Source organism: Petromyzon marinus, unplaced genomic scaffold, assembly GCF_048934315.1.
Source record: "Petromyzon marinus isolate PM22_M1 ecotype Great Lakes invasive population unplaced genomic scaffold, UKy_Petmar_22M1.pri1.0 PM_G_Scaffold_17, whole genome shotgun sequence".
Taxonomy (NCBI): Eukaryota; Metazoa; Chordata; class Hyperoartia; order Petromyzontiformes; family Petromyzontidae; genus Petromyzon; species Petromyzon marinus.
In genome coordinates this window covers 3,370,996-3,597,416 of record NW_027422728.1, presented here as the reverse complement: position 1 = coordinate 3,597,416, position 226,421 = coordinate 3,370,996, and the positions used below count along the sequence as shown (strand labels likewise).

The 226,421-nt window shown below is 47.2% G+C and overlaps 7 protein-coding genes and 2 pseudogenes across 15 annotated transcripts; 5 read left to right on the top strand and 4 right to left on the bottom strand.

Annotated features, from left to right (window-relative positions):
- Positions 1–15,273: 15,273 nt before the first annotated feature.
- On the top strand, positions 15,274–23,853 carry LOC142911183 (hydroxylysine kinase-like). Its single transcript, XM_076060285.1, has 5 exons — positions 15,274–15,598; positions 18,610–18,773; positions 20,184–20,358; positions 21,506–21,818; positions 22,495–23,853. Exons 1-5 carry the CDS (start codon positions 15,274–15,276, stop codon positions 22,667–22,669), a joined length of 1,152 nt encoding a protein of 383 aa, XP_075916400.1. The 3' UTR covers positions 22,670–23,853.
- A 23,431-nt stretch (positions 23,854–47,284) lies between these two features.
- Positions 47,285–54,953, bottom strand: LOC116957690 (speckle-type POZ protein-like; annotated as a pseudogene).
- Positions 54,954–60,330: 5,377 nt separating this feature from the next.
- LOC142911156 (hydroxylysine kinase-like) lies at positions 60,331–73,760 on the top strand. The gene is made up of 4 exons (XM_076060255.1): positions 60,331–61,262; positions 64,262–64,404; positions 65,840–66,020; positions 67,170–73,760. Exons 1-4 carry the CDS (start codon positions 60,938–60,940, stop codon positions 67,478–67,480), a joined length of 960 nt encoding a protein of 319 aa, XP_075916370.1. The 5' UTR covers positions 60,331–60,937; the 3' UTR covers positions 67,481–73,760.
- Positions 73,761–80,551: 6,791 nt separating this feature from the next.
- LOC142911155 (uncharacterized) lies at positions 80,552–138,196 on the bottom strand. 7 transcript variants are annotated; one of them, XM_076060250.1, is made up of 27 exons: positions 130,282–131,157; positions 128,615–128,694; positions 119,042–119,206; positions 116,098–116,165; positions 114,791–114,864; positions 114,381–114,439; positions 114,179–114,248; positions 113,952–114,025; positions 113,042–113,150; positions 112,807–112,901; positions 111,723–111,898; positions 107,411–107,478; positions 107,180–107,232; positions 104,960–105,064; positions 104,665–104,768; positions 103,325–103,442; positions 103,158–103,228; positions 101,578–101,650; positions 99,118–99,180; positions 96,986–97,105; positions 94,820–94,927; positions 93,401–93,487; positions 91,860–91,925; positions 86,337–86,483; positions 85,170–85,247; positions 83,850–83,909; positions 80,552–82,462 (listed from the first exon to the last, which is right to left on the bottom strand). In XM_076060250.1, exons 1-27 carry the CDS (start codon positions 131,123–131,125, stop codon positions 82,331–82,333), a joined length of 3,267 nt encoding a protein of 1,088 aa, XP_075916365.1. In that variant the 5' UTR covers positions 131,126–131,157; the 3' UTR covers positions 80,552–82,330. The 7 variants fall into 7 exon arrangements, with proteins under 7 accessions (XP_075916365.1, XP_075916363.1, XP_075916368.1 ...); XM_076060248.1 differs by having other exon boundaries at positions 80,552–82,443; XM_076060252.1 differs by lacking the exon at positions 80,552–82,462 and adding an exon at positions 137,958–138,194 and having other exon boundaries at positions 82,517–83,909; positions 131,049–131,162.
- A 12,067-nt stretch (positions 138,197–150,263) lies between these two features.
- LOC142911152 (uncharacterized) lies at positions 150,264–152,565 on the top strand. The gene has a single exon (XM_076060244.1). It carries the CDS (start codon positions 150,288–150,290, stop codon positions 151,548–151,550), a length of 1,263 nt encoding a protein of 420 aa, XP_075916359.1. The 5' UTR covers positions 150,264–150,287; the 3' UTR covers positions 151,551–152,565.
- On the top strand, positions 152,556–153,645 carry LOC142911154 (uncharacterized; annotated as a pseudogene).
- Positions 153,646–157,852: 4,207 nt separating this feature from the next.
- LOC142911153 (uncharacterized) lies at positions 157,853–159,464 on the top strand. Its single transcript, XM_076060245.1, has one exon. It carries the CDS (start codon positions 157,860–157,862, stop codon positions 158,913–158,915), a length of 1,056 nt encoding a protein of 351 aa, XP_075916360.1. The 5' UTR covers positions 157,853–157,859; the 3' UTR covers positions 158,916–159,464.
- Positions 159,465–180,020: 20,556 nt separating this feature from the next.
- On the bottom strand, positions 180,021–191,675 carry LOC142911151 (uncharacterized). 3 transcript variants are annotated; one of them, XM_076060242.1, is made up of 5 exons: positions 191,471–191,675; positions 185,802–186,267; positions 185,500–185,604; positions 185,007–185,071; positions 180,021–183,622 (listed from the first exon to the last, which is right to left on the bottom strand). In XM_076060242.1, exons 2-5 carry the CDS (start codon positions 186,016–186,018, stop codon positions 183,089–183,091), a joined length of 921 nt encoding a protein of 306 aa, XP_075916357.1. In that variant the 5' UTR covers positions 186,019–186,267; positions 191,471–191,675; the 3' UTR covers positions 180,021–183,088. The 3 variants fall into 3 exon arrangements, with proteins under 3 accessions (XP_075916357.1, XP_075916356.1, XP_075916358.1); XM_076060241.1 differs by having other exon boundaries at positions 185,802–186,262; XM_076060243.1 differs by lacking the exon at positions 185,500–185,604 and having other exon boundaries at positions 185,802–186,262.
- Positions 191,676–208,385: 16,710 nt separating this feature from the next.
- Positions 208,386–218,410, bottom strand: LOC142911182 (catenin delta-2-like). The gene is made up of 6 exons (XM_076060284.1): positions 218,391–218,410; positions 217,365–217,545; positions 216,536–216,680; positions 216,049–216,247; positions 215,820–215,937; positions 208,386–210,054 (listed from the first exon to the last, which is right to left on the bottom strand). The coding sequence occupies exons 1-6, from the start codon at positions 218,408–218,410 to the stop codon at positions 209,965–209,967; spliced, it is 753 nt and encodes a 250-aa protein (XP_075916399.1). The 3' UTR covers positions 208,386–209,964.
- Positions 218,411–226,421: the final 8,011 nt, after the last annotated feature.

Genomic DNA, 226,421 nt, shown 5'->3' with positions numbered 1-226,421 from the left:
CACACACAGAGGGATATTCGGTCCCCTCACCCGATACCCTAGGGAGGTACAGCCTCCGGACCTGGCGGGACTCACACGTCTACCGCTAACCTCCTTGATACCTAAGGAGGTACAACCTCCGGACTTGGCGGGACTCACACGTCTACCGCTATCCTAGTCCTCCGGCTAGGACCTAGGGGAGGCTATCTGACCCACCGCTGGCCCGGTGGGTCCTGACCACTGGGTATGCCGAGCCTTAGCCCTTAGAAGGGCTGAAAGGCTGGTCCAGGGTCCTAGCTAGGCTTCAGCCCAGTCTTCTGTCTTCGTGCAGGGAGAGAACTCCTCGAGGTCCGTTGGGTCACCCGTCTTATACCCCTTCGTGGCCAGGTAGAACCAATCATACATTCCCACGTGGAACCGTCTGATTGGTTCGCACCAAACCCTGGCCACGATCCGTTTCACCTCGACTGACCCCAACCGTTGTACCCAGGGGTAATGCTGCACCGCCCTGGTGGCAACGCGGGATACGCAACAGCGCGTAGTTAACACCTCTACATCATCCCCTCCTTCGGAAGCTCCAGCCGTCCCGGCTGCAACAATGGGAAACTCCGAAATTACCAACGGTAGAAGAATTGTGAGTGTGCCTCACGAACAACAAGAACAATTAAACCCCTATAAATATCCCCCCTTAACAACATACCGTATGTACAAGGCACAAGACATGCCAAAAAAAACATTATAACAACCGGCGAGATTTCGCGCGCGTGCGTTTCGCGGGGCCATCGTAGGGGATGGCAGGCTTTGTTGGCGGCACAAGGGAAGGAGGAGGATGAGCCAGAGCATCCGGTGGGCCTTTAGGCATCTCCACGGGGACACCTGCTGCTCCACAGTCCATTGAGGCCGAACGTGGCCTGCATGGAGCCGTCACTCCCACGTCATCTGCAGGAGGAATGACACGCCTGCGCTGTGGGTTAGGCACCAACGGGGCAACATCCGGCTCGTCGGACGCGTCGCACACTCGGCCCCCATGTCGTGTGTGTTGTGGAGGGACGCGTGGCGTGACGAAGGGTTTTAACCGAGAAGGGTGAACGCACCAGCGACGCCGTCCCCAGCTAATTTTAACACATTGGGGACGCAGGACTTCCACTACCTCAACCGGGCCTCGCCATGGTCTGAGGAGTTTGGCCGACGTGGACACCGGCACCTGGGGGCAGTGGAGCCATGCCCTGTCTCCCGGTGCCCACTGATGCGTGTACGACCGAGGGTCCCGCAGTCACAAATTCGCCCGTTGGCGGGAAGCCGAATTTTCAATGGCGGCCTCCCGTGCCTCGGCCAACTTACGGAGGTTGAATCGCAAGTGGTCAACGAGCTTTGACTTTTGCGGTGGCTGTTCAATTTCCAGCCGAACGTCGGCGGGAGGAAAGGCATCCCTGCCGTACATTAGAAAGAACGGGGAAAATCCCGTCGCCGCGTGAGGTGCCATACGGTATGCGGCGAGGACCCCCGGAACCTGCAAGTCCCAATCGAGGTGGGATTCATCGACCTGATGGCATAACATAGCGGTGAGAGTTCTATGAAGGCGCTCCACCATGCCGTCGGTCTGGGGATGGTAGGGCGAAGTGCGCACTTTCTTAGTGCCCAACAGGCGGCACACATCAGTCAGCAAGGCTCCTGAAAAATTTCTTCCCTGATCGGTCAGCAACCGTTCTGGTGCGCCCTTGTCCAGGACGTAGCCTTGGACAAAGGCGTCCACAACGGCCGCCGCCGACTGGTTGGGGAGGGCCCAGGCCATAGGCCACCGTGTAAAATACTCTACCCCAACCAGAAGGTACTTATTACCCCGTGGCGTAGTAGGAAAAGGGCCCAAAATATCGAGAGCCACCAACTCATTTGTACGAGAGACCGAAATGGGTTGCAGGGGTGGGCATGCCGGTTTAGCCGGCGGTTTACGTTGCGCACAAAGGGTGCATCCCAGCAAAATGTCAGTGACGTCGCGCAGCATGCCCGGCCAGAAAAATTGCAACCGCAACAACCCAATGGTCTTATGAACACCCAGGTGCAATAAACGCTCATGCGCCGCCCATACGGCCTTGCATCGCAAGGCGGATGGCACGACGATTTTATGTTGACACGAGTCAGCATCCCAATGCATCAACAAGCCGCGCTTCATGACAAATGAATTAAATTTGCCCTGTATTGGAACCGCATTATTCGCGTGGCGACGCAACCTCAATAACGACATGTCCTCGCCCTGGTGCCGACCCCATTCGGCCAAAGTTAGCCCCAGCAAATCGTCACTAGCCATTGGATCTGCATGATCCAACATCGGCGCTGAGGCGGCGGGAAGTGCGGCTGACACCGTTGTGAGAGGCGCGACCTGCGCAGGCAGTGGCGGCTTACAACGGCTCGAGCCCAAAAAACACGCACATTTTTGAGCCGGCGGAAGGCGAGACAACGCATCGGCATTCGTGTGTTGTGCACCCCTACGGTAAGTGACATTGAAATCGTAGTCCTGAAGGACTTCGAGCCACCGAGAAAGCTGCCCGGACGGTTGGTCAACCCGCAGAGCGTACTGTAAAGCCGAATGATCAGATCGCACGGTAAAATGCTGACCATACAGGTACGGCCTGTATTGCTGAATAAAAAAAACAATGGCCAGCAGCTCACGTCTGGTCACACAGTATCTTTGTTCAGCAAGAGACAAGACTCTGCTACCATAGGCAACAACCCTTTCAATGCCATCAACTTTTTGGGACAGAACACCCCCAATCCCCGTATTGCTAGCGTCGGTGTCCAACACGAATGGCACGGAAAAATCGGGGTACGCAAGGGACGGTGCCGTCACGAGCACGTTCCGCAAGGAGTCGAACGCAGCCTGTTCTGCGTCCCCCCAATGAAACGCCACCCCTTTTGACGTAAGGGCGTGGAGCGGCTTGGCAATCGTCGCGAAGCCAGCAACAAACCGGCGGTAGTATGACGCAAAACCAATAAAACTACGAACATCGCCCGCAGATGTAGGGGTTGGCCAATGTTGAACACATTTGGTTTTTTCAGGGTCGGTAGAAATGCCCGAGCGGTTAACTATGTGGCCCAGATAGCGCACAGACTCACGCAGAAGGTGACACTTCTGCGGCTTGAATTTCAAGTTAGCGGCCCGCATTTTCAAGAAGACAGCGCGCAACCGTTCGATGTGTTCGCTGAACGTGCGGCTAAAGACGATGACGTCGTCAAGATAAATGAGACATGAGTCCCACTGGAGCCCAGCGAGGACCAGCTCCATGAGCCTCTGGAACGCCGCTGGGGCCGAGTGGAGACCCATGGGCAATCTATTAAACTCGAAAAGGCCCTGTGGTGTCCGAAAAGCAGCCTTAGGTTTTGACGATTCGTCGAGGGGGAGTTGCCAAAACCCCGACAGAAGGTCCAAGGTGGAGAAATAGTGCGCCCCTGCCAGGGCATCCAATGACTCGTCCATACGAGGGAGAGGGTAGGCGTCCGCTACCGAGATTTTATTTAGGCGCCGAAAATCAACACAAAAACGGAGACTGCCATCGTGCTTTTTGACCAGCACTATTGGAGCACCCCAGGGACTAGTGGAGGGAGAAATTATATCGGCCTTCAGCATGTCATCCACAGCCGATTTAACATGCTGTTTCTCCGCCGGGCTAAGCCGAAACGGGTTTTGTCGAATCGGGGCAGCGTCACCAGTATCAATGTGGTGACGCAGCAGCTTGGTGCAGCCAATATCAAATTTAGATTTACTAAAGACATCGGAAAATTCTCGCAGAAGAGCGCGCAATTTAATTCGTTGCGAATGAGACAGATCACCCGTGTCTGTGCAGAGCGCGTCCAACCATCTCTCATCCGATTCGGAAGGAGGTGGGACCTGCGGCGTGTCACGCACGTGTCCCGCGACTCCGGTCCCCAAAGGCACCGGGGTCGCGTGAGCGAGCACAGTTCCTTGCGGAATGACGGTTGTGGACAATCCGACATTCAAAACCTGCAAGAACGGCTCCCTGTCGGCTGCTACGAGGGTCTGTGCAGCCACCAAATCTAACCCCTTAGCAGCTGCGTTTGAAGGCCCCAGCAAAATGCCATGTGCCGAGGCCTCCGGGGCTAGCGGTTTTTTAAGTTGCAAGGGCACGAGCATTTGTGTCCCTGGTGGAATGCGGACTGTGCTCACAACAAACGCCTGCACCGAGGCACTAGCCATGCGCGGATGTGAGGGTGTGGGCAAGAACGCCATCCGTCGACCCGACGGGAGTTCGATGCAGCCTTGATCTACAAGGATCTTAATAGGCATTTTCGCGAGAAAATCAGTGCCTAACAAACACGGCACGGTGAGGGAAGAAGAGACCAAAATAGGCCCTGCCAATTTAATGTCTCCAATCGAAATTTGCGCCCGAATTTGCCCAATAATGCCAAGTGAACTGCCATTAGCGGCGAAACACGGGATAGAAACCCGTTCCAAGGGGCGGCATCGTACGGGCAGTATATTGTAAATCAGATCCGAAATGATCGTAGCCGACGCACCAGTATCGACCAACACGCGAAATTCCACACCCTCGATTGATCCGACAACCACGGACGAACCTGCCGTCGCCGCGACTACCCTATGGGCCAACTCAGACCACTGCCCAGGTCCGAGTGGCCGCGAACAAACGCCAGAATACCCCCCATCACACGCCGAATCGCGAGCCCTTCTTATGGTGCGCTGCAGTGTGTATGATGTGAATGAGGGCCGAGCGTGAGAGGCGTCGCGACTTGCCTGGTTTTGCCGCGATGCCGTGGACGTCCTGTAGTCCAGGCCCCGGGATGCGGAGGGGCGTCGTCGAGGCGCACGGCAGTCAGAGGAGATGTGGCCTCGTCGGCCACAGTTGAAGCACGTCACGTCGCCGCGTGGAGCAGGCCGTCCCCGCTGCTGGTCGTTGCGGCGACCAGCGTGGTCGGACGATCGCCGGCCCGTTGACCTGGTCGCCATGAAGGCCCGGTCGGGGGAGAACTCGGCATCCCTGCTGGCAGGCTCCGACGTCGAAGCCGAGGCGGCGATGGTCGATTCCGTGTGGAGCAGCAGATGTGCGTGGATGCACCGAGCAGCTCGTAGCGAGCACATACTGTCGTCGTCCACCGCTTGGATGACGATGCGCAGCTCGCGCGCCAGCTCCAGCATCTTCTGGAGAACGATGGCATCGATGGCCTCGTCGTCCATGCGAGGGTAACCCGTTCTTGCCATCGCCAGTAGAGCGGTCCGGAATGCCAACGGAGACTCTTTAGGGCGGCGTCGCCTGTCGTAAAATCGGCTGCGGACGTCAGATGGAGGCCCGTACACGTCGGACATCCGTCGAAGGGCCGATTGAAGAGTCGCCCTTTGTTGCCTGGAGATGGTGAGGAGCGAGGCGAGAGCGTCGTCATCCAAAGTGGCCGGTAGTGCTCGGAGCGCCTGTGCGTCCGACCAGCCCACCATCTCTTGGTGGCTCAGGAAGCGACGCTGGAACGCCGCCCAGTCGCCCCCTTCAGATGTGAATTCTCGGAAGATGGGCAGGCGTTGTTGGAGGGCGGACGTCGTCTCCCCCTCAGCTTGTACCGTCTCGAGCCGGAGATCGGCGATTTCCCGGCCGATAGAGTCTACTGTACCGTGTCGGTACAGTGATGACGCGGCGTCCGCTGAGAAACTGGAATTCGCAGCGTCGCGTGCTGATGACGTTGCGGGTTGTGATGGGCCCCCCGCGTTCCCAGGATGCCCCTGGCTTCCGCTTCCGGCGGAATCACGTGGTTCCCCGGCGGGAAAATCAAAATGTCTGCCCTGGCCGATGGCGGGAACGTCTGCCGGCGGTTGACTCGGCCTGCCCGCAACCTCCAAGTTGATCTCTTCGAGAATGGAGGCTGCGGCGTGTAGGAGTTGAGCGAGACGGCCGTGTGCTGCCCTGAGTCCGTCCCCCATGGCAGGGGGAGCAACCGGCTGCTCAACCGGTGGCTGGGCGGCCGTCAACGAGGCAGCGTTTTCAGCGGAGCTGGCGGTGCATGCAGGTGAGACAGCGTTATCTTCGTTCTGGCTCCGCGCGTGGGCTGAACTTCTGGTTTCCATTTCCAACCACTTCTGACTCCAGTTGTAGTGTTGTAAGGACGAGCAGACTTCTTATGGAGGCACACTCTGTTTATTGTATTATTTCCTTATACAACGCTTAACACACACAGAGGGATATTCGGTCCCCTCACCCGATACCCTAGGGAGGTACAGCCTCCGGACCTGGCGGGACTCACACGTCTACCGCTAACCTCCTTGATACCTAAGGAGGTACAACCTCCGGACTTGGCGGGACTCACACGTCTACCGCTATCCTAGTCCTCCGGCTAGGACCTAGGGGAGGCTATCTGACCCACCGCTGGCCCGGTGGGTCCTGACCACTGGGTATGCCGAGCCTTAGCCCTTAGAAGGGCTGAAAGGCTGGTCCAGGGTCCTAGCTAGGCTTCAGCCCAGTCTTCTGTCTTCGTGCAGGGAGAGAACTCCTCGAGGTCCGTTGGGTCACCCGTCTTATACCCCTTCGTGGACAGGTAGAACCAATCATACATTCCCACGTGGAACCGTCTGATTGGTTCGCACCAAACCCTGGCCACGATCCGTTTCACCTCGACTGACCCCAACCGTTGTACCCAGGGGTAATGCTGCACCGCCCTGGTGGCAACGCGGGATACGCAACAGCGCGTAGTTAACACCTCTACATAAGCAAGAACATCTGCTGGACTACAGTGACGGAACAGCGGATGCGGGCCCATGTCCTTGACACCAGGACCTACCATGGAGCTGATCTGCCCACTGACCATCGACTTGTCATCTGTAAGATGCACCTGCCATTCTTCCACTCCAGTGGTGGGTGTACACCCAGGAACCCATTCAAACCCACAGTGGCCTGGTCTCAGCTAGCTGATGAAAGTTGCAAGCGAGAATTTCATCATCGCTTGCGGCTGGGGTTGGCATCGTCCCTGACTCCTCCTGATGTCGAGGGGAAATGGACGAGGTTTAGGACTGTGGCTCATGCAGCTGCAATGGCTGCTTTGGGTACATAAGTCCAGACCTCCCCAGAGACCCTGGCTGACAGAAGAGGTGTTCAAGCTGGCTGAGAAAAAGCGACAGGCCCCCTCTCATCGGCTACAGCATCCCATGTCGGATAATGAGGAGGCTTACCGCAGCCTTCGCTCGGAGGTTCGGAGAGCCGTGAGGCGCTGCAAGGATAGGGGGGGTGGTCGCGGGTTGCTGAGGAGATGGAGTCTGCCTCAGCGGCCCGCGATCACAAATCGCTCTTTAATTACATCAGAAAAGTAACCTGCAGCCCCACACCTATTACCATTTTAGGGGAAAGAACGATGATCCAATCTCTGACCCCCAGCAACAGGTTTTCAGATTTGTTGAGCATTTCTGTGAGGTCCTGGGGGAGGGGAAATCCTTCACCCAGGAAAACAACATGGGACAAAGTGGTGATGACCCTACCGAGGCTGCGTTGCCTCAAATATTGGAGGAAGTCACCCCCTGTGAGTGACTGGCTGAGGTGCCATCTGTTGAGGAAGTACTGAAGGCGATCCAGAGTCTGAGATCAGGAAAGGCACCGGGCAGAGATGATCTCCAAAGCGAAATGCTGAGGGAGGGTGGCGTTTGTGCACAGACTGCCCTATATACATCATAACAACAGTCTGGACCACTGGACGGGTTCCGCAGGATTGGAAGGTTGCCCTGGTGGCCCCCCTCTTTAAGAAGGGGGACCGCACAGACTGTAACAACTACAGGGGCATCTCACTCCTCAGTGTGCCGGGAAAGGTCCTGGCAAGGATTATTCAGCATCGCCTTGCCAGGCACGCTGAGGAGAGGCTTGCGGAGCCCCAACGCGGTTTCAGGAAAGGGCGGTCCTGCACAGATGCCATATTTTCTGTCCGTCTGCTACAGCAGAGATGTAGGGAATTCCAACAAGACCTACATTTCTGCTTTATTGACCTGGTCAAGACCTATGATACCATCAGTAGGCCTGGGCTCTGGGTTGTTCTTCGTACTTTTGGAGTCCCTGACCCTCTGCTCACGATCATTAAGGACCTTCATGATGGTGAGCGGGCCCGGGTAAAACTACGTGGCCGGGAGTCAGAGCCATTCCCTGTACACCTTGGGGTGCGACAGGGGCAAGTGCTGTTAAGTGCTGTTAGCGAGTAGCAGCACCTATGAAGGCTACCGGCACTGTGGCACACGAGGGGGCGGGTGGCCAGCACCAGGCCCGGCCGCCTTTGTCTCCCCCAGTGCTAGCGATGTTCACCGCTCTACTACACCGCTACACCGGCTACTTATTTGCGGCTGAGTCGAACTGGGGGAGGCCCAGGACCGGTTCAGATAACGGCCGTCACTGGGTGTGGGTTGAGTCGCGAGCGGGAGACAAACTCCCCAAACACCACCACCACCGAGAGAGAGGGGGGCACAGGGGGGTGAATGAGAGGTGGGCCCCAGGGGGTGAATGAGAGGGGGAACCCAGGGGGTGAATGAGAGGGGACCCCAGGGGGGTGAATGAGAGGGGACCCCAGGGGGTGAATGAAAGGGGGTGGGGACCCCAGGGGGGTGAATGAGAGGGGACCCCAGGGGGTGAATGAGAGGGAACCCCAGGGGCGTCAATGAGAGGGGACCCCAGAGGGGTGAATGAGAGGGACCCCAGGGGGTGAATGAGAGGGGGACCCCAGGGGGGTGAATGAGAGGGGACCCCAGAGGGGTGAATGAGAGGGGGTGGGGACCCCAGGGGGGTGAATGAGAGGGGGACCCCAGGGGGGTGAATGAGAGGGACCCCAGGGGGTGAATGAGAGGGGACCCCAGGGGGTGAATGAGAGGGGACCCCAGGGGGGTGAATGAGAGGGGGTGGGGACCCAGGGGGGTGAATGATAGGGGACCCCAGGGGGGTGAATGAGAGGGGACCCTGGGGGGTGAATGAGAGGGGACGCCAGGGGGTGAATGAGACGGGACCCCAGGGGGGTGAATGAGAGGGGCCCCAGAGGGGTGAATGAGAGGGGGGGGGACTCCCGTTACCTGAGACTGTTGCTCTGTGATCAGCGCCACCGCCGCCACCGCCAGCAGCAGCATCATCACGCGGCGCTCCATCACCCTCACCCACGGGGTTCTCTCTTCAGTGCCACACTCACTGATGCTGCTGCTCATGGCGACATTAAGCAGGAAGTGACATCATCAGGTGACATTAAGAAGGAAGTGACATCGTCAGGCGACATTAAGAGTAAAGTGACATCATCACTCGACATTAAAAGGGAAGTGACATCATCAGGCGACATTAAGAGGGAAGTGACATCATCAGGCGACATTAAGAGGGAACTGACATCATCAGGTGACATTAAGAGGGAAGTGACATCATCAGGCGACATTAAGAGGGAAGTGACATCATCAGGCGATATTAACATGTAAGTGACTACGAGATTACGAGTTAAATGTTCTTGCTGTGGTTTTCACACCTGACGGTGATTGCTTGTGTTGCGGTCGAAACGTCTTAAGAATTTTATTGTTTTATATTTTTTATTATTTGATTGTTTCCCTTCTACGTGGTGACTTTACCGAAAGAACAAATAATATGAATCGCTGCAGTCACGAAATATTTAAATAATTAAATAGAATCACAAGAGATTGTGTTGCGTGCAAAAGAGAGTCGCGTAACCGATCCCTCAGGAGTGGGACCTGCGCCTTTAGTGGCACCCCGACGTGAAACGAGCACACGGCACCAACTGTCCCCACTTCCTGAAACGGAACGGGGTTTTACAATCGATGCACGTGCAACTAGTCTCAATGATTGTTGCGCACAGGAGTGCTTCAGGAGAGCATAAGCGAGGTTTTACTGTTCCTCCTCCACTGGAGGGGCGCAGGCTACAGCACAGCGGTTTACCACCAGGCACTCCGTAGTTTGGGTTGTGTGGACACAACATCGCAGGGCTGTGAGACTTCTTGAAGGAGGAGATGTGGCACATCAGCCTGTTGATGTTTTGATTTAAAGCTTTCGTTACTGCAGTAATTAATATTTTTAGCTCTTTCGGTAAAGTCACGTTGAAGGGAAACAATAAAATAACAAAATATATTGTGTTTTATATATATTTAATTGTTTTATTGTTTCCCTTCAACGTGACTTTACCGAAAGAGCTAAGAATATGAATTACTGCAGTCACGAAAGCTTTAAATCAAGAGTCCATCTATGTTCTGAAAAGAGGAGGGGGGAGACGAAAAATTAATTTATGCTGTCTGAAAGCCACCGTAAGCGTGAACAATCAATTAAGACCTGAAATGGTTTATCAAATCCTTCCAATGATTGCTAAGCCAGAGTCCATTTTCTCGGTTGAAATTGTCTCTGTGTTTGTATATGTGGATAGCCTCATGAACAAATCTCTCATGGTAGCCAGATGGATTGCAAAGAACCTCTGTCTTGGAGAAGTCAATGTCATGTGAGCCTACTGAATTATAACAGTGATCTGCCATGGCCGAGGTGTTGGTCCTACCGTGTTTAAGGTCTGCTTTGTGTTCACGAATGCGGTCCGAGACATGGCATTTGGTTTCTCCAATGTAACTACTACCACAGAGGCAACTTAGTTTGTAGACACCAGGGTACTGTATGTCGTGATAGCGAACTAATGCGTATAATGCTCCCACATTTATAATGAACTTAGGTGGGTGACCACTATTGATTCCCATGTCACAGGGCTATACCTAATACATGAAAACTTGAAATGAAACTTGAAATAACAGACTGTTGAGGCAATTGCTGTTGGCGAGTAACAGCGTCTATGAAGGCTGGCACAGCACACGAGCAGTGGGTGGCCAACAGCAGGCCCGGCCACCAAAGACCCACAGAGACCCACAGGGACACATAGAGACTGACAGAGACACACAGAGTCCCACAGAGACTCAGAGAGACCGACAGAGACACACAGAGACCCAGAGACACCCACAGAGACACACTGAGATACACAGAGACCAACAGACACAGAGACTCATAGAGACCCACAGGGACACACAGAGACCCGTACAGACCCGTAGAGACTCATAGAGACCCATATAGACCCAGAGTGACTGAGACTCGTAGACATCCATAGAGGCTCAGGGACTCACAGAGACCCATAGAGACACCATCACCACCACCATCACAACCATGATCATCACCACCATCACAACCACCACCACGATCATACTGCACCAGGTACTCATTTAAAGCCATGCCGACCCATGGAAAGCGGTTTAAATATTCGGCACCATTATTGGTCGTGAGTGGGGAGGAATTGAACTCTGTTCACTGGGTTCGCATCACAGCGTTGCAAGCCACCACACTGCCGCTCCCCATTAGGACGACGCACACGGCATTGACAACCTTGATGCTTCCGGTTGCTTGCGATGAAGTGACCGGTTGGCTCAGCCTGTCAAGAGCACCGAGCTGTACCGCTGAGACCATGGGTTTGATATTCAGGCAACTTGCTTGTGATTTTAAACCATGTTTCTCAAGCGTATTGCATTTGGCTAAATTCCAGCTGAGAATGAAAATATCAGTTTCACTCTCGAAAGTGAAACATTTTTCTCGGTGACAGGGCGTGTGGGGAGGTGCTGCTCATGACTGTTTGGGGGGGGGGGGGTGGTGGTGACACGTGGCCCCCCAATGATCCGATCAAAATCCCTCATTTCGATCGGATCATTGGGGTTTACAGTCAGGGAAAAAAGTATTTGATCCCCTGCTGATTTTGTACGTTTGCCCACTGACAAAGAAATATAATTTTAACAAATATAATTTTAATGGTAGGTTTATTTGAACAGTGAGAGATAGAATAACAACAACAAAATCCAGAAAAATGCATGTCAAAAATGCTATAAATTGATTTGCATTTTAATGAGGGAAATAAGTATTTGACCCCCTCTCAATCAGAAAGATTTCTGGCTCCCAGGTGTCTTTTATACAGGTAACGAGCTGAGATTAGGAGCACACTCTTAAAGGGAGTGCTCCTAATCTCAGCTCGTTACCTGTATAAAAGACACCTGTCCACAGAAGCAATCAATCAATCAATCAGATCCCAAACTCTCCACCAGTCAACGCCCTACCTGGTTGATTGACGTTGAGAGACCACGCCCACACACGTGATCGTCTGACGTGGTCGATTCCCACGTCTACACAGTAGGGAACGATTAATGAAGGTTCATTTTAGACCACTGTTGATTCCCATGTTATCCCAATGCAAATCGATTTTATTAGCCTAAACCACAAATAAATCGGTTCCCATGTTATCCCAATTGAAATCGACTCATACATCCGTAACTCTATTATAATCGATTCCTAATGTTATCCCATTAGGAATCGGCGCGAATATAGTTAATCGAAATTTAAATCGATTTTCTCTGCAGGTGACTTGGCGCAGCAGCCACGGTGAGCCGAGCCGATCGATACATCATCGGGTGCCAGGTTGTGGTGGACGTGGGGAGCGGTGGTGCAGTGGTTAGCGCACTGTGTGTGTGTGGGGAGCGGTGGTGCAGTGGTTAGCGCACTGTGTGTGTGGGGAGCGGTGGTGCAGTGGTTAGCGCACTGTGTGTGTGTGGGGAGCGGTGGTGCAGTGGTTAGCACACTGTGTGTGTGTGTTGAGTTTGTGTGCGTTGGGGTGGTAGCTGTGGACACAGTGGGTACTGTGTGGTTAGTAGTGACAAGTACATTATTATACAGCAGTGCCTTAAACTTGTTATTAGATTCAAGTATAACGTTGCAATGACTATTGTTTGCTAAACATAACTTAACATTTCTAATGACTGAGTTGAGTTTATGCGTGCGTTGGGGTGGTAGCTGTGAACGCAGTGGGGACTGTCTGTGTACTCAGTAGTGAGTAGTACATTATTATACAGCAGTGCATCTCATACACACACACACATCTCATACACACACACACATCTCATACACACACACACATCTCATACACACACATCTCATACACACACACACATCTCATACACACACGCATCTCATACACACACATCTCATACACACACACACGCATCTCATATACACACACACTCGCATGCATCTCATACACACACACAAAGACAAAGACCCCCGTATAGCCTTAACATACTCGGGGCAATGGCTGGGAGCCAACACCTATGAAGGCCGGCCCAGCACACGATGGGGTGGGTGGCCAAACACCACGACCGGCCGCATTTGTCTCCCAAGTGGCGATGTTCACACCCTGCACCAAATACTCATTTAAGGCTGAGTTGACTTCAAAGACGGAAACAGGAATACTTCTTCACAATTATGGCAATTCGCCTAATGAAGCTGGTTGTAATAATCAGTGAAATGTCATACTCTAATGGTAAATGTTCTGGGTTTACTATCCAATACACCAGTGTGCTGAAGCAGTAACTTATTGGCACGTTTTGTTTACGTGAAATATGCTCTGACTTTAACATAGCTATTTCTGTGACCAGTTACAAGCTAATCACTCAGCTATTTCAATGCTAAATTCTATGCTAATTCCTTTGTTAAGGGGTACCTCTGCGGATGTGTATACTTTAACTTAGCTATTTCAATGAGTCATTTCAATGCTAAATTATATGCTAATTCCTTTGTCAAGGCGCTTTGTGTTCTTCTTCTGACACAGCTTAAAGGTCGTGATCTAAGCGTGGCTTCTCTCACTCCAGCGCTGTCCTCCAGACAGTCTCGTCCCTTCACCTGATGAAGGCCGCTTGTGTTGTGGCCGAAACGTCGTGATTTTTTGTTATTTTATTTTCACCCACGTGACTTTACCCAATAAAACTAAAGAGTATATTTTATACTTTTTGCATTGTTTACAGTCTGGAAGCTACCCACATGGCAAATTTCAAGTTTGTTGCATGTCGGAAAGTATGCTAAACATTTCGAACAGACACACATAATCACAAATTTCCCTTTTATATATACAGACGAAGGGGTGGGTGACAGCACCACGCCCGGCCGCCTTTGTGTCCCCAGTGGCGATGTTCACACACCACAGCAATTACTCGTTTGAGGCTGAGTCGATCTAAGGGAGGCCCAGGAGCGGTTGAAATAATCGTCACCGGTGGTGGCCGTGAGCGGGAATTGAACTCTGGTTGCCGGGTTCGTAGCGCAGTGCGCTAACCACTACACTAATGCGTTACGCTTCCACATGCGTGGGTCACGTGACAGATTTGACGTCACAGCTCACTTGCCGTGCAGAAAAAAATGCATTATTGAGCTCCCCTCCCCTCCTCCCCCCCGAAAAAACACAAAAGTGTATTTTAATAATTTTTGCGTGGTGTACAGTCTGGAAAGTACCCACATGGCAAATTTCAAGTTTGTTGCATGTCGGGAAGTACGCTAAACATTTTGAACAGACACACATAATCACAACTTTGCCTTTTACATGTGTATGGAAATAATTTCGGCCAAGGCTGCCCTGTGTCAGCGACTCTGAAAAATCTGCTGACACCCGGCACACCACGTCCAGTGTGTACCTTTCGCTATCGCCGTGGCTACCGGGGCTGTGCTGCCCACTCCACTCCGCACCAGCGACCCCGAAAATATTCAGTGACAGATTAAGCCCTGATTATTATTCACACAATTACACATCCAGTGGAATTTGAACACGTGATTTCGTGCTTACGGGACAAGGTGTTTACTCGGTGGGCCATAGCTGCAGCTCCCCAATGCTGCATAAACCCACGGTTCTTGTTAAAATTCCAGTTACAGTATTGCTACTTTATCAGGCACTGGCTGTATTTCCACTGAAATACACAAGGAGAATTCTCTGTTATTACGAATCTTATATCTGACATGTTTAAGTGGTGCTTTTCTGTTCGGTGAAATGTGTCGCTATTAAATGTGATGCGAGCAAAGAGACGTGTTTATTGATCGCTGATCGATCGATTGACTTCATGGCCGAGCGGTAGCGCGTTGCAGATGTTTGTGGTACGAGTCCCACGACTGCCCCGGTTAACGCTGTGGGTGTATGAACTGAAAATATTGCGCACTGTCTGCTTCACAGTCGGATGCTAAAGATCTCGGAGATGTAATTTAAATAAGTAGTATGCCACGTGTGTCGGCACAACTCTGTAAAAGCGACAACTACTGTGGGCTGTCCGTGAAGCGTAGCGCCTCCAGGGTGTAGCCTCGTGTGTATGCTGAGCTTGTTTCGCACCGTACATAGCCAACCGTGCTCATCGGAGGCGCCTTGCGCTGCACGGATAGAGCGGACGCCAATGTGCACTCGCAAAACCCAAAAGCTTTTTGATTGCCCTCGTTTTGTCCGTTGAAGACGATGCAAGCCGCGCCGCAGGATGATGGCCACGAGCACGAGAAGCCGTGCCTCAGCGAGTCCCGCGCGGCGAAGCTGGTGGAGCGCCTCTACGGGGTGAGCGTGGCGGGGGTGAGCCCGCTGGCGAGCTACATCGACCAGAACTACCACGTGCTGGCGCGCGACGGTCGCCAGTTCGTGCTCAAGGTCACCAACACGCGGGACAGCCAGCGGCCGCAGATGCTCGAGGTGCAGATGGCTATGATGAGGTTCCTGCGGGAGATGGGCTTCCCCATGCAGGAGGTGGTGGACAACGTCAGCGGGAAGATCATGTCGCTCGAGAGCATCGGTGAGCTGCGCCTGCGTGGGTCCCGGGAGCAGAGACATTGGAGAAAAGATGTACATAATACTAAATCTTGTTCTATTTGATGTGCTTGTCCATCTCTCTTTGTCTCCCCCTACATGCTAAGGCCTCGGCACAGAGACCCTATCTCTCTGTGCTCCGTACGTTGTGTCTCTCTTTGTGTCTGTGTGTGAACTCCCTCCACTTAGGTGTCTGTATATATATCTGCGGTTCTGTGTTTCCTCTCTCTTAAATTTAGCTCTTCTATGCCTGATGATTGCTTGCGTTGCAATCAAAACGTCGTATGCTATTATGTAATTTTATTATTTCTTATTTATACGTGACTTTACCTAAAAAACCAAAGAGTCATTCCTGCAGTCACGAAAGTGACAAATCAAGTTTAATAGATGTACAGTGCAGTACAATTGATTTTGCTGCAACTGAACTCTGGCCCCCACAACATAGCACCACGCAGCAGCCTGTGATGCCTGTTTAATGCACGATTGTCACCCATAGAAGCCCTAATCCAGGCTCAACCTGCTAAGCTTTCAGATCTTATGATAGGGCACATTCCAGGTGATTTAGTCATAGGCTGATAGTAATCATACGAACACAGCATTGGTTTATACTTGCAAAGACAACGATCAATATCCGAGCATGAGGCGGTGGTATAATACTGGGTCGCACTCCACTGACGATAAGCGATGTAAAAGGATCATACTTTTTAGTTTTTGTGAGGTTGGTGGATGTAACGCACTGCTTGTTGGTACTGGCCCAAGGTCCACATTGTGATATTTTGTAAATTCTTCATATTTATTAAAAAAACAATGTTTGGTGTGTGAGATGAAACTGGAATGACTGCTCACAGCAAAGCCACATGGACGAGACGATAACATCTGTGGTGAGAGATCAGAAGCACACTTGCTGTTTTCTCATCTACTGACCTGCAGGTTGGTAGATATAATGTTTGTACAGTTCACAGACACCGCCATTCGCCAACTGCACAGTGTGTTCCACCTCCCCACACCTCCGATGAGCACGGTTGGCTACGTATGTATGGTGCGAAAGAATTTCAACATACTTACAAAACCTAAATCGTAATTTTTGTTTCTGCTTATCTTCCCACGAGACCCTGAGACGTTTTAATGGCACAGAGAAGTAAACGTCAAACTCTTTGCATCGAGTTCCGGATTGGCTGACAAGGGGAACACGTCAAACCAAAACCATGTATTACATGAACAAGCATAGATGGGAGAGAGATGTCACAAGCAATATAATGTAGAGATATGAGAGAGATTTATTCATGATAAAGGTTTTTGGGTGAGATCGCGTTATTTATAAATGTGTCATAACCCTCCACCACCCAACACAGCCAAACAGTAAAAAATGTGTCACGTTGACAACAGATAAAATAGTTCACTACTTTAGCCCACCGGTGTGATGAAGAGTGAATCCACAACATTTACAATATTTGAGTACGACGTTTCGCTGGTAATTACATCCAGCATCATCGGGCAATTCACCTGAATGGTGAAGCCCTCACTTGCTCCCGGTCTTAAATAGAGCAGCAGGGTGATGTCATCATTTAACTCATTCAGAGAGAGATTTAATCAGAAATATGATATTTATATGGAAGAGATAGGAGAAAGATCTATCCGCAAGAGGAGAGATTTAGAGAAATGCAAACATGTCGATACAGAGCTTATCTCTCCCCCACACCCACTCCGGCCTCCTGCATCACATCACTTATATTAATATTATGATTGTAATCATCATCGTTACACTTGTTTTCACAGCAGAGCCTCAGTGAGTATCGGGAGGGTCTTGTCAAACTTTTAAGTTGCGGGGAGGGCGCGGGGGCGACGGTTGTCGTGTGTAATTTCAAGTGAGTATTGCTGACTGAGACATGTACTTAATTAGTTCTTGTAAGGCGTGGCGGGATAGTTGTCCTGTAGACCAAAATGAATTAATTTTGGTGGTTCGGGCTTGGCCCACGGGCTGTAGTTGGGACAACACTGGGCTGCTAAACATTTGTAAAGCAAAGTGCTTCATAGCTCATCGGATTACTCCAGTAAAAGTACATATTCTGATTATAATGCCTGGGCTAGCAGCGCTCTTTAAACCCAGGCTCGGGGTTCATCGCGTGAGCTGACATCGCCGCCCAATGCCATGTTTAGAATGCGAAGATCACGGAATGCCGCTGACCCTTATATTTACGTGATGGAACGAGTGACAAAAGTCGCCTCCTGATGCAGATGGGGCCCCCATTCGCCCTGCTCCTAAGTAATTTGCTCAAGCTGAACCCAGGGAATTCAGCTAGACTCGTGTGCTGACGTATCCATTCTGGCCCGAACCTGGGCGAATTGCCCCCGGTTCCGGCCAGCGTCCGCTAAGGCGTGAGGGTTGCGTGCCACGTTGCAACTTTGGCGGATGCCTTACGCATGGGTGTGGCGAGGTATTATTCCTCTCAAATGCTTTATTTAGCTACAGCGGTTTAGACAACAAGGCCATATAGGAATGCGAATTTCGGAATGCGTTCGTGTTATTAATTTCTGCGTTAATAGTACCGTGAAAGAAAGTCATGAGGAAAAAATCACTCCAATTTACTAATTTTGGGGGGGGGGGGGGGAACAGAAATACTCGATTCAAGTTGCTTGAGAGATTGCCGTTTTAAAGACTACACGAATTTTACGTGCGTTATATATCGGACTTAGCACGTTCATTATTGTTATTAACCATTTCATGCTGAGCAGCAAATTGTCGCTTAATTTCCTAAAAAAAAGAATAGTAGCCTTGGCTATCAGTTGAGCAATTCATAAGAGACCCTGTGTAGTATAGCACGTGGGTAATGAACACAGGGCGCAAAGTGGTGAGTTGACACTTTGGCCAGACCTTGGAGGTTCCGATATCAGCTTCCGAACAGCTTTTTATGTTCCAGCAAAAGGAAGCGACGGTGAGATTTCACTAACCGTGGTGACCTCTTGACCTCGGTGGCGACTCCTGCTGTGAATTCTCAGACTGCGGCGAAGGAGAGAAGGAGTTCAACGTGCGGCTGCTCACGTACCTGCCCGGCGTGCCGCTGTCCAGGGTGCTGGCGGATGGCAGCCTGTACTACCAGGTGGGCAAGCTGGCAGCGAGCATCCACCAAGCCCTGCAGCAGGTACGAGCGCACGAGCGCCTCTTGACACGTGACGTGAGACTGCAGGGATTCATATTCTTGTTGCTTTCGGTAAAGTCACCACGTAGAAGGGAAACAATGAAATAATAAAAAATATAAAATAATAAAATTCTCACGACGTTTCGACTGCAACACAAGCAATCGTCATGAGGTGTGAAAACCACAACAAGGAAATTTGAAAGAAAAAAAAATTCTTGTTGTGGTTTTCACACCTGATGATGATTGCTTGTGTTGCAGTCGAAACGTCGTGAAAATTCTATTGTTTTATATTTTTATTATTTTATTGTTTCCCTTCTACGTGACTTTACCGAAAGAAACAAGAATATGAGAATATTCGCCAAAGTAAAAAGGCAAAAAAGAAATAACTCGCAAATTACTTCATTGGGAAATGCGGAGCGATAGTTTCCCCAACCCCTTACTGCGACAATCTTAAAAAAAAAGTCTTGAGTCTCGGCGAGCCTTTTCTCTCGGTAAGCAAGTGTAATGTGACGTAACGAGCCCACTCGCTCGGAACGTACGCAGCTGTTCATAATTAGCAACGTGAGAGTCCTTCCAAGTGATCGAATGGCTGGTTTTCAAGCAACGTATTTTTGTTTTCCCCCCCCCCCCCCAAATTTTATTCCAAGCGTCGGGGTGGAGCGGTGGCGCAGTTGTGAGCACACTGCGCTACGAACCCGGCCACCTGAGTTTTATTTCCGGCCACGGCTAACATTCGTGGCAAGTGATATATGAACCAGTCCTGCCACCCCCCCTTGTCCTCTATCCTTCACCAACCTACACTGACCAGTTTGGCGAAGTATGGTCAAACACCCTACATGACCAACACTGAATACGGCAGTGCCTTGATAAGGGCTGTATGAGTTGTGCTAATTGGTGCCATGTCATGAGATGGAAAAAAAACATCTCATTCTGTGCATCACCTCTGGTTAGAGAATGGCCCACAGAAGGTGATCTCACAAAACTACTTCTCAGATCCATTCAAGTGTCCTGTTATTCACAAATACCAATCAAACATTTGCCAGCCGCACGCAGGACTTGGGCAGCCCCACCCTCAGCAGCATAATAAGTCTAGATTTTTAGCTTTCGTGACTGCAAGGATTCATACTCTTTGGTTTTTTCGGTAAAGTCACGTAGGTACAACTATAAAATGATAGAATGAAAAAAAATGTAGTTGTTTTTTCATTTATTCTTTTATTTTATAGTTTTACCTACGTGACTTTACCGAAAAAAAACAAAGAGAAAATAATAAGTCAAGGAGAACATCTTTTTTGAAACGAAGACTATCCTTTGCTAGCTTGACGTTTTGCTGCCTTTAACTTACATATGTACTCAACTGGCCAATGCGATGTTAATCTCGTATTGCATTTTTTGTCATCTTACCGCCTTCATTTTTAAACATCTGCATAGTTTGAGCACCCGTTCCTGCACTCCCTGCAACGAGACGATTTCATCTGGAACCTGTCAAACACCCACCTGCTCGAGTCCTACCTCTTCACTCTGGACGGCGACCCCAACCAGGGTTTGGTCAGGGAGGTCATCGCCAAGTTCCGCGAGGAGATCCAACCCAACCTGCACAAGTTTACCAGATGTACGCTCGCCTCGCAGCTTCACCCGGGACGTAGCTCCATGCCTCAGGGGGCGAGGGGCGCTTCAGGCCACCGACGAGGCCTTGAAGCCACGACGGGTGCCGCGTACGTGTGTACGTTGAACTTCTTTTGCACCGTACGTAGCCAACCGTGCTAATCGGAGGTGCGGGGGAAGGACAACAAACTAAACACAAAAAATCAGTTCAAAAATAAATTAGTGTTCAATCTAGGTTTAAAAGTGCATAGCTCCAGTGCCTTCCTAATATCGGAAAGAAGAGCTTTTCAGACGGCCGCAGAAGTGCATCTGAAAGCGCGCGATGCGGTGACCGTCTTTGTTTGTTCGATGGTTAGCCAAAAGCCGCTGCGAGGATCACCCGAATTCGCGTGATGGTTTATGCTGCTTGACGAGATCAGCAAGGTATTGTGATTCATTTGTGGCAAGCATTTTCTTTGCAATGTGCTTTACGTGATTACTTTTACCCAGCATACACAGATGCATTACAAGGCATGCATGTAATGGGGGACACTCGCACAGACACTGATCACAGGTGAATCAAATGACAGGGTTATTACATTCAGATGCTACTGTATATAAATCATAATTGTAATTTCTACCAAATCATTTTTCAATGGATGCTAAATTGTGTTCAACAGTTTTTGTTACACATATACTCATAATAATAATGTACAGCCCTTTGTTAATGCACTATCTGGACGAAGGCATTCCCAGGCTGTGTAGGGTCATGGGGGTTGTTTTGCCTCCTTCACCATGCTGGTCGGTGAGGAGGTAGGTAGGATCCCAGGACTGGTTCAGATAACAGTGATGTTCTCCATGGCCGAGAATCAAGGGCTCGTGATGCGGTGTGCATACCACTACACACCGCTCCATATCTCGCCCCTGTACAGGGTTGTACGACGCTGGTGGGTTATTGTAATTATGTGCCTTTGAAGGGAGGAGAAGAAGTCGGTTATTCACTGAGACTCTGCGGGGGCCGTTCTTAGACCCGCACACGCGGCTTGCGCAACACCAATCGTGCGGCCGGAATAAAAACGGCACGGGCACGAACGATGACGACGGCGACGAGGGGAGGACGGTCAACAATAAAAGACAACGGACGAAATCAAATTCGACGTTCCCCTTCGCTGCAGGCATAATCCACGGTGACTTCAATGACGACAACATCCTGGTGCAGGAGGTGACCGCGGGAAGCGAGCAGCAGCAGCAGCAGCAGGGGCCCAAGTCGGCGGAGGGAGCTCCGCGGCACCGCGTCTCCGGCGTTGTGGACCTCAACTCGATGATGTTCGGCTACCACGTGTACGACCTGGCCATGGCCATCATGTACATGATGGTGGAGAGCGGAGAGGCGATGGAGGCCGGGGGTCACGTCCTGGCCGGCTACGAGAGCGTGCAGGCCCTCACCGAGGACGAGAGGAGGGCCGTTTACTTCCTGGTGGCGTGCAGGTGAGAGCGGAGGTGGGGAGGGGGGCCGGGGCAGGTCGGGTCGGGTCTGCCCGGATCGCCGTTGGCCGCATCGGGAAACGTTGGCTTCAAAAACCTGTGGCGGTTGCGTAACGAGAATTAATCCAAGTCTGGCGAGAATCCGATAAACTCGATGATTGTGCGGCAAAAAAAACACGTGCTTTATTATTTATTTAAAGCTCTTCATCAGACCAATGATGAATGAAGGTCTTGCCAATGCCATGTCGATTGTCGCGGTGGTTGACCATACTTCACCATGCTGGTTAATGTGTATTGGTGAACGGGGGGGATCAGTAACAGTTAAGACATAATAATGCTGATTACCATGATGTTGCTAACAGCACTTCTACGGATGCTGCTGATGACGGTGATGATGATGATTATAGAAAAGACACTCATAGCGATGTTGTTTACGATCATGTTGCTGATCACGCTGCTGCTGCTGCTGGAGATGAGGAAGATGAAGACGGCGACTTTCCTTCTGCTGGCACTTCTGCTGCTGACCACGAGACTTGATCCAACTATGGCTGCGATTCCTGGACGCTAAAATCCCAGCCGATCAACAAGTCGGCAGCAAAAACCCTCTTGAATAACAAACGATATTAACTGTCACGACAGCAACGGCGACAACAACAACATGGTCTACTTTTCCCCGCAGGTTCTGCCAGTCGCTGGTCATGGCCCGCTACACGATCCTGCGATACCCGCAGAACGCCGACTACCTGCTGATAACGGCGCGCACCGGCTGGGTGAAGCTACGCGAGCTCTGGACCAGGGGCCTGGAGGACATGCAGAGGCTGTGGTCCGATGTTGCGGCACGGTACAGAAACTAGAACCGCGGTGGAGATCGAGACGGACGGCGAGGAGAGAGAAGGGGGAGTTTGGGGTGGGGGGGGGACCCACCATGAGACACGTCCTCCCACTCGCCCCACCGGTACCTCCCGAGGCTTCGCAAGGAACCGGTTTTAACTTGAACGTGGCGCCGTTGGTTTTGGACACGTGCGATCTTTGAATACGGAATCTGAAAAATGTGAATTGCTCATGCCAGGCACTTAATGCATAGGGGAGGTTTTTCGTGGCTTCAGGTTAGGAACGTATTGTTGCTGCATCCAGCGCTGTTGACAAAACGGCGTTCACATGCGCATCCGTGGGTGATAATACTAATAATAGTACTGTCAGAATATTTGTTTCCCGTTCATTTACTCAGGAAATCCTGACTGTTTCTGAGATTTTGTATTCATGAAGTTCCAGCGTTCAGATGTTCGACCAATTCCTTTGTAGCTTGTTTGGCTCGTGAGAGGAAACCGGAGTAACTCGGAGATTACCTGTGCATACGAAAGGTGGTGGGGGGGGGGTAACACTCGACAACTCCATAGATGTTTTATATTTTTATTATTTTATTGTTTCCCTGCTACGTGACTTTACCGAAAGAACCAAGAATATAAAAAGCGTCACCGTACACCGACATCTGTTGGCCAACTTGCAGCGCAAGGCCTAAAACGTCTGCTTTTCCCAGACAGTCTTCAAATTAAGCACTCAACCCAGGCTCTTCCCCGGTTGAGCTTCAAAGATCTGACGAGATTTGGTGCATTCTGGGTTAATTTTGTTATTTTATGAGTTGCAGTTGCATTCAGATATTTTTTTAATCTAAACTACAGTTGACCTTAGAACCCTCAGACATGGGCGTGGGGAGTCCTGGCCTCGTGAAAGATCAGTCGACTTTCTTCCGTTGCCATGACCTTCCACTCGGCGGACTTTGGGAACGGTAGTGTGGTGGGGGTGGTGGGTGTTTGATGATTTTGCTGTAAAGGTTTCCTCTACAAAAGTGGGACACTCCTGGGTTTTGCCACCAAGTACTAAGTCATGTTTTGCAGAGGGGTCAAATACTTATTTCCCTCATTAAAATGCAAATCAATTTATAACATTTTTGAAATGCGTTTTTCTGGATTTTTGTTGTTGTTATTCTGTCTCTCACTGTTCAAATAAACCTACCATGAAAATTATAGACTGATCATTTCTTTGTCAGTGGGCAAACGTACAAAATCAGCAGGGGATCAAATACTTTTTTCCCTCACTGTAAGTTCGATTACAGGGAATGACTATAACATGAATTGGAAGTGATATCTGGACCCCTTCAAACAAACCGCATTGACCAGTGTGGTGCAGTATGGTCAAGCAACCCATATAATATGGGGAAAGGCATCATCCAGCAGTGGATTGATCTGAGGCTGTGAAAATTGGCTAAGCCTCGAACGCAGATGCACCACGTATACACTGCCGCCTCCTGTCTTATGCCATTGCCGACGAGAATGTTGCGTTCTCATACTAAATTAAAACTATTTTTTATTTTACCAGGGCCCACTGAGCTATAAAGCTCTTTTTTTTTAGAAGCGACCTGGCCACAAATGATAGCTCAACGAAGTGGCTTATCGTGTGAAAATTTCTAGCAGCCAAATACTCCAAACGCATGCTTCTGAATTGGGAGGGAAAAACCGGAGGACTCGGAGAAAAAGCCACACGATCAAGGGGAGAACATCCAAATATACAGCAGCAGGCGTCAGTCGAGATCGAACCAACGACCTCCTGTATACCAGGCGAGGTAGTTAACATCTGGCCACTGTGCTTGCAGCCCATCTTACCCGAGTGAATGTGAGCTTGCATTCTGTGCTCTGGTAACCCGAAAGTACACCGCCAGTTTTTCAGGTCGCCCTATCCGATGAGAGCGATCAAACACGAAGCGCGATTCTCAGAGACAGCAATAATATGATCCCATTCCTCTAGAATTACTGTCAGCTGTGCCCCTATGATAGGAAAGGTTATGCCACTCTTCAGAGGTATGGGGTGCTCTCCTTTCCTTCTCACCTCATCTATGCCAACCGTGTCACGATGTATTTATTTCAATTGTGCCTCTCGTTCGCCAGTCTGATTCTTCAGCTTGTGTACGTCTTGTATCGAGTAGGCGGTGTGGCCAACACCACGCCAAAGGGGTCGTCCATAAATGACGTCACGCACCTGGGGGGGGGGGGTCAGACATTTGTGACGATGCGTGACGAGGGGGGGGGGGGTGAGAAATGTGACGTCACATCAAAATGCGCAACTTTAAATAAATATAGACAACACGTTCCACTTAATTAAATAGACTTGTTAATAAATGTTTTCTCCTACAACATCAGAGTGCAGCGGCACAATAAATACGCACTACAATGACAATCGTTTAAAGCGATTTGAAGCATGTTTTATCTTTTTTTTTGGGGGGGGGGTCAGACATTTGTGACAATGACGAGGGGGGGGGGTCAAAAATCGTCCAAAATCGCGTGACGTCATTTATGGACGGCCCCAAAGCCGCTTTTGTCGCCCCAATGCTGACGTATCCACAGCACACCAGGTACTCATTTAAGTCTGAGCCGACATAATTGAGGCCCAGGAAGTCACCGTTGTGACCACATACACACGCACGAACATTCGCCAATGCGTCATCATCGCCACTCCGATCACTTAGCGGCCGACGACAACGACGACGACGACGATGTCTGGGGCCGCTCTACCCAATGCAAGGATTCTGCCGACGGCTAAAGGCTCCTCCTCCCGTGCGCCTCTGGCGATGCCCCCCGAACAGCGCTGTGCCGAGATGGCTGCGTCAACGGCGGGCGCTGCGCGGCTCCCTGGCGTGTGCACCTGCACAGACGGCTACTCGGGGCTTCGCTGCCACAAGCGTACGGCCACCATCTGCTGCTGCTGCTGCCGCCTCTCAAATCCCCGCCGTCAACTCTTCGTAGAGAGAGATTGGGGGGGGGGGGTATCCGATCGGGATTTCCTTGGCATTTTTCCCTCCAGTCCTCTGCATTCTCAAACTGAAGTTTGTGGGCCAGTCTTCCACGGTCCATTCGCATCTCCCATTAGTCGCCATTGAAGTGTAAATTGGACCGTATCGCTGCATTGTATTGCAGGCTGCTGATTTTGTGGGAAGTGAAAAGTGGGCCGCAGAAAGGTGTATCTACTGGCTTTACGAAACACCTGTTGTAGCCTATAGTTACCTGTGTACTAGAAGACAGCGAAAGAACGCGTCAACTCCTTGGTAGGTCGGTAAGCTGTACAATGTGGTTATTTATATAAGCATCGTGTCTATCTGTTGATTTGAGAGCTGGAATCGAGACATTCTTCCATATAAGCTGGTATGCTTGATTTGTCACATCGTGTTCCCTGAGACATCACAAATAGTGGCATCAAATGACTGCATCTAACAGAGAAATCCATGTTTAGAAGTCTGTCTCCTTCCTGTTTTATTTCCTCGTAATGATCAATATTTCAAATTTTCAGATTCAGGTTAATGTATCAAGATGCGTTAAAATTGTGGGGAAGATACGTGACCATTAGTCATTATACCCTGGTCAATGCAGGTTGGTGAGGAAACTCACCCGACGTGGATAACCACACACCACTTGCACTCAGATGACCCCAACCACTCGGGACTCAAGCAGGTACACGGATAGCACCGGGAGGTCTTCATCCAGCTGTGGATTGATCGTGGTCAATGATGACATTCAATGTTTAAGGTGTAGTAGCGGTGCAATTGTTAGCGCAATGCACTATGAACCCAGCAGCGACTCAAGTTTGATTACTGATCACGGATGACATCAGTAGCGAGTGATATCTGAACTAATTCCGGGCACCTACCTGTCCTTCACCAATCCACACTGACCAATGTGGTGAATGATGGTCAAACAACCCCCATGGCAGAAACATCGTGGTGGAGGAATTTATCCAGCAGTGGATCGACAAATGTCTTCACATTTAAATAAAATGTTTAGTGCCAAGCGATTGGACTACACATTTTAATTCTAGATTTAAAGCTTTCGTGACTGCTAGGATCCATACTCTTTGGTTCTATTGGGTAAAGTCAGCGCTGTCCTCCAGACAGTCTCGTCCCTTCACCTGATGAAGGCCGCTTGTGTTGTGGCCGAAACGTCGTGATTTTTTGTTATTTTATTTTCACCTACGTGACTTTACCCAATAGAACCAAAGAGTACTACACATTTTACCCAGCAGAATGGCGGTGATTGTTGCACGCGCAAAACGAAATCGTCTCGCAAGTTCACAGTGTCACATTGTGCGTCTTCATTCTTTGTGCCGTCTGCCTTTTGCTCAAGTCAAGCGCGACGTCCCGTGTAGTGACGGCGCTGTCACTGATCACCAATCGATTATATAATCACTGCACCTGAATGAGTTAAATGAAGACGTCACCCTGCTGCTGCTCTATTTAAGACCGGGAGTAAGTGAGGGCTTTACCATTCTGGCGAATTGCCCGATAATGCTGGATGTAATTACCAGCGAAACGTCGTATTCAAACGTAAATGTTGTGGATTCACTCTTCAACACACCGGTGGGCTGATGTAGTGAAACTCTTTTGTCAATGTGACACTTTTTTTGCTGATTGGCCGTGTCGGGTGGTGGAGGGTTACGACACATTTATAAATAACGCTAGCTCCGTAACCACCAGGCTAACTACACTAATTACACTGTAACTAGCTACGTGACCACCAGGCTAACTACACTAATTACACCGTAACTAGCTATCTGACCACCAGGCTAACTACACTAATTACACCGTAACTAGCTACCTGACCACCAGGCTAACTACACTAATTACACCGTAACTAGCTACGTGACCACCAGGCTAACTACACTAATTACACCGTAACTAGCTACGTGACCACCAGGCTAACTACACTAATTACACTGTAACTAGCTACGTGACCACCAGGCTAACTACACTAATTACACCGTAACTAGCTACGTAACCACCAGGCTAACTACACTAATTACACTGTAACTAGCTACGTGACCACCAGGCTAACTACACTAATTACACCGTAACTAGCTACGTAACCACCAGGCTAACTACACTAATTACACCGTAACTAGCTACGTCACCACCAGGCTAACTACACTAATTACACCGTAACTAGCTACGTGACCACCAGGCTAACTACACTAATTACACCGTAACTAGCTACCTGACCACCAGGCTAACTACATTAATTACACCGTAACTAGCTACGTGACCACCAGGCTAACTACACTAATTACACCGTAACTAGCTACGTGACCACCAGGCTAACTACACTAATTACACTGTAACTAGCTACGTGACCACCAGGCTAACTACACTAATTACACCGTAACTAACTACGTAACCACCAGGCTAACTACACTAATTACACCGTAACTAGCTACGTCACCACCAGGCTAACTACACTAATTACACCGTAACTAGCTACGTAACCAGGCTAACTACACTAATTACACTGTAACTAGCTACGTCACCACCAGGCTAACTACACTAATTACACCGTAACTAGCTACGTGACCACCAGGCTAACTACACTAACTACACCGTAACTAGCTACGTAACCACCAGGCTAACTACACTAATTACACTGTAACTAGCTACGTGACCACCAGGCTAACTACACTAACTACACTGGGAGTAGCTACAACGGACAGGACCCCAGCTTGGGTCCAGGTCCACGTGTTGGTGACTCTTCACGGACGTCGAATGTAGATCTTCAGGATGACAACAGCAACTCTGGGGACCCAGCTTATATCCTCCGTGGTAGTGGCTGGCCTCACCCTTGGCCACGACCACCTTCTAGAATCCCCAAGCAGGATCTCGCCCCGACACGTGACCACCCCTAGCCCCCCACTTGGGGACCCTGTGTAGACTTTACCAGTCACGTGTTCTCCGGGGTCAACCAGAGTGCCATGGCCTATAGTAACCCGATTCCATGGCTGACACTCTCACACCCCATCCTGTAGGAGTCGGCAATGCACACCTGAGCGTGGTGTCACTCAGCGCTATGACTCAGCGCTCACAGAGCCCCTCTAGGGCCAGCACGACACCCGCATACAAGTGGTGTCCGCGATGTGAGCACATCGCACTCCGTGCCTCTCTAGGGCCGGCATTACACAGTGACATCCACGATGTCACTATATACGTGGTGTCCACGATGTGAGTACATCGCACACCGTGCACCTCTAGCGCCGGCATTAAACAGCGACGTCTGCGATGTCAGTACATCTGCATTCCTCTTTCCATCCCAGAGTAACTCTCAGCATGCACCGCTCCACGCTTTTTTCCTAAATACTTTTCAGCTTTTGTTCCATGTTCTTGTTTGATAATTCTTATTTATCACCGGTGCTATGGTATAAGCCATTGTCCTTGTGTATTCTGTGCAACGGCATGGACCATAAATAGCTCGGCACACACCCGGCTTGTTGATGTCCAATTGAACGATGCAATGCGGTGGCACTTGAACCTTAAAGCAGGATCCAAAATCCTGGCTTCTCGAGTTGCCACGCATCACTTCCCCATCCATTTGCCTCAATACTGCAACTGTCCAAGAAGCACAGCAAATCGTGGAAAAACGAACGTCTCCCCATCCATTCGGATCTCAATACAGTCCCTCGCCAGCACTCGAGTCGCGCAAGCCTTTTTGGACCCACGCGCTTAACCTTCAACAATGTAACTTAAAACGTGATATTCTTGGGTCTTTCGGTAAAGTGACGTAGATAGGTTCAAAGAAAATAACAAAAAATAACAAAAAAAACTGCAACGTTTCGATCACAACACAAGCAATCATCATCAGGAGAGCAATCTTATTATCTCTGAGATCAGGGCTAGGCCAGCCCTGAACAAGATCCGTCGACTCGATCAAGTCGCTCACATTTCTGAAGAGATGCCGCGACACTAAGGTAATACCGATCGCCTTCACACTGACATCTGCTGTTGTCACTTCTCCCAATGGTAAACGGATCTTGTTCAGGGCTGGCCTAGCCCTGATCTCAGGGATAATAAGATTGCTCTCCTGATGACGATTGCTTGTGCTGTGATCGAAACGTCGTAGTTTTTTTTGTTATTTTATTTGAACCTATCTACGTGACTTTACCGAAAGACCCAAGAATGTGAATTCCTGCAGTCACGAAAGCTTTAAGGCAACATTCAAACGTGATTCTTGGAAATCCGAATGAAGTCCACAAGACACAAACACCTCATGAAAGACCCGATGTAAAAGGTACCTGGCTTCAATCTTCCGTAAAGCTTACGGGCTACCCTAAACAACATCCGGTCGATGCACAAAAAAGGAAAATAGAAAAAAACTCTCCAGTGTGCGACTGGGCTCACCCAGAACCATGGAACATATAACAATTCAATGCCCGATTCACAAACATAATGGAGGCATTACAGTGATACAATCTGCTACAGCTGACGCAGTCATCCGGCTCTACCACCTCAAAGAAACATTATTGTAGTTGCTACACGTCTGCACATACGAATAAGATGTTTGTGAAACTTGAATCGATGTGGTCATGCTATATAAAGCTGCTGCACTGGCTGAAATTGTCAGTTTGTATTTATGCATGTTGTTGTTGCAACGCGTTTTCTCAGTGGTCCGTGAACAGTACACGTCGTGTTGAGTGACCAGAACGACACGTACTGCCCCTTCGAGCTTAGTTGTTCCCCTAACTGATAAATGGAGGCTAATGAAAACACTGTTCGTACAGACGTGTCTAATGCCATACAAGACATTGATTTATGGCACCAGTTACCGCAAATGCGAGCTGTTACCTGAGCAAAATGTAACCAAGCAAAAAGTACATTTAAAATGAATAAATCCAACACTCAGTTCAGCAGAAAATACTGAACATATGATCACCAAAAATAGAATGCGACTTCTAGATTTGAAGCTTTCGTGACTGCAAGGATGAAATTGTCAGTTTGTATTTATGCATGTTGTTGTTGCAACGCAACAACAACATGCATAGTGGTATTCCAAACTCCCAGGGTGGTGTATTATCATCTTGTGCTAATTCCAAACTTTGTCAGTGGTGCGTTTCATGCTAATTTCCTTTGTCAGAGCGTTTGCTGTTTGCCCCCTCACAGCTTAAAGGGAGGCGACCAGCGCTTGGCTTTCTTCACTCCAACGCTGCCCGCTGGACAGGTTGGTCCCTTCACCTGATGAAGGCCGCTTGTGTTGTGGCCGAAACGTCGTGATTTTTGTTGTTTTAATTTTTTTACCTACGTGACTTTACCGAATAGAACCAAAGAGTAAGAATGCCACTTATAATTATACACCAGTGGTTCTTAACCTTGTTGGAGGTACCGAACCCCACCAGTTTCATATGCGCATTCACCGAACCCCTCTTTAGTGAAAAATAAAATGTGATTTTTTTCAAATTCAAGACATAGATGTTTTTTACTGGTACACAAAATGAGCCGTGCATGAACATTACCTTGTTCAAAGAATAAAACCAACACAATGCATAAACTCACAACAAATTACATACCTGGAAATCAATGTGACTTCTGCTGTTGCCTTTGAGAGATCAGTTCAGATATGCGTGGCTTCACCTTGGCAAGTGCCACTCTCATGTCATTTTCACAGCAAAGTCTGTTCCTTTTCTTCGTTTTACGTCCAGCATCCTCGAAAAGGATTGCTCACAAAGATATGTTGTAACAAATGGTATAAAAAAAATCCAGGGCTTTCTTAGCAATAACTGGATACTTGTTCATTTGTCGACACCAAAACGTTGAGAGCGTTAAATTTTGATTTAAAGCTTTCGTGACTGCAGTAATTCATATTCTTAGTTTTTTCGGTAAAGTCACGTTGAAGAGAAACAACAAAATAACAAAATATATATAAAACAATAAAAAATTCTCACGCCGTTTCGACCATAACTCAAACGGTCATCATCAGGTGTGTTGGTTTGCATAAATTTATTTTTAAAACGGCACATTTATTTATTAAAAAAAAACGTTGGCGTCACGCGCAGCGATTGGCAGTTTGCCCAGGACTAGTCCATCTATTTTTTTGAAAAGAGGAGGGGGGAGACGAAATTTTTTTTTTTTATAATGTATGCTGTCTGAAAGCCACTGTAAGCGTGAACAATCAATCAAGAACTGAAATGATTTATCAAATCTTTCCAATGATTGCTAAGATAGAATCCATCTTCTCGGTTGAAATTGTCTCTGTGCTTGTATATGTGGATAGCCTCATGAACGAATCTCTCATGGAAGCCAGATGGCTTACAAAGAACCTCCGTCTTGGAAAAGTCAATGGCATGTGAGCCTACTGAATTAGAACAATGATCTGCTACGGCCGAGGTGTTGGTCCTACCGTGTTTAAGGTCTGCTTTATGTTCACGAATGCGGTCCGAGACATGGCGTTTGGTTTCTCCAATGTAACTACTACCACAGAGGCAACTTAGTTTGTAGACACCAGGGTATTGTATGTCCGGAATCACATCTTTTACAGACGGAACCAGATCACGGATTTTATGTAATGTGTTGAAACGGACCTGGATCTTGTGTTTATTCAAGATTTTGGAGATCTTTTTTGTGATCCCAGCAATGTAGGGTAAAGTGATGGTTTTGAAAGGCTCCTCAAGAGGGTTCTTCTTCATGGTTTGAGTGATAGCTTTGCGGATTGTATAGTCGGAGTAACCATTAGCCCTAAGAGCTTGGTGTACGTGCTTGAGTTCACTGTTTATGTGTTCCTGGTCGGATATGCATTGGGCTCTATGATACAGAGTCTTGATGAGAGAATTCTTCTGTGATGGATGGTGGTGGGAATCCGGTTTCAGATAAGCATCCGTATGGGTAGCTTTCCTGTAGACAGAGTGGCTCATTGAACCATCAGGTCTCTTTTTAATTAGGACATCCAAAAAAGGTATCTTGCCATCTATTTCGACTTCCATGGTAAATCTGATGGCTGGGTGTATGGAATTGATGTGGTCGAAGAATTGGTCTAGAGCAGGCCGGCCATGTGGCCAGATGACAAAAGTGTCATCCACGTACCTCTTCCATAAGGTTGGGCGCAGAGTGGCAGTCTGGATGGCGTCAGTCTCAAATTTCTCCATGAAAATGTTAGCTATAACTGGAGAAAGGGGGGAGCCCATTGGGGTGCCCTCAGTTTGTTTGTAGAAAGTTCCATTCCAAGTGAAGTATGTATTGGTTAAACAGTGTCTCACCAGGGGGGGTACCTCAGTGTTTAGTCCTTGATGAACCAAGTCTTCAATGATTGCAATGGTGTCAGGTACAGGAACCTTGGTGAATAAGGAAACTACATCAAAACTGACAAGCAGGTCGTCTGGGGACAGGGAAATACCCTTGATTGTTGATACCAGGTGAGTAGAATTTTGTACCGCAGAGGTGGTCTTTCCAGTGAAAGGACGCAGGATTTCAGACAAAAAACGAGCTAGTTTGTAGGTGGGGGAGCTGATAGTAGAGACTATGGGACGAAGAGGTGTATCTACTTTATGTATTTTTGGTAAGCCGTATAATCTTGGTGGCCTGGCAGCAGAAGGTTTCAACGAAAACTGTTTAGATTGATCAATTAATGCGGTTGAATCAGAAATTATTTTGTTGGTTTGTGTGACGAGGCTGTTGGTGGGATCTCTTTTTATTTTTGTATAACTACCATCGTCGAGTAATTCTTTAATTTTGTTGTTGTATTCTATTTTATCCATGATGACAGTAGCATTGCCTTTGTCAGCTGAGAGAACTACAATATCATTCCTCTTTTTTAATTTATATAATTCAAAACGCTCATCTTTGCTGAGGTTGCTAGCTGGCATCTTAGCGTTTTTCAGGGTTGCAGCGATTTCAGATCTTGCTACGTCTGCAGCGATGTGACCCAGGCCCCTGAGAGCAACGTCCACTTGGGCAATTATATCATTAACTGGTATGTGTTTAGGTGTGACTGCAAAGTTTAGACCTTTAGCTAAAACGGATTTCAGACCATCGGAAATAGAACTGTTACTGCGATTAATTACGACTTTATTAACGTCTAACTTTTTGGTGTGTGGGTCCGGACTTTTATTGAAGAGGAGGTTAAATTTGGAAATCAGGTTTTCCTTACATTTGGTCGACATAATAGCAGCTGAAGAGGCAGTCATATTGTCTACATGTTCCCAATCCGATGTGGACATTATTGCCGTCAATGATAAGTGTGATTTGTAGAGTGTCTTGTCTAACTGATCTAGTTCTGTGCGTATAAGTCTGATTTTTTCTGAGATAAGAGCTAAGCTAGTTTTGAAAAGAATTCGTTTCGCATTAGAAGAAGTTACAGCAGCAGAGGTGAGTGTAAATGCGATTGGTATTACCCCAGAGTCGCGGCATCTCTTCAGGAAGGTGAGAGACTCGATCAGCTGAGCTTTCTTATCCCGGAGTTTGTTGAAGGATCTTAAAGTTATGTGAAAACCCTCCCCGTAGAGGCAATTAAATTTTGATTTAAAGCTTTCGTGACTGCAGTAATTCATATTCTTAGTTTTTTCGGCAAAGTCACGCTGAAGAGAAACAACAAAATAACAAAATATATATAAAACAATAAAAAATTCTCACGACATTTCGACCATAACTCAAACGGTCATCATCAGGTGTGTTGGTTTGCATAAATTTATTTTTAAAACGGCACATTTATTTATTTAAAAAAAAACGTTGGCGTCACGCGCAGCGATTGGCAGTTTGCCCAGGACTAGTCCATCTATTTTTTTTAAAAGAGGAGGGGGGAGACGAATTTTTTTTTTTATAATGTATGCTGTCTGAAAGCCACTGTAAGCGTGAACAATCAATCAAGAACTGAAATGATTTATCAAATCTTTCCAATGATTGCTAAGATAGAATCCATCTTCTCGGTTGAAATTGTCTCTGTGCTTGTATATGTGGATAGCCTCATGAACGAATCTCTCATGGAAGCCAGATGGCTTACAAAGAACCTCCGTCTTGGAAAAGTCAATGGCATGTGAGCCTACTGAATTAGAACAATGATCTGCTACGGCCGAGGTGTTGGTCCTACCGTGTTTAAGGTCTGCTTTATGTTCACGAATGCGGTCCGAGACATGGCGTTTGGTTTCTCCAATGTAACTACTACCACAGAGGCAACTTAGTTTGTAGACACCAGGGTATTGTATGTCCGGAATCACATCTTTTACAGACGGAACCAGATCACGGATTTTATGTAATGTGTTGAAACGGACCTGGATCTTGTGTTTATTCAAGATTTTGGAGATCTTTTTTGTGATCCCAGCAATGTAGGGTAAAGTGATGGTTTTGAAAGGCTCCTCAAGAGGGTTCTTCTTCATGGTTTGAGTGATAGCTTTGCGGATTGTATAGTCGGAGTAACCATTAGCCCTAAGAGCTTGGTGTACGTGCTTGAGTTCACTGTTTAAGTGTTCCTGGTCGGATATGCATTGGGCTCTATGATACAGAGTCTTGATGAGATAATTCTTCTGTGATGGATGGTGGTGGGAATCCGGTTTCAGATAAGCATCCGTATGGGTAGCTTTCCTGTAGACAGAGTGGCTCATTGAACCATCAGGTCTCTTTTTAATTAGGACATCCAAAAAAGGTATCTTGCCATCTATTTCGACTTCCATGGTAAATCTGATGGCTGGGTGTATGAAATTGATGTGGTCGAAGAATTGGTCTAGAGCAGGCCGGCCATGTGGCCAGATGACAAAAGTGTCATCCACGTACCTCTTCCATAAGGTTGGGCGCAGAGTGGCAGTCTGGATGGCGTCAGTCTCAAATTTCTCCATGAAAATGTTAGCTATAACTGGAGAAAGGGGGGAGCCCATTGGGGTGCCCTCAGTTTGTTTGTAGAAAGTTCCATTCCAAGTGAAGTATGTATTGGTTAAACAGTGTCTCACCAGGGGGGGTACCTCAGTGTTTAGTCCTTGATGAACCAAGTCTTCAATGATTGCAATGGTGTCAGGTACAGGAACCTTGGTGAATAAGGAAACTACATCAAAACTGACAAGCAGGTCGTCTGGGGACAGGGAAATACCCTTGATTGTTGATACCAGGTGAGTAGAATTTTGTACCGCAGAGGTGGTCTTTCCAGTGAAAGGACGCAGGATTTCAGACAAAAAACGAGCTAGTTTGTAGGTGGGGGAGCTGATAGTAGAGACTATGGGACGAAGAGGTGTATCTACTTTATGTATTTTTGGTAAGCCGTATAATCTTGGTGGCCTGGCAGCAGAAGGTTTCAACGAAAACTGTTTAGATTGATCAATTAATGCGGTTGAATCAGAAATTATTTTGTTGGTTTGTGTGACGAGGCTGTTGGTGGGATCTCTTTTTATTTTTGTATAACTACCATCGTCGAGTAATTCTTTAATTTTGTTGTTGTATTCTATTTTATCCATGATGACAGTAGCATTGCCTTTGTCAGCTGAGAGAACTACAATATCATTCCTCTTTTTTAATTTATATAATTCAAAACGCTCATCTTTGCTGAGGTTGCTAGCTGGCATCTTAGCGTTTTTGAGGGTTGCAGCGATTTCAGATCTTGCTACGTCTGCAGCGATGTGACCCAGGCCCCTGAGAGCAACGTCTACTTGGGCAATTATATCATTAACTGGTATGTGTTTAGGTGTGACTGCAAAGTTTAGACCTTTAGCTAAAACGGATTTCAGACCATCGGAAATAGAACTGTTACTGCGATTAATTACGACTTTATTAACGTCTAACTTTTTGGTGTGTGGGTCCGGACTTTTATTGAAGAGGAGGTTAAATTTGGAAATCAGGTTTTCCTTACATTTGGTCGACATAGTAGCAGCTGAAGAGGCAGTCATATTGTCTACATGTTCCCAATCCGATGTGGACATTATTGCCGTCAATAATAAGTGTGATTTGTAGAGTGTCTTGTCTAACTGATCTAGTTCTGTGCGTATAAGTCTGATTTTTTCTGAGATAAGAGCTAAGCTAGTTTTGAAAAGAATTCGTTTCGCATTAGAAGAAGTTACAGCAGCAGAGGTGTGTGTACATGCAATTGGTATTACCCCAGAGTCGCGGCATCTCTTCAGGAAGGTGAGAGACTCGATCAGCTGAGCTTTCTTATCCCGGAGTTTGTTGAAGGATCTTAAAGTTATGTGAAAACCCTCCCCGTAGAGGCGATTAAATTTTGATTTAAAGCTTTCGTGACTGCAGTAATTCATATTCTTAGTTTTTTCGGTAAAGTCACGTTGAAGAGAAACAACAAAATAACAAAATATATATAAAACAATAAAAAATTCTCACGACGTTTCGACCATAACTCAAACGGTCATCATCAGGTGTGTTGGTTGCATAAATTTATTTTTAAAACGGCACATTTATTTATAAAAAAAAACGTTGGCGTCACGCGCAGCGATTGGCAGTTTGCCCAGGACTAGTCCATCTATTTTTTTGAAAAGAGGAGGGGGGAGACGAAATTTTTTTTATAATGTATGCTGTCTGAAAGCCACTGTAAGCGTGAACAATCAATCAAGAACTGAAATGATTTATCAAATCTTTCCAATGATTGCTAAGATAGAATCCATCTTCTCGGTTGAAATTGTCTCTGTGCTTGTATATGTGGATAGCCTCATGAACGAATCTCTCATGGAAGCCAGATGGCTTACAAAGAACCTCCGTCTTGGAAAAGTCAATGGCATGTGAGCCTACTGAATTAGAACAATGATCTGCTACGGCCGAGGTGTTGGTCCTACCGTGTTTAAGGTCTGCTTTATGTTCACGAATGCGGTCCGAGACATGGCGTTTGGTTTCTCCAATGTAACTACTACCACAGAGGCAACTTAGTTTGTAGACACCAGGGTATTGTATGTCCGGAATCACATCTTTTACAGACGGAACCAGATCACGGATTTTATGTAATGTGTTGAAACGGACCTGGATCTTGTGTTTATTCAAGATTTTGGAGATATTTTTTGTGATCCCAGCAATGTAGGGTAAAGTGATGGTTTTGAAAGGCTCCTCAAGAGGGTTCTTCTTCATGGTTTGAGTGATAGCTTTGCGGATTGTATAGTCGGAGTAACCATTAGCCCTAAGAGCTTGGTGTACGTGCTTGAGTTCACTGTTTATGTGTTCCTGGTCGGATATGCATTGGGCTCTATGATACAGAGTCTTGATGAGAGAATTCTTCTGTGATGGATGGTGGTGGGAATCCGGTTTCAGATAAGCATCCGTATGGGTAGCTTTCCTGTAGACAGAGTGGCTCATTGAACCATCAGGTCTCTTTTTAATTAGGACATCCAAAAAAGGTATCTTGCCATCTATTTCGACTTCCATGGTAAATCTGATGGCTGGGTGTATGGAATTGATGTGGTCGAAGAATTGGTCTAGAGCAGGCCGGCCATGTGGCCAGATGACAAAAGTGTCATCCACGTACCTCTTCCATAAGGTTGGGCGCAGAGTGGCAGTCTGGATGGCGTCAGTCTCAAATTTCTCCATGAAAATGTTAGCTATAACTGGAGAAAGGGGGGAGCCCATTGGGGTGCCCTCAGTTTGTTTGTAGAAAGTTCCATTCCAAGTGAAGTATGTATTGGTTAAACAGTGTCTCACCAGGGGGGGTACCTCAGTGTTTAGTCCTTGATGAACCAAGTCTTCAATGATTGCAATGGTGTCAGGTACAGGAACCTTGGTGAATAAGGAAACTACATCAAAACTGACAAGCAGGTCGTCTGGGGACAGGGAAATACCCTTGATTGTTGATACCAGGTGAGTAGAATTTTGTACCGCAGAGGTGGTCTTTCCAGTGAAAGGACGCAGGATTTCAGACAAAAAACGAGCTAGTTTGTAGGTGGGGGAGCTGATAGTAGAGACTATGGGACGAAGAGGTGTATCTACTTTATGTATTTTTGGTAAGCCGTATAATCTTGGTGGCCTGGCAGCAGAAGGTTTCAACGAAAACTGTTTAGATTGATCAATTAATGCGGTTGAATCAGAAATTATTTTGTTGGTTTGTGTGACGAGGCTGTTGGTGGGATCTCTTTTTATTTTTGTATAACTACCATCGTCGAGTAATTCTTTAATTTTGTTGTTGTATTCTATTTTATCCATGATGACAGTAGCATTGCCTTTGTCAGCTGAGAGAACTACAATATCATTTCTCTTTTTTAATTTATATTATTCAAAACGCTCATCTTTGCTGAGGTTGCTAGCTGGCATCTTAGCGTTTTTGAGGGTTGCAGCGATTTCAGATCTTGCTACGTCTGCAGCGATGTGACCCAGGCCCCTGAGAGCAACGTCTACTTGGGCAATTATATCATTAACTGGTATGTGTTTAGGTGTGACTGCAAAGTTTAGACCTTTAGCTAAAACGGATTTCAGACCATCGGAAATAGAACTGTTACTGCGATTAATTACGACTTTATTAACGTCTAACTTTTTGGTGTGTGGGTCCGGACTTTTATTGAAGAGGAGGTTAAATTTGGAAATCAGGTTTTCCTTACATTTGGTCGACATAGTAGCAGCTGAAGAGGCAGTCATATTGTCTACATGTTCCCAATCCGATGTGGACATTATTGCCGTCAATGATAAGTGTGATTTGTAGAGTGTCTTGTCTAACTGATCTAGTTCTGTGCGTATAAGTCTGATTTTTTCTGAGATAAGAGCTAAGCTAGTTTTGAAAAGAATTCGTTTCGCATTAGAAGAAGTTACAGCAGCAGAGGTGAGTGTAAATGCAATTGGTATTACCCCAGAGTCGCGGCATCTCTTCAGGAAGGTGAGAGACTCGATCAGCTGAGCTTTCTTATCCCGGAGTTTGTTGAAGGATCTTAAAGTTATGTGAAAACCCTCCCCGTAGAGGCGATTAAATTTTGATTTAAAGCTTTCGTGACTGCAGTAATTCATATTCTTAGTTTTTTCGGTAAAGTCACGTTGAAGAGAAACAACAAAATAACAAAATATATATAAAACAATAAAAAATTCTCACGACGTTTCGACCATAACTCAAACGGTCATCATCAGGTGTGTTGGTTTGCAAAAATTTATTTTTAAAACGGCACATTTATTTATAAAAAAAAACGTTGGCGTCACGCACAGCGATTGGCAGTTTGCCCAGGACTAGTCCATCTATTTTTTTGAAAAGAGGAGGGGGGAGACGAAATTTTTTTTTATAATGTATGCTGTCTGAAAGCCACTGTAAGCGTGAACAATCAATCAAGAACTGAAATGATTTATCAAATCTTTCCAATGATTGCTAAGATAGAATGCCATTGACTTTTCTCACATGCCATTGACTTTTCCAAGACGGAGGTTCTTTGTAAGCCATCTGGCTTCCATGAGAGATTCGTTCATGAGGCTATCCACATATACAAGCACAGAGACAATTTCAACCGAGAAGATGGATTCTATCTTAGCAATCATTGGAAAGATTTGATAAATCATTTCAGTTCTTGATTGATTTGATAAATCATTTCAGTTCTTGATTGATTAACTTCTTCTAATGCGAAACGAATTCTTTTCAAAACTAGCTTAGCTCTTATCTCAGAAAAAATCAGACTTATACGCACAGAACTAGATCAGTTAGACAAGACACTCTACAAATCACACTTATCATTGACGGCAATAATGTCCACATCGGATTGGGAACATGTAGACAATATGACTGCCTCTTCAGCTGCTACTATGTCGACCAAATGTAAGGAAAACCTGATTTCCAAATTTAACCTCCTCTTCAATAAAAGTCCGGACCCACACACCAAAAAGTTAGACGTTAATAAAGTCGTAATTAATCGCAGTAACAGTTCTATTTCCGATGGTCTGAAATCCGTTTTAGCTAAAGGTCTAAACTTTGCAGTCACACCTAAACACATACCAGTTAATGATATAATTGCCCAAGTAGACGTTGCTCTCAGGGGCCTGGGTCACATCGCTGCAGACGTAGCAAGATCTGAAATCGCTGCAACCCTCAAAAACGCTAAGATGCCAGCTAGCAACCTCAGCAAAGATGAGCGTTTTGAATAATATAAATTAAAAAAGAGAAATGATATTGTAGTTCTCTCAGCTGACAAAGGCAATGCTACTGTCATCATGGATAAAATAGAATACAACAACAAAATTAAAGAATTACTCGACGATGGTAGTTATACAAAAATAAAAAGAGATCCCACCAACAGCCTCGTCACACAAACCAACAAAATAATTTCTGATTCAACCGCATTAATTGATCAATCTAAACAGTTTTCGTTGAAACCTTCTGCTGCCAGGCCACCAAGATTATACGGCTTACCAAAAATACATAAAGTAGATACACCTCTTCGTCCCATAGTCTCTACTATCAGCTCCCCCACCTACAAACTAGCTCGTTTTTTGTCTGAAATCCTGCGTCCTTTCACTGGAAAGACCACCTCTGCGGTACAAAATTCTACTCACCTGGTATCAACAATCAAGGGTATTTCCCTGTCCCCAGACGACCTGCTTGTCAGTTTTGATGTAGTTTCCTTATTCACCAAGGTTCCTGTACCTGACACCATTGCAATCATTGAAGACTTGGTTCATCAAGGACTAAACACTGAGGTACCCCCCCTGGTGAGACACTGTTTAACCAATACATACTTCACTTGGAATGGAACTTTCTACAAACAAACTGAGGGCACCCCAATGGGCTCCCCCCTTTCTCCAGTTATAGCTAACATTTTCATGGAGAAATTTGAGACTGACGCCATCCAGACTGCCACTCTGCGCCCAACCTTATGGAAGAGGTACGTGGATGACACTTTTGTCATCTGGCCACATGGCCGGCCTGCTCTAGACCAATTCTTCGACCACATCAATTCCATACACCCAGCCATCAGATTTACCATGGAAGTCGAAATAGATGGCAAGATACCTTTTTTGGATGTCCTAATTAAAAAGAGACCTGATGGTTCAATGAGCCACTCTGTCTACAGGAAAGCTACCCATACGGATGCTTATCTGAAACCGGATTCCCACCACCATCCATCACAGAAGAATTCTCTCATCAAGACTCTGTATCATAGAGCCCAATGCATATCCGACCAGGAACACATAAACAGTGAACTCAAGCACGTACACCAAGCTCTTAGGGCTAATGGTTACTCCGACTATACAATCCGCAAAGCTATCACTCAAACCATGAAGAAGAACCCTCTTGAGGAGCCTTTCAAAACCATCACTTTACCCTACATTGCTGGGATCACAAAAAAGATCTCCAAAATCTTGAATAAACACAAGATCCAGGTCCGTTTCAACACATTACATAAAATCCGTGATCTGGCTCCGTCTGTAAAAGATGTGATTCCGGACATACAATACCCTGGTGTCTACAAACTAAGTTGCCTCTGTGGTAGTAGTTACATTGGAGAAACCAAACGCCATGTCTCGGACCGCATTCGTGAACATAAAGCAGACCTTAAACACGGTAGGACCAACACCTCGGCCGTAGCAGATCATTGTTCTAATTCAGTAGGATCACATGCCATTGACTTTTCCAAGACGGAGGTTCTTTGTAAGCCATCTGGCTTCCATGAGAGATTCGTTCATGAGGCTATTCACATATACAAGCACAGAGACAATTTCAACCGAGAAGATGGATTCTATCTTAGCAATCATTGGAAAGATTTGATAAATCATTTCAGTTCTTGATTGATTGTTCACGCTTACAGTGGCTTTCAGACAGCATACATTATAAAAAAAATTTCGTCTCCCCCCTCCTCTTTTCAAAAAAATAGATGGACTAGTCCTGGGCAAACTGCCAATCGCTGCGCGTGACGCCAACGTTTTTTTTTTATAAATAAATGTGCCGTTTTAAAAATAAATTTATGCAAACCAACACACCTGATGATGACCGTTTGAGTTATGGTCGAAACGTCGTGATAATTTTTTATTGTTTTATATATATTTTGTTATTTTGTTGTTTCTCTTCAACGTGACTTTACCGAAAAAACTAAGAATATGAATTACTGCAGTCACGAAAGCTTTAAATCAAAATTTAATCGCCTCTACGGGGAGGGTTTTCACATAACTTTAAGATCCTTCAACAAACTCCGGGATAAGAAAGCTCAGCTGATCGAGTCTCTCACCTTCCTGAAGAGATGCCGCGACTCTGGGGTAATACCAATTGCATTTACACTCACCTCTGCTGCTGCAACTTCTTTAAATGCGAAACGAATTCTTTTCAAAACTAGCTTAGCTCTTATCTCAGAAAAAATCAGACTTATACGCACAGAACTAGATCAGTTAGACAAGACACTCTACAAATCACACTTATCATTGACGGCAATAATGTCCACATCGGATTGGGAACATGTAGACAATATGACTGCCTCTTCAGCTGCTACTATGTCGACCAAATGTAAGGAAAACCTGATTTCCAAATTTAACCTCCTCTTCAATAAAAGTCCGGACCCACACACCAAAAAGTTAGACGTTAATAAAGTCGTAATTAATCGCAGTAACAGTTCTATTTCCGATGGTCTGAAATCCGTTTTAGCTAAAGGTCTAAACTTTGCAGTCACACCTAAACACATACCAGTTAATGATATAATTGCCCAAGTAGACGTTGCTCTCAGGGGCCTGGGTCACATCGCTGCAGACGTAGCAAGATCTGAAATCGCTGCAACCCTCAAAAACGCTAAGATGCCAGCTAGCAACCTCAGCAAAGATGAGCGTTTTGAATTATATAAATTAAAAAAGAGGAATGATATTGTAGTTCTCTCAGCTGACAAAGGCAATGCTACTGTCATCATGGATAAAATAGAATACAACAACAAAATTAAAGAATTACTCGACGATGGTAGTTATACAAAAATAAAAAGAGATCCCACCAACAGCCTCGGCACACAAACCAACAAAATAATTTCTGATTCAACCGCATTAATTGATCAATCTAAACAGTTTTCGTTGAAACCTTCTGCTGCCAGGCCACCAAGATTATACGGCTTACCAAAAATACATAAAGTAGATACACCTCTTCGTCCCATAGTCTCTACTATCAGCTCCCCCACCTACAAACTAGCTCGTTTTTTGTCTGAAATCCTGCGTCCTTTCACTGGAAAGACCACCTCTGCGGTACAAAATTCTACTCACCTGGTATCAACAATCAAGGGTATTTCCCTGTCCCCAGACGACCTGCTTGTCAGTTTTGATGTAGTTTCCTTATTCACCAAGGTTCCTGTACCTGACACCATTGCAATCATTGAAGACTTGGTTCATCAAGGACTAAACACTGAGGTACCCCCCCTGGTGAGACACTGTTTAACCAATACATACTTCACTTGGAATGGAACTTTCTACAAACAAACTGAGGGCACCCCAATGGGCTCCCCCCTTTCTCCAGTTATAGCTAACATTTTCATGGAGAAATTTGAGACTGACGCCATCCAGACTGCCACTCTGCGCCCAACCTTATGGAAGAGGTACGTGGATGACACTTTTGTCATCTGGCCACATGGCCGGCCTGCTCTAGACCAATTCTTCGACCACATCAATTCCATACACCCAGCCATCAGATTTACCATGGAAGTCGAAATAGATGGCAAGATACCTTTTTTGGATGTCCTAATTAAAAAGAGACCTGATGGTTCAATGAGCCACTCTGTCTACAGGAAAGCTACCCATACGGATGCTTATCTGAAACCGGATTCCCACCACCATCCATCACAGAAGAATTCTCTCATCAAGACTCTGTATCATAGAGCCCAATGCATATCCGACCAGGAACACATAAACAGTGAACTCAAGCACGTACACCAAGCTCTTAGGGCTAATGGTTACTCCGACTATACAATCCGCAAAGCTATCACTCAAACCATGAAGAAGAACCCTCTTGAGGAGCCTTTCAAAACCATCACTTTACCCTACATTGCTGGGATCACAAAAAAGATCTCCAAAATCTTGAATAAACACAAGATCCAGGTCCGTTTCAACACATTACATAAAATCCGTGATCTGGTTCCGTCTGTAAAAGATGTGATTCCGGACATACAATACCCTGGTGTCTACAAACTAAGTTGCCTCTGTGGTAGTAGTTACATTGGAGAAACCAAACGCCATGTCTCGGACCGCATTCGTGAACATAAAGCAGACCTTAAACACGGTAGGACCAACACCTCGGCCGTAGCAGATCATTGTTCTAATTCAGTAGGCTCACATGCCATTGACTTTTCCAAGACGGAGGTTCTTTGTAAGCCATCTGGCTTCCATGAGAGATTCGTTCATGAGGCTATCCACATATACAAGCACAGAGACAATTTCAACCGAGAAGATGGATTCTATCTTAGCAATCATTGGAAAGATTTGATAAATCATTTCAGTTCTTGATTGATTGTTCACGCTTACAGTGGCTTTCAGACAGCATACATTATAAAAAAAAATTCGTCTCCCCCCTCCTCTTTTCAAAAAAATAGATGGACTAGTCCTGGGCAAACTGCCAATCGCTGCGCGTGACGCCAACGTTTTTTTTTTTATAAATAAATGTGCCGTTTTAAAAATAAATTTATGCAAACCAACACACCTGATGATGACCGTTTGAGTTATGGTCGAAACGTCGTGAGAATTTTTTATTGTATTATATATTTTGTTATTTTGTTGTTTCTCTTCAACGTGACTTTACCGAAAAAACTAATACGTTGAGAGCGTTGTTGTTCTGAAGAGTTGCTGTTGAACCTGGCTCTGCTGAATTTCAATGATTTCGTCGAGGAATTCATCATTGACATCTGCTGTTTCAACAGCAAACGTTAACGGCTGTCTCACCCATGCTGGATATGACTCTCTTGTAGGGAAATATCCGTCGAGAGACTTTGCAAGCTCATCTAAGTGCGTGGCAATTGTTTGCTTCAGTTCCGTGGATACAGAAATATCTCCGATTCCAGACACATCTTCGATCTTACTTGCACAGTCGTCCAGAAGTGGGAAGTTTGCGAAGTTATTGTTCTCTGTTCGTCGTTTCCATAACGGTAGCTTTTTTTGAAAAGCCTTCAGGTGTTCTTCCGCTTACATGATATTGACTCCACCACCCTGCATCTGCTGATTGAGATGATTGAGAGCTGCGAATATATCAACCATGTACGCTAAAATGAGAATGAACTCAGGATTTTTGAAGCAATCTGCATGGCAGTGTTTGTGCTCTTGCAAAATCAGGGCTAATTCCACACGCATGGCAAAAACACGATTCAGCACCTGTCCCCGGGATAACCACCGAATATTAGAATGGAGCAGAAGTACCTCAAATTCAGAGCCCATTTCTTTACACAGCTCACTGAAGATGCGGTGCCTCAGAGCATTTTTTCGCACATAGTTCACACATTCCACCACAGTTTTTAATACTTCTGCCATTTTTGGAGGTAAGGTTTTTGTTGCCAACGCATGCCTGTGCAGAATACAATGCGTCACAATGATGTGTGGTGCATCGGCCTTTACTAGCGCACCAAAACCAGACTTTCTTCCCAGCATGATTGGAGCTCCGTCCGTACAAACTGCAGAAACCATATCCCATGAAAGATTGTTGTCTCTGAAGAAGTCATCCACAAGCTTCTTCACATCGGCTGCCTTCGTTGTTGTTGTAAGAGGCTTACAAAATAAAAACTTTTCTTTTATCATGTCGTCTTTCAAATAGCGTACAAAAACAGCAAGCTGGCTTAGATCAGAAACGTCTGTGGTTTCGTCGAGTTGAAGGCTGAATTTTGCCGGGCTTGAAATCAGATCCGCGACTACTTGAGCCAAGATGTCTTTACTCATGTCTTCTATTCTGTCACTGACGGTGTCATTTGAAAGGGGAATTTGGGATAATTTACCTTCGGCCGCTGTTCCGAGTATCAGATTCGCCATCTTTAATGCAGTTGGTTTCACAAGTGTTTCACCAATGGTGTGTGGCTTGCCCTGCTTTGCGATCAGGTAAGCAACTTCGTACGATGCTGTCAGGATCGGTTTGTTAACAGGTACAAATCCAAGAGCAGGCAGAGTGGCCCTTTCATCGAATCTGGCTCTCTTCACCCTGAATTCAGCAAGTGTTGTGTTCTTGTATTCCCCGTCTCCATGCAGCTTCAAGAAGTGTTCCTTTAGTGTTGCCGGTGCAAGACTAGAGTTGCTCAACTTGGCGTTGCAAATCATGCAGATAGGACGCTCACTCCCATCACGTTCCGTGATACATGAGAATCCATGTTGTACATATTCGTCCGACCACTTTCTTCTTTTGCCCGACATAGTTAGTATGGATAAAATATTAAAGAAATCACACGACGTACGACAACAACAGTCACACGTTGACTACTGAGTACGCACTAAATTCCCCGCAGCGTTGATTGGCCAAGCAGTGTAGCATGATCATCTGCAGCCAGTGATGGCCAAGCGGGCCGTGTGTGTCATCACAAATTTACACAATAATTCAAGTGTGTCCGGACCTCCGTGGCGGGGGCTCTGCCGAACCCCTGAGATCGACTCACCGAACCCCTGGGGTTCGATCGAACCCAGGTTAAGAACCACTGTTATACACATTAAACAGGATGTAATTGAATGGAGTGATGGCACTAGGAAACTGACGAAACAACCAGTTCAATTCCCAGCCACAGTTAACATCAGTGGGTGAAGAATGACCGACATGGTGTGGTGAGGCCTTCGTTTAGGCAGTGGGTTGACAAAACGCTGTAAATGATGAACAGTGAACACATTACAATTCTCCAGTGAACTGTTTATCAACACATGGTAAACATGCCTTTAAAAGTGGCAAGGCTCCAAAATACAACTTGTTAAAATGTTGTTGTTGGGTGTCAATTGAAATTTGACATATCCACATATCTGTAACATTCCCAGAGTAAAGAACATGACAACTTAAACTGGACATATTTCCAGGTACATTCATGTTTTTTCAACTTTTAAATACACAGCAAAATAGATTCAAAGCTTTCGTGACTGCAGGAATGACTCTTTGGTTCTTTCGAGTAAAGTGTAGTAATTTCTTTCGACGAGACTTTACCGAAAATAAAAAGTGTAACACTGCAAAATGTCATGAATGAAAATATTAACATCAAAAACAATTTTAATGAAAAAAATGTGGAATAAGTGGTGCAGAGCTAAAAGCAGCTTTTTTTCTTATATCCAAATACTGATTTCTAGAAGAGATCAGATAACGGTAATATATTTACCACATGAAAAGGGGTTATATTGCCATTTATAATGCAAATCAATTTAGAAAACACGTAATATACAAGAATGGTTCATTTTGCAATTCCAATCATCTGCTGACAATTCATTGTAAAAGGGCCTTACAAAACATTTATATTACATCCAAAACAGTATTATCTGTAATGGAAAAAGATAAAAAGGTCAAACATTGGGGCACTATACCGCATTTCTAGCTTCAAGTTTATATTTTTGTATTACAATTGTAGCAATTTTTTTTAATTTAACCAATTAACATATTTTCATCTCTGAATATGCAAAAAAACTCGTGGGAAGAACCCAAAACTGTCTTGCATGCAATCACACTTTTTCAAAAAACACACTTTTTACAAAGACCATATTATTATTTCTGCAATTATATATATATTTTTTGGCAGTTACAGTATATCCATTTTCCAATAAACATTTACATTTGGCGCGAAGTGTTTTCAATTTCGGAAGTCATACAAGGCAACAATTTGAAGAGTACATTATCGGTAACTGCCTGATACATTTCAGGGGTCAATTAGTCCACCGCACTCACACTCACTTATGACAGCATAGACTTGCTGCAGATTAGAACCCCAATCAGATTTCAATGCTTTAACTCTCACCATGACAACAAATAACTTCCCCGAATCACCTAATCAGTTTTTAATTGAATAGGTAGAGTGCAATGTACCATATACATCTTTAGCATCAAATATATATAAGGACGAAACTAAAATATTAAACAAATAACAAAATAAATAGACTGCTTACAACACTGGCTATCCTTAATTTTGCATGTATTATCCAACTTGTTTTGTACGTTTAACACGTAAAAAAACCTCCAACATTCTCGTCGTTTGCATTTGTTCATATCCCAACACATTGCATTAGATTGTAATATTCTTCAAATCGACTCAAATCCATGACACTGCTCATTTGTTGTACTTTCATATTATATCCTGCAGCTTTGAATATTATTAAAATGGTGCTTCCAAATCTATGTGTGTAATCCTTCAAAGCTTATGCAATTTTATGTACAATTTAATTTTAAGTGAGAGGTTACGTAAAACAGCGCTGATGCAAAAATTATGGTCCTTCCAATCACGTAAAACTCTGGGTTGGCATGATGCTACGAGTTGGTAATAGATGAAATTCATAATAAAAACAAATCATTACAATATAATACGAAACAAAACTTAGAAAACAGCACATCTTGTTTCCGTGAAAACAAACTACTAAATTGATGGAAGTAAGATTTACTTTTGTTGTAAGTCAAAAATCTTTGGGTCATACATGAAAGCCCATACAAGCAAAAAAGTGAAATGTTATCAACTGCGTAACATGGCCAAATTGATGCTGTGCCTTGCCTTTTCTTACACCGAGCACTCCATCCATGCTTTGTTATACGCAGGATACACGACTGCAATATTATCTTTGTCAGTCTTCAAACTCGCGCAATCATAGTACTCCTGTTCTAGTCAATGCATAAGCTGTCTGTGCAATGAAAAATCAATCTGAAAAGACGCTTGCATGGAGGTCCCAGCTGTGGAGACTGGGCCGTGGCCAAGGCACGGAAAGCATCCGCAACCAGGTGAGGGCGAGACAGAACCATGGACTTCCAGCCCGCCGTCTCCATTACGTCCATCGCATGACTGCAAGTACAAGTCAGGGTTAAGCGAGCTCCTAATAAGCAGTGTCTATAAGGATTGGGGCAAACGGTTAGTCTCCATTAAAAGGGACTGTAATGCAAATTGCCATGTAAGCATCATCAATGTTACGCAGCTCAGTGACAGTCACACTCTCACTAGACTTGCCTGTTTATTATGAAGTCAATGGCCCGGGCCTTCAACTGCTTTGCACTGTGCAAATCGGCCAAGATCAAAGTTTCCGCAACATTTTCCACCGACAAGTTTGTGCATAGTGCCTCCTCGCACATCACCTTCAACCTCTCTAATGCATACTTGAGAAAAGTAAAAACAAAGTGCAATTTCAGTATTAAGAACACTATTTTCTCTACCTATTTCGCTTGTATAACATTCCCTCACCCCATCAACTACTTTATAAACGCAGTATACAGCAGTCAAATGTTTGAGAATTTTCTTAAAACATGGCATCAACCTTTCAGCATATTTATGTTTTAAGTCATGTATTTATTGATCTCACTATAATTAGGGGTCCTTGTCCTAAACTTGATTATATTGGTTACAAAGTCATGCAAATTACAAAGGAGGTGAGATGCTGTTTTCCAAGAGCTTAAAGAGTTTGGTTGTTAAGCTGATAAACAATGCAACTGCAAGCCACCATATTTCAACTCTAGCAGAATATTAAACTTTAATGAACAAAGCTTAAACAAGCGACTTTATACGATTTGTATTCTTATTTCATTACAATCGCTTTAGGAACTATTGAATATGATGTTCCAGAAGGGAGAGTAATGACTCTTAACTGATTATCTGGCAGATCTTCAGGAACAGCAGGATATCCGTTTCCTTAATAAAAGTATATTTGTTCCAATTTATTTCTATACAGCCATGCCACATCAAACAATCTTTTAAAACACTTCCCTTTATTTTATTACTAATTGTATCAATTGTTAATGTGATTAACAAAAAACCCTCAATACAAGAACACACAGCCAAATGGTTGCACTTAGGATAAAAATGCTGCATGTGAATGCACTTCAATGCACACGTACTAGCCTCTAGAATGGACTAATACCAGTTTGACATTCAATTCCATTGTGAAATTGCATGACAATTTATATTTTTTGTTGAAAATTCAATCATCTCCCAGGACATCAATTCCAAAACCTGAAAGCACTAATGTGAACGTCTGCATCATATACATTTGCTATTCATATTATTTGTGACATGGGCTTTAGAAAATACCTAAATGCTGTTTTAATTTCACTTGCGACCTACAACTGCATACCGATACATCACAAGGTGGTGCGATCTCATGTTAACATTTTAAGCGTGTAACCTTGTCAGCAGCGGCCAGCAGGTCATCGGCCATCTTCTCGAGGTTTGGAGCCCTTCCCGTATAGACAAAACACATCATTTCCCTGAACACGTCAGGCTCCACATCATTAATCTCCACTCGATTCTGCAAGGTAGCAACACAATATATTCAAATTAACTTCGGCATATATTGGGAGACGAAAATATAGCATTAAATAAAATAAAATAAACATCCTTTATATCTACACAACACATGTAAAGTGGCTCCATTAAAGTTGTATTCAACTTGCCGATGACTATTTATTGCGCGTAATAAATCCATTCTTGACACACATGCAATGGCCTTCTGTGAAATGTGGTATAAAAGATAGCTGTAAAATACAATCTAACAATCCCTCGGAATGAATACTTTTGATAATAAATGTGCAATGCGCCAAAAGAGTTACTAGGGTAATAGTTCAACATTTGACAGCACTCTCAAGAGATACTTATCAACCGATCCATTGTGACAAATGCACCTTGGAAATGTATGATCACAGTATTAATGTGCTGTATTAAGATTGCATTTAAAGATACCTTTTTGCTCTCTTCCATTTCATGTTCAAACATAGCATTAAAAACAAGTGACCGACCTGAAAAAGGTAAAGCAACTGTTAACAAATACAGTAAAACCTTGGATTGCGAGAATAATTTGTTCCGGAAACGTGTTTGTAATCCAAAGCACTCGTATATCAAAGCACTCGTATATCAGTTGTGATCACGTGACGCTCGGCAGACAAAGCGTATACGTACGACTCGTATTGCAAAACCTCACTCGTTTATCAAATTAATATTTATTAAAAAAATTTGCTCGTCTTGCAAAACACTTGCAGACCAAGTTACTCGCAATTCAAGGTTTTACTGTACAGTGAATTGGAAAAACACCGGAATGTGGTACAGACACATTTAGATGTTATATCTAGAGATCAAATAATCTAGATACAAAAGAGGTAAAATCCAGATCCATATTTTATTTCATATGGCATATCCATTACAGATTTGTCAAACATGGACACAAATAAATGTCCAAATTAGAGGCTCAAAACCTACACAATAACTGCATTGTGAAAAATGAATTCCTGCACAACGATGATATAGTGAAGTAAATAAAAACGGAATAAAAACTTTAGCAACAGGATTATTAAATATGTTTATCTCTCACACAATACAATATTACATTTATATATATGTAGTGACATCGCTAATGTCACTGTGTAATGCCGGCTACAGAGAGGCACGGCGTGCGATGTATTAACATCGCGGGCACCACGTGGATGTGGGTGCAGTACCGGCCCGAGAGGGGCATGGTGAGCGCTGTCTGACAGTGCTGAGTGGCACCACGCTCTGCGTGCGGTGCCGACCCCTACAGGATAGGGTGTGAGAGTGCTGGCCATGGGAATGGGGTTACCAAGGGCCATGGCACTTGACCACGAAGGACACGTGACCGGTAAAGTGTACACAGGGCCCCCAGATGGGGGCTAGGGGTGGTCACGTGTCAGGGCCGGGAACCCGCTAGAGGATTCCAGAAGGTGGCCGTGGCCAAGGGCGGAGCCACCCTCACCACAGAGGATAAAAGCCGGGTCCCTGAGAGGGACCGGCTGCTGTTCATCCTGAAGAATATACGTCCTACAAGAGTCACCAACACGTGGACCCAGACCCCGGCCAGGGTCCGGTCCGCCGTAGCTAATTCCCGTGTAATTAGTGTAGATAGCCTGGTGGTCCACCACCATAGGTTGTTCATGTGTTAAGGGGTAGTACCCCGTGTGTTGGTTGAAGAAGTGCGTCTGTGACTCAGTTGAATTCATTACACATATTTACTGATGTATCCTTTAACAAAAAGCATTACAAATTGACGTAAGCATTTGCCAGTGTTAGTTAATAAAATTCAGTGTAAAACAGGAAATGGCTGTAGTTGATTACCCCAAACTAATTACAGTATCATTAATTATATGGTTCTATTGTACACTAAACGACGCATGTGTTGCTTGTTGTGGCACAGACCTGCCAATACGGCCTTGTGGGCTTTAAACTCCTGGCCACCAACACGAAGCAGGCAGTCAGTGAAGCGGGAATTGTCCCAGATCTCCCCGAAGTCAACTGCCAGCCGGCAATCTGGTACTTTGAATGTACTCATGCTGGATTGACCAGAAATGTTCACGGAATCCTGCCCCACACTAACCTGCATAAACATCAACCAGCTTTGAGAAGGCATTTGATGATTTTTTTTTACAAATCCTCACTTAACTTCACATTTTGCATGAAGATGTAGGCTTTGGTTCAATCAAGCAAGCAAATCTGCACAAACATCCTATATCAGAACAAGTGTTGTGAATAATGCCAAAATAGTGGTCCGTGAAATGTTTTTCATATTAATCAATTTTCATTCTATATTTTTGTCAAGTTATTTTACACTGTATAAAGTTTCAACAGGTAGTGAGGCCCCTAATTATGGGTTCTGCACAACAACAGAGGAAGTGAACAGCCCTCCTTGATGTGCTTCCTTTCATTATCAAAAATGCTTGTATTTGTAAAGGATTTTAAAGGTAAAAAAATTTAATCTGGTGATTAAAAGGACCCCCCCAAGGACAATAAACATTTACATCAAACTGGCTGATGTCCGAGAATAGGAAAAGGAATTCATGTGGCGACATTTAAACAAAACACTTTATGTAATACCTGACATTCTAGTTTATAAAAATGTCAAGGTTTAAATATAAACACTATCCAGAGGGAGAAAACCTAAAAAAAATTACGCTTGATTATTTAATTGTTGTGCTATGTTAACTCTAGCACCAGTGAAGGAAAAAAGTGCTTGGAAAACTCATGTTAACAATTTCCTTGTATGGAACAGGGAAAGTAATTATTACAATCTTCAATTAAGTAGAATATTGACTCCAACTGTGCAATTGTAATGACTAAAATAGAAAATTACACATTAGCCGCAGCATGTCATACTTACTTCACCAAAGAGTGTCAGTTTGTTATCTGGAAGCAAGCTATTAGATTCATCAAGCAAAAAATCTCTTCGAATGAATTTTTTAAATCCCCAGTCTTTTCCTTGGACAAAACGGTATGCTCGCGGGGTCTCTGTAAAAAAATAGGTTTCAAACAATACTCACCAGTTCTTACAATAAACTGTGGTAATTTCATGTAACGATAGGTAATCTTTGCTCTCTTCGTCAAAACCCTCGGGGTTTATGCGTAGGCACCTGATTGAACATATGAACAAGACATGGTCGTTAATATTAGGTGTGTATGTACGCGCAGACTACATTACTAAAACAATATAGTATGAACTAAAACATGCACTATGCAAAATTGTTCTAGTAAAGCACCTCCGTGAGCATTGTGATTTTTTTTTAATGTCATAAAATAGCCAGAATTTACTGTACCATTTCAATGTATCATTGGTGCCTGCTGAAAATGTAGAACTCTTGAGAACTTGGCCCATTTCTTCAAGACAGAAGCTGAAATTGTTGATGGTCCACATATAAGAGAACTTTACCACCTTAACCTGAAATACACGAGCACATAACAGCTATAAAGCTCATTCATTACCATAAATACATGACCATTGACAAACCCTGAAGTATTTCACCCACACATCTGAATATTGTGCTCAAAAACACAAACTGTCTATAAGGAAAGAAACATTACTGTAAATGAAAGGGTCTTATTAGTGTTCTGGGATTACCTTGCATGTTCATTACTGCACAGCGTTAACACAAGTCTCAACATGTCATAGATTAGAGTGTGCAATAAAAGGCCTTTTTATTTTTTTTATTTGATAAAAACTGCTGCCCCTTTTGTAAAAATACACTACCAGTCAAAATCAGAGACAATTATCTAGTATAATGTTGTTAGTGCAATTCTATGAACTTTGCAATCTGATGTACAAAAATAGCCTGTACAATGATAATCCATAATTGCACTTACACATAATTATGAAACCATTTTGGATGGCTTTGCGATGAACAAAAAACGTGTAAAAGTTAAATGCATTAGCCATGCGCATACTTTGACCGGCACAAGACGGAGACCCGTTGAATGTGATTGGCCACAGGGGAACAGGTACCTGTGTGTAGCACCAGCTTTCTGCGATGGGCGCATTGGACATTTCAGACGGAGGTGGGGGGCTCGGGGCCCTGGACATGTTTGCATTGAATGCGAGGGAAGTGACATCATCAGGTGACATTAAGAGGGGAAGTGACATCATCAGGCGATATTAACATGTGACATCATCAGGCGATATTAACATGTAAGTGACTACGAGATTACGAGTTAAATGTTCTTGCTGTGGTTTTCACACCTGACGGTGATTGCTTGTGTTGCGGTCGAAATGTCGTAAGAATTTTATTGTTTTAGATTTTTTATTATTTTATTGTTTCCCTTCTACGTGGTGACTTTACCGAAAGAACAAAGAATATGAATCGCTGCAGTCACGGAAGATTTAAATAATTAAATAAAATTGCAAGAGATTGATTATTCGTGCAAAAGAGCGTCGCGTAACCGATCACTCAGGGGTGGGACCTGCGCCTTTAGTGGCACCCCGACGTGAAACGAGCACACAGCACCAACTGTCCCCACTTCCTGAAACGGAACGGGGTTTTACAATCGATGCATGTGCAACTAGTCTCAATGATTGTTGTGCAACAGGAGTGCTTCAGGAGAGCATCAGCGAGGTTTTACTGTTCCTCCTCCACTGGAGGGGCGCAGGCTACAGCACAGCGGTTTACCACCAGGCACTCCGTAGTTTGGGTTGTGTGGACACAACATCGCAGGGCTGTGAGACTTCTTGAAGGAGGAGATGTGGCACATCAGCCTGTTGATGTTTTGATTTGTAAGCTTTCGTTACTGCAGTAATTCATATTCTTAGCTCTTTCGGTAAAGTCACGTTGAAGGGAAACAATAAAATAATAAAATATATATTGTGTTTTATATATATTTTATTGTTTTATTGTTTCCCTTCAACGTGACTTTACCGAAAGAGCTAAGAATATGAATTAATGCAGTCACGAAAGCTTTAAATCAAGAGTCCATCTATGTTCTGAAAAGAGGAGGGGGGAGACGAAAAATTAATTTATGCTGTCTGAAAGCCACAGTAAGCGTGAACAATCAATTAAGACCTGAAATGGTTTATCAAATCCTTCCAATGATTGCTAAGCCAGAGTCCATTTTCTCGGTTGAAATTGTTTCTGTGTTTGTATATGTGGATAGCCTCATGAACAAATCTCTCATGGTAGCCAGATGGATTGCAAAGAACCTCTGTCTTGGAGAAGTCAATGTCATGTGAGCCTACTGAATTATAACAGTGATCTGCCATGGCCGAGGTGTTGGTCCTACCGTGTTTAAGGTCTGCTTTGTGTTCACGAATGCGGTCCGAGACATGGCGTTTGGTTTCTACAATGTAACTACTACCACAGAGGCAACTTAGTTTGTAGACACCAGGGTACTGTATGTCGTGATAGCGAACTAATGCGTAAAATGCTCCGACATTTATAATGAACTTAGGTGGGTGACCACTATTGATTCCCATGTCACAGGGCTATACCTAATACATGAAAACTTGAAATGAAACTTGAAATAACAGACTGTTGAGGCAATTGCTGTTGGCGAGTAACAGCGTCTATGAAGGCTGGCACAGCACACGAGCAGTGGGTGGCCAACAGCAGGCCCGGCCACCAGAGACCCACAGAGACCCACAGGGACACATAGAGACTGACAGAGACACACAGAGACCCACAGAGACTCAGAGAGACCGACAGAGACACACAGAGACCCAGAGACACCCACAGAGACACACTGAGATACACAGATACCAACAGACACAGAGACTCATAGAGACCCACAGGGACACACAGAGACCCGTACAGACCCGTAGAGACTCATGGAGACCCATATAGACCCAGAGTGACTGAGACTCGTAGACACCCATAGAGGCTCAGGGACTCACAGAGACCCATAGAGACACCATCACCACCACCATCATCACAACCATGATCATCACCACCATCACAACCACCACCACGATCACACTGCACCAGGTACTCATTTAAAGCCATGCCGACCCATGGAAAGCGGTTTAAATATTCGGCACCATTATTGGTCGTGAGTGGGGAGGAATTGAACTCTGTTCACTGGGTTCGCATCACAGCGTTGCAAGCCACCACACTGCCGCTCCCCATTAGGACGACGCACACGGCATTGACAACCTTGATGCTTCCGGTTGCTTGCGATGAAGTGACCGGTTGGCTCAGCCTGTCAAGAGCACCGAGCTGTACTGCTGAGACCATGGGTTTGATATTCAGGCAACTTGCTTGTGATTTTAAACCATGTTTCTCAAGCGTATTGCATTTGGCTAAATTCCAGCTGAGAATGAAAATATCAGTTTCACTCTCGTACGTGAAACATTTTTCTCGGTGACAAGGGCGTGTGGGGAGGTGCTGCTCATGACTGTTTGGGGGGGGGGTGGTGGTGACACGTGGCCCCCCAATGATCCGATCAAAATCCCTCATTTCGATCGGATCATTGGGGTTTACAGTGAGGGAAAAAAAAGTATTTGATCCCCTGCTGATTTTGTACGTTTGCCCACTGACAAAGAAATATAATTTTAACAAATATAATTTTAATGGTAGGTTTATTTGAACAGTGAGAGATAGAATAACAACAACAAAATTCAGAAAAATGCATGTCAAAAATTCTATAAATTGATTTGCATTTTAATGAGGGAAATAAGTATTTGACCCCCTCTCAATCAAACAGATTTCTGGCTCCCAGGTGTCTTTTATACAGGTAACGAGCTGAGATTAGGAGCACACTCTTAAAGGGAGTGCTCCTAATCTCAGCTCGTTACCTGTATAAAAGACACCTGTCTTTTATACAGGTAACGAGCTGAGATTAGGAGCACACTCTTAAAGGGAGTGCTCCTAATCTCAGCTCGTTACCTGTATAAAAGACACCTGTCCACAGAAGCAATCAATCAATCAATCAGATCCCAAACTCTCCACCAGTCAACGCCCTACCTGGTTGATTGACGTTGAGAGACCACGCCCACACACGTGATCGTCTGACGTGGTCGATTCCCACGTCTACACAGTAGGGAACGATTAATGAAGGTTCATTTTAGACCACTGTTGATTCCCATGTTATCCCAATGCAAATCGATTTTATTAGCCTAAGCCACAAATAAATCGGTTCCCATGTTATCCCAATTGAAATCGACTCATACGTCCGTAACTCTATTATAATCGATTCCTAATGTTATCCCATTAGGAATCGGCGCGAGTATAGTTAATCGAAATTTAAATCGATTTTCTCTGCAGGTGACTTGGCGCAGCAGCCATGGTGAGCCGAGCCGATCGATACATCATCGGGTGCCAGGTTGTGGTGGACGTGGGGAGCGGTGGTGCAGTGGTTAGCGCACTGTGTGTGTGGGGAGCGGTGGTGCAGTGGTTAGCACACTGTGTGTGTGTGTTGAGTTTGTGTGCGTTGGGGTGGTAGCTGTGGACACAGTGGGTACTGTGTGGTTAGTAGTGACAAGTACATTATTATACAGCAGTGCCTTAAACTTGTTATTAGATTCAAGTATAACGTTGCAATGACTATTGTTTGCTAAACATAACTTAACATTTTTAATGACTGGGTTGAGTTTATGCGTGCGTTGGGGTGGTAGCTGTGAACGCAGTGGGGACTGTCTGTGTACTCAGTAGTGAGTAGTACATTATTATACAGCAGTGCATCTCATACACACACATCTCATACACACACACACGCATCTCATACACACACATGCATCTCATACACACACACACATGCATCTCATACACACACACACATCTCATACACACACACATCTCATACACACACACACATCTCATACACACACGCATCTCATACACACACATCTCATACACACACGCATCTCATATACACACACACACTCGCATGCATCTCATACACACACACAAAGACCCCCGTATAGCCTTAACATACTCGGGGCAATGGCTGGGAGCCAACACCTATGAAGGCCGGCCCAGCACACGATGGGGTGGGTGGCCAAACACCACGCCCGGCCGCATTTGTCTCCCAAGTGGCGATGTTCACACCCTGCACCAAGTACTCATTTAAGGCTGAGTTGACTTCAAAGACGGAAACAGGAATACTTCTTCACAATTATGGCAATTCGCCTGATGAAGCTGGTTGTAATAATCAGTGAAACGTCATACTCTAATGGTAAATGTTCTGGGTTTACTATCCAATACACCAGTGTGCTGAAGCAGTAACTTATTGGCACGTTTTGTTTACGTGAAATATGCTCTGACTTTAACATAGCTATTTCTGTGACCAGTTACAAGCTAATCACTCAGCTATTTCAATGCTAAATTCTATGCTAATTCCTTTGTTAAGGGGTACCTCTGCGGATGTGTATACTTTAACTTAGCTATTTCAATGAGTCATTTCAATGCTAAATTATATGCTAATTCTTTTGTCAAGGCGCTTTGTGTTCTTCTTCTGACACAGCTTAAAGGTCGTGATCTAAGCGTGGCTTCTCTCACTCCAGCGCTGTCCTCCAGACAGTCTCGTCCCTTCACCTGATGAAGGCCGCTTGTGTTGTGGCCGAAACGTCGTGATTTTTTGTTATTTTATTTTCACCCACGTGACTTTACCCAATAGAACTAAAGAGTATATTTTATACTTTTTGCATTGTTTACAGTCTGGAAGCTACCCACATGGCAAATTTCAAGTTTGTTGCATGTCGGAAAGTATGCTAAACATTTCGAACAGACACACATTCACAAATTTCCCTTTTATATATACAGACGAAGGGGTGGGTGACAGCACCACGCCCGGCGCCTTTGTGTCCCCAGTGGCGATGTTCACACACCACAGCAATTACTCGTTTGAGGCTGAGTCGATCTAAGGGAGGCCCAGGAGCAGTTGAAATAATCGTCACCGGTGGTGGCCGTGAGCGGGAATTGAACTCAGGTTGCCGGGTTCGTAGCGCAGTGCGCTAACCACTACACTAATGCGTTACGCCTCCACATGCGTGGGTCACGTGACAGATTTGACGTCACAGCTCACTTGCCGTGCAGAAAAAAATGCATTATTGAGCTCCCCTCCCCTCCTCCCCCCGAAAAAACACAAAAGTGTATTTTAATAATTTTTGCGTGGTGTACAGTCTGGAAAGTACCCACATGGCAAATTTCAAGTTTGTTGCATGTCGGGAAGTACGCTAAACATTTTGAACAGACACACATAATCACAACTTTGCCTTTTACATGTGTATGGAAATAATTTCGGCCAGGGCTGCCCTGTGTCAGCGACTCTGAAAAATATGCTGACACCCGGCACACCACGTCCCGTGTGTACCTTTCGCTATCGCCGTGGCTACCGGGGCTGTGCTGCCCACTCCACTCCGCACCAGCGACCCAGAAAATATTCAGTGACAGATTAAGCCCTGATTATTATTCACACAGTTACACATCCAGTGGAATTTGAACACGTGATTTCGTGCTTACGGGACAAGGTGTTTACTCGGTGGGCCATAGCTGCAGCTCCCCAATGCTGCATAAACCCACGGTTCTTGTTAAAATTCCAGTTACAGTAATGCTACTTTATCAGGCACTGGCTGTATTTCCACTGAAATACACAAGGAGAATTCTCTGTTATTACGAATCTTATATCTGACATGTTTAAGTGGTGCTTTTCTGTTCGGTGAAATGTGTTGCTATTAAATGTGATGCGAGCAAAGAGACGTGTTTATTGATCGCTGATCGATCGATTGACTTCATGGCCGAGCGGTAGCGCGTTGCAGATGTTTGTGGTACGAGCCCCACGACCACCCCGGTTAACGCTGTGGGTGTATGAACTGTAAATATTGCGGACTGTCTGCTTCACAGTCGGATGCTAAAGATCTCGGAGATGTAATTTAAATCAGTAGTATGCCACGTGTGTCGGCACAATTCTGTAAATGCGACAACTACTGTGGGCTGTCCGTGAAGCGTAGCGCCTCCAGGGTGTAGCCTCGTGTGTACGCTGAGCTTGTTTCGCACCGTACGTAGCCAACCGTGCTCATCGGAGGCGCCTTGCGCTGCACGAATGGAGCGGACGCCAACGTGCACTTGCAAAACCCAAAAGCTTTTTGATTGCCCTCGTTTTGTCCGTTGAAGACGATGCAAGCCGCGCCGCAGGACGATGGCCGCGAGCACGAGAAGCCGTGCCTCAGCGAGTCCCGCGCGGCGGAGCTGGTGGAGCGCCTCTACGGGGTGAGCGTGGCGGGGGTGAGCCCGCTGGCGAGCTACGTCGACCAGAACTACCGTGTGCTGGCGCGCGACGGTCGCCAGTTCGTGCTCAAGGTCACCAACACGCGGGACAGCCAGCGGCCGCAGATGCTCGAGGTGCAGATGGCCATGATGAGGTTCCTGTGGGAGAGGGGCTTCCCCATGCAGGAGGTGGTGGACAACGTCAGCGGGAAGATCATGTCGCTCGAGAACATCGGTGAGCTGCGCCCGCGTGGGTCCCAGGAGCAGAGACATTGGAGAAGAGATGTACGTAATACTAAATCTTGTTCTACTTGATGTGCGTCTCCATCTCCCTTTGTCTCCCCCTACATGCTAAGGCCTCGGCACAGAGACCCTATCTCTCTGTGCTCCGTACGTTGTGTCTCTCTTTGTGTCTCTGTGTGAACTCCCTTCTACTTAGGTGTCTGTATATATATCTGCGGTTCTGTGTTTCCTCTCTCTTAAATTTTGCTCTTCTATGCCTGATGATGATTGCTTGCGTTGCAATCGAAACGTCGTATGCTATTATGTAATTTTATTATTATTATTTCTTATTTCTACGTGACTTTACCGAAAAAACCAAAGAGTCATTCCTGCAGTCACGAAAGTGACAAATCAAGTTTAATAGATGTACAGTGCAGTACAATTGATTTTGCTGCAACTGAACTCTGGCCCCCACAACATAGCACCACGCAGCAGCCTGTGATGCCTGTTTAATGCACGATTGTAACCCATAGAAGCCCTAATCCAGGCTCAACCTGCTTAGCTTTCAGATCTTATGATAGGGCACATTCCAGGTGATTTAGTCATAGGCTGATAGTAATCATACGAACACAGCATTGGTTTATACTTGCAAAGACAACGATCAATATCCGAGCATGAGGCGGTGGTATAATACTGGGTCTCACTCCACTGACGATAAGTGATGTAAAAGGATCGTACTTTTTAGTTTTTGTGAGGTTGGTGGATGTAACGCACTGCTTGTTGGTACTGGCCCAAGGTCCACATTGTGATATTTTGTAAATTCTTCATATATATATAAAAAAACAATGTTTGGTGTGTGGGATGAAACTGGAATGACTGCTCACAGCAAAGCCACACGGACGAGACGATAACATCTGTGGTGAGAGATCAGAAGCACACTTGCTGTTTTCTCATCTACTGACCTGCAGGTTGGTAGATATAATGTTTGTACAGTTCACCGACGCCGCCATTCGCCAACCGCACAGTGTGTTCCACCTCCCCACACTTCCGATGAGCACGGTTGGCTACGTACGTATGGTGCGAAAGAATTTCAACATACTTACGAAACCTAAATCGTAATTTTTGTTTCTGCTTATCTTCCCACGAGACCCTGAGAAGCAAACGTCAAACTCTTTGCATCGAGTTCCGGATTGGCTGACAAGGGGAACACGTCAAACCAAAACCATGTATTACATGAACAAGCATAGACGGGAGAGAGATGTCACAAGCGATATATTGTAGAGATATGAGAGAGATTTATTCATGATAAAAGTTTTTGGGTGAGATCGCGTTATTTATAAATGTGTCATAACCCTCCACCACCCGACACAGCCAAACAGTAAAAAATGTGTCACGTTGACAACAGACAAAATAGTTCACTACTTTAGCCCACCGGTGTGATGAAGAGTGAATCCGCAACATTTACAATATTTGAGTACGACGTTTCGCTGGTAATTACATCCAGCATCATCGGGCAATTCGCCAGAATGGTGAAGCCCTCACTTGCTCCCGGTCTTAAATAGAGCAGCAGGGTGATGTCATCATTTAACTCATTCAGAGAGAGATTTAATCAGAAATATGATATTTATTTGGAAGAGATAGGTGAAAGATCTATCCGCAAGAGGAGAGATTTAGAGAAATGCAAACATGTCGATACAGAGCTTATCTCTCCCCCACACCCACTCCGGCCTCCTGCATCGCATCACTTCTATTAATATTATTATTGTAATCATCATCGTTACACTTGTTTTCACAGCAGAGCCTCACTGAGTATCGGGAGGGTCTTGTCAAACTTTTCAGTTGGGGGGAGGGCGCGGGGGCGACGGTTGTCGTTTGTAATTTCAAGTGAGTATTGCTGACTGAGACATGTGCTTAATTAGTTCTTGTAAGGCGTGGCGGGATAGTTGTCCTGTAGACCAGAATGAATTAATTTTGGTGGTTCGGGCTTGGCCCACGGGCTGTAGTTGGGACAACACTGGGCTGCTAAACATTTGTAAAGCAAAGTGCTTCATAGCCCATCGGATTCCTCCAGTAAAAGTACATATTTTGATTATAATGCCTGGGCTAGCAGCGCTCCTTTAAACCCAGGCTCGGGGTTCATCGCGTGAGCTGACATCGCCGCCCAACGCCGTGTTTGGAATGCGAAGATCACGGAATGCCGCTGACCCTTATATTTACGTGATGGAACGAGCGATAAAAGTCGCCTCCTGATGCAGATGGGGCCCCCATTCACCCTGCTCCTAAGTAATTTGCTCAAGCTGAACCCAGGGAATTCAGCTAGACTCGTGTGCTGACGTATCCATTCTGGCCCGAACCTGGGCGAATTGCCCCCGGTTCCGGCCAGCGTGCGCTAAGGCGTGAGGGTTGCGTGCCACGTTGCAACTTTGGCGGATGCCTTACGCATGGGTGTGGTGAGGTATTATTCCTCTCAAATGCTTTATTTAGCTACAGCGGTTTAGACAACAAGGCCATATAGGAATGCGAATTTCGGAATGCGTTCGTGTTATTAATTTCTGCGTTAATAGTACCGTGAAAGAAAGTCATGAGGAAAAAATCACTCCAATTTACTATTTTTGGGGGGGGGGGGAACAAATACTCGATTCAAGTTGCTTGAGAGATTGGCGTTTTAAAGACTACACGAATTTTATGTGCGTTATATATCGGACTTAGCACATTCATTATTGTTATTAACCATTTAATACTGAGCAGCAAATTGTCGCTTAATTTCCTAAACAAAAGAATAGTAGCCTTGGCTATCAGTTGAGCAATTCATCAGAGACCCTGTGTAGTATAGCACGTGGGTAATGAACACAGGGTGCAAAGTGCTGAGTTGACACTTTGGCCAGACCTTGGAGGTTCCGATATCAGCTTCCGAACAGCTTTTTATGTTCCAGCAAAAGGAAGCGACGGTGAGATTTCACTAACCGTGGTGACCTCTTGACCTCGGTGGCGACTCCTGCTGTGAATTCTCAGACTGCGGCGAAGGAGAGAAGGAGTTCAACGTGCGGCTGCTCACGTACCTGCCCGGCGTGCCGCTGTCCAGGGTGCTGGCGGATGGCAGCCTGTACTACCAGGTGGGCAAGCTGGCAGCGAGCATCCACCAAGCCCTGCAGCAGGTACGAGCGCACGAGCGCCTCTTGACACGTGACATGAGACTGCAGGGATTCATATTCTTGTTGCTTTCGGTAAAGTCACCACCACGTAGAAGGGAAACAATAAAATAATAAAAAAATATAAAACAATGAAATTCTCACAACGTTTCGACTGCAACACAAGCAATCGTCATGAGGTGTGAAAACCACAACAAGGAAATTTGAAAAAAAAAAATTATTGTTGTGGTTTTCACACCTGATGATGATTGCTTGTGTTGCAGTCGAAATGTCGTGAAAAATGTATTGTTTTATATTTTTATTATTTTATTGTTTCCCTTCTACGTGACTTTACCGAAAGAAACAAGAATATGAGAATATTCGCCAAAGTAAAAAGGCAAAAAAGAAATAACTCGCAAATTACTTCATTGGGAAATGCGGAGTGATAGTTTCCCCAACCCCTTACTGCGACAATCTTAAAAAAAAAGTCTTGAGTCTCGGCGAGCCTTTTCTCTCGGTATGCAAGTGTAATGTGACGTAACGAGCCCACTCGCTCGGAACGTACGCAGCTGTTCATAATTAGCAACGTGAGAGTCCTTCCAAGTGATCGAATGGCTGGTTTTCAAGCAACGTATTTTTGTTGTCTGCCCCCCCCCCCAAATTTTATTCCAAGCGTCGGGGTGGAGCGGTGGCGCAGTTGTGAGCACACTGCGCTACGAACCCGGCCACCTGAGTTTTATTTCCGGCCACGGCTAACATTCGTGGCAAGTGATATCTGAACCAGTCCTGCCCCCCCCCACCCCCCCTTTGTCCTCTATCCTTCACCAACCTACACTGACCAGTTTGGCGAAGTATGGTCAAACACCCTACATGACCAACACTGAATACGGCAGTGCCTTGATAAGGGCTGTATGAGTTGTGCTAATTGGTGCCATGTCATGAGATGGAAAAAAACATCTCATTCTGTGCATCACCTCTGGTTAGAGAATGGCCCGCAGAAGGTGATCTCACAAAACTACTTCTCAGATCCATTCAAGTGTCCTGTTATTCACAAATACCAATCAAACATTTGCCAGCCGCACGCAGGACTTGGGCAGCCTCACCCTCAGCTGCATAATAAGTCTAGATTTTTAGCTTTCATGACTGCAAGGATTCATACTCTTTGGTTTTTTCGGTAAAGTCACGTAGGTAAAAATATAAAATGATAGAATGAAAAAAAATGTAGTTGTTTTTTCATTTATTCTTTTATTTTATAGTTTTACCTACGTGACTTTACCGAAAAAAAAACAAAGAGAAAATAATAAGTCAAGGAGAACATATTTTCTGAAACGAAGACTATCCTTTGCTAGCTTGACGTTTTGCTGCGTTTAACTTACATGTGTACTCAACTGGCCAATGCGATGTTAATCTCGTATTGCATTTTTTGTCATTTTACCGCCTTCGTTTTTAAACATCTGCATAGTTTGAGCACCCGTTCCTGCACTCCCTGCAACGAGACGATTTCATCTGGAACCTGTCAAACACCCACCTGCTCGAGTCCTACCTCTTCACTCTGGACGGCGACCCCAACCAGGGTCTGGTCAGGGAGGTCATCGCCAAGTTCCGCGAGGAGATCCAACCCAACCTGCACAAGTTTACCAGATGTACGCTCGCCTCGCAGCTTCACCCGGGACGTAGCTCCATGCCTCAGGGGGCGAGGGGCGCTTCAGGCCACCGACGAGGCCTTGAAGCCACGACGGGTGCCGCGTACATGTGTACGTTGAACTTCTTTCGCACCGTACATAGCCAACCGTGCTAATCGGAGGTGCGGGGGAAGGACAACAAACTAAACACAAAAAATCAGTTCAAAAATAAATTAGTGTTCAATCTAGGTTTAAAAGTGCATAGCTCCAGTGCCTTCCTAATATTGGAAATAAGAGCTTTTCAGACGGCCGCAGAAGTGCATCTGAAAGCGCGCGATGCGGTGACCGTCTTTGTTTGTTCGATGGTTAGCCAAAAGCCGCTGCGAGGATCACCCGAATTCGCGTGATGGTTTATGCTGCTTGACGAGATCAGCAAGGTATTTTGATTCATTTGTGGCAAGCATTTTCTTTGCAATGTGCTTCACGTGATTACTTTTACCCAGCATACACAGATGCATTACAAGGCATGCATGTAATGGGGGACACTCGCACAGACACTGATCACAGGTGAAATCAAATGACAGGGTTATTACATTCAGACGCTACTGTATATAAATCATAATTGTAATTTCTACCAAATCATTTTTCAATGGATGCTAAATTGTGTTCAACAGTTTTTGTTACACATATACTCATAATAATAATGTACAGCCCTTTGTCAATGCACTATCTGGACGAAGGCATTCCCAGGCTGTGTCGGGTCATGGGGGTTGTTTTGCCTCCTTCACCATGCTGGTCGGTGAGGAGGTAGGTAGGATCCCAGGACTGGTTCAGATATCAGTGATGTTCTCCATGGCCGGGAATCAAGGGCTCGTGATGCGGTGTGCAAACCACTACACACCGCTCCATATCTCGCCCCCGTGCAGGGTTGTACGACGCTTGTGGGTTATTGTAATTCTGTGCCTTTGAAGGCAGGAGAAGAAGTCGGTGATTCACTGAGACTCTGCGGGGGCCGTTCTTAGACTCGCACACGCGGCTTGCGCAACACCAATCGTGCGGCCGGAATAAAAACGGCACGGGCACGAACGATGACGACGGCGACGAGGGGAGGACGGTCAACAATAAAAGACAACGGACGAAATCAAATTCGATGTTTTCCCCTCGCCGCAGGCATAATCCACGGTGACTTCAATGACGACAACATCCTGGTGCAGGAGGTGGCCGCGGGAAGCGAGCAGCAGCAGCAGGGTCCCAAGTCGGCGGAGGGAGCACCGCGGCACCGCATCTCCGGCGTTGTGGACCTCAACTCGATGATGTTTGGCTACCACGTGTACGATCTGGCCATGGCCATCATGTACATGATGGTGGAGAGCGGAGAGGCGATGGAGGCCGGGGGTCACGTCCTGGCCGGCTACGAGAGCGTGCAGGCCCTCACCGAGGACGAGAGGAGGGCCGTTTACTTCCTGGTGGCGTGCAGGTGAAAGCGGAGGTGGGGACGCTAAAATCCCAGCTGATCAACAAGTCGGCAGCAAAAACCCTCTTGAATAACAAACGATATTAACCGTCACGACAGCAACGGCAACAACAACATGGTCTACTTTTCCCCGCAGGTTCTGCCAGTCGCTGGTCATGGCCCGCTACACGATCCTGCGATACCCGCAGAACGCCTACTACCTGCTGATAACGGCGCGCACCGGCTGGGTGAAGCTACGCGAGCTCTGGACGAGGGGCCTGGAGGACATGCAGAGGCTGTGGTCCGATGTTGCGGCACGGTACAGAAACTAGAACCGCGGTGGAGATCGAGACGGACGGCGAGGAGAGAGAAGGGGGAGTTTGGGGTGGGGGGGGGCCCACCGTGAGACACGTCCTCCCACTCGCCCCACCGGTACCTTCTGATGCTTCGCAAGGAACCGGTTTCAACTTGAACGTGGCGCCGTTGGTTTTGGACAACGTGCGATCTTTGAATACGGAATCTGAAAAATGTGAATTGCTCATGCCAGGCACTTAATGCATAGGAGAGGTTTTTCGTGGCTTCAGGTTGAGGAGGCCACAAGTGCCACCTCGGGTTTTCCAGTCTCGGGCGATGGCGCGCGCGTCCGGTGGATCCGTTGAGTAACTGGAATGCGACGGCATTGGCTTCATCGGCAATACGATCCAAGCGCATTGAGAGACCGTCTAAATCCGCATCGCTGGGAATCGCCCAAAAACAGGAAAGTATTTATTCATTTTCTTCTTTGAAACATTTCGGAGACTTGAGACGATCGTAGACAAGAAGGACGAGGAAAGATTTTGGGCTGGACTTGAACAGGGGGTAGTAAGATGGGAGATCTTAGTTGCCAGTGTGCAGATAATATAGGCGATTAGAGGGGGGGGGGAGAGGTAGGAGCGTTGAGAGCCCATGGAAGATCTTGAAGACATTGAAGGCGTCTTCAAGATCCTCCATCTTGCGGTTGAGTCGGAATTAGATTGAAAGCACAGTGGAGGGATCCGAGTACCGGGTTGATGCGTTCTCATTGATGGGTGCAAGTTTGAAGGTTGGACGATCACTTGCACTTAGGAAGGTGGGAGATTTGTGGAGTCCACAGAGAGGGGTCCCTCCATGATTAATCAACGAGCACGATGAAGGCACGAATAAGATTCGGAGCGGCAGTTACATCGGCGCTTTCTCCAACCGGACAGGGGCACATATCTTCCCGGGATAAACTGCTCCGTATAATTGGTCCCTAGCAAAGGAGCTTCTTCATCATCATCAGACTTTTTTTTCACGTTCCAGTTCTCAATGAATCCACCTGTACGCGCCAAGTGACGGGCGGGGAAAGCACAGGGCCATCACAGACAAAATCCATTGTCGTATTGTGCTTCTATGCTCCCGTGTCCATTCTTGGCCGCCTTTAACCCGCACTGACCGGCACGGTGAATTGTGGTCACGTGACCCCAACGGAGCAGCACGACGTGGGGTGGGGGTCGTCCTCATACAGCAGTGGATTGACACGAGGCCTGTACGCGTGCCTCTCAATCTCACGTCACCGGAGGTTGAACAAACCTGAAGTGGAAGCTGTTGTTTCCTCAACCTGGAGGCACTGGTCACCCACTGCCTTGTTGCATATGTACATACACGGATTTATACATATTTCCATACACATGTACATTTGCTTTCCATAGGTTACGTGTGTATGCATGGATGTATACATGTATGTGTACATTCATACCTACACACATGCATTCATATGTACAGATATAAATATATAAGTCCACTAATAATTTACATAGGAACTTGTTGGCAGATCTATACATTTGTAAATACATTTACAAACATATACCCATGTATGTGTACGCAACACATGCATGGGTATATGTCTGTATGGCGCGTACATTGACACGTATACGTATTTCCATACACATACATTTTTTCCCATAGGTCATGTGTGTATGCATGCATGTATGTATACATGCATGTATGCATGTGTACATTCATACATAGACACATGCATTCATATGTACAGATATATACATGTAAGTGCACTAATAATAAACGTAGGAACATGTTTGCAGATATATACATCTGTAAATACACGTACAAACATATACCCATGTATGTGTACGCAACACATGCATGGGTATATGTTTTTATGGGGCGTACATTGACATTGCTTACTTAGGCCCATATAATTATATTCGTATGTATAGCACATTGTCCTGTACAGGGTGTGTTGTCCTTGAATGTACCCATAATTAAATAATCGTAATTATACATCTAATTGAACTGTGCGGTTCAAGTTTCAAGTTTGCTATGTTCATGCAGGTGAGAACCCAAGAGACCAGGATGGTCTCATGTGAAGACTGACCTGGGGCATTCGGATGGGCAGTAGGGAGAGTGATGAACACCATGTATCCAATCGAGATAATTTGCGGTGTAATTTTCGCCAAACGTGGACCCTGACGCCAGCGCACAGTGGTCCCACTCTTGCGAACTACGCCAAGGGATCTTTAACGTGTCCCCCTGGCTGAAATATTGGCAGCAAAAATCATCCTTGCCGTGCTTGCATTTAACGTTTGCGAAAACCTCGAGCGAATCCGTGTCGGCAGCACGCACAGAGGCGCGTGCCGAGCGCACAAAAATGTCTCCGCCTTGGTCATTGTGCAAAATCACCAATTCCTAAATAACTGCATCCGTTGGTCATCCATCTTTCTAGAGTGGTCGCCGATAGCAGCACACGAGAAAAGCACGTGATGTTGGCAAACACCTGGGACTTTTAAATCTCGATATGATGCGTGTCAACGCGATGGTCGACATGTGGCGGTCGAGAGGAGGGCATGAGACACAGATGATGAAATCTTCACATTACCAAGTGTGAATGGGTTATGTGATTTCATAAACATAGCTAGGACTGCAGTCTACTGTAATCCATTTTCTTCAGTGATTGGTGGACACCCCTGTAACAGGTACATTCACAATCTTATACAGTAAACGTGTACATTGAGACATTAAATGCATGCTGTTAGAATTATGATGTATATGTATTACTATTAGGGATGTTCCAGATTTTCAGATTAATCTGAAAAATCTTGCAGTCCAGGCTGAGACGTAAAATTTGGGACAAAATAAATAAATATTCTTTATATTGATCTGAAAAAATGATGTCACAAACAGGTGGCATCACCTTCACGCCAAGAGTGGTGTCACTTGACAGGAGGTAATTGCCACGTGACATCACTTGTTAAAACCCCAAAAACGCATAAAAATTAGGACATCGTGTAAGTGGTCAAAAATCCATAAGAAGATCCATAATTGTTGTTACAAATGCAAGCAAGTAATTTTTTAAAATCAGAAAATCGCCCATAGTATTTTACATGCATAAGCGTATCTGTACACACAAGTATGGGTGTGCATACACAAATACTAGGCGTGTAGCGATGCATAGACCGTAAACAAACGATTCCTACACCCACAAAGTTCGCATCTAATCGTGCATTTGGGAATTTGTCATTTACAAGTGATGCAAACGATGTCCGAGCGACACGGTACGCATCACAGTCGGGCCAAGTTGAGTGAACGAAAACCGTAGAGACGAGAACGAAAAAAAGTGTGAAACAATACAAATGCGAGTTTCATCATCGATGGTGACCCACTGCAGGACCGGTGTTTTTATCGGTCGTAGTAACGACGCAGCGGATCAGAATCCTCGATCGACGGCGATTCCGTATGCTCGCAACACGTGTGGCAAATAGTGAACGTTACAATCGCCCAGTAAACCGTTTGGCCAACGTTGGCCGAATGTTCACCCCTTGCGCTGGTCCAGATGTTCCACTTTTACTGGGAAACCACTTGCATTCCATCCGTGCAATCCACCTAATTGATCCGGTCACCTAATCCACCGCAGGCACTCGAGGTGCCGCGTTCACCACATTTGGTAATTAAAACCAAATTGTTTAATCTTGAATCTATCGAAGCGCCCGAGTGATGACGATACGTCGAACTGCTGGGTGGTGGGGGGGGTTGTCTTATTCGTACATGCCTAGTATTTACCTACATGCATAACCTGCGCGCACAGGATAGTACTGGCGTAACGCATGTAGCCAGTTTTACGCCTTCAAAAGTGCCTTTATTTTTTAACAAAACAGGAGAGACGCGAGCGGCCCAGCTGCGGAGAGCTATCCTTCGGAAACGATGCTTGCGTTCCTCTGCACGGCTACCTCCTGGGGCGACAACCTGTGGTTAATCCCAACATTGCTCCCTGCCATAGCTGCTCGTGCGTTAGGAACGTATTGTTGCTGCATCCAGCGCTGTTGACAAAACGGCGTTCACAGTTGACATGTAGTTCACATGTAGTTCACACAGAGTTTCAGTGCAGCATGCAACGTGTGCCTAGCTTTGAACTATTGTGTCGTGTTGTTTTAGTTTCCTGCCCCCCCCCGCCCCCCTCCCCGAATATATTTCACGTTAAGTGTATTTTTTTTCGGCGCAGGTGAGAAGCAAAATAAAAATTGGCGCAAAAACAACTTTCGGCACGTAAAATATAAAAATCTAAAAAATAAAAATATAAATGAATGTTATTGAAGATATTCCCTATGGCGCTTGTCGATGTGATTTCCAATTATGCTGTCAATGTCTCGCATATCCATTTGAAAATCCTGCATAGCAGCGCACCACCCTGTGTGCCACGCACTTACAAAAAGAAATCCCCCGAAAATTCAGTTATTGAAAAACGCGACATGTTTCGAATGCCAACCCCCTTCAAAGCACCGTCTATACGTACACACGCAAACCTGAACAGGCTTAGGCTGAAATTAAGCAACAATGCGGATGCCGAATTTTTTAAATTCTGTCATGTTTGGATTTGACATCCTTCAACACTTCCAGACAATACTTTCGCAGGACCCAAGCTTGCAAACGACAAACACACACACACACAAGTTTTAGCCCACGGAATTTTTAAGAGGGCAAATTGCAGTTTTCGGATTTTAAAATCTGATGTCATGTTTGGAATGTGTCACCCTTCAGCATCTCCAGATGCAAACTTGATTAAGTCTGAGTTTGTGAAAAAATAAGACGCCCAAGTCTAAAATGTTTTGGTCTTACATTTGAGGGGCCTGTCATTAAAATGGCGGTTTTTCAATTTTTCCAAGTCGTAAATGTCGAGACTCTGCTCTCGTTCTTTAAATTTTAAGCTCTCCAAACGCTTTAGAACATCATTATAATTGACATCGCTCGCTCGGTGAACTTACTCGCCACTGTAATTAGATTGGGGAGGCATGAATGGTTATGTTAATTCGCTTATTATTACTGGAATCTTTAGATGTTAATAATGATTTAGTTGCGGTTGATGATCAAATGTGACGGTGCTGTTGTAGGGTCTCTAGCAATTGCACCACAATCGAGGGGTGTCCCAGAATAACCTGGTAACCCACACTTATTATTCTTCTCTCTAACCCCACGTGTGACTTCTTTGAAGCGCTTGACAATACAACTTTCCCCGTACAGATGTTCCGCACAGTGGCCTTAAAACATTCGCTCGCATCATCTCTTCCATCCCCTTACTCTCTTTTACAAAGCCCTACCTCTCACGAAGGTGTGCTGCTTGTGTGGGTTATCAAGTTTTCCTAACACGCCCGCCAGTTGCAGTAGAATCTGGATATAAGCACACCCTTTACAGAGCAAGGCCACCAGTGTAACGTAAGAATGTGTTGCCATATAAGAACTGTGCTTATAGCAGGTGTGCTTATATCCAGCTACTTATCTGTTTTTATTTGCCAATGATTATTGCCCAGGGTCCACAGCATGGCGACTAGTCGCTCGTGACGCCGACGTGCAGTGTTGTCAACGCAAACCACAATGACATGCGATTTGTGTTCTAGAAGTGTCTGCATGCGACCCCTATTGGCCTGCGGCCTAACCGCGCACCTATCTCGTCTGAGCAGGTTTTGAGCCTGGATACTGCTCGGATGGGCGACCACCTTGCACAAAACACAGGTGCAGTAGTAGTGGGCGTTCTGGGCAGTGCAGCTAAATCCATTTTGTGTCTGTACTCCCCCTGAGCTTTATCAAGACACACTGACGTGTGGTCAGATAACCCCTCACTACCGACTGCTGGGTGGCGTGAGCCCTTATCCAGCAGTGGATTGACAAACGGGGGATGTATACACGCACACGTACGGCTGTGTAGCCAAGACGAAAGATAATCCGTTTGATCTCTTCGAAACAATGGCATTGTAATCGAACAAATTGTTCAGTCATTTTCACAAGTGAGGGGGAGAGAAAGAAGGGGGAGGGGGGGGTGGACTTTTTCCAACTCTGACCTCTTTTTAGCTCGCTGGTTGCCCCCAGTGGTCCGGCAAAGGCCGTGGTTTTATTCCGGGGGTTTGTGCAGTGCACGGAATTTATAGCGGTCCGCATCCAGTTGGGCCAACCACCACACCCCCCGTACATTCCACGTACAACCAGAGGACCAGAGCCCCCCAAAGTCCATTCAGTCTTCACGCGTGGCGCGCCCGCACACGACGAGGCCTTACATTTCTCATGGAATATTTTCCGGGTCGCTGGTAGACCGGAGGAGGCACACGTGATTTTATTTTGTGTAGCCACGGCCGTAGTGTGAGAAGTGCGTACTGGACGTGGTGTGCCGTGTGTGGGACGTGGTTGAAATTAAGCCCCGCTCACATGCGCATCCGTGGGTGATAATAATAATACTGTCAGAATATTTTTTTTCCCGTTCATTTACTCAGGAAATCCTGACTGTTTCTGAGATTTTGTATTCATGAAGTTCCAGCGTTCAGATGTTCGACCAATTCCTTTGTAGCTTGTTTGGCTCGTGAGAGGAAACCGGAGTAACTCGGAGATTACCTGTGCATACGAAAGGTGGTGGGGGGGGGGGGGTAACACTCGACAACTGCATAGATGTTTTATATTTTTATTTTATTGTTTCCCTTCTACGTGACTTTACCAAAATAACCAAGAATATAAAAAGCGTCACCGTACACCGACATCTGTTGGCCAACTTGCAGCGCAAGGCCTGAAACGTCTGCTTTTCCCAGACAGTCTTTCAATTAAGCACTAAACCCAGGCTCTTCCCCGGCTGAGCTTCAAAGATCTGACGAGATTTGGTGCATTCTGGGTTAATTTTGTTATTTTGTGAGTTGCGGTTGCATTCAGATATTTTTGTTAATCTAAACTACAGTTGACCTTAGAACCCTCAGACACGGGCGTGGGCAGTCCTGGCCTCGTGAAAGATCAGTGGACTTTCTTGCGTTGCCATGACCTTCCACTCGGCGGACTTTGGGAACGGTAGTGGGGTGGGGGTGGTGGGTGTTTGATGATTTTGCTGTAAAGGTTTCCTCTACAAAAGTGGGACACTCCTGGGTTTTGCCACCAAGTACTAAGTCATGTTTTGCAGAGGGGTCAAATACTTATTTCCCTCATTAAAATGCAAATCAATTTATAACCTTTTTGAAATGCGTTTTTCTGGATTCTTGTTGCTGTTATTCTGTCTCTCACTGTTCAAATAAACCTACCATGAAAATTATAGACTGATCATTTCTTTGTCAGTGGGCAAACGTACAAAATCAGCAGGGGATCAAATACTTTTTTCCCTCACTGTAAGTTCGATTACAGGGAATGACTATAACATGAATTGGAAGTGAGATCTGGACCCCTTCAAACAAACCGCATTGACCAGTGTGGTGCAGTATGGTCAAGCGACCCATATAATATGGGGAAAGGCATCATCCAGCAGTGGATTGATCTGAGGCTGTGAAAATTGGCTAAGCCTCGAACGCAGATGCACCACGTATACACTGCCGCCTCCTGTCTTATGCCATTACCGACGAGAATGTTGCGCTCTCATACTAAATTAAAACTATTTTTTATTTTACCAGGGTCCACTGAGCTATGAAGCTCTTTTTTTTAGAAGTGACCTAGTCACAAATGATAGCTCAACGAAGTGGCTTATCGTGTGAAAATTTCTAGCAGCCAAATACTCCAAACGCATGCTTCTGAATGGGGAGGGAAAAACCGGAGGACTCGGAGAAAAAGCCACACGATCAATGGGGGAACATCCAAATATACAGCAGCAGGCGTCAGGGTCGAGATCGAACCAACGACCTCCTGTATACCAGGCGAGGTAGTTAACATCTGGCCACTGTGCTTGCAGCCCATCTTACCCGAGTGAATGTGAGCTTGCATTCTGTGCTCTGGTAACCCGTATTTGTACACAAGCGAGAGTGAGAAAGTACACCGCCAGTTTTTCAGGTCGCCCTATCCGATGAGAGCGATCAAACACGATGTGCGATTCTCAGAGACAGCAATAATATAATCCCATTCCTCTGGAATTACTGTCAGCTGTGCCCCTATGATAGGAAAGGTTATGCCACTCTTCAGAGGTATGGGGTGCTCTCCTTTCCTTCTCACCTCATCTATGCCAACCGTGTCACGATGTATTTATTTCAATTGTGCCTCTCGTTCGCCAGTCTGATTCTTCAGCTTGTGTACGTCTTGTATCGAGTAATTATCGAATCAAGAAGGCGTCCTGTTCTTACGCGGTGCTAAATGGATCGCTACATCCCAGGACCATGAGAGATGCCAACGGTTTTGGGAGTGGATTATGGCTGATGAAAATGATGATGAACATACACATGAACCCAGAAATCTGAGTTGAATTCGCAGCCGTGACTCACATCAGTGGAGAGTTACATATTTATTCATCGTCCCTGGGACTTCCCCCGTTTACCATCCCACACTGACCAGCGTGGTGAAGTATGGACCCTAAACCCGGCCCTCGACCGCAACGGCGTTGAACCCCACCCGGAGGCCGCGAGGGCACTGGCCGAAATCGTGAACAGACAGCGGTTGCTTGATGCGTGGCGCCTCCAACATCCCGCGCAGCGCCAATACACGTGGTGCAGGTGCGGCGCTCAGGGGCGGATCAGCCTCGCGAGGCTCGACCGCCTCTGCATCAGCCCGGACGGGGCCAACCTGCTCGGCAAGAGTCGGGTGGTCCCGACGGGTTTCTCTGACCACCACATGGTCACCGCACGGCTGCAGCCCCCCCTGGTCGAGCGGCGCAGCAGTTGCTGGGTGGCAACTTAGCGTTTTTGAGGGTTGCAGCGATTTCAGATCTTGCTACGTCTGCAGCGATGGGACTCAAGCCCTTGAGTGCAACGTCGACATGGGCAATGATATCATTAACCGGTGTCTCGGTGTGACAGCAAAGTTTAGACCTTTAGCTAAAACGGATTTCAGACCATCAGAAATGGAACTGTTACTGTGATTAATTACGACTTTGTTGACGTCTATCTTTTCGGTGTGTGGGTCCGATTTTTTGTTGGAGAGGTGATTGAATTTGGAAATCAAATTGTCCCTACATTTGGTCGACATAGTGGCAGCCGAAGAGGTAGTCATATTGTCTACATGTTCCCAATCCGATGTAGAAATTGTTGCTGTTAATGTTAAGTGTGATTTGTAGAGTGTCTTGTCTAACTGATCGAGTTCGGTGCGTGTAAGTCTGATTTTTTCCGAGATAAGAGCGAAGCTAGTTCTAGCTAGAATTCGTTTTGCATTGAGAGAAGTTGCAACAGCAGAGGTTAGTGTAAATGCGGTTGGTATTACCTTAGAATCGCGGCATCTCTTCAGAAAGGTGAGAGACTCGATTAGTTGAGCCTTCTTATCCCGGAGTCTGTTGAATGATCTTAAGGATGTGTGAAATCCCTCCCCGTAGAGGCGGTTAAATTTCGATTTAAAGCTTTCGTGACTGCAAGGATTCATCTTCTTTGGTTCTTTCGGTAAAGTCACGTAGAATGAGAATAAAATAATAATAATAAACTGGCACGTTTTCTTGCTGATATACTGCGACCTTTCACTGGAAAAACCACCTCTGCGGTACTAAATTCTACTCACCTGGTATCGACAATCAAAGGCATTTCCCTGTCCCCAGACGACCTGCTTGTCAGTTTTGATGTGGTGTCCTTGTTCACCAAAGTCCCGGTACCTGACACCATCGCTATCATTGAAGACCTGGTTCATCAAGGACTGCACACTGATGTACCCCCCCTGGTGAGACATTGCTTAACCAACACACACTTCACCTGGAATGGAACTTTCTACAAACAAACTGAGGGCACCCCAATGGGCTCCCCCCTATCTCCGGTTGTAGCCAACGTATTCATGGAAACATTTGAAACTGACACCATCCAGACTGCCACTCTATGCCCAACCTTATGGAAGAGGTACGTGGATGTCACCTTTGTCATCTGGCCACATGGCCAGCCTGCTCTAGACCAATTCCGTGACCACATCAATTCCATACACTCAGCCATCAGATTTACCATGGAGGTCGAAAAAGATGGCAAACTACCCTTTTTGGATGTCTTAATTAAAAGGAGACATGATGGTTCAATGAGCCACTCTGTCTACAGGAAAGCCACCCATACAGATGCTTACTTGAAACCGGATTCCCACCACCATCCATCCCAGAAGAACTCCCTCATCAAGACTCTATACCATAGAGCCCAATGCATTTCTGACCAGGAACACATTACCAGTGAACTCAAGCACGTACACCAGGCTCTCAGGGCTAATGGTTACTCCGACTACACAATCCGCAAAGCCATCACTCCAGTCATGAAGAAGGATTCTCTTGTGGAGCCACTCAAAACCATCACCTTACCCTACATTGCAGGGGTCACTAAAAAGATCTCCAAAATCCTGAATAAACACAAGATCCAGGTCCGATTCAACACAATACATAAAATCCGTGATCTAGTTCCATCTGTAAAAGATGCTGTTCCAGACATACAGTACCCAGGCGTTTACAAACTAAAGTGCCTCTGTGGTAGTAGCTACATTGGAGAAACCAAACGACATATCTCGGACCGCATCCGTGAACATAAAGCAGACTTGAAACACGGTAGGACGAACTCCTCTGCCGTGGCAGATCACTGTTATAATTCAGTGGGCTCACATGACATTGACTTCTCCAAGACGGAGGTTCTTTGCAAACCAACCGGCTACCATGAGAGATTCGTTCATGAGGCCATTCACATATACAAGTGTAGGGGTGCTATGGGGAATAAACACATGGCACGGGAAGGTGTGGTTCACCCACACCTTGGTGGCTACAACGTCCACTAAGGCTCCAGTGGGTATAAAGTGCGGGGAGCCAGGGAGCTCGGGGCAGAGTGTGGGGCCCGAGGCTGAAGCAACCAGTGAAGAAAGGCCAGCTAGGTGAGACCCTGGAACTCCTGTGACCGTTGCCCTTTTCAGGGCCGGCACAGCAAGCCAGTGGTGCGGCCCCAGAGCCCCAGAGTCAGAGTCCTTCTAAGGGCCGGTCTGGTCGGCGGGGTGCCGAGATCTGTGCCTAACCAGGGCTGGATCTGATAGCCTCCCTTAGAGCCCTACCAGGTGGAACTGGGAGCCTAGAGCTTAGGCTAGAGAGCCTGGGGTGTGTTCCTGAGTTATACGGGTGGAGGGGCCGCTACCCCTTCTAGTGTAACCCTTGTTAAGGTTTAAATAAATAGTGCTGCTTCTATTCTGCCGTCTCCGTGTCCTGGAACCCACTACAGTAGTATAGTGTATAGTAGTGTAGTGTATAGTAGTGTAGTGTATAGTAGTGTAGTGTATAGTGTAGTGTATAGTATTGTAGTCGTTAAACACCGCCACCGCCTGACACTGCCAATTCGTAAGGTTGCGTCAGTATACAAAATGAGTTCCTCTCCAACATCCAAGCTGTGAGTCCTAAACTCATGCCACATTTTGCTAACTTTCTAAACCCTTACTGGTTGGCCATGCCGGGTGGTGGCGGGTTTAATGACATTCATCACCCAAAAACAACGACTACTGGATGTTAATGTAGATGTTTATTGTTCATGTTGTTATTCCTCGTTATTAAAGAAGCCTACTATTACTGGATGTTAATGTAGATGTTGTTTATATTTCGATTTAAAGCTTTCGTGACTGCAATGATTCATCTTCTTTGGTTCTTTCGATAAAGTCACGTAGAATGAGAATAAAATAATAAATTGATAAAATAAAATAACACAATAATATTCTCACGACGTTTCGGCCACAACACAAGCGGCCTTCATCAGGTGAAGGGAGCGAGACTGTCTGGTAGGACAGCGCTGGAGTGAGAGAGCCACGTTCAGATCACGGCTTTTAAGCTGTGTGAGAGGAACAAAGAGCCTTGACGAAGGAATTAGCATAAAATTTAGCATTGAAATGGCTGAATGATTAGCTTGTGACTGGTCACAGAAATAGCTATGTTAAAAGTTAAAGCATACACATCCGCAGAGGCACCCATTGTTAAAAGGAATTAGCATAGAATTTAGCATTGAAATAGCTAAATTAAGGCATTCGCTTGTAACTGCTACAGAAATAGTTACGTTGAAGTCAGAGCATACACATTCACCGAGGCACTTAGTACAAATCAAAACAGGAGAATTTAGCATTGAAATAACTAGGCGAATTTAGCATTGAAATAACTGGGTGATTTGCTAGTGACTGGTCACAGAAATGACTACAAATCTGAGCTATTCACAGTACTATATAGTGAACCAATAAAAACTAAAATATAAATTACCTTCATGTTATCAATAAACTCTATATTCTCCAATCAGCTAAGCTACCAACCATAAGTCGTTATATATCACAATGCTATATGGCGAAAAAATGGGTGGATGCTTACTTGAAACCGGATTCCCACCACCATCCATCCCAGAAGAACGTCAACAACGCCGAAAGTTGCGAAGGGGCCGAGTCGACGCTCGCGACGAGGTTTAACGAACTCGCGACAGCGCTGTCCTCCAGACAGGTCTCGTCCCTTCACCTGATGAAGGCCGCTTGTGTTGTGGCCGAAACGTCGTGAGAATTTTATTGCGTTATTTTATTTTGTTATTTTATTATTTTATTCTCATTCTACGCGGTGGTGACTTTACCGAAAGAACCAAAGAAGATGAATCCTTGCAGTCACGAAAGCTTTAAATCGAAATTGAACTCGCGACCTTTCCCGATGTATTTCCTTACGCTGAACAAACAAAAAAAAAACAGTACGGAATTGCTCGCAGATTTTTAAGCGCTTTAATTTCGAGCGTACGCTTGACGTCGCCCTTACGGGACGGCACTCGATGAAGCGATATTACAGCAACGAACGGAACAAAACGAACATTTACTTTACAATCGCAACGTATACATTACCACGAAAGTCCACGCCCGTCCGTGACGTTGTACTGCTCCTGTTCTGCCAAGCGTCTTTATTAAACAGTTCATGGCCAAATTTCGATTTAATGCTTTCGTGACTGCAAGGATTCATCTTCTTTGATTCTTTCGGTAAAAGTCACCACCGCGTAGAATGAGAATAAAATAATAAATTGATAAAATAACACGATAAAATTCTCACGACGTTTCGTGTTGTGGCCGAAACGTCGTGAGAATTTTATCGTGTTATTTTAATTTATTAATTTATTCTCATTCCACGTGGTGACTTTACCGAAATAACCAAATAAGTTTATGGCCAGTTCATTGCTACCGACGTGAACCATGTGTCGCCTATTCCGAATGACCCAGCTTGTTGTTGTTGTTGTTTAATCACCACTTGACTGGCGTGGCCTTCAAACGTCGACCTACACAGAGTTCGCTCTTCATTGCAAGGCCCGCAGGCCACTGGCGGCCACTGATCGGCCTTTAGCGCGGCCCTCTGATGTGCGCCCCCCCCCCCCGACAATACACAAATGTGAAAACCCCACCCCCCCCCCCCCCCAATCATCATGATCATGCTGCTGTCAACCCCAGCTGTGGTTTCAAATGTGTGGCCGCCCGACTCAAACTTATGGGAGAAAGTGTCCCCCCCCGCCTCCTCTCTGAAAATTGGTGAAAGACACTTTTATTATTCTTGGTACTTTCGGTAAAGTCACCGCCGCGTAGAAGGGAAACAATAAAATAATAAAAATATAAAACAATAAAATTCTCACGACGTTTCTACTGCAACAAAAGAAGCAATCATCATCAGGTGTGAACACCACAGCAAGAAAAATTTTTCACCGCCACTTATTCCAAATGTTCTTGCTGTGGTTTTCACACCTGATGATGATTGCTTCTTGTGTTGCAGTCCAAACTTCGTGAGAATTGTATTGTTTTATATTTTTATTATTTTATTGTTTCCCTTCTACGCGGTGGTGACTTTACCGAAAGAACCAAGAATATAAATCCCTGCAGTCACGAAAGCTTTAAATCAACAGAAAGACACTTACTTAAAACTGAACACCCAAAACATTTTAACCGCGGTGGCTAAAAGTCTCCACCCTGGCCACCATTTCGCCAAGAACATTAAACGCAAAACATAGCGTTAAAACGTTAAAACAATGTTAAAACAGCGTCAAAACAACGTTAAAACGTCAAAACAACGTCAAAACGTCAAAACAACGTTAAAACGACGTCAAAACAACGTTAAAGCAACGTTAAAACGTCAAAACGACGTCAAAACGACGTCAAAACGACGTCAAAACGACATCAAAGCGACGTCAAAGCGACGTCAAAACGACGTCAAAATGACGTCAAAATGACGTCAAAGCGACGTCAAAACGACGTCAAAACGACGTCAAAACGACGTCAAAGCGACGTCAAAACGACGTCAAAACGTCAAAACGACGTTAAAACGACGTCAAAACGACGTCAAAACAACGTTAAAACGCCAAAACAACGTTAAAACAACGTTAAAACAACGTTACAACGTCAAAGCAACGTCAAAACGTCAAAACAACGTCAAAACGACGTCGCTCGAAAAAAACCCCCGCTTATTTTAAAATCCTCGGGTTCAAAAGCGTCGACGTCTGGATCCTCAAACCAGTCAAAGATGTTGCCCCACTCTTTTGCAGGACGCTTGCCGGGAGGAAACGCAGGGACCATCCTCCCTCGTTTCACCTTTCTCGTCGACGCGGCTTTTCTTGAGACCTCGCTCGCCTGCGACAAGCGGACACATCTGAGACGCCACGACAACACCGCCATCGTTAACGGCCGCAAAGACGCGGGGACGCAAACGCAGAGGCGCTCGTAAAGAAGCACGGCGAGATGCTCCGCTTGGGATCACGCCGAGAGACGGTGAAAGGAGCAACGTTTTCGTCGTCCGTCCAGCCCGCACCTCCTCCGATTGGCACGGTTGGCTACGCGCGGTGGTGCCAAAGAAGTTCAACACGTACGTACGCACGTACGTACGTACGTACGGACAACACGAGGGTCAGATAATGTACACGGGGTTCGTGGCGACGCACCGTGGTGCCAAAGAAGTTCAACACACGCACGTACTGCACGGACAACACGAGGGTCGGATGATACACACGGGGGTTCGTGACGTCGTTCAAACTGTCGAGAGAAGCCGGCCTGGGCAGGAGAGGGACGATGGGACAATGGTCTGGGAAAAAACGGACCGGAGCGGCGCCCAACGGAAAATACTCGGCCGAGGCGGCGCCAACCGAGGAGACGGAGCGACGAGTTGAGCCCCGCGTGCACAGGCGCTAAGTGTGGATCGTTATAGATCTGCAGGATCGCGAGAGAGGTGGCGATTGCGCGGGGAGGCCTCCGTCCGGAAAGTGGAATGATTACGGCCGACGGGAGTCTCCATGCCACAAAAACAAGAATGTAGAAGCGTGAAAACGAGGGCTCCAAACGTCTGACACGAACACAATATTATTGCAAACATTAAACAGCGTTTACATAAAAGAGGGGGGGAGGGGGAGCACTCAAAAGCTCCACACTTGATAGATTCAAGAATCCATGGCTGCACTGCCATCTCCTGACCACCTCGTAGGCCAAGCCTGGTAGTCCCCAGCAGTCTCCCATGCAAGTATTGCACCGGCTAAACCCTGCTTGGCGTCTGAGATTTGACAAGAGTGGGCCCTTTTAAAGATCGGTAAAAATTGTTGGCTTGAATTGGGTGGGTGACCGATCGGGTGACCGGCATTGACGCTGCAATACGCGGACTAGGAATGGGAGCGACCGTCTAGAAGCAATGCAATGAGATAAGCAGACAATAGAAGTGACGCTGCTATACGTGGACTGGGAATGAGACGCCTAGAAGCAATGCAATGAGATAAGCAGACAATAGAAGTGACGCTGCTATACGCGGACTGGGAATGAGACGCCTAGAAGCAATGCAATGAGACAAGTGGACAATAGAAGAAATAAAACAAACTTTCGTGTTGTTTTATTTTTACCGAAAGAACCAAGAATATGAATCCAATACTATGCAGGCATATCCTCGGCAACTTCGCAGCAACACCTGATATCGTTAGCAGACCCCCGCAAGGTATATTCAACATTTGCCACGAACAATTTTGCCAAAAATTTAAAGTGTAGTGGTAAAGCCTCACTCGGATTGTGTCCGTGTCATCGTCATCGGAGTCACCTGACCCCTCGGCATCACCAAGGTTCTGAGGGAAATGTAAACAGTGATTAGAAACAAATTAACTTGGGCAGCTTCAGAGGTCAAATCAATTTCTAGGTTCACCTCCTCCAACCACATTTTGCCACACCGCGTGCACTCCAGCCACGACCAATTTCATTCCACAAATGCCTCAATGACGTAGCTGCTGCAACTTGGCACAGCCACGTTTCAAAGCTTGCCTGAGTCGTTTCAAGGCCCCGGTTACGGATATTCAGTTGAGGAAATTGTTTCCATTAAAAGTGAAGTCACTTGAAGTAATCAATCCCATTCATTAAAACAGCTCATTCGGGGGGGGGGGGGGGGGCGACGGAGCCGGGGGGGGCGACGTTTCGGCCACAACACAAGCAGCCGTCCTCAGGTGAAGCAACAGAACTGTCGGGAAGACGGCGCTCCAGTGAACACCGCTAAGCTTGGCAGCGTCTTTTAAGCTGGGAGGGAGGAGCAGAGCACCTTGACAAAGGAGTTTACATATCAACAGAAGGATTTAGCATTGAAGTAGCTGTGTTAATGTGTTGGATTAGCAGGGTGTTAAAGTGACAAATTAGCATGTAACTGGGAGATTAGCATGATGTTAATGTGAGGAATTAGCATGTAACTGGGAGATTAGCATGATGTTAATGTGATGAATTAGCATGTAACTGGGAGATTAGCATGATGTTAATGTGAGGAATTAGCATGTAACTGGGAGATTAGCATGATGTTAACGTGAGGGACTAGCATGTAACTGGGAGATTAACATGTTATTGTGAGGAATTAGCACGTAACTGGGAGATTAGCAGGATGTTAATGTGAGGAATTAGCATGTAACTGGGAGATTAGCATGATGTTAATGTGATGAATTAGCATGTAACTGGGAGATTAGCAGGATGTTAATGTGAGGAATTAGCATGTAACTGGGAGATTAGCATGATGCTAATGTGAGGGACTAACATGTAACTGGGAGATTAGTAGGATGTTAAAGTCATAAATTAGCATGTAACTGGGAGATTAGCAGGATGTTAGTGTGAAGAATTAGCATGTAACTGGGAGATTAACAGGATGTTAATGTGATGAATTAGCATGTAACTGGGAGATTCGCATGATGCTAACGTAAGGGACTAGCATGTAACTGGGAGATTAGCATGATGTTAACGTGAGGGACTAGCATGTGACATAAACAGTTCAGGTTGAACCTGGTCCAGGCACCATTGGTGCCGCATCAGCGAAACCTCGACATCCACATGAGGAAGACGTCGGAGACTCTCACCTTGCCTGCTGCCCTGGCCTTGCCGGTTCGCTTGGGCGGCATCGCGCCAGACGCACTTTCTCTCAGCTGTTCATCCGCCTAACGAGCATTCGTAAATATCGACGACGATAAATCTTGATGTAAAGCTTTCGTGACTGCAGCGATTCATACCCTTAGCTCTTTCGGTGAAGTCACGTTGAAGGGAAACGATAAAATATACGTAAAACAATAAAAAAAATTCTCACAACGTTTCGACCGTAACGCAAACGGTCGTCATCAGGTATGAAAAAACCAATGGCAAGAAACATTTGAAAGAAGTGGCGGTTTGTATTTATTTATTTATAAACGGTGCTTGCATTTATTTATTTTTAAAACGTTAGCGCCACGGAAAAAAGCGATTTGGCAGTTTGTTTATAAGGAAGAGTCAATCCATGTTCGTAAAAGATCCTACAATTTAACAAAACATATTCGGCCTTGCTGGAATACGGCGTTAAGACAAAAGGCTTCCTGAAATTTTTTTTACGTAATTTACTTTACAAAAAAAATCAGTTCTCCCGTCCGCGCATCGCATGGGCAAATCTGAAATCTGCGTCGAGGTGTTGCACGTTGAGATGTTTGAGAATTCAGAAACCCGTCCCCCTGGTCACGGGCATGCTTTGTGAGCGCTCCGTCTCTGGCACATCCATCCTACGGTTATTTAACAAAATGCTTCAAGCTCGCCACGATGTTTATTCCACCTCCACGCACCCAGTGACCTCAGCCTTTCGTTCCGCTTCATGGTGATGGAGACTAGCATTAAACTGCAGAGTAGAGATTGTTTGTTTTATTAAAAATTTATATTTTAATGCCAATTGTCAAATTAATGCCTTAAGATTCCAATTACACAGCCATGCAATAATCAAGCAACTATTTTCATTAGATTATAGCAAATGTTTAATTATCTGCGGCATGCCAGTCAGCCCCCATAACGGGAAAGGCTCTCCCCCCAGTTGTTCCGGCGTTGAGTGTTTTGACTGCGCGCCGTACATTAGGAGGAATGCCTCGAATCAGCACGAACATCCACAAGTGACCCTGGCATGAGGCGAATCATCCGTGGGGTCAAGCGAGCCGCTCCTTCCCCTACGAGAGTGGATCGAGTCCCATTGCGGCGTCCAAAGAATCTCGATCAAAGCGGTCGCGTTAACTCACCGTCAAATCCATGCCTTCCGAGCTCTCAAAGTCCGACCTGTAGGGTGACTTTCGCTTTTTATTCACCATCTTCGCCGTGGCAAGGGGCTCGCGAACGCCCTTGGAAGCCGAATTGGCCACTGTTGCTGGTGCGGGCAAAGGTGGAGTCTTGCAGATCACACGATACACAGACAAAGATCCCCCATTTAGGTCTCGCAGGCTGTAGGAGTGAAGTCTTGTAGATCACACGACACACAGACAAAGATCCCACATTTAGGTCTCGCAGGCTGTAGGAGTGAAGTCTTGAAGGTCACACGACACACGGACAAAGATCCCACATTTAGGTCTCGCAGGCTGTAGGAGTGAATTCTTGCAGATCACACGACACACAGACAAAGATCCCACATTTAGGTCTCGCAGGCTGTAGGAGTGAAGTCTTGCAGATCACAGGACACACAGACAAAGATCCCACATTTAGGTCTCGCAGGCTACAGGAGTGAAGTCTTGTAGGTCACACGACACACAGACAAAGATCCCACATTTAGGTCTCGCAGGCTACAGGAGTGGAGTCTTGTAGGTCACACGACACACGGACAAAGATCCCCCATTTAGGTCTCGCAGGCTGTAGGAGTGAAGTATTGTAGGTCACACGACACACAGACAAAGATCCCACATATAGGTCTCGCAGGCTGTAGGAGTGAAGTCTTGTAGATCACACGACACACGGACAAAGATCTCACATTTAGGTCTCGCAGGCTGTAGGAGTGAAGTCTTGTAGATCACACGACACACAGACAAAGATCCCACATTTAGGTCTCGCAGGCTACAGGAGTGAAGTCTTGTAGATCACACGACACACAGACAAAGATCCCACATTTAGGTCTCGCAGGCTACAGGAGTGAAGTCTTGAAGGTCACACGACACACAGACAAAGATCCCACATTTAGGTCTCGCAGGCTGTAGGAGTGAAGTCTTGTAGATCACACAACACACAAAGATCCCACATTTAGGTCTCGCAGGCTGTAGGAGTGAAGTCTTGTAGATCACACGACACACAGACAAAGATCCCACATTTAGGTCTCGCAGGCTGTAGGAGTGAAGTCTTGTAGATCACACGACACACGGACAAAGATCCCACATTTAGGTCTCGCAGGCTGTAGGAGTGAAGTCTTGTAGATCACACGACACACAGACAAAGATCCCACATTTAGGTCTCGCAGGCTACAGGAGTGAAGTCTTGTAGATCACACGACACACAGACAAAGATCCCACATTTAGGTCTCGCAGGCTACAGGAGTGAAGTCTTGTAGATCACACGACACACAGACAAAGATCCCACATTTAGGTCTCGCAGGCTACAGGAGTGAAGTCTTGAAGGTCACACGACACACAGACAAAGATCCCACATTTAGGTCTCGCAGGCTGTAGGAGTGAAGTCTTGTAGATCACACGACACACAGACAAAGATCCCACATTTAGGTCTCGCAGGCTACAGGAGTGAAGTCTTGTAGATCACACAACACACAAAGATCCCACATTTAGGTCTCGCAGGCTGTAGGAGTGAAGTCTTGTAGATCACACGACACACAGACAAAGATCCCACATTTAGGTCTCGCAGGCTGTAGGAGTGAAGTCTTGTAGATCACACGACACACAGACAAAGATACCACATTTAGGTCTCGCAGGCTACAGGAGTGAAGTCTTGTAGATCACACAACACACAAAGATCCCACATTTAGGTCTCGCAGGCTGTAGGAGTGAAGTCTTGTAGATCACACGACACACAGACAAAGATCCCACATTTAGGTCTCGCAGGCTGTAGGAGTGAAGTCTTGTAGATCACACGACACATAAAGATCCCACATTTAGGTCTCGCAGGCTACAGGAGTGAAGTCTTGAAGGTCACACGACACGCAGACAATGATCCCACATTTAGGTATCGCAGGCTGTAGGAGTGAAGTCTTGCAGATCACAGGACACACAGACAAAGATCCCACATTTAGATCTCGCAGGCTGTAGGAGTGAAGTCTTGAAGGTCACACGACACACAGAGATCCCACATTTAGGTCTCGCAGGCTGTAGGAGTGAAGTCTTGCAGATCACACGGGCACACAAAGATCCCACATTTAGGTCTCGCAGGCTACAGGGGTGAAGTCTTGTAGATCACACAACACACAAAGATCCCACATTTAGGTCTCGCAGGCTGTAGGAGTGAAGTCTTGTAGATCACACGACACACAGACAGAGATCCCACATTTAGGTCTCGCAGGCTACAGGGGTGAAGTCTTGTAGATCACACGACACACAGACAAAGATCCCACATTTAGGTCTCGCAGGCTACAAGAGTGAAGTCTTGCAGGTCACACGACACACAAAGATCCCACATTTAGGTCTCGCAGGCTGTAGGAGTGAAGTCTTGCAGATCACACGACACACAGACAAAGATCCCACATTTAGGTCTCGCAGGCTGTAGGGGTGAAGTCTTGTAGATCACACGACACACAGACAAAGATCCCACATTTAGGTCTCGCAGGCTACAGGAGTGATTGTAGGTCACACGGACACACAGACAAAGATCCCACATTTAGGTCTCGCAGGCTGTAGGAGTGGAGTCTTGCAGATCACACGACACACAGACAAAGATCCCACATTTAGGTCTCGCAGGCTGTAGGAGTGAAGTCTTGAAGGTCACACGACACACAAAGATCCCACATTTAGGTCTCGCAGGCAGTAGGGGTGAAGTCTTGAAGATCACACGGACACACAGACAAAGATCCCACATTTAAGTCTTGCAGGCTGTAGGAGTGAAGTCTTGTAGGTCACACGGACACACAGACAAAGATCCCACATTTAGGTCTCCCAGGCTACAGGGGTGAAGTCTTGAAGATCACACGACACACAGACAAAGATCCCCTTTTAGGTCTCGCAGGCTGTAGGGGTGAAGTCTTGTAGATCACACGACACACAGACAAAGATCCCACATTTAGGTCTCGCAGGCTGTAGGAGTGAAGTCTTGAAGGTCACACGACACACAAAGATCCCACATTTAGGTCTCGCAGGCTGTAGGAGTGAAGTCTTGTAGATCACACGACACACGGACAAAGATCCCACATTTAGGTCTCGCAGGCTGTAGGAGTGAAGTCTTGAAGGTCACACGACACACGGACAAAGATCCCACATTTAGGTCTCCCAGGCTACAGGGGTGAAGTCTTGAAGATCACACGACACAAAGATCCCACATTTAGGTCTCGCAGGCTGTAGGGGTGAAGTCTTGTAGATCACACGACACACAGAGAAAGATCCCACATTTAGGTCTCGCAGGCTGTAGGAGTGAAGTCTTGTAGGTCACACAGACAAAGATCCCACATTTAGGTCTCGCAGGCTGTAGGAGTGAAGTCTTGAAGGTCACACGACACACAGACAAAGATCCCACATTTAGGTCTCGCAGGCTACAGGAGTGATTGTAGGTCACACGGACACACAGACAAAGATCCCACATTTAGGTCTCGCAGGCTGTAGGAGTGGAGTCTTGCAGATCACACGACACACAGACAAAGATCCCACATTTAGGTCTCGCAGGCTACAGGGGTGCTGTGCCGATCGCAAACGCCGAACATCGGCGCCTAACGCAGCGGGATTTATTTAACGAGCCCGACTCATCGAGTAGAGACCCAGAAAAATCTGGACTTGAAGTTGTCGCGACCGCAGGGACCCACGCTCTTTGGTTCTTTGGGTAAAAGTCACGCGGTAGGCAGAAAACAAAATAAATTAAATCACGACGTTTCGGGCGCGCGACGCCGGCGACTTCGGGTCGGCTGCGACACGTCAATGTTGGCTTCCCCACGGGGATGAACGCGAGAAATCAAATCGCCACGGCGAAGCTGCGGGCTCATTTGAGGGGCGAGTTCCATCGGCAAGCGGGAGCCAGTATATTTTTTCAAGTAGTGGTACCCCAAACTTTTGCGGCTTCTTAAAAAAATCCCTTTTCACACCACCACCAGCATGTGGACTCCACCTTGCCCCCTCGCCAGCCTGCACAGGTTGACCCTCTGCCCACCTTTCATCATGCTAAGTCCGCCTATTAAATGCTAATTTTTACGCTAATTCCTTTTGTCAAGGCACCTTAATTACTCTCACACAGCTTAAAGGTCCGCGGTCTGAGCGTGGCTGTGTTTCACTCCAGCGCTGTCCTCGAGACAGTCTGGACCCTTCACCTGATGAAGGCCGCTTGTGTTGTGGCCGAAACGTCGTGATTTTTGATGTTTTATTTTTTTACCTATGTGACTTTACCGAATAGAACCAAAGAGTATGGATCCTTGCAGTCACGAAAGATTCAAATCTAGAAGGGAGCCAGACTCTTTGTGACTTTCGGTAAAGTCACGTGGTGGGTGATAAAAATATGAAATAAAAACATTGAAATAAATCACGACGTTTCGATTGCAACACAAGCAATCATCATCAGGTGTGACAACCACAGCAAGGACATTGTTTACTCAAGTGGGAGAGAGACCAGGGGTTAGTTAACTGCCCGAACCCTGGTCACTCTGTCTCTCTGTATCTGTGTCTCTGTCTCCGTGTCTCTGTGGCTGTCTCTCTGTCTCCGTGTCTCTGTGGCTGTCTCTGTGGTTGTCTCTCTGTGTCTCCGTGTCTCTGTCTCCGTGTCTCTGAGGCTGTCTTCTCTATCTCCGTGTCTCTGTCTCTGTGGTTGTCTCTCTGTGAGTGTCTCCGTGTCTCTGTGGCTGTCTCTCTGTCTCTGTCTCTGTGGTTGTCTCTCTGTGAGTGTCTCAGTGTCTCTGTGGTTGTCTCTCTGAGTGTCTCAGTGTCTCTGTCTCAGTGTCTCTGTGGCTGTCTCTCTGTGAGTGTCCGTGTCTCTGTCTCTGTGTGTGGTTGTCTCTCTGTCTCAGTGTCTCTGTGGTTGTCTCTCTGTGAGTGTCTCAGTGTCTCTGTGGTTGTCTGTCTCCGTGTCTCTGTGGTTGTCTCTCTGTGAGTGTCTCCGTGTCTCTGTGGTTGTCTCTCTGTCTCCGTGTCTCTGTCTCTGTGGTTGTCTCTCTGTGAGTGTCTCCGTGTCTCTGTGGTTGTCTCTCTGTGAGTGTATCAGTGTCTCTGTGGCTGTCTCTCTGTCTCCGTCTTTGTCTCTGTGGCTGTCTCTCTGTCTCTGTGGTTGTCTCTCTGTCTAAGTGTCTCTGTGGTTGTCTCTCTCTTTGGTTGTCTCTGTCTCCGTGTCTCTGTGGTTTTCTCTGTGATTGTCTCTGTCTCTGTGTCTGTCTCAGTGTCTCTGTCTGTCTCTCTGTCTCCGTGTCTCTGTGGTTGTCTCTCTGTGTCTCCGTGTCTCTCTGTGTGTCTCCCTGTGAGTGTCTCCGTGTCTGTGTCTCCCTGTGTGTCTCCATGTCTCTCTGTGTCTCCCTGTGTGTCTCCATGTGAGTGTCTCCGTGTCTCTCTGTCTCCCTGTGTCTCCGTGTCTCTGTCTCTGTGTCTCCCTGTGTGTCTCCGTGTCTCTCTGTGTCTCCCTGTGTGAGTGTCTCCCCAACTGCGGTTACAAGTTACCTTCCGCTTCAACTCTTCCTTTAACTTCGCTATCTCTGCTCTCATTTCATCAGACTGAGCCTTGTTCTGTTTTTCGTACACAAACAAAAAACGTCACGGTGATTGACATCGCACGCTTGAGTTTTGTACACACGCCAAGAGCCTCGTCTGTAACGCAGGCGCCACTGGGGATATGAACGACACACGCATTATAAGCTACACTATGAGACCTCCTTTGCCAGTAGCAAGATATAGTAATAGGTTTTTACCCTTTTATCTGGCACAAAAAACTGACACCTTTATACAAGGCATCATGTTTGCAATAACCACAACACAATCAGTCAAAATGCAAACAAAAAGAGACAACTCTGATAATGATATTGGCACTGTCCTTGAAATTGATTGGTCCACACCCGAAACGGCTTTTCATAGAGCCTAGTCTCCACTGGTGTTGGACCAGATGACGCCTTTTGGCCCTTAGTCTCCACGAAAAGCCGTTTCGGGTGTGGACCAATCAAATTCAAGGACAGTGCATATTATTATCAGAGTTGTCTCTTTTGTTTGCATTTTGACTGCTTGTGTTGTGGTTATTGCAAACATGATCCCTTGTATAAAGGTGTCAGTTTTGGTGCCAGACAAAAGGGTAAAAATCTATTACATTATAAGCTACTCAAGGAAACTTCACGTGCATCTCTGTACGTGTTTCTGTGCCTCCCTATCTGTGTGTCTGTCACGTGGCTCAGTATCTCAGAAGAGTGGGGAGCGGTAGCGTAGCGGTTAGTGCGTCGCGCTACGAACCCCGCGGCCAACACCGTCAGTGACGATTATCTGAACCGGTCCTGGGTCTCCCCTAGGTCGACTCAAGCTCAAATGAGTACCTGGTGTAGCGGTGTGTAGTAAACATCGTGAGCACTGGGGAGACAAAGGCGGTCGGGCGTGGCGCTGGTCACCCACCCCCTCGTGTGCCGTTCCGGCCTTCATAGGTGCTGCTACTCGCTAACAGCACTTGCCCCTGCAGTCTGTTAAGGCTACACGGTGGGGAATCTCTGTCTCTGTGTCTCTGCGTGCATCTCAGTGTCGACTACTTTCACGATAATTGAACTGCAGATCCGTGGAGTGTTTCACGGGTAACGCAACTGAGCGGACCGTCTCTCGGTTAGATTTGTACGCGGTGTGCGACCGTGCAAAACGGAGCGCTCGCTCTGCCTTCACCAAATTGTCACCGTTCTGATTTAAAGCTTTCGTGACTGCAGTGATTCACATTCTTGGTTCTTTCGGAAAAGTCACCACGTAGAAGGGAAACAATAAAAAATATATAAAAAACAAAATTATTATTTTATTGTTTCCCTTCAACGTGACTTTACCGAAAGAACCAAGAATATGTCACCGTTGTGTTTCTACGATGAGTCTTTAATCTGCTGCGTGACTTGGCAACGTGGCTCGCCTGCCACAGCGTCACCGGGGATCGTGAGGCTGGGGTGAACGTGAGCGCGGCGACTCCCAACGACGATTCACCGAATGGGGAAGATCCAAGCAAATGGTGCAACAAACGGGAAACTTACCGACGTTCGCGCACGTTCAAGTGCTTCCTGATATTTGTGGTCGAGAGAAGAATAGTCTTTAGCTTCCAGCTTCCGGTCACACTCGCGCTTTACGTCAGGGATCGCCGCGAAAAACAAAAAAAATAATCGCGAAACATTTTAACGGCATTTACCAACTGCACAAAACACTCAGGAAATGCTTGTAGATGTGTGTGTAACACTTGTAGATGTGTGTGTAACACTTGTAGATGTAACACTTGTAGATGTAACACTTGTAGATGTAACACTTGTAGATGTAACACTTGTAGATGTGTGTGTAACACTTGTAGATGTAACACTTGTAGATGTAACACTTGTAGATGTGTGTGTGTGCTTGGGCTACGGTTAAAATTGCGTCTCGATGTTATCTTGCGAACATGTCGCGAACACTGTAGGGGCGGAAGACGGCGCTTCGAAAATTCTAAGACGGACTCGCCGCTGAAAATAAATAAATAAACCTGCAAGATAAGTAAGTTGAAACATAAACGCCGGCGAATGTACGTTCACAGAGCTCCAACGCATCTGTCAATAAAACCGCCCCAAAGAGGAACAAGATAAGACACGAAGGGGCCGTCTAGAACGCTCTCCCTTTTGATATTAGGAAGCTACCGGAGCGACTCACTTTGAAATCTAGATTCGAGGAAAAACTAATTTCTACCGGACATCTGTGAAAAAGAGCTTTACGGCTCATCTGATTCCTCCTGGAGTATAAAGAAATATTCAAATTGTTGCTGCTTAGTCTGTTGTCCTCCCACCTACGCCTGCGGTAAACACGGGTTGGCTACGTACGGTGCAAAAGATGTTCAGCATTAATCGGATGGTAACACCGGCATATAATATATATAAATATCGATTTAAAGCTTTCGTGACTGCAGGGATTCATATTCTTGGTTCTTTCGGTAAAGTCACCACCATGTAGAAGGGAAACAATAAAATAATAAAAAATATAAAACAATAAAATTCTCACGACGTTTCGACTGCAACACAAGACGCAATCATCATCAGGTGTGAAAATCACAGCAAGAACAATTTGAAATTTTCTTGCTGTGGTTTTCAAATGTTCTTGCTGTGGTTTTCACACCTGATGATGATTGCTTCTTGTGTTGCAGTCGAAACGTCGTGATATATTTTATCGTTTTATATTTTTATTATTTTATTGTTTCCCTTCTACGTGGTGGTGACTTTACTGAAAGAACCAAGATTATGTTCCTGTTGCTGTTAAGAAGAGGGCCATTGCAGAGCGTGCTAAGTTATTTTACAATCCACCACTGCCGATGAACTATCAGAAGACAAAAAGGCATTTCCTTATTTTCCTTTTACAAACTTTGCAGTTATTTTGAAGCAGCTTAAAAACACATGTGAGGGCGTATCCAGGACGAAGTGCCAACTTCCGCACGTTACCTTCCACTCTTCCACCACCGCAGTCATTTCTGTGATTTTGAACTGTGCGGTTTCTTCCGCTCTGATTTTCGCCTCCTCAATCTCAGCTGAAATGTTCCGGGATCTTATCTGGAAGAGGGAGATTTCAACAACGGTCACGCTATGCGCCTCGGATTTTGACTCGGTTAAGAAATTCATTACGAAATGCCGTGAAGGCAAAATCTTTGCCGCTTTTTTATATATATAACATCGACGCAAGTTGCCGCTCCGCGTGTAGAAACGTAACATCTGCCACGGCACCATTAGGCTCCACCGCACTTGTGTAAATCACAGCTCGCACGCGACAACACGCAGCATCCTCTTCGTCATGAGCGGTGGGTTTGGCTGTCTGCGAATCCGGCACCCTTCGAAGCAAGGCCAAGGTCGTTGATCGTTTGCAGAAACCCCCCGAACCCAACTTCTGTTGATAAGGAGGGGTCAAGAAAATACACGGAAATCAGGTTGCGCAAACCTGCGAATGAATTGCCCTCATGTGAGCGGCGAATCTTTGGCCGGACGCTCCGGTTTTGATATACCGGACGCAAAACGCTCACGGATGATGGGGACGTGGCCAACGATCTCCAAGCAGAACTCTTACGTGATCGGTGAAAAGAGCTCGAGACTTGGTGAGGTTTTTACTTAATAAATGGCACTCTTATTAGTTTTAGCATTAACTGCTTTTTGTTGTGTTTAGGGTTGTTGTCCTGTCCCCCCCCCGCACCTCCGATCAGCACGGTTGGCTACGTACGGCGCGGAAGAAGTTCAACGTACATACGAAGACTCGCACGTAAACCCATAGACTCACACCGAAATCCACAGACTCACACATAAACCCATAGGCTCACACAGAAACCCATAGACTCACACAGAAATCCACAGACTCACACATAAACCCATAGACTCACACAGAAATCCACAGACTCACACAGAAATCCACAGACTCACACAGAAACCCATAGACTCACACAGAAATCCTCAGACTCACACATAAACCCATAGACTCACACAGAAATCCACAGACTCACATAAACACACAGACTCACACAGAAATCCACAGACTCACACAGAAATCCACAGACTCACACAGAAATCCACAGACTCACACAGAAATCCACAGACTTGCACATAAACCCATAGACTCACACATAAACCCACAGACTCACACATAAACCCACAGACTCACATAAACCCACAGACTCACACATAAACCCATAGACTCACACATAAACCCACAGACTCACACATAAACCTATAGACTCACACATAAACCCACAGACTCACATAAACCCATAGACTCACACAGAAACCAACAGACTCACACAGAAATCCACAGACTCACAGAAACCCATAGACTCACACAAACCCATAGACTCACACATAAACCCACAGACTCACACAGAAACCCATAGACTCACACATAAACCCACAGACTCACACATAAACCCATAGACTCACACAGAAACCCATAGACTCACACATAAACCCATAGACTCACACATAAACCCACAGACTCACACATAAACCCACAGACTCACACATAAACCCATAGACTCACACATAAACCCACAGACTCACACATAAACCCACAGACTCACACAGAAATCCAGACTCACAGAAACGCATCATTTGCTGTCTTTCCCCCGCACCTCCGATCAGCACGGTTGGCTACGTACGGCACGGAAGAAGTCCAACGTACTATACATTATACTCGATGCGATTTTTTTTACCAAGACTAAAACTGGAGGTAAACAACATTTGTCAATATACATTATTGGAAACCTCATTTGCCAGTAACAAAATATGATAATTGTTTTTTTACCCTTTTATCTGGCAACAAAACTGACACCTTTTTTACAAGGAGTCATGTTCACATTGACCACAATACCTGCGGTCGGAACGCGTCTTCTGGTCCAACACCAATGTGAGACGAGGCTCTAAAGAAAGCTGTCTCGAGTGTGGACCAATCAATTTCAAGGACAGTGCCACATACATTATCAGAGTTGTTGTTTGGTGTTTGCGTTCCGACCGCAGGTATTGTGGTCAATGTAAACATGACTCCTTGTAAAAAAAAGGTGTCAGTTTTGTTGCCAGATAAAAGGGTAAAAAAACAATTATCACAACAACATTTGTCAAGTTCATTTCGCAAACCTCCTCCAAGTGTCTTATCTGCTCCATGTAGTCCGCTAACTCCGCGATCGCGTTGTCGCGTGCTCGGTCGTCCTGCCGCTGCCGCTCAAGCGAGTCGATCTCAGACTCCAAATCCTTGATCTGCAAAGTGAAGTGAACTCGGTCAGGGCGAACATTTGCAGTCACGGTAACGACTGCTTAGGTTTTTAGATGTTAAAAAGGGGGTTGTTTTAGAAGTGCTGTCAACGTTAATAGGTCACCACGCCCTGTCTGCTCTTTATAAAGTCAACAACAACAACAACGCCGGACTTACACATTCTGTGCCTAAAGTATCGCACGTAAACCGGCTTCAGACATTGACTCACAACGGCACACGTCACACAAAAACCCCTGCCACCTTCGGCATGAACCACTAACAACTTACTGTTACATTTTGATTTAAAGCTTTCGTGACTGCAGTGATTCATATTCTTAGCTCTTTCGGTTAAAGTCACGTTGAAGGGAAACAATAAAATAATAAAATATATATAAAACAATAAAAAATTCTCACGACGTTTCGACCATGACACAAACGGTCGTCACCAGGTGTGTCGGTTTGCATAAATTTATTTATTTTTAAACGGTGTATTTATTTATAAAAAAACGTCAGCACCACGCGCAGCGATTTGACAATTTATTTAGAAGGACTAGTCCATCTATGTTCTGCAAAGAGGAGGGGGGAGACGAAAAATTAATGAATGCTGTCTGAAAGCCACCATAAGCGTGAACAATCAATTAAGACCTGAAATGGTTTATCAAATCCTTCCAATGATTGCTAAGCCAGAATCCATCTTCTCGGTTGAACTTGTCTCTGTGCTTGTATATGTGGATAGCCTCATGAACGAATCTCTCATGGCAGCCAGATGGCTTAAATAAATAAATAAAACACCGTCCGGAGATAAATAAATAAATGCGGACCGCCACTTCCTTCAAATGTTTCTTGCCGTTGCTTTTCACACCTGATGACGACCGTTTGTGTTATGGTCGAAACGTCGTGATAATTTTTTTATTGTTTTATATATATTTTATTATTTTATTGTTTCCCTTTAACGTGACTTTAACCGAAAGAGCTAAGAATATGAACTTACTGTTAAATGAAATACAGTAAGCTTTATCCACGGTTGTCCTTAGCCTCCCCCGCACCTCCGATTAAGAACGGTTGGCTATGTGCGGTGGGAAAGAAGTTCAATATACGGGTGGAGGAGTCCATGTTATAATCCGGGATATACGATATACAATTTTTTTTATCAGCCGGTGTTAGTGAAATAAGAAAGTCGGTGTCTTTTTTTGGTATGAAAAATAACAAGAATAGGTTTTACCTTTTCTGGGTATATACAACAGGAGGTGTTTTTTGTTTGCATTTTTACTGCAGGTATTGTGGTTAATGCAGCGACATGAAAGCTCGTAAAAAGGTTTCAGTTTTGTTGCCAGAAAAAAGGGGGAAAATCCCTCTTATTATATTTTGGTACTGGCAAAGGAGGTCTAATGATGATGTAGATGCTCACCCCGAGCCCTCATTACTTTGATAGTGGCATTGTCTTTGAGCTGTGTGACGCCTTTTGGCGTCATCTGGTCGAGCACCAAATGGGTCGAGGCTCAAAAGAAAGCCGTCCCTTGGTGTGGACCAATCAGTTTCAAGGACAATGCATCATATTATCATAGTGTGTGTTTTAATAATGATGATGATGAAGTATGTGTTTTGTTTGCATTTCGACTGCAAGTATTGTGGTTAATGCAGCGACATGAATCCTTAATAATAGGGTTTTTCCCCTTTTATCTGGCAACAAAACTAAAACCTTTTTACAAGGATCCATGTCGCTGCATTAACCACAATACGTGCAGTCAAAATGTTTGCATTTTGACTGCAGGTATTGTGGTTAATGCAGCGACATGAATCCTCGTAAAAAGGTTTCAGTTTTGTTGCCAGAAAAAAGAGGAAAAACCCCTATTATTATTACAGCAGCAGGTGTTTAAGATGTTCCAACTCCAAGTAGACACCTTCTGCAAGGTCTCAAGCACCGCATTAACCACCATGTACCTGCGGCGAACACATCGAACGCAAACACGCTCCGGTAATGATACATGCGTTGCCACGGAAACGTTTTGGCGCTCACCTTGTTTTCATTGCGGCTGTCCTTCCGGCGGTGCGCCTCCCGCTGCTCGTCCAGCTCGTGAACCTGTTGCGGTTCGCGTGCAACAGACGTGTTGGGGGTTGATGACCCTCACCTCCTGATTGAAACGAGGCTCGCAAACTTCTTCTTAAAACAGACCGCGCGGCAAAACACTCCCACGGACTGCGTTCATCGCACACCGTGCGGCCGCTTTGCCACCGACCAACGAGCGTAACTGTCCGAGGTGACCGACCGGTACTATTCAAGCGCGGCGTCTTTAAACGTTGAATGTGTCAGGTGACACAATTAGTGCTGGAAATGTGCACCGGTCAAGCCCTTATCAGTGTATACCTTATCACAGACCAATTCAGACCTTATCGGTCACCCTGTGCCTTTATACATCTCAATGTTCATCCTATACACTACACACGACACAATACACTACACACCAGTCAAGCCCTTATCAGTGTCTACCTTATCACGGACCAATTCAGACCTTATCGGTCACCCCGTGCCTTTATAAATCTCAATGTTCATCCTATACACTACACTACACACTATACACAACACCTTACACTACACACCAGTCAACCCCTTATCAGTGTCTACCTTATCACAGACCAATTCAGACCTTATCGGTCACCCCGTGCCTTTATAAATCTCAATGTTCATCCTATACACTACACTACACACTATACACAACACTATACACTACATACCAGTCAACCCCTTATCAGTGTCTACCTTATCACAGACCAATTCAGACCTTATTGGTCACCACGTGCCTTTATAAATCTCAATGTTTGTCCTATACACTACACTACACACTATACACTACATACCAGTCAAGCCCTTATCAGTGTCTACCTTATCACACACCAATTCAGACCTTGTCGGTCACCCCGTGCCTTTATAAATCTCAATGTTCATCCTGTACACTACACTACACACTATACACAACACTATACACTACACTACACACTATACACTACACTACACACTATACACTACACACCAGTCAACCCCTTATCAGTGTCTACCTTATCACAGACCAATTCAGACCTTATCGGTCACCCCGTGTCTTTATAAATCTCAATGTTCATCCTATACACTACACACTATACACGACACCTTACACTACACACCAGTCAACCCCTTATCAGTGTCTACCTTATCACGGACCAATTCAGACCTTATCGGTCACCCCGTGCCTTTATAAATCTCAATGTTCATCCTATACACTACACTACACACTATACACTACACTATACACTACACACCAGTCAACCCCTTATCAGTGTCTACCTTATCACGGACCAATTCAGACCTTATTGGTCACCACGTGCCTTTATAAATCTCAATGTTTATCCTATGCACTACACTACACACTATACACTACATACCAGTCAAGCCCTTATCAGTGTCTACCTTATCACACACCAATTCAGACCTTGTCGGTCACCCCGTGCCTTTATAAATCTCAATGTTCATCCTGTACACTACACTACACACTATACACAACACTATACACTACACTACACACTATACACTACACTACACACTATACACTACACACCAGTCAACCCCTTATCAGTGTCTACCTTATCACAGACCAATTCAGACCTTATCGGTCACCCCGTGCCTTTATAAATCTCAATGTTCATCCCATACACTACACACTATACACGACACTATACACTACATACCAGTCAACCCCTTATCAGTGTCTACCTTATCACAGACCAATTCAGACCTTATCGGTCACCCCGTGTCTTTATAAATCTCAATGTTCATCCTATACACTACACTACACACTATACACGACACTATACACTACATACCAGTCAAGCCCTTATCAGTGTCTACCTTATCACAGACCAATTCAGACCTTGTCGGTCACCCCGTGCCTTTATAAATCTCAATGTTCATCCTATACACTACACTACACACTATACACAACACTATACACTACACTACACACTATACACGACACTATACACTACATAGCAGTCAACCCCTTATCAGTGTCTACCTTATCACAGACCAATTCAGACCTTATCGGTCACCCCGTGCCTTTATAAATCTCAATGTTCATCCTATACACTACACTACACACTATACACGACACTATACACTACAAATCCTCGACTCACTGAGAACGAGGTAATGCCCCCCATTAAAGAACTAGAGGAATCATAAATTGATCAGAATAGACTACGTGGCAGTCTGCGTAACAAAAATATACAGGGTGCGTATCTTAAAACTATACTCAAGTTTACTGAGACGCAAAACTTGGGTACACTTTTAAGACGAATTTCAGAATAGTCCTCATTGTTTCAACTGTCACACCAGAGGATTGATCCGTCTACTTCTGGATTGGAAACCTAGTGTGCTAAGCAATACATTATGATAATCAATGATTTAAAGCACTTCGTAGAGTACTGTTTTATGTTTCGTATTTACCAAGTTTGTATATTTCTGTACGTGGGCTTCAAGCTGTGCATGATGTTGCGTTTTGGCAGATTCCAACTCTTCCCTGGATTAAAAGAAAAAAAAAACATCATTGCAGGCGTAGTGATCGTCCCACACGATTCCCCGGGACAGAGTAATCAAGAAGGCGGGAGCAAACACATCCACGCGACGATTGGTTAGGGAACGGGGAGCCAAGAGGATTGGCCCGGAACATTCAAAAGGTAAAAGAGCGAGAGGGTTGGGTGGGCGTCAGGTGGGACGGTTAGGCCAGGTTCCATAGTTCCATTTGCATTTATTTGGTATAGCCCTGTGAGCCATTCGGCTCTTGAATCAGGTGCAACCACAACAAACAAAAAACATGAACAAGAAAACATCTTAAAGTGATTATGTGACTGTGCAAACAGAAAATCCAGGAAAAAAAACATCAAAATATTCCTGAAATAGCACCGTACACCAACTCTGTGTGCAAAAATCCCAGTGGGATGCAAGTCAAACAACAACAACCACAATACAACTTAGATTAAGGCCATCAGTCTAACTCCGTACTACAATAAACAAAAACATGGCCAAACCAAATAAACTTTTCAAAATCACCAAAATAAAAGCCATAAATGCAATGTAACAGTGATCATAGGGACTGTGACCGAATTTTTTACAATAAACTACATAAATAACATGCAACACCAAACCCTAGAGCCATATTTTAGGCCACTGAATAGCAGTGGCAGCTAGAGGTGTACAACTCCTCCAGAGCAGTTTTGAGTGAAGATCTCATAGGTAGTGATGGAAGTTGCAGGTGAGGGTGAGAGAGAGGTGACGATTGGTGGAGTGCAACGAGGGGCGGAGCCAGGAAGAGGTTAAAAGAGGGGGCGGGAGGCGGAGTTGGGGTCGTTGCGGGAGAGAGAGAGCGGGGATGAAGGTGTGGACCCATGCCGTGAAATAAAGACCTTACCATGTGGATAAAGGGCCAGAGTCGTCTTTCACAGAGATGGGAGTTGTGTTTGTAACAAAAGTATGTCATCCACAAAAAGGAAAATATTGTGAATTGAAAAGCCCCCCCAAAAAAATAGGCAGGAACAACTTACTTTAGTATTATTATTTGGTTCTTTCGGTAAAGTCACCACGTAGAAATAGAAAATAATAAATTACATAATATCATACGACGTTTCGATTGCAAAGCAAGCAATCATCATCAGGTACAAATGAAAGAGAAACAATTCCTAGTAAACTTAGAAATATAATGCAATACAGCGCAGAATGTCGGCTGACATAACAGTCAACACCCTACCTGGTTGATTACGTTTAAGAGAGAGATAAGACACAGAACCGGAGACACATACATATACAGACGCATAAGCGGAAAGAGTTAACACAGAGACAGAGAGAGAGACACATGTATGGGCATGGTTCTTTGCGGTAAAGTCACCACGTAGAAGGGAAACAATAAAATAATAAAAATATAAAACAATATAATTCTCACGACGTTTCGACTGCAACGCAAGAAGCAATCGTCGTCAGGTGTGAAAACCACAGCTGGAAATTTTCAACGAAGTTTATGAATCAGAACTTACGTTAGGTTTTTATTAATCGATTCCAACTTTTGAACTTTGACCTGTAACGCAGCTTCGTTGCGCTTTGTCGTCTGAAAACGAGAGCGTGGATCATTTTGTAAAAACAGTTTTGCGGTCTGCAATGTCCCACAAAGATGTGCATCGTGCATACGTCCGAGCCAGAATACCTCAATGATGTCGGTAAGTTCCTCGTTTTGTTTCGCCACGCGAGAGAACAGCTCGGTCAGTTCCTCGTTTTCCAAAATAACCAGCCCCAACCTGTTTCTGATGTCAAGGCTGCATATTCTGTTAAAAATTCAAGATCGTTCGGGTACTTTTATTTCACACGCGGTTACTTAGCTCCAGGATATAAAAAACCATAAGCAACAGTTGTGTAAATCCAAGAGAGGAACAATTTATTCTCTGGATTGTACGATGCTGTGGAATGTTTGATGCACCATAAACCTTGGCCCAGTGTCAATAAAGCTAACAAACACACACATTGATATTGGGTAACATTATACTATAATCAGTAAGAACTTGTTTGCGATATCTACTATTTTCAGGTTTTATTTTATCTATCGTTTGAGTCAATTGACAAGCATTCATCCGAGAAAAAATAAAACCATGATTTTTAAACACACTGCCAAACTGTCTCAAAGCTTCACGATTTTTTGTCCGAAAGCTATTTATGGAACCAACGCTTAAGCTACACACACACACACAGACGACATTGCCTGGGACTTGACACCTGTCAAGCACGCCGATTATTCACCGGCGTTTTATATCTTTAACCCGTCGATGCCATGCGTTTCAATAAACTCTACTTCCCTGGTGTCTACTTCCTGAACTCGGATAACCCTGTAGGGCAGTGGCTCTTCACAACCTGAGGGTGCGAGATTCCCCTTTCTGGGGGGGTGCGAGACACGGCCAGATTTGTTTTCTTTAGAAGGTGAAAAAACAAAACGCAAATTTAGCGCGGATACGTTAGTACAACTACTTTGTTTCATCAACCCCTGTGTATTTATTGTGGCCTTACGTCCCACAGCGGGTGCAGAGGAGTTGCTGTGTACAGTAAAACCTTGGATTGCGAGTAACTTGGCCTGCGAGTGTTTGGCGAGACGGGCTACATTTGTAAATAAATATTAACTTGATAAACGAGCGAGGTTCTCGCAATACGCGCAGCGCACGTGTAGACACGCTTTGTACTGCCGGGCGTCACGTGATCACAACTGATGTACCGAGTGCTCTGATTATACGCGAGTGCTTTGGATTACAAAACACGTTTCCGGAACGAATCGTGCTCGCGATCCCACGGTTTCTACCGTATCGACGTCGTACGACGTTGTTAACGGCTGAGAGCCACAGGGGGTGGCAGGCTGCGGTCAAGGTGAAGAGACACCGCTCTCGGGGGAAGGACGGCCGGGGGTCGAAACGATAAAAGGGAGAGAGGGCGAAGGGGGAGGAGGAGGGGAACGCCTAAATGCACCCGAATGAGCGAGCTGAAAAATAACGCTCCAACATTTACCTCTCCTGAGACAGCTCTGATTCCAGGACGTTCGCCGCGTTCAAGGCATCTCTGAGGTCATTCTCCAAGACGCGCTCTTTTGCTTTCGCTCCGTTGAGTTCGCTCTGGAAGTTAAACGACGCCCCAAGATGCGGCGCCGGGCGACGCGAATTGCCACATTTGTGCGCGCAAAAAAGAGCATCCGCAGCGACGACAATTGACGCAATTCTACACGCGTTTGCAAACGATAACGCTCACAGGGAAGTGTTGCGCGGGTTATTATTTTACCCGTAGATTTAAGAAACGTTCGAAATACCTTGCTTTCGTTTTTCAGCGTTTCCATGGCGGCTATCCGCTGTTCCATTTGACAGACGGCTTCTTGGAGTGAAGCTCTCTCTCGTTTGAACGCGTCTAAGGATTCCTTCACGCAAGACACGACACGAGACCAACACCTCCTACGATACCCCAAGATGTGTTTATTGCACCACGGTGGGCGTAAGCTCTCGGATGCCGTAGCAATAGGTTTTACCCTTTTAACTGGCACCAAAAACTTACACCTTTATTCAAGGCATCATGTCTGCAATAACCGCAACACAAGCAGTCAAAATGCAAACAAAAAGACAACTCTGATAATGATATTGGCACTGTCCTTGAATTTGATTGGTCCACACCCGAGACGGCTTTTCTTAGAGCCTAGTCTCCACTGGTGTTGGACCAGAAGACGCCAAAAGGCGTACAACTCAAAAACAACGCACTATCAGAGTATTGAAGGCTCGGGGTGAGCATTTACATTATGAGACCTCCTTTGCCAGTAACAAGATATAGTAATAGGTTTTTACCCTTTTAACTGGCACAAAAAACTCAAATTCAAGGACAGTGCCAATATTATTATCAGAGTTGTCTCTTTTGTTTGCATTTTGACTGCTTGTGTTGTGGTTATTGCAGACATGATGCCTTGAATAAAGGTGTCAGTTTTTCGTGCCAGTTTGAAAGGGTAGAACCTATTACTATATCTTGTTACTGGCAAAGGAGGTCTCATAATGTAAATGCTCTCGGATGCCGTCTGAACGTTCCCTTTCTCTCCCCCCTTCCCCCCCCCCACGTGCTCCCCGAGCCTCTCGGGAGCCCAACGTGAAACGCCTTGCCAAGCAAAACAAAAAATATTGGGACGCGACCCAAAGGCCGTTGTGAGCACAGCGACGGAGACCGACGCAGTGGCCGGCGTTCCGTGTTTGATAAAATCGAAAAGCATCGTTAGACCTCCTTTGCCAGTGCCAAAATATAATAATATAATAGGGGTTTTCCCCCTTTTTTCTGGCAACGAAACTGAAACCTTTTTTTACAAGGATTCATGTCGCTGCATCGACCACAATACCTGCAGTCAAAACGCAAACAAAAAAACCTACTATGATAATATATATGTGGCATTGTCCTTGAAACTGATTGGTCCACACCTAGGGATGGCTTTCTTTTGAGCCTCGACCCAATTGGTGCTAGACCACATGACACCAAAAGGCGTCACACAGCTCAAAGACAATGCACTATCAAGGTAATGAGGGCTCGGGGTGAGCATCTACATCATTGGACCTCCTTTGCCAGTGCCAAAATATAATAATATAGGGGTTTTCCTCCTTTTTTCTGGCAACAAAACTGAAACCTTTTTTTACGAGGAGTCACGTCGCTGCATTGACCACAATATACCTGCAGTCAAAATTCAAACAAAAAACCTACTATGATAATATATGTGGCATTGTCCTTGAAACTGATTGGTCCACGCCAAAAGGCGTCACACAGCTCAAAAACAATGTACGCCTTTTGGCGTCATCTTGTCGAGCACCAATTGGGTCGAGGCTCAAAAGAAAGCCGTCCCTTGGTGTGGACCAATCAGTTTCACGGACAATGCCACATATATATTATCATAGTAGGTTTTTTGTTTGCATTTTGACTGCAGGTGTTGTGGTTAATGCAGTGACGTGAATCCTCGTAAAAAGATTTCAGTTTTATTGCCAGAAAAAAGGGGAAAAACCCTATTATTATTATAAATCGAAAAGCGATTGTGTTTTTTTTTTGGGTAACAAAGTGCGAGCCCCAATACGGCAACGCTGCATAGCTTGCTCAAGCAGGTGACTTCGCTGGCGGAAAACAATCCCAACGCAATTGAACCATTTCAGAGAAGTGGGGCGGGTGGGAAGATAAATCTAAATCATTTAATGTAGCTGCTACAAAGCTTTGGAACCATCTAGCATCGTCTCTTAGCACCTTCACTCTGTCATCTCTGTCCTCACCTAAACCGACTGTTAAGATCACAAAAGTTTCAAATGTGAATGTAAATAGTACAATCTAATTGATTTATTTTAAAAATGTAAACCTGTGTAATTGTTCAAATAGAATGATTTGCTGAGCCACCATTGACAAAGGAGCTTTTTTGGCTCATTGGGCTTTACTTGGCTAATGAACTTGTGAACTACAATCGCGACGTTGAACGTCGCCGCTCTTCTGGCTGATATTGCGATAGACGACATTGAAATGTGCTCACCAGCGTTTCGCGATGTTTCACGTCGTTATTGTCGCTTGCAATCTTCAAATTATCTAAAAATAATAATCGAGTGATAATATTAATTAAGGATTACCAATAAACGTTGGACAACGATGAAAATATATTAAACAGACGTTAACAATGTACACTCCTGATAGAGGTCAAATGTCGCACGTGCGATAAATAATTAACACTCGCAATGGTCACTGACACTCTCAAAACGTTGCCTACCTATTTCTGTATTTTTTTCACGAATATTTCTTTCAAGCCTGCTACGAATCTCAGCTTCTTCGCTGCGCCTGATAAAAAAAACATAACAAGACATCTGCCTCATTTAATTGTTTAAAAAAATGTCATACGCAACGCAGCACACAATCAATGCAAGACGAAAATCGTCCCCGTGTAGCCTTAACAGACTGTTGGGTCAAGTGCTGCTCGCGAGCATCATTGAAGGCCGGCACGGTACACGAGGGGGTGGGTGGCCAGCACCACGCCCGGCCGCCTTTGTCTCCCCAGTGGCGATGTTCACACACCGCACCAGGGTACTCATTTGAGGCCGAGTTGAGTGGAGGCCCGGGACCGGTTCGGATAATCGTCACGCGGACGTTGTGTTCGTGATGTGCGGCAGAAGCCAGATTAAACGATGCAGAAAACTGCATCGGTGAACAAACTGTACTCTATTATTGGTTCTTTTGGTAAAGTCACCACGTAGAAGGGAAACAATAAAATAATAAAAATATAAAACGATAAAATTCTCACGTGTGAAAACCACATATCAAGAAAATTTTCTTGCAGTGGTTTTCACACCTGAAGACGACCGTTTGAGTAATGGTCGAAACGTCGTGAGAATTTTTAATTGTTTTATATATATTTTATTATTTTGTTGTTTCCCTTCAACGTGACTTTACCGAAAAAACTAATATGTACTGTATTTGTTTTGCTTTACAGATACAACAACAGTCAGAGATGTTCTACGCAATGCAGCGCCTTCCCCTTAGTAGCTCCCAACGTCTGAAATTCACAAACTTGAAAACTCGCTAATAACTTAATTGGGAGAAACACGAAGCAACTGTCGCCCCCTACTGCAAAATAATTGCAGACCCAGCGCATCGTGGCTGCTTCTCCCTCTCCCCCCTCCTCCGTTCCGAACAATGATGGACTCGTCCGTCTGAACAAAGCTCGTCGCTTTCCGTGGTGCTAACGTTGAAACAAGGAAAAAATAAACCGGCATGCTAATCCCTCACACTAACATTCTGCCTTTAACATCCTGCTAATCCAACACATTAACACAGCTATTTCAATGCTAAATTGTTCTGTTGATATGTAAACTCGGACTTTAACACCCTGCTAATCCAACACATTAACACAGCTACTTCAATGCTAAATCCTTCTGTTGATATGTAAACTCTGATTTTAACATAGCTACTTCCGTGACCAGTCACATGCTGATCCCTCACACTAACATCATGCTAATCTCCCAGTTACATGCTAATTTCTGACTTTAACATCTTGCTAATCCAACACATTAACACAGCTACATCAATGCTAAATCCTTCTGTTGATATGTAAACTCGGACTTTAACATAGCTACTACCGTGACCAGTTACATGCTAATTCCTCACATTAACATCCTGCTAATCTCCCAGTTACATGCTAATTCCTCACATCAACATCATGCTAATCTCCCAGTTACATGCTAATTCCTCACATTAACATCCTGCTAATCTCCCAGTTACATGCTAATTCCTCACATTAACATCATGCTAATCCAACACGTTAACTTAGCTACTTCAATGCTAAATCCTTCTGTTGATATGTAAACTCCTTCGTCAAGGGGCTCTGCTCCTCCCACCCAGCTTAAAAGACACTGCCAAGCTTAGCAGTGTTCACTCGAGCGCCGTCTTCCCGACAGTTCTGTTCCTTCACCTAAGGAAGGCTACTTGTGTTGTGGCCGAAACGTCATGAGAATTTTATTTTATGTTTTATTTTTATTATTTTATTTCCATTCTACGTGGTGGTGACTTTACCGAAAGAACCAAGAATATGAATCCCTGCAGTCACGAAAGCTTTAAATGGAAATTTAAACTGTACTGTATTTTGATTTAAAGCTTTCGTGACTGCAGTAATTCATATTCTTAGTTTTTTCGGTAAAGTCACGTTGAAGAGAAACAACAAAATAACAAAATATATATAAAACAATAAAAAAAAATTCTCACGACGTTTCGACCATAACTCAAACGGTCATCATCAGGTGTGTCGGTTTGCATAAATTTATTTTGAAAACGGCATATTTATTTATTTATATATATAAAAATAACGTTTGCGTCACGCGCAACGATTGGCTGTTTGCCAGGACTAGTCCATCTATGTTTTGAAAAGAGGAGGGGGGAGACGAAATTTGTTTTTATGTATGCTGTCTGAAAGCCACTGTAAGCGTGAACAATCAATCAAGAACTGAAATGATTTATCAAATCTTTCCAATGATTGCTAAGATAGAATCCATCTTCTCGGTTGAAATTGTCTCTGTGTTTGTATATGTGGATAGCCTCATGAACGAATCTCTCATGGAAGCCAGATGGCTTACAAAGAACCTCCGTCTTGGAAAAGTCAATGGCATGTGAGCCTACTGAATTAGAACAATGATCTGCTACGGCCGAGTTCACTGCTACGGCCGAGTTCACTGCTTATGTGTTCCTGGTCGGATATGCATATATGCATATCCTGCATATATGCATATCCGACCAGGAACACATAAGCAGTGAACTCAAGCACGTACACCAAGCTCTTAGGGCTAATGGTTACTCCGACTATACAATCCGCAAAGCTATCACTCAAACCATGAAGAAGAACCCTCTTGAGGAGCCTTTCAAAACCATCACTTTACCCTACATTGCTGGGATCACAAAAAAGATCTCCAAAATCTTGAATAAACACAAGATCCAGGTCCGTTTCAACACATTACATAAAATCCGTGATCTGGTTCCGTCTGTAAAAGATGTGATTCCGGACATACAATACCCTGGTGTCTACAAACTAAGTTGCCTCTGTGGTAGTAGTTACATTGGAGAAACCAAACGCCATATCTCGGACCGCATTCGTGAACATAAAGCAGACCTTAAACACGGTAGGACCAACACCTCGGCCGTAGCAGATCATTGTTCTAATTCAGTAGGCTCACATGCCATTGACTTTTCCAAGACGGAGGTTCTTTGTAAGCCATCTGGCTTCCATGAGAGATTCGTTCATGAGGCTATCCACATATACAAACACAGAGACAATTTCAACCGAGAAGATGGATTCTATCTTAGCAATCATTGGAAAGATTTGATAAATCATTTCAGTTCTTGATTGATTGTTCACGCTTACAGTGGCTTTCAGACAGCATACATAAAAACAAATTTCGTCTCCCCCCTCCTCTTTTCAAAAAATAGATGGACTAGTCCTGGCAAACAGCCAATCGTTGCGCGTGACGCAAACGTTATTTTTATATATATAAATAAATATGCCGTTTTCAAAATACATTTATGCAAACCGACACACCTGATGATGACCGTTTGAGTTATGGTCGAAACGTCGTGAGAATTTTTTATTGTTTTATATATATTTTGTTATTTTGTTGTTTCTCTTCAACGTGACTTTACCGAAAAAACTAAGAATATGTACTGTATTTGTTTTGCTTTACAGATACCACAACAGTCAGAGATGTTCTACGCAATGCAGCGCCTTCTCCTTAGTAGCTCCCAACGTCTGCAATTCACAAACTTGAAAACTCGCTAATAACTTAATTGGGGGAAACACGAAGCAATTGTCGCCCCCTACTGCAAAACAATTGCAGACCCCCTTCTAAACGTGAACACTGCGGGGCAGTGTCCTTCACTGCAAGGCCGGCGGGCCACGAGCGGCCCCTGGTGGCCTCTTGTGCGGCCCCTGACAATACCCAGATCTGAAATCACCTCCCCATCGTCGTCGTCGTCGTCGTCCTCGTGTGCTGCTGTCAAACCCAGCGGTGTTAAAACGTGTGGCGGCCCTCACGCTGTACCGTGTCTTATCGGCGGACGTGCCCCACCCCCCCCGACCCGCCCTCGCCCTCCGCCACCTCTGAAAATGAGTGAAGAACACCGCCGTGGGGCTTTCCTGCGTCAACCAGCGTAGTACGTGACAATAGCGACGCAACAATAATTAACATCTTCTTTGGTTCTTTCGGTAAAGTCACCATCACGTAGATTGAGAATAAAATAATAAATTGATAAAATGACACGATAAAATTCTCACGACATTTCGGGCCACGACACAAGCGGCCTTCATCAGGTGAAGGGACGAGAATGTCTGGAGGACAGCGCTGGAGCGCTGAGGCAGTCTCGTCCCTTCACCTGATGAAGGCCGCTTGTGTTGTGGCCGAAACGTCGTGAGAATTTTATCGTGTTATTTAATTTTATTAATTTATTATTTAATACAATTAATCCTTGCAGTCACGAACGCTTTAAATCGATGATTAATGTCTCGGCACGCGCCACGTTCCATGTTGTAAAAGTTCACCACTTGCCTCTGGCTGGCTGCTGCTGTCAACTCTTCGTTTGCCTTCTCCAGGTTTTGCACAATCACGTTCAGGTCCCGACGTTCGTGCTGCAGCTTGTCGCACGACAGCCGCTGCCCCGCGGTGCTTGCGGTGAACTCTCGCTCCTTCTCCGCAAAACTTCTCTCCGCGTTTTGCATCCCAGCCTGCATTCAGACCGTACGATGATGAAATCGATGAGGCGGGTGACCCGCTGCATTTGTTCAGATACAGTGAAAAAAGCTTGAGACTTTTCCAAAAAGGCTAAGAGAAAACCATTCCTTATTCTTGGTTCTTTCGGTAAAGTCGCCACGTAGAAGGGAAACTATAAAATGATTAAAATATCAAACAATTAAATTCTCACGACGTTTCGACGGCAACACAAGCAATCATCATCAGGTGTGAAAACCACAGCAAGAACATTTGGAATAAGTGGCGGTGAAAAATGTTTCTTGCTGTGGTGTTCACACCTGATGATGATTGCTTGAGTTGCCGTCGAAACGTCGTGAGAATTTTATTGTTGTATATTTTTATTATTTTATTGTTTCCTTTCTACGTGGCGACTTTACCCGAAAGAACCAAGAATATGAATCCCTGCAGTGACCAAAGCTTTAAATCAAAAAGAAAACCATTCCGTTAAAAATATCCAGTTAAGGAATGCAGACAATATTAGCGATGTAATAAATATGAACGGATACATATTCTTAGCTCTTTCGGTAAAGTCACGTTGAAGGGAAACAATAAAAATAATAAAATATATATAAAACAATAAAAATTCTCACGACGTTTCGACCATAACACAAACGGTCATCATCAGGTGTGTCGGTTTGCATTAATGTATTTATTTTTAAAACACCGTTTAAACACCGTTTAAAAATAAATAAATTAATGCAAACCGACACACCTGATGACGACCGTTTGTGTTATGGTCGAAACGTCGTGAGAATTTTTCTTGTTTTAAATATATTTTATTATTTTGTTTCCCTTCAACGTGGTGACTTTACCGAAAGAGCTAAGAATATGAATCGCTGCAGTCACGAAAGCTTTAAATAAAAAAAATGAACGGATAGGTCACCTGCAGCGTGCTTTCAATTTCCCGACGGCGATTTACTTCGAGTTTCAGGGTACCACTTTCTTTCTGCATTTGCTCAAGCCGTGCTTGAAAGTTGCCTGTTAATTCACGCAAAACAAATGAAATCGGGATCGACTTTCACGGTCGGGACGTGCAGACATTTGCCCACCGCGCACACGCACAAACACATCCGGGCTCGTTGGCAATAAAAAGCGGGCAACTTGAAGTGTGCTCTCACGCTCTGTTTCTTCGAGTCGAGCGCAGCTTTCAATGGAATCTTGCAGCTTTTGCGAGGCCATTTTGAGCTCTTCATTTTTTAACTCCAACAGCTCGGACATTTCTTTGGCCTAAGAGTGAAAAGACGGAACTCTCTGTTTGCTAACTACTGAACGACAAAGATAATAATACGACTTTACGCACGGATCTATGAAATGACCTACTGCTGGGCAAGGCGAGTTTTCTGGTTTGAAAGTCATCATTGAAGTCAGATAAGTTGTGTTTACCAGACTGAAATGAACTTGAGAAATCAAGACAAAGAGGTCGAAATGTGCAGATCCCATATATTTCGTTGAACAAATGCGTTTAGGGCACTGAATACGTTCTAAAGTGGAAATAATTCACATTTTAAGCATTATATTGTTATACAGACGTTTGTAAATTGTAAAAGCAATGTATGAACACTGTACACAATGGCAATAGTAGGCGTTAAAGGCAATAGTATGGGATAGGAACATTAATATATCAGTTTTTATTTGAAGGTGATCTTGATCTTCAAAGGATATTTTATGATTGAGACAGGCATGCCTTTAGGAGCTGCATTTCTTACATTTGAAATCAACAAAAATTAATGAGCCTGAATTATAACAGACCCTTGGGGTTTGAGCTATATATATACACACTGGTTTGTAAAAGGTAATGCATGGTCATTTAATCCAATTTTTTTTTTATCCCAACGTGCATTTAAAATGTGAGCAAAAGCGATCAGCTCGTGGATTCGCCCGAACATGGCTTTCTTTAATCGTCAACTTGTTTACAAAGTCCCACCGCGCTCTTTCCATTTCTTCCACAGCTGCTTCCACTGCGTACGACACACGCGTCATGCATTTAAAATGTGAGCAAAAGCGATGAGCTCATGAATTCGCGCGAACCTGGCTTTCTTTAATCGTCAACTTGTTTACAAAGTCCCACCGCGCTCTCCCCGTCGCTTCCACGGCTGCTTCCACTGCGTACGACACACGCGCGTCGCACGTTCGACAAAGTGGCTGAGCGCGTCAATATTCATCCAGTAAAAACCACAACGGTCATTGATCATCATCGACAGTGCTCTGCGTATCACTGAGCAGCCGTGCATTGCGTCACCCGGCACGAGACTCACCTTTGCCCAACTCAATATTCTTGTCATTTTGAGACTTTAAATTCAATTCGCTGAAAGTCACCGCAAACGTCTTTAAGAGAGGATGACAGCGGGGATCCAGCATTAATGTTAAATGTGCACGTGCGTACGTTCATACCGTTACACGTTTCTCAAGAAATACAATTAAATGAAAACAAAATTTAAAAAGCATCACACATTTTACCTTCAGTTCTGCTTTCAGCGACGAATGAACAGCTTCCACTTCTTCTTGTTCTGTTTCAGCTGCCATTATCACCGTGCGGACGTGACCCACGTGAGTCAACGACAAGCAAGTTTAATCACTAAACGTGTTACACCGTCAACGTCCATTATCACCGTACGCACGTGACCCACGTGAGTCAACGACAATCAAGTTTAATCACTAAACGTGTTACACCGTCAATGTCATTATCACCGTACGCATGGGACCCACGTGAGTCAACGACAATCAAGTTTAATCACTAAACGTGTTACACCGTCAACGTCCATTATCACCGTACGCACGTGACCCACGTGAGTCAACGACAAGCAAGTTTAATCACTAAACGTGTAACACCGGCAACGTCCAATGGTCGGCGAATGTTGAGAATGTACCTCTGGTTAATGTTTGTTGCACTGAAGAGGACTGGCCCTTCAGATCGTCACACATCTGCCTGGTGGCACGGATCCTTACGGACACGGGCACATTGCAAGGACGGCGGGTCAGAAAACCTTCGTAGGAACGTATCCGCCATTTTAAGGCAAAGCGCATTGCAGATGAAGATATTCTTGGTTCTTTCGGTGAAGTCACGTAGAAGGGAAACAACAAAATAAAAACTCACCGTGATTTTGTTGTTTTCTGTGACTTTACAGAAAGAACCAAAGAACGTGAATTCCTGCAGTCGCGAAAGTTTTTAAAATGAAAATGCAGAGAGGATGTTGGTGTCATCAACAAGTCGCTCGTTTGTTCTGCCGGCGTGACCTCTGACCTCCACCCAGTAGTCCACTCAGGGGCGGAGCAACAGGGGGGGATGGGGGGGGTCAGCCCCCCCCCCTGAAAATTTGGGGAAGTCGGCAATCGGGATAACCGGATATCCGGCTGCTGCAAAATGCCGCAGGCTGCCACCTTGTGATGCCACCTTGTGTGCTGCCCTGCAGGCTGTCACCTTGTGCTGCCCTGCAGGCTGCCACCTCGTGTGCTGCCCTGCAGGCTACCACCTTGTGTGCTGCCCTGCAGGCTACCACCCCGTGTGCTGCCCTGCAGGCTACCACCTTGTGATGTCACCTTGTGCTGCCCTGCAGACTGCCACCTTGTGCTGCTGCCCTGCCAGCTGCCACCTTGTGATGTCACCTTGTGTGCTGCCACCTCGTGCTGCCCTGCAGGCTGCCACCTTGTGCTGCCCTGCAGGCTGCCACCTTGTGTGCTGCCCTGCAGGCTGTCACCTTGTGCTGCCCTGCAGGCTACCACCTTGTGCTGCCACCTTGTGATGTCACCTTGTGATGTCACCTCGTGCTGCCCTGCAGGCTGCCACCTTGTGTGCTGCCCTGCAGGCTGCCACCTTGCGTGCTGCCCTGCAGGCTGCTTGAGCGGCAGCCTTGCGAACTTATCGAACTTACTGGCCACGTCGGCGGCTCCGACCTATTAATAAACTCCGCAGCTCAAATCCAATAATTAGTTTTATACATTTGTGGTGCCCATTGGAAAACACAAACACACTGAGATATCTCAGAATGTTGAAGTCAGCAACCCCCCCAAAGTCAAAATCCTGGCTCCTCGCCCCTGAGTCCACCGGACATCTCTGAAATCTACCGGACATTTGTTACAAAAAAAGAGCTTCATTGCTCTTCGGGTTTCTCCAGTAAGTTTAGGAACCTAAACAGAGGACAAAGATGAAATTCGAGGGAAATGAATAACTTCTTACTTCTCCATTAAATCTCCTTTGATGTCAATCACGTCTTGAAGTTGCGCGCTGAGGTGTACATTTTCAAGCTGAAAGGAAACACGACACACACACTTCGCTGAGGTGACGCATACCGCTTCAACACAGTTGTCTGATAATTGTTATCTGACACACAGCACTGATAATGACGTTCGGGTTTCATAAAGCATCGTCAATCATGCAGACAAAGCGATCGCTGAGGAACCACAGACACGAATCTTATTGCTGTCCAGTTGAAGCTACAAACAGATTAGAAGCACCTTTAAATTATTGTCTTGGCAAACCAAGTGTTTCTCTATTTTAGTTAACAATGACGAATGATGAGTGGACACAATTACCAATCATAATGATGACTATGGGGAATCCACAAAAACAACCTAATCGTGATTATAACCAGACGAAATTAATGAGTCTGAAACAATATGCAAATGTAGCAACGTTATTTGAGATGCCACTGCATCTCCCATTGAGCACGGTTGGCTACGTACGGTGTGAAAGAAGTTCAACATACACACACGTAGCACGGTTGGCTACGTACTGTGAAAGATGTTCAACATACACACACATAGCACGGTTGGCTACGTACGGTGTGAAAGAAGTTCAACAAACACACACACAGCACGGTTGGCTACGTACGGTGTGAAAGATGTTCAACATACACACACGTAGCACGGTTGGCTACGTACGGTGTGAAAGATGTTCAACATACACACACACATAGCACGGTTGGCTACGTACGGTGTGAAAGAAGTTCAACATACACACACGTAGCACGGTTGGCTACGTACGGTGTGAAAGAAGTTCAACATACACACACATAGCACAGGTGGCTACGTACGGTGTGAAAGAAGTTCAACAAACACACACATAGCACGGTTGGCTACGTACGGTGTGAAAGAAGTTCAACATACACACACGTAGCACGGTTGGCTACGTACGGTGTGAAAGATGTTCAACATACACACACATAGCACGGTTGGCTACGTACGGTGTGAAAGAAGTTCAACACACACACACACATAGCACGGTTGGCTACGTACGGTGTGAAAGATGTTCAATATACACACACAGCACGGTTGGCTACGTACGGTGTGAAAGAAGTTCAACATACACACAGTGCACTGAGGAAAACCAAACCTGATCATTGGCTACGTGTCTACGTCAAAAGATTGATGAAGTTTACCGATTAGCTGACAATAAATGTTTGGGTTTGGAGAAATGAGGAGCCACTCACACCAACATTGAATGAAAGCGTTTCACTGCTTTAGTCGACAAGACTAAGAGATTTATTTTTGGTTCTTTCGGTAAAGTCACCACGTAGAAGGGAAACAATAAAGTAATAAAAATATAAAACAATATAATTCTCACGACGTTTCGACGGCAACACAAGCAATCATCGTCAGGTGTGAAAACCACAGAAAGAAAATTTTAAAAAAGTGGCGGTGACATTTTTTTCTTGCGGTGGTTTTCACACCTGATGATGATCGCTTGCGTTGCAGTCGAAACGTCGTGAGAATTTTATTGTTTTAAATTTTTATTATTTTATTTTTTCCCTTCTACGTGGCGACTTTACCGAAAGAATCAAGAAGAAGACGAAGAAGAGATTTGAAGTTTACGTCACTGCAGGAATCCATAATCTTTGGTTCATTCGGTAAAGTCACCACCACGTAGAAGGGAAACAATAAAATAATAAAAAATATCAAACAATAAAAGTCTCACGACGTTTCGACTGCAACACAAGCAATCATCATCAGGTGTGAAAACCACAGCAAGAATTTTTTTTTAAAGAGCGGCGGTGAAAATTGTTTTCTTGCTGTGGTTTTCACACCTGACGATGATCGCTTGCGTTGCAGTCGAAACGTCATGATAATTTGATCGTTTTAAATTTGTATTATTTTATTGATTCCCTTCAACGTGGCGGTGACTTTACCGAAAGAACCAAGAATATGAATCCCTGCAGTCACGAAATATTTAAATAAAAATTTAATAAGACTAAGAGATTTGAAGTTTTTCGTCACCGCAGGAATCCACAGTCTTTGCTTTCATTCAAGTAAAGTCGCGTAGCGCGTATAAAAATACAACACAAAATAATAAATCAAATCACGACGTTTCCATCGCGACACCACAGGCGGCGGTCGTCCTCAGGCGAAAATAAAAATTAAACCTCTTGCTGCTGCTGCTGTTGTTGTTGTTGTGACAGGACTCTCTCGCTGGTTCAGCAGTTCCACTGCAGGGATTACTTTTTTTACCGCCCTAGGACAAAGGTGTTGCGATCGAAACGTCGTGGACATTTTATCATCTTTATACCTACCACGTGACTTTACCGAAGTAACCAAAGATTAAAGGCCAAGAGAATGACCGCGCGCAATGCACAAATACTCCGCGGAAACTCGACAAGTCGTCGGCCCGCAAACCAACTCAGCCACCCCTAGCAACAAAATGCATTCGCTTGTTTCTCTAAATAGCAGTAACACTAAATCACTCATATTACGGGAATACAAACGCTTTATTTTTTTAAACGCAGCTACGAGGTTTTTTTTTAGGGGGGGCGCATTTAGACCCGAGGGTTAAGGTCGTTTTTCCTCACCTAATTTTTAAATATCACGAGTTTAATTTAATAATAATAATGACGTACATTGTAATTACTCTCCGGATCAGCCTGCGTCACAACCCCGCGACCACCCGGAGGAGCATGGAGGACCACCGGTGGTACGGGGGAGGGAGGGAGGGTGACCACACTGTGAGAAGCACTGCTTTAGAGAAATAAGACCACTTACTGCTGCTGCTGTTGCCCACCTGTGTTACTCACAGCCCTGACGACCACCCGGAGGAGCGTGGTGGACCACCGGTGATACCGGGGGTGAGTGACCACACTGAGAAGCACTGCTTTAGAGAAATGAGACCACTTACTGCTGCTGCTACCCACCTGTGTTTGTCGAGTTGATTTCTGCAGAGCGTCGGCCGTCTCCTGGGCCATTCTGACAGCTTCCTCCTTTTTGCTGAGCTCAGAGTGAACTCTGACCTTCCACATGTTCAACTTGTTCATTTCACAGCGCAAAGAATTGTACGTCCTTGACACGTGATCTTTATTCTGCGAAGAAAAAAAAACAACCAAACACAACACACGGCATGAGGAGCGTGTGTCAGCAGCTTCCCAAGCCGTAGTGTCGTGAACACATCAAGATTTTCCGCTGCCCGATGACCGATCATTCGCGATAAACGTTCTTGGGTTGGCTCGCGTAAGTGTGTGTCGTTACCCTCCACCACCCGACCCAGCCAGTGAGGTTTGTCACGTAAACAAAACGCGCCAGTGAATTACTACTTCGGCCCACCGGTGTGTCGGAGAGTAAATCCACAACATTTACACATTCATACTTTACGCGATATAACCCAAAAAACATTTATTATACGAATATAATTGGTCGTGAAAGCCTACGTGTTGAACTGATTATTATTACTCCATTTCAACCGAAAACTCGATCAAGTCATGTACAAGCACAAATACACGGTTTTTTTATTTTTTAAATTAACTTTCCCTTAAAACGTCTTTGCCAAGTGCTGTGAACGTAAAAATGTTTAAGGCGCAGATCTGAAATTGTTTGATCGTAATCACTGCTGGCAAAAGGGCCTCCACTAGAGGGCGCTCAGTAGAGGCTGAACTCTTCCACGCTGTTCAAGACGTCTTGGAAGAGAAACCCTCACTAGGGGCTGAACTCTTCCACGCTGGGGAGACGTCTTGGTAGAGAAACCCTCACTAGGGGCTGAACTCTTCCACGCTGTTCAAGACGTCTTGGAAGAGAAACCCTCCCTAGGGGCTGAACTCTTCCACGCTGGGGAGACGTCTTGGTAGAGAAACCCTCACTAGGGGCTGAACTCTTCCACGCTGTTCAAGACGTCTTGGAAGAGAAACCCTCCCTAGGGGCTGAACTCTTCCACGCTGTTCAAGACGTCTTGGTAGAGAAACCCTCACTAGGGGCTGAACTCTTCCACGCTGTTCAAGACGTCTTGGAAGAGAAACCCTCACTAAGGGCTGAACTCTTCCACGCAGTTCAAGACGTCTTCGTAGAGAAACCCTCACTAGGGGCTGAACTCTTCCACGCTGTTCAAGACGTCTTAAAGGAAGAGAAACCCTCACTAGGGGCTGAACTCTTCCACGCTGTTCAAGACGTCTTGGTTAGAGAAACCCTGACTAGGGGCTGAACTCTTCCATGCTGTTCAAGACGTCTTGGTAGAGAAACCCTCACTAGGGGCTGAACTCTTCCACGCTGTTCAAGACGTCTTGGAAGAGAAACCCTCACTAGGGGCTGAACTCTTCCACGCTGTTCAAGACGTCTTGGTAGAGAAACCCTCACTAGGGGCTGAACTCTTCCACGCTGGGGAGACGTCTTGGAAGAGAAACCCTCACTAGGGGCTGAACTCTTCCACGCTGTTCAAGACGTCTTGGAAGAGAAACCCTCACTAGGGGCTGAACTCTTCCACGCTGTTCAAGACGTTTTGGTAGAGAAACCCTCACTAGGGGCTGAACTCTTCCACGCTGTTCAAGACGTCTTGGTAGAGGAACCCTCACTAGGGGCTGAACTCTTCCACGCTGTTCAAGACGTCTTGGTAGAGAAACCCTCACTAGGGGCTGAACTCTTCCACGCTGTTCAAGACGTCTTGGAAGTGAAACCCTCACTAGGGGCTGAACTCTTCCACGCCGTTCAAGACGTCTTGGTAGAGGAACCCTCACTAGGGGCTGAACTCTTCCACGCTGTTCAAGACGTCTTGGTAGAGAAACCCTCACTAGGGGCTGAACTCTTCCACGCTGTTCAAGACATCTTGGAAGAGAAACCCTCACTAGGGGCTGAACTCTTCCACGCTGTTCAAGACATCTTGGAAGAGAAACCCTCACTAGGGGCTGAACTCTTCCACGCTGTTCAAGACCTCTTGGTAGAGAAACCCTCACTAGGGGCTGAACTCTTCCACGCTGTTCAAGACGTCTTGGTAGAGGAACCCTCACTAGTGGCTGAACTCTTCCACGCTGTTCAAGACGTCTTGGTAGAGGAACCCTCACTAGGGGCTGAACTCTTCCACGCTGTTCAAGACGTCTTGGAAGAGAAACCCTCACTAGGGGCTGAACTCTTCCACGCTGTTCAAGATGTCTTGGTAGAGAAACCCTCACTAGAGACTGAACTCTTCCACGCTGTTCAAGATGTCTTGGTAGAGAAGCCCTCACTAGGGGCTGAACTCTTCCACGCTGTTCAAGACGTCTTGGAAGAGAAACCCTCACTAGGGGCTGAACTCTTCCACGCTGTTCAAGACGTCTTCGTAGAGAAACCCTCACTAGGGGCTGAACTCTTCCACGCTGTTCAAGACGTCTTGGAAGAGAAACCCTCACTAGGGGCTGAACTCTTCCACGCTGTTCAAGACGTCTTAAAGGAAGAGAAACCCTCACTAGGGGCTGAACTCTTCCACGCTGTTCAAGACGTCTTGGTAGAGGAACCCTCACTAGGGGCTGAACTCTTCCACGCCGTTCAAGACGTCTTGGTAGAGAAACCCTCACTAGGGGCTGAACTCTTCCACGCTGTTCAAGACGCCTTGGAAGTGAAACCCTCACTAGGGGCTGAACTCTTCCACGCCGTTCAAGACGTCTTGGTAGAGGAACCCTCACTAGGGGCTGAACTCTTCCACGCTGTTCAAGACGTCTTGGTAGAGAAACCTTCACTAGGGGCTGAACTCTTCCACGCTGTTCAAGACATCTTGGAAGAGAAACCCTCACTAGGGGCTGAACTCTTCCACGCTGTTCAAGACGTCTTGGAAGAGAAACCCTCACTAGGGGCTGAACTCTTCCACGCTGTTCAAGACGTCTTGGTAGAGAAACCCTCACTAGGGGCTGAACTCTTCCACGCTGTTCAAGACGTCTTGGTAGAGGAACCCTCACTAGGGGCTGAACTCTTCCACGCTGTTCAAGACGTCTTGGAAGAGAAACCCTCACTAGGGGCTGAACTCTTCCACGCTGTTCAAGATGTCTTGGTAGAGAAACCCTCACTAGGGGCTGAACTCTTCCACGCTGTTCAAGACGTCTTGGAAGAGAAACCCTCACTAGGGGCTGAACTCTTCCACGCTGTTCAAGACGTCTTAAAGGAAGAGAAACCCTCACTAGGGGCTGAACTCTTCCACGCTGTTCAAGACGTCTTGGTAGAGGAACCCTCACTAGGGGCTGAACTCTTCCATGCCGTTCAAGACGTCTTGGTAGAGAAACCCTCACTAGGGGCTGAACTCTTCCACGCTGTTCAAGACGTCTTGGAAGTGAAACCCTCACTAGGGGCTGAACTCTTCCACGCCGTTCAAGACGTCTTGGTAGAGGAACCCTCACTAGGGGCTGAACTCTTCCACGCTGTTCAAGACGTCTTGGTAGAGAAACCCTCACTAGGGGATGAACTCTTCCACGCTGTTCAAGACATCTTGGAAGAGAAACCCTCACTAGGGGCTAAACTCTTCCACGCTGTTCAAGACGTCGTGGAAGAGAAACCCTCACTAAGGGCTAAACTCTTCCACGCTGTTCAAGACGTCTTGGAAGAGAAACCCTCACTAGGGGCTGAACTCTTCCACGCTGTTCAAGACGTCTTGGAAGAGAAACCCTCACTAGGGGCTGAACTCTTCCACGCTGTTCAAGACGTCTTGGTAGAGGAACCCTCACTAGGGGCTGAACTCTTCCACGCCGTTCAAGACGTCTTGGTAGAGAAACCCTCACTAGGGGCTGAACTCTTCCACGCTGTTCAAGACGTCTTGGAAGTGAAACCCTCACTAGGGGCTGAACTCTTCCACGCCGTTCAAGACGTCTTGGTAGAGGAACCCTCACTAGGGGCTGAACTCTTCCACGCTGTTCAAGACGTCTTGGTAGAGAAACCCTCACTAGGGGCTGAACTCTTCCACGCTGTTCAAGACATCTTGGAAGAGAAACCCTCACTAGGGGCTGAACTCTTCCACGCTGTTCAAGACGTCTTGGAAGAGAAACCCTCACTAGGGGCTGAACTCTTCCACGCTGTTCAAGACCTCTTGGTAGAGAAACCCTCACTAGGGGCTGAACTCTTCCACGCTGTTCAAGACGTCTTGGTAGAGGAACCCTCACTAGTGGCTGAACTCTTCCACGCTGTTCAAGACGTCTTGGTAGAGGAACCCTCACTAGGGGCTGAACTCTTCCACGCTGTTCAAGACGTCTTGGAAGAGAAACCCTCACTAGGGGCTGAACTCTTCCACGCTGTTCAAGATGTCTTGGTAGAGAAACCCTCACTAGAGACTGAACTCTTCCACGCTGTTCAAGATGTCTTGGTAGAGAAGCCCTCACTAGGGGCTGAACTCTTCCACGCTGTTCAAGACGTCTTGGAAGAGAAACCCTCACTAGGGGCTGAACTCTTCCACGCTGTTCAAGACGTCTTCGTAGAGAAACCCTCACTAGGGGCTGAACTCTTCCACGCTGTTCAAGACGTCTTGGAAGAGAAACCCTCACTAGGGGCTGAACTCTTCCACGCTGTTCAAGACGTCTTAAAGGAAGAGAAACCCTCACTAGGGGCTGAACTCTTCCACGCTGTTCAAGACGTCTTGGTAGAGGAACCCTCACTAGGGGCTGAACTCTTCCACGCCGTTCAAGACGTCTTGGTAGAGAAACCCTCACTAGGGGCTGAACTCTTCCACGCTGTTCAAGACGCCTTGGAAGTGAAACCCTCACTAGGGGCTGAACTCTTCCACGCCGTTCAAGACGTCTTGGTAGAGGAACCCTCACTAGGGGCTGAACTCTTCCACGCTGTTCAAGACGTCTTGGTAGAGAAACCTTCACTAGGGGCTGAACTCTTCCACGCTGTTCAAGACATCTTGGAAGAGAAACCCTCACTAGGGGCTGAACTCTTCCACGCTGTTCAAGACGTCTTGGAAGAGAAACCCTCACTAGGGGCTGAACTCTTCCACGCTGTTCAAGACGTCTTGGTAGAGAAACCCTCACTAGGGGCTGAACTCTTCCACGCTGTTCAAGACGTCTTGGTAGAGGAACCCTCACTAGGGGCTGAACTCTTCCACGCTGTTCAAGACGTCTTGGAAGAGAAACCCTCACTAGGGGCTGAACTCTTCCACGCTGTTCAAGATGTCTTGGTAGAGAAACCCTCACTAGGGGCTGAACTCTTCCACGCTGTTCAAGACGTCTTGGAAGAGAAACCCTCACTAGGGGCTGAACTCTTCCACGCTGTTCAAGACGTCTTAAAGGAAGAGAAACCCTCACTAGGGGCTGAACTCTTCCACGCTGTTCAAGACGTCTTGGTAGAGGAACCCTCACTAGGGGCTGAACTCTTCCACGCCGTTCAAGACGTCTTGGTAGAGAAACCCTCACTAGGGGCTGAACTCTTCCACGCTGTTCAAGACGTCTTGGAAGTGAAACCCTCACTAGGGGCTGAACTCTTCCACGCCGTTCAAGACGTATTGGTAGAGGAACCCTCACTAGGGGCTGAACTCTTCCACGCTGTTCAAGACGTCTTGGTAGAGAAACCCTCACTAGGGGATGAACTCTTCCACGCTGTTCAAGACATCTTGGAAGAGAAACCCTCACTAGGGGCTGAACTCTTCCACGCTGTTCAAGACGTCTTGGTAGAGAAACCTTCACTAGGGGCTGAACTCTTCCACGCTGTTCAAGACATCTTGGAAGAGAAACCCTCACTAGGGGCTGAACTCTTCCACGCTGTTCAAGACGTCTTGGAAGAGAAACCCTCACTAGGGGCTGAACTCTTCCACGCTGTTCAAGACGTCTTGGTAGAGAAACCCTCACTAGGGGCTGAACTCTTCCACGCTGTTCAAGACGTCTTGGTAGAGGAACCCTCACTAGGGGCTGAACTCTTCCACGCTGTTCAAGACGTCTTGGAAGAGAAACCCTCACTAGGGGCTGAACTCTTCCACGCTGTTCAAGATGTCTTGGTAGAGAAACCCTCACTAGGGGCTGAACTCTTCCACGCTGTTCAAGACGTCTTGGAAGAGAAACCCTCACTAGGGGCTGAACTCTTCCACGCTGTTCAAGACGTCTTAAAGGAAGAGAAACCCTCACTAGGGGCTGAACTCTTCCACGCTGTTCAAGACGTCTTGGTAGAGGAACCCTCACTAGGGGCTGAACTCTTCCATGCCGTTCAAGACGTCTTGGTAGAGAAACCCTCACTAGGGGCTGAACTCTTCCACGCTGTTCAAGACGTCTTGGAAGTGAAACCCTCACTAGGGGCTGAACTCTTCCACGCCGTTCAAGACGTCTTGGTAGAGGAACCCTCACTAGGGGCTGAACTCTTCCACGCTGTTCAAGACGTCTTGGTAGAGAAACCCTCACTAGGGGATGAACTCTTCCACGCTGTTCAAGACATCTTGGAAGAGAAACCCTCACTAGGGGCTAAACTCTTCCACGCTGTTCAAGACGTCGTGGAAGAGAAACCCTCACTAAGGGCTAAACTCTTCCACGCTGTTCAAGACGTCTTGGAAGAGAAACCCTCACTAGGGGCTGAACTCTTCCACGCTGTTCAAGACGTCTTGGAAGAGAAACCCTCACTAGGGGCTGAACTCTTCCACGCTGTTCAAGACGTCTTGGTAGAGGAACCCTCACTAGGGGCTGAACTCTTCCACGCCGTTCAAGACGTCTTGGTAGAGAAACCCTCACTAGGGGCTGAACTCTTCCACGCTGTTCAAGACGTCTTGGAAGTGAAACCCTCACTAGGGGCTGAACTCTTCCACGCCGTTCAAGACGTCTTGGTAGAGGAACCCTCACTAGGGGCTGAACTCTTCCACGCTGTTCAAGACGTCTTGGTAGAGAAACCCTCACTAGGGGCTGAACTCTTCCACGCTGTTCAAGACATCTTGGAAGAGAAACCCTCACTAGGGGCTGAACTCTTCCACGCTGTTCAAGACGTCTTGGAAGAGAAACCCTCACTAGGGGCTGAACTCTTCCACGCTGTTCAAGACCTCTTGGTAGAGAAACCCTCACTAGGGGCTGAACTCTTCCACGCTGTTCAAGACGTCTTGGTAGAGGAACCCTCACTAGTGGCTGAACTCTTCCACGCTGTTCAAGACGTCTTGGTAGAGGAACCCTCACTAGGGGCTGAACTCTTCCACGCTGTTCAAGACGTCTTGGAAGAGAAACCCTCACTAGGGGCTGAACTCTTCCACGCTGTTCAAGATGTCTTGGTAGAGAAACCCTCACTAGAGACTGAACTCTTCCACGCTGTTCAAGATGTCTTGGTAGAGAAGCCCTCACTAGGGGCTGAACTCTTCCACGCTGTTCAAGACGTCTTGGAAGAGAAACCCTCACTAGGGGCTGAACTCTTCCACGCTGTTCAAGACGTCTTCGTAGAGAAACCCTCACTAGGGGCTGAACTCTTCCACGCTGTTCAAGACGTCTTGGAAGAGAAACCCTCACTAGGGGCTGAACTCTTCCACGCTGTTCAAGACGTCTTAAAGGAAGAGAAACCCTCACTAGGGGCTGAACTCTTCCACGCTGTTCAAGACGTCTTGGTAGAGGAACCCTCACTAGGGGCTGAACTCTTCCACGCCGTTCAAGACGTCTTGGTAGAGAAACCCTCACTAGGGGCTGAACTCTTCCACGCTGTTCAAGACGCCTTGGAAGTGAAACCCTCACTAGGGGCTGAACTCTTCCACGCCGTTCAAGACGTCTTGGTAGAGGAACCCTCACTAGGGGCTGAACTCTTCCACGCTGTTCAAGACGTCTTGGTAGAGAAACCTTCACTAGGGGCTGAACTCTTCCACGCTGTTCAAGACATCTTGGAAGAGAAACCCTCACTAGGGGCTGAACTCTTCCACGCTGTTCAAGACGTCTTGGAAGAGAAACCCTCACTAGGGGCTGAACTCTTCCACGCTGTTCAAGACGTCTTGGTAGAGAAACCCTCACTAGGGGCTGAACTCTTCCACGCTGTTCAAGACGTCTTGGTAGAGGAACCCTCACTAGGGGCTGAACTCTTCCACGCTGTTCAAGACGTCTTGGAAGAGAAACCCTCACTAGGGGCTGAACTCTTCCACGCTGTTCAAGATGTCTTGGTAGAGAAACCCTCACTAGGGGCTGAACTCTTCCACGCTGTTCAAGACGTCTTGGAAGAGAAACCCTCACTAGGGGCTGAACTCTTCCACGCTGTTCAAGACGTCTTAAAGGAAGAGAAACCCTCACTAGGGGCTGAACTCTTCCACGCTGTTCAAGACGTCTTGGTAGAGGAACCCTCACTAGGGGCTGAACTCTTCCACGCCGTTCAAGACGTCTTGGTAGAGAAACCCTCACTAGGGGCTGAACTCTTCCACGCTGTTCAAGACGTCTTGGAAGTGAAACCCTCACTAGGGGCTGAACTCTTCCACGCCGTTCAAGACGTATTGGTAGAGGAACCCTCACTAGGGGCTGAACTCTTCCACGCTGTTCAAGACGTCTTGGTAGAGAAACCCTCACTAGGGGATGAACTCTTCCACGCTGTTCAAGACATCTTGGAAGAGAAACCCTCACTAGGGGCTGAACTCTTCCACGCTGTTCAAGACGTCTTGGAAGAGAAACCCTCACTAGGGGCTGAACTCTTCCACGCTGTTCAAGACGTCTTGGAAGAGAAACCCTCACTAGGGGCTGAACTCTTCCACGCTGTTCAAGATGTCTTGGAAGAGAAACCCTCACTAGAGACTGAACTCTTCCACGCTGTTCAAGATGTCTTGGTAGAGAAGCCCTCACTAGGGGCTGAACTCTTCCACGCTGTTCAAGACGTCTTGGTAAAGACACCCTCACTAGGGGCTGAACTCTTCCACGCTGTTCAAGACGTCTTGGTAGAGAAACCCTCACTAGGGGCTGAACTCCTCCACGCTGGGGAGACGTCTTGGAAGTGATGGTAGTACCCACACTTTACCCCACCACATGCGGCCTGCCATTCAACTGCGGTGTACCAATATATACTGCAGAGTGGACAGAGGTGGGACATTGTAGACACGTGCCTATTAAACCTGGCACGCCTGGACATCACGACCTTGTGGACCGCAAGTCCAGCGTGCTGAACCATTGCGCACCGTGGCAGCAGCCCCAAGCTTCGTGAAACTAAATAAATTTTCACTTGAAGCTTTCACGACTGCAGTGATTCACATTCTCGGTTCTTTCGGTAAAGTCACCGCCACGTAGAAAGGGAAACAATAAAATTATCACGACGTTTCGACTGCAACACAAGCAGCGATCATCGTCAGGTGTGAAAACCACAGCAAGAAAATTTGAAAAAAGTTTTTTTTAAACGTCAGTACCACGGAGAGCGATTTGGCAGCTTGTTCAGATGTTTGAAACGTCGCGATAATTTTATTGTTTTATATTTTTATTATTGTATCGTTTCCCTTCTACGTGGTGACTTTACCGAAAGAACCGAGAATATGAAACTAGATGAATCGGTATTTTCTTAGAATGACCGTATTATTAATGTGAAATAACGATGCACATCTGTGGACACGTTTCAATGTGATCAGCGAGTCATCTTGCCTCTTGCCCATCAAGCGGCAGCGGCGGCGGCGGTGGCGTGCTCTGCCGAGGTTGATGCTGCTCAGTGATGTTTGCTTGAGCTGCGAACAAAAATTGCGCACAATTAAGTTAAAGTACATCCTAGATTTAAAGCTTTCGTGACTGCTAGGATCCATACTCTTTGGTTCTATTGGGTTTATTTTCACCTACGTGACTTTACCCAATAGAACCAAAGAGTATTAAAGTACATCGTTCATAATAGCACCGCACGAGATGTACATTGGTACACGTTGACACACGTATCGCTTTTTAGAACTTTCCAACTGAGGTTTAGTGCTCAGCTCAGTCGGGGTGTCTGTCGGCAATGAGAGGTTATGATGAGCATCATAAATATGAATAAATCTTCAGTAAAATTGCGTTCTGATATAAAGTGCTTGCCCTGTAGAAAAATCGGCGAACTGACCAAAAGTTTTTTCCCAAAAAAACTTTGGAGACAAAAGCCAGCATTAAAGGAACCCATCAACTAAACGAAACTAAACTTGTTATTTTACCACGTAAGAGCCCGCTCGGATACGTAGCTCTTGTTCAGAAGCGACCTGGCCACAGTTGATAAGCTCAACAAAGTGGTTCATCACCACGTGTCAATGTATATCAGCCGCATTACTCTTAAACGTCACGTTTTTCTAAATGCGCGGGGAAACAACGCAGGGCATGGAGCAACATCAACACCGCCGTGGGGAGAACGCGCAAACTTTCAAACGCACGGGCGTCAGGGGTCGGGATCGAACCCATGCCCCTCCTGCGTACCGGGCGAGGTAGTTAACATCTCCTAGCCAGCGTGATGATGATGATGATGAGAGAGAGACACGCAAACTCCAAATACACAGCAACAGGCGTCAGGGTTGGGATCGAACCCACGACCCTCCTGCGTACCGGGCGAGGTAGTTAACATCTCCTAGCCACCGTGATGATGATGATGAGAGAGAGACACGCAAACTCCAAATACACAGCAACAGGCGTCAGGGGTCGGGATCGAACCCACGACCTCCTGCGTACCGGGCGAGGTAGTTAACGTCTCCTAGCCACCGTGATGATGATGATGAGAGAGAGACACGCAAACTCCAAATACACAGCAACAGGCGTCAGGGGTCGGGATCGAACCCACGACCTCCTGCGTACCGGGCGAGGTAGTTAACGTCTCCTAGCCACCGTGATGATGATGATGAGAGAGAGACACGCAAACTCCAAATACACAGCAACAGGCGTCAGGGGTCGGGATCGAACCCACGACCCTCCTGCGTACCAGGCGAGGTAGTTAACGTCTCCTAGCCAACGCGGTCCACCTGCCCTAGGCACGCACACCTAGGCCGAGCCGCTTTTCATCGCGGCGTGACGGACGTACCGCCTCTTGCGTTCCTGGGGCAAGCGCTGCCTAACCATCGTTATCGTCAATGACTAAGCAGAGCACCGCACCGTACTTCTGACGTTAAACGCCGGTTGAAAAGCGCAAGCGGAATTCGTGCTCGGCGATCAATGTGGACATCGGAGGATTGAGATCGTTTTAAGTAAAATACGCGGCGCGATTGGTTTACAGATTGGAGCCAGGCGATACACGGGGCCATGATCTACAGCTGAAAGGAATACCTTGACCTTGGCGGTGTCCCTTGACCATGACCAAGTTGACTGACCTTGCAATAGCATCCTCTGTGCTTGACCTTGTTGAACCTGTCCAGTTTCACCACGACCCACTTGACCTTGTCCAAGTTGACCCCAAGCGTGACCCAATGGCTCCTGGACTTGGCCCAGTGGACAATGAGATTGCCTTGGCTGACTCAGGCCCTGATTAGGTTGACCTCGGCCTTGCCCCAGCAGACCATGGGCGTGCCCTGACAGTCCCTGGCCCTGCTCGGGTTGACGCTGACCCTGTTTTGGCTGAGTCTGACCTCGGCCCAATTGGGGTTTTTTTTTCCCGTCGTGATATTGGCTCTGCCCTGGCTGATTGTGGCCTTGAATTGCCACTCCGTCGCCTTCCCCCGGCTGACCCTGCCCTTTATTACCCCAACCTTGAGTCGATGGCCCCTGCCCTGGCTGATTGTGGCCTTGAATTGCCACTCCGTCGCCTTCCCCCGGCTGACCCTGCCCTTTATTACCCCAACCTTGAATCGAAGGCCCCTGCCCTGGCTGATTGTGGCCTTGAATTGCCACTCCGTCGCCTTCCCCCGGCTGACCCTGCCCTTTATTACCCCAACCTTGAACCGATGGCCCCTGGATTTGCCCACCAGATTGACCTTCACCTTGTCCCATCTGACACCACCCGTGACCCAACATCACCTGGAATGGCCCCGTTTGACCGCGACCTTGCCCTAGCTGACTCTGGCCACGGCTCGATGGCTCCCGGACCTGCCTAGATTGACGGTGACCTCGTTCATTCTCTGAAACACTGCCCAAGATGCACCGTATTTTGAAGTCGGGGAGCGTGGAAAAACTGCTGCCCAAATTTCGGCTGAAGGTTTCATTGTCGTTCCCCTCCATGTTGTATTCTTTGCACACTCCTCCGATAGCCGTCTTCCTGCATGACGCACAGACACCGTGTACGTGCACGCAAGAAAAAAACAAATGTGGAATTTATTAAGACAGCGCCACTGCTGCAGAGCAATCCAGATGGCACCAGCGAGATCTCTCGGCAAAGCAACTTACAAGTTTAAATGGGAATCATTTTTTTTAATTGCCACCGCCCGTCTGTTTACGCTGTAGCGTTAATGGAGGTGGGGGCAAACAGCGTTGTTGCTGCAATTTTTACATTTTTCAAAAATACGAATGCAACAAGTTTCCCAATACGTCAATCGGTAATTGTATTTTCATGGTGTTACTGTATTGATTTTGTGCTTTGCTGCACTGACAATGAGAATCTAGATTCATTTGTCGATTTAAAGCTTTCGTGACTGCAAGGATTCATCTTCTTTGGTTCTTTCGGTAAAGTCACCATCACGTAGAAAGAGAATAAAATAATAAATTGATAAAATAAAATAACACAATAAAATTCTCACGACGTTTCGGCCACAACACAAGTGGCCTTCATCAGATGAAGGGACGAGACTGTCTAGAGGACAGCGCTGGAGCGAGCGCTGTCCCTTCACCTGATGAAGGCCACTTGTGTTGTGGCCGAAACGTCGTGAGAATTTTATCGTGTTATTTTATTTTATTAATTTATTATTTTATTCTCATTCTACGTGGTGGTGACTTTACCGAAAGAACCAAAGAAGATGAATCTAGCTTAACATCAAAGTTCTTCAAATGGAGTTCCCTCAACGTAAGGCCTACCCCGTGCTCCTGATCATTGTGACCACACAATGCTATAATTAGCTGACACGTGCCTATTGATCCAAGAGCCACATCGAGTGAAATTTGTTTTTTCTTAAGTGTCCTGCATTTAGTTTTTATTTTATTTTAAGATGTAATAACAGTTGTGCTTATTATTGTTATTATACACGTGTGGGAGGAAATCGCAGCACCGGGAGAAAACTCCACGTGGCGTGCGAGGGGGAAACACTCAAACCCCCCCCAAAGAGATGGAAAGTGATGGCGATTTGAATACTTGCTGCCACTGCCTTCACCTGGCGTGCCCAGGGTATGGCCATCCCCTCGACGTCCACGGGAATAGAATTTCACAACATGTTGACATGTTTACACCAAACAATAACACAAAGATCCCACACCGTGTAGCCTGTAACAGGCTGTAGGGGCAAGTGCTGTTAGCGAGCAGCAGCTATGAAGGCTACCGGCACTGTGGCACACGAGGGGGGTGGGTGGCCAGCACCACGCCCGGCCGCCTTTGTCTCCCCAGTGCTAGCGATGTTTTACTACTACACACCGCTACACCAGCTACTCATTTGAGGCTGAGTCGACCTAGGGGAGTCCCAGAACCGGTTGAGATAATCATCGCCGGCGGTGTTGGAAGGCCCGAAGTGAATCACTCAACAACAACAACACGGTGTGGTGATTAGACCACTAAGCTAGACACATTGTCAAGGCCCCAAGTGAATCACTCAACAACAACACCACGGTGTGGTGATTAGACCACTAAGCTAGACACATTGTCAAGGCCCCAAGTGAATCACTCAACAACAACAAGAACACCACGGTGTGGTGATTAGACCACTAAGCTAGACGCATTGTCAAGGCCCCAAGTGAATCAATCAACAACAACAACACGGTCTGGTGATTAGACCACTAAGCTAGACACATTGTCAAGGCCCCAAGTGAATCACTCAACAACAACAACAACACCACGGTGTGGTGATTAGACCACTAAGCTAGACACATTGTCAAGGCCCCAAGTGAATCACTCAACAACAACAAAACAACACGGTGTGGTGATTAGACCACTAAGCTAGACACATTGTCAAGGCCCCAAGTGAATCACTCAACAACAACAACACCATGGTGTGGTGATTAGACCACTAAGCTAGACACATTGTCAAGGTCCCAAGTGAATCACTCAACAACAACAACACAGTGTGGTGATTAGACCACTAAGCTAGACACATTGTCAAGGCCACAAGTGAATCACTCAACAACAACATGGTGTGGTGATTAGACCACTAAGCTAGACACATTGTCAAGGCCCCAAGTGAATCACTCAACAACAACTACACGGTGTGGTGATTAGACCACTAAGCTAGACACATTGTCAAGGCCCCAAGTGAATCACTCAACAACAACAACAACACGGTGTGGTGATTAGACCACTAAGCTAGACACATTGTCAAGGCCCCAAGTGAATCACTCAACAACAACAACACTGTGTGGTGATTAGACCACTAAGCTAGACACATTGTCAAGGCCCCAAGTGAATCACTCAACAACACGGTGTGGTGATTAGACCACTAAGCTAGACACATTGTCAAGGCCCCAAGTGAATCACTCAACAACAACATGGTGTGGTGATTAGACCACTAAGCTAGACACATTGTCAAGGCCCCAAGTGAATCACTCAACAACAACTACACGGTGTGGTGATTAGACCACTAAGCTAGACACATTGTCAAGGCCCCAAGTGAATCACTCAACAACAACAACACCACGGTGTGGTGATTAGACCACTAAGCTAGACACATTGTCAAGGCCCCAAGTGGATCACTCAACAACAACAACACTGTGTGGTGATTAGACCACTAAGCTAGACACATTGTCAAGGCCCCAAGTGAATCACTCAACAACAACACCACGGTGTGGTGATTAGACCACTAAGCTAGACACATTGTCAAGGCCCCAAGTGAATCACTCAACAACAACAAGGTGTGGTGATTAGACCACTAAGCTAGACACATTGTCAAGGCCACAAGTGAATCACTCAACAACAACAACACTGTGTGGTGATTAGGCCACTAAGCTAGACACATTGTCAAGGCCCCAAGTGAATCACTCAACAACACGGTGTGGTGATTAGACCACTAAGCTAGACACATTGTCAAGGCCCCAAGTGAATTACTCACCAATAACAACAACACCACGGTGTGGTGATTAGACCACTAAGCTAGACGCATTGTCAAGGCCCCAAGTGAATCACTCAACAACAACAACAACACTGTGTGGTGATTAGACCACTAAGCTAGACACATTGTCAAGGCCCCAAGTGAATCACTCAACAACAACAACAACACTGTGTGGTGATTAGACCACTAAGCTAGACACATTGTCAAGGCCCCAAGTGAATCACTCAACAACAACAACACCAAGGTGTGGTGATTAGACCACTAAGCTAGACACATTGTCAAGGCCCCAAGTGAATCACTCAACAACAACAACACCAAGGTGTGGTGATTAGACCACTAAGCTAGACACATTGTCAAGGCCCCAAGTGAATCACTCAACAACAACACCAAGGTGTGGTGATTAGACCACTAAGCTAGACGCATTGTCAAGGCCCCTAGTGAATCACTCAACAACAACAACACCAAGGTGTGGTGATTAGACCACTAAGCTAGACGCATTGTCAAGGCCCCAAGTGAATCACTCAACAACAACAAAACAACACGGTGTGGTGATTAGACCACTAAGCTAGACACATTGTCAAGGCCCCAAGTGAATCACTCAACAACAACACCACGGTGTGGTGATTAGACCACTAAGCTAGACACATTGTCAAGGCCCCAAGTGAATCACTCAACAACAACAAGAACACCACGGTGTGGTGATTAGACCACTAAGCTAGACGCATTGTCAAGGCCCCAAGTGAATCAATCAACAACAACAACACGGTCTGGTGATTAGACCACTAAGCTAGACACATTGTCAAGGCCCCAAGTGAATCACTCAACAACAACAACAACACCACGGTGTGGTGATTAGACCACTAAGCTAGACACATTGTCAAGGCCCCAAGTGAATCACTCAACAACAACAAAACAACACGGTGTGGTGATTAGACCACTAAGCTAGACACATTGTCAAGGCCCCAAGTGAATCACTCAACAACAACAACACCATGGTGTGGTGATTAGACCACTAAGCTAGACACATTGTCAAGGTCCCAAGTGAATCACTCAACAACAACAACACAGTGTGGTGATTAGACCACTAATCTAGACACATTGTCAAGGCCACAAGTGAATCACTCAACAACAACATGGTGTGGTGATTAGACCACTAAGCTAGACACATTGTCAAGGCCCCAAGTGAATCACTCAACAACAACTACACAGTGTGGTGATTAGACCACTAAGCTAGACACATTGTCAAGGCCCCAAGTGAATCACTCAACAACAACAACAACACGGTGTGGTGATTAGACCACTAAGCTAGACACATTGTCAAGGCCCCAAGTGAATCACTCAACAACAACAACACTGTGTGGTGATTAGACCACTAAGCTAGACACATTGTCAAGGCCCCAAGTGAATCACTCAACAACACGGTGTGGTGATTAGACCACTAAGCTAGACACATTGTCAAGGCCCCAAGTGAATCACTCAACAACAACATGGTGTGGTGATTAGACCACTAAGCTAGACACATTGTCAAGGCCCCAAGTGAATCACTCAACAACAACTACACGGTGTGGTGATTAGACTACTAAGCTAGTCACATTGTCAAGGCCCCAAGTGAATCACTCAACAACAACAACACCACGGTGTGGTGATTAGACCACTAAGCTAGACACATTGTCAAGGCCCCAAGTGGATCACTCAACAACAACAACACTGTGTGGTGATTAGACCACTAAGCTAGACACATTATCAAGGCCCCAAGTGAATCACTCAACAACAACACCACAGTGTGGTGATTAGACCACTAAGCTAGACACATTGTCAAGGCCCCAAGTGAATCACTCAACAACAACAAGGTGTGGTGATTAGACCACTAAGCTAGACACATTGTCAAGGCCCCAAGTGAATCACTCAACAACAACAACACTGTGTGGTGATTAGGCCACTAAGCTAGACACATTGTCAAGGCCCCAAGTGAATCACTCAACAACACGGTGTGGTGATTAGACCACTAAGCTAGACACATTGTCAAGGCCCCAAGTGAATTACTCACCAACAACAACAACAACACCACGGTGTGGTGATTAGACCACTAAGCTAGACGCATTGTCAAGGCCCCAAGTGAATCACTCAACAACAACAACAACACTGTGTGGTGATTAGACCACTAAGCTAGACACATTGTCAAGGCCCCAAGTGAATCACTCAACAACAACAACAACACTGTGTGGTGATTAGACCACTAAGCTAGACACATTGTCAAGGCCCCAAGTGAATCACTCAACAACAATAACACCAAGGTGTGGTGATTAGACCACTAAGCTAGACACATTGTCAAGGCCCCAAGTGAATCACTCAACAACAACAACAACACCAAGGTGTGGTGATTAGACCACTAAGCTAGACACATTGTCAAGGCCCCAAGTGAATCACTCAACAACAACACCAAGGTGTGGTGATTAGACCACTAAGCTAGACGCATTGTCAAGGCCCCAAGTGAATCACTCAACAACAACACCAAGGTGTGGTGATTAGACCATTAAGCTAGACGCATTGTCAAGGCCCCAAGTGAATCACTCAACAACAACAACACCACGGTGTGGTGATTAGACCACTAAGCTAGACGCATTGTCAAGGCCCCAAGTGAATCACTCAACAACAACAACACCACGGTGTGGTGATTAGACCACTAAGCTAGACACATTGTCAAGGCCCCAAGTGAATCACTCAACAACAACAACACCAAGGTGTGGTGATTAGACCACTAAGCTAGACACATTGTCAAGGCCCCAAGTGAATCACTCAACAACAACAACAACACAGTGTGGTGATTAGAACACTAAGCTAGACACATTGTCAAGGCCCCAAGTGAATCACTCAACAACACCAAGGTGTGGTGATTAGACCACTAAGCTAGACACATTGTCAAGGCCCCAAGTGAATCACTCAACAACAACACCAACACGGTGTGGTGATTAGACCACTAAGCTAGACGCATTGTCAAGGCCCCAAGTGAATCACTCAACAACAACAACACCACGGTGTGGTGATTAGACCACTAAGCTAGACACATTGTCAAGGCCCCAAGTGAATCACTCAACAACAACACCAAGGTGTGGTGATTAGACCACTAAGCTAGACGCATTGTCAAGGCCCCAAGTGAATCACTCAACAACAACAACACCAAGGTGTGGTGATTAGACCATTAAGCTAGACGCATTGTCAAGGCCCCAAGTGAATCACTCAACAATCTCTCTGTAATGATGATGATGATCGTGAACAATGTCTCTCTGTAATGATGATGATGATCGTGAACAATCTCTCTCTGTAATGATGATGATGATCGTGAACAATGTCTCTCTGTAATGATGATGATCGTGAACAATCTCTCTCTGTAATAATGCTGATCGTGAACAATCTCTCTCTCCATAATGATGATGATCGTGAACAATCTCTCTCTCTGTAATGATGATCGTGAACAATCTCTCTCTGTAATGATGATGATCGTGAACAATCTCTCTCTGTAATGATGATGATGATCGTGAACAATCTCTCTCTGTAATAATGCTGATCGTGAACAATCTCTCTCTCCATAATGATGATGATCGTGAACAATCTCTCTCTCTGTAATGATGATCGTGAACAATCTCTCTCTGTAATGATGATGATCGTGAACAATCTCTCTCTGTAATGATGATGATGATCGTGAACAATCTCTCTCTGTAATGATGATGATCGTGAACAATCTCTCTCTGTAATGATGATGATCGTGAACAATCTCTCTCTGTAATGATGATCGTGAACAATCTCTCTGTAATGATGATGATGATCGTGACGTCTGGCACAGATGATGATAGAGTTAGGCCCAAATCAACCTTCGCGATGCTTTGATCCGCCGGCGATTGTAGGCGCAGGAGTCGCCTCGATTGTTGCGGCCTGTACGCCTTGCGGTATACTTCGTACAACTACAGACTCCTAAAGCAACTTAACGAGACGTGAAAGTTAAAACTTTTAAAAATAAAAACCTCCACCACCAAGCCGCGCTGCGTGAGTAGAATAGTGACGCTCGCGCGCCAAGAATCGACTCTTTAAATCGAGAGTAAAGGAATCGAAGGTTGTAGATTCCTTTAGAATCGGCCTATTCCCGTTTAATCGATGCCACAGACGCTCACCGGATATCGATTCTCGCCGGTCGTGCACCGTGCGATAAAGGTCCGTTACCCGAAACGTCGCCTGTTAAATATTGGTGATTAGACCACTAAGCTAGACACATTGTCAAGGCCCCAAGTGAATCACTCAACAACAACACCACGGTGTGGTGATTAGACCACTAAGCTAGACACATTGTCAAGGCCCCAAGTGAATCACTCAACAACAACAAGAACACCACGGTGTGGTGATTAGACCACTAAGCTAGACGCATTGTCAAGGCCCCAAGTGAATCAATCAACAACAACAACACGGTCTGGTGATTAGACCACTAAGCTAGACACATTGTCAAGGCCCCAAGTGAATCACTCAACAACAACAACAACACCACGGTGTGGTGATTAGACCACTAAGCTAGACACATTGTCAAGGCCCCAAGTGAATCACTCAACAACAACAAAACAACACGGTGTGGTGATTAGACCACTAAGCTAGACACATTGTCAAGGCCCCAAGTGAATCACTCAACAACAACAACACCATGGTGTGGTGATTAGACCACTAAGCTAGACACATTGTCAAGGTCCCAAGTGAATCACTCAACAACAACAACACAGTGTGGTGATTAGACCACTAAGCTAGACACATTGTCAAGGCCACAAGTGAATCACTCAACAACAACATGGTGTGGTGATTAGACCACTAAGCTAGACACATTGTCAAGGCCCCAAGTGAATCACTCAACAACAACTACACAGTGTGGTGATTAGACCACTAAGCTAGACACATTGTCAAGGCCCCAAGTGAATCACTCAACAACAACAACAACACGGTGTGGTGATTAGACCACTAAGCTAGACACATTGTCAAGGCCCCAAGTGAATCACTCAACAACAACAACACTGTGTGGTGATTAGACCACTAAGCTATACACATTGTCAAGGCCCCAAGTGAATCACTCAACAACACGGTGTGGTGATTAGACCACTAAGCTAGACACATTGTCAAGGCCCCAAGTGAATCACTCAACAACAACATGGTGTGGTGATTAGACCACTAAGCTAGACACATTGTCAAGGCCCCAAGTGAATCACTCAACAACAACTACACGGTGTGGTGATTAGACCACTAAGCTAGTCACATTGTCAAGGCCCCAAGTGAATCACTCAACAACAACAACACCACGGTGTGGTGATTAGACCACTAAGCTAGACACATTGTCAAGGCCCCAAGTGGATCACTCAACAACAACAACACTGTGTGGTGATTAGACCACTAAGCTAGACACATTGTCAAGGCCCCAAGTGAATCACTCAACAACAACACCACGGTGTGGTGATTAGACCACTAAGCTAGACACATTGTCAAGGCCCCAAGTGAATCACTCAACAACAACAAGGTGTGGTGATTAGACCACTAAGCTAGACACATTGTCAAGGCCCCAAGTGAATCACTCAACAACAACAACACTGTGTGGTGATTAGGCCACTAAGCTAGACACATTGTCAAGGCCCCAAGTGAATCACTCAACAACACGGTGTGGTGATTAGACCACTAAGCTAGACACATTGTCAAGGCCCCAAGTGAATTACTCACCAACAACAACAACACCACGGTGTGGTGATTAGACCACTAAGCTAGACGCATTGTCAAGGCCCCAAGTGAATCACTCAGCAACAACAACAACACTGTGTGGTGATTAGACCACTAAGCTAGACACATTGTCAAGGCCCCAAGTGAATCACTCAACAACAACAACACTGTGTGGTGATTAGACCACTAAGCTAGACACATTGTCAAGGCCCCAAGTGAATCACTCAACAACAACAACACCAAGGTGTGGTGATTAGACCACTAAGCTAGACACATTGTCAAGGCCCCAAGTGAATCACTCAACAACAACAACACCAAGGTGTGGTGATTAGACCACTAAGCTAGACACATTGTCAAGGCCCCAAGTGAATCACTCAACAACAACACCAAGGTGTGGTGATTAGACCACTAAGCTAGACGCATTGTCAAGGCCCCAAGTGAATCACTCAACAACAACAACAACACCAAGGTGTGGTGATTAGACCATTAAGCTAGACGCATTGTCAAGGCCCCAAGTGAATCACTCAACAACAACAACACCACGGTGTGGTGATTAGACCACTAAGCTAGACGCATTGTCAAGGCCCCAAGTGAATCACTCAACAACAACAACACCACGGTGTGGTGATTAGACCACTAAGCTAGACACATTGTCAAGGCCCCAAGTGAATCACTCAACAACAACAACACCAAGGTGTGGTGATTAGACCACTAAGCTAGACACATTGTCAAGGCCCCAAGTGAATCACTCAACAACAACAACACAGTGTGGTGATTAGAACACTAAGCTAGACACATTGTCAAGGCCCCAAGTGAATCACTCAACAACAACACGGTGTGGTGATTAGACCACTAAGCTAGACACATTGTCAAGGCCCCAAGTGAATCACTCAACAACAACAACACCAAGGTGTGGTGATTAGACCACTAAGCTAGACACATTGTCAAGGCCCCAAGTGAATCACTCAACAACAACACCAAGGTGTGGTGATTAGACCACTAAGCTAGACACATTGTCAAGGCCCCAAGTGAATCACTCAACAACAACACCAACACGGTGTGGTGATTAGACCACTAAGCTAGACGCATTGTCAAGGCCCCAAGTGAATCACTCAACAACAACACCAACACGGTGTGGTGATTAGACCACTAAGCTAGACGCATTGTCAAGGCCCCAAGTGAATCACTCAACAACAACAACACCACGGTGTGGTGATTAGACCACTAAGCTAGACACATTGTCAAGGCCCCAAGTGAATCACTCAACAACAAGGTGTGGTGATTAGACCACTAAGCTAGACACATTGTCAAGGCCCCAAGTGAATCACTCAACAACAACACTGTGTGGTGATTAGACCACTAAGCTAGACACATTGTCAAGGCCCCAAGTGAATCACTCAACAACAACACGGTGTGGTGATTAGACCACTAAGCTAGACACATTGTCAAGGCCCCAAGTGAATCACTCAACAACAACAACACCAAGGTGTGGTGATTAGACCACTAAGCTAGACACATTGTCAAGGCCCCAAGTGAATCACTCAACAACAACACCAAGGTGTGGTGATTAGACCACTAAGCTAGACGCATTGTCAAGGCCCCAAGTGAATCACTCAACAACAACAACAACACCAAGGTGTGGTGATTAGACCATTAAGCTAGACGCATTGTCAAGGCCCCAAGTGAATCACTCAACAACAACAACACCACGGTGTGGTGATTAGACCACTAAGCTAGACGCATTGTCAAGGCCCCAAGTGAATCACTCAACAACAACAACACCACGGTGTGGTGATTAGACCACTAAGCTAGACACATTGTCAAGGCCCCAAGTGAATCACTCAACAACAACAACACCAAGGTGTGGTGATTAGACCACTAAGCTAGACACATTGTCAAGGCCCCAAGTGAATCACTCAACAACAACAACACAGTGTGGTGATTAGAACACTAAGCTAGACACATTGTCAAGGCCCCAAGTGAATCACTCAACAACAACACGGTGTGGTGATTAGACCACTAAGCTAGACACATTGTCAAGGCCCCAAGTGAATCACTCAACAACAACAACACCAAGGTGTGGTGATTAGACCACTAAGCTAGACACATTGTCAAGGCCCCAAGTGAATCACTCAACAACAACACCAAGGTGTGGTGATTAGACCACTAAGCTAGACACATTGTCAAGGCCCCAAGTGAATCACTCAACAACAACACCAACACGGTGTGGTGATTAGACCACTAAGCTAGACGCATTGTCAAGGCCCCAAGTGAATCACTCAACAACAACACCAACACGGTGTGGTGATTAGACCACTAAGCTAGACGCATTGTCAAGGCCCCAAGTGAATCACTCAACAACAACAACACCACGGTGTGGTGATTAGACCACTAAGCTAGACACATTGTCAAGGCCCCAAGTGAATCACTCAACAACAAGGTGTGGTGATTAGACCACTAAGCTAGACACATTGTCAAGGCCCCAAGTGAATCACTCAACAACAACACTGTGTGGTGATTAGACCACTAAGCTAGACACATTGTCAAGGCCCCAAGTGAATCACTCAACAATCTCTCTCTGTAATGATGATGATGATCGTGAACAATGTCTCTCTGTAATGATGATGATGATCGTGAACAATCTCTCTCTGTAATGATGATGATGATCGTGAACAATGTCTCTCTGTAATGATGATGATCGTGAACAATCTCTCTCTGTAATAATGCTGATCGTGAACAATCTCTCTCTCCATAATGATGATGATCGTGAACAATCTCTCTCTCTGTAATGATGATCGTGAACAATCTCTCTCTGTAATGATGATGATCGTGAACAATCTCTCTCTGTAATGATGATGATGATCGTGAACAATCTCTCTCTGTAATGATGATGATCGTGAACAATCTCTCTCTGTAATGATGATGATCGTGAACAATCTCTCTCTGTAATGATGATCGTGAACAATCTCTCTGTAATGATGATGATGATCGTGACGTCTGGCACAGATGATGATAGAGTTAGGCCCAAATCAACCTTCGCGATGCTTTGATCCGCCGGCGATTGTAGGCGCAGGAGTCGCCTCGATTGTTGCGGCCTGTACGCCTTGCGGTATACTTCGTACAACTACAGACTCCTAAAGCAACTTAACGAGACGTGAAAGTTAAAACTTTTAAAAATAAAAACCTCCACCACCAAGCCGCGCTGCGTGAGTAGAATAGTGACGCTCGCGCGCCAAGAATCGACTCTTTAAATCGAGAGTAAAGGAATCGAAGGTTGTAGATTCCTTTAGAATCGGCCTATTCCCGTTTAATCGATGCCACAGACGCTCACCGGATATCGATTCTCGCCGGTCGTGCACCGTGCGATAAAGGTCCGTTACCCGAAACGTCGCCTGTTAAATATTATTCCCCCCCTTTTTAAAGCCGGAGTTCTCGACGACTGACGCCGTTGAGTTCGGGTTTGGCTAATTGTGTTGTGTGCCCGTTGCCCCACTGCCAAACGCAGCGCCACCAAATCACGTGGTTAAGTAATCGATTTCAAATCGATAATCGCAAATCGAAACGACGATTTTCCAGCAGCGGCTTGGGGGCCATCGACTGAGGCGAACGTCACCGGTGGCGTTCACGTTCGATGTGTGTGTGTCTGTGTGTATGTATGTGTGTGTCTGTGTGTATGTATGTGTGTATGTGTGTCTGTGTGTGTGTATGTGTGTGTCTGTGTGTGTGTGTATGTGTGTGTATGTATGTGTGTGTCTGTGTGTGTCTGTGTGTGTGTATGTGTGTGTGTCTGTGTGTGTGTGTCTGTGTGTGTCTGTGTGTGTGTCTGTGTGTCTGTGTGTCTGTGTGTGTCTGTGTGTGTCTGTGTGTGTGTATGTGTGTGTGTCTGTGTGTGTCTGTGTGTGTGTGTCTGTGTGTGTCTGTGTGTGTGTGTCTGTGTGTGTCTGTGTGTGTGTCTGTGTGTCTGTGTGTGTCTGTGTGTGTCTGTGTGTCTGTGTGTGTCTGTGTGTGTGTCTGTGTGTGTGTGTCTGTGTGTGTGTCTGTGTGTGTGTGTCTGTGTGTGTGTGTCTGTGTGTGTGTGTCTGTGTGTGTGTGTGTGTCTGTGTGTGTCTGTGTGTCTGTGTGTGTGTGTCTGTGTGTGTGTGTCTGTGTGTGTGTGTGTCTGTGTGTGTGTGTCTGTGTGTGTGTCTGTGTGTATGTGTGTGTGTCTGTGTGTGTGTGTCTGTGTGTGTGTGTCTGTGTGTGTCTGTGTGTCTGTGTGTGTCTGTGTGTGTGTGTCTGTGTGTGTGTGTGTGTGTCTGTGTGTGTGTCTGTGTGTGTGTCTGTGTGTGTGTCTGTGTGTGTCTGTGTGTGTGTATGTGTGTCTGTGTGTGTCTGTGTGTGTGTCTGTGTGTGTGTCTGTGTGTATGTGTGTGTGTATGTGTGTGTGTCTGTGTGTGTGTGTCTGTGTGTGTATGTGTGTGCGTGTGTCTGTGTGTATGTATGTGTGTGTATGTGTGTGTGTGTCTGTATGTCTGTGTGTGTGTGTATGTGTGTGTGTCTGTGTGCGTGTGTCTGTGTGTATGTATGTGTGTGTATGTGTGTATGTGTGTGTATGTGTGTGTGTCTGTGTGTGTGGTGTGTGTCTGTGTGTGTCTGTGTGTGTGTGTGTCTGTGTGTGTCTGTGTGTGTGTGTGTCTGTGTGTGTGTGTCTGTGTGTATGTATGTGTGTGGTGTGTGTCTGTGTGTGTCTGTGTGTGTGTCTGTGTGTGTCTGTGTGTATGTGTGTGTATGTGTGTGTGTCCGGCAAAACAACCCCCTACCTCCTCGCGGTGCCGGACGGGCAACTCTGTCGTGGACAGCGCTGTGGGGGGAGATCCAATTTTGATTGGCTCCTCCCCTCATGGCATATGTGTCCACCACAGGGGCTAAACGGGGGCTCTGGACGGGTGCGAGGGGCTGGTAACCCCTCCACCTTCAATTAATTACCACGAAACTACGAATTAAACTGAAATATGTAACAACTAAGCTTGTGCCGGAGGCCCCGGGGGGCCAGGCGTCTATGACGTCTCCTGGCCAAACCCCAATTGGCGGAGCCAGGAGATTGAATACCTACCCTCGGGGCTACTCCAGAAACAACGAAAAGCCACTACGGTTGGCCACGTGGAATGTTCGAACGCTCACTGCAGAGGAGAGGCTGCCACTCCTCTGTCGGGAGCTGGACCGGTACCGCCTGGATCTATGCGGCATTCAGGAGGTCCGGTGGACCGGCTCTGGCTCCTGCCACCATGAGGGGTGGACAGTCCTCTACTCGGGGCAGCAGACTGCCAAACAACAGGGTGTGGGTCTTCTTTTGAACAAAAGAATGAAGGGGACGTGGGAGCGTGGCGGTGAGGTGTGGGAAGCTGTAAGCCCCAGGCTACTTTGGGCTCGCCTTCCCATCAACCGGAGGCGAGGAATGGTGGTCGTGGTTACTTATGCCCCCACCGAAGATGAACATCCGTGGAGGGATGCAGGCAAAGCCGATGAGTCAGATGCCTTCTATGACCTCCTGTCACAGGTGCTGGCTAAAGTGGCCCCTCGGGATAGAGTCATCATGTTGGGTGACTTCAATGCCCGAGTTGGTCATGATACTGGCACCTGTTCTGGAGTGATTGGAGGGCATGGGCCAGATCAGCTCAATAACAACGGTAGGAGGCTGCTAGATTTTTGTGCAGCCCATGGGCTTGTAATTACCAACACGCTGTTCCGGCATCGGCGCATCCACACAACATCATGGATGCATGCCGGGTCCAAGCAAGAACATCTGCTGGACTACATAGTGACGGACCAGCGAATGCGAGCCCATGTCCTTGACACCAGGACCTACCGTGGAGCTGATCTGCCCTCTGACCATCGACTAGTCATCTGTAAGATGCGCCTGCCATTCTTCCACTCCGGTGGTGGGTGTACACCCAGGACCCCATTCCAACCTAAAGTGGCCTGGTCTCAGTTATCTGATGAAAGTTGCAAGCGAGAATTTCATCATCGCTTGCGGCTGGGATTGGCATCGTCCCCGACTCCTCCAGATGTCGAGGGTAAATGGGCGAGGTTTAGGACTGTGACTCATGCAGCTGCAATGGCTGCTTTGGGTACGCGGTCCAGACCTCCCCAGACACCCTGGATGACAGAGGAGTTGTTCAGGATGGTTGAGAAAAAGCGACAGGCCCACTGTCATCGGCTACAGAATCCCACGTCAGAGAATGAGGAGGCTTACCGCAGCCTTCGCTCGGAGGTTCGGAGAGCCGTGAGGCGCTGCAAGGATGGGTGGTGGTCGCGGGTTGCTGAGGAGATGGAGTCTGCCTCAGTGGCCCGTGATCACAAATCTCTATTTAACTCCATCAAAAAAGTAACCTGCAGCGCCACACCTATTACCATCATTAGGGGAAAAAACGGTGATCCAATTTCCGACCCCCAGGAACAGGTTTGCAGATTTGCTGAGCATTTCTGTGAGGTCCTGGGGGAGGGAAAATCCCTCAGCCAGGAAAACATCGTGGCACAAAGTGAGGATGACCCTGCTGAGGCTGCGGTGCCTCAAATATTGGATGAAGTCACCCCCTGTGAGTGGCTGGCTGAGGTGCCAGCTGCTGATGAAGTATTGAAGGCGGTCCCATCGGTGAGCTCCTCCGGCAGGCAAGGCTGCGATGGCTGGGTCATGTAGCCCGCATGCCCAGCCACCGCATGCCGAAACAGCTTTTGTTTGGACGGATTGAGGGGGCTAAGCGGGCGCGGCACAGGCTAGAGAAGAGATGGAGTGATGTGGTACAGGAGGACGTGGAGCTGAGTGGACTTGCCAATGACTGGTACCAGCGGTGCCAAGATCGGCCTCTGTGGAGGAGGCTCGTGAAGGATGCTACGGGGCAGTTAGAGGTAGTCGCCCTCCAACAACAACGGAGGGCGGAGGAGCGACGCTCAGAACAACGAGCGGAGCGCCGGGTGGCTAAAGCACAGCAGATTGGCACAGTAGGGGGCACAGGTGGTGCATCAGCCAGTCATCTCAGTCAGTCGACCCGTGGCACCTGGGTCTGCCCCGTGACCTGCCAGCGGGCGGTCGACACTTCACGTGGCCTCAGGGTGCACATAGCCTGGCACAAGCGTCGTGGTGACGTCACCGCCACTTAGTGGCGAATGGCGGTTGTTGTTGTTGTTGTTGTGTGTATGTGTGTATGTGTGTCTGTGTGTGTGTGTCTGTGTGTGTGTGTCTGGGTGTGTGTGTGTCTGTGTGTACGTATGTGTCTGTGTGTATGTGTGTATGTGTGTGTATGTGTGTGTGTCTGTGTGTATGTGTGTGTGTGTATGTGTGTGTGTATGTATGTGTGTATGTGTGTATGTATGTGTGTGTGTCTGTGTGTGTCTGTGTGTGTGTATGTGTCTGTGTGTGTCTGTGTGTGTCTGTGTGTATGTATGAGTGTGTGTCTGTGTGTATGTATGTGTGTGTTTGTATGTGTGTGTGTGTCTGTGTCTCTGTGTGTCTGTGTTTGTGTGTGTGTCAGTGTGTATGTATGTGTGTGTGTCTGTGTGTGTCTGTGTGTGTGTATGTGTGTCTGTGTGTGTCTGTGTGTGTCTGTGTGTATGTATGAGTGTGTGTCTGTGTGTATGTATGTGTGTGTGTTTGTATGTGTGTGTGTGTCTGTGTGTGTGTGTCTGTGTGTGTGTGTGTCTGTGTGTGTGTGTCTGTGTGTATGTATGTGTGTGTGTCTGTGTGTGTCTGTGTGTGTGTATGTGTGTCTGTGTGTGTGTGTATGTGTGTCTGTGTGTGTGTCTGTGTGTGTGTGTGTGTCTGTGTGTGTGTCTGTGTGTACGTATGTGTCTGTGTGTATGTATGTGTCTGTGTGTGTGTCTGTGTGTATGTCTGTGTGTGTCTGTGTGTGTGTGTCTGTGTGTGTGTCTGTGTGTGTGTATGTCTGTGTGTGTGTGTGGTTAGTGCGCTGCTCTACCAACATAACGACCCGAGTTTGATTCCCGCTCACAGCCAACACCCAGTGACGATTATTTGAACCGGTTCTGGGCCTCCCCTAGGTCGACTCAGCCTCAAGAGAATACCCGGTGTGATGTGCAAACATCATTACTGGGGAGACAAAGGCGGTCGGGCGCGGTGCTGGCCACCCACCCCCTCGTGTACCGTTCCGGCCTTCATAGGTGGTGCTGCTACTTGCTAACAGCACTTGCCCCAACAGTCTGTTAAGGCTACACGGGGGACCTTTGTCTTTGTATCACCACCCGGAAGTCACGGAGCTTTTGAGGCTCCGAGCCACGTGGGGATCCACAACAGCGTCAGGTGGTGCCACTCACAGATGAGACTCGGGGATATGTGATTTCTAATCGATAGCCATCCGTCGGTTAACCCATCGCAACTGCTGAGTCTGTCACGCGACTTCCTCCTTCCAGCGAGCCTTTGACGCTTCACGTGGCCTCAAAGTGTACACAGTGTGTACGTATACACAATAATGTCCACGTTGTTGTTGCTGAGTTCACGCACTCAAGGGAGGGGGCAATGGAAAATTAATCTAAATCAACTTAAACTCCATCCCCATGACCTCATCGGCATGAAGTGCCAGCGGGAGGTGTACCTCGCTAGTGACGTCATGTCACCAAGGTATTCACACTCCCCCAACCCCGTCCACGGCGCTCTTGAGCGGGACGTCACCTCCGTTTGGGTCACTGCCGATATTAATCCAGTGGCAATCCTTATTTGGGCAAAGCTTCGCCCAGTGACTGGCGGTTCATTAACATAATGTAGCCGTTGAAGCCGTCGAGAGTTGATTGCGAGGCGTTCAGCAGCCACGCCCCATCCCTCGACATATGGGCTAGGCTCATTAACATAATTAATTCTGTTACAGAGCCGCTCGTGGGAAGGGCGTGTCTCTTACCCTGGAAGTGACGTCATGTTACCTGTTTACCCGCGTGACGTCGCGAAGTAAGAGGAGGCTGCCGATCCGCGCTTGCACTGAAATCCGAGGTAAGAAATTCTCATGGTGGTGGTTGTTGTTTACCAAGGTAGAGCCTCGCTCTCTCTCGTAGGGATGTCAGTTGAGTAGCAGCGAGCATGGGAATCGATGTCCAGGTTGGAACTTTACAACGCGGGGCCTAGCCACGCGGGGCCTTGCCTCCTGCCCTCGCCTGATTGCATTCACTTTAATTATCTCGCTTAAGTTTAATTTGTCTTCACCCGGCTCGCCACTTTGTAACTTTGTTTTATTGTAAATATTCACGCAGTTTTTATTTTCGTTCTTTTGTTAGCAGGCCAAGCCCGCTTGAGCTGCTATACCGCTCTTGTTATCAGAAGCGACCTGCCCACAACAACACAAGGTGAGGCTTTGTCAACGTGTGTGAATGTTTTGACTTAAAACTTTGGTGACTGCAGGAATTAATATTCTTGGTTCTTTCGGAAAAGTCACGTAGATAGAAAATAAAATAATAAAAATACATGAAAAAAAATAAAAATAAAACAATAAACCCACGACGTTTCGATCGCAACACAAGTGGTCTTTATCTTATTGAATTTAATCTGTTATTTTTATTTTCTATCTACGTGACTTTACTGAAAGAACCAACAATACGTGTATCAATGTAGCTATCGGTCAAAGACGCTAAGCGCGTGCCGCTGTTGACTCTGAATGTGTGGAGGGGAACACCTTCACCACGGGGAGAGAGAGACAGAGACACGGATAGCCTCGGCTATGTTGATTGATCCTCGATTCATTACTTGGTGGAGTGAGGAAGAATTAATGCTGAGCAGATGAAGGTGGCCAGGCATGGTTCTGGTCCCACCACCACCACCTGTTTACTCATGGCAGTGTGTGATAGTGTCAAGTTTGTGTTTGCAGTAAAGTCTATCAACTCTGTTGAACGTGGAGGTTATATCAAAACAATAGTTTATTTTTGTTTTCCTCTGGAACTCTTTATAAGAATGAAAACAGGAGGTGAACACAGCACACACCTTCAGCTGAAGTCAGAACTGTTCATCCCCAGCATTCAAGGACATCTGAGCCTGGATTCACACCTCTAAGTTGCGATTGAACATTAATTCATGCATTTCTGCAAAACACAAATAGTATTGTTTTCAACACCCTTTGCTATGTCAGCTGAATTTAGCGTTCATAAATATTCATTTTGTAGTCAGACAGCCGAAATTGTGTGCTTAGAGTTTTGGGTTACCATTCATCTTGATGATATGAAGGCTTACAGGCATATTAATGACATTTTCCCTCTCATTGTGTGCCATAACAACCCGTGGAGAGAAACCCTTCAGGTGCACTCTGTGTGGGAAGGCGTTTGCACGTTCATCAAATCTGATTAATTTGGGAAACTTTTTCACTACATCATGAATATATTAATAAGTATAGACGTGTAAGTCACGTGTGCATTCCTCTGTGCCTGACGTGTAGATGGTGTGGATATTCTTTTTTTATGTCTGCAGCTGACGCTTCCTCTGCAGATTTGGTCTGATGGAGCAAAGGCACTCAGCGCAGCTCGTTACGACAAGTCAACAATGCGACCAGCGTGCATACGGCACGGACCGAACTGGAAATCTGACACGGCACCAGAGAAGTCACACAGGAGAGAAACCCTTCAAATGTACTGTGTGTGGGAAGGCATTTTCATGGTCATCTGCTCTTAAAAATCACCAGAGAACACACACGGGAGAGAAACCCTTCAAGTGCAGTGTGTGTAGGAAGGCATTTTCAGATTTATCTACTCTTAAAAAACACCAGAGAACACACACAGGAGAGAAACCCTTCAAGTGCAGTGTGTGTGGGAAGACATTTTCAGATTTATCTACTCTTAAAAAACACCAGAGAACACACACAGGAGAGAAACCCTTCAAGTGCAGTGTGTGCGTGAAGGCATTTGCACAGTCATCTGATCTTGTAAAACACCAGAGAACACACACGGGAGAGAAACCCTTCAGGTGCACGATGTGCGGGATGGCGTTTGCACAGTCATGTAATCTTGTAACACACCAGAGAACACACACAGGAGAGAAACCCTTCAATTGCACTGTGTGTGGGAAGACATTTTCATATTCATCTCATCTTCAAAGACACCAGAGAACACACACGGGAGAGAAACCCTTCAAGTGCAGTGTGTGTGGGAAGACATTTGCAGATTCATTTGCTCTTAAAACACACCAGAGAACACACACGGGAGAGAAACCCTTCAAGTGCAGTGTGTGTGGGAAGGCATTTTCACATTTATCTACTCTTAAAAATCACCAGAGAACACAAACAGGAGAGAAACCCTTCAAGTGCAGTGTGTGTTGGAAGACATTTTCAGATTTATCTACTCTTAAAAAACACCAGAGAACACACACAGGAGAGAAACCCTTCAAGTGCAGTGTGTGCGTGAAGGCATTTGCACAGTCATCTGATCTTGTAAAACACCAGAGAACACACACAGGAGAGAAACCCTTCAGGTGCACGATGTGCGGGATGGCGTTTGCACAGTCATGTAATCTTGTAACACACCAGAGAACACACACAGGAGAGAAACCCTTCAATTGCACTGTGTGTGGGAAGGCATTTTCAGATTCATCTCATCTTCAAAGACACCAGAGAACACACACGGGAGATAAACCCTTCAAGTGCAGTGTATGTGGGAAGACATTTGCAGATTCATTTGCTCTTAAAACACACCAGAGAACACATACGGGAGAGAACCCCTTCAAGTGCAGTGTGTGGGAAGGCATTTTCACATTCATCTACTCTTAAAAAAACACCAGAGAACACACACGGGAGAGAAACCCTTCAAGTGCAGTGTGTGTGGGAAGACATTTTCAGATTTATCTACTCTTAAAAAACACCAGAGAACACACACAGGAGAGAAACCCTTCAAGTGCAGTGTGTGCGTGAAGGCATTTGCACAGTCATCTGATCTTGTAACACACCAGAGAACACACACAGGAGAGAAACCCTTCAGGTGCACGATGTGCGGGATGGCGTTTGCACAGTCATCTACTCTTGTAACACACCAGAGAACACACAGAGGAGAGAAACCCTTCAATTGCACTGTGTGTGGGAAGACATTTTCAGATTCATCTACTCTTAAATCACACCAGAGAACACACACGGGAGAGAAACCCTTGTGCAGTGTGTCTGGGAAGACATTTTCACATTCATCTACTCTTAAAAAGCACCAGAGAACACACACGGGAGAGAAACCCTTCAGGTGCAGTGTGTGGGAAGGCATTTTCACATTTATCTACTCTTAAAAATCACCAGAGAACACAAACAGGAGAGAAACCCTTCAAGTGCAGTGTGTGTTGGAAGACATTTTCAGATTTATCTACTCTTAAAAAACACCAGAGAACACACACAGGAGAGAAACCCTTCAAGTGCAGTGTGTGCGTGAAGGCATTTGCACAGTCATCTGATCTTGTAAAACACCAGAGAACACACACAGGAGAGAAACCCTTCAGGTGCACGATGTGCGGGATGGCGTTTGCACAGTCATGTAATCTTGTAACACACCAGAGAACACACACAGGAGAGAAACCCTTCAATTGCACTGTGTGTGGGAAGGCATTTTCAGATTCATCTCATCTTCAAAGACACCAGAGAACACACACGGGAGATAAACCCTTCAAGTGCAGTGTATGTGGGAAGACATTTGCAGATTCATTTGCTCTTAAAACACACCAGAGAACACATACGGGAGAGAACCCCTTCAAGTGCAGTGTGTGGGAAGGCATTTTCACATTCATCTACTCTTAAAAAAACACCAGAGAACACACACGGGAGAGAAACCCTTCAAGTGCAGTGTGTGTGGGAAGACATTTTCAGATTTATCTACTCTTAAAAAAACACCAGAGAACACACACAGGAGAGAAACCCTTCAAGTGCAGTGTGTGCGTGAAGGCATTTGCACAGTCATCTGATCTTGTAACACACCAGAGAACACACACAGGAGAGAAACCCTTCAGGTGCACGATGTGCGGGATGGCGTTTGCACAGTCATCTACTCTTGTAACACACCAGAGAACACACAGAGGAGAGAAACCCTTCAATTGCACTGTGTGTGGGAAGACATTTTCAGATTCATCTACTCTTAAATCACACCAGAGAACACACACGGGAGAGAAACCCTTGTGCAGTGTGTCTGGGAAGACATTTTCACATTCATCTACTCTTAAAAAGCACCAGAGAACACACACGGGAGAGAAACCCTTCAGGTGCAGTGTGTGGGAAGACATTTTCACATTCATCTACTCTTAAAAAGCACCAGAGAACACACACGGGAGAGAAGCCCTTCAGGTGCAGTGTGTGTGGGAAGACATTTTCAGATTCATTTGCTCTTAAAACACACCAGAGAACACACACAGGAGAGAAACCCTTCAAGTGCAGTGTGTGTGGAAAGGCATTTTCAGATTCATCTGCTCTTAAAACACACCAGAGAACACACGGGAGAGAAACCCTTCAAGTGCACTGTGTGTGGGAAGGCATTTGCACAGTCATCTGCTCTTAAAAAAACACCAAAGAACACACACGGGAGAGAAACCCTTCAAGTGCACTGTGTGTGGGAAGACATTTTCAGATTCATCTGCTCTTTAAACACAACAGAGAACACTCACGGGAGAGAAACCCTTCAAGTGCACTGTATGTGGGAAGGCATTTGTACAGTCATCTGCTCTTAAAACACACCAGAGTACACAGAAGCATCAGAAGATCCACAAGGAGTGCAGTCTGAAATCAGCTTGTGAAAGTCAAAGTGCCGCAATGAGCCCATCCCTCATGAAACACGAACCGGAAAAAAATCCCAGCTTGGACACTTTTAAAGGTATCGAGGTGAAATGTGAAGAAGTGATGGTGAAGAGGGAAGAAGTGAAGGTAAAATGTGAAGATGAAGATTCAACTCCAAAATGGGACCTTCACATCGATGGAGGCAACGTAAAGCAGGAGGAGAATTCTGACTGTGAGGCAGAGCGAGGCAACTCCCAGCAGTTTGTGGAAGTGGAGGTGTGGGTGGACTTCCTCCGAGACAATACAAAGTCAAGTGGAGACCCGGTAGATGTGTAAGCTTCAGACGATGTCGCTCCAATAGATGCACCTTTGTCACAGGCCTTTAATGACAAGAACGTGAAGTTGGACACTCAATGGCTATGTTCAACCTGCAGAGTAAGAGCGGCCAGTCTTTGTAGACCTGTGGGTTGGGTAGATCTTTTACCAGGAGCGAGAGACAATAAGCCCCCAAGCATTCACTATGTTATCATAATTGCATTTACACGGTGCTTGCCTTATCGCCTCGGCAACTCGGAGTTTTATGTCGTACCTCGTCTGTAACACTCGAAGAGCATCCCCAAGTAGCAGCTGCCCCTGTGTGGCACAAGGTGGTGGCCCTGCACCGGCCTGCATGTGGACAAGAGCCTATCAGTAGGGGGCGATGATTGATGCGTCATCTCAGTTGTGTAGTTTGTAGGCAATCTTGATTCGAAGCTTTCGTGACTGCAGGAATCCACACTGTTGAGTTATTTCGGTAAAGTCACCACGTGGGTAGAAACATAACAGATCACGGCGTTTAGATCACAACACAAGCAATCGTCATCAGGTGGGACAACCACAGCAAGAGAAACTGCTGAAGTAGTAGGCGCCTACTCCAGCAGTTTCTTCTTATTGCTGCTGTGCTTGTCCCACCTGATGACGATTGCTTGTGTTGCCATCGAAGTGCCGTGATCTATTATTTGTAGCGTAATGTTTAGAATTTGCTACATTTTGACCCAGACGCCAGCATGCAATGGCCTACTCGTTTTGAATGATGCAACAATAGTACGGTGTACATACACTGTTAAGCAGACGGTGCGTATTTGTAAAATAACTTCTTGTTAATACGATGTAACGTGATGCAGTCAATTTCGCTGCAGTAATTCAATGTTAATATGCCCGTCAATAATTTAGAATTAATACTTGTCTGATTGTGCGCGTACATGTAATATTTTGTCTGAGGGTCAAACATTGAATAAGTGATGTTAGGACAAAGTGTGTGTGTGTGTGTTTGGAAGTAACCTGTACAGAGAACTCAGGTGAGACCCGTTGTTCTTGTGATACAGGTCAAAGGGTACTTTTGTGTTTCACGAAGCGTCTGCCTCTGGAGCAACTCATCGTCTTTGAAATAGGGAGCACGCTCGGATCATTCATCAGTTACAAGGCATACCACTTAAAAGTTACACGTATAGGAGGAGGTACATTCTCTACAACACGAATTGTAGTTTTGTCTTACGTGTTGACGTAGATTTTGTCTAACTGGGACTAGAAATGCTCCTTGCTGATTCACGTCTGGATGTTCGTAACCATCGGTTGAAGCAAACCCCACTGCTGTTGAGACGCTGTGCACCATTTAATAGTCCAACACATTGACGGCCTTCAGGCCAGGAAAGTCAACATTTGCACACGAAGGACGCATTCACGCAAGTACCCCATGCTCTGTTTTGAAGTTTTAAAATGAAACATCTTTGAATTGTGTTGTGTTTTGAATTAGATGATTTTAGTTCTTCATTAAAAGCTTGTATCAATTTAAATCTGGAAGACTTCATTGAAAAGGACATTTCGTGTGAATTTTCTCTCGTCATTAAGTAGATGGCCTTGCCGGGGGTTCGGTTCAATGCGGACACACAGTGTACACACACACAGTGTAAACACACACAGTGTACACACACACAGTATACACAGTGTGCACACACACTGTACACACAGTGTACACACACACAGTGTACACACACAGTGTACACACACACAGTGTATACACTTAGTGTACACACACACAGTGTACACACACAGTGACACAGTGTATACATACAGTGTACACACACACAGTGTATACACACAGTGTACATACACACAGTGTATTTACACAGTGTACACATACACTTAGTGTACACACACACAGTGTACACACACAGTGACACAGTGTATACATACAGTGTACACACACCCAGTGTATACACATAGTGTACACACACACAGTGTATACACAATAATGTCCACGTTGTTGCTGAGCTCACACACCCAAGGGAGGGAGCAATGGAAAATGAATCTAAAACAACTTAAACTCCAATTCTGTGACGTCACCACTCTGCATTACCTCATTGGTGTGAAACGCCAGCGTGAGGTGTACCTCGCTAGTGACGTCATGTCACCAAGGTATTCATCCGTCCAACGTGCTCTTGAGCGTGACGTCACCTCCGCTTGGGTCGCTGCCGATGTCGTTCCAGTGGCAATCCTTATTTGGGCAAAACTACGCCCAGTGACTGGTGGCTCATTAACATAATGTGTCCGTTAAAGCCGTCGCGAGTTTATTGCGACGGGTTCAGCGCCCACGCCCCCATCCCTCGACATATGGGCCTGCTTCATTAACATAAGTTATTCAATTTTTTTTATTTAAAGCTTTCGTGACTGCAGTAATTCATATTCTTAGTTTTTTCGGTAAAGTCACGTTGAAGAAGTGACGTCATACTACTTCCTGCTTCCGCCAGCGCTCTTGCACTGAAATCCGAGGTGAGAAATTCTCATCGTTGTGGTGGTGGTGGTCGTTGTTGTGGTGGTGGTGGTTGTTGTTGTTTACCAAGGTAGAGCCTCTCTCTCGTAGGGATGTCAATTGAGTAGCAGCGAGCATGGGAATCGATGTCCAGGTTGGAACTTTACAACGCGGGGCCTAGCCAAGCGGGGCCTTGCCTCCTGCCCTCGACTGATTGCATTCACTTTAATGATCTCTCTTAAGTTTAATTTGTCTTCACCCGGCTCGCCACTTTGTAACTTTGTTTTATTGTAAATATTCACGCAGTTTTTATTTTCTTTTGTTAGCAGGCCAAGCCCGCTTGAGCTGCTATACCGCTCTTGTTATCAGAAGCGACCTGCCCACAACAACACAAGGTGAGGCTTTGTCAACGTGTGTGAATGTTTTGACTTAAAACTTTGGTGACTGCAGGAATTAATATTCTTGGTTCTTGCGGTAAAGTCACGTAGATAGAAAGTAAAAAAAATAACAATACAAATAAATAAAATATTGTAAATAAAGCAAAAAAACTCACGTCGTTTTGATCGCAACACAAGTAGTCTTTATTTAATGTAATTGTATTATCTGTTATTGTTATTTTCTATCTACGTAACTTTACCGAAAGAAACAAGAATACGTGTGGCAATGTCTATCGGTCAAAGACACTCAGCGGAGAGATGCGCAAACTCCAAATATGCAGCAGGCGTCAGGGTCGGGATCGAACCCACGATTTCCTGTATACCAGGTGAGGTAGTTAACATCTCACCACGGAGAGAGACACGCAAACTCCAGTTAGCCTCGGATATGTTCGTTGATCCTCAATTAATTACTTGGTGGAGTGAGGAAGCATTCATGCCAAGCAGATGAAGGTGGCCCGGCATGATTGTAGACATGCCACCGCCTGTTTACCCAGTGACAGTGTACAGTTTGTGTTTGCAGTAAAGTCTATTAACTCTGTTGAACACGAAGGTTATAGCGTAACAATAGTTTACTTTTGTTTTCCTCTGGAACTCTTCATAAGAATGGAAACAGGAGGTTAACACAGCACACACATGCAGCTGAAGTCGGAACTGTTCATCCCAGCGTTTAAGGACATCTGAGCCTGGATTCACACCTCTAAGTTGCGATTGAACGTTAATTTATGCATTTCTGCCTAACACAAATAGTATTGTTTTCAACACCCTTTGCTATGTCAGCTGAATTTAGCGCTCATAAATATTCCTTTTGTAGCCAGACAGCCGAAATTGTGTGCTCGGAGTTTTTGGTGAACATTCATTTTGAAGATACGAGGGCTTCCAGGCATGTTTATAACCATTTGCCCTCTCATTGTGTGCCATAACAGCCCTGTGATGAATTTGGGACACTTTTCCACTATATCATGAATATATGAATAAGTATAGACGTGTAAGTCACGTGTTACTGTGCATATATGCTTTCCTCTGTGCATCGATACTGACGTGTAGATGGTGTGGATATTATTTTTTTCTGTCTGCAGCTGACGCTTCCTCTGACGCTTCCTCTGCAGAATTGGACTGATGGAGCAAATGCACTCAGCGCAGCTCGGTACGACAAGGCAACAATGCGACCGGTGTGCATACAGCACGGATCGGACTGGAAATTTGACACGGCACCAGAGAACACACACGGGAGAGAAACCCTTCAAGTGCAGTGTGTGTGGGAAGGCGTTTGCACATTCATCTACTCTTGTAGCACACCAGAGAACACACACGGGAGAGAAACCCTTCAATTGCAGTGTGTGTGGGAAGGCGTTTGCACGTTCATATTTTCTTGTAACACACCAGAGAACACACACAGGAGAGAAACCCTTCAAGTGCAGTGTGTGCGTGAAGGCGTTTGCACGGTCATCTACTCTTGTAGTACACCAGAGGACACACACAGGAGAGAAACCCTTCAAGTGCACTCTGTGCGTGAAGGCGTTTGCACGTTCATCTCTTCTTGTAGTACACCAGAGAACACACACGGGAGAGAAACCCTTCAAGTGCAGTTTGTGTGGGAAGGCGTTTGCAGATTCATCAAATCTTCAAGTACACCAGAGAACACACACAGGAGAGAAACCCTTCAGGTTCACTCCGTGCGGGAAGGCGTTTGCACAGAGAACACAGAAGCATCAGAAGATCCACAAGGAGCGGAGTCTGAAATCAGCATGTGAAAGTCAAAGTGCCACCATGAGCCCATCCCTCATGAAACACGAACCGGAAGAAAATCCTAGCTTGGACACTTTTAAAGGTATCGAGGTGAAATATGAAGAAGTGATGGTGAAGAGGGAAGAAGTGAAGATGAAGAGGGAAGAAGTGACGGTGAAGAGTGAAGAAGTGAAGGTGAAATATGAAGTGGTGATGGTGAAATGTGAAGAAGTGATGGTGAAGAGGGAAGAAGTGAAGGTGAAATGTGAAGATGAATATTCAACTCCAAAATGGGACCTTCACATCGATGGAGGCAACGTGAAGCAGGAGGAGAATTCTGACTGTGAGGCAGAGCGAGGCAACTCCCAGCAGTTTGTGGAAGTCGAGGTGTGGGTGGACTTCCTCCGAGACAATACAAAGTCAAGTGGAGACCCGTTAGATGTGTAAGCTTGAGATGATGTCGCTACAATGGATGCACCTTTGTCACAGGCCTTTAATGACAAGAACATGAAGTTGGACACTCAGTTGCTAGGTTCAACCTGCAGAGTAAGGGCGGCCAATCTTTGTGGACCTGTGGGTTGGGTAGATCTTTAACCAGGAGCGAGAGACAATAAGCGCCCAAGCATTCACTATGTTATCATAATAATTGCATTTACACGGTGCTTGCTTAACCGCCTCAGCAACTCGGAGTTTAGTGTCTCTTCTGAAACACTCGAAGAGCAACCCCAAGTAGCAGCTGCCCCTGTGTGGCACAGGGTGGTGGCCCTGCACCAGCCTGCATGTGGACAAGAGCCTGTCAGTAGGGGGCGATGATTGATGCGTTATCTCAGTTGTGTAGTTTGTAGGCAATCTTGATTCGAAGCTTTCGTGACTGCAGGAATCCACACTCTTGAGTTCTTTCGGTAAAGTCACCACGTAGGTAGAAACATAAAATCACGGCGTTTAGATCACAACACAAGCAATCGTCATCAGGTGGGACAACCACAGCAAGAGAAACTGCTGAAGTAGTAGGCGCCTACTCCAGCAGTTTCCTCTTATTGCTGCTGTGCTTGTCCCACCTGATGACGATTGCTTGTGTTGCCATCGAAACGCCGTGATCTATTATTTGTAGCGTAATGTTTAGAATTTGCTACATTTTGACCCAGACGCCAACATGCAACGGCCTACTCGTTTTGAATGACGCAACAATAGTACGTTGTACATACACTATGAAGCAGACGGTGCGTATTTTTAAAATAGCTTCTTGTTAATACGATGTAACGTGATGCAGTCAATTTTGCTGCAGTAATTCAATGTTAATATTCCCGTCAATGATTTAGAATGAATACTTGTCTGATTGTGCGCGTACATGTAACATTTTGTCTGTGAGGGTCAAACATTGAATAAGTGATGGTAGGACAAAGTGTGTGTGTGTTTTGTAAGTAACCTGTACAGAGAACTCGGGTGAGACCCGTTGTTCTTGTGATACAGGTCAAATGGTGTTTTTTGTCTTTCACGAAGCATCTGCCTCTGGAGCAACTCATTGTCTTTGAAATAGGGAGCACGCTCGGATCATTCATCAGTTACAAGGCATACCACTTAAAAGTTACACGTATAGGAGGAGGTACATTCTCTACAACACGAATTGTAGTTTTGTCTTACGTGTTGACGTAGATTTTGTCTAGCTGGGACTAGAAATGCTCCTTGCTGATTCACGTCTGGATGTTCGTTACCTATCGGTTGAAGCAAACCCCACTGCTGTTGTTGAGACGCTGTGCACCAATAAGGGTTCAACACATTGACGGCCTTCAGGCCAGGAAAGTCACAACATTTGCACACGAAGGACGCATTCACGCAAGTACCCCATGCTCCGTTTTGAAGTTTTAAAATGAAACATCTTTGCATTGTGTTGTGTTTTGATTTAGATGATTTTATTTCTTCATTAAAAGTTAATTTTACATCTGGAAGACTTCGTTGAGAAGGACATTTCGCGTGAATTTTCTCTCGTCGTTAAGTAGACGGCCTTGCCGGGGGTCCGGTTCGATGCGGACTTTCACCTGTTTGGGATTGCGGGATCGAGATAAGGCGACACGGAGCTGCTGGCCGTCTGCAGATCGATTCCAACGTAATCGAACGTCTGTCCCTGCACCTCCGTCGTTCGCATGCAGGGGGCGCGTGTAGGTTTACAGCGCCCCCTGCATGAAAACGACAAAGTGCAGCATTCATCACTGATAAAGTTGTGCGCTTATATTTTAAATGTAATTCTTTTATAAGGTGATGTTGATATTGAAAACTGACACATAACCGGCATGCCATAAATAGGAAATTAACTCTGCTTATTCGAATCAATGTATTCATATATGTTGATGAACTGTTTTCAAGCAGATTTTGTGTCTCTAACGGCGGCTACAGGGACCACGTGATTGTTTAAAAATGTCTTTGATTATAACTATAATTGCCTACAATTCGTCATGTGTAGCTTATTTAGACTATAATTTATTCACTACCCAAAATGTATTTACTTGAAAACATAGAGCTGATATTTGTAAGCAATGATTTTTATACGTTTTAAAAAAAATATTTGCACAAATTGAACTTGTTCAGATACAAGGTTCTCAAGACTTTGTTAAAAATCCAATATTTCAGAATTTTGCCTTAACGGAGAATATTTTTTAAAATGTTGGTAAAAATAAAGATTCAGAAATATATATTGTGCCGTGTCTACAATTTTATTGTAAAGTGGAATTGGTAAAAAAAAAAATTGTATTTGTACACGTATAGGCGTTGTGGTCCATAAGTCTGGTGACACAGAGGCGTTGTGGTCCATAAGTCTGGTGACACAGAGGCGTTGTGGTCAATAAGTCTGGTGACACAGAGGCGTTGTAACGGTCCATAAGTCTGGTGACACAGAGGCGTTGTGGTTCATAAGTCTGGTGACACAGAGGCGTTGTGGTCCATAAGTCTGGTGACAGAGGCGTTGTGGTCCGTAAGTCTGATGACACAGAGGCGTTGTGGTCCATAAGTCTGGTGACAGAGGCGTTGAGGTCCATAAGTCTGGTGACACAGAGGCGTTGTGGTCCATAAGTCTGGTGACAGGCGTTGTGGTCCATAAGTCTATGGGCTGTGTTGAGTCTATGGCAGTGTTGAGTCCATGGGTAGTGCTGAATCTATGGGCAGTATTGAGTCTATGGGCAGTGTTGAGTCTATGGTAGTGTTGAGTCTATGGTAGTGTTGAGTCTGTGGGTGGTAGTGTTGAGTCTATGGGTGGTAGTGTTGAGTCTATGGTAGTGTTGTGTCTATGGTAGTGTTGAGTCTATGGGTGGTAGTGTTGAGTCTATGGTAGTGTTGAGTCTATGGTAGTGTTGAGTCTATGGTAGTGTTGAGTCTATGGGTGGTAGTGTTGTATCTATGGTAGTGTTGAGTCTACAGTGAGGGAAAAAAGTATTTGATCCCCTGCTGATTTTATACGTTAGCCCCATGACAAAGAAATGATCAGTCTATAATTTTAATTGTAGGTTTATTTGAACAGTGAGAGACAGAATAACAACAAAATCCAGAAAAACGCTTCGCTACGTGGCCACGAGTGACGGTGAAATATGAAGAAGGGGCGACCCTGAAGCGTGAAGGTCAGGAATCTTCTCCGGGTGCTCCTCCTCCCACGTTTGCAGGCGCCTATCACCGTCATCACAGCATCCCAATGGCAGTATTCTCGACACGAATATCTCGAGACTCAAGGAGGCTATTCTGGACAAATTCATTCGCGTTATTCTTATTATTATTGTAATCCTCATGTGTGTATGTTGAACTTCTTTCGCACAGTACGTAGCAAACCTTGCTATACATCCTAAATAGAAGAGTCATCCTATGCAGAGGCCGGTGCCTGCCAATAAATGTATAATTTCCACCCTCAGGCTCAGATGAGAGCCGTCAAATGTATATTTGACAATGGTGACACTTTGATTTGTGTTTCTGGATAAGGTTAACATATAGGTTGCATTTTGCATTCAAACAGATGCTTATACAGGAATACAGCTTCTGACCTTCAAGTGTGCATAACGTTAATTTTATTTAAGCCGAGATGCCATTCATTAATGTGAATGGAAATAAGCTCAAATATATGTTTTATGAAAGTATACCACATTGATGAAATGTATGGTGTGCATTATTGAAGGTCTGTGAACTTTCTAACAGTTTTCCCAGGAAGTGAAGAAACTTGTCAAGCATTTCTAAAACACTTTATATAAACAAGGTTAATGTTTTAATGGTATCTGTGAAAGCAGAGGATGGAGCTCTTTTTTCATCAGCGGAGTACGGTGCCCACACTCCTCTTACACAGCAACTCTTTGAGTTATGGATCACGCAGAGATCGTAAAACTCTGCACGCCCGACTTGCAGGGCAGCACTGTGGTGTCTGTAAGAGCATTCATTTTTATCTATGCACGTAGTCTTCAGTCTCGGTGGTGCTTTCCTGGGTAAATATTCTAATGAAATATGGATGATGAATGTTAGCAACTGCTCAATCTGCTGTGTGTGTATATATTTACATTTCTGCTCTAATTTGATGCGTGAGAAGGGGAGATCCATTTTTCACTTAATGGGAACCAGTCTTCCCGAAAAAAGACTGCAGTATAGTGGCTGTACAAATATACTTACAGCTTTGTTGAACAGCACCACTCACCTTCATTACAGTGAAGATAACCCATGTATATCGGTTCACCAACATTGATCTGTTGTTCACACATTACTAAGGTTGTGGTTATGGTGGTGGAGACAGAAAAATGCATTTGTGGGGGCTACCGTCCCCCGCCATCACCGAATTGTCGGGGCCGTTGGCCCCCGACTCCCCCATTAAATTCATACCACAACTGCAACACCCGGGGTATGATTATGCCCGTGGGTACCCGTGTACCTCACGGCGCAGCTCTACTCACGCGGTAACCACCGCCAGCAGCATCGCGTGCTTGAATTGTGTAATCTTGTTTCATTTACCTTCGCAGCCGGTCGGAAGCAACTAATTAGGCCGCGCTGCGGAATTCCCGCTCACCAATTGATCTCTACGCGCTACATGCGCGGCGCGTGCCGTGAGCGCCGCTGCTCCTGCACGCCCCCGTACTGGCGCGGGCGAAGTGCAACCAGCGTCACACGATGCAGAGGCTCACCACATCACGCACTAGTGCATTTAATGATCGAAGGACCCTTGCTTTAATTCCCAGGGTGATAGCACGTTACTGCTGCCCCGGCATGGACCCACCCGTGCGAGCGTAAACACGTGGGTAAAATTACTCACTCACGCGCAAACAAAAGAATCACCGCGGGCAGGCTCGCCACACCACGCACCGCCCCTCCGTATTCACAGAGACAACACGACACGGTTTATACCCTACGGACGGTTTATTCCCCACGAATAAACGAACTAGACTGTGCGTGTCAGTACGGACCAGCAGGACAGGTATAACCTATCTCGCTACTGCCTGATACCTAATCGACCTGTCTGCCCTATATTTTCTCTCCGAATTTCGTCCCTTTGTCTTACCTCTCTCCCTCGTACTTACGGTCCGACCTCGCAGCGATGGAGGTCGCGGATAGATGATGCTGTAAACAGAATCTGGCTGTTCTCTGCCCCGTCTCACGGACGTGCGAGTAACAGTCAGGTGACGGCTCCTCGATCCCTCCCTCCTGTTGATCTCCAGTCAAATAAAAAAAATGGCCCCCTGCTTCCCCAAAGCGTCCCTTTTTATCCTCCATTCAAAGCCCTCGCACCGCCCATCCGCGGTGCATCATGGGTAGGGCCGTTAATCCGCGGTGCATCATGGGTAGGGCCGTTAATCCGCGGTGCATCATGGGTAGGGCCGTTAATCCGTGGTGCATCATGGGTAGGGCCGTTAATCCGCGGTGCATCATGGGTAGGGCCGTTAATCCGCGGTGCATCATGGGTAGGGCCGTTAATCCGCAGTGCATCATGGGTAGGGCCGTTAATCCGCGGTGCATCATGGGTAGAGACGCTTAACCCACGCTGCCCCGCTCCCCACCTGTCTGCTGGTCCGTGTGTGTCTTGGGCATCTCCTCACTGCGGTTCTCAGCGAGTTCTCTCCGTGGTAATTTAATTCTAAGTTAAGCCACGGCGCCGCAGTGCCATTTGGCCTAGGGGGGGGGAGGGGGGCGCCTGCCAATTCCCTGACCCTGAGAAACCGTGGGGCCTCTCGGGTAACAACTCAGGGCAGGTGCCCCCCCCCCTCCCCACGAGGCCCTACGTGAGTGTTGTGTGTTTATGTGGGGGGGGGGGGGGGGGGAGAGAGCTGTGACGGGAGCCGGGTGGCTTCTCGGTCGCAGCAGCACAGCGACGGGCCCGGTGTCGACGGAGCGGCTTCACTGTTGTGGCACCACACAAGTGGTGTCAGCAGCACCTATACACAGACAAAGGTCCCCCATGTAGCCTCTAGCAGGTTGTATGGGCAAGTGATGTTAGTAGCACCTATATACGGACAAAGGTCCCCCAAGTAGCCTATAGCAGGTTGTAGGGGCCAGTGCTGTCAGCAGCACCTATACACAGACAAAGGTCCCCCGTGTAGCCTCTAGCAGGCTGTAGGGGCAAGTGCTGTCAGCAGCACCTATAAACAGACAAAGGTCCCCCATGTAGCCTCTAGCAGGCTGTAGGGGCAAGTGCTGTTAGTAGCACCTATACACAGACAAAGGTCCCCCATGTAGCCTCTAGCAGGCTGTAGGGGCAAGTGCTGTCAGCAGCACCTATACATAGACAAAGGTCCCCCGTGTAGCCTCTAGCAGGTTGTAGGGGCAAGTGCTATCAGCAGCACCTATACACAGACAAAGGTCCCCCATGTAGCCTCTAGCAGGCTGTAGGGGCAAGTGCTGTTAGTAGCACCTATACACAGACAAAGGTCCCCCATGTAGCCTCTAGCAGGTTGTAGGGGCAAGTGCTGTCAGCAGCACCTATACACAGACAAAGGTCCCCCGTGTAGCCTCTAGCAGGTTGTAGGGGCAAGTGCTGTTAGCAGCACCTATACACAGACAAAGGTCCCCCGTGTAGCCTCTAGCAGGCTGTAGGGGCAAGTGCTGTGAGCAGCACCTATACACAGACAAAGGTCCCCCATGTAGCCTCTAGCAGGTTGTAGGGGCAAGTGCTGTTAGCAGCACCCATACACAGACAAAGGTCCCCCATGTAGCCTCTATCAGGTTGTAGGGGCAAGTGCTGTCAGCAGCACCTATACACAGACAAAGGTGTCCCCCGTGTAGGTGATGGTGGTGACGGTGATGGTGGTGACGGTGACGGTGGTGACGGTGACGGTGGTGACGGTGACGGTGGTGACGGTGACGGTGGTGACGGTGATGGTGGTGACGGTGATGGTGGTGACAGTGATGGTGGTGATGGTGTCGATGGTTGTGACCGTACAGGGAGCTGTGCCCGCTACATCGCCACCCTCACTCGGCACAACGCTGCGGAGGGCCAAGCTGCGACCGGAGGAGCAGAAACAACAACAACAGCGACAACAACAACAACAACAGCAACAACAACAACAGCAGCGGCAACAACAGCGACAACAACAGCGACAACAGCAACAACAACAGCGACAACAACAACAGCAACAACAGCGACAATAACAGTGACAACAACAACAACAGCAACAACAACAGCAACAACAACAACAGCGACAACAACAACAGCAGCAACAACAACAACAGCGACAACAACAGCGACAACAACAACAGCAACAACAGCGACAACAGCGACAACAACAACAACAGCGACAACAACAACAGCAACAACAACAGCGACAACAGCAACAGCAACAACAACAACAGCAACAACAACAGCGACAACAACAGCGACAACAACAACAGCAGCGACAACAACAACAGCAACAACAACAGCAACAACAACAGCGACAACAACAACAGCAACAAGAACAACAGCGACAACAGCAACAACAACAGCAACAACAGCGACAACAACAACAGCGACAACAGCAACAACAACAACAGCGACAACAACAGCGACAACAACAACAGCGACAACAACAACAGAAACAACAACAACAGCGACAACAACAACAACAGCAGCGACAACAACAGCGACAACAACAGCGACAACAGCAACAACAACAACAGCGACAACAACAACAACAGCGACAATAACAGTGACAACAACAACAGCAACAACAACAACAGCGACAACAACAACAACAGCAGCAACAACAACAGCGACAACAACAGCGACAACAACAACAGCGACAACAGCGACAACAACAACAGCGACAACAACAACAGCAACAACAACAGCGACAACAACAGCAACAACAGCAACAACAACAGCGACAACAACAACAACAGCGACAACAACAACAGCAACAACAGCAGCGACAACAACAAGAACAGCAACAACAACAACAGCAACAACAACAGCGACAACAACAACAGCAACAACAACAACAGCGACAACAACAACAGCAACAGCAACAACAACAGCAACAACAGCGACAACAACAACAGCAACAACAACAACAGCAACAACAACAGCGACAATAACAGCGACAACAACAACAGCGACAACAACAACAGGAACAACAACAGCGACAACAACAGCAACAACAACAACAGCGACAACAATAACAACAGCAACAACAACAGCAACAACAACAACAGCGACAACAACAACAGCGACAACAACAACAGCAACAACAACAGCAACAACAACAGCAACAACAACAGCGTAAACAACAACAGCAGCAAAAACAACAGCGACAACAACAACAACAACAGCGACAACAACAACAGCAACAGCAACAGCGACAACAACAACAGCAACAACAGCGACAACAACAGCAACAACAACAGCGACAACAACAACAGCAACAACAGCAACAACAACAGCGACAACAACAACAACAACAGCGACAACAACAACAGCAACAACAACAACAACAGCGACAACAACAGCGACAACAACAACAGCAACAACAACAGCGACAACAACAACAGCAACAACAGCGACAATAACAGTGACAACAACAACAGCAACAACAACAACAACAGCGACAACAACAACAACAGCAGCAACAACAACAGCGACAACAACAGCGACAACAACAGCGACAACAGCAACAACAACAACAGTGGCAACAACAACAGCAACAACAGCGACAATAACAGTGACAACAACAACAACAGCAACAACAACAACAGCGACAACAACAACAACAGCAGCAACAACAACAGCGCCAACAGCGACAACAACAACAGCGACAACAACAACAGCAACAACAACAGCGACAACAACAGCAACAACAACAACAGCAACAACAACAGCGACGACAACAACAACAACAGCGACAACAACAACAGCAACAACAGCAGCGACAACAACAACAGCAACAACAACAACAACAGCGACAACAACAGCAACAACAACAACAGCGACAACAACAACAGCAACAGCAACAACAACAGCAACAACAGCGACAACAACAACAACAGCGACAACAACAACAGCAACAACAACAGCGACAACAACAGCGACAACAACAGCGACAACAACAACAGCAACAACAACAGCGACAACAACAGCAACAACAACAACAACAGCAACAACAACAACAGCGACAACAACAACAGCGACAACAACAACAGCAACAACAACAGCAACAACAACAGCAACAACAACAGCGTAAACAACAACAGCAGCAAAAACAACATCGACAACAACAACAACAACAGCGACAACAACAACAACAGCAACAGCAACAGCGACAACAACAACAGCAACAACAACAGCGACAACAACAGCAACAACAACAGCGACAACAACAACAGCAACAACAACAACAGCAACAACAACAGCGACAACAACAACAGCGACAACAACAACAGCAACAACAACAACAGCGACAACAACAGCGACAACAACAACAGCGACAACAACAACAGCGACAACAACAGCAACAACAACAGCAACAACAACAGCAACAACAACAGCGTAAACAACAACAGCAGCAAAAACAACAGCGACAACAACAACAGCAACAACAACAACAGAAACAACAACAACAGCGACAACAACAGCGACAACAGCAACAACAACAGCGACAACAACAACAGCAACAACAGCGACAATAACAGTGACAACAACAACAGCAACAACAACAGCAACAACAACAACAGCGACAACAACAACAACAGCAGCAACAACAACAACAACAGCGACAACAACAGCGACAACAACAACAGCAACAACAACAGCGACAACAGCGACAACAACAGCGACAACAACAACAGCAACAACAACAGCGACAACAACAACAGCAACAACAACAGCAACAACAACAGCGACAACAACAACAGCAACAACAACAGCAACAACAACAACAGCAACAACAACAGCGACAAAAACAACAACAGCAGCAAAAACAACAGCGACAACAACAACAACAGCGACAACAACAACAGCAACAGCGACAACAACAACAGCAACAACAACAGCGTAAACAACAACAGCAGCAAAAACAACAGCGACAACAACAACAACAGCAACAACAGCGACAATAACAGTGACAACAACAACAGCAACAACAACAACAGCGACAACAACAACAACAGCAGCAACAACAACAGCGACAACAACAGCGACAACAACAACAGCGACAACAGCGACAACAACAACAGCAACAAGAACAACAGCGACAACAGCAACAACAACAGCAACAACAGCGACAACAACAACAGCGACAACAACAACAGCAACAACAACAGCGACAATAACAGCGACAACAACAACAGCGACAACAACAACAGGAACAACAACAGCGACAACAACAGCAACAACAACAACAGCGACAACAATAACAACAGCAACAACAACAGCAACAACAACAACAGCGACAACAACAACAGCGACAACAACAACAGCAACAACAACAGCAACAACAACAGCAACAACAACAGCGTAAACAACAACAGCAGCAAAAACAACAGCGACAACAACAACAACAACAGCGACAACAACAACAGCAACAGCAACAGCGACAACAACAACAGCAACAACAGCGACAACAACAGCAACAACAACAGCGACAACAACAACAGCAACAACAGCAACAACAACAGCGACAACAACAACAACAACAGCGACAACAACAACAGCAACAACAACAACAACAGCGACAACAACAGCGACAACAACAACAGCAACAACAACAGCGACAACAACAACAGCAACAACAGCGACAATAACAGTGACAACAACAACAACAGCAACAACAACAACAACAGCGACAACAACAACAACAGCAGCAACAACAACAGCGACAACAACAGCGACAACAACAGCGACAACAGCAACAACAACAACAGCGGCAACAACAACAGCAACAACAGCGACAATAACAGTGACAACAACAACAACAGCAACAACAACAACAGCGACAACAACAACAACAGCAGCAACAACAACAGCGCCAACAGCGACAACAACAACAGCGACAACAACAACAGCAACAACAACAGCGACAACAACAGCAACAACAACAACAGCAACAACAACAGCGACGACAACAACAACAACAGCGACAACAACAACAGCAACAACAGCAGCGACAACAACAACAACAGCAACAACAACAACAACAGCGACAACAACAGCAACAACAACAACAGCGACAACAACAACAGCAACAGCAACAACAACAGCAACAACAGCGACAACAACAACAACAGCGACAACAACAACAGCAACAACAACAGCGACAACAACAGCGACAACAACAGCGACAACAACAACAGCAACAACAACAGCGACAACAACAGCAACAACAACAACAACAACAGCAACAACAACAACAGCGACAACAACAACAGCGACAACAACAACAGCAACAACAACAGCAACAACAACAGCAACAACAACAGCGTAAACAACAACAGCAGCAAAAACAACATCGACAACAACAACAACAGCGACAACAACAACAACAGCAACAGCAACAGCGACAACAACAACAGCAACAACAACAGCGACAACAACAGCAACAACAACAGCGACAACAACAACAGCAACAACAACAACAGCAACAACAACAGCGACAACAACAACAGCGACAACAACAACAGCAACAACAACAACAGCGACAACAACAGCGACAACAACAACAGCGACAACAACAACAGCGACAACAACAGCAACAACAACAGCAACAACAACAGCAACAACAACAGCGTAAACAACAACAGCAGCAAAAACAACAGCGACAACAACAACAGCAACAACAACAACAGAAACAACAACAACAGCGACAACAACAGCGACAACAGCAACAACAACAGCGACAACAACAACAGCAACAACAGCGACAATAACAGTGACAACAACAACAGCAACAACAACAGCAACAACAACAACAGCGACAACAACAACAACAGCAGCAACAACAACAACAACAACAGCGACAACAACAGCGACAACAACAACAGCAACAACAACAACAGCGACAACAGCGACAACAACAGCGACAACAACAACAGCAACAACAACAGCGACAACAACAACAGCAACAACAACAGCAACAACAACAGCGACAACAACAACAGCAACAACAACAGCAACAACAACAACAGCAACAACAACAGCGACAAAAACAACAACAGCAGCAAAAACAACAGCGACAACAACAACAACAGCTACAACAACAACAGCAACAGCGACAACAACAACAGCAACAACAACAGCGTAAACAACAACAGCAGCAAAAACAACAGCGACAACAACAACAACAGCAACAACAGCGACAATAACAGTGACAACAACAACAGCAACAACAACAACAGCGACAACAACAACAACAGCAGCAACAACAACAGCGACAACAACAGCGACAACAACAACAGCGACAACAGCGACAACAACAACAGCGACAACAACAACAGCAACAACAACAGCGACAACAACAGCAACAACAACAGCAACAACAACAGCGACAACAACAACAGCGACAACAACAACAGCAACAACAGCAGCGACAACAACAAGAACAGCAACAACAACAGCAACAACAACAGCGACGACAACAACAGCAACAACAACAACAGCGACAACAACAGCAACAGTAACAACAACAGCAACAACAGCGACAACAACAACAGCGACAACAACAACAGCAACAACAACAGCGACAACAACAGCGACAACAACAACAGCGACAACAACAACAGCAACAACAACAGCGACAACAACAGCAACAACAACAACAACAGCGACAACAATAACAACAGCAACAACAACAGCAACAACAACAACAACAGCGACAACAACAACAGCGACAACAACAACAGCAACAACAACAGCAACAACAACAGCAACAACAACAGCGTAAACAACAACAGCAGCAAAAACAACAGCGACAACAACAACAACAACAGCGACAACAACAACAGCAACAGCGACAACAACAACAGCAACAACAACAGCGACAACAACAGCAACAACAACAGCGACAACAACAACAGCAACAACAACAGCAACAACAACAGCGACAACAACAACAGCGACAACAACAGCAACAACAACAGCGACAACAACAACAGCGACAACAACAGCGACAACAACAACAGCAACAACAGCGACAATAATAGTGACAACAACAACAACAGCAACAACAACAACAGCGACAACAACAACAACAGCAGCAACAACAACAGCGACAACAACAGCGACAACAACAGCGACAACAGCAACAACAACAACAACAGCGGCAACAACAACAGCAACAACAGCGACAATAACAGTGACAACAACAACAGCAACAACAACAACAGCGACAACAACAACAGCAGCAACAACAACAGCGACAACAACAGCGACAACAACAACAGCAACAACAACAACAGCGACAACAGCGACAACAACAACAGCGACAACAACAACATCAACAACAACAGCGACAACAACAGCAACAACAACAACAGCGACAACAACAACAGCGACAACAACAACAGCAACAACAGCAGCGACAACAACAACAGCAACAACAACAACAACAGCGACAACAACAGCAACAACAACAACAGCGACAACAACAACAACAGCAACAGCAACAACAACAGCAACAACAGCGACAACAACAACAACAACAGCGACAACAACAACAGCAACAACAACAGCGACAACAACAGCGACAACAACAGCGACAACAACAACAGCAACAACAGCGACAACAACAGCAACAACAACAACAGCGACAACAACAACAGCAACAACAACAACAATAACAGCGACAACAACAGCAACAACAACAGCAACAACAACAGCAACAACAACAGCGTAAACAACAACAGCAGCAAAAACAACAGCGACAACAACAACAACAGCGACAACAACAACAACAGCAACAGCAACAGCGACAACAACAACAGCAACAACAACAGCGACAACAACAGCAACAACAACAGCGACAACAACAACAGCAACAACAACAACAGCAACAACAACAGCGACAACAACAACAGCGACAACCACAACAGCAACAACAACAGCGACAACAGCGACAACAACAACAGCGACAACAACAACAGCGACAACAACAACAGCAACAACAACAGCAACAACAACAGCGTAAACAACAACAGCAGCAAAAACAACAGCGACAACAACAACAGCGACAACAACAACAGAAACAACAACAGCGACAACAACAACAACAGCAGCGACAACAACAGCGACAACAACAGCGACAACAGCAACAACAACAACAGCGACAACAACAACAACAGCAACAACAGCGACAATAACAGTGACAACAACAACAGCAACAACAGCAACAGCAACAACAACAACAGCGACAACAACAACAGCAGCAACAACAACAACAGCGACAACAACAGCGACAACAACAACAGCAACAACAACAGCGACAACAGCGACAACAACAGCGACAACAACAGCAACAACAACAGCGACAACAACAACAGCAACAACAACAACAGCAACAACAGCGACAACAACAACAGCGACAACAACAACAGCGACAACAACAGCAACAACAACAGCAACAACAGCAACAACAACAGCGACAAAAACAACAACAGCAGCAAAAACAACAGCGACAACAACAACAACAGCGACAACAACAACAACAGCAACAGCGACAACAACAACAGCAACAACAACAGCGACAACAACAGCAACAACAACAGCGACAACAACAACAGCGACAACAACAACAGCAACAAAACAACAACAACAACAGCAACAACAACAACAGCGACAACAACAAGAACAGCGACAACAACAACAGCAACAACAACAGCAACAACAACAACAGCAACAACAACAGCGACAACAACAACAACAGCAGCAACAACAGCGACAACAACAGCGACAACAACAACAACAGCGACAACAACAGCAACAACAACAACAGCAACAACAACAGCGACAACAACAACAACAGCAGCAACAACAACAGCGACAACAACAACAACAACAGCGACAACAACAACAGCAACAGCGACAACAACAACAACAGCAACAACAACAACAGCGACAACAGCAACAACAACAGCAACAACAACAACAACAGCGACAACAACAACAGCAACAACAGCAACAACAACAACAGCGACAACAACAGCAACAACAACAACAGCGACAACAACAACAACAGCGACAAGAATCAGCAGCGAGCTGCCATGGAGAGAGCCGGCGGTGCCGGCGGCGGCGGCGGCAGCGGAGGGAGGAGGGCGGAGGAACGGAGGAACAGCGGCGCGCTCGCACAGCCCGCGGGCGTAGGGGGTCACGCGAGGTCGCCCGCGGGAGCCCCCCCGCAGAGCGGCGGACGCGGCGGAGAGGGCTCAGCGGCGCGAGTTGGGGGGGGAGCGGCGGGGAGATGGGCGGAGGGCGGGAGAGGGAGAGCGGCGGACTTGGGGCGGCAGCGGTGGGACGCGGGAGAGCGAGCGCCGTGGGAGAGGCGGGAGGTTCGAGGCCGGGGGCAGGCGCCGGAGCGAGAACGCCGGGAACCTCCAGGCGGAGAGGCCGCGCCAACATGGCGGTCTGAGACGGGAGGGGAGGGAGAGAGGGGGGGGGGCGCGGGGGGAGGATCGGGGGGGGCGGAGACGGGAGGGGGGGGGGCGAGAGAGCGGTCGGCGTGGTGGGCCCGGCTCAGGGAGAGTCTGCGGCGGGTCAGGAGGGGCGTAGGCGACGTGGGCCTGGCGATTCCCTTCGGTGGCGGAGAGCGCGGGAGGGCGGGGGCGGTCGACGCGCCGCCGCCGCCGCCGTCGCCGGCCACGGGCCGGAGGGACGTCGCCCGTCCCCCGGGCGGCCCCCGCTCGGGCCGATGAGGAGTCTCGTCGTCGCCGTGTCCTGCTGGAGCGAGCGGCGAGCGCCCCCGCTGGCGGCCGCGAGAGCCGGAAGTTCCCCGTTCACGTGGGCGGGGATCCCGAATTGTAGAGAGGGGGCGGCAGTCAGCTGCTCGTTTGTTGTTGTTGGTTGTTGTTGTTTATCGTTTATTGCCAGTCGGTGATTACAGTTGTCACGTGTGAGGTTTGACGTCCCTTCAGGAGCATGCCAGTGACACGGGGTGTCTGCGACACGCTGTGTTTGTGTGCGTTGTGTTCAAAGCGATGCACAAAAACTCGTAGGCAGAAACACGTTACAAGTTGTCGCATTTTTGTTTAACATTCCCACAAGCACTCAGAGTCTGTGGGTCTCTGTGTGTGGTGAGTCTATGGGTCTCTGTGTGGTGAGTCTATGGGTTTCTGTGTGGTGAGTCTATGGGTCTCTGTGTGGTGAGTCTATGGGTCTCTGTGTGGTGAGTCTATGGGTCCCTGTGTGGTGAGTCTATGGGTCTCTGTGTGGTGAGTCTATGGGTCTCTGTGTGGTGAGTCTATGGGTCTCTGTGTGGTGAGTCTGTGGGTCCCTGTGTGGTGAGTTTATGGGTCTCTGTGTGGTGAGTCTATGGGTCCCTGTGTGGTGAGTCTATGGGTCTCTGTGTGGTGAGTCTATGGGTCTCTGTGTGGTGAGTCTATGGGTCTCTGTGTGGTGAGTCTATGGGTCCCTGTGTGGTGGGTATATGGGTCTCTGTGTGGTGAGTCTATGGGTCTCTGTGTGGTGAGTCTATGGGTCCCTGTGTGGTGAGTCTATGGGTCTCTGTGTGGTGAGTCTGTGGGTCCCTGTGTGGTGAGTCTATGGGTCTCTGTGTGGTGAGTCTATGGGTCTCTGTGTGATGAGTCTATGGGTCTCTGTGTGGTAAGTCTATGGGTCCCTGTGTGGTGAGTCTATGGGTCTCTGTGTGGTGAGTCTATGGGTCTCTGTGTGGTGAGTCTATGGGTCTCTGTGTGGTGAGTCTATGGGTCCCTGTGTGGTGACTCTATGGGTCTCTGTGTGATGAGTCTGTGGGTCTCTTGTGTGGTGAGTCTATGGGTCTCTGTGTGGTGAGTCTATGGGTCTCTGTGTGGTGAGTCTATGGGTCCCTGTGTGGTGAGTCTATGGGTCTCTGTGTGGTGAGTCTATGGGTCTCTGTGTGATGAGTCTATGGGTCTCTGTGTGGTAAGTCTATGGGTCCCTGTGTGGTGAGTCTATGGGTCTCTGTGTGGTGAGTCTATGGGTCTCTGTGTGGTGAGTCTATGGGTCTCTGTGTGATGAGTCTGTGGGTCTCTGTGTGATGAGTCTATGGGTCTCTGTGTGATGAGTCTATGGATCCCTGTGTGGTGAGTCTATGGGTCTCTGTGTGGTGAGTCTATGGGTCTCTGTGTGGTTATTCTATGGGTTCCTGTGTGGTGAGTCTATGGGTCTCTGTGTGGTGAGTCTTTGTGTCTCTGCGTGGTGAGTCTATAGGTCTCTGTGTGGTGAGTCTGTCTCTGTGTGGTGAGTCTATGGGTCTCTGTTTGAGTGAGTCTATGGGTGTCTGTGTGGTGAGTCTATGGGTCCCTGTGTGGTGAGTCTATGGGTCTCTGTGTGGTGAGTCTATGGGTCTCTGTGTGGTGAGTCTGTGTCTCTGCGTGGTGAGTCTATAGGTCTCTGTGTGGTGAGTCTGTTTCTGTGTGGTGAGTCTATGGGTCTCTGTGTGAGTGAGTCTATGAGTGTCTGTGTGGTGAGTCTATGGGTCCCTGTGTGGTGAGTCTAGGGGTCTCTGTGTGGTGAGTCTATGGGTCCCTGTGTGGTGAGTCTATGGGTCTCTGTGGGGTGAGTCTATGGGTTTCTGTGTGGTGAGTCTAGGGGTCTCTGTGTGGTGAGTCTGTGGGTCTCTGTGTGATGAGTCTATGGGTCTCTGTGTGGTGAGTCTGTTTCTGTGTGGTGAGTCTATGGGTCTCTGTGTGAGTGAGTCTATGGGTGTCTGTGTGGTGAGTCTATGGGTCCCTGTGTGGTGAGTCTATGGGTCTCTGTGTGGTGAGTCTATGGGTTTCTGTGTGGTGAGTCTATGGGTCTCTGTGTGGTGAGTCTATGGGTCACTGTGTGATGAGTCTGTGGGTCTCTGTGTGGTGAGTCTGTGGGTCCCTGTGTGGTGAGTCTATGGGTCTCTGTGTGGTGAGTCTATGAGCCTCTGTGTGGTGAGTCTGTCTCTGTGTGGTGAGTCTATGGGTCTCTGTGTGGTGAGTCTATGGGTCTCTGTGTGGTGAGTCTATGGGTCTCTGTGTGGTGAGTCTATGGGTCTCTGTGTGGTGAGTCTATGGGTCCCTGTGTGGTGAGTCTATGGGTCTCTGTGTGGTGAGTCTGTGGGTCCCTGTGTGGTGAGTCTATGGGTCTCTGTGTGGTGAGTCTATGAGTCTGTGTGGTGAGTCTGTCTCTGTGTGGTGAGCCTATGGGTCCCTGTGTGGTGACTCTATGGGTCTCTGTGTGGTGAGTCTGTGGGTCCCTGTGTGGTGAGTCTATGGGTCTCTGTGTGGTGAGTCTATGAGTCTCTGTGTGGTGAGTCTGTCTCTGTGTGGTGAGTCTATGGGTCTCTGTGTGGTGAGTCTATGGGTCTCTGTGTGGTGAGTCTATGGGTCTCTGTGTGGTGAGTCTATGGGTCTCTGTGTGGTGAGTCTATGGGTCCCTGTGTGGTGAGTCTATGGGTCTCTGTGTGGTGAGTCTGTGGGTCCCTGTGTGGTGAGTCTATGGGTCTCTGTGTGGTGAGTCTATGAGTCTGTGTGGTGAGTCTGTCTCTGTGTGGTGAGCCTATGGGTCCCTGTGTGGTGACTCTATGGGTCTCTGTGTGGTGAGTCTGTGGGTCCCTGTGTGGTGAGTCTATGGGTCTCTGTGTGGTGAGTCTATGAGTCTGTGTGGTGAGTCTGTCTCTGTGTGGTGAGTCTATGGGTCTCTGTGTGGTGAGTCTATGGGTCCCTGTGTGGTGAGTCTATGGGTCTCTGTGTGGTGAGTCTATGGGTGTCTGTCTTTGTGGTGAGTCTATGGGTCTCTGTGTGGTGAGTCTATGTGTCTCTGTGTGGTGAGTCTATGGGTCTCTGTGTGATGAGTCTATGGGTCTCTGTGTGGTAAGTCTATGGGTCCCTGTGTGGTGAGTCTATGGGTCTCTGTGTGGTGAGTCTATGGGTCTCTGTGTGGTGAGTCTATGGGTCTCTGTGTGATGAGTCTGTGGGTCTCTGTGTGATGAGTCTATGGGTCTCTGTGTGATGAGTCTATGGATCCCTGTGTGGTGAGTCTATGGGTCTCTGTGTGGTGAGTCTATGGGTCTCTGTGTGGTTATTCTATGGGTTCCTGTGTGGTGAGTCTATGGGTCTCTGTGTGGTGAGTCTTTGTGTCTCTGCGTGGTGAGTCTATAGGTCTCTGTGTGGTGAGTCTGTCTCTGTGTGGTGAGTCTATGGGTCTCTGTTTGAGTGAGTCTATTGGTGTCTGTGTGGTGAGTCTATGGGTCCCTGTGTGGTGAGTCTATGGGTCTCTGTGTGGTGAGTCTATGGGTCTCTGTGTGGTGAGTCTGTGTCTCTGCGTGGTGAGTCTATAGGTCTCTGTGTGGTGAGTCTGTTTCTGTGTGGTGAGTCTATGGGTCTCTGTGTGAGTGAGTCTATGAGTGTATGTGTGGTGAGTCTATGGGTCCCTGTGTGGTGAGTCTAGGGGTCTCTGTGTGGTGAGTCTATGGGTCCCTGTGTGGTGAGTCTATGGGTCTCTGTGGGGTGAGTCTATGGGTTTCTGTGTGGTGAGTCTAGGGGTCTCTGTGTGGTGAGTCTGTGGGTCTCTGTGTGGTGAGTCTGTTTCTGTGTGGTGAGTCTATGGGTCTCTGTGTGAGTGAGTCTATGGGTGTCTGTGTGGTGAGTCTATGGGTCCCTGTGTGGTGAGTCTATGGGTCTCTGTGTGGTGAGTCTATGGGTTTCTGTGTGGTGAGTCTATGGGTCTCTGTGTGGTGAGTCTGTTTCTGTGTGATGAGTCTATGGGTCTCTGTGTGGTGAGTCTATGGGTCACTGTGTGATGAGTCTGTGGGTCTCTGTGTGGTGAGTCTATGGGTCTCTGTGTGGTGAGTCTATGGCTCTCTGTGTGGGTTTGTGTATACAGTACTGTTTATATATATAAAAATTGACTTACAGCACCAAGCAGTATTTTATGCCTGCAATAAATCTTGAAATGTTTCCGACTGAACGACCCCTTTTGCGTGCGCAATCGGGACCCGAAAACAAAAATCCACAATCCTGTTCATAATTGGATTACGTTTATTGTCGGGGCATGTGTGTGCGTGCGTGTGTGTGTGCGCGCGTGCGTGTGTGCGCGCGTGTGTGCGTGTGTGCGCGTGTGTGCGTGCGCGTGTGTGCGCGCGTGTGCGTGTGTGCGCGCGTGTGTGTGTGTGCGTGTGTATGTGTGTGTGTGCGTGTGTGTGTGTGCTCATTTGTGTTGGGTGGAAGCCAGGCGGGCCGGGCGGGACGAGCGTGTGGATTGAGCAATGCGCTCGGTCAGTAACTCTGTGAATCTGTTCGCTGGGGGGTGGTGGATTACAAGGCAATGAGATTTGCCCTACCGGTCAGCAGCCAAGTACCGTGTGTGTGTGTGTGGTGGGTGGCAGGGGGTGACTAAAACAATTCCACAACAGGCGAAACACACATGGACACTGTCGGGAATTCTGCACTCGTCCATTCGATCAGCTAATTGGACTTCCTGAATGTCCGAGCGTTCGGATATCGAGGGTCAAAACGGGAGGACCCGTAGAATAATCCACGCGACCACGGGGAGATCACGCAAACTCCAAATACACGTGTGTCAGGGTCAGGGTCGCACCCACGACCTCCTGCATACCAGGTAAGGTAGTTACCAGATCGCATATTGTACAGGCCATCTTGTCAATCCACTGCTGGAAGAGGGCCTCCCCACACCGTGAGGGTTATATGAGCATACTTCACCACGCTAGCCAGTGCACGGTTGGTTAGGCGGGGGAAGGGGTGGACGGGGCAGTTAAAGATATCTCACTCTTGATTTGATACATCACTCACCGCTCATGTTGGGCATGGCTTGGAACTGAATTCAGGTTGCTGCTGGGTTCATATCGAAGTGCGTTAACCACTGAGCCACAACTCTACGTAGTTAAACAGCGAGGGAAAAAAGTATTTGATCCCCTGCTGACTTTGTACGTTTGCCCACTGACAAAGAAATGATCAGTCTAAAATTTGAATGGTAGGTTTATTTGAACAGTGAGAGACAGAATCCAGAAAAACGCATGTCAAAAATGTTATAAATTGTACTCTTTGGTTCCGTTCGGTAAAAGTCACGTAGGTAAAAAAATAAAATAAAATCACGACGTTTCGGCCACAACACCTTCACTTGCGTTACGCGTTTTTCTCATTCGCGTTAAGCCGAGAGCCGTGGCGTTCGGGGATTCGCGGCAGATCTGCACGTCGCGCGGCTCGCCCCTCGGCGTTGTCGCGGCGGCGGCGCGCCTCCGTCGCTACACGTCGCAGACCGCCGAGCGCGGCGACGACGACGCGACCGCGCGAGAGGAGCCGCGCCGCGCACAATCAGCCCGGGCGCGAACACTTGCGAGACGAACGTTGATACGGCGCCGCCCGTTGCTCGGCTCGTTAATCAAGACGGGGTTAGCGAAGGGACAGCCGTCGTGGCTGCTTGGCCGGTTGATTAAGGTTAGGGGGCCAGCGTGGGGATTGGTGCTCGCCGGCTGACGATGGTTTGCGAACGCGGCCGTCCGTTGCCGTCGCGTACGCCGCCGACTAGCCGCATTTGAATGCTCGCCCTCGGCCGAGCGGGGGCTATACGCACGTGGCCCGGACATCATCCAGCACCGTGTGGAGGCAGCGACGAGGGCTTGTTGGATCGCCGTGCACGTGTCGTGAAACTCCCTTCACGTGGACGTCGAGGCGCGCCGTGCCTTTGGGCTCGCCTCGGCAGAAGTTCAGGACGGCCAAATGCGGACTCCCGTCTGTTCGTGCTGCCAGCTATGGCTGCAGGTTTTTGTCGTACGTGTTATGTATATCGTTTATTGTTAAATTTAAAATTACAGTTCCTATGATTACTGTTGTTACATTGTTTTTTATAGCTTTATTTTGGTGATTCAAAAACATATGGTTAATCTAAATTGTCTTATAGTTGTTGTTGTTGTTGGCTTGCACCACATTGTGATTTTTGCACACAGCGTTTTAATAAGTTTTTTTTGTGTGTGGAATATTTCCTGGTTTATTCCAGGATGTTTCTGTTGCGCGTCGTCGCTTTAAGATGTTCTGTGTTCAAATTGTTTGTTGCGGTTGCACCCGACTTAAGAGCCGCATGGCTCACAGGGCTATACCTAAATAAATGAAACTTTAAACTTGAAAACTTGTTCCATATGATTGGAAGAGACTTCTACCGGGTGCTCCGGGTTCCTCCCACCTGCAAACACGCGTTGGCTGCCCGATAACACCTCAATGTATAGAGGCCTGGAGAGCTTGGGCAATTGTCGGTATCGTTGAGCTCCCTCCTCCCTCCTTGCCTCTCTCCACGACGAGAGAGCGCGCGGACGCTGAGCGGAGGCGTTGAGTAACAAGTCCACATCATTATTACCTCTATTTACGGGGGGGGGGGGTGAGTGCCTTGGGTTGAGGTGGAAGAGGTGGAAGAGGTGAGAGAGCGACCCCCTTCAGCTCAGCTCAATGTTCACCGCGCCCACCGGATCCTTTCCCGCCCCGTGCCACGCGCGATGGGGATGTACACCCCCCCCCCCCCAGGGTATATTTATTTGCACCGCCAAGTTGCCTACACCCCGAGTGTTTGTTTACATCACGGCGGCGACGTTTACACAAACAACTCTTTACAAAGCGGCACCGGGACCGAGTGGGGGGGCAATGGGGATTGGGGTTCCCGGGCCCCTGGATAGGGCAGAGACACGTGGCGGCGATCGGGCGGCGAGGTGGAAACCTTCTCAACGGATTCGCGCGACTTCGACGAATTAACTCGGCGTCTTGAGAGTCACGTGTCAAACGATGGCCGCCGCGTGTCCACTCCGCCTCGAAGGCGGCACAAGGACCACCAAGCGGAGACGATCGTCGCGCATCAAGCGGCCGCCCACGCGTCGTGGGCACCGCGCGGGTCTCCGCTCAAAAGGCAGGAAACGAAAACGCGACCGGCGAGGAAACCCGATCCTCTCCGCTCCGTCCGATCCCCCTTCTTCGTGGGCCGCAAGCCTCTCCCCCCCCCCCGGACCGCTTCTCCTCGGGAGCCCCCCTCGTCGTCGTGGGCCTGGGTAGAGCCGACCCGACGTCGGGGCGTCGTCGCTCACGCTGTGTGTTCCTGGATGCTGCGCTAAGACTGGAAGAGGTGGAATGCCCTGCGCGACTTGTTAAAGGTCGTGGACAACGCGAGAAGTTTACCGGACGTTTGCGTGCCGGATTCGGCAAAGGTGGTAAAGGTCTTAAGTTCGAATCCTCGTTTCGGCGGTCGACCGAGCCCGATATCCCTCCGGGGGTTGACAAAATGAGCGCCACTCTGCGGGGAAGATCGACAGTGCTTGCCCTGTGGACGGACTCGTCCTCGTAGCGGTAACGTGGAATTCCGACGCTCCGTGGCTCTGCAGGGCTACGAACAACACACGCCTCAACGCTCGCTCGAGAAGCAAATCGCTCCGACCGTGCCTTGCGTTTCGGTTTCCTCGAGCCGTTTGCGGCGTTTCCCATCGTGCGGCAGTTCTGACGCAGCCAGCCGAGATCTCGTGAGAGAGACGTCTTGAGCGGTGGTTGGGGGGGGGTGGGGGGCCCCCCACAGAAGCTTCAGGAAGTTCATATTCTTTGGTTCCATCGGTAAAGTAACGTAGATAGAGAAATCAAAATAAAGTGAATACAAATATAATGAGAATAAAAACCGCGATGTACCCATCGCAACACGAGCGGTCGTCATCAGGAAGGGGGAGGGGGGGGGGGTGACATCGACCGATCGCGTTGCGTTCGGAACGTCGTCGTTCTTGTTCTCATTATTTTTATTCGCTCCATTTGTTATTTCTCTATCCGCGTGAGTTTAACCGAAAGAACCAAACAGCAGGAACTTCCCGCGGCCGCGGAAGTTTTAAGTCTTCAGGAAGTCGCGGTGAGTAAAGTTAGGAGGGGTGGTGGTGGTGGTGGGGGGTCAGTAGAGCAGGGCCAGGGGGAGCGGAGGGAGGGAAGCAGAGAGGCGGTGATTCAGGGCGCCCAGCCCTCTAGGAGCCGCGCCTGAGGTGGCCGCGCTTGGGTAGCCCCAGGCCTCATCCTCATCATCCATCGCTTGCCACCCGGGATCCATCGCGGGCCACACGGGATCGATCCGCCACACCAACGAGCCCTGCGCTGAACAACGGCTCTGCCTCTGCTAACCCCTCCTGCTGCTGCTGCTCCTCCTGCTGCTGCTGCTCCTCCTGCTGCTGCTGCTCCTGCTGCTGCTCCTGCTGCTGCTCCTGCTGGAGTTTCTGGAGCCGGTACGTGACCTGCAGGAGCCGCCGGTACACCGTGGCCTGCGACTCGGGCGTCTGGTGACTCGCGGGGTCCTCGAATGACGCGAAAGGATCGGCCGCCGCTTCCGCATCTTCCTCTGCTTTGCGCTCCTCCTCCTCATGCTCCTCCTCCATCTCATGTTCATCTCCCTGCTCTTCTTCTTCTTCTTCCACCCGCTGCTCTTTTTTTTTATTCCGGGGTCTCGTGCGCTGGACGCGGGGACCACCTGACGCGCACGTGGGGACCAGCTGGCCGCTCGGCCGATCGGCTGACACCCCCGACGGTGCGGAGGTTTCAGGGTCCCCGTCTGTGTCCGCCTATTATACAAGCAGCAGCAGCAACAACAACAAACAAATATGAATAAGTTAGTTTTCCCTACGATTCCAGACTTATGGGCCACCCAATGTAGGCCTCACACAGAGTATTTTAAAATGGCACGAGCTTTACTACTACAGGCTTCACCCGGGAGTTGTGGAGTCTTGCCTTGGGATTAATTTAATATTCCCTTTTATTTCACTGACAAAACCTGACAAAAAATTTGATGCTCGCAAGAAATAAAAAAAGCCGAGACAAATAAATTTAACTAAATCGGAATAAAAATTTCGATTTAAAGCTTTCGTAACTGCAGGGATTCATCTTATTGGTTCTTTCGGTAAAGTCACCACTTGGAATGGAAATAAAATAATAAAAATAAAACATAATAAAATAGAATTCTCACGACGTTTCGGCCACAACACAAGTAGAAGAAGGCTACTTGTGTTGTGGCCGAAACGTCGTGAGAATTTCATTTTGTTTTATTTTTATTACTTTATTTCCATTCTACGTGGTGACTTTACCGAAAGAACCAACAAGATAAATCGGACGTCTTTCACTCGAGGAAGTTCAACCTTAACCAGGCGACTCGGGAAGGGACTGTGAGGTGGCGAGCTGAAAATCGTCGCGTTCCCTTAGAAATTCCAGACGGCGTAAGCCGTGCAAATTTCACGACGTCAGAGAGTCAGCGTTGGAGAGGTTTTGCCGCTTCACACAAACGGATGGATCTTCCGCTTTATATTTAAGCGCGAGCTGAAAATAGTCGCGTCGACTTAGAACATCGAGACAGCTTTTGCTCGGGATGCATGGCCTACGCGGAGGGTTGGGGGGAGGAGGGGGATGCGTGACGTCAGCAGGCACTCTGCGTGACGCTGCCGCATGCCGGTGACATCACGGATGCGACATCACCGCTCACTTGCCGTGCACTGTGTGTGAGTGTGTGTGTGGGCTGCTGTGATTTACTTTGTGCTATTTATTATTTTACCAGGTAAGGGCCACCGAGCCATACGGCTCTTATTTCAGACGCGACCTGGCCACAAACGATAGCCCGGTGAAGTGGCTTTTCAAGTGGAAATGTACAGCGGCCAAATACTCTGAACGCGTGTTCATAAATGCGGAGGGGAAAAAAACCCGGAGGACCCGTAGAAGAACATCCATGCCCACAGGGAGAGAGAGAGAACACGCAAACTCCAAATATGTGGGCGTCCAGGTCAGGATCGAACCCGTGACCTCCTGGCGCTTTGCGTGTACGCTGCGTGGGGGGGTTAATCCCGGGTGAGGCCACTGCCCCGCGTCTCGCGATGTCCCCGTGTCCCCGAGCGCGAAGAGACAACAGAGGCGAGATCCGTAACCGGCAGGAGACGGCGAATATGAATCATCGCGTCTCACCGTTCCTGACGAGGCTCGGCCGCTCCCGGACTCCGTGGAGGGCGAACTGCACCCAGGCACCGTCCCTGTACAGCGCAGACACAGAGACGATGCACACGAGACAAAGGCCCCCCCCACCGTGTAGCCTCAACGGGCCGCTGGGGCATGTGCCGTTAACGACGGCCTAAGAAGGCAGCGACGGCGCTCGTGAGGAGGCGGGCGGCCAACGCCGCGTCCGGCCGCCTTTGTCTCCGTAGCGGCGACGCGCGGACGTTGCGCCGGATGCTCGTTTGAGGCTGTGCCGACCTAAAGGGAGGGGCGGCCCCGGACCAGCGCAGATTTGCGCTACCGACGTTGGCCGTGAGCGTTCGTGCGAACCACCGCGCGAACGCTCCCCACGCAACATGGAGGCACGCGCCGTGCGCTGGATCCTGAGCAATGGGGCCACGGTGGATAAGTTTGGGGGTAGTGGGGAGGGTTGGTGTGCCGGGAGGGGGGCGGTGGTGTCGCTTACACAGCAGCTTTCGTTGGCACGGCGGGTTCCCTTCGCGGCACGGGGATGCCCCCCGGGCACTATTGGAGCGCCCCCCCTGGCTGTGACTCCTCCCTCGTGCTGCTGCTGCGAGGGAGAGAGAAGGAGACGGGAGGGAGAGAGAGAGAGAGAGACCCCCACCCCCCCCCAACACGGTTTCGCGAGCACGCCGCTCGTTTTGAGCGGAGCCGGCAACGACGGGGAAGCCGGATGGCCGCTGTCGTTACGGTGGCGCCGATCGAGCCGCAATTAAAATGCACCGCCCGCCATTTCCCAGTAATCACCTCCTTCTCGCTCCACAGGCGCCGGGACCGTGCTCGTCCGAAAGCAGGGCGAATCGCCGATGCCGCGAGCGGACGGCGCCGTTTTGCCGTCAAGCGCCGAGCCGGGGCCGCTCCTGGGGCTCCGATGTCGCGAGGCGAAGCCCGGGGCCGGCTCCGTGTCCGCTGGGCCATACTCCTGGGGGGGCCCGTGCGGAGGCCTGCCAGGCCCCCACTGCATGGGACTTAATCCCAACTGCTGCTGCTGCTGCCACGGGTCCTCAACCCCGAACCAGGGCCTGGGGGGTGAGTGCCCACGATCGTCAAGGAGGAAGCCATCGTCCTCCAAGAGGCTGTGCTCAGTGGCGTCGAGCTGTGAGGGCCTCGGAGTCTTGGGCCCGCGGTCCGAGTTCCGACGGCGCGCGAGCGGCGGCACGGGCCCAGGGCCTCGTCGGGGGTGAAGTCGGAACTCTCCATGAAGTGACCTGCGCTGGGCCCGTGGGAGAACGGTGAATGTGAGGAGGATCATTGAGGAGACGCAGCCCCTCCTTGACCGCCGCGGGGTGCTGCGCCGCCCGCCGTGGGAAGGGTCACGAAGTCGAAGCCAGCGTGGCAACACAGGTGGGTAAGTAGACGCTCAAACGTCTGTCTGTAGGGATGTTGGGGTGTGCGCTGGGGCGTAATGGGGTGTAGGGGTTGATGGGGCGTTTTGGGTGGCAGCGTGTGGATGCAAACGGGTGTACAGAGTTCAAGTGTCAAGTTGATTTTGTGTGACCGGGGTGAGACCTCAACAGACCAGGATAACTGATTTGCAAGAGTGACCTGGGTCATGGCAATGACAAAAAGAATAACGTAAGAGTACAGCAAAATGAAGCAAATTGAAGCCAGAAGCAAGACAACTCAATTTAAACCCACTTCCCAATGTGGTATCAAACTTGGTAAACTTATGTCATACTGATGACAATACCATATTCTATCATTAAAAATAAAATAAAAACATTTTTTTAAACATAATTTTTTATATGTTATGTTTCGGCTCGGCTCTAATTGTCCACGCTCAACTGACGTTGGCTGTAAATGACCACGGTCCCCTTACGTCGTGGCGAGCTTCTGGGGCCACATTAGTACGGTGCATTTCATTAAAGCGCGTTTTTTTATAATACTTATTTGACAGGTTTTTGCGTACGTACTCAACGGATGGTCCTCCTAGCGCGCTGCGCTACCAACAACCTGTCGACCCGTGTTCGACTCCCGCTCCTGGCCAACATCAGTGACGATTATCTGAACCGATCCTTGGCCTCCCCCTAGATCGACTCAGCCTCAAATGAGTTACCTGTTGCAATGCGTAAACATTGACACCCACCCCCCTCGTCTTCCGTGCCGGCCTTCACAGGTGCTCGCTAACAGCACTTGCCCCGACAGTCCGTTAATGCTCTACGGAATATATCGTTGCCATCGTGTGCACGTAAAGAGCACCACCAACCACCACCACCCGCCCCACCGTATAACATTTAAACAATTGTTGGGCGTCAACTGCTGTCGCGAGTGGTTATCGCACGGCGCTACGAACCTGACTCACGACGAATACGAGCGCCTCCCCTAGGTCGACTCAGCCTTAAAACGAGTACCTGGTGCGGTGTGTAGACATCGACGCGGGGCGAGAGAGAGAGAGAGGAGAGAGGAGAGAGATGTAGCAGCTGAGCGTGGTGCTGGCCACCCACCGCCTGCCTCTCACGTGCCCCGGGGCGACCTTCACAGCAGCAGCAGCAGCTCGCCGACGGCACTTGGCCCCCCAAAGGTTCAGGTCACGTCGGTTATAAGATCACTTCAGTCTAGATCTGAAGCCAACGTGACTGCAGGGATTCGCAGGCTGTGTTTTTTTCCGCTAAAGTCAGGTAGTAGGTTTAAAATAAAATAAATTAAATAAATTAAAACTAAATTCTAGATTTAAAGCTTTCGTGACTGCAAGGATCCATACTCTTTGGTTCTATTAGAAAACAAAGCGCCTTGACAAAGGAATTAGCATATAATTTAGCATCTGCGGATGTGTATACTTTAACTTAGCTATTTCAATGAGCCATTTAAATACTAAATTCTATGCTAATTCCTTTGTCAAGGCGCTTTGTTTCTTCTCACACAGCTTAAAAGTCGTGATCTGAGCGTGGCTTTTTCACTCCAGCACTGTCCTCCAGACAGTCTCGTCCCTTCACCTGATGAAGGCCGCTTGTGTTGTGGGCGAAACGTCGTGATTTTTTTGTTATTTTATTTTCACCTACGTGGTGACTTTACCCAATAGAACCAAAGAGTAAATTAAAACTAAATTCTACCACGACGTTTCGGGCACAACCACAACAAGGGTCCTTCACGTTGTCCCCCCCCCTCCCCCACCTGAAGGTCGCTTTGGGTTGCGCCCGAAACGTCGTGATTTAATTTTAGTTTTCTTTTATTTTCTTTATTTTTGTTACCTACGTGACTTCACCGGAAGAAAAAACAAACTAAAGAGTGTTAATCCCTGCCGACACGAAATCTTTCAAATCTATAATCATATCGATTACTTGTCTATTGCTTATCGATCAATACGATGGCTCTGAACTTGCGCGTGCTCCCCGATTCCCCCCCTCGTCTCTAATTCCGAGCGCTCTCCACGCCGCTCTGCGCAGATCTTCGTCGTCGGCGAGAAACTCCCTGGGAGGCAGAAAATAAGTCCACAACGTTCCGGGCACGCACGCAAACAAGCGGCCAATCGCCATCAGGTAGGGGGTCAACCGCAGCAGGAAACAGTCGCTGAAGTGGGCGGTAAGCTGCCTCTTGCTGTGGTTGTGTCCCTCCCCCCCCCGCCACCTGAAGGAGGACGCTTGGGGTTGCGCCCGAAACGTCGTTATTTAAATTTTGATTTAAAGCTTTCGTTACTGCAGTAATTCATATTCTTAGCTCTTTTGGTAAAGTCACCACGTTGAAGGGAAACAATAAAATATTTAATTGTTATATATTTTATTGTTTCCCTTCAACGTGACTTTACCGAAAGAGCTAAGAATATGTCGTTATTTAATTTAAAGTTTTCATTCATTTATTAATTATTTTACCTAGGCGACGTAAGCGATGTTAACCGTGGCTGCTGCTGCTGTGTCGTGGTGGTGCGAGGTGGCGGCTGCTTGGGGTGGGGTTGGGGTGGGGTGGGGGGAGACTTTCATCCAGCAGTGGGTTGATCATGGCTGATGGTGTCGTCATCGTCGTCGTCGTGATCGTCAAACGATGTCGCCGTGGTGTTTGCCAGCAGACGCATGGAGGAGGAGGAGCAGGAGGATGAGGATGATGAGGAGGATGAGGATGAGGAGGATGAGGAGGAGGAGGAGGTCGCCTCCTCTCTGCGTCATTGCGGCCGTGGCGGCGTGGAGCGGCTTCACCTCAACGTGAAGACGTCGCTCAGTCACACGCGGCGGGGGGGAAACAACAACAACAATAACAACAATAACAACACACAATAACAACAACAAAACAACAACAATAACAACAATAACAACAAACAACAACAATAACAACAACAAAACAACAATAACAACAACAAAACAACAACAACAATAACAACAACAATAACAACAAACAGCAACAACAATACAACAATAATAACAACAATAACAACAATAATAACAACAATAACAACAACAATAACAATACAACAACAATAACAACAACAACAATAATAACAACAGCAATAACAACAACAAAACAACAACAATAACAACAATAACAACAACAACAAAACAACAACAATAACAACAAAACAACAACAATAACAACAATAACAATACAACAACAATAACAATACAACAACAATAACAATACAACAAAACAACAACAATAACAACAACAAAACAATAACAATACAACAACAATAACAACAATACAACAACAATAACAACAATACAACAACAACAATACAACAATAATAACAATAACAACAATAATAACAACAACAATAACAACACCAAAACAACAATAACAACAACAAAACAACAACAAAACAACAATAACAACACAACAATAACAACAACAATAATAACAATAACAACAACAATAACAACAATAACAACAAAACAACAACAATAACAATACAACAACAATAACAACAATACAACAATAACAATAACAACAATACAACAACAATAATAACAACAATAACAACAATAATAACAACAATAACAACACCAAAACAACAATAACAACAACAAAACAACAATAACAACAAAACAACAATAACAACAATAACAATACAACAATAACAATACAACAACAATAATAACAACAACAACAATAACAATAACACCAAAACAACAACAAAACAAAACAACAATAACAATACAACAATAACAATACAACAATACAACAACAATAATAACAACAATAACAACAATAATAACAACAATAACAACACCAAAACAACAATAACAACAACAAAACAAAACAACAATAACAACAAAACAACAATAACAACAATAACAACACAACAATAACAATACAACAATACAACAATAATAATAACAACAATAACAACAATAATAACAACAATAACAACACCAAAACAACAATAACAACAAAACAACAATAACAATAAAACAATAACAATACAACAATACAACAACAATAACAACACCAAAACAACAATAACAACACCAAAACAACAATAACAACAAAACAACAATAACAATACAACAATAACAATACAACAATACAACAACAATAATAACAACAATACAACAACAATAATAACAAGAACAATAACAACAATAACAACAACAAAACAACAACAATAACAATACAACAATAACAACAATACAACAACAATAACAACAATACAACAACAATACAACAACAATAATAACAATAACAACAATAATAACAACAACAATAACAACACCAAAACAACAATAACAACAAAACAACAATAACAACACAACAATAACAACAATACAACAACAATAATAACAATAACAACAACAATAACAACAACAATAACAACAAAACAACAACAATAACAACAATAACAATACAACAACAATAACAACAATACAACAACAATAACAATAACAACAATACAACAACAATAATAACAACAACAATAACAACAATAACAACACCAAAACAACAATAACAACAACAAAACAACAATAACAACAAAACAACAATAACAATACAACAATAACAATACAACAATACAACAATAATAACAACAATAATAACAACAATAACAACACCAAAACAACAATAACAACAACAAAACAACAATAACAATACAACAATAACAATACAACAACAACAATAACAACAATAATAACAACAATAACAACACCAAAACAACAATAACAACAAAACAACAATAACAACAAAACAACAATAACAATACAACAATAACAATACAACAATAACAACAATAACAACAATAATAACAACAATAACAACACCAAAACAACAATAACAACAAAACAACAATAACAACAAAACAACAATAACAATACAACAATACAACAACAATAACAATAATAACAACAATAATAACAACAATAACAACACCAAAACAACAATAACAACAACAAAACAACAATAACAACAAAACAACAAGAACAACAATAACAATACAACAATAACAATACAACAATAATAACAACAACTCCCTCAGCAACTCCCTCACTCCTCACCTCGCGTGTCGTCTTCCTCCTCCTCACCTCTTCTCTGCTCTCCTCACCTCTTCTCTGCTCTCCTCACCTCTTCTCTCCTCACCTCTTCTCGCCTCTCCTCACCTCTTCTCTCCTCACCTCTTCTCGCCTCTCCTCACCTCTTCTCTCCTCACCTCTTCTCGCTCTCCTCACTCCGCACCTCAACTCGCTGCTTCTCTGCTCCTCACCACCACCAAACTCCCCCTCCCCCACCCGTGGGCACGTGACTGCCCCTCCCCCACCTCACCCGTGGGCACGTGACTGCCCCTCCCCCAATCACGAGACCCGTCCCCTCCCTACACACAAAACGCGGTGACGTCATCTCACATAATTTACACGCGTGACGTCATTTTCAAAACTCCCGCGACGTGACGTCATCGACCGTAAAAACCTCGGTGCCAGCTTGTTGGTTGACGCGTGGTAAGCGTGTGTGTGTGTGAAGAGTGGCAAGGGCGGTGGGACAGCGGTTAGCGCACACTGCGGCGTGTGGGTGACTCCAATCAGTGTGTGTGTATGGAGCGCGCATATATATAAAATACCAGCGGTTAGTACCCGGCATTGCCCGGGTGAAAAAAGCAAACACACACATGGACTTACACACAGACATCGACCCACACACATAGAAACACATGGACTTAGACGCACACACACAGATATGGTTAAACCCAAGATGGATTGTTAGCAGGCCAGCCTAAATGTTTCTAACCGGTAAATATGTTGCATTAGGGGGATTCAAGTTTCGCAAGCGTAGAGAAGGGAGGGAATGATCGTGGGCGAGAAGACGTGGAGCTTCGTGCTGAGCGAGAGACCAGGTAGCTTACACACAGTGTTACGCAGCGGATGAAAAGATTATGCCGCTCGACTGATTCGGAGTGAGACCTCTGGTGTTAAACTGGAGCCGGTCATGAGCACACTGGGCAGGTATGAGAAACTCTGCACTCTCTCCACAACTTGGCCATCAGCAATTGTGAGTTGTGGGGGTGGATTTTCCGATGGTACAAAATACCCAGGCAGGTGCTTAGTTTTGGTGGGGCTGCTGGTAAGGCCCCACGTCTTAGTGGCAAGCTCTAGGTTCAGCAGCAGTGCGTCCAATTCCTCTTCTGAGTGAGCATACATAACGTGGTTGAGCAATAGGGAGCCATCCCTTGACCGCACCCGGGCATCAATCAGCCTCCCATTGTATCTGTACCCAGATGGAAATTCCTCCATTACAGCTATTGAAGGCTTCACAAACTACGTGGTCAAAATAGATGTAAAAGAATGTGGGAGGCAGAGGACATCCCTGTCGCACCCCAAAGGTGTAGAGGGAATGGCTCTGACTCACAGCCACGTAGTTTGACGTGGGGCCGCTCACCATCATGAAGGTCCTTAAGGATCGTGAGCAGAGAGTCAGGGATTCCGAAAGCACGAAGAGCAACCCTGAGCCTAGGCCTACTGATGGTATCATAGGCGTTGAGCAGGTCAATAAAGCACACACACATGGACTAACACGCACACATGGACTAACACACACACATGGACTAACACGCACACATGGACTAACACACACACATGGACTAACACACACACATGGACTAACACGCACACATGGACCTACAGGCACACAAAGAAATGGACTTACGCTGACTAACATGGAGCCACGCACACACAGCGACGAACACACATGCACATGGACTGACACATATCAAGTCACACACATTGACTTACACACACATCGAGTCACACACACATACATAGACTTACAGACACATTGACCTACACACACATCGACTGACAGCCACACATTGACTCACACGTACATAGACTCACACACACAGACATGAACTTACACACACACATACATATCTACGCACACACACACATGGACTGTCACACATAGACACATTGCCATACACACATCTACTGATACACATAGACTTCCACACAAACATACATGGACTGACAACAACAACAACAACCGCCATTCGCCACTAAGTGGCGGTGACGTCACCACGACGCTTGTGCCAGGCTATGTGCACCCTGAGGCCACGTGAAGTGTCGAACGCCCGCTGGCAGGAGGTCACGGGGCAGACCCAGGTGCCACGGGTCGACTGACTGAGATGACTGGCTGATGCACCACCTGTGCCCCCTACTGTGCCAACCTGCTGTGCTTTAGCCACCCGGCGCTCCGCTCGCTGTTGTGAGCGTCGCTCCTCCGCCCTCCGTTGTTGTTGGAGGGCGACTGCCTCCAACTGCCCAGTAGCATCCTTCACGAGCCTCCTCCACAGAGGCCGATCTTGACACCGCTGGTACCAGTCATCGGCAAGTCCACTCAGCTCCACGTCCTCCTGTACCACATCACTCCATCTCTTCTCTAGCCCGTGCCGCGCCCGCTTAGCCCCCTCAATCCGGCCAAACAAAAGCTGTTTCGGCATGCGGTGGCTGGGCATGCGGGCTACATGACCCAGCCATCGCAGCCTTGCCTGCCGGAGGAGCTCACCGATGGGACCCTGCCCAGATCTTTCAAGGATTTGTGAGCTCCTCACACAATCCAGTCTGGTTAAACCCAGGATGGATCGTAGGCAGGCCAGCCTAAATGTTTCTAACCGGCGAAGATGTTCCATTAGGGGGGTCCACGTTTCGCAAGCGTAGAGAAGGGAGGGAATGACCGTGGCCGAGAAGACCTGAAGCTTAGTGCGGAGCGACAGACCAGGTAGCTTCCACACAGCGTTACGCAACCGATGAAAAGATATTGCCGCTCGACTGATTCGGAGTGAGACCTCTGCGGTTAAACTGGTGCCAGTCATAAGCACACTGCCCAGGTATGGGAAACTCTCCACTCTCTCCACAACTGCCCCATCACCGATTGGGAGTTGTGGGGGTGGAGTGTCCGATGGTACAAAATACCCAGGCAGGTGCTTGGTTTTGGTGGGGCTGATGGTAAGGCCCCACCTCTTAGTGGCACGCTCCAGTGTCAGCAGCAGCGTCTCCAACTCCTCCTCTGACTGAGCAGCTATTACCAAGTCATCAGCATACATAACGTGGTTGAGCAATAGGGAGCCATCCCTTGACCGCACCCGGGCATCGATTAGCCTCCCATTATATCTGTACCATATGGAGATTCCCCCGGTACAGCTATTGAAGGCTTCACGAACTACGTGGTCAAAATAGATGTTAAATAATGTGGGAGCCAGAGGACATCCCTGTCGCACCCCAAGGTGTACAGGGAATGGCTCTGACTCCCGGCCACGTAGTTTTACCCGGGCCCGCTCACCATCATGAAGGTCCTTAATGATCGTGAGCAGAGGGTCAGGTACTCCAAAAGCACGAAGAACGACCCAGAGCCCAGGCCTACTGATGGTATCATAGGCCTTGACCAGGTCAATAAAGCAGAGATGTAGGTCTTGTTGGAATTCCCTACACCTCTGCTGTAGCAGACGGACAGAAAATATGGCATCTGTGCAGGACCGCCCTTTCCTGAAACCGCATTGGGGCTCCGCAAGCCTCTCCTCAGCGTGCCTGGCAAGGCGATGCTGAATAATCCTTGCCAGGACCTTTCCCGGCACACTGAGGAGTGAGATGCCCCTGTAGTTGTTACAGTCTGTGCGGTCCCCCTTCTTAAAAAGGGGGACCACCAGGGCATCCTTCCAATCCTGCGGAACCCGTCCAGTGGTCCAGACTGTTGTTATGATGTCATATAGGGCAGTCTGTGCACAAACGCCACCCTCCCTCAGCATTTCGCTTGGAAGATCATCTCTGCCCGCTGCCTTTCCTGGTCTCAGACTCCGGATCGCCTTCAATACTTCCTCAGCAGATGGCACCTCAGCCAGCCACTCACAGGGGGTGACTTCATCCAATATTTGAGGCACCGCAGCCTCAGCAGGGTCATCCTCACTTTGTGCCACGATGTTTTCCTGGCTGAGGGATTTTCCCTCCCCCAGGACCTCACAGAAATGCTCAGCAAATCTGCGAACCTGTTCCTGGGGGTCGGAAATTGGATCGCCGTTTTTTCCCCTAATGATGGTAATAGGTGTGGCGCTGCAGGTTACTTTTTTGATGGAGTTAAATAGAGATTTGTGATCACGGGCCACTGAGGCAGACTCCATCTCCTCAGCAACCCGCGACCACCACCCATCCTTGCAGCGCCTCACGGCTCTCCGAACCTCCGAGCGAAGGCTGCGGTAAGCCTCCTCATTCTCTGACGTGGGACTCTGTAGCCGATGACAGTGGGCCTGTCGCTTTTTCTCAACCATCGTGAACAACTCCTCTGTCATCCAGGGTGTCTGGGGAGGTCTGGACCGCGTACCCAAAGCAGCCATTGCAGCTGCATGAGTCACAGTCCTAAACCTCGCCCATTTACCCTCGACATCAGGAGGAGTCGGGGACGATGCCAATCCCAGCCGCAAGCGATGATGAAATTCTCGCTTGCAACTTTCATCAGATAACTGAGACCAGGCCACTTTAGGTTGGAATGGGGTCCTGGGTGTACACCCACCACCGGAGTGGAAGAATGGCAGGCGCATCTTACAGATGACTAGTCGATGGTCAGAGGGCAGATCAGCTCCACGGTAGGTCCTGGTGTCAAGGACATGGGCTCGCATTCGCTGGTCCGTCACTATGTAGTCCAGCAGATGTTCTTGCTTGGACCCGGCATGCATCCATGATGTTGTGTGGATGCGCCGATGCCGGAACAGCGTGTTGGTAATTACAAGCCCATGGGCTGCACAAAAATCTAGCAGCCTCCTACCGTTGTTATTGAGCTGATCTGGCCCATGCCCTCCAATCACTCCAGGCCAGGTGCCAGTATCATGACCAACTCGGGCATTGAAGTCACCCAACATGATGACTCTATCCCGAGGGGCCACTTTAGCCAGCACCTGTGACAGGAGGTCATAGAAGGCATCTGACTCATCGGCTTTGCCTGCATCCCTCCACGGATGTTCATCTTCGGTGGGGGCATAAGTAACCACGACCACCATTCCTCGCCTCCGGTTGATGGGAAGGCGAGCCCAAAGTAGCCTGGGGCTTACAGCTTCCCACACCTCACCGCCACGCTCCCACGCCCCCTTCATTCTTTTGTTCAAAAGAAGACCCACACCCTGTTGTTTGGCAGTCTGCTGCCCCGAGTAGAGAACTGTCCACCCCTCATGGTGGCAGGAGCCAGAGCCGGTCCACCGGACCTCCTGAATGCCGCATAGATCCAGGCGGTACCGGTCCAGCTCCCGACAGAGGAGTGGCAGCCTCTCCTCTGCAGTGAGCGTTCGAACATTCCACGTGGCCAACCGTAGTGGCTTTTCATTGTTTCTGGAGTAGCCCCGAGGGTAGGTATTCAATCTCCTGGCTCCGCCAATTGGGGTTTGGCCAGGAGACGTCATAGACGCCTGGCCCCCCGGGGCCTCCGGCACAAGCTTAGTTGTTACATATTTAAGTTTAATTCGTAGTTTCGTGGTAATTAATTGAAGGTGGAGGGGTTACCAGCCCCTCGCACCCGTCCAGAGCCCCCGTTTAGCCCCTGTGGTGGATACATATGCCATGAGGGGAGGAGCCAATCAAAATTGGATCTCCCCCCACAGCGCTGTCCACGACAGAGTTGCCCGTCCGGCACCGCGAGGAGGTAGTCATAGCAGCTACCACATGGACTGACACACGCACATAGAGGCACACAAACATGGACTGAGATACACACATGGACGTACGCACACACACACACATGTACGTACAGACACACACACATGGACTCACACGCACACATGGACGAAAAAACACACACATAGAAAGAAATGTACTTACACTGACTGACATGGAGTGACGCACACACACACACATTGACTCACACACACACACATGGCCGCAGACATGCACATCGACGCACACACACACATGGATTTAGACGCAGGCATTATTACTGTGAAAGAAGTAACTTAATTAAAAAAGAGTAGTTTTCTACACACACACACCACGCACACACATTGACTTACGCACACACATACATGGACTTACGCACACACACACCACGACGGTATGCACTATGACATTGGTGATAGCGGCTATTACAAAAGAAGTGCATACTAACTGTGGTGGTAGCTGCTATGATAACAGCAGTGCATACTGTGGTGGTACATGGTTTAACAACAGCGGTGCATACTGAATGTGCTGGTACCTGGTATGATTACAGCAGTGCATATTGTGGTGGTACCTGCTTTCCCTGCAGCAGTGCATGCATACTGTTGTGGTAGCTGCTATGATTACAACAGTGCTTACAGTGGTGGTAGCTGCTTTCCCTGCAGCAGTGCATGTATACTGTGGTGTAAGCTATGATTACAGCAGGGCAAGCGACAGTGGTGGTACCTGCTATGAGTAGAGTAGTACATGCTGACTCTATAGCAGTATATATCGACTGTACAGTAGTACATGCTAACTCCATAGCAGTATTTATGGACTCTACAATAGTACATGCTGACTCTATAGCAGTATTTATATACTGTACAGGAGTACATGCTGACTATATCAATTTATTTAGTGACTCTATAGCACAAAGTACTCACGTGACAGAGTGCCGTGGTGTCGCCGTGAGCTCGACTGAATGTGCATCACTTGTCAGGGTCCGCCCCCCCCCCCCACGCAATTGGCGTCAGTTGGTACGGTCGAGCTCGTGCAGTAAGTAAGGAAATAATTAAAATAAGAATGGCACTAAATCGCTAATTAAACTAATTTAAAGTTGACGACTGGGAAAACGGAATAGCCTATACCAAGCAGGGGGCTTGGGGTGTGCCACCCGGCAATTTTTTTCGGACTTGAACCCCACCATTTGAGAGTCAAATCCCCTGCAAGCGCACGCACGCAAATACTTTTATATATAAGATTGTTTCCCTTCTACGTGACTTTACCGAAAGAACCAAGAATATAAACGTTTAGATGTTTTTTTTGGAGTTGATTAGACCTCCCATTTATCATTGAACGAATGCGATTTCTTTTCATGTAAATTACAGCTCAGGTTCTGTTGTCGATTCAAACTCAGGGAGCCAGGGCTTGGCCAGGAGATGCGGAGCGCTCGCAGCGGAAAAGTAGTTTTTAAGGACTGCTTTGTGATGACTTCCACGACGTGCATTGAGGCTCTTTTACATAAAATACATAAATGTATATCTTTAACGACACAAACACAAACCCTCTATTATGTAATTAAACCTCAAGGTCAACGCTGACGGAAAGCCACGTGCGGGCACGATGTGCCTGGACAACGCTCCCCCCGCTCACCGCCCATCCCGCCCGTTCGTGCCTTGGCAGGAGAGACGAAAAGGCGGCGAGCTCCCCCGGCGACAAGCGGCACGCGTGCCGGGAGTGCCGCAGGAAGCGCTTCCCCCGGCACTTCCACCTGGCGAGACACTTCAAGACGCACGCGGCCGAGAAGCCGCACGCGTGCGCCTTGAGTGCGGCAAAGCGGTTCGCGGCCGCCTACCAACTGCACGTACACGCGAGGACGTGCACGGGCGAGACGCCTTACGTGTGACAGGAGTGCGGGAAAGGGTTTACCTATGGCTCCGCCTTGAAGAAGCACGCGAGGACGCACACGGGCAAGAGGCCGAACGCGTGCCAGGGGTGCGGGCAAAGGTTCACGCAGGCCTGCACCTTGAAGAGGCACGCTAGGAGGGACGCGGGCGGGAGCCCGTACGTGTGCGCCGAGTGCGACAAAGGGTACACGCAGGCCTGCAACCTGCGCATGCACGCGTGGACTTACACCGGCGAGTGGCCGTACGTGTGCGCCGAGTGCGGGAAAGGGTTCGCTCGGCGTGGCCACCTCCAGCGGCATTCGGTGACCCGTGGGGAGAGCCCAGCCATGGGAGGAGTCTAGGGTATGTTTTTTCCCCCCCCGTCGTTTCGTGGCACACGCCGGGACGCGCATCGTGCTTGCGGCATAACGTGGAAACAAAGACGCTTTGAAAACGATGTACAGCATTGTCCTTGACAGCCGATTGGCCTACACCCAGAGACGACAATCCTTCACGGCCCTGTCTCTGCACCGCTGTTAGGAGACCAGAGAACGACGTCTGTACGAGGGCGAACAGTACAAGGGCTGTGCAAATATCAGAGCGTTGATATGGCTCGGGCTGAGCAGTTATACAATGTTGAACACGTAGGCTTTCGCGACCGATACCCATGAGGCTTTTTTGGGTTCAATCACGTAAAAATAAATGGTTTAAACCCACTAGTGTTCCCAAGATATTTCAGTTTTACTCATGAATTGTAAACCTAGGTCTTTTCAAATGTTTATGGTTGCTTTACATGATGACGTGTCACCTGTCCTGTTCATGTACCACTTTAAAACATCAGCAAGAAGGCTATATAAAGGAAATGTTTTGATTTAAAGCTTTTGTGACTGCAGGGATTCATATTCTTGGTTCTTTTGGTAAATTCACGTAGAAGGGAACAATGAAATAATAATAAATATATTAAATATTTTTTATTATAATAAAAATGTATATTTTATATATATTTTCTATATATTTTTTATTAGAATAAAAAAATATATATTATATATTAAAAATATATTTTGAATATTATATATTTTATTATTTTATTTTTTCCCTTCTACGTGACTTTACCGAAAGAACAAAGAATATAAAGGAAATGTATTATGAAATAAAAGGCATAATTTTTTGTATGTAAATATCTTATCTATAAACGTCTCCGCGCACGTGCGCTTGCGAGGGATTTGGCTCTCGAACCGTGGGGTTGACATCGAAAAAAATGTGCCAGCCAGCACGCCCTAAGCCCCACGGTGGGAATAGGCAATTCCTTTTTCATGTCCGACACCTTTAAATTAGTCACAGCGATTTTGTGGGATTTCGCTATATTTATTTATTTATTGCACGACATTGACCGTAGCAACTCACGCCAATTGCTTGGGAGGGGGGGGGGCGGTGGACCCCGCCAAGTGTTGCGCGTTCAGTGGAGCTCACAAAGGACATTTTCTTTTACGTGTTTAACATGCACTAAATATACACAACGCTGCGGCTATTTCTTCACAGTCTGATGTCCTCTTTGCCCCCCCCCCCCCCCCAACATGATGCGTGCAGTTACTGCTATGAAGTCCTTAGATATTAATATTATTACAGCGCTTACATAGTATTATTGTGGCTCGGGCGGGGGCATGGTGGGGGGGGGGGGGTGTAGCGGCCCAGTCCCCAGCCTGGCAATGTGTCACCTCCGGCTGGCCAATCTAGGCAAGGCCGTAGCCTCTGCACGGGACAAGGCCTCACCATGGCAATGTAATGTACAATTGTATTGAATCTTTCGCTAAGAACTCAGGTTCATTGTTTACTATTGTAGTGTTGTGTAATTTGGAGACGTCGGACGCATGTCTTGGAGGCAACACTATTTATTCAACACAATGTCCGGTAGTACAACCCGGCACACTCAGGGCAACGGCCCATCTATTACCCTTGCCTAGGGAGGTACTGCCTCCGGCTAACTCAGCCGATACGGGACTGCTACTCTAGGTCCTCCGGCTATAAGTGCCTAGGGGAGGCGAATCTAACCCAACCCATCCAGGGTACGGGTTTCAACCACTGACCCGCTCAGACCTGGCCCTTACAAGCACATCGGGCCGGGGGTTCCCAGGATCTCACCACTGAGCCACACAGAGTCCCGGCCCTGACAAGGGCAGCGGGACTAGGGGTCCCAGGGTCCTAGCTGACCAGTCTTCTTGCTTCTGTCTTCAACTGGCCCCGAGCTTGTAGAGAGGTCCGGCTTATATACACCTCCCCACCGCAGGGGCGGGGTCCCGAGGGATCCCAGAACACCCCGCAGCCCCCTCCCCCCGGGAGGGACCCCGGCGGATCCCAGGACACCCAACAGCCCCCTCCTGCTACGGGGCAAGGGATATTGCGACTGCCCCTACTGGACTATGTCAGCCCTTACAGGTAAGTGTACACAGACCGTCGCAACACATAGCCCATACACGCCCCTACACTATTATCAAACAAATAAGTTGCCAAATATTACAATGATAATGTTTGTGTGCAGATAAGAACTTAGGTTCATTGTTTACTATTCCCAAACAAATAAGTTGTCTGATATTACAATAATAATGTTTGTGTGCAGATAATAACTCGGGTTCATTGTTTACTATTATGAAACAAATAAGGTGGCAGATATTACAATAATTTTCTTTGTGTGCAGAAAAATACTTTTTCATTCTTAGGTTGCTACATGTTTCCTTTTTTAGCTGTGTTTTTATGACGCTGAGACCGTGTACTGCCAGTCTGTGATGTGGCTTGCTGCCTGCTGATTAATTCACGCCAGTGCACTGCCACTATTATATACACTGCTAATTTAGCTTTTGCCCATTATGAGTGTATGCCAGTCTATAATCTGTTGCCTGCTTCTTTACCTCACTCAGTGTACTGCCAGCCTTTCATGTCGACTGTATCTTGCTTTTTCAGCTGCTGCCCGTATTGCCAGCTTTTTATGTTGACTGTAGCTATGCTTATATCATTTAGTCCACGTACTGCCACTCTATAATCTAGACTGTAGCCTGCTTCTCAACTTATCTGTGCACACTGATGCTCTTTCATGTACACGTATTTCAGCTGATTTCTTCTATGCATTTCTACTGTTTCGATTGCTCACGTCACACTATTTACTGATACGTAGTACTGCGATGCTCATAGCTGTGCCATCATCGGGGATTGCTGTGCACGTCGATGTGTGTGTGTGATTCGATGTGTGTGTTTGAGTCCATATGTGTGTGCGTGTAGGACCATGCGTGTGTCTGTCTTTTTCTAACGGACAACCCCCGATGTGTGTGTGTAGGTCGATGTGTTTGTGTGTGTGTGTCAGTCCAAGGGTGCGTGTCAGTCCATGTGTGTGTATCAGTCGATGTGTGTGTGTGTAGGTCGATGTGTTTGTGTGTGTAGGTCGATGTGTTTGTGTGTGTGTGTCAGTCCAAGGGTGCGTGTCAGTCCATGTGTGTGTATCAGTCGCTGTGTGTGTGTGTAGGTCGATGTGTTTGTGTGTGTGTGTCAGTCCAAGGGTGCGTGTCAGTCCATGTGTGCGTGTATCAGTCGCTGTGTGTATGTTAGTTGATGTGTGTGTGTGTGTTAGTCAATGTGTGTGCATGGCTTCATGTCAGTGTGTAAGTCAATGTGCGTTTGTGTGTCTATGTGTGTCAGTCGATGTGTGTGTGTACGTCCATGTGTATGTGTGTGTCAGTCCATATGTCTCTATGTTTATCCACATGTGTGTGTGTGTAAGTCCATACATCTACTTTAGATACACATGTGTGTGTATCTAAAGTCGATCTCTGTGTGTCAGAGTCCATATGTGTGTAGGGCAATGTGTGTGTCAGTCTATTTACGTGTGTGCGAGTCTATGTGTGTGTGTGTAAATCGATATGTGTGCGTGGGTCCATGTGTGTGTATATACGTCCATGTGTGTGTGTGTCTTACTCGATATGTGTGTGTGTGTAATGACATGTGTTTTTACGTCAATGTATGTGTGAGTTCCCTTTGTCTGTGTGTGAGTCGATGTGTGTGTGTGAGTCGCTATATGTGTGTATGTCGATATGTGTGTGTAACTCCATGTGTGTGTATCTAAAGTGGATGTCTATGTGTGTGTAAGTTCATATGTGTAAGTCGATGTCTGTCTGTGTGAGTCTATATGTGTATGTGTGTGCGCGTGTAAGTCGATGTGTTTCTACGTGTGTGGGTCGATGTCTGTGTGTAACTTGATGTGTGTGTCTATCTTTTTCGCCCGGGCAACGCCGGGTACTTACCGCTAGTAAGTACATAGTTTAGTCCTTGTTCAGTGTCTACTCGACGCTTCTTGGCTTGTCTCTTTTATTCATAAAAAATGGAGCATCTCTTGACACCGTCAAGCAATAGTCTGCAAGCATTGATGGGGCTCCATTGACCCCGATAGCGTTTCTCCATTATTGCAATGTCCTGGGTGAAATCGCTCGCGATGCTCGTTGCTCGCTGCTCCGCAATTCGGTGAGAAAAAATCTAGATGATGAGAGTGCAAAAAGTGTATCTTTAGTGACATGGTGCAAACCAAGGCTTTTGTATGCCTTGAGGTTTTCCACCTACTCCCCTGTAGTTGCCTGCCTTGTTGTTTCCGAGAAAATGTTGCCACTAACTGGAAAGCTTTCCATGCCGTCTTTTCCTTTGCCACGCAGCGCACTGTCAAATGCGTCATCCCGAAAAAGTTCACGAATCTGAGGACCAACAAAGACACCTTCCTTTATCTTAGCTTCACTTTGAGAATTTTTCCACAGCGGTACTTGGAAGTTGCTTGTGTTTTGTCCATGGCTTTGACAAAGTTCTTCATCAGACCCAGCTTGTGGTCTGATGATGGGGGGTGGTGGGTGCGTCAGCAGTTCTCCTGCTGCGTTTGTCTCACCTGAAGACGGTCGCTTGGGTTGCCATTGAAACGTCACGTGATCTATTTATTTTCTACCTACTACGTGACGACTTTGCCGAAATAACCAAAGGGTATGGATTGCTGCAGTCACGAAAGCTTCAAATGAAGATTGCTGTACTTATAAATGGGTCCATTGCATTTTTTGTTATAATTATTTCTCAAAAAGGTATTTGTACTAAATTGCTGCCAAAAAACTATTTTGAATCCGTGACTCATCAAACGAGGATTCATACTTTCATTCAGATTTAAAGGTTGCTGGACCCAGTTGTATAGTGGAGGTGTTAGTCATGGCATAGCCTGAGTAAGCTGTAAATGTTGGTCTTTTTGTAATCTTCTATAGCGGACAAGTGACAATTTACTATGAAGCATCGTTGTGTCCCAAGATCTTAAAAAAACATGGCAGGCTTCCAATTTCTAGATGAGTCCAAGTAAAGGGCTGTTCAACCGAGCATGGGCAACAATCACATGCTGGTGACCTTGGCAATGGAGAGGAAAATCCCAACGTCTGTGACGGGGGCCATTCTCCATCGGAGAACCACTGTGGATTTCCACCAAAGTCTTACAGTGTTCACCAGCATGTGAACATATTAATAAAATAATTAGAGATACAATTTCAGTGATTAATAACGAAGATCAGGCAATGAAATCGTTCCGTTGTGTAGGCGCCAGGTGAATTATTGTATTGCAGAATCACGAGAGAAAGCGCCGCATTGGGAAGTCCTTTGTCCAGTAGCCGGTTAACCATGGAGCGTGGCTGAAAATTACGGTGAACACATTAGGACAGTGGTTCTTAACCTTGTTGGAGGTACCGAACCCCACCAGTTTCATATGCGCATTCACCGAACCCCTCTTTAGTGAAAAATAAAATGTGATTTTTTTCAAATTCAAGACATAGATATGTTTTTTACTGGTACACAAAATGAGCCGTGCATGAACATTACCTTGTTCAAAGAATAAAACCAACACAATGCATAAACTCACAACAAATTACATACCTGGAAATCAATGTGACTTCTGCTGTTGCCTTTGAGAGATCAGTTCAGATATGCGTGGCTTCACCTTGGCAAGTGCCACTCTCATGTCATTTTCACAGCAAAGTCTGTTCCTTTTCTTCGTTTTTATGTCCAGCATCCTCGAAAAGGATTGCTCACAAAGATATGTTGTAACAAATGGTATAAAAAATCCAGGGCTTTCTTAGCAATAACTGGATACACCAAAACGTTGAGAGCGTTGTTGTTCTGAAGAGTTGCTGTTGAACCTGGCTCTGCTGAATTTCAATGATTTCGTCGAGGAATTCATCATTGACATCTGCTGTTTCAACAGAAAACGTGAACGGCTGTCTCACCCATGCTGGATATGACTCTCTTGTAGGGAAATATCCGTCGAGAGACTTTGCAAGCTCATCTAAGTGCGTGGCAATTGTTTGCTTCAGTTCCGTGGATACAGAAATATCTCCGATTCCAGACACATCTTCGATCTTACTTGCACAGTCGTCCAGAAGCGGGAAGTTTGCGAAGTTATTGTTCTCTGTTCGTCGTTTCCATAACGGTAGCTTTTTTTGAAAAGCCTTCAGGTGTTCTTCCGCTTCCATGATATTGACTCCACCACCCTGCATCTGCTGATTGAGATGATTGAGAGCTGCGAATATATCAGCCATGTACGCTAAAATGAGAATGAACTCAGGATTTTTGAAGCAATCTGCATGGCAGTGTTGGTGCTCTTGCAAAAACAGGGCTAATTCCACACGCATGGCAAAAACACGATTCAGCACCTGTCCCCGGGATAACCACCGAATATTAGAATGGAGCAGAAGTACCTCAAATTCAGAGCCCATTTCTTTACACAGCTCACTGAAGATGCGGTGCCTCAGAGCACTTTTTCGCACATAGTTCACACATTCCACCACAGTTTTTAATACTTCTGCCATTTTTGGAGGTAAGGTTTTTGTTGCCAACGCATGCCTGTGCAGAATACAATGCGTCACAATGATGTGTGGTGCATCGGCCTTTACTAGCGCACCAAAACCAGACTTTCTTCCCAGCATGACTGGAGCTCCGTCCGTACAAACTGCAGAAACCATATCCCATGAAAGATTGTTGTCTCTGAAGAAGTCATCCACAAGCTTCTTCACATCGGCTGCCTTCGTTGTTGTTGTAAGAGGCTTACAAAATAAAAACTCTTCTTTAATCATGTCGTCTTTCACATAGCGTACAAAAACAGCAAGCTGGCTTAGATCAGAAACGTCTGTGGTTTCGTCGAGTTGAAGGCTGAATTTTGCCGGGCTTGAAATCAGATCCGCGACTACTTGAGCCAAGATGTCTTTACTCATGTCTTCTATTCTGTCACTGACGGTGTCATTTGAAAGGGGAATTTAGGATAATTTACCTTCGGCCGCTGTTCCGAGTATCAGATTCGCCATCTTTAATGCAGCTGGTTTCACAAGTGTTTCACCAATTGTGTGTGGCTTGCCCTGCTTTGCGATCAGGTAAGCAACTTCGTACGATGCTGTCAGGATCGGTTTGTTAACAGGTACAAATCCAAGAGCAGGCAGAGTGGCCCTTTCAATCTGGCTCTCTTCACCCTGAATTCAGCAAGTGTTGTGTTCTTGTATTCCCCATCTCCATGCAGCTTCAAGAAGTGTTCCTTTAGTTTTGCCGGTGCAAGACTAGAGTTGCTCAACTTGGCGTTGCAAATCATGCAGATAGGACGCTCACTCCCATCACGTTCCGTGATACATGAGAATCCATGTTGTACATATTCGTCCGACCACTTTCTTCTTTTGCCCGACATAGTTAGTATGGATAAAATATTAAAGAAATCACACGACGTACGACAACAGTCACACGTTGACTACTGAGTACGCACTAAATTCCCCGCAGCGCTGATTGGCCAAGCAGTGTAGCATGATCATCTGCAGCCAGTGATGGCCAAGCGGGCCGTGTGTGTCATCACAAATTTACACAATAATTCAAGTGTGTCCGGACCTCCGTGGCGGGGGCTCTGCCGAACCCCTGAGATCGACTCACCGAACCCCTGGGGTTCGATCGAACCCAGGTTAAGAACCACTGCATTAGGACTTTTATAACGCAGTCACAGACACTAGGTCCCATGGATTTTAATGGCCATTCACTGGCACTGGATGCTAAATGTTTTCGAGTACAGAAGGAACAAGACCTGCTTTCAAATAAGCTGTAACAATAAAGTAATCCTCTACAACCATTAATTTGTGTAGTGCACTGTTATGTCATTAACCTGTTTCCCTCTTTATTCAAGAAAGGGATGCCAATCATCTCGATTTAAACAACCAACTGTTAGGTTTTTGAAAGTGATACTAATTTTTTAAAAATAATAGATATCCAATCAGTATATACACTACCGCATTTTCCCGCATATAACCCACGGGGTATACAACTTTTTACAAACAAACAAGACCCTGCGGGGTATATGGAGGTGCTGGCTATCCCAGAAATATTTTACACGTGTGACAAGTCATGACTCGTTTACAGTTTTTAATGGTAGGACTATCCACTATGCAACACTTACCTTTGACTGAAGCACTGCTGAATAAACCACTCACACTAATATTGCACGTTATCACTTTTAAATGATTCGAATTGTTTGTACAATGAAATGATGTTTGAAGTGGGCGTACTTTGTTTACCGGCGACAGGAGAGCTGGGGGAGAGGTGGGGGGTGGGCGAGGCCACGGCGTTACCGTAGTGCCGCTATTGTCTGCGCAGTGCGCAATCTACCAGTGCTAAAACTACTTACTTATCTACAAGTTACGTGTTACTTATTTATTGGATATTCACTTTTCTTACTTATTTACTGTTTTAAGTTCACTCGTTTCCGGTTAGTTTGTTTTCTTTATTGCAAGTTATGATTTTAATGTTAACAATTGATAGTGTAATGTATTACAAATGTAAACTTCGTTTTAATGATGGAATTAAGCTGCGGTAACGACGTTAAATCTATGAATGCATGCGGGGTATATGGAGGTGCGGGGTGTCTGAAATTTTGATTCAAAGCTTTTGTGACTGCAGTAATTCATATTCTTAGCTCTTTCGGTAAAGTCACGTTAAAGGGAAACAACAAAATAATAAAATATATATTAAACAATAAAAATTCTCACGTTTCGGCCATAACACAAACGGTCATCATCAGGTGTGAAAAACCAACGGCAAGAAACATTTGAAAGAAGTGTCGGTTTTACACAAAATGCTATTTTTGCGGGGTATATGCGTCCGCAGGCTATATGCGGGAAAATACGGTACCAACCTTCACATTGTATGTCGAGCACTCTAAAAACAGTCTTACTGCCCTAGACTTCATGCAGACATGTGAAACCTGGTCGCGTGATCACATGAAAGTGATAATAAAATTACTCATCTTGCTATCCCACCTATTTATGAAAGCCACCGTCAAGGAAACAACTCCATGTGTGGAATGTTCTCAATTCCCTAACCCACCAGCAAAGAAACAACACGAAACAAACTGCTTTATTTTACATTGTCGTCAATGTTTATTTAATTACAACACCGTAACGTCACAAACCACGAGAGCATACAAAAGTGGGGCCAACACCAAAGAGCAATAATACGACACGATCTAACCCAAAAACAACGTCTATTATGGTCAACGTTGGTCACGGAAGCCTACAACTTCTGGATGTTAATGTAGATGTTTATTGTTCACGTTGTTATTCCTCGTTATTAAAGAAGCCTACTACTACTGGACGTTAAACAGAATTGCAGACGGTTTTTTTTTTTATTGGTCACTGGGTGTTGGCCGTGAGAAGGAATCGAACTCGGGTGTCCGGGGGTTCGTAGCGCGGCACAGTGCTGACCGCTACTACAACTACCGCTCCCCACCGCTCGTTCAAGCAGCAGCAAGGCAATGACGAGCATATATCACTCGCACTGAGACTTAAACATCATGAAACTATGTCCTAATTGGCATATCTATAAAAAACAATCAAACTGTGTTGACTATGTAGATTAGTGACTGCAAGGGTTGCGATTCGAATCTATGCATCAATTAGATTTGAAGCTCAATGATACTGGTAGGAACCTCCTGGTTACACCACCAGCCCACAGGGGATTATTGTGTCCGTCCGTCCGTCGTGCATCTAAAAATGGGAGGGGTGGGGCTGGGTGGAGAGGGGAGGATGGGGAGGGGCTGGGTGGGGAGGGGAGGGTGGGGAGGGGCTGGGTGGGGAGGGGAGGGTGGGGAGGGGCTGGGTGAGGGGTGGGAGGGGTGGGGCTGGGTGGGGGAGGGGAGGGGCTGGTCACCCCGTGGTGCCCTTATTAAACTCAACGTGTAACCTACTCACGCCGGCTAGTGCCCGCCCTCACAGTCGGGCATATTTGCGGAATACACCACGTGGTGGTGCCGTTGACCCTGGCCATTGACCGAGCAACCCAACGTTCCTACCAGCTCCCTCTGCAAGAGAATGTGTTTGTTCATAAACCCACTGGACTATTTGGTTACCAGGTGGACGGCGGAACAATTTCATTCTAGGAATAGATTGCGTCGAGTCAAATTGCATTCTGAGTGTGTGGCGTGTGCCAAGTGCATTCATTGCATGTGCGATGAAGACTTGTCACACTTATCTTGAGATGGTTTCTTTACTGTAGAGACGCGTTCACTCAAACAGGCGGAGACCTCCACTGCAACAGCCCCGATTCTCCCACGCATCTCCCCAATTCCCGAACGGTCTCGCTTGTTCCAGAGGCTCGCTCCACCGGCAGATTCTACCGTCGTTACCTCATTCCCGTAGCCCACCAGTCGAACGACATCAACATCTTTAACAACAAAATCAACATCATCAACATCATCAAAATCAACATCATCAACAACAACATCATAAACATCAACAACCAAATCAACAACAACAATGCCACAGCCACGACTGCTCCTACTACCGCTGCTACTGCGGCCGCTGCGACAGACGCCACTGCTGCCACTGCTGCCACAGCTGCCACTGCTGCCACAGCTGCCACTGCTGCCACAGCTGCCGCTGACTCCGCTGCTGCTCGAGAAATCTTTGTGACAGGAAGTGCTCCCTGTCCCAGCCGTCATTCTTGTAGCTGGCGTGGAGCTTGCGGTGAGCCCAGAGAGCGGTGAGCAAAGCCCTCGCTGCAAATACATCCTGGCTCCATGCCGTCCTGACGCAGCACACACACACACACACAGATGCACAAAGGTAAAGACAAAGATCCCCCGTGTAGCCTTAACAGACTGTAGGGGCGAGTGCTGTTAGCGAGCACCTATGAAGGCCGGCACAGTACACGAGGGGGTGGGTGGCCAGCACCACGCCCGGCCGCCTTTGTCTCCCCAGTGGCGATGTTTACACACAGCACCAGGTACTCATTTGAGGCTGAGTCGACCTAGGGGAGGCCCAGGACCGGGACGGGTTCAAATAATCGTCACCGGTGTTGGCCGTTAGCGGGAATCGAGTCGCCGGGTTCGTAGCGCAGCGTAGCGCTAACCACTACACTACCGCTCCCAAGACACACACACAGACACACACACATACACACACATACACACACAGACACACACACAGATATATACACACAGATACACACAGACACACACAGATACACACAGACACACACAGACACACACAGACACAGACACACACAGACACACACAGACACAGACACACACAGACACACACGGACACACAGATACACACAGACACACAGAAACACACAGACACACACAGACAGACCAAAGATCAAAGATCCCCCATATAGCCTTAACAGACTGTAGGGGCAAGTGCTGTTAGCGAGCACCTATGAAGGCCGGTAACGGTACACGAGGGGGTGGGTGGCCAGCACCACGCCCGACCGCCTTTGTCTCCCTAGTGGCAATGTTTGCACACTGCACCAGGTACTCATTTGAGGGTGAGTCGACCTAGGGGAGGCCCGGGACCGGTTAAGATAATTGTCACTTGTGTTGGCCGTGAGCGGGAAACGAACCCGTGTCGCCGGGTTCATAGCGCAGTGCGCTAACCGCTACACTATCGCTCCCCCCACACAGACAGACACACACAGACACACAGATACACACAGACACACACAGACACACACAGATACACACAGACACACACAGATACACACAGACACACACAGATACACACAGACACACACAGACACACACAGAGATACACAGACACACACACAGACACACACACACAGACACACACACACACAGACACACACAGACACACACACACAGACACACACAGACACAACAACCGCCATTCGCCACTAAGTGGCGGTGACGTCACCACGACGCTTGTGCCAGGCCATGTGCACCCTGAGGCCACGTGAAGTGTCGAACGCCCGCTGGCAGGAGGTCACGGGGCAGACCCAGGTGCCACGGGTCGACTGACTGAGATGACTGGCTGATGCACCACCTGTGCCCCCTACTGTGCCAACCTGCTGTGCTTTAGCCACCCGGCGCTCCGCTCGTTGTTGTGAGCGTCGCTCCTCCGCCCTCCGTTGTTGTTGGAGGGCGACTACCTCCAACTGCCCAGTAGCATCCTTCACGAGCCTCCTCCACAGAGGTCGATCTTGACACCGCTGGTACCAGTCATCGGCAAGTCCACTCAGCTCCACGTCCTCCTGTACCACATCACTCCATCTCTTCTCTAGCCCGTGCCGCGGCCGCTTAGCCCCCTCAATCCGGCCGAACAAAAGCTGTTTCGGCATGCGTTGGCTGGGCATGCGGGCTACATGACCCAGCCATCGCAGCCTTCCCCGCCGGAGGAGCTCACCGATGGGACCCTGCCCAGATCTTTCAAGGATTTGTGAGCTCCTCACACAATCCAGCCTGGTTAAACCCAGGATGGATTGTAGGCAGGCCAGCCTAAATGTTTCTAACCGGCGAAGATGTTCCATTAGGGGGGTCCACGTTTCGCAAGCGTAGAGAAGGGAGGGAATGACCGTGGCCGAGAAGACCTGAAGCTTAGTGCGGAGCGACAGACCAGGTAGCTTCCACACAGCGTTACGCAACCGATGAAAAGATATTGCCGCTCGACTGATTCGGAGTGAGACCTCTGCTGTTAAACTGGAGCCGGTCATGAGCACACTGCCCAGGTATGGGAAACTCATACTCTTTGGTTCTATTCGGTAAAGTCACGTAGGTAAAAAATAAATATGGGAATCTCTCTACTCTCTCCACAACTGCCCCATCACCGATTGGGAGTTGTGGGGGTGGAGTGTCCGATGGTACAAAATACCCAGGCAGGTGCTTAGTTTTGGTGGGGGTGATGGTAAGGCCCCATCTCTTAGTGGCACACTCCAGTCTCAGCAGCCAGCATCTCCAACTCCTCCTCTGAATGAGCAGCAATTACCAAATCATCGGCATACATAACGTGGTTGAGCAATAGGGAGCCATCCCTTGACCGCACCTGGGCATCGATCAGCCTCCCTTATATCTGTACCAAATGGAGATTCCCCCGGTACAGCTATTGAAGGCTTCACGAACTACGTGGTCAAAATAGATGTTAAATAATGTGGGAGCCAGAGGACATCACTGTCGCACCCTGGCCACGAAGTTCTACCCGGGCCCGCTCACCATCATGAAGGTCCTTAATGACCATGAGCAGAGGGTTAGGGACTCCGAAAGCACTAAGAACAACCCAGAGCCCAGGCCTACTGATGGTATCATAGGCCTTGAGCAGGTCAAAAAAGCAGAGATGTAGAATTTCCTACACTTCTGCTGTAGCAGACCGATAGAAAATATGGCATCTTTGCAGGACCGCCCTTTCCTGAAACCGCAATGGGGCTCTGCAAGCCTCGCCTCAGCGTGCCTGGCAAGGCGATGTTGAATAATCCTTGCCATGACCTTTCCCAGCACACTGAGGCATGAGATGCCCCTGTAGTTGTTACAGTCTGTGCGGTCCCCCTTCTTAAAGAGGGGGACCACCAGGGCATCCTTCCAATCCTGCGGAACCCGTCCAGTGGTCCAGACTGCTGTTATGATGTCATATAGGGCAGTCTGTGCACAAACGCCACCCTCCCTCAGCATTTTGCTTGGGAGATAATCTCTACCCAGTGCCTTTCCTGGTCTCAGACTCCGGATCGCCTTCAGTACTTCTTCAACAGATGGCACCTCAGCCAGCCACTCACAGGGGGTGACTTCCTCTTCCAATATATGAGGCACCGCAGCCTCAGCAGGGTTATCCCCACTTTGTCCCACGATGTTTTCCAGGTTGGGGGATTTCCCCTCCCCCAGGACCTCCGAAAAATGCTCAGCAAATCTGCAAACCTGTTCCTGGGGGTCGGAGATTGGGTCACCGTTCTTTCTCTTATTGATGGTAATAGGTGTGGCGCTGCAGGTTACTTTTTTTGATGGAGTTAAATAGGAATTTGTGATCGCAGGCCATTGGGGCAGACTCCATCTCCTCAGCAACCTGCAACCACCAACCATCCTTGAGGCGCCTCACGGCTCTACGAACCTCTGAGCGAAGGCTGCGGTAAGCCTCCTCATTCTCTGACATGGGATGTTGTAGATGATGAGAGTGGGCCTGTCGCTTTTTCTCAGCCAGCCTGAACACCTCCTTTGTCAGCCAGGGTCTCTGAGGAGGTCTGGACCGTGTACCCAAAGAAGCCATTGCAGCTGCATAAGCCACAGTCCTAAACCTCGCCCATTTCCCCTCGACATGAGGAGGTTTGGGATGATGCCAACCCCAGCTGCAAGCGATGATTAAATTCTCGCTTGAAACTTTAATCTGCTAGCTGAGACCATGCCACTATGGGTTTGAATGGGGTCCTGGGTGTACACCCACCACCGGAGTGGAAGAATGGCAGGCGCATCTTAAAAATGACAAGTCGATGGTCAGTGGGCAGATCAGCTCCTGGTGTCAAGGACATGGGCCCGCATCCACTGTTACGTCACAATGTAGTCCAGCAGATGTTCTTGCTTGTGTAGTGACTGTGATTGTCACTGTGTGGTGCCGGGCTTACGAAACCGCGGCGGATAATGTCTTGGCAATATGTGTAGTCCGCTTACTGGGCGAAGTACCAGCCCTCACGGGGCTTGGGTGAGCACTGTGCAGCGTGGAGGCACTAACGTGCAGTGTGCGGTGCGGGCTCCCGGTGAGGGAGCGAGAGGGAGTGTCAGCCAGGCAGGGTTACGTTGGGACATGATACGCTGGTTGGCCTGCCCACACGTGACCGGATGATATTGGAGGGGGGCCTCCGGTGGACGGGGGCCGCTGGGCGGTCACGTGGTATAGCAGAGCTCTCGGGGAGCCTTCGGGAAAGAGCCGGAGAGATCTGGAAGGTGGGCGGGGCGAGGGGCGGAGCCAACCCCAGCCCAGGCCGATATAACGGGGGCCCCGGTAGGGGCTCGGGGTTCTTCGTGTTGCTGGTGATGAAGATCCACGTCGGGTTGAAGAAGCCTCTAGCCACGTGGTCCGGGACCCAGCTTGTGGTCTGGGGCGGGATAGCGAACCGCGTCTAGTTCTGCCGTAGCGTGGCTCGATGAGCATTCAACACCCAGGTGTAGGTTGTGTTACGTTACGTTGAGTTTCTGAATAAAGTGTTGCTCCCAAGACAACGTCTGCGACTCAGTTGGACTCGCTACACTTGGACCTGGCATGCATCCATGATGTTGTGTGGATGTGCCGATGCCGGAACAGCGTGTTGGTAATTACAAGCCCATGGGCTGCACAACAATCTATCAGTCTCTTACCGTTGTTATTGAGCTGATCTGGCCCATGCCCTCCAATCACTCCAGACCAGGTGCTAGCATCATGACCAACTCGGGCATTGAAGTCACCCAACAAGATGACTCTATCCCGAGGGGCCACTTTAGCCAGTATCTGTGACAGGAGGTCATAGAAGCCATCTGACTCATCGGCCTTGCCTGCATCCCTCCAGATGTTCGTCTTCAGTGGGGGCATACATAACCATGACCACCACTCCTCGCCTCTGGTTGATGGGAAGGCGAGCCCAAAGTAGCCTGGGGATTACAGCAACCCACACCTGACCGCCACACTCCCACGCCCCCTTCATTCTTTTGTTCAGAAGAAGAGCCACTCCCTGTTGTTTGGCAGTCTCCTGCCCCGAGTAAAGGACTGTCCACCCCTCATGGTGGCAGGAGCCAGAGCCGGTCCCCTGGACCTCCTGAATACCAGAGATGCAGGCGGTACCAGTCCAGCTCCCAACAAAAGAATGGAAGCCTCTCCTCCGCAGTGAGCATTCGAACATTCCACGTGGCCATCTGTAGAGGCTTTTTGTTGTTCCAGGAGAAGCCCCGAGGGTAAAGATTCAATCTCCTCGCTCCGCCAAATGGGGTTTGGCCAGGAGACGTCATAGACGCCCGTACCCCTGGTGCCTCCGGCACAAACTTAATAAATGCATTACCTCGTATTTTAGTGGTAGTTAATTGAAAGTGGAGGGGTTACCAGTCCCTCGCACTGGTCCAAAGCCCCCTTTTGGCCGCTGTGGTGGTAACAAATGCCATGAAGGGAAAGGCCAATCTAAATTGGCCCTCCCCCCACGGCACTGCCCACCACAACATTGCCATCCGGCACCTCGAGGAGGTAGGGGGTTGTTTTTGCCGGACAATACACACACACGGACATACATACACACACACATACATCCACACACGAGTACACACATACACACACATACACAAAGACCCTCCATATAGCCTTAACAGACTGTAGGGGCAAGTGCTGTGAGGGGGTTGGTGGCAAGCACAATGCCCGACCACCTTTGTCTGCCCAGTGGTGATGTTTACACACCACCCAAGGTACTCATTTGAGGCTGAGTACACCTAGGGGAGGCCCAGGACCATTTCAGATAATCGTCACCGGTGTTGGCCACGAGCGGGAATTGAACCCGGGTCGCCGGGTTCGTAGCGCTAACCACTACTTTACCACTACCCATCTTGGTGTGGGGGTCACCTGAGTCTCGATGTTGTGGCCTTTGAGTGCCGAGCGGATGAAGTGCAGCACGCAGTCCACCAGCCCCTCACACTGCCGCATGCTCAGCCGCCTGTCCGGGTCTGCCGAGCTCAACTCCCTGCAACGTCACCGCCGTGACGTGAACCCTGACGTCCCCGTCACGTCAACCGCGACATTCCCGTCGCGTCCACCGCGACGTCCCCGTCACGTCTGCCTCGGCGCGCCTTACCGCAGGCACGCCAGGGCGTTGCAGAACGCCGCGGAAGGCGAGGCGGGCGAGCTGGGTGAGGAGGGTGATGAGGGTTTGTCTCCAACGTTGCTCCTCCAGCCGCTCTCTGGCACCAGCACGAGCTCCACCAGCGCCGGGAGGCAGAGCTCCACCAGCGCAGCCCTCAGAGGCTCGTGGCACGACAGGTTCCACAGCGTGCCTGGGGTAGGGGTGGCGAGGGTGGGTGGGTGGTGAGTGTGAGTGGTGAGTGTGGGTGGTGAGCATGGCGAGAGTGGTGAGCCTGGTGAGCGTGGTGAGCGTGGTGAGAGTGGTGAGCGTGACGAGCGTGGCGAGCATGGGTGGTGAGTGTGGGTGGTGAGTGTGGGTGGTGAGTGTGGGTGGTGAGCGTGGGTGGTGAGCGTGGGTGGTGAGTGTGGGTGGTGAGAGTGGGTGGTGAGTGGTGAGTGTGGGTGGCGAGAGTGGGTGGTGAGTGTGGGTGGGTTGCTACCGGTGATCTTCTCCAGGGTGTGAGGGTTGTGAGTGCGTCCCAGCAGGCTGGCGAAGGCCGCGATGCCTCCATTGTTGCAGAGGGCCAATGCGCCAACATGGTTGGAGCTGAGGACTTGCAACACCTCACATGCATACGCACGCACCTGTGGGGGCACGGGGAGATGAGGAGATGCACAAACAACAACCGCCATACGCCACCAAGTGGCGGTGATGTCACCACGACGCTTGTGCCAGGCTATGTGCACCTTGAGGCCACGTGAAGTGTCGAACGCCCGCTGGCAGAAGGTCAAGGGACAGACCCAGGTGCCACGGGTCGACTGACTGAGATGACTGGCTGATGCACCGCCTGTGCCCCCTCCTGTGCCAACCTGCTGTGCTTTAGCCACCCGGCGCTCCGCTCGTTGTTGTGAGCGTCACTCCTCCGCCCTCCGTTGTTGTTGGAGGGCGACTGCCTCCAACTGCCCAGTAGCGTCCTTCACGAGCCTCCTCCACAGAGGCCGATTTTTACACCGCTGGTACCAGTCATCGGGAAGTCGACTCAGCTCCACATCCTCTTGTACCACGTCACTCCATCTCTTCTCTAGCCCGTGCCGCGCACAGACAAAGATACCCCGTATAGCCTTAACAGACTGTAGGGGCAAGTGCTGTTAGCGAGCGCCTTTAAAGGCCAGCACGGCACACGAGGGGGTGGGTGGCCAGCACCATGCCCGGCCGCCTTTGTCTCCCTAGCGGCGATGTTTACACATCGCTCCAGGTACTCATTTGAAGCTGAGTCGACCTACACACACACAGACACATATCCTTGTGCGCCCCACCCGTGGTCTCACCTGGTCGTCGTCCTCACGGTCAGTGAGCAGCGTGAGGAGTGAGCGCGGCGTCCCAGCCGCCCTCACCACTGCCACCGCCCACTCCTCGGGTTGCTCGCAACCACCACTGCCACCACGGCCACCACCCCCACCAACACCACCACCACCGCCACCACCACCACCCCCACCACCACCATCACCACTGCCACCACGGCCACCACCCCCACCAACACCACCACCACCACCACCGCCACCACCGCCACCACCACCACCACCAACACCACCACCACCGCCACCACCACCAACACCACCACCCCACCACCACCAACACCACCACCGCCACCAACACCACCACCGACAACACCACCACCACCAACACCACCGCCACCAACACCACCACCAATAACACCACCACCAACACCACCACCGCCACCACCCCCACCAACACCACCAACACCACCAACACCACCGCCACCACCGTCACCAACACCACCACCACCCCCACCACCACCAACACCACCAACACCACAGCCAGCGGCGGTGGTGTTGGTGGTGGTGCAGCAGCAGCAGCAGCGTCTGAGAGCGCCCAGGAAGCCGAGCCACCAGCGGCACAGCGAGGAGCCAAGCGGCAGTGCGGCAGTAGCAGCAGGGACAGCAGCAGGAGCAGCAGCAGGGACAGCAGGGGCAGCGGCGGCAGGGGCAGCAGGGGCAGCGGCGGCAGGGGCAGCAGCAGCAGGGACAGCAGCAGCAGGGGCAGCAGCAGCAGGGACAGCAGCAGGGACAGCAGCAGCAGGGACAGCAACAGCAGGGACAGCGGGGGCAGCAGGGGCAGCAGCAGCAGCAGGGACAGCAGCAGGGGCAGCAGGGACAGCAGGGACAGCAGGGACAGCAGCAGCAGGGGCAGCAGCAGCAGGGACAGCAGGGGCAGCAACAGGGGCAGCAGGGACAGCGGGGGCAGCAGGGACAGCAGGGGCAGCAGCAGCAGGGACAGCAGGGGCAGCAACAGCAGCAGGGACAGCAGAAGGGTCAGGGCGCAGAGCGTGAGACAGGAAGGCCGCGTTGGCCATGGTGGTGACAAAGTCCTCGACCTGGGGGGGAGGGAGGGGGAGTGGGGGAGTGGTGAGTGTACTAGTGGTGAGTGTACTAGTGGTGAGTGTACTAGTGGTGAGTAGTGGTGAGTGTACTAGTGGTGAGTGTACTAGTGGTGAGTGGTGAGTGTACTAGTGGTGAGTAGTGGTGAGTGGTGAGTGTACTAGTGGTCAGTGTACTAGTGGTGAGTGGTGGGGGTACTAGTGGTGAGTAGTGGTGAGTGGTGAGTGTACTAGTGGTGAGTGTACTAGTGGTGAGTGTACTAGTGGTGAGTGGTGAGTGTACTAGTGGTGAGTGTACTAGTGGTGAGTGGTGAGTGTACTAGTGGTAAGTGTACTAGTGGTGAGTAGTGGTGAGTGGTGAGAGTACTAGTGGTGAGTGTACTAGTGGTGAGTAGTGGTGAGTGGTGAGTGTACTAGTGGTGAGTGTACTAGTGGTGAGTGGTGAGTAGTGGTGAGTGGTGGGTGTACTAGTGGTGAGTATACCAGTGGTGAGTGTACTAGTGGTGAGTAGTGGTGAGTGTACTAGTGGTGAGTAGTGGTGAGTGTACTAGTGGTGAGTGGTGAGTAGTGGTGAGTGTTGAGTAGTGGTGAGTGTACTAGTGGTGAGTGTACTAGTGGTGAGTGGTGAGTGTACTAGTGGTGAGTAGTGGTGAGTAGTGGTGAGTGTACTAGTGGTGAGTGGTGAGTAGTGGTGAGTGTACTAGTGGTGAGTGTACTAGTGGTGAGTGTACTAGTGGTGAGTAGTGGTGAATGTATTAGTGGTGAGTGTACTAGTGGTGAGTGGTGAGTAGTGGTGAGTAGTGGTGAGTGTACTAGTGGTGAGTGGTGAGTAGTGGTGAGTGTTGAGTGTACTAGTGGTGAGTGTACTAGTGGTGAGTAGTGGTGAGTGGAGAGTAGTGGTGAGTGTACTAGTGGTGAGTGTACTAGTGGTGAGTGGTGAGTAGTGGTGAGTGTTGAGTGTACTAGTGGTGAGTGTACTAGTGGTGAGTGGAGAGTAGTGGTGAGTGTACTAGTGGTGAGTGTACTAGTGGTGAGTGGTGAGTAGTGGTGAGTGTACTAGTGGTGAGTAGTGGTGAGTGTACTAGTGGTGAGTGGTGAGTGTACTAGTGGTGAGTAGTGGTGAGTGTACTAGTGGTGAGTGGTGAGTGTACTAGTGGTGAGTGTACTAGTGGTGAGTGTACTAGTGGTGAGTAGTGGTGAGTAGTGGTGAGTGGTGAGTGTACTAGTGGTGAGTGGTGAGTGTACTAGTGGTGAGTGTACTAGTGGTGAGTAGTGGTGAGTGGTGAGTGTACTTGTGGTGAGTAGTGGTGAGTGTACTAGTGGTGAGTGGTGAGTAGTGGTGAGTGTACTAGTGGTGAGTGTACTAGTGGTGAGTAGTGGTGAGTGTTGAGTGTAAACTCACCAGGCGATGCTGAACCCCCCAAACCCGGATCCAACTCCACACGACGAACCGGTTCCAAACACAAGTCGACAAGGTATTGATTCAGACTCTAAGTCGATTCCTCATGCAATTCAATGAGCAATCGAATTCTAATACAACTCTTCAATCCGATTCCCCGTGCAAGTCAATAAGAGTCGATTCTTAATGCGTTTAAAAAGGAGTCGACTCCTCACGAAACAATGTTGAGAATCAATTTATACGGTGGCGTCACGGAGGTAAAATAAAACAAAATAAAAGAAAACAATTAAATCACGACGTTTCGGAGGCAACACAAGTCTCCTTCTTCAGGTGGAACAGACACAGCGGTGTACTAGTGGTGAGTGGTGAGTAGTGGTGAGTGTACTAGTGGTGAGTGTACTAGTGGTGAGTGTTGAGTGTACTAGTGGTGAGTGTACTAGTGGTGAGTGTACTAGTGGTGAGTGTTGAGTGTACTAGTGGTGAGTAGTGGTGAGTGTACTAGTGGTGAGTAGTGGTGAGTGGTGAGTAGTGGTGAGTGGTGAGTGTACTAGTGGTGAGTGGTGGTGAGTGGTGAGTGTACTAGTGGTGAGTGTACTAGTGGTGAGTAGTGGTGAGTGGTGGGTGTACTAGTGGTGAGTGTACTAGTGGTGAGTGTACTAGTGGTGAGTAGTGGTGAGTGTACTAGTGGTGAGTGTACTAGTGGTGAGTAGTGGTGAGTGGTGAGCAGTGGTGAGTGGTGAGTGTACTAGTGGTGAGTGGTGAGTGTACTAGTGGTGAGTGTACTAGTGGTGAGTAGTGGTGAGTGGTGAGTGTACTAGTGGTGAGTGTACTAGTGGTGAGTAGTGGTGAGTGGTGGGTGTACTAGTGGTGAGTGTACTAGTGGTGAGTGTACTAGTGGTGAGTGGTGAGTGTACTAGTGGTGAGTGGTGGGTGTACTAGTGGTGAGTGTACTAGTGGTGAGTGTTGAGTAGTGGTGAGTAGTGGTGAGTGTACTAGTGGTGAGTAGTGGTGAGTGGTGAGTGTACTAGTGGTGAGTGGTGAGTAGTGGTGAGTGGTGAGTAGTGGTGAGTGTACTAGTGGTGAGTGTACTAGTGGTGAGTGGTGAGTAGTGGTGAGTGGTGAGTAGTGGTGAGTGTACTAGTGGTGAGTGTACTAGTGGTGAGTAGTGGTGAGTGTACTAGTGGGGGAGTGGTGAGTGTACTAGTGGTGAGTGGTGGTGAGTAGTGGTGAGTGTACTAGTGGTGAGTAGTGGTGAGTGTACTAGTGGTGAGTGGTGAGTGTGCTAGTGGTGAGTGTACTAGTGGTGAGTGGTGAGTGTACTAGTGGTGAGTGTACTAGTGGTGAGTGTACTAGTGGTGAGTGTACTAGTGGTGAGTGGTGGGTGTACTAGTGGTGAGTGTACTAGTGGTGAGTGTACTAGTGGTGAGTGTTGAGTAGTGGTGAGTAGTGGTGAGTGTACTAGTGGTGAGTAGTGGTGAGTGGTGAGTGTACTAGTGGTGAGTGGTGAGTAGTGGTGAGTGGTGAGTAGTGGTGAGTGTACTAGTGGTGAGTGGTGAGTAGTGGTGAGTGGTGAGTAGTGGTGAGTGTACTAGTGGTGAGTGTACTAGTGGTGAGTAGTGGTGAGTGTACTAGTGGGGGAGTGGTGAGTGTACTAGTGGTGAGTGGTGGTGAGTAGTGGTGAGTGTACTAGTGGTGAGTAGTGGTGAGTGTACTAGTGGTGAGTGGTGAGTGTGCTAGTGGTGAGTGTACTAGTGGTGAGTGGTGAGTGTACTAGTGGTGAGTGTACTAGTGGTGAGTGGTGAGTAGTGGTGAGTGGTGAGTAGTGGTGAGTGTACTAGTGGTGAGTGTACTAGTGGTGAGTAGTGGTGAGTAGTGGTGAGTGTACTAGTGGTGAGTGTTGAGTAGTGGTGAGTGTACTAGTGGTGAGTGTACTAGTGGTGAGTGGTGAGTGTACTAGTGGTGAGTGTGCTAGTGGTGAGTAGTGGTGAGTGTACTAGTGGTGAGTGGTGAGTGTACTAGTGGTGAGTGTACTAGTGGTGAGTAGTGGTGAGTAGTGGTGAGTGTACTAGTGGTGAGTGTACTAGTGGTGAGTGGTGAGTAGTGGTGAGTGGTGAGTAGTGGTGAGTGTACTAGTGGTGAGTGTACTAGTGGTGAGTAGTGGTGAGTGTACTAGTGGGGGAGTGGTGAGTGTACTAGTGGTGAGTGGTGGTGAGTAGTGGTGAGTGTACTAGTGGTGAGTAGTGGTGAGTGTACTAGTGGTGAGTGGTGAGTGTGCTAGTGGTGAGTGTACTAGTGGTGAGTGGTGAGTGTACTAGTGGTGAGTGTACTAGTGGTGAGTGTATTAGTGGTGAGTGTACTAGTGGTGAGTGGTGAGTAGTGGTGAGTGGTGAGTAGTGGTGAGTGTACTAGTGGTGAGTGTACTAGTGGTGAGTAGTGGTGAGTAGTGGTGAGTGTACTAGTGGTGAGTGTTGAGTAGTGGTGAGTGTACTAGTGGTGAGTGTACTAGTGGTGAGTGGTGAGTGTACTAGTGGTGAGTGTGCTAGTGGTGAGTAGTGGTGAGTGTACTAGTGGTGAGTGGTGAGTGTACTAGTGGTGAGTGTACTAGTGGTGAGTAGTGGTGAGTAGTGGTGAGTGTACTAGTGGTGAGTGTACTAGTGGTGAGTGTACTAGTGGTGAGTGGTGGGTGTACTAGTGGTGAGTGTACTAGTGGTGAGTGGTGAGTAGTGGTGAGTGTACTAGTGGTGAGTGTACTAGTGGTGAGTGGTGAGTAGTGGTGAGTGGTGAGTGTACTAGTGGTGAGTAGTGGTGAGTGTACTAGTGAGTAGTGGTGAGTGTACTAGTGGTGAGTGTACTAGTGGTGAGTGTACTAGTGGTGAGTGGTGGGTGTACTAGTGGTGAGTGTACTAGTGGTGAGTGGTGAGTAGTGGTGAGTGTACTAGTGGTGAGTGGTGAGTAGTGGTAAGTGGTGAGTGTACTAGTGGTGAGTGTACTAGTGGTAAGTGGTGAGTAGTGGTAAGTGGTGAGTGTACTAGTGGTGAGTGTACTAGTGGTGAGTAGTGGTGAGTGTACTAGTGGTGAGTAGTGGTGAGTGTACTAGTGGTGCGTAGTGGTGAGTGTACTAGTGGTGAGTGTATTAGTGGTGAGTAGTGGTGAGTGTACTAGTGGTGAGTGTACTAGTGGTGAGTAGTGGTGAGTGTACTAGTGGTGAGTGTACTAGTGGTGAGTGGTGAGTAGTGGTGAGTGTACTAGTGGTGAGTGTACTAGTGGTGAGTGGTGAGTGTACTAGTGGTGAGTGTACTAGTGGTGAGTGTACTAGTGGTGAGTAGTGGTGAGTGTACTAGTGATGAGTAGTGGTGAGTGTACTAGTGGTGAGTAGTGGTGAGTGTTGAGTGTAATCTCACCAGGCGATGCTGAACCCCCCGGACCCGGATCCAACTCCACACGACGAACCGGTTCCAAACACAAGTCGACAAGGAATTGATTCAGACGCTAAGTCGATTCCTCATGCAATTCAATAAGCAATCGATTTCTAAGACAATCTACAATCCGATTCCCTGTGCAAGTCAATGGGAGTCGATTCTTATGCGATTAAAAAGGAGTCGACTCCTCACGAAACAATGAGAATCAATTTGTACGGTGGAGTCACGGAGGTAAAATAAAATAAAACAAAAGAAAATTAAATCACGACGTTTCGGAGGCAACACAAGTCTCCTTCTTCAGGTGGAACAGACACACCGGAACATCAGTGTCAAGTGGACAGCTCAGTGACACAGAATTAGTAAAGTTGGACTACATGTTTATTTCTCGAAAGCATTTTGGCTGTAGACCAGTGTAACAAGTCAAAAATTTAACTGGAGGCTTTATTTCTTCCAGCACAAGACGCATGATATGGTAGCTGCAGTAAGCCACCCACCGCCGACACACACACACCCACGTGTATTTGTGGATGCACTAAGCCGACACACAAACACACACCTGTACTTGTGGATGCACTAAGTCCGACACACACACCGACCCATCTGTACTGGTGGATGCACTAAGTCCGACACACACACACACCGACCCACTGTACTGGTGGATGCACTAAGTCCGACACACACACACCTGTACTTGTGGATGCGTTAAGTCCGACACACACACCGACCCACCTGTACTGGTGGGTGCACTAAGTCCGATACACACACACACCTGTACTTGTGGATGCACTAAGTCTGACACACACACACACCCACCTGTACTTGTGGATGCACTAAGTCCGACACACACACACCTGTACTTGTGGATGCACTTAGTCCGACACACACACACCTGTACTTGTGGATGCACTAAGTCCGACACACACACCTGTACTTGTGGATGCACTAAGTCCGACACACACACACCTGTACTGGTGGATTCACTAAGTCCGACACACTCACACACCGACCCACCTGTACTTGTGGATGCACTAAGTCCGACACACATCCACCTGTACTTGTGGATGCGTTAAGTCCGACACACACACACCGACCCACCTGTACTGGTGGATGTCCTCGAAGGACTTGGAGTTGTTGATGGCGAAGACGCAGAGGAAGCGCTGGCGGTCGGAGACTGAAATGGTGGCGGCTGAGGAGCTTGTTCACTAGCTCACTCCTTGTTTAAAAAATGTTGCTTTGAAGGTCTCGCTCTCAAAATAACGCTCCCAAATAATCAACAGATATTGGTAGTGTGCTGCTATCGACCGCCTAGTGGGAAGGATGTTGAAGCTGCGTCTGCACTGAGAGAGCTTTTTGGGCGCCTCCCTAAAGGTGAAATAGTTTTAGTGGGTGATCTAAATTGGAATTGGCTAAACCCGCCGGCCGTGGCCACACATTTTGCAGATGAATTTAATCTGTTTCAATTAATAAATGTCCCCGCAAGACCCAACCTAAAATATTCGGGACAGTCAACTCTGCTTGACGTCCTATTGACATATGCCCCTCACAATTTCACACTGACTGGTGTTCTGGGTAATAACCTTAGTGATCACTCCTTCATTTTTGGAGTGAGATCATCAGCCAGACCCAAAGCCCCCCTAAATTGGTTGAGAAGCACTCTATGAGACACTTCAGCACTCAGGCATTTGCTAATGATGTGCTTCACTCGGATATTGACAAGGTCTCTGATATCCCCAAGCTGATTACGGCTTGGGAGACTTTCAGGTACACGTTTCTCCAAATTCTTAACAAACATGCTCCGTTGGTTAGATTTAAAACTAAATGCAACCGCCCACCATGGTTTGATCATTTGATTACAAAGCTAATGAAAACTAGGGACAAGGCTTGGGCATGTGCTGAGAAAAGTAATTTGGTCAATGACTGGCTAGAATACAGGATTTTAAGGAATAGATGCGTCAAAAAAATACGGCATGCAAAAAATGCCTACTTTTCCTCCACTCTCCTGGAATCACATGGAAATGCCAGGATTTTCTTGAAAACAAATATATCGAAAAGGCATCCAAAACAGACAATCTGCCCGTTGAGCTTAACCGAAATGGGGAATATTTTTCAGATCCCAAAAAAATAGTTGACAATTTTAACCTTCATTTTTCTGAAGCTGGTAATCTTTTTTTATAATGTATTGGGAGTCACCTCTGCTCATGCAAATTCCTACACCCCTGTCCAAACATTAAACGAATTTAGTTTCCAGACAATCCACGAAAGTAATGTTCTGAAACAACTGTCTTACCTCAAAGGGTCTTCCTCTTCCGGAGCAGATAGTATTCCCGTCTTTGCTCTACTAACTGTTGGTCACCTAATATACAAACCTATAGCCCATATTTTCAACCTGTCCATCAAAGAAGCATCAGTTCCTCTAGAATGGAAACATTCCTATGTCCGTCCACTTCACAAAGGGGGCCCTAAAGATGATCCAAATAACTACTGACCTATCTCAATTTTGTCCCCGTTGATGAAAATTTTTGAAAAATTATTGACCTACCAAATTAGCAGTTTCCTGTCCACCAACAATCTACTACATCTAAAACAATCTGGGTTCGGAAAAAAATACAGCACCACATCTGCTGCATTAGACTCTCTGAATCACATTTACAGTAGCCTTGATAATAAGCAGTACTGTACCTGTCTTTTTCTAGACCTGTCCAAAGCTTTTGATACAGTAGACCACAACACCCTGCTTAGTAAATTAAGTTGCCTCGGTTTTTCCGAAAACACAGTAAAATGGTTACAAAATTACCTCTTTTCTCGCACCCAAACTGTATTCACAGATGGTTGGAGGTCAAACAGTGTTAAGATAACAAAAGGGGTTCCACAGGGTTCCATCCTCGGCCCCCTTTTCTTCTATCTTTATGTCAATGACTTGGGCACTGACCTGGATCATTCCAGGGTAAATCTTTTTGCAGATGACACAATAGTGATTACTGCTGGCCGCTCTCCGGATGACGTGATTGCTAAGCTACAGGGTGATTTCATCAAACTACAACATCAGCTAGTTGCTCTTAAACTAGTCCTGAATACCTACAAAACCAAGGTGCTATGCTTCTCACCAGGACTAAAGCAGGAAGTCATGTTTCCCCAATTACATTCCTTAAATAATTATAAAATAGAGCAA

Excerpts from the sequence above, each read along its gene's own strand:
- LOC142911183 (XM_076060285.1), top strand. The coding sequence starts at position 15,274 with ATGCAAGCCGCGCCGCAGGATGATGGCCACGAGCACGAGAAGCCGTGC. Across the intron at positions 18,774-20,183 it reads TACGAGCGCACGAGCGCCTC|CACCCGTTCCTGCACTCCCT; the intron begins TTGACACGTGAC and ends GCATAGTTTGAG. Across the intron at positions 21,819-22,494 it reads TACTTCCTGGTGGCGTGCAG|GTTCTGCCAGTCGCTGGTCA; the intron begins GTGAGAGCGGAG and ends TTTTCCCCGCAG.
- LOC142911156 (XM_076060255.1), top strand. The coding sequence starts at position 60,938 with ATGCAAGCCGCGCCGCAGGACGATGGCCGCGAGCACGAGAAGCCGTGC. Across the intron at positions 61,263-64,261 it reads CATGTCGCTCGAGAACATCG|ACTGCGGCGAAGGAGAGAAG; the intron begins GTGAGCTGCGCC and ends GTGAATTCTCAG. Across the intron at positions 64,405-65,839 it reads TCCACCAAGCCCTGCAGCAG|TTTGAGCACCCGTTCCTGCA; the intron begins GTACGAGCGCAC and ends ACATCTGCATAG.
- LOC142911155 (XM_076060247.1), bottom strand. The coding sequence starts at position 131,125 with ATGGAGGGGAACGACAATGAAACCTTCAGCCGAAATTTGGGCAGCAGT. Across the intron at positions 114,440-114,790 it reads GCAACAAACATTAACCAGAG|CTGAAACAGAACAAGAAGAA; the intron begins GTACATTCTCAA and ends TGATAATGGCAG. Across the intron at positions 104,769-104,959 it reads CGCTGAAAAACGAAAGCAAG|AGCGAACTCAACGGAGCGAA; the intron begins GTATTTCGAACG and ends TTTAACTTCCAG.
- LOC142911152 (XM_076060244.1), top strand. The coding sequence starts at position 150,288 with ATGGAGCAAAGGCACTCAGCGCAGCTCGTTACGACAAGTCAACAATGC.
- LOC142911153 (XM_076060245.1), top strand. The coding sequence starts at position 157,860 with ATGGAGCAAATGCACTCAGCGCAGCTCGGTACGACAAGGCAACAATGC.
- LOC142911151 (XM_076060242.1), bottom strand. The coding sequence starts at position 186,018 with ATGCAGTGGGGGCCTGGCAGGCCTCCGCACGGGCCCCCCCAGGAGTAT. Across the intron at positions 185,605-185,801 it reads GCCTGTGGAGCGAGAAGGAG|CAGCAGCACGAGGGAGGAGT; the intron begins GTGATTACTGGG and ends TCTCCCTCGCAG. Across the intron at positions 185,072-185,499 it reads GTGCCAACGAAAGCTGCTGT|GGACGGTGCCTGGGTGCAGT; the intron begins GTAAGCGACACC and ends TGCGCTGTACAG.
- LOC142911182 (XM_076060284.1), bottom strand. The coding sequence starts at position 218,410 with ATGGCCAACGCGGCCTTCCT. Across the intron at positions 216,681-217,364 it reads ACCGTGAGGACGACGACCAG|GTGCGTGCGTATGCATGTGA; the intron begins GTGAGACCACGG and ends GTGCCCCCACAG. Across the intron at positions 210,055-215,819 it reads GCCACAACATCGAGACTCAG|GACGGCATGGAGCCAGGATG; the intron begins GTGACCCCCACA and ends GTGCTGCGTCAG.